At 42.0% G+C, this 288,358-nt stretch overlaps 4 protein-coding genes across 18 annotated transcripts; 1 reads left to right on the forward strand and 3 right to left on the reverse strand.

Moving 5' to 3' along the window:
- Window positions 1–634: 634 nt before the first annotated feature.
- On the forward strand, window positions 635–17,228 carry LOC308662665 (protein Njmu-R1). Its single transcript, XM_081318745.1, has 10 exons — window positions 635–808; window positions 2,389–2,463; window positions 4,181–4,306; window positions 7,611–7,751; window positions 8,262–8,319; window positions 9,940–10,059; window positions 11,735–11,799; window positions 11,922–12,061; window positions 14,154–14,257; window positions 15,661–17,228. The coding sequence occupies exons 1-10, from the start codon at window positions 666–668 to the stop codon at window positions 15,868–15,870; spliced, it is 1,182 nt and encodes a 393-aa protein (XP_081174871.1). The 5' UTR covers window positions 635–665; the 3' UTR covers window positions 15,871–17,228.
- A 7,620-nt stretch (window positions 17,229–24,848) lies between these two features.
- RHBDL3 (rhomboid like 3) lies at window positions 24,849–178,341 on the reverse strand (the record flags this gene model as incomplete). 3 transcript variants are annotated; one of them, XM_081321694.1, is made up of 10 exons in its annotated part: window positions 24,849–25,120; window positions 27,204–27,264; window positions 38,708–38,808; window positions 47,014–47,126; window positions 56,660–56,808; window positions 64,223–64,447; window positions 113,608–113,766; window positions 164,491–164,514; window positions 173,698–173,844; window positions 178,213–178,341. In XM_081321694.1, the coding sequence occupies 10 exons, from the start codon at window positions 178,339–178,341 to the stop codon at window positions 24,849–24,851; spliced, it is 1,380 nt and encodes a 459-aa protein (XP_081177820.1). The 3 variants fall into 3 exon arrangements, with proteins under 3 accessions (XP_081177820.1, XP_081177821.1, XP_081177822.1); XM_081321695.1 differs by lacking the exon at window positions 173,698–173,844; XM_081321696.1 differs by lacking the exons at window positions 113,608–113,766; window positions 164,491–164,514; window positions 173,698–173,844 and having other exon boundaries at window positions 178,213–178,290.
- A 29,795-nt stretch (window positions 178,342–208,136) lies between these two features.
- Window positions 208,137–259,508, reverse strand: RHOT1 (ras homolog family member T1). 13 transcript variants are annotated; one of them, XR_014025638.1, is made up of 22 exons: window positions 259,271–259,508; window positions 250,678–250,736; window positions 249,462–249,543; window positions 247,956–247,999; window positions 245,727–245,780; window positions 243,993–244,045; window positions 241,237–241,345; window positions 240,264–240,365; window positions 236,938–237,036; window positions 235,462–235,570; window positions 234,487–234,607; window positions 233,456–233,540; window positions 232,578–232,723; window positions 231,063–231,163; window positions 230,787–230,917; window positions 227,932–228,015; window positions 226,939–227,058; window positions 225,219–225,421; window positions 222,359–222,481; window positions 211,072–211,215; window positions 210,426–210,568; window positions 209,217–209,304 (listed from the first exon to the last, which is right to left on the reverse strand). XR_014025638.1 is itself a non-coding variant. In XM_081321403.1 (21 exons), the coding sequence occupies exons 1-21, from the start codon at window positions 259,305–259,307 to the stop codon at window positions 209,187–209,189; spliced, it is 2,124 nt and encodes a 707-aa protein (XP_081177529.1). In that variant the 5' UTR covers window positions 259,308–259,508; the 3' UTR covers window positions 208,137–209,186. The 13 variants fall into 13 exon arrangements, 10 of the variants coding, with proteins under 10 accessions (XP_081177529.1, XP_081177531.1, XP_081177534.1 ...); XM_081321403.1 differs by lacking the exon at window positions 210,426–210,568 and having other exon boundaries at window positions 208,137–209,304; XR_014025639.1 differs by lacking the exons at window positions 209,217–209,304; window positions 210,426–210,568 and adding an exon at window positions 215,205–215,402 and having other exon boundaries at window positions 211,165–211,215.
- A 6,190-nt stretch (window positions 259,509–265,698) lies between these two features.
- LOC308663229 (E3 ubiquitin-protein ligase RNF135-like) lies at window positions 265,699–278,109 on the reverse strand. Its single transcript, XM_081319490.1, has 6 exons — window positions 277,301–278,109; window positions 273,334–273,540; window positions 272,692–272,824; window positions 271,291–271,368; window positions 270,328–270,429; window positions 265,699–266,830 (listed from the first exon to the last, which is right to left on the reverse strand). The coding sequence occupies exons 1-6, from the start codon at window positions 277,661–277,663 to the stop codon at window positions 266,301–266,303; spliced, it is 1,413 nt and encodes a 470-aa protein (XP_081175616.1). The 5' UTR covers window positions 277,664–278,109; the 3' UTR covers window positions 265,699–266,300.
- Between the last annotated feature and the right edge of the window lie 10,249 nt (window positions 278,110–288,358).

Below are 288,358 nucleotides of genomic sequence, written 5' to 3' on the forward strand. Positions count from 1 at the left end.
GCGAGGATGCCGCTGCATCTTCGAAGGCTTATGTAGCTCGACCTTGTACGTGCGTGCTAGGAAATAAATCCCCTTAAGATTCAATGGAAAGCTAGCGGTATTATAATTGGAACATTGAGAAAATCTGTGGCGTTCTGAAAGAGCGTTAAGTTAGACAAGGACTAATTAACAATTTGACCGACCCGTCACATAAATGTCTTATTTGAGTTCTACTGAGATCAGTAATTCCGAGTGTAAATGAAATCAATTACAGCCCAAAGGTCAGAAGTAAATATAAACAAGTTTACAATTAGACTCTTATTTAGACAAATCTCAATCCCACTGATTTCAGTGACAATAAGCTAATGCCGATCCAGTGCAGCGTGCTGAGCCGATTTTTTAAAAACTCCGTAAAATTAGGAGAATGAATGTTAACTGAACCAACGCGAGTCTTGAAGAGACACGTGTGTGTGTGTGTGTGTGTGCGCGCGCGCCCGCGCCTGCAACATCCTTACTACTTCAGGAGTCTACGGCTGCCTCTGTCTTCTGTCGGCCGTGACAACGTGTTTGTGACCGGAACCTTTGTGACGCTATGTGGACAGAGTGCGGAGCCGAGAAGAATAGAGCGTTGCGCTGTACGGCAACCGGGGGAACGGATCTTCTTTGCTTCGAGTTCGCGAGCAAACATGTTGCCTTCCCTTCAGGAGTCCGTAGACGGAGATGAGAGAGAGCTGGAGAGCAGCGAGGAGGGAGGCGGCTTGCCCGAGGAACCGAAACCGGAGCGTAGCAGCAACAGTTACCACTGCTTGTACGGCTACCGAGGCTCCGGGTAAGAGAGCGGCGGCTGCCCCACCGGGCCCCTACAGGGCTTTCTTCTGCTCTGTGTTTCCAGCCTGAACCACAAAAGGCTGCTGGTCTCTCTTACCAATCCTTCATCGAGCTTTATGATAATCCAGCCTTTCCGAATCTGGGGGTCTTGGATGAATTCATTCCCGCAGTCCCACCCCGTTGGCTGAGAGCGATGGGGCTTGTTTCCCTCTGGGGTTCACTAGATTAAATGGTTGGTAACAGTAAAAATGGTTGATCGAATAAATCCAACAATTGCTTTAGTCCAGTTTCTAGTTTCCATCTGTGATCATGTAGAAGGTTATGTCTGCTCATGAAATCTAGCCTCGATTTTCCTCCCCAGGGGCATTGGTTTTCCTTCAAAGGACTATTATGCATAAAGGTAAAGGTTCCCCCGCACACGCATGCTAGTCATTTCCGACTCTAGGGGCCGGTGCTTATCTCCGTTTCAAAGCCGAAGAGTGTCCGAGGACGTCTCCGTGGTCATGTGGCCGGCATGACTAGACGCCAAAGGCGTACGGACCGCTGTTACCTTCCCACCGGAGTGGTCCCTATTTTTCTACTTGCATTTTTACGTGCTTTCGAACTGCTAGGTTGGCAGAAGCTGGGACGAGTAACAGGCGCTCACTCTGCTACGCGGCACTCGGGATTCGACCCGCCAAACTGCCGACCTTCTGATCGACAAGCTCAGCGTCCTAGGGCCTGCAATACTTGCTTACGTTGTGGATCCATCTTGTTGTAGGTCTCTTTCGTGGATGCTTTTTATCAAGTGGGACCCATTCTATGACTGCCTTGGTCCACCTGCCTTCATTTCTTCTTGCTGTCTGACCAGCCCATTTCCATTTCAATTCTTTTACTCTCTTGATGATATCGTATACTTTTGTTTGTTCTCTAATGATCCATGTGCAGGTTTTTGTATCTTGTAATGTTGGAAACATGCGGAAGAGGCCTTCATCCTGCAGTGGATTGACAGTGACTAAAATGATGGTGATGATGCAAATGAGAGCCAGTTTGCTGTAATATAGTGGTTAAGGCTTCAGGCTAGAAACTGGGAGATCGTTAATTCTAGTCCCATTTTAGATACAAAGCCAGATAGGTGACCTTGGACCAGTCCCTATCGCTAAGCTCTAGGAAGCAAGCAATGGCAAACCACTTCTGAAAAACCTTGCCAACAAAACTGCAGGGACTTGTCCAGGCGGTCTTCAAAAATCAGGCACAATTAACAGGGGAAAAAACTGCTACTAAAGGAGGTCTGTCAACCGATGAATTTATCTAATGAATTTTACAATGTTGGTCGTACATTGGAGCTATTGTGTCTTGGGCTGTCAAACTCTTCTGGGTTGTTCAGCGGGCTGTTCAAAATAAGGTGCCATTCGCCCATTGTGAATCCAAAGTACTCCTAGAGTTGCCGATTCAATTCCCAGAAATCCCAGTCTGCTCTTCCCAGTCCAGGTTTTCATTCCCTCTCCCTTAGAACAATGATAGTAATCATGATAGGTGTTCGAGTTTTCTATAACCACATGCATTTTGTCTTGACATTCCTAATTACTTTGACTTTTTCAGATTTCACCAAGGAACAGGCAGTGATGTTGGGAGTCCAAACAAATCATCAGCTGAAACACCTTCAGATGACTTCAGGTAAATGAACTTGGCAGAATGATTTTGCGTGCTGTACCTTGGATTGTTATAATAGAGGGGCATGTGCATATTACTTGTTCCCATTTTTAATTGTTACCAAACATGTAACTGGATGCATTATGAATGCACAAGTGAATTCTTTTTGGATCTGATTTAAGGCTGTGCTTTTGTTCTAATTTCTAAATAGGTTGAGGGCCAATTATCTGAGGAGTTCCCTAGCTCAGTGTAAACTGTTTGTTTAAGGTTAGCTGGGGTATCTTGACAAAGATTTCTTACTTTCCTAGGCCAATTTGTCAAGCATGTGGAATTGCACTCATATCCCATTCGTTCTATAATGAGATGGTAGAAGCAATAATGATGTGACAAACATCTCAGAAGGGACAACCCCCCCCCCCAGTTTTTAGGGAGGAGGAAGAGATGTACTTTCAGATTAACAAGATTCTGATGATATCACCTTACAATAAAATTGTAGCTACTACAGGTAGTTCTTGACTTTCAGCTGTTCATTTAGTGACCGTTCAAAGTTACAACGGCACTGAAAAAAAGTGACTTGTGACCATTTTTATGACCTTTGCATCATCCCCATGGTCACATGATCAAAATTCAGACACTTGACAGCTGACTCATATTTATGACGATTGCAGTGTCCCAGAGTCACATGATAGCCTTTTGAGACTTTCTGATAAAACAAAGTCAATGGAGAAGCCAGATTCACTTAACTACCTTATTACTAACGGTAATACGGTTACTAGCGATTCATTTAACTGTGGCAAGAAAGATCGTAACTGGGACAAAACTCACTTAACAAATGTCTCACTTAGTAACATAAATTTGGGGTCCAATTGTGGTTGTAAGTCGAGGACTACCTGTACTTCTGGGTGTGCTTCTTACCTGGAATTCCTCAGAAGGCTGACTAGAGAGGGAGCCGTCTGAGATGTTTGCCATGCCCATGTTGCTTCTTTGGGCTAAGCTGCCTCTTATCTGACTGTTGTCACTTCTGCATCTCTTCCTCTTTCCGTCTTCTAACGGTTTATTTATGAATCTAAGTCCAGCCCACCTTAAATTCTGTTGACTCTTATCTATCACCAATTTGTTGTGACCATTAGTAATTCAGATTCTTGTGGAGAAGAACATTAGCATACAATTAACCTATATTCATTTGAACTGCCTGGACGTCTTATTTCCTGCGCTTGACAAATAAATATAAAAAGTATGAGAGCTCATTAATATATATTTTTATGTATTTCCCAGCCTGGAGGAAATTTGTCGACATTCTAAGAACAGATACTTCAAAAGAAGCCAACTAATTTTATTGCTATTACAAATGGAACTCCTGTTCCTAGTATGAGCAGTGAATAAGGGTATTATAGAAAGGGTGGGGGGAGGAGACCAAATCTAGGAAAATTTAGCTGAGAAGTTTATGCTTTCGTTCCTGTCTGTTATTCATGCACATCGAAACACATGGAGTTATACTGAAATATAACTGAAGCGTGCAACTTTGTGGCTCTTGGTTTTATTACAAGGAGTGTTTTGATTGTTTATTTAAATGGGACATACCTGGAATTTCATACTAAACTGGAAGTGGTATCTTTTTCTTTGAAAGTTTGACAATTATTCTCAAGTATTAAGGACTGGTCTTTGTAGCTCTCTAAACTAAATAGATACAATGAAAGCTCTATCTTACCTAGTCATGTTTTTTTTAATTTCCTTTATGAAGCCTTTCATTGGTGAACACTAATTTACCAGCTGAAGCTGAGATGGAATTGCGCTGTTTGATTGCCAAGCATCTTAACAAAGGAGCTTTGTTTGAGGGGATGGGCAATGTTGTAACCGTCGAGTTGAGGTAAGGCTGTAGATGTGGACTGAGACTTCCAGTGATATCAAGCAATTTTAATTAATTGTAGATTTCTTAATAAATTAGCGATACTTTTTTTTTTTACTAAATTGTGTGTAAACGAAACGGGAAGGTCGTTTTAAGTTTTGTTTTACGAGTCAAAGATTGAACAGTGCTATTTCTGAATTGCCTCATCCTTGTCAGGCATTTGAAGTGTTGGTTGCAGAACAAAATAAAACAAGCTCTTCTCCCTCCCAGCTCAGAAAGCTCTTCTGCCTTTTAGAGTGGCTTTCTGAGCCTGATCCTGCGGTGTTTTTAATATCGGTCCAACTAAACTTAAGTTGTGGAAATTACAGGTAGTCCCAGACGTACGACCACAACTGAGCGCCAAATTTCTGTTGCTAACCGAGATCGTTGTTAAGTGAGCTTTCCCGATTTTATGGCCCTTCTTGCCACAGTTGTTAAGTGAATCACTGCAGTTGTTAAGTTAGTAACACAATTGATAAGTGAATCTGTCTCCCCCCATTGACTTTGGTCAGAAAGTCTCAAAGGGTGATCACATGACCCCAGGATACTGCAACCATCATAAATATGACTCAGTTGCCAAGCATGTGAATTTGATCATGTGACCACGGGGGTGCTATAGTGGTCGTAAGCATGATAAAACAGTCATTAGACACTTTTTTCAGTGCCGTAACTTTGTGCACTAAATGCACTGCTGTAAGTTAACTGTTTTTATTCATATACATACTCATTATCTAAGCTCTTAATAACTGTAAAATTAAGGGTTTCAAGAGCTTAAGCTTACAAAAGACAATATGCATATACTCTGAATTCTGAACGATAAACTTCATCTCACTATTATTCAATGAATGTTCTCTTCATCAATGAAACTAGGTAGAATAAGCTTATACTGAACTCTGATAGTGAGCTAGGTGCCTGGCAATATATTTAATGTTTACATTTAATGGGAGTGTGAATACATATACCACTGAAAGGGCTATAGCCCTTTGGAGGGAGGGGGTTGACTTTTGTGTATCATTACATAAATGTAGGATCTAGTGCAAGGGTCTTCAAACTTGGCCCTTTTATGACTTGTGGACTTCAACTCCCAGAATTCCTCAGCCAGCATGCCTAGCTGAGGAATTCTGGGAGTTAAAGTCCACAAGTCATAAAAGGGCCAAGTTTGAAGACGCCCCTGATCTAGTGACTCTAAGGGCTTGTAATCACCACACATGTAGCACTACAAGTAGTTAAGGCAACTTCTGGTCCTCTAGAGGGTGCTGCACTAAAACTCTGAGCATTTTGCTCACTGGCTGTGCTGGCTGGTATTGAGGGGAATCGGGGATTAATATTTTAGCAACACCCAATGGAAGATGGCAGGTTTCCCAACTAGGAAGTACAAGAGTGTCCGTTAATTGTTGCATCACACTGCCAGGCAGGCAGAGGACTGTTGCATCAGAATTGTGTAGATGTTTCCTCATGTTGTAATACTTCAGGATGGGGATGGGGGGCTGCAGTGCTCAAGGCTACAACTCAGTCTCCCAGTCAACCATAGGCGGTCAGTGCTCAAACGGGCAAAATGAAAATATTTTCTGCAGTTTTTACAGAAATTAGGGTGGGCTAAAAATGGAAACAAGAGTAGGTGGTTTCTGGCAGGCACACCCACTCTTATCGGGGAAAAAAGTCGAAATTGCAGTTTCAAACGAAGAGCCCTCCCTTTCTTTCCTTAAAAAAAAGAAGTGCTGAGTTGTTTTGCCACCAAAATGGGTGCTGCGGTGTTAGAAATGGGATGCTGAAATTTACAGGTTGCCCACCCTTGCTGTACAGCTCTGTTTAAAAGGAACTCCCAATTTAATGGGGCTATTGCCAGGTTAATGAGCTACTATATATGTGATTAAAGCCTAAATCAATTTTGAAGTATTGCCTGTTGCGTGCTCTTTGCGGGTTTTTTTTGGAAGAGCTGAACTTATTAAGAATAGCACAGCTAATACTGGTGCCTGATCATCCTTGAAAAGCTAAGGAGGGTCAGAAAGAGATAGGACTTGGATCCTGAACAACCAGGCACTGCTAAGCTAGAGATGAGTCAGGGAATTGGAAGGCAAGAGCAAATTACATTCATAGTACTGTCGAGAAAACAAGAACTCATCCGGCAGAAATAGTCTTCAAGAGTATTTTTCCTTTTGCTTTCCTAAGAATATTTAACAGTATTTAATTCATCTGATCAGTTTAATGACCATTTCATCCCTTTAAAAGGCACATATTGAGTTTGGTTGGAAAACTTGTAAATGGAATGAAGGGTCCCAGCGGAAATTATCAGCAGACTCTGCTACCCACCCTACATTTCTTCCTTGGTACTAGAATACTAGACAAGGGAGCCATGAATTCCTCATCTCGTCTATGTCTGTTTTAATTACTCTTCCATTCATACCATTCTTTGATCCGCTGAATTCTTAAAAAGCAGGCTAAAGGGCAGGAATAATCTCTTCCAGGGACTAGATCTAGCCAGAGAAATGCTAAATGACAACTCCACCAAACTCATTGAGAGTTAGCAATTTTTGGTTTCTAAAACACTCATTTTGGCTATGTTTTATCTTTATTTAATCCATTTCATGTTTATAGACTACAGGTAGTCCTTGACCTGTGACCACAGTCGAGCCCAAAATTTACGTTGCTTACTAAGGGAGGTAGTTTTATCAAATGGGTTTTGTTCCATTTTGCAACTTTTTTTGCCACAGTTCTTAAGCAAATCACTAAAGTTGTTAAGTGAATCACACGGTCATTAAGCGAATCCGGCTTCCCCCATTGACTTGGCTAGTCTGAAGCCAGCTGAGAAGGTTACCAAGGGTGATCACATGACCCCCGGGGATGCTGCGACTGTTATAAACACTTGCCGGTTGCCAAGCAACCAAATGTTGATCACATGACCGTGGAGATGCTGTGATGATCCTGAGTGTGAAAAACGGTGATAAGTTACTTTTCCAGTGCCGTTATAACTTCGAACAGTCACTAAACGAATGCTTGTAAGTTGAGGGCCACCTGTACACAGGAATAGCAGGCGAGTGATTTGGCTTCCCATTCACCGGCACTGGTCTGAGGGAAAGTAGGTAGAATCAAGAGGTTGACGGAAATATGAAGCAAAGTGTATTGACTGGAGTTAACAACCTGTGTAGATTCTTGCCTCTGGAGGTTGATTCCGATTGAATTAAAATAAGGGCTTCATTTGTAATGAGGTCGATGAACAGGTAAACCGCAGTGCGAAATAAATACAGCGTTAAACTGATGTGGTGCAACCACCCTGTGATTAATTCAGTATTCCAGAAACTCGAGTTGGTTGTTATTACTGCCTGTTCCAGCCAGAAAAATGTGCAGAAGGAGCTGATCCTGAATCGAGGGAGAGTCCCTTGGAGTATGTTATCTGTTTTTTGGGAGGCTCAGAGAAGGGGCTTGAACTATATCCTTTTACTCTGTTTCTGTCTGGGTTAAAATGGGGATGAAGTAGGAAAGTCCTCTTTTTTTTAAAAAAAAATCCCATTGTTCTGATTTTTCTCTTCAGTTAGGCCAGAGTTCATACGCATTCCCCAATAATTTTTTTTAGATTTCTGAGAATATCAGTTATACCCTCCTTATCGTTTCGTAAGGGCCTAAAGACATGGCTGTGCCAGTCGCTTTGGGGCCCCAGTGGGGGAACAGCGCAATGGAGGTGGTTGATTGAGTAATAATGGATCCCACCCACCTCACCCCCCCCTCCCCATTGGATTTTAACATTTTATGTCTTAACTAAGATGTATCTGTAAGCCGCCCACAGTTACCCGATGGTTAGATGGGCAGCCAATAAAATTTACAAATAAATAAATAATATCTGGGTGTTTAAAATATCTTTAACAGACGTGCAGCACGTCAATTATAAAACCAGTTAAAGATTAGGCAGAACTGAAGCATTATTTCCTTAAAAGTGATATACATTCAGACTGGAGCTTGATGGATACATTCAAGACGTGAAGGCTTGCTTAGATTCAAAGGTAAGTCTTGATGAATACATTTGAACTCCATACATTTGAATGATTTCTTCAGTTTTTCTCTTCCCCCCTCCCCCCTCTTTAACAAGATGGAAAACGGTTTGTCAGACTGAGATGCCTGAAGTTATTTTGAGTTCCCTGTGAAGATCTCTAATCAAGAGTTGCTTATCTAGGATAGTGAAGGCTAGCTGAGGAAGACGAGTTCACTTTCATGATCCTCAATCACTTAAGGATTGATTAAAGAAGCCTTATCTCACTTCCCAGGCATTGGGGTGCTCTAGGCCTGTTTTCTGTGCATCTCGGTAGTAGAGTAGGAAAGGGACCTGGCATTTCCAAGTTACTTTGAAAGAAACTAGATTCTGTTTCAAGTTCAAGACAGAAAATTGTTTGCTACCTTGTAGTTGGAAGAGAAGCAGGCTAATCTGACCGTTGATTCTCCTGCATCTCTTTGTGGTTTCCAGTATTATCTGCATGGTGTCCCTCTAGAGTGTTCATGTTGCTGGAGAATTGAAAAATTGGCCTTGCAAGAATTTTGCTTAGCGTTTATAGTTGTTCTGTGGGAATCAAGCTCTTTATGAGTGTGATCACGTGTAGAACCTCAAGACTGTCATACTTCTTACTATCTCTGTGAAAATACTGGGCATCATTCAAGCTATGGAGTGCTGTGTCACCCACATGCCACCAACAGCCGTGGTGATGCAGTGGTTAGATTGCAGTATTGCAGGCTGACTCTGCCGACTGTCAGCAGTTTGATCCTGACCGGCTCAAGGTTGATTCAGCCTTTCATCCTTCTGAGGTTGGTAAAAGGAGGACCCAGATTGTTGGGGGGCAATATGTCGACTGTAAATCGCTTAGAAAGCGCTATAAAGCACTGTGAAGTAGTATATAAATCTAAGTGCTATTGCTATTGACGCTTTGACACCCAACATACCGAGATATCTCTTAGTTTTGAATGTGTCACTTCTGAATGCTGCTAATAGAGTTCTGCTCTCTAAAGAGACATCTTGAAAGAAGTATCTATACTACTTTGCAGATTACTTAGGGGCATGTAGGGAAATTCAAATGTTGTCTTTACAATAGCTTGGCATCCCTTATTTGCCTTTGCCTAGTAGAGTTGCCTTGTCTTTGTACTGTGGGCTGGTGCTGGCACAAGGAATTGCTGGGGAATAATTCAGGCTTGAAAGCCTCAATAAAGACTCCTAACACTCACGGGGTGTGTGTGAATGTGTTTGTGTGTTTGTCCTGAGCTTGCGTTAATGGAGTTTAGCTTACTGTGATTCACCACAAACGCTTTTAGCTTCTCTGGAAGTTTCAAGAATAATTTGTAAAATAGTACAGGAGGACTATAGCTGTTAAAAGACAGACTACGGAGGAGGGACTCTACTGCTTGTATGAGCTTAATGCAGCTGTTTGGATAAGCTATTATGCTGCTACTTCTCACTCACTTTCTTGATTCAAGGTAGCAAATTAGCCCCATGGGAAATTTTGTAGGCTCTGGAATGGGGAATGGCTGAAAAGTAATCAACACTTTCAAAAGAAACTGTCCCGAGCTGTTTCACTGTGAAGTCCCCTTTACAGTCACATATCCTGTAGATGATCAACTGTTATTTTAATTGGATGCAGCAAAGCAACCTGGAGACCTGCATTAAGCCGCTCCTGAGTACTTGGTTTGAGGATTTGGTGTGCCCTATTCAGAGGGTGGTGAAGCTTTTCCGGGAGAAACTTGCCTTTGTGTTACATGCTGTGAGTACCATACAAAGTTCACTCTTCTTGGATCTTTCTTGGGCTTTTGTTTGGGTTTCTTGCTCAATGAGTTGCCTTGTTTATTAGTGGCTTTAGCTGCAACTTTTGTGAGAGTCAAAGTGTATACAATAAGACTTCACTACTTCAGACAATCTTTAATTGTGCATCATGTCACCTAGTGTGTGCCTCTTTCTTGGAAATTTTTACCAGGCACGGTGAGAGTGGGGAGATACACACTAGATGACATGATGTGCTAGTTGCTGTCCTTACATTGTTCTTTCTTTACCTTCAGGACAGCAGCAACAGCATAGCAGTAGAACTATACTGCAAGGGGCTGTTGGTGGGAAGTGTTCATGGCTTAAACAATTTGGTCAGAAGGAAGGTTTTGACAGCTTGAATAACATTACTGCAGCTGGAATTGAGTTACATGTTTTTAAATATATACATTTCAATTATGCTTGGAGGGGGCTCTTGGCTCAAAGAGTTTGAAAAACAGTTTCTCTGCAGATGAGAGAGAGAGAGAGAGAGAGGAGAGAGAGAGAGAGAGAGAGAGAGAGAGAGAGAGTGAGTAAAATAGGTAGGATGCCAGAAATGTCTTCTTTCAACAGAGTTTGACTGTTCTTGATGTGTTGGCCTTTGAGTCAGTGCTGACGCTTGGTGATAGTCTGGATAAATTCCTGCAGTTTTCTTGACAAGATTTTGGAAGTGGTTTGCCATTGTCTTCTCCCTAGAGCTGAGAGAGTGACTGGCCCAAGGCTACCTTCATGCCTAAGGTGGGACTAGAACTCCCAACTTTAACTACTACACCAAACTGGCTCTAGTTCAGGGGTAGGCAACCTCGGCTCTTTTATGACTCATGGACTTCAACTCCCAGAATTCCTGAGTCAGCATGGCTGGTTCAGGAATTCTGGGTATTGAAGTCCACAAGTCATAAAAGAGCCAAGGTTGCCTACCCCTGCTCTAGTTTATCAAGATTTGATGTCAAGTTCCTGCTTGATCAGGAAGCCCTCTGGCCTTTGCTCAAAGCTGTTTGAAAATAAAATGGAGGCCGGGGAGAAGTTTACATACGCGGATAGTCCTTGACTTAACAATCATTCATTTAGTTCCAAGTTACAACCACACTGAAAAAAGTGACTTGTGACCAGTTTTCACACTACAATCGTAGCAGCGTCTCCACAGTCACGCGATCAAAATTCGAATGCTTGGCAACTGGCATGCATTCGTGACCGTTGCAGTGTCCCAGGGTCACTTTTTGCCACCACCTGACAAGCCACGTCAACGGGGAAGCCAGATTCACTTAACAACCCTGTTAATACTTAACGACTGCAGCGATTTTTTAACAACCGTGGCAAAAAAAGGTCGTAAAATGGGGCTAAATTCACTTCACAATTGCTTTGCTTAGCAACACGAAATTTTGGGCTAAATTGTGGTTGTAAGTCGAGGACTAACCTGTACATTCTGAGGGGTCGGGAAAATGAATGGACAAAAAAAACGAACTGACAAGATGTTCCACTGACACCTGTTGAAAATGAAATTGCTGGTTGATAACAGCATAACCCTTTACATCTGCTTGGCAATAAAGCCAAGTGTTTCCTGAGACAGATGAAGAGTATAGAATTGCAGTCTAAGGCTATGTCATTGTACCAAGTGGTGACACTGGCTCTGCTCTTTCAAGGCTCTGAGTTGCAGTCCTGTTGAAGTGAATGGATCTGAAGAAAAGACAGAGAAGGATATTAACAGGTAAGCAAAGGTCCCTCAGGATGATATTTCTCAGGGGCTCCCTTGCTCCTTTTGAGATGACTGCTTAATGGAACTTGACTCTTGACTCTACATCCTGGAAATCTGTTTACGTTCTTTTCCAGGTTCCTTCGAGCAGCAAGTCTTCAAGATCTGGTCAGGGAAACTATGATGACATCCTCATGCACAGCTGCAGCAACAGAGGAGCAATGCAAATCAGTGGTGATTGACTTGAATGGGCCACAGCTTTGCTTCCACAGTGCAGGTAAACTTACAAAGGAGATACAAAGTAGTAGTAGTAGTAGTAATATAATAATAATAATAATAATAATAATAATAATAATAATAATAATAATGATGATGATGATGATGATGATGATGATGAAGAAGAAGAAGAAGAAGAAGAAGAAGAAGAAGAAGAAGAAGAAGAAGAAGAAGAAGAAGAAGAAGAAGAAGAAGAAGAAGACGTTGGAGGGGACCTTGGAGAGACCTCCTACTCAGGCAGGAAACCCTATACCATTTCAGACAAATGGCTGTCCAGTCTCTTCTTAAAAACTTCCAGTGTTGGAGCATCCACCGCTTCTGGAGCCAGATTGTTCCACTAGTTAATTGTTCTAACTGTCTCTCCTTAGTTTCTCCTTAGTTCTAGGTTGCTTCTCTCCTTGGTCAGTTTCCATCCGTTGCTTCTTGTCCTGCCTTCAGGCGCTTTAGAGAATAGCTTGCCTCCCTCTTTGTGGCAGCCCCTGAGATATTGGAACACTGCTATCGTGTCCCCCCTCGCCCTTCTCTTCATTAATTCCAGCAACCGTTGCTTATATGTTTTAGCCTCCAGTCCACTCCACTTCTAGCATCTGAGTGGTGCTCAGTAACAAGAGCACAAGGAATGTTGAGAGGCTGGTGTTATTTTAAACCTTTCTACAAAGACAGTTGTTTAAGGCAGACAATCCTATTTGAGTCTAGCCTTACCGTAGTGTAGCCTTCCTCTTGCATTCATCTAATATACTCAAATATAGCAAGTTGATTCCCAGATTTGGAAGACTTATCACCATGGACCAATACAGAGATTTTGATTGGGTCATGCATGTAATTTGCTTTGCTTTTTTGCTTCATTTAAAGAAGCCCCGAGCAAATCCAAAAGGTGATCCTTTGGGAAAACGGTACTTTTCTTTCTTTCCTTCTCTCTCTTGAAAGAAAGAAAGAAAGAAAGAATTCTGAAAGGTCACTTTCAGTTTTTTTCTTGGTCTTTATGACATGCTTCAGATTCATGGTAACATTATGCAGCGACAGCTGAAAGCTGCAATTTGGGGTCCCTCCAGAGGCTTAAAACTTTCAAATCCAAAAATTGCCAGATAGCAATTCCTAGAGAGGAATGGAAATCTGACACGTGTTTTAAGTCATCAGTTTGAAGAAGGCTGGCCTAGAAAATCGTATCTTCAGCATCTCTTCAAACGCACTGCTGTTCTGCTAAAGCCTTGATGGCATTTTATCTTAACTAAGCAATTAAGAACAACTCTCTTGATCCAAGCTAGAAGCTCATTGTTACTGAGGGTTTTTTTTTCACCCAAAGGCTTCTATAAAACTCAGAAACAGCCTCTTTATGCTGTTGGGCCTTAAAAAATATATATATAAGGATAAGGGCTTTTTTAAAAAAAATTATGTGTCATCAAATTTTTTTCAGCTCCTAATGACCACATAGACTTTCCCCATCCCAACCTGGTATTGGCCCCCAATGGTACACTCATGGCTGCTGTAACTGAGTCCATCCACCTTAATTATTAGAGTTTTATCCCACCTTCATTCTTTTTTATAAATAACTCAAGGCACCAAACATACCTAATGATCCATCCTCCTCCTATCTTCCCCCTCAACAACCACCCTGGGAGTTGGGTTGGACTGAGAGAGAGGAACTGGTCCAAAGTCACCCAGCTGGTTTTCAGTGCTAAGATGGAACTAGAACTCACAGTCTCCTAGTTTCTAGCCTGGTGCTTGAATCACGAGACCACGTTGGCTTTCAAACCTTGCTGCTGGTCCTCCCCTTCTTTTTACTTCCACCTTTCCCAACACCAGAACCTTTTCTAGAGAGTAGGGTCTTTCCATAATTACTTTAGATAAGAGTGATCATTTAAATGTTGACGCTTATTTATCTGCAATTGTGCGATTGATGGCCAAAGAGTAGCGTCCTGAGCGGGTGCTACTCTTGAAGCCTCAGGAAACCATAACACTCTCTTCCTTTGTAAGTAGATAAGGAATATCTGTGTCTTGTAGAAAACCCTTTTCAGGTAACTTGGAAGACATTTGTTAATTTACTGCATTGACTGAAATAATAAGATTTTTCTTTCTTCCAACAAATGTCTCAGGAACGAATAGGTTCTGTGAAGATTGGACACAAGCATTTCTGAACGTTTCTGAAGGGGGCAATCCCTTCCTTTTTCGACAAATACTGGAAAACTTTAAATTGAAGGTAACTGTCTGTGCTGGGCACGAACAATGAGAATTGTAGTCCGAATGCATCAGCCGGGGCACTGGATGAGATGGCTGCTATTTGTGATCTTTAGAAATAGTGGTAGATGAAACCTTTCATGTACTATTGCTTGTTTTAAGTCTCATGGATTTCCCAACCCACAAATTATAATCTATTTTAGACAAAGAACTGGGTTTAAATTAATCTCCAGTAGAAACCAGTGGCAAAGTTTGTGTTGTTCTAATACTCCCCGATTGCTTCTTTACCAGACGCTCATGCCGAGACACAACAATTGTGGCTCAAGTATATTTGTTCTAAAGCAGTCCTGTGTTATAAAGGGTGGCTTTTGCCTGCCTGATTTGATGCAGCCCCAACAACAGCCATGCAGTGTAGGAGCACGTAATATTATTTATTTATTTATTTAGCATAAGGCATACAGGTAGTCCTCGACTTACAACAGTTCATTCAGTGACTGTTTGAAGTTACAGTGGCACTTAAGAACATGACTTACGACCATTTTTTGCAGCATCCCCATGTTGATGTGATCCAAATTCAGATGCTTGGCAGCTGGCTTCTATGGCGGTCGCGGTGTCTTTGGGGGTCATCCCCTTTTGCGACCTCCTGCCGTACAAAATCAATGGGGAAGCCCAGATTCACTTAACAGCCGTGTTCCTAACTTAACAAGTGCAGCGACTCGCTTAACAACATTGGGAAAACAGGTTGGGAAAAAACGGGGCAAAATTCACTTAAACTGCCTCGCTTAACGATGGAAATTTTGGGCTCGATTGCCGTTGTAAGTCGAGGATCAACCATAGAGCCCACGGGCAGCAGTAATAAAATTGTACAGAAGGAGCACATAATACTGTGGCACACGTACGACGGGAATAGGTAGTCAGTTTTGTAAGGCTTGAGGGATTCAAAAACATTTCAGTTATAGATTACATTTTAAATGACATTGATTCATAAGAGTCGAATAAGTGTTCTATTTGTTATCTAGGCCATTTACCCAGTTAAACGTTTGTTAGTTGGAGCATGTCTGCTTTTCCTCCTGTGTAAGCTGGTTTAGTTTAAAGATGGGACGTTCTTCCTGCTAAACTTATCGTTTCCTGCTCCTAATTCCTGTATATTAACGTGTTGTGCATGCAGGAGGTGCAGGAGTTTATATTGGGTGTCCAAAGAACCACCGTACGTGTACAGCACATCTATTGGCAGTGGACAGCAGCAGCCTGTCCTGACTGCCATGCAGGGGGAATTCACCCACCCTTCTTGCCCGGCAGACTGTGTGCAACTGCCTTTATCCGAGCGAGACTGTCAAGGAAGAGAGTGTGTGGACCAGGGTTTCTATGTAGGTTTTCTCCGCTGCATCAGGACACCGGTGTACATGTTGGCTGCTCTCTTTCCAGGCCATACAGGACATCAACAACCTGAAGCGGTTCATCCGGCAGGCAGAAATGAGCCATTACGCTTTGTTCAAATGCTACCTGTTTCTGAAGAACTGTGGCAGCGGAGATGTGCTCTTGAAGATTGTCAAAGTAGAATATGCAGAAATGCAGGAAGCCAGGAATGTCATCAGTGTGCTGGAAGAATTCACGAGAGACCAGCTTGGAGCTTAAACCCTCCTCGTGAACCGAGGGTTGGCTTGTACAGTACCAAATCGGCGTGCCTCCATGTAGGATCACAGACCTTGAGCATGCAGGCCATTTTTTTGTGTTAAATCATGTGTACTTATACCGTGGAGAGTTGCACTCAGTCCCAGCTCCTCACAAGGACACAAACATGTGGTCCAAAAGGAAAACCCCTCCCATAGCATCTTCTGTGAGGTGGAGTGAAATTGGTATTTGTTGGCATGGGAACAAGCTGAATATTCAAGTGTTCACTCTCCTCCCTGCTTTCTCTGGTCTGTCTGGCTTGTAAAACCACCGTCACTTGAGGTCCAGAGTGGTTTTAGGCTTTCCTTATAAATCGCAGTCAAAAGCAGGATCAATCCATAGTTTGCAATCCTTACATGTTAGGTTGCAACTTTCAATAAGAGCCAGCTGCTCTAGACGAAGAACAATGGGGTTGAGCTAGACTTCAGCACAGTGTGGATCCAGGCTATACTTCTGGGAGACAAAAGAAGGTTAAGTGGTTTTGTCAGCACTAGTCACTTGGGTGGAAGGGGGTGTCAGTGTAGCTGTCCAAATGGCTTTTGAGTGGATACATGTACAGTTCTTGGCTAGCTAAAAGCAGCATAGTTGCACGTCTGGATCAAGCATATGGATTTGCTCCCATTCTCTCTTGCTGTTATACGCACGCACGCACACAAACATACAAATCTCATCCCAGCAACAAGCTATTTACCTTAAAGCAGGGCAGCTGAACCTGGAGCGCCAAATAAATTTACACACTGGTCAAATTAATTATTAATTATTTATATTTGTACTTGTAAAACCTGACCCCATTTTTACAAGTTGTAGATAATGGGGTTTTGGTGAGGTATGCTTATATCAACCACTCACTGGGGGGGGGGAGGACAGAAGAAAGCTGAACGGTACATCCGAAATAAAATCTCTGCACAAAATTGTTCATGGAAAACTATAAGTACACAATAGAAAAATATAATGTGACATTTCTTACATCATGCTGCTTTGCACGTACACTCTTTGCTTGAATAGCCCTTGATGGGAAAAGCACGTTCTATTCAGCATATTTTTAAGGCAGAGTCACTTCATTTGGTGCTTTAACAATAAGCCATGGAGGAGGATATTAACTGTGTAGGAAAATAAAGGTTCGTACTTCTTGCATTTGCTAATTCAGGGGACATTGTGGGGCAGTGGAATTTGGTGAACATTGATGCATTTTTGCTGCATAGATTCAGTCTGTAAAATTCTGTGAGCTCTGATTTGCATTCTGCTTGGAGAGGCTCAGAAAGCTTTCTTTAATGCGGAACTGTTGAGTAATTAGGGTATTAAATGCATTCACCTTCAAGCAAGGTTGGCTTTGTTCCTGTTTCTGTTCATTGCTGCACTGAAAGATTGAAGGTATCTCTTGTACCGCTTGTTCTGAACACAGGAAAGGTGGTTCCTAATAAGCAGGGGTAGTGTTGGACTTGAATTTTGGGCTCAAAGTGCACTCAGTGGGGTGGGGGGTGGGGATGTTGGATGACCAGCCCAATTCTGATTCAGGGCCCAGTTCAGTAGCATGAGGAAGAGAGTTCCCAAAGTCTTAAAGGATTTTGAATACAGTTTGAGATAAAGTCTTATTTAATAAGGCCATAGTTTGAGATTATTAAACTGAATCTTTAGCCCTAAATGCTTACCATTTAATTATTTGTAGAAAGCGGTATCTTTTTTTAAAAAAAAATGCAGATATGAATCACCCAGGAAATAGATCATCTAGCATGGTAATAAATCCCTACGTGCTGTGAAAAATGTGAAGTCTAAGGAGACATACAGAGGTGAAGACCACAATTGAATGGAACAGTTACAGAGCCAGCAAAATTCACATGAATTGGCAGAGAAGAAAGGAGCCAGCCGGCAACTGGAAAAAAGTAGATTGGGTGTTCTCAGACTAGGTGGTTACCACTACTGATTCTTCCTTAAAAGATTTTTTTTTTGAATGGAAGGAAAATTGATACAGGCAGTCCTCGACTTAACGACCACAACTGGAGCCAGAATTTCCATCGTTAAGTGAGCCACACCCAATGTGATTACCTTTTTTGCCACGGTTCCTAAGTGAGTCACTGCTGCTGTTAGTGAATCGTGGTTTTTTTAAGCAAATCTGGCTTCTCCAATTGACTGCTTGCCAAAAACCAAACGATCCAATACAAGCACCTGAATTTTCACCGCGTGACCATGAGGAGGCTGCAATTGTCCTAAGGGCAAGGGCCAGTCGTAAGTCACTTTCTTCAGGGCCATTGTAACTTTAAACTTGCTACATGAATGGTTGTAAGTTGCTTGTACTTCTGATGGAAGAACAGAGCTACAAGAGAATATTACTGGGATGTTGGGTAAACCTGATGGCGTTTACACAATTAATGCTTTATATGGGACCGTTCAAAAGAATGAGGAAATCACTGCAATGTTCCTCTCTCATATCTTCAATATCTTTTGAATTTAGAACATCATAAATGTCTTCCTACAGCTCCAGGATTACGTTAGCCATCTAGACAAAATCAAGAAATGACACCCAGAACGGTTCCCCCCCTGCCCCCTCCCTATGTGCAACATCTGTAAATTCTCAGCCAGCATGACCGAGAACTAATGTTCCTAGGAGACATTCACGCTGAAAGGCTGATGTGGGTATGTAGTTGGGGTACATGGCTGCCAGCAAATCCCCCTTGTCAAATTAGGGGAAAAAACTGCCCCAGTGTCTTTTTCCCCACCAACTTCCATTCTTTGTCCCTTCCTGTCCAGAGTCCTGGCATTTAAATAGCAGAAAACCAGTCTGAAGAGCTTTTAGGGTCATTTCCTGAGATAAGCTGCTCTGCCATTACTTCCGTGTACATGATATATTTTAAATGCATTTGACACTGATAGCTATTATTTAAGAATAAGCTGTGAACATTGAAACTGTTGATTAACATTAACACCTTAAAACAGTTCACTGCTTCAGACCTAAAGAGAAGAAATATTGATCTCCTGTGTTTGTGATATTTTCCTTGTTAAACCAGTTACCCAAGATGTTCGAATCAGACTAAAGTAGTGGCAGGAGACCAGATATTTGGGCCTACAGCTCCTGCTCACTATGCTTTTCGGGGGAGCCAATGAGGCTGGGAAACCAACATGTGAAGAGTAACTGGTTTCTCCTTCACCTAATTTAAACAGTGGTTCATAGCACAGATCAGAACCAAGACGTATTTGTTTTGTTTCTTGCCTTTGACCATCTGGTTTGTTAAAAAAAACTTGCTGATTGGAATGTTTTGCTATTATTTGAAGATACAGAATTTGTTCATATGGCACAAAACCATTGATTTCTGACCAGAATCAGATCTAGTCTGTTTCCAATACTAAATACACACTAAATTCTCTGGTCATCACATCTGTACCGCAAAAGGGCACCAAATTATAATTTATAGAGAAGGCAGCTGTGTAATCTTTTCCTGCCTTCCTTTAAGAAACAAAAACAACACCCGCTTTCATTTTCTTTGACTAGTTAAAAAGCAGGCTGAACCAAAACACTGGAAGATGTACAGTATATAGAAAAAGGATTAAGCTCTCTCATCCATACCTTTCTTCTGACAAATTGTACTCTTGATTGTTCCTGTTCAGTTGCTTTTAAAACTGCATTACGATTCTTCATTACGAAAGAAACGAGCTTATCTGATTTTACACTTTCTGCTTCTCAGCCAATCATGCAAAACTTAGTTGAAGATGAAACTACACCCCCATTGATATTTTTAATCTCTCTTTTTGATAGCAATGCAATGGTTTAAAATGTGTATGTCAGGGAAGTTATCAGAGATTCTGAGCAGAGCAGAAACTGCTGTGAAAATGCTAGGAAGGAGTACAGGATGCAAAAACTATCTGTGCCAGCCCAATTCTGTAAACTAGCCAGAATATTTGGACCTAAGGGGAAAATATTTCACTCACTGAAACAACAATACTCTCGAATGCAAGTTTAACTCCAAAGTTCTTCCACCTTGGGATACTGGAAGAGTGAAATAGTAAAGTTGTCTCAGAATAGATAGGTGAGTGGAAGGAAGGCTGGAAAGCCGGATTTGTATATTATATTGAGAACCTTTACACTATATATCACGTTGTGGAAGAAAGCAGTGTTGTCCCTGGATCATGATGGAGTGCCTATTGTAAGGTAAGAAATGTGTTAATAGTCAGAAAACAGATTTCTTCTCTAATCATTGCTTCTATCAATGCAGACCTGGATTATATTGGAAATTCCATTTGCTGTCAAATTAAGGACTGATTTCTTAAAAGACGAGGTCATTTGACAGGATGCTGTTTTCCTACAGGCAGACCGTGTGCATCACCTTTACTTCACTTTTGTAGGTCAAAGTAAGGAAAGATAAAGCCAGATTTGAATTGAGTTGGTGACTTTATGGATCTTTCCATACTGATCCTGAGCAGTCATACAGAAGTGGTTTGCTATTGTCCTCTTCAAAAGACGGGCCGTCATTGTTTTTAAGTGCACAGAATGACCTACAACCTTGGTATCTCCTGCCAATATCTTGTTCCTGTTTTGCCCAGATCAGCCACATGCTACCACATAGCTGGGCAACATGTCATAAATATGCTGCAATCTGGTATATGTGGAGAGAAGCTATACATGAATGCAAGCACAGCTGACTTTCAAGTGAATACGTGGGGATCAGAGAGAAGGGGAGAAGTCTGACAATGCTTCCAAACACAATTTCTTCCCAGTTTCAAATTCTCTATCCATTCACCTGAATGTCTGAACAAGATATTGTGACAAGTCAGTTTTCAGTTCTTTATCAAATGACCCATCAGACTGACATTATTAAGCGATCCTTTAGGGTTTCTGCAGGATTTCATTCTCCTTCTGATTCATGAACTTTATTTCTAGGGTTCCTGACGTATGGTATGGTTGAGCAAAGATGTGGAGTTGATATGGAACTGTGCTGTCATCTCTCGTTAAAAGGCCTTGCTACCTGCTTTCATAAAAACTTATATGCTCCCCAAGGGAAGAGAGTAGCATCAAGGTTGGCATTATTTATTCCAAAATATTTTGGATTCGGTGGCTTTTTCTACAAAAGAGCAGCTTGCGAGAGATGTAAAAACTCTGCACGTGAAGTGTCAACATCCTCCCAAAGCCAACGATTCGGATTGTGCATTTGCAAAAGCTCTTTGAGGTTAAAACTGTACTGCTTTAATATTAAAAGTCATCCTGTCAAGCTTTTGTTTTGTTCAGTGACCTTTTCCCTTTAAATTATTTTTGCAAACGTTTTTGATACTTTGATCCCTCTCTCAAATGCCTTCCTGCTTGGCAGTGGCGTAGCGTGGGGGGTGCAGGGGGGGCCGGCCGCACCGGGCGCAACATCTGGGGGGGCGCGCTTGCACTGAGCTGCTCAGGGAGCCCCAAGGGCTGCACAGAGTTGGCTTGGCTCCGCTCTCGAGCTGCTCTTTCTTGCAAAGCGAAATGAGTCCGGCAGGTGAGATGGGCGGCCACATAAACTGAATAAAATAAATAGAAGCGGCCAACTCTCCGCCCAGGCTCAGGCCAACCGCAAGCGCCCCGCAGGCGCCTTGGCAGGTTTGGCCGAGCGAAGACGGACCCGCTGGCCGGCCGGCCTAGCTTCGTGCGCATGCGTGGCTTTATTTAGCGGGGCTCACGTGCGAGCTTGAATGCAGCGGCTCTTGCAGGTCGGAGCCCCGCCCAGCCGCCCTCGAGAGGGACCCGGAAGCATCCCGCATGCGCGCGACTCTTCTTGGAAAGTCTACGCCGCTGCGGGGCGCGTCTTTTCAGCAGTGCCGTGACGTCACCGCCCGCCCGCCCCTCTATTTCCGCTTCCGGTTGCCTTGCCCCGCCCCGGGTGCTGACAACCCACGCTACGCCACTGCTGCTTGGAGAAGCAGATGCTTGACGTTTCAAGCATTTCTCCGCCACGGTGGTCCTGAAGAATAAAATTTGCAACATTTGAGATGTGTAAACGGTCCAAGCAGAATGTACAAGCCAACAATAGAAGCCAGCAGCGGAACGTTCAGAAAAACATATCCCCTTTTTCCTGGGATGATAAAGAATGGTAATTTTGCAGCTGATTCCAAGCTAAATTATGAGGCAGGTCATAGCGGGTAAAGAAATCAATAGGAAGAAGTGACAAAATAATTTAAGAACAAGAAAAATATGTTTTGTCCCTTAATGAAATACTGGCAGTTTAGAAGCATTCTTTCTCCACCCAGGAGTGTACATAGTTGTGTTGATGTGTTAAATCTTTCCAGCATGTTTTCTGTGCAATAAAGCAAGCCTTTGCAAATTTCTGGAATCTGCTTACTGGAATAGTGACCAATAATATTTTTTTAAGCCTTACCTCATTGTTCTTCTGTACAGGTGGTCCTCTACTTACGACCACAATTGAGCTCAAAATTTGTTGCTAAGTGAGGCAGTTGTTAAGTGAATCACTGCAATTGTTAAGTTGTTAAAGGAATCCGGCTTCCCCACTGACTCTGCTTGTCAGAAGGTTGCAAAAGGGGATCGCATGACCCCAGGACACTGCAAGCATCATAAATATGAGTCAGTTGCCAAGTGTCCAAATTTTGATCAAGTGACCACGGGGATGCTGTAAGAGTCATAAGTGTGAAAAATGCTCATAAGTCACTTTTTTCCAGTATTGTTATAACTTTGAATAATCACTAAATGAACTGTTGTAAGTCAACATTATCAAGTGCTTTCAGTTTCCAAAAATGTACAAATAGAAACATCAAATTAGGATTTGCCATGTAAACTCATTTGCAAACCCCTGCGCCAAACCCCAACCCCAAATTAACAAAATGTGACTTCTGTGCTATCTCAACGGGCTATGCCTGAAGACCCGAATAAGACTGAGCGTGATCCCCAGAGTCTCACACAACATGCTAGTGATTTCATTACATACTGAACTTCAAAGTACCTCATCTTATTTAATCTAGGCCAGTGTGTGGCGCAATCCCAGCTGATTTTTCTCTAGGCTAGACAAACAAACAAATGTCCTTCCAGTTCTACTATTATTTGCTTCCTGGCAGCTACGTAGATGTAATTATTTTAAATCCACAGAGAGATTTTTTTTCCACACGAAACCTCCCCCTGTCACAAGGGGTGCATCCCACGAGATTGCATAAATAATTCACTCAGGCTTCCACACCTGTTGAGGTACTACTGTTAAACACATCCCTGATCTGTTGAAGCAATTCTCCCCAGTCTCATGTCCTCAACTATGATGAGACCACAATTCTCAGAATTCCAGGTGAGCAGAGGACTCCTAAACAATAGCAAGTAGTTAAAAGTTCTCTGGATCTCATTGCTGCCATCTTGTTACCTGGATTTCTCAGCTTAAGTTTGGTAGCCCTGAATAAACCAGATACCTTCAACTTTTTCCAGAGATTTTGACAAGGCAAGGGTAAAATGTCAAAATGGTACAGTAGGTGTGACAACTCCACAGAAACTCTGCCTGTTTTTAATGTTCATTGCTGCATGTAAAAAGGAGGCAGGGCTTCGGTCAGGCAGCTGGGCCCTCCATATTGATTTTTTTAAACCATCTGTACAGTGCCAGTATTTTCAGGTGTGTGGATTAAATATACCACACCTAGACTTCAGTTCCTAGAATTCCTTTGGTCCTGCTGAGTCCCAACATATTTAGAGACTGTCAGATGGAGAATGGCTTCAATGAAATACATGTGAAAAATTAACAAAGCATCATTACAATTTTGCTGACTGCATTCACAAGAGGCAAAAAAAAAACAAATCTGTACCTTCCAAACCAAAATTGCTAGAATATTTTGTTCAGGGAGCACATCTACTTCTTCCAAAATTGGTAGATCAAGATCTTGAAAAATACAGAAGACTGCAGCAGAGCTAAACATCAAGAGCATCTAGGTTGTTTAATGGGTTGCGAAATTCTGGAGGAACTCTTATAAAAAGAAGAACATCTAACTATCCTTCTCCAAGGAGCAGATCCTGCTTTAAAATGAACAGAAGGTCCAGAGCCCAAAAGGAAATAATATCATTATTGTAAGATTCGACAGCTTCAAGTAGTATATGATGACTAAAAACCCAGCCACAAAGAATAAAAAAAAATTAAATATGCAGCTGAATTTTATAAGCAGACGAAAGCACCTTCAAATATTTCAGTGTGATTTGGTTGATTCTTTAGCTGAAAACCAGCCTCTGCAAGTAGCCGTGAGTGACGTCTAAAATCAGAATCCTCCATTTATTAATTAATTCCCCAGAAAACTCAACGAATGAGGGAAAGGCTAAAATATTTGGACTTAGAGACTTTGGGCTGCTATAGGGCTACAAAGTGGGTACCAGGCTGGCATGTCATAGATGGCCTCCAAGCCTTTCTTTTGCTCCGCACAACTTACAACCCATTCACTAAAGAAAGGAATACATTTTCCAAATGGACGGAAGATTGTCTGGTGTAATCATATGTAATAGATTACAGCTCCCATCATCTTGAACCAAAGTAATGGCTTTATAGCACAACACATCTGGAGGACACCAGCTAAGGAAAGCTCTTCTGAAAGCTTCTAACTGTGAATGCTGGAAAAGATAAAACCATCAAAATGAGCCTTCACTGCGTGCATGAACATTTCACTCATATGTATTGGGCTAAGCATCCAGGGGGGCTGAATCTTCCTTTGGAGTACAGCACCAAACTGATTATATGAGCAAAGGGCACAAGGTGTGGCTCATAAAGATCATGGTACCTGTAAATCTTCATGCCCAAATACCTTCCAAGCAAGGATCCGTGGATTCATCCTTAATATTCATTTCCCATCAAGCACACATAGTTCTCCCTCAGTGGGTGTCATTCCTGAACTTGGATACATTCCTCTCCTGTCACATTCATTAAAAAAATAAATCCTATGGTTTCAAAAAATTTTGTGTCCATGAAGCTGGAAGATGGGAAGTCATTTCTTTGTCTGTTGTTTAGCCCGAGCATTTAAGGAAGTGGAGGTAGTTTGAGATCCAACAGGCTATAGGCAAAAATGTTCCAGAAGATGGCAAAGAGAACAAACACCACATACATGGAAACGAAGATCCACCACACTGATTGATCTTGGAGTCTCTGCTCGTAGTTCCTTAGAATAACCACGCCAAGGGTGATTCCAACACCCACCCCACCTAGGTGGGCAACAAAACTGGGATGAGGACATGGAGGATAAACAGATGGGTAGAATCTCAGCCATACAGCTCTTCCAAATTCAAAGCTCACTGAAAGAGAGATGAAGCAGTAAGTCACACATGCCCACAATTCATCAGAAATTGCACTACATTGCCCATTCACTGTCCCATATAATTCCATGCTATTATGCTGTGGTGCAGCATCTGTCCTTACCATTTTTAGCAGCATTTTCAATGAACACAACAGCTTATTTGGCAAGAATTTCTGGCCATGTAGAAAGACAGCTCCTCTACCATTCTGGGTCACTTTTAAGCCAGACTGTCCAGATTTCACAAATGTGCAAAATGCACCTGGTATGCAGTTTTAAATATATATATTTTAAAATGAACAGCAGGAAAAGAAATAAAAACCCAATGACTCGAAAAGAAGTCCACGATAGCGTTATCTTTTTATATAACATATTCTTTTCGGAACACATCTTTTCCCCATTGCTAACAGACAAAAAAATGCCTTCTCTGTGAACTTTCCTTTCATTCCTCCATTCCTTTTTTTTCCCTTGAAAAAGTCAACTGCCTCTTTCTCTTTTTTGCAACTAGCCCTATTATCGTAACGGGATGGAAATTCATATTAGGGTTCAGCTATAATCTCTGCTGCCAAAGATTAGGGGAGCACAGGTGGTGATTCAGATTAAGCAGATAGATTAGGAAAGTCTAGCCAGCTTCTCCAGAACATTACAAAGGTTCTCTTCTTTTCCACTTGAGCCAACTACTGTTTAGACCACGGGTGTCAAACTCGCTGCATCATATGACGTGTTACAACGTTTCCCAACTTTTTTTTCCACTGCCGGAGCTGGGGTGGGCGTGGCCTCTGCATGATACAACCAGCCCGGGGGCTGGCAGTTTGACACCCCTGGTTTAGACCATCAGGAAAATGCAAGCAAGTCTTAACGTGTGTTCTGTACCAGCCTACTACCGGCCCTGCAGAAAAGGCAGGGACAAACCCTTTACAAGAAGGCAAGAGGCTGGAACTAAGCCTGCCAAATTTATGGACACAAAAGCAAACAGAGCAAAACAAAACATGAACCATGAAACAGGAGCTATTCAAACGGTTGCCTTCAGCAAACCAGCCCTCCCACACATTCCCCTTTTAAACAGTTCAAGGTGTGGCTTCTCTCTGCCTCCTTCCGAGGTGCCCCATTGCCTTCCTCTGTTTACTCCTGCTTACTGCCTACTGCTTACTGTTGGGCGTCCTTGAACAGGGCCAGCTGTGGGTCATCTTCATCCACGCTGTCAGGCTCACACAGCTGGGTCTGCGTCGTGACCAGGTGGGAGGGGCCTGGCTGAGGGCTCTCATCAGCAAGCTCTCCAACACCCTCAGCAACCTCTCCAACACCCCCCTCTTCCTCCTCTGAATCATCCGACCCAACTGCCGAACCCACAGGCTGACCCTGAATCACAACAACGTGGGAAAAACCAAGGAACAGGACTGTACCCCTCATTTTGTCTTCAGGGAGCACAAATTACGATTGCACTTTAACATGACAAGATGTATTGTTATAAAATCACTAACAGGCACACATAAAACCCTGCTGAAGATGTTACCTAGTTTGGTAATGAAACGTCTGGGAGCCAAGCGCGGAGGACAAACATCTGCCTAAAGGGCAGACATAAGTCTGACTCAGAGCCTGCTGGAAGAACCGGGCCTTAAGTTCCTTCCTGAAGGCCAGCAAAGTCAGAGAAGAAGACCTCTGCTTTCTGAACCCTTCACAAATGGCCGCCACTAGCTTAGCTAATCAGGAATTCCAGCTTACTCTTCAATTTCCAAGAAGCCGTAGTTTATTCCAGTTTCTTTCTCTGTTTTTTTTCCCAAAGTGGCAAAAAAAATTGCCCAATAACACTAATCAAAGAGAGATAGATCTACTCATTGTTCATTAGCACTGTCCAAATTAATTGTTGTGCATTTCAGGTTGGTCCCATAAGTATGTGTGATTCACACATCCTCTGCAGGTTTAGAAGGCGAAGTGAGCAGTTCTGCATAGGACAGTCCCAAGATTGGTTTTTCTAATTCGCCACTATGATCTCTGGGCTACTAATCTGAAAAAAAAAATGAGTTCAAGAATATCTTTAGACATAGCAGGTGCACTAATGAGAGTTGTTTCATGAGGATACTTACTGCAGATCAAGGCAACGGCCATGCGCAGCAGCTTGAATTGACACTTCATTCCAGACCAGTTCTGAGAAAGAAATAAAAGAATCTCCAAGTGAGTTTTTCCATCTGCTGAGTATCTGGAGACAGACTTGATTCTCTGGGGTTTAATTTGGGTCCCTTCTCCTTTGCACACTCACTGTGGATTTGGTAATGAGCCCCGGAGAAATAAATTAAAAAAGACTTGCCTTCTGAAACCTGCCAATTCTTTCTTTCCTAAATCAGCCAGAATTATTGACCGGAAGAGGAAAGTGGTGGTTAAAAAAACAACAACTAACAAACAAACATCAAGTTGTGAATTCTGGCTTTATATCCTTTCATTGCTCAAAACTATCTAATTCCATGATTTTTTTTTAAAAAAAAGTTGCTCTCCATGCAGTGGAAACTTGTGCTGTTTTCCTTAATGAGTTCTTACAGAACATGAGCAGGTTTGGTGGGGAGGATTTCCGGTAATTAACTGATCTATGCAATGATAAATTACAATGTAACCTTCAATATTTTACAGAATAACAGAAGGGACCTTGGAGGTCTTCTACTCCAACCCCTTGCTGAAGCAGGAGACCCTATACCAGGGGTCAGCAACCTGAAACAGTGAAAGAGCCACTCGGAACCGGTTCCCTCACAAAAGGAAAAACTGGGAGCCGCAAAAAATGTGTGTACATGCGTGTACATGCGCGCATGTGCAGAACAGGGTTTGACTGAAGAGTGGAGCCAAGGCGAGATATGCACCTACCCTGCATATTTGAATTGATTGGTTGAACTTTTTTTAGTCCCACTTTTTTTTTTTTTGGACTGCACATGTCAGGGGACTGGGAGCCGCAGGTTGCAGACTTGTGCCCTATACCATTTCAGACCAACCTCTTCTTAAAAACCTCCAGTGTTGGAGCATTCACAGCTTCTGCAGGCAGGTTGTTCCACTGATTAATTGTTCTGTCAGGAAGTTTCTCCTTAGTTCTAGGTTGCTTCTCTCCTTGACTAGTTTCCATCCGTTGCTTCTTGTCCTGCCTTCAGGTGCTTTGGAGAATAGCTTGACTCCCTCTTCTTTGTGGCAGCCCCGGAGATATTGGAACACTGCTATCATATCACCCCCCCCCCCTTGTCCTTCTCTTCATTAAACTAGACGTACCCAATTCCTGCAACCGTTCTTTATATGTTTTAGCTTCCAGTCCCTAATTATCTTTGTTGCTCTTCTCTACATTTGGGAATAAAGGTATACTATATTACAAAACAGGGTTTTATAAAACACTACAACTCCATGAAATTTTCCTACAAACTATCTTTACTAGGAGCAACTACAAGCACCCAAACTCCAGGATGTTGCCACATTTTTTATTTTATTTTATTTATTAAGCAAGAAGGTACATAAGTACGTTTCCGGGAAAAAGAGAAAGGGTTGAAAATAATCTGACATAATGAAGAAATCGTAAAGGAATCTAAATCAGTCTATGAAGATTGTATATACATTGCATTAAAATTGCCTGAATGTCTCTACAGCGTACGTGCCTGTAAATCCCTGTGGAATGAGAAGAAAAGTGGAGATTTTAGAAATTGGAGGAAGGAGGCAGTTCAGAGTCAACACTTGGCAACCTTAGCACATCATGTCAGCTTCTACATCTTCAGCTATCAAAGAAGACGCAATGTAGGTAAAATGATTTAAAGGGCCAGGAAAGTTGGGGTTGCTACTGAAGTCTGCCCATACAGTGATAACAGTTCTACTCTCTTCTAAACATTGGACAGGCTGGCCAGAGAGATAGGAGTTATTGCTCAATAAATTTTGGGTTCACAGGCCTGCTCCTCATATCTCTTTTTAAAGAATCCTCTCTAGGCCAATGGCATCATATATCAGACAAGCAAGAGAGATGCCGGTCCTACTTTTCAGATCTTATCCAACCAACACCAAAGCTCAAGAGGATATTTGGAGCGCTGCCGTTACATTGGTTAAAAGAGGAGATTCATTCTTCCCAAGCTCTTCCAAATTCTGAAACGTAGTCAGCAAAGCAGCATTGCTATGAAGGATATTTTTAACATGCTGTGATCATTCTAAGAAATTCGTGGGCTCGAAGAGCAATAACAACAGCCTTTAGACTTTTGTACTGTCCCCATAGCGTGTTACAGCACTCTCTGGGTGGTTTGCAATGAAGTATTATTTGCATATTGCCCCCAATAATCTGGGTCCTATTTTTATAAAACGTCAGATAGATGGAAGGCTGAGTCAACCTTGAGCCCCATCAGGATCGAACTCTAGGCTGTGGGCAGAGTTTGACTGCAATAGTGCACTTTAACCACTGTGCCACCAGGGTTCCTGGTGAAGTTAGTCACCATCCTTCCTCAGCCTTCCATCCTTCCGAGGTAGGTAAAATGATTAAGCTGACTTTGTAATAATGCCACTTGGGGTGTGTGTGAAAGCCCTAATAAGCAGGCATATACATAGAATGAAGGCTACTGCTAAGCTTGTAAGCCGCCCTGAGTCTTCGGAGAAGGGTGGGATATAAATGGAATTTTAAAAAAAAAACTTATGCATATGTTGAAAAGTGTTACATGTGGTGTTCTTGCCACAAGCAGTCTTGTTGGAAAGAAAATAAGGAACTTGCAGCAGTGTTTCTCAACCTTGGCAACTTCAACTCCCTGAATTCCTCAGCCAGGTTGGGGGATTACAACTTGGGTTTCTTACTCAACCACTAGACCAAACCAGCTTTCAAATAGGGACTAACATTCCTTTTTTACAGAAATTCTGCAGTCTACAATATTTAGAGGCCAAATACAGTTCTAATTGGGAGTAAGTGGAGAAAATGTAAAGATAAAAATAATTTGGAATAGTTAATGGGACCCTGTTCATTATATCTCAGGGCTGGGTCATAGCATAGCTCTCTTGATCCAACAGAACGAGATCACACGGACAACGATACAGAGCTAAATAACAATGGATAAGGCTGGTGGAATATCAAGCATGTATATATTTGTCTAGTTTGGATAGCGGTAGCATTTTTATTAAAATTTTGATCAGTTGAAGTTTTCCCTTGGCCCTTCAAACTTTACATAACACATTACATAGTGTTTGACTCTCTCTATGCAGTTTATCTTGCATGAGCTTTCTGAATGGCAGCAGTATGTGATTCCAGTTTGGGTGATATAAGGGCAGAAGGGTTTATGTGTTGTTGCACATACTTGTTTGCAGATCAGCAAGTTCAGTGCTGGTTACACACAAGTGTTGTGATTCAGGGTCAGCCTGTGGGTTCGACAGTTGGGTCGGACGACTCAGAGGAGGAGGGGGGTGTTGAAGAGCTTGCTGAGGGGGTTGAAGAGCTTGCTGATGAGAGCCCTCAGCCAGGCCCCTCCCACCTGGTCATGACGGAGACCCAGCTGTGTGAGCCTGACAGAGTGGATGAAGATGACCCACAGCTGGCCCTGTTCAAGGACGCCCGATGCAGGAGGCAGTCAATCAGGAGTAAACAGAGGAAGGCAATGGGGCACCTCGGAAGGAGGCAGAGAGAAGCCACGCCCTGAACTGTATAAAAGGGGAATGCGTGGGAGGGCTGGTTTGCTGAAGGCAACTGCTTGAATAGTTCCTGTTTCATAGCTCCTGGTTCATGGTTGGTGTCTTGTTTTGCTCTGTTTTATGTTAATAAATTTGGCAGGCTTAATTCCAGCCTCTTGCCGTTTGTAAAGGGGTTGTCCCTGCTTTTTTTGCAGGGCCGGTAGCAGGCTGGTACAGAACAACATGCTTGACTGATGGTCCCACGAGGATTCTGGGCTAGCCTGAAAGTAGACTCTCTACTGCAGGGGTCTTCAAACTCAACCCTTTTATGACTTGTGGACAAGTCATAAAAGGGCCAGGTTTGAAGACTACCTGCTCTACTGATACAATGGGTTGACAGCTGAAGGGACCTACTTCTGGCTTGGCCACAATGTATGTAGTTAAAATGGTTGTGAAGCAAACAGTAGCCTTTTTTTGGTTTTGCCTATATTTCCTCAGTAATATAGTATCCTTTTCCGGCTCCCAAAGCTCAGGACATTTAAGACATTTAATATAGTGACTTTGCGGTTCCCACTTAGCAAACCAAATAAAAGGATGAAATGAATAATAATTCCTTTTCTCCTTGGCAAGGGAGGAGCCACTTGCAAAGTGCAACTCAATTTGGTTTCTAAACATTTTTCCCCATCCCTTTACATGGAGTGAGGACATTTTTGTTCCTGCAAGATGAGTGGCAAGGCACTGTCTTTTAAAGTGCCTCTGACTGTTTGGAAGTGAAAACGGTGGCATTAAGAGCCCAGTGTTGAATGCTCCAACACCGGACGTTTTTAAGAAAAGACTGGACAACCATTTGTCTGAAATGGTACAGGGTTTCCTGCCTGAGCAGGGGGTTGGACTAGAAGACCTCCAAGGTCCCTTCCAATTTTGTCATTCTGTTATTCTGTGATGCATAAGTTGCTCCACACTACACTGATGAGAATAATAATGATGTTTCTCATTCCCCCAATCTCTCTCCACTTTCAAAGTTAATGAGGATTGCAGCTAACCACAGCAGTGACCTTTTGAGCAGCAGCAAACTGAGATTAGGACTGCAAGATCATTGCTGCTCTTATTTTAAGAAATAATAAATCCTATACTGTATGCAGACTATTTGAGAGTGAAGACATTTCTCATTTCATTAACATGCAGCACAAAAAACACTTCAAAAGAATACATGATACATTAAGAAGATAAATTCTGAAGAAAAAAGTAATTAACGATTGAACAAAAGCACAGATTTATTATTTTTTATATAAATGCCCAAACTCAAAAAGAATTTTAAATTTTCTGCCCCAAATTGTCAAAATCTGAATTTCCTTGGTTTGGCTCAGTTTCAATTTTTCTTTTTTAACATCCGGCACTATCTGTGAGATGACAGGTGGAGATGTACACAACTACTTGCATGTTGGCACAAGTTGTTTTGACAAAAATGATGGATTCTGCAGAGACTTCTATTGACATCTAGGCCAAAGGATCTGTCACAAATTCATCTTTCCCTTCTAATAGTCGAAATTCTCATATTTTCTAAACATATTATCCTGGTGATTATTTCTTTTCTCTTTACTTTTTTTGGACAGCCATGAATTAGGCCTTTTTTAGATGGGGAATTTGGAAGTAAATGAGTTAATCACTGCAATAAGTGGCTTTGATAAAGTGTCACATTTGTTCTAAACCAGCTGAGGCTCAGATCAACCATGCAAACACTCTTCTACACTACCAGTGAACAATACAATCCTTAGTACCTCCATTTAGAAGTAAGCCTTATTAAGTTCAATTGAGTAAGCTCTAAAGAATTGCAAGATTTGAAAGCATGTCTATATTTGTCTCACCATCTCGTAATGCGTAGAGATGGCTCTACAAGAAACATCAGCAGGCCAATAAACTGGTTTGACTTAAACTAACTGACTGAGATAGAACATTGTCTAAGCCATAATTTGGTGAATGCACCACTATTTGTTAAATTCCCTGGACTCATCCCAAACTAAAAACCATGGCTTAGAAACTGGAGTTATTGAATTCATACAACAAACTAACCAAACCTATCCAAACAAACTACATTATGATTTAGCACACCATGTGGACTTAATCAACATACTGTATGAACTCAACCATTATCGCTTGTAACTATGGTTTGTGGTAAGCATTGAATGAACCCAATAATGTGTAACCCTAACAATTGTGGCTTATACCACTATATGATTTTAGCCATATTAAAATGTTGAAGGTATATCTGTAGAAATCATCATGATGCAAGTTAGTAACCTGAATAAATTCAAAGATTGTGAACTTAGACTTGAAACAGCCATTTTTTTTTTGTTAATTAAAACCAATATTTTTACTTGTTTGGCCTTGATTATTTATTATTATTTGTTACCGTTGTTTGCTGCCCAACTTGCCACAATATTAGACAGTGCCAAGGTAGCCTGATCCAAAGACAAGTCTATGGCTTGCCAATCATGTCAATGGATCTGGAGAGGTTACCAAAAAAATTTTTAAAGCAACATGTAAGTATCTACATACATAGGTAGGTATCAAATATGAAAACTGCCATAACAAGTCCTGACAGTGAGAATAGAACAGAACAATAACATGAAACCATAAAAATAAGGCGACAGCCAAATCCTCCAGTGAAGAGTATTGCTTCCCTTATTCAATCTAGCTTTTAGAAAACTTCGTCCCAGTAGGAACCCAAGTGGGGTTTGTGCCACGTTGCATATGTGGGTCTAATCAGCTAATCTCAATGTACACATGTTGTACTTTGACAATAAAAGTTTATTGTTATTATAATGTCTGTGAGGTCTATGGACATCATGTGGATATGAAAACCTAGTTGTACTTATCTGTGTGGAAAATGAAGTCCCGCAGGGCAAGGAATCCACTGTCATACCAGGCTAGCTCAGGAAAAAGAGACAACTCTTTAGTGAGATGGACAGGACACCAAGAATCCCTATCAGACTAAGTTTCTGGTTGGTGAGAAGAAATTCTTATAAAATGATTTTTGTTTCAGGAACTTGACTTCATTCCAAAAAAAAAATGGATGACAAAGGCTACAGGTTTCGCATACCTTGAGGCTGTCTTTAGAACAGCATGGGAATAAGGGGAAAATATTACTTTAATATCTGTACAACTAACAATGTTGTTTTAGAAATATGCTGGGAGCTAGATGAAACAATGTTTGGGGGATAAGGGGGAAAAGGGCTGTTGTTGATTCCACTGTCGTTAGACATTACTGGGGACATAGCCTAAGAGGGTCTCAGAGCTCGGATCTCTCCCATTGGGATGAGGAACACAAACCACAACTGTTTTACTGCAGTTACAAGAGAAGTTTAAATCCTCGTAAGAGGCCAACGAGATCTTCTTCCAGGCAAAGTGAAATAAACTGATAATTTTAATTTCCTCTCTTTCACACGGCTGTCATTAAAGACAAAAAGCCTGACAGCCGCAGGTTTAAAAATAAAGGCTGTGATTATCTTCAGCAGTCTGCTTCTATAGGCACAAAATTACTTGGAAGTAAGAGATGGGGCCATGTATTTGCCTCTCTGCAAATCCTTCTCCCTCTGTTTGAGATCAAAGCAAAAGACTGGGGAAAAGCTTTTGCAACCTGAAAACCACACCCACACCCCAGAACAAATGATAACACTCTAGTTTGGAGATTATATAACACAGTTGGGAAAAAGCATAGTAGTTCCAGGAGAGTAAGCCAGAGAATGTATTGTGTGCCATGAAAGTGAGCCAGGTATCACAATACCAGAAGAATACATTAGTGGAGATGGCCCCGTTGTTTAATGGATAAATGAACTCATTTTGGATTGCTAGAACACATTAGTCTAAGCCAGGGGTAGGCAACCTTGGCTCTTTTATGGCTCGTGGACTTCAACTCCCAGAATTCCTGAGCCAGCCATGCCTGGTCTAAGCAAAGCTGAACCATTATATATTACCATGAAAAGTGTTAAAGAATTCATGAAACGCCAGATGACTGGAAGAGGGGAAACACTGCCCACATCTTAAAAATGGTAGAAGTGGAAGCTCCAGTCAAATGTAGGTCAATATTTTGGACAATGATACTTGGGAAGATTCTGAAGCAGAACATAAAGAGATTGAACTCTTTAAGTATCTTAAAAACACTTTTCAAGAAGAAATCTTATATCACTTTTTAAAAAAATAATTTCCTTAATAGATTGTAGGAGTGCTATAGACATATATCTTGACTTTAGCAAAGCATTTGACAAAAATATGGACAAAATGACACTACAGTAGCTGAAAAGCTACCTCAAAATTCATCAGCAGATCCTCATCAAAGGCATATGAGTCAGTCCTGAGGTTACATTTATTAAAAATTGGAATTAAGTGTTGTGGATAAGTTGGATCCAGCTCATTAAAGCTCAAACTAACATCAAGAGGGATAAAAATTGAAGACATGATGAAAGTAATGAGATAGATAGCATAAAGAGGCTATCTGATAAACTGAGAAATAAAAAAGGACAAGTTTTAGACATGGAAGGAGGAGCACACAATAAAAGATGGATATTCCAGAATATGCTTGTTTGTGCGGACCAGTATCTGACATGCTGCGGCCTGGTGCCGGTCCATGGACCAGGGGTTGGGGACCCCAGCTCTATGGCATAGATCCAGGCTATCCAAGGGTCTGTCTTCTCCTGACCCTATTGTCCTGCCCCACTCATGCTGATAGAAGATGCCTCCTGCAAATGCCATCAGCCAAGGAATTTTAACTGGTGGGGTCTAAGAGAAGAGATTTGTTTTGCCTCGGTACCCACCCTTTGAAACATCTTGCCACTGGAGGTGTGACCTGCCCCATCTCTTCTGACTTTCAGGAAAAGCCTTAAAACCTGCCTATGCTAGATGGCACGGGGCCCTGAAGGAGAAATTCCAGACTGGAGATGGTTGGTATAATAACAGTGAAGGCATCACCACTACTCCTCTCCAAGGCTGTGGTTTTTTTAGACTGCTTTTAATCTTCTGTCATTTTAATCTGCTTTTAATGTTTATAATTGTTTTCATATCAATATGTTTTATTACACTGTAAGTTGCCCAGAATTGCCTCAAACTGCAATAATGGGCGACATCTTAGAAATAATCTTATACAGGTAGTCCTCAACTTACGACCACAAGTTAGCCCAAAATTTCTGTGAAACCTTTGTTAAGTGCGTTTTGCCCCATTTTACGACCTTTCTTGCCACGTTAATTGAATCACTGAAGTTAAGTTAGTAAGCGAATCTGGCTTCCCCACTGACGTGGCTTGTCAGAAGGTCGCAGAAGCCGATCACATGATCCCAGGACACTGCGACCGTCATAAATGTGAGTCAGTCGCCAAGCGTCTGAATTTTGATCATCTGACCATGGGGATGCCGCAACAGTCATTAAGTGTGAAAAACGGTCATGAGTCACTTTTTCCAGTGCCGCTGTAACTTCGAACGGTCACTAAATGAACGCTGTAAGTCGAGGACTACCTGTAATAAGAAACTATGTTTTACCATGTTACAACAAATTGCGAACATTTCGACCAATGTCTACATATCGTAAAATAAAATAACAATATATAATAATCATAACAATAACACGCGGGGCATCCAGAGTTCAGCAGCAGCAGCAACAGGTCCCTTTTCTGCTTGGTGCTTATGGTACCAAAAACAAAGCCCAAGAGTTGCACCTTTAAGATGGAAACAGGTTTTGAGCTGGCATCATGCATAACATTGTACAGAATGGAGAAAACTACAGGTCGTCCTCAACTTACTGTACAACAGTTCACTTAGTGATCGTTTGAAGTTACAACGGCCCTAAAAAAATGTCTTATGACTGTTCATACTTTGTTGTTGTTAGCTGCGAAGTCATGTCTGACCCATCGCGACCCCATGGACAATGTTCCTCCAGGCCTTCCTGTCCTCTACCATCTTCTGGAGTCCATTTAAGCTCCCGCCTACTGCTTCAGTGACTCCATCCAGCCACCTCATTCTCTGTCGTCCCCTTCTTCTCTTGCCCTCAACCTTTCCCAGCATGAGGCTCTTCTCCAGTGAGTCCTTCCTCCTCATTAGGTGGCCAAAGTATTTGAGTTTCAGCATCAGGATCTGGCCTTCCAAAGAGCAGTCAGGGTTGATCTCCCCTAGGGCTGACCCGTTTGATCGCCTTGCAGTCCAAGGGACTTGCAGGAGTCTTCTCCAGAACCATAGTTCAAAGGCCTCAATTCTTTGGCGCTCAGCCTTTTTTATGGTCCAACTTTCACAGCCATACATTGCAAATGGGTTTTCCACACTTACAACAACACTAAAAAAATGACTTATGATAGCTTTTCACACTTATGACCCTTGCAGCATCCCCGTGGTCACGTGATCAAAATTCGGATGCTGGACAATTGACTCATATTTACAACGGTTGCAGTGTCCCGGGGTCACGTGATCACCCTTTGCGACCTTCTGACAAGCCAAGTCAGTGGGGGAAGCCAGATTCACTTAACAACTGTGTCCCTAACTTAACAACTACAGTAATTGATTTAGCAAGAAAGGTTGTGTAACGGGGCAAAATTCACTTCACAAATGTCTTGTTTAGCAAAAGAAATTTTGGGCTCAGTTGTGGCCATAAGTCAAGGACTACCCTACACCATCAGCAACTGTGGTTACCCATGCAATACGGTTGTGCCCTGGAAATGAATCTGACAATTCACAAAGGCAACCAGAGAGGTACAAACAGGCCTTCAAGCTAGTATTTCAATACGGGAACCAAACCATTTGCAAGCATTTCTGAGTTGTATATAATTGCCCTCTGTCTATGATCTATGACCCTCACTTAGCCTTGTGCCTTTTTATGGTAGATAGAAATCCGGGGAGATGCAGTACAAACATTTTAGATAAACACTAGTAAAGATGCTACAAATCAATCCAGTTTTGGGGATAAAGGTCATATTTAGAAGCTTTCTTTGGTTCATTTCTCCACAGAGATAATAATGCACTTGGAAAGCGGTGAAAGCTACTGCTAAATCCTGCATTTTTAGTTGGTTTGTTTGTCTATTATTTCCCATAGGGTGAATTGCTTTATTTTTCTTCTCACTTTATTTGTTTCCAGGAATATTTCATTCTAAAGGCATAGACATTTTTATTATTTGCAGTTATCCAAGGAGTTCCAGGGAAAGTAAAAAGGTTTGATGGACTCAGCCTCTCAGGAGGAAAAGCAAAGCAAAATGTAACAAATACTGTTATGAATGTGCTTACAGTGCCAAATGCATCTTTTTCATCATCCAAGAATCCCCCTCACTAACATTAAGCTAGAATTATTTATATTTTTAATTGGCAGAGCTGGATACAATGACAATTTTGTTTGCAATGAAATACAAAGCACATTTTTGGTGCCTGAAAATCTAATAGTAGTCTTCCTTTGGCTATATTGTACCATAGACTAGCCTTTCCCAACCTGCCCCCCTCTGAAGGTTTTAAACAAAAAATCCATAATTTATAGCTTTTCACCCATACCAATAGACCCAAATTGGTTGCCTTCTCTTGGTTTACTGTGAACGGGCTGTATGCTGTGCATTTGCAAGTCTTATATATAAAAACAATATTCAATACCCGGTTCCTTCTTTCTCAGAGAGGAAATGGTTTCCATCTGTCCTTTGCTCTGGCAATGGTCAGAGTTATTACTGTCTTATTTTTTTAATTGACTGTATGAGAACTAACCCCCCCACCCCACCCACACCCTGGTGCTCACATAATACATAAAATCAGATCTGCTTGTTATTTTAAATGGAAATATGTGAGATACTTGTTTACTTGGTGATAACCAACATAAGCCAAAAAAAACAACAACCAATAATCACAACAGGCAAATGTTGCAATTATTTGTTCAGGCTGGACTGAAAACAACAGTTCAGCTGTCACATAAATGAATCCATACACAATAAACAGCACACTCTGGTCTCAAAGGCAATCTGTGTTCTACTTAATGCAGGGCTTACCATCACTATATTGGCCAAATGAGCAGAAATAAGAGCATACACCCCTCCAGATGAACCCACAACAGGTGCAGTCATATCAGCGATGGACACTGCCAAGGAACCTTGGACAAATAATAATAAAAAAGGTAAGTACAAATGACAAGGGACGCGGTGGCTCAGTGGGTTAGGACGCTGAGCTTGTCGAACAGAAGGTTGGCAGTTTGGCGGGTCAAATCCCAAGTGCCGTGTAACAGAGTGAGCGCCTGTTACTCGTCCCAGCTTCTGCCAACCTAGCAGTTCGAAAGCACGTAAAAGTGCAAGTAGAAAAATAGGGACCACTCCGGTGGGAAGGTAACAGCGTTCCGTGCGCCTTTGGCGTCCAGTCATGCTGGCCACATGACCACAGAGACGTCCTCGGACAAGCGCTGGCTCTTCGGCTTTGAAACGGAGATGAGCACCAGCCCCTAGAGTTGGAAACGACTAGCACGCATGTGCGGGGGAAACTTTACCTTTAGCTTTACCTTTACAAATGACTGCCAAATAAAATACCTCCTACTTTTTCTACAAATACAGGTAGTTTTCAACTTACGATCACAGTTGAGCCAAATTGAACAAAGTTTCTGTTGCTAAGCGAGACAGTTGTTAAGTTAATTTTGCTCCATTTTACGAACTTACTTGCCACAGCTGTTAAGTGAATCACTACAGTTAAGTTAGTAACATGGTTGTTAAGTGAATCTGGCTTCCCCATTGACTTGGCTTGTCAGAAGCTCGTGAAAGGGGAATCACATGACCCCGGGACACTGCAGCCGTCCTAAATATGAGACAGTTGCCAAAAGCGTTTGAATTTTGAACACGTGACCATGGGGATGTTGCAGTGGTCGTAAGTGTGAAAAACTATCATGAGTTATTTTGTTAGTGTTGTAACTTTGAAGAGTCATTAAATGAACTGTTGTAAGTTGAGTACTATCTGTACTTTCTAGAAAAAGGCATTTAAGGATTCCGAGAGTCCAACCCCCAATCATTATGGACATTTAACAGTGAAACAGAAACAGCTTGCTATTATCTTCTACCAAGTTTTTTCCCCCAATAACCCAAATCAGGTCAAAATCCTTAGGACTTCTTGGTCTTATATCCCAGGGGTCCCCAAACCCCGGTCCATGGACCGGCACTGGGCCACGGCATGCCAGAAACCGGTCCGTGCAAACAAGCAAAGCCCCATTCGTGGAATGCAGACAGTACATGAAACCACGCCTCCTCCAGTCCACAGAAAAGCTTCTATCCATGGAACCGGTCCCTGGTGCCCAAAAGGTTGGGGACCTCTGTTATATCCGACCAGGTCCAATTTTCTTTTACCTTTTTTGAGATCAGCCAAGATTGGGTAACTACTGCCATCTGCTGTGACGAAAGGGCTAATACCATTTTACTGTCCAATAAGTTGTCCATTATTCAGGTGTTTTTTTTTACAGAGAAAGACAAATGACTCCTCAATAAGTAGGGAGGATCATACATATTTTTCACCATAGAAGCAAGAATTGTTTTAGTGATGGCTTTTGAAAAAGATTAGATCAGCTTCCTTTTCAGCTAACAGAATCCATTATACGATTTTGTGGGATATATCCTAGGCGTCTGCAAAAAGTACTTTTTAAAGTAAAACATTAACAATGTATAAAGCAGTTAATGGGTTCAAAATTAGTGTGTTCCAGTCTTACATCCTGAGGGGAGTTGTTGTTGAGTTTAAATGAAAGTCTGCTTGCCAGATGTATTAAATATAATTACAGATTCTTTCATGGCGCTTCAAGAATTTAGGTTACCATCCTGTTTTGGAAGAGTGCATTCCACTAGCAAGCAAAGGCATTTTCTTTTCCCAATAGGCATTTGACTTGGCCATGGCTTAATTCTTATTCCTTAATTGCCCTTCTGGTCTATACAGTAAGGTAGTCCTCACCTTATGACCATAATTGAGCCCAAAAATTTATGTTGCTAAGCGAGACAGTTGTAAAGGGAATTTTGCCCTATTTTACGAATTTATTGCCACAGTTGTTAAGTGAATCGCTGCAGTGGTTAGATTAGTAACACGGTTGCTAAGTGAAGCTGGCTTTCCCATTGACTTTGCTTGTCAGGAAGTCGCTAAAGATGGTCACATGACTCCGGGACATTGCAACCGTCATAAATATGAGTCAGTTACCCAAACGTCTGAATTTTGATCACGTGACCATGGGGATGCTGCAACGGTCCTAAGTGTGAAAAACGGTCACTAGTCACTTTTTTCAGTCCCGTTTTAACTTCGAACAGTTGCTAAATGAACGGTTGTAAGTTGAGGACTGCTTGTATTGTTCCTTTGAGCCTGACCTTGTACAATTGCTTTGAATACTGTTTACTTTTTTATGGTTTTTATATCTTGTAAACCACTTGCATTGGCTCCTTTTGCAAAAAAGAGGAATGGTGTCAAGCAGCTGAAATAAAACATTTGAGTTCACCGTTGGATAATTCTTCAAACCTAACGATAAGCAGTAAGAGACCACAAACAGGTCAGGAGTTGGTGCTTGGCCCTCACCAGTCATAAACATTTCATAGCTAAACTTAAAATATTTCAGGAGAACGAGGGTCACAGCGGGATGGGTGAGAACGCAAGCTAGGTGGAGCTGTGATAAGACATAATAGGATGGAAGCTAAATTAGAAGGGTCAAGTTCTAGGTTCTGTTCTTTTCTTAAATGTTCATTAGTGTATTGATGTGTCTTGCCTCAGAATGGTGGGAAACTGCACCATTGATTTTTACTAAGAGACGACTCTTATTAGGCATACAACAGTAATTTGGGCCCTGCATACAGCACATCCCTTTTGCAACATCCTAGACAGGAACCCAGCTATTGGGGTTTATAAAACATAATTGGCTTAGCATTATGGGTGCATCAGGCCATTGTAGCCTATTCAATAAAGCAACATTAAAACAAATCATGAGCTAATGTGACTCTTGGTGTGTTTACTATTTTTTTTTAAACTTGCACAAAAAGCATTTCAATCATGTGTAGTATTTTGAGGGGAAACTAGTGGAGCCCAGCTCAGAAGCCAAAGAAAACGCCACGATAATAAACCACAAGACTCCAGTTTTCTTTTTCTGCTTGGTTGTTCTGATTAAGTGAATAAAAATTTCCAGGTTGTAACCAGCCAACAGTTTATGGGTAACCAACTGGTAAATTACACTGCAAAAATCACTTCAGGGGAGAATTATTGCTCACTGAAGTTAATTGCAACAAGACTGTCTTTGCCGTAGTTATTGCCAGGATAGCCATGTGCTTGTTAACATCTTTAGAAATCAAATGAAAAGCACACTGATCGTGATGTAACATGCGGTAACAGGGCCCCTTGATGGAACATGGTTTACCAAGCTGTCTGTCTGATAAATGTTTGGAAATAAAATAATGGAGAGATGGCATGGAAAGTCAAAGCTGGCATAACAACAAATTCATACCCAGAAAAAAAAAGCTTCATGCAAGATAAAGAAAAGGATAGTGGAAGGTACAGGAAAATTTATTTCTTCTGACTCTCCACTTCCATCTTTCTATGTTTCTGGTCCAAAGAACAGTCTCTGGAGACAATAGTACAGGTAGTCCTCAACCTACGACCATAATTGAGCCCAAATTTCTGTTGCGAGGTGAAACATTTGTTAAATGAGTTTTGCCCCATTCTATGACTTTTCTTGCCCTAGTTGTTAAGTGTATCACTGTAGTTGTTAAGCTAGTAACTCAGCTCTTAAGTGAATGTGGTTTCCCCATTGACTTTGCTCGTGAGAAGGTCACATGACCCTGGGCCACTGCAACCGTCATAATCATGAGTCAGTTGCCAGGTGTCTGAATTTTTATCGTATGACCACAAGCATGCTGCAATGGCTGTAAGTGTGAAAAATGGTCATAAGTCGCTTTTTTCAGGGCCACTGTAACTTTGAAAGGTCACTAAATGAACTGTTGTAAATTGAGGACTACCTGTAGTGGCTCCTTTATAGTTAAGCTGGATATTGCTTAGTTAAAGAGAATCGGCCACTAGAGAAGTTTTTTTTAAAAAAATCACATGGGAGTTAAAAATCAGCTCTTCAAGTTATAGTCAAAAACCTACTGGAAATCAATATAGCTTTTTTCCCATGCTGCTGCTGTCACCAACCACCGCAGGAGTTCTGCTACCTTTTCTGCCAATTGCAACGTCTGAGTGTCCTTCAAAGGCAGCTCAGTGTAAAGCTCCTTGAAGTAATCAGGGTTAGTAGTAGTGGCCTGAGTCCCCATTGCCAGGGCTTCCTGGGCTAAGTAGGGCCACAAATGGTGTCTCGAATGAACCTGGTAAACGCCCTCCAGCCATGACTTTTACCTGTGAACCCAGCAAGAGCCAGGGGTCCAGGAAACTCCCTTCTCCATAATTTGGCAATCCCCATCTGACAGTTTCCACATCTCTTCCCAGCCTATTGGTCCAGCAACTCTACAATCGTGAATCACCCAACATCAGTCACTGGCTCCAGTCATGTCAATGGTCTTTTTTTAGCTACCCAACCCTCTTCTCCACCATCCTTCTCCAGCACTGTCCATCTTTCCTATCTTCTTAAGGATCAGCCATCCAAATGGAGTCACTGCTCGTAGCACCCATTCAGCCTGATAAATCCCTCGCCTGAACTCCCACAAGCTCCGTGACCCCATCTCACCTCCACGATTTCCCTCAATTGACTCAGTTCCACACAGACAACTAAAACTACCCCAACCAGGGCCAATGGCTGTCCTAGCAAGGCACCATGTTACTTCAAAAACTTTTGTATCTCCCACAAAGACTACTCTTCTGCCTAAAAAAACCCCATCTTTTGGCTTCTTCGCCAGTTTCCCCTCTCTAAACTCCAGCCCCTTTTCAAGCAGGTTAACTCAGATGTGAGAGGCTGGCTGACTTGTTCGTTTGTTTGTTTCCTTATTTTCAGCCATCTTATACCTCTCAGAGATTACAGGGCCACGGTTAAAAAAAAAACAAACACCAGCCACAGAACTGAAATAACATACAGTCCAAATCTCGAATGTGAAATAAAACTAGGAGAGAATAATAAAAACAACAGCAAAGAGCAGGGGTTGTTACTGACAGACTCTTAGGAAATAACAACAACAACAATAACAATTATTATTATTGTTATTGATCATCGCAGAGTCAGCCAGATGTTCACACTGGATTTGGCATTTTTGTCTACCTATCGAGTCCTTACCAAGGACCTGGTATAGGCAGATGTGGATGTTTGATGGTATTATAGATATCGTCGCAGGATGGAAGCAGTTCCTAATAAAGCCGCCTTTTGTAATTGACTAATGGCGAATTTTGTCAATGCCAGTGGTGTTCAAGTGGTGCTCCAGTTGTTTTGGGATTGCACCCAAGGCGCCTATTACTATTGGTACTACTCTTGCTTGTCTTTGCCACAGTCTTTCTACTTCTATTTGTAGGTCTTTGTACTTTGTTATCTTCTCCAGTTCTTTCTCGTCTATTCTGCTGTCTCCAGGCACTGCCACATCCACTATCCAGACTTTTTTGTCTTTCTTATCGACAATTGTTAAGTCCGGGGTGTTATGTTGCAGGTGCTTGTCTGTTTGAATTTTTTTATAATAATAATAATAATAATAATAATAATAATAATAATAATAATAATAATAATTATTATTATTATTATTATTATTATTATTATTATTATTATTATTATTATTATTCTATGTGGAACTAATAATTTACTAAATGTATATGCTGCCTGACTCCCGGTGACGCTGGGCGGTATACAAAAAGTTAAAAACATTTAAAATAAGAAACCAATACAAAGCAAAAAAGAGCAAAACTGGCAGAGACAACAAACCCAAATGGGAACAAAGAAGAGGTACTAAAGGGGGCTTCAGTCCTGCTTGCTGAAGGCCCTTTAAAACACCAGAAAGTCAGGGGAGTGACTCCCTGAAAGCAAGCAGGGAGGGGATTTATTTATTTGCATCCTCCTGCCATTATTATTTTTATAAATAAGGTGGTGAACATACATAATACTCCTTGCTCCTCCTCTTTTTCCCACAACAACAACAACCCTGTGAGGTGGTTTGAGCTGAGAGTGAATAAGAGATTCCCGAGTTATCGGCCAGTTGCCTTTTTGTTCTACCTGAAAAGCTATTAAACCCCCCCGCCCCCCAAGATAGTCCTCAGTTACAAAGGATCCAAAACAAAAGTACTTACAGCCAGGATTAGAAGTTCCAAAGGTTGGCCCCCCGCACCTCCCCCCGTGACCACATTTTGGGTACCCAGCAACTGGTCCGCGTTTATGGCTGTTTGCAGAATCCTGATGTCAAGACTGCTAACATCGAATGTTATTGTTTGACAAGAGATGAAGAAGTAGCCATTTCATATGTTAAACCTGTGTACTGCTTTCAGAGATTGAGTTTAAGGTTGGGAGGGGGGACAAGTAGGATTGTACCTTCAAGGCCATCTGAAATGAAGAAGATAAGACCTTGGCGGGTTTTCTAACGGAAGGGAAACTGATTCTTTAAATTAATTGGAGAATATGATTCAAGACAAAATTAGAAAGGTGGAGAATTGCGTTTTAATACATTGTGCAAGGGGCGGAGATTTCAGCTTCCTTCGAGCAAGCATTTGCCGGTGTATTAGGCTGAATAAAGGACTTTTAAGGTAAACAATGACTCAGAGTCACTTGAAAAGCCCATACGTCGGAAACTTGACACCTATGCTCATTGGATTTATAATGTCTTGCCTGAAGCCATTTACTTCTGGTTTCTACAAAAAAATGTCCCATAGCGAAAAAAGGGTTCACTAAACCACACAAAAAAAGGATGTAAAGCTGGGAGAGGTTACATGATGAACTGCTTAATGACTGCCACAACTTAATGACTGCCACAACTTATGGCTGTAATTGTGGGCTCGATTATGGTCGTAGGTCAAGGCCTACCCCTTGTGAAATGAGTGTTGTGTTGGTAGCCCTAGCAGTGCGAGGTAAAGAACAACAGATTCTTCTGCAGAAGGTAGACAATTCCTCTCAAATAAACAAGGGAGCCATAATACCATGTTTGGAACATAACAAAAAGCTTGGAGAAGGACAAGGGAGCACAGGTCGTCCTCGACTTACAACCGTTCACTGAGTGACTGTTCAAAGTTACAACGGCACTGAAAAAAGTGACTTAGGACTGTTTTTCACACTTACGACCATTTCAGCATGCCCGTGGTCAGATGATCAGAATTTGGACTCTTGGCAAGTGGCTTGTATTTATGACGGTTGCGGCATCCCTGGGGGTCATGTGACCACCTGTCCCGACCTTCTGACAAGTAAAGTCAACAGGGAAGCCAGATTCATTTAACAACCGTGTAACAACTGCAGGGATTCACTTAACGGCTGTGGCAAGGAAGGTCGTAAAATGGGGCAAAACTCACTTCACAAATGCCTCGCTCAGCAAGAGAAACGTTGGGCCCCACTGTGCTTTTCTTGAGCTTCCCACTGAAAAGAACGCAGCTTTGACCAATTTGCTTTCCTAGACCTCCTACGGATAATTCCCCAATCCCGGATGCATTTGGAAATGAACGCTGAGGGAGGGTAAGGAACATCTATCTAGCTGGGGTGAGATTTTCTTTCAGGGAGACCTCGCGGATCCCACTGGGCTGGATGAGAGTCGAGCGATCTGGGCTACCGTAGATCTGTCTGGGAAAGGAACCTCAAAAAGCATCCCTCTGGGGCAGATTTCCCCCTGGGCTTCATCCGGCCACCTAGAAGGCCCCACCAATTAGATATTTCCTGTTTCTGATTTAAAGGATAGTGAAAAGCACTTATCTGGTCAAGTAACATTAAGACTGGAAAGGACATTCTGGTTCTAGCAGGTAAGCTCCTATAGGGGCTGAAACACCATAGTCCAAGCCAGTGGTGGGATTCAAATAGGTGAACCACCGCTTCTGTGCATAGATGCCGCTTCCGGAAGTCCATTCTGGGCCTGGGCAACACAAAAAAATTAGCTACCGGTTCTGCCGAAGTGGTGCAAACCAGCTGAATCCCACCACAGCTTTCATTGAACCAGGAGGAAAAGACTGGATAATTTGTAGACCTGGTCAACAAACAAAAATTTATTTTTTAAATAACACTCTCAGCTTCATTGATAAGGACAATCTCACAATGGCAAACCTTCAAGAATTCCAGAAGTACAGCCTTGCTTGAGAGATGCTGGTGTTGACTAGGAGGGAGGGCAAATGCCTTTCCAAAAGATATTCTGAGAAACAATGGGCAGCTTTTAAACTTCCTCGTGGGCTCCAGAGTAAGGGCAGCAATATCGGTTACAGCACTTACCTGCTACCACTCCAGCAAAATAGACAAATCCGATCCTGGTCGCACCATGAACCATTTCAAGGGGAACTCCAACGAGAAGCTGAAGGACAACGTTGAGTCCAAGGTGTTCTATCCTGAGGAAACAGCACTGTTTGTTTTTATTAAATAATAATAATAATTATTATTATTATTATTATTATTATTATTATTATTATTATTATTATTATTATTATTATTATTATTCCCAGAGTGATGTTTTGTAAAAAAAACATTATGAAATCCTGTATATAACCCTCTTGATAAAATATTATTTAGTTTAAAAGACAATTTAAATGCACTAGACCACCTAAGTCTTCCAAAGAGCATTCAAACAGACATGCTTCTTCATTGAAAAATAATGTAATAATTATGATTCAAGAATTCTGTTTTTTTGAACACTACTGATTAGGACTAAACGTTTAACCACCAAACTCAATTAACCGTAATTGTTATATGTTAATCACAATTAATTAACTAATTAGTGGGTCAGCATGGTAATTAAAGCCATGGACTGGTACAAATCTGAACTGGAATGAAGTGGATAATTTCTGGCAATGCAAGGTACGGCTCCCATCTACCTCACAGAAGGCAGAAATCTTTTACACCAAAGATGTGTAAAAGAGCCTTGGTGGAGCAGTGGGCTAATGCCTCCTTAAGTAACACCAGCTGCCTGCAATTAGTGCAGGTTCGCATCCCACCAGGCTCAAGGTTGACTCAGCCTTCCATCCTTCCGAGGTAGGTAAAATGAGGACCCAGATTGTTGGGGGCAATAAGCTGACTTTGTAATAATGCCGCTTGGGTGTGTGTGTGAAAGCCCTAATAAGCAGGCATATACATTGAATGAAGGCTACTGCTAAGCTTGTAAGCCGCCCTGAGTCTTCGGAGAAGGGCGGGATATAAATGGAATTAAAATAAATAAAAATAAAAAATAAATGTGAAAATAACAAACAAGCAAACAAACAAACGAATGAATGAATGAATGATCTGGCCTGTAGTGCTCCAGTGGGTATCTCCAATGGCATTGACACTATTTCTGTATGGACAATCCTGTTTGAGAAGGTTGGGCAGTTTAAGAAGGTTTAATGCCTTCAGATGGGAAAGAAATCCTTTGGGAAGCACTGGATGTTTTTCAAAGATGAAACGGGAACCATTTTGCCTCTTAATTCCTTTTCTGAAAAACTGGCAAAACATTTTGAACCCAGCCACTCCAGGGGAAATTTAGAAGCTGAAAATCAGAGACTGTGGAGCACCACATAGTGATTGTCAGATGTTCATCCCTGTTCTAAAGAAGGATGCAGAAAAAAGCAACAAATCTCTGCCCTGAAGAACAAAAATTAAAAGTCATGGCTATAAATATGACTGGGGGAAAAAGAGAGCAATAAAGTTACAAAAGCATTCAGAAAAGATCTTTGTCCCGTACTGAGGTGGGTTGAATGCTAAAATCACTTAATCATCATGTATCATTTTTTCATAAAAAATGATCTCCCTGTGTGAAAAGTCAGATATACTATGGTACTAAAAATTGTATACAAAAAAGTAGTTACATTTTAAATAAAGCTCACATTAGGGACTGTGTTTTAAAACTCTGTATCAGAGAAATGTATATGTCAAAGAATGAAAAGAGAATGATTTGCTTTTGTTTTTTTAAGCAACTTGAACAATGCCAACACTTAAATGCATAGAAAGACTGTCTGTTAAGAGATTTTGCACATGCACAGCTGTAATTTTTTTCTAAACTCCAAAAGTAAAAAATCCACAAGATTTGAACACTGTGTAGTGTATAATGTGATCAGTAAAGTGCACAGGATTTTAAGCAACTAGCGCAAAATCAAACAGCTACTTCATTATTTAACAAGAACACTAAAAGAAGAGATAGATACTGCACAAAGATTTAATTCTTTACGTCCAGACTTTATCCATTCCCCCCCCCCCCCAAGTTGGATGCATCAACCATTCTGCTTGAATAACACAAATAAAGGCGATAAATGAACTAATTAAAAAATTGCCAATCTCCAGAGCCAGATGGTATCTATCCAAGAATACTGAACAGTTCAGTTGTTCAAGATTTACCATTTGATGTTAGGCCCAGATTTTCTTGTAGAGTGGGTTTTTGTTTTGTTTTTTTAAAGAAATCCTGCTGATTATCATAATTGTTTAAGTCGAAGCAGGGTGGATTGCAAACTCTCTGTGTGCGCATCCTTATACAATAATCGCCAATCATAACATTTAACCAAAATGTGTTGTTTTGAGTGAAAATGAGGGCGAAAGTTTGAAACAAGATTTTAAAATCTACCTTTTCCTTACACTGAAATATTCACAGCTCAGTGCAGGCTAATAGCAAAAAAAAAGTCACGGGAAGGTTTGTGGTTTTATCGTAACAATGAATTTAGCTGTCTTTTAAATAGCGTCTCTTGAGGTGCCATGATTTATTTCTGCTGATGTTTCTGCTGGCCCACTGTTTGGCTGGTCCTTTTAAAATGAGGCTTCCATTCAGCTAAACTGCTCCTGCATCAGCCAAGCACATCAGAGTCCCATAGTCAGTAAGGGCCCATAAAACGTAATTAGCTTTCACATGCTCTGAATGTGTCATTCTTTGGATGACAATATAATTGATTTATCCAGGCTTCACCTTCTCTGGGACCGAGCAAGCGGGGCCCTTGAATCAATGCAATTCATTAGTTATGGCAGGAATACAAATGGGCGGGGCCTCACAGATCATTAACAGACACTCTGCCTTAAAGTGGAAAGCTAAAATTTACAATTGTAGGGTCTTAGAAAGCTTTTCCCCATCAGGGCTGGAACCTTGAGCAGCACATACATTTGGGGAAACTCTGAGTAAGCACAATCAGTCCCCCCTCCCTCAATGACTCCCTTCTCACAGGGTATCTTCTAGCCGTCATGGTACCCCCCCTCTAAAAAAGCATGATAAATTAAGAGATCCGCATTAACATTTTAAAGTCACAGCAAGAAGTAGGGTAATAATAGATTTCACCACCTTTGTATCAGTTTGCCCTTTAGTGGAAGGGGGGAGCAGAATAATGGCCTCACCATTAAAGAGCGCAAACACCATATGACTTTCTTTGAGATTTATTCTGTTCTCCAGCCGGAGAAATAATCTAATGCAGGCAACTTGGCTGGAAGTGATTGCTGAGTATTTTAAATATTACAGAGTTTTCTTAAAAACAACTATCCCTAACACCCATTGCTTCTCAAGTGGAGTGTGTGTGTGTGTGAGTGTGTGTGTGTGTGTGTGTGTGTGTGTGTGTGTGTTTGGGAAGTTTGCACTTCCAAATGGTTTACAATCTGCCACAAAAATGTAACCATCCAATTCCAGTTAAGTCTCTAATATGTACAGACAGCAGACTTTGGATACTTGATCTTCCTAGAGATTCCCCTGGAAACCAGCCAAGGGTGTGGGGGGAAAAAAACCTCAGGATAATTAAAAGATTCAGCACATTTTTCAAGCCACACAGCAGCCTAGTGGCAACAAGATACTTGTCAAGGCAAAGGTTAGCTTTTTTGGGAGTAAGAAAAATGTTCTGCAATGTGACTAAAATGCTTTGAAATCTTTCAAGGTTCCAGGGTGGTTGGCCATATTTAAAGTAAGTCAATGCCTTTCATTCAAAGAAATCCCAGAGAATTTAGGGTGCCTGATTTTCTTCAGATAATCTATGTTGAGGGTAAGCTCCTGTAGTGCCCAGCTAGAAATTGGAGGGCAGGGGGCTCAGAAAAAATGATAGGGTAAAACAAGATATTCTAATAAGTGCATGGAAACTTTTAGGTGTGTAGTTCTCAACTTACAAAAGTTCATTTAATGACTGACGTTACAACGGCACTGCAAAAAGGGATTTATGGTCATTTTTCACACTTGCAACCACTGTAGCACCCCTATGATTGTGTGAGCAAAATTCGGACACTTGGCAACTAGTTCGCATTTATGACGATTGCAGTGTCCTGGAGTCATGTGATCCCGTTTTGCGACCTTCTGACAAACAAAGTCAATGGGGAAGACAGGTTCATTTAACAGGTCTGTGACTAACTCAACCACTCCAGTGATTCACTTAACAACTCTGGCAAGTAAGATCACAAAATGGGGCAAAATTCACTTAACAAGTGTCTTGCTTAGCAACAGAAATTTTGGGTTCAATTGACATAAGTCGAGGACTACCCTGTAATTTTTCCTATTGCCACCAGGAGGAGGACTGGGAAATACCTTCTCAGATTAAACGACAACAAAAATGCTCTCATTAGAAAGCGTGTACAAGTTAAATGTTTTCTGCAAATCTGATTGTTGTTGTTGTTAGTTGCGAAGTCGTGTCCGACCCATCGCGACCCTATGGACAACGTTCCTCCAGGCCTTCCTGTCATCCACCATCCTCCGGAGTCCATTCAAGCTCATACCCACTGCTTCAGTGACTCCATCCAGCCACCTCATTCTCTGTCGTCCCCTTCTTCTATTGCCCTCAATCTTTCCCAGCATTAGGCTCTTCTCCAGTGAGTCCTTCCTTCTCATTAGATGGCCAAAGTATTTGAGTTTTAGCTTCAGGATCTGGCCTTCTAAAGAGCAGTCAGGGTTGATCTCCTCTAGGACTGACCGGTTTGATCGCCTTGCAGTCCAAGGGACTCGCAGGAGTCTTCTCCAGCACCAGAGTTCAAAGGCTTCAATTCTTTGGCGTTCAGCCTTTCTTATGGTCCAGCTTTCACTGCCATACATTGCAACTGGGAAGACCATAGCCTTGACTATACGCACTTTTGTTGACAGGGTGATGTCTCTGCTTTTTAGTGTGCTGTCTAGATTTGCCATGGCTTTCCTCCCCAGGAGCAAGCGTCTTTTAATTTCTTGGCTACAGTCCCCATCTGCAGTGATCTTGGAGCCCAGGAAAATAAAATCTGTCACTACCTCCATTTCTTCCCCATCTATTTGCCAGGAATTGAGAGGGCCAGATGCCATGATCTTGGTTTTCTTAATGTTTAGTTTCAACCCAAGTTTTGCACTCTCCTTCTTCACTCGCAACAAGAGGCTCTTTAGTTCCTCTTCACTTTCTGCCATTAGAGTGGTGTCATCTGCATATCTTAGGTTGTTGATGTTTCTTCCGGCAATCTTAATTCCAACTTTTGATTCATCTAGCCCTGCCTTTCTCATGATGTGCTCTGCATATAAATTAAATAGGCAAGGCGACAGTATACAGCCTTGCCGGACTCCTTTCCCAATTTAGAACCAATCAGTGGTTCCGTGTCCAGTTCTCACTGTTGCTTCTTGGCCCGCATATTGGTTTCTCAAAAGACAAATAAGATGGTCTGGTATGCCCATCTCTTTAAGGACTTGCCACAGTTTGTTATGATCCACACAATCAAAGGCTTTAGCATAGTCAATGAAGCAGAAGTAGATGTTTTTCTGGAACTCTCTAGCTTTCTCCATGATCCAGCGTATGTTAGCAATTTGATCTCTAGTTCCTCTGCCTCTTCGAAATCCTGCCTGTACTTCTGGTAGTTCTCGATCCACATACTGCTGGAGTCTAGCTTGTAGAATTTTAAGCATAACTTTACTAGCATGAGAAATGAGTGCAATGGTGCGATAGTTTGAACATTCTTTGGCACTGCCTTTCTTTGGAATTGGAATGTAAACTGATCTTTTCCAATCCTGTGGCCACTGTTGAGTTTTCCAAATTTGCTGGCAAATTGAGTGTAGCACTTTTACTGCATCGTCTTTTAAGATTTTGAATAGCTCAGCTGGAATACTGTCACCTCCACTAGTTTTGTTGTTGCTCAGCTTTTCTAAGGCCCACTTCACTTCACATTCTAAGATGTCTGGCTCGAGGTCAGTGACCACCTCATTGTGATTGTCAGGGATGTTAAGCTCATTCCTGTATAGTTCTTCTGTGTAATTTTGCCACCTCTTCTTAATCTCTTCTGCCTCTGTTAGGTCCCTGCCATTTTGGTCCTTTATCATGCCCATTTTTGCATGAAACGTTCCTTTCATCTCTCCAATTTTCTTGAAAAGATCTCTGGTCCTCCCTATTCTATTGTTTTCTTCTATTTCTTTGCATTGTTCATTTAAGAAGGCATTCTTATCTCTTCTAGCTATTCTTTGGAATTCTGCATTTAATTGGGCATATCTTTCTTTTTCTCCCTTGCCTTTCGCTTCCCTCCTTTCCTCAGCTATTTGCAATGCTTCCTCAGACAGCCATTTTGCTTTCTTGCATTTCTTTTTCTTTGGGATGGTTTTGGTTGCTACCTGTTGTACAATGTTGCGAACCTCTGTCCATAGTTCTTCAGGCACTCTGTCTATCAGATCTAATTCCTTAAATCTATTTGTCACCTCTACTGTATATTGAACAGGGATATGATTTAATTCATACCTGACTGGCCTAGCACTTTTCCCTACTTTCTTTAATTTAAGCCTAAACTTTGCAACAAGAAGCTCATGGTCTGAGCCACAGTCAGCTCCTGGTCTTGTTTTTACTGACTGTATAGAGCTTCTCCATCTTTGGCTGCAGAGCATATAGTCAATCTGATTTCTGTGTTGACCGTCTGGTGATGTCCATGTGTAAAGCCGTCTCTTGGGTTGTTGGAAAAGAGTGTTTGCTATGACCATCGTATTCTCTTGACAAAATTCTATCAGCCTGTGCCCTGCTTCATTTTGTACTCCAAGGCCAAACTTGCCTGTTATTCCAGTTATCTTTTGGCTTCCTACTTTAGCATTCCAATCCCCCATGACGATAAGGACATCATTTTTGGGTGTTAGTTCTATAAGGTGCTGTAGGGTTTCATAGAACCGGTCAATTTCATCCTCTTCAGCACCGGTGGTTGGGGCATAGACTTGGACTACTGTGATATTGAATGGTTTGCCTTGGATTCGAACTGAGATCATTCTGTCATTTTGAGGATTGTATCCCAGTATTGCTTTTCCTATTTTTTTATTGAGTATGAAGGCTACTCCATTTCTTCTGAGGGATTCTTGCCCGCAGTAGTATACCTGATGGTCATCTGAATTAAATTCACCCATTCCTGTCCATTTTAGTTCGCTGATACCTAAGATGTCGATGTTTAGTCTTGCCATCTCTTGTTTGACCACGTCCAGCTTTCCTTGATTCATGGATCTTACATTCCAGGTTCCTATGGAGAAAAAATCTTTACAGCATCGGACTTTCCTTTCACCACCAGACATATCCACAGCTGAGCGTCCTTTCGGCTTTGGCCCAGTCGCTTCATTCTTTCTGGCGCTACTAGTACTAGCCCTCTGCTCTTCTGATAGGACAGGTTATTTATTGGCAGAAGGACCAAAATGTTCCAGTTAGATTTGGTGGTCCCAGTTAGAGGAGCTCCCGACTTGATTCTGAAGTGGCTATCAAGTAAAATCTGCCAGTATTTTCAGTGTTGCATTATAGTCAGGGATCTTAGGTTATTGGAAAAGCTGACACAGTGTGAATGTTTTGTTTTCTTGCCAGACATATCTCAGTGAATCCATGAGCTGCTCCCTAGGAATCACCGTTGATGATAAGTTGAAATGGGAGAGAGACAGCTAAGCACCGTCCCCTGAAGCCGCACTTTCCAAAGCTGGGTAAATTATCCAAAACTGAGTAGAAGTAGTTTTTCTTAAGACAATGAGATGCTAATACATTACCCAAACATAAACAAAGATATTTAAATTGACTTAATTGAGTTCTTGATCCTGAAGTTGAAACTCAAATGCTTTGGCCACCTAATGAGAAGGAAGGACTCACTGGAGAAGAGCCTAATGCTGGGAAAGATTGAGGGCAATAGAAGAAGGGGACGACAGAGAATGAGGTGGCTGGATGGAGTCACTGAAGCAGTAGGCGTGAGCTTAAATGGACTCCGGAAGATGGTAGAGGACAGGAAGGCCTGGAGGAACGTTGTCCATAGGGTCGCAATGGGTCGGACACGACTTTGCAACTAACAACAACAATTGAGTTCTTTATCTGCATTAGGTAAAAAGGACTTTCTGATTAGTCATTTTGGATAATGAAGAACAAGGTTTGGGAAGCGTGGCCTTAGGAGATGAAAGCAAACTGCAGGCAGCCTTCGACTCACAACCACAATTGAGCCCAAAATTTCTGTTGCTGAGCGAGACAGTTGTTAAGTGAATATTGCCCCGTTTTATGACCTTTCTTGCCACAGTTGGTAAGTGAATCACTGCAGTTAAGTTAGTCACACGGTTTTTAAGAGAATCTGGCTTCCCCATTGACTTTGCTTGTCAGAGGGCCACAAAAGGGGATCACGTGATCCCAGGATACAGAAACCGTCCTAAATATGAATAAGTTGCCAGGTGTCTGAATTTTGATTATATGACTATGGAGACGCTGCAACGGTCGTAAGTAGGAAAAATTATCATAACTGCCTTTTCTCAGTGCTATTGTAACTTCAAATGGTCAACAAATGAGTTGTGAGTTGAGAACTATCTGTACCTAGAAGAAGACACTCCAAGATCAAATTGGAAAAGGCAAGAGCAAACTACTTTTGTATTATTGCCTAGAAAATTGTGTGGACATGATTCTAACAATTTGGATGAACGTGAGTGATAGACAATGAGATCCACCAGCTGAGAAGCCTTCCACAAGTAGATCTGGAGGCGACAATATAACTTTATTCAGAAACGGACCCCATTAAAAAAAACTGAGTCAGACAGACAATACACCACTGTGAAACAGGAAAGCACCAAACACGCCCACTGAACTGCAGAGAAGAGGTGTTTAAAGGACTAATAGCTTTGTTTACACAAATATGGAACAGATGGTGTGAAAGAAATGCAAGAGAATGTAGAAATTATCAAACCATTGCACTAATTTCTCCGGAAAGCTAATTTGTTCCTAAGATCTTACCAAGAAATATAGAGTTATACACAAAGAGGGGAAAAAGCCCCATGAACAGGGGGATTTCAGAAAAGGCAGCGGGACGCAACTTAAATAGATGATGTCAGATGAAGAACAGAAAGAGCAAAGGAATACAGGTCCAAAATTTCTATTGCTAAGCAAGAATTCTGCCCCCATTTTATGACCTTTCTTGTTACACATGTTAAGTGAATTACTGCAGATGTTAAGATAAATGACCTGGTTGTTAACTGAATCTGGCTTCCGCACTGACTTTGCTTGTCAGAAGGTTGTAAAAGGTGATGACATGATCCCGGGACACGGCAACCGTCATAAATATGAGCCAGTTTGCCAAGCATCCAAATGCTGCAATGGTCATAAGTGTGAAAAACGATCATAACTCTTTTTTTTCAGTTGTATCTTTGAACAGCCACTAAAGAAATGGTTGTAAGTCAAGGACTATCAGTACATGGAACTACAACTAGCCAATTGCTTTTTATCCTACCATGTTACAGGAACCCGGCTTAACTGGTTAATTTATGGTTCAGTTATGAAAATCCAGAAATTTGTGTGGAATAAACTCAGAGTTTGCAATCCTAGGAATTATAACAGGAAATTAAAATTGCAGGTACTGTAGCTGCCCAGTTGGAAAACTAATTTTAAAGATTTGGGGAACATTGGGCTATGCCGTGATACTGGACCCTGAGGGCTGCCCACGAATGCCAACTGCAAGGTCTCCCTTGCCCTCTTCTCTTAATACCACGTAACAACGGAGACATCGACATTTCCGCAGTACTCACCCTGCGTGCATGAAGATGTAAGTGAGGTACCGCCAGGCCTGAGCACGGAGTTGAGGATGATATAATAATGAATTCTTCAGATAGAAGGGATGGGTGACTTGCAGCACAAACCTATCCAGGACCACTCCATTGTAAAGAAAGAAGGCAACCTAGGAGAGCAGGGAAAGCCCACAATTAACCAAATTCCATTTGCATATCTGGGGGGGGGGAAATAAACCTTTTGCTTGGAGGGAGGAAAGGTGCTTCTGAGTGTGAGGGGGTGCTCACACGACACCTTTGGACAAGTCCCTAAAGAGCTGCACTTTTCCCTGGAATTGTGTGATTACATTGTGATCACTGTGGCATTGTGGAGCTGCACTGTGATCCTGGGAAAAGGCACATGTAATTTAAGGAGTTGCAGATTGTTTCACAAATATTCTGAGGTGTCTTTGAACTCTTGAATCCAAATGCCTGAACAGCACTAAGGGGGGAAAAAATCGGTGTGTTTTAGGAAATATAAACACCTCAGTTCAATAAAAGTACATCTAACTAGAGGTTGGTTTGGACTTTCTTGGTCACTTGTTTGCTTTAAATGTGGAGGAGGTATTAGATTTCTAATATTAATCCCTCCTCTTGAGGCAAACCTATCTTTCAACTCCTCCTCAAGAACCACATATTTAAGTTTTGTCTGCACAAGTTCGATCAAAATACCTGAATAATGAATACACAAATAGTACCATGTTAAATACCGCACTCATAATGAAACATTTTGATTTATCTTGTTGTTGAATATGAAATAGCAACCTCTGGGAACTTCCAGAAATTATATGTGACTTCCATAAACCTTGATTATATTGCAATGGCTGCTTCTCACATCAGGCCAAGCCAATGCCAAGTAGATTACATAATAGTTTAGGACAATGTGTGAATCCAGGCAATGTAAAAGGAGGATTACACAGGCATACATAAATCCTTGCAGTGGCAAAATACGTAATTGGCCAGAATTTCTCTTCTCTGAAGTAACCCCACACAAATACAATCTGTCTGGATTTAAGCTCTTCTCATACTGTTGCTGAAAGCAAGAAAGGCCAGCAGATCCAAAGAAAGCCATGAAACATATTTTCTTCAGCTAAATCCATTCCAGGAGGATTCAATGACATTTCATTTCCACTGGAACAACACATATTTTCTATGTTATCTGGCTGTGAAACAAAACGTATTATCAACTAAATCAGTGTGTGATGCAAATGTAAAAACTACACAAGTATATATGCATATACAGGTAGTCCTCTATTTATGACCACAACTGAGCCCAGGATTTTTTAAGTCCTTACATGGCATGGGTCCGGAATACCTCAGGGACCACCTGCTGCTGGCGTCTACTCCCCTCCGCCCTGTGCGTTCCCACAGAGAGGGCCTCCTCAGGGTGCCTCCAGTCAGAGAATGCCAGCTGGTGGCCCCCAGGGGGAGGGCCTTCTCTGTGGGCGCCCCGGCTTTATGGAATCAACTGCCGGTTGAGCTTCAGATGGCACCGGATCTTCGCTCCTTCCGGTGCGGGTTAAAGACCCATTTATTCGAACAAGCTGGCCTGGCCTGATGGGGGAAATGTTAGGGTTTTAATGTTTTTTTTTATATTTTGATTGTTTTAATTTGGGCAACAATTTAATCCTTTTTTTTATTTAAAAAGTTTTACAGTACATTTTAACTTTATCAATCCCCCCCTCCCCCACCCCTATCTAACCCTCCCTATCCCTCTCCCCCATTCCCCCCTCCCCCCCCGACTTCCCAGAGCTGAATACAGGGTATAGAAACAAAAAACAAACATAAGCATCCATATGCTATCTACAATAAACTATTAATTCTATCACCCTCTAGCTCATGTAAAATGATTACAAACAATATTAATATTACAGATAAAAAAAAGAAGAAAAACAGAAAAGGAGCTTTACTCAAATGCTAAATGAAATTTCTTAGTCCCAATCCTTATTCATATTAATTTAAAAAAAAAAACAACTTTCATCTACTATTTACCTCTAATTTCTAAACAAATTCTCAATTACGCGCCAAAAGCGCCTATCTCTATTAACCTTATTAATCTCAACCAAACTGAACTATGATCAAAAATAGTTCTTGCGTATATCACGCCAAATGTCTCACAATTCCAGATCAACCTTGAGTTCAAATAAAAAAGAAATTTAGGCAATCTAGCATGATTCATGACACGCTTAAAAAAAAACAAAAAACCCCCCACTTTATCCATCTATACGTCTAGGACACCATTCCAATCTCCAATGAAAAAAAAATAAAAAAATTAAAAATTTTTATAATCCAATTAAGTACCCTTTATATGTAGTAAGTTAAGTAAAGTCAACTTGTTGTTAATTAGGAGCTTGCGTACCAAATCTTAAATTCAATAAATACTTTTGGTCCATAACCCTAATATGCGTTTCTTGCAACCAAATAACATCAGTCTTAAATTGTTTTGAATATTGAAAGACTTTCTTTCTCCTCTATGATAAATTTAATCCACTGACATTCTAAATTAGAAATTTAGTCACCAATCTTGACGCCCCAAAGCTTTTGGAGCACGTCTGAAATGGCCCCTGTAACTTCTTTGGACCGCGCCCCTCCCACAGCTTCACTGTAAGTACGCTTTGGAGGTTCCATAACTTTCTGCTGGTCTCGCTCCTGCTCTCGTCCCACTCGTCTTAGGGCGGCACGCAACATCCTCTGCTCTCCAGCAGTTTCCGATGAGACTGTAACTTGATCCCCTCCAACATCATTCTCCTCTGTCTGTCTATCTGCAACATCTTGAGGCTTTCCCTCACCATACCCCTTTGCAGCTTCCAGAAGTGATAGGGGGGTTGCTTTTAACACGTTGCTGTAAAAATCACGTGCCTGGGCCACAGTAACCAGACAATGTCTTTTACCTTCGTGCATCACCACCAGTCCGACTGGAATCTCCCATCTAAACTTGATATCACATTTCTTAAGTTCCTGTGTAAGAAATGCAAAATCTTTCCTTCTCCTTAAAATCTTTGGAGGAATCTCTTTTAAAACCAGGACTTCTTGCTCAGCAACTACCAATTTAGTATCATAAGCAGCTTGAATGACTTCATCTCTAATTACTCTCTTTGTAAAATAGACCACCACATCTCTAGGTAACTTCCTCTGTCTTGCAATCCATGAATTTACACGAAAGATTTTATCCATACTTCCCTCAATTTCAGATGCTGGCTGGCCCAATACCGCTTCCAAAGCCTCAGAGATCAGCTGCTTTAAGTCTTCTTTAGGATTCTCTTTTAAGCCCCTGATTCTAATAGCATACTGCATCTGATGGTACTGAACAAGGCTCAATTCTCCGTCCATTTTGTCCCTTATATTTTCATTCTCTAATACCTTTACTTCTAATATAGAGTTCTTTTGACTGAGATCCTCCACTTTTTCCCCCAGCTGTTGCACACATTCAGCTACACTTTCAATTATAGACAACATGTCTACCCTCATTGCTCTAAACTTCTCTTCCATCTTCTTCTCCAATTTCTCCTCCAGCTTTTTCAACTTTTCATCCATCATATCAGACATTAATTGTGAATGCTTTTCAAAGGCATCTTGTAAATCCTTAAGCGTCAATGCCGGAGGAGGTGCAGGAACAATTTAATCCTTTTTAACTTTTGTACTTCTATTTATATGCCCTGTTCACTGCCCTGAGTCCTTCGGGAGAAGGGCGGTATAAAAATGTAATTAAATAAATAAATAAATAAATAAATTTATATTGCTAAGTGAGAAATTTGTTAAGTGAGTTTTGCCCCACTTTGCGACCTTTCTTGCTACAATTATTAAATGAATCACTGCAGTTGTTAAATTAGTAACATAGCTCTTAAGTGAACCTGGCTTCCCCATTGATTTTGCTTGTCAGAAGGTTGCAAAAGGTGGTCACATGACCATGGGACACTGCAGCCATCATAAATAAGAACCAGTTGCCAGGCATCCAAATGCAAATCACGTGACCGTGGGGATGCTGCAACGGTCATAAGTGTGAAAAATGGTCATGAGTCACTTTTTTCAGTGCTATTATAACTTTGAACAGCCACTAAATGAACTGTTGTAAGCTGAGGACTACCTCTATGTTAAACTGACCCATTGCACAAATACATGAAAGACTCAAAAGTGTGCTACACAAACCTCCTACGAGCATAGTGCTAGAACATCTGCCCCCTTTGCCCCCTTTTAAAACGTGTTGTCATCCTTTCTACTGCAATCCCATTGCTTTTGTTTAATTGCTCAACATAAAGTAATTGGAACCATTGAGAAATGCCTGGAGAGGTATTTCAGCATTATGCTGAACTTTAAATAAAGCTTTATTGGAAACGTCAAAGGACCGAACAAGAAATTAAAAGGCCAAAGGCTTACTCCTGCTCTATGTAATTTCCACTTCCCTAGTAGCAAGGAATTGATCGCATCTTGAACTTGACCTTCCTTCATTCATTGAACTGATTCTCCAAAATGGCATGGTCCTTCAGAGGCAGTAATTTATCCAACAGCAGGTGAATCCCACTGTCCAGGTTTCCCCACTTAAAACTCCTTGGACTGGACATCCTTGGTTTAAACATCATATAGTCATGTAATCTAGCCATTCAGGAAATCTACTGCCATTTTGGGATTACTACCGTAGAAGAACAGAGAGGTGGGGCTGCCTATCCCTCAAAATCTGCTAACATGACTTCTCCCACTGTTGTGTAAACAGCGTGGTGGAATTTTTTTTTAAAAAAAACAACAAACCTTGCAGAACACCCTAATTCCAAATGAACAGTTGCAGAACAGAAGATCTCAGAACCACCTGAAATTTGATCTGCCAGGTAGCATTAGAGATAACTTAATACTGATCCCTACATTTTCATTTGTGTTTGTTTCCATCCTACCTCATATTAACATCATAGTTAAATCTTAGTTACTTAAGTTTACTCTGAATTGAAGACAACCTCCCAAAGAGAGTAGACAGGGAAACACACAAACACACACACACCAAATCCTATGCAATTCCTAACTTCCCCTCTTCTCAAACTAAGATTTCCGCTATCTTCTCAACCAATGGTTCTCAACCTGTGGTCTGCAGACCCCTGGGGGGCCACAATGTCTCACAGGCAAAGCGAAAACTTGAAGAAGTGTTCTGATTTAAATCTTGAGTTAAATCTTGGGGGTCCATGGCTGCGGTCTGTGGCCACAAAAGGTATTTAAAGGAGGTCCGTGGTAACGAAAAGGTTGAGAACCACTGTTCTAAACCAGCCTTGGGGAATTCCTCCCTCCGTAACCTGCATATGATGTACTCATGCATATGCGAACCACACACATACATATCTCCTTCTGAAGCAATACCAAAAAAAAGCTAGGCCAAACCAGGACAAGATAAAATCAAAATAATCACCACTGATCTCCTGTAAATTAGGTATCTCATTTATATAACTAATTAATTGCAATGTATCATAAAAAGGTAAAGGTTCCCCCGCACATGCGTGCTAGTCGTTTCCGACTCTAGGGGCCGGTGCTCATCTCCGTTTCAAAGCCGAAGAGCCAGCACTTGTCTGAGGACGTCTCCGTGGTCATGTGGCCGGCATGACTAGACACCAAAGGCGCACAGAACGCTGTTACCTTCCCACCGTAGTGGTATGTACCATCTATTCTTTCTCACACATGCAAACCGCTTTCACAAGAGAAACACAAGCGTGCACACAGACATGCCCTTCCCCTCCCTTCCCTATTTTCAGCAGAAATAACAGAGGAAGAAGTGGAGGAGGAGGAAAGAAGATGGATGCAGGGCAAGAGGAAAGGGTATCTACCTCGGGAAGAGAAGACAAGGCAAAGGGGAGAACAAAGCTGCTTGGAGAAGAGGCAATGGTAACTAGGAGAGGACAGCAAAAAGAGAAAACCTCGTTCATGCAGTACGAAAACAGTTAAATTCTGTCAGCCAACACCCCTCCCTCAAGCAACAGCTGATTTTCAAAGGCACCAACACTGTAGGATAGAGGTCTCCGACCTTTGCTCCATCGCCCGGAGCTGGGCCGCAGCCCCTTGGGAACCGGACTGTGCCAAAAATGGGCGAGTGCACAAGTGCACGAAGCTGCATTTGCATAGGCGTCATGCATGCATGCATGCCAAACCATCCCCTCTCCCACCCCACCGCTAACACCACCTCCAGTCCTCAGAGCCGGGAAGGTTGGTGACCGCTGCTGTAGGAGATGACCAGGCTGAGCCTGAGGGTGGGTTCAAGCACATCATCAACTTTGGAATTGCTATGCTGCCACGAGAGACCTAAGTCCAGCCCTCCATGCATTCTGTTGACTTTTAACTAGCGCCGATTTGCCTGGAACATCAGTAGATCAGATTCTTTTGTGTAGGTAACATGTAATAAACTCAAACTCAACTCCTGTTCCTGGTTACTTGATTTGACAAACACAGTGCAACAGCAGGGCCTATGGCCATTTGCCCTTCACTGTTCCAGCAGCATTTTCTATTCTTCTTGGTGAATGTCAGACAACTCCCCCAGTTCCCAAGTTGCGGGACAAACCTGTGGGGGGAAACACTTCCTTTCACAAACATTTTATTTATTTATTTATTTATTTATTTTTATTACATTTATATCCCGCCCTTCTCCGAAGACTCAGGGCGGCTTACAAGCTTAGCAGTAGCCTTCATTCTATGTATATGCCTGCTTGTTAGGGCTTTCACACCCACCCCAAGCGGCATTATTACAAAGTCAGCTTATTACCCCCAACAATCTGGGTCCTCATGGTAGTTATCAAAACTGAAGGTGTGCTAGACATGTTGATGCCAGAGACACAATGGTACTAACTCACATCCTTTCTAATGCCTACTTCTTTCCAAGTGAACATTGGCTGCTTCAAAACTGCCACAAACTCAGTGGGCTTTCTTGAAGAGGTAATTCTACAAAAGTGGTTCTGCCAGGCAGGAGACCTTCCTTATGGGTGCTGTTCATAGGTAAAATTGGGGAATTTGCAGCTGCTGTATATAAATCCCATTATCTTCAACTATTGGCCAGGACAACAGGCCATTATTTACAGAAGTTGGAGTCTGGCAACTTTTAGAAAGCCACAGGTTCCCAATACCTTTATTAAAACCTTTTAAGGAATAAAAACAATAAACTACTTGGGAAAACACTGTTGCCATGGCAAATACCGAAGAATCCATTTAATGTGTGATCTGCTTCAAGTCTGTACCGTTAGCTGATTGTCTTTCCAAACAATATTTCAGAGAAAATTTTAGACTATCTCCTTATATGTGCATATATTAGAGTTTAAATTATGTATGCAAATATTGGGATCTAAATCAGGGGTGTCCAAGCTTGGCAACTTTAACACCTGTGGACTTCAACTCTCAGAATTCCCCACCCAGACATGGGAGTTGAAGTTCACAAGTCTTAAAGTTGCCAAGCTTGGACAACCCAGATCTAAATTATATTGGGGTTAGCTGACACCAAACTTGCAAGCTGAACCATTTTCAGGCCAAGGAGAATACAATAGACTAGGCAAACCCCGCCCACATCATTCCATGCTTGAAGATACTTGCCTCTACAATTGTGATGGCAATCATGAACCAAGGTGGAGGACAGCAGGTGTAGCTGTCGTAGTACCATTTCCGGTCTATCTCACGGGGTAACGTCTCATACGCCACGTGCCGAATCAACCGCTGAGAAAGGCTGAGTCCCGTCTCCTCCAGGAGGGCCTTGCTGCACAGCCTCCTGTTCCCTTGCAAAATGGCTTGGCGGAAGCTGTTGGACCTCTTGTTACTCATCTGAAGATACAGTTAAGAAGAAGGAGGAAAGGAAAAAAATAAAATGCTCTAATCAAACTATAAGCTGCTCAAGCTGAGAGGGTTCAGATATGTTATCAGGGGTAAGTTCAATACTTGGCCATAATGCAGATGTTTACAAGATACAAACAGTACAAATTCTGAAGAAACTAACTTCCTACATAATCTCTAGCCTAGCCTATTGCTTTAAACTACTATACAGGTAGTCCTCGACTTATGACCATAATTGAGCCCAACATTTCCATTGCTAAGCAAGACGGTTGTAAAATGAGTTTTGCCCCATTTTACAGCCTTTCTTGTCACAGTTGTTAAGTGAGTCACTGCAGTTGTTAAGTTAGTGAAATGGTTGTTAAGAGAATCTGGCTTCCCCATTGACTTTGCTTGTCAGAAGGTCGCAAAAGGGGATCCCGGATGATTCCGGGACATTGCAACTGTCATAAATAAATAGGCAGGTAGGCAGGTAATAGCTAGATAGGTAGAAAGAGAAGAAAAAATAGTGACCGGATAAGATCAAACAGATCACTGAGCTATGGATAATCACTACAGACAAATGTGATGGCCAGAAGTGAACCCAATTTGATGGTACTTAATTAACTGAGTGGGGACGCGGTGGCTCAGTGGGTTAGGACGCTGAGCTTGTTGATCAGAAGGTCAGCAGTTTGGCGGGTCGAATCCCGAGTGCCGCGTAGCAGAGTGAGCGCCTGTTACTCGTCCCAGCTTCTGCCAACCTAGCAGTTCGAAAGCACGTAAAAATGCAAGTAGAAAAATAGGGACCACTACGGTGGGAAGGTAACAGCGTTCCGTGCGCCTTTGGTGTCTAGTCATGCCGGCCACATGACCACGGAGACGTCCTCGGACAAACGCTGGCTCTTCGGCTTTGAAACGGAGATGAGCACCGGCCCCTAGAGTTGGAAACGACTAGCACGCATGTGCGGGGGAAACTTTACCTTTACCTTTAATTAACTGAGATCCCAGGAGTTATCTATTTCTGCCTAATAGAGTACAAGAATATAAGATGTTCCAAATGCACACATATGCCTTCCCATAGAATAAACACACTCTTATGCAATTGCCAAAAACTTTTCTGAGAGTCTTTTATTCCTATGGACTACAGCTCTGTTAACATCTGCTTGTAGAAAGCTGCCAAGACTTAATTCAGCACACAAGAGAAAGTACAGTACCACAGCATTAGCATTCCGGGTTGGTGGTGTTGCTACTGGTGTTTGATCATTTTCTTTTTGGCTCATCTGTACAAGATTTCAAAGGCCAGACCTCCTTCTTTCATACATACAATGTGCACGGGTAATTGCTTCAAGCTGAGCCAAACTGCTTCAAAACAAACTAATCACCCTGCTATAAGCTTCATTTTGAATGAGGGGAGCCGAGGTGCAAGTGGTCTTGACAATAAGTGTTATTTATCATTTGTTATGTACAACAATTTTTAAGCTGCCTTTAATTTCTTCAGGGAGAATGGGAGCGTACAGGAATCATCCCAGAGTGATGAGAAAAAAACAACACAAAACAAGAAAAGTGCATGTTAAGAAAATAACAAGCCAAGCAGCAAATATGCAGCAATTGCACCAGGTTAAACCAAGCCAATTAAAATGCTAGAAGAACAAGACACTGAAAACCCCTGTAACACTGACAGATCCATGTCTGCTTCCTTGACTTTTCAGTCATAATTCATCATCAACCACCTGTCTGCTGATGACACCTGCCTGCTTGTGTCAGTTCAATAATTATATATTCTATTTGTCAAAATATTATCTTCCTGCTCAGAAGCACTGTAACTTCTGATTGTTAGATACTGCATTATTAGATTCAGCTAATCCCTGAATTATTTTCATAATAGTGGCAACCTCTCAAGGAAAAAAGGGGGGGGGGAACTGTTAAGAAATTTAAATTTAGTAGCTGGATCCCTAGGGTTGTACAATGAGCCAGAACACACAGTTGTAGTTGATTGGTTGGAGAGTGCTGGCTCCTGTGTGAGGCCACAAACGTTGTGATTGGTCGCTGTGGGTGTGGAGGGGGAGTTTTCCCTTGCCCCCCCCACCTTTTTCTTCTGTGTGCCCTGTGTGCTCTGTGATTTACCTCATGATGCCCCTGTTTACCTCCTGTTTGTTTGCTGTAAATGTAGATGTGAAATATATTTATTTATATAAAACTACAAGCTTGTGTCAGTATCTCTGACCGCATCTGGACACCTGCTGTGCAATTTCCCTGACAAAACTCAAGAAAGCCCAGTTGCCTTTTGAAAACCTCCCTTGAAACAACCATGACCTGGATGACTGAGAATTTCCATGGACATCCTCTCAAAGAGTTCATTAAAATAACTAGTGCTCTGGCCCTGCACCCCCTTATTTCCAAACTGCTTGAGCAGAAAACACTCCCATGATTGAGACACTTACATGTCACTTGGTTTGACACTCTAATTATGGCTCCACATATAGTTGGGTGGCTTCTGCAAAACCAGCATATTCATCTCATTAAATAAGATCCCCTTTTCTCAAACGTAAACATTATTTTCCCTAAGTCATGCTATAGTACTGAAATCTCAAATCTATATTATTAGAATTTTATTTTAGTCCCCCGAATTAATAATTCACTCCAAATCCTGATACGTCTTCTGAACTTGCCTTAATTTTTTTCTGAAAGAAATTGTTATTTTTCAGTGTTTTGATTGTGATCTTTTGGGGTATCTCATTTTTCTTAAGTACTCATGATTTAAACATGTGTATCAAATATGATGTGCATGCATATAATCCAATAAATATATATTGTAATACAAGCCCACTCCTGTTACAAAATACTTGTTTAATATTTATATCTTGAGACCAGCTATAACCCATCAGAAAACTGAGATATGAGAAGGCTGACAAAACCAATAATTTTATGGTGGGATGGGAAATAACCTAAGTTTATAAATGGGGGACAATCAAAATCAGTTCTATACACTATGCTGCACCCCACTGCTCAGTCATCTACCAGTAAAATACAGGTAATCCTCAACTTACAACAATTCATTTAATGACCATTTGAAGTTACAGCAGCACTGAAAAAAGTGCCTTACAAGCGTTTTTCACACTTACAACTGTTGCAGCATCCTATGGTCATGTGATCAAAACTCAGATGCTTGATAACTGACTCATATTTATGGCATTGTAGTGTCCTGGGGTTAGATGATCACCTTTTGTGTCCTTCTGACAAGCAGTCAATGGGGAAGCCAGATTCACTTAACAACTATGTTGCTAACTTAAGAACTACAGTGATTTACTTAACAACCGTGGCAAGAAAAGTAGTAAAATGGAGCAAAACTCACTTAACAAATGTCTCACTTAGCGACATAAATGTTAGGCTCAATTATGGCCATAAGTGGAGGACTACCTGAAATAATCTATTTTGTTTAAATATGTCGATGTCATAGAAACCAAAGATTTTCCAGTAAAAATGTAAAACAAATGATACTTGCTGAGTGGAGCAAACAGCATTTAAAAACCCTCTTCATTTTCTCTCTAATCTATCTTCATTTTTTATTCATTTATTACAGGCTATATACTGGTTACTTTTACCACGTCTATGTGCTTACAGTACCGAGAACCATTTAATCCGGACATATAAAAGCACTAAATAGTATCATGTGATGAGAGAAAAAAAGACTGGGAAACCAACTGACATCTCTCTAGTCTAGATAATTATTCTTGTAATTGCCTACCTCAGAAACAAACAACTCATGTTACAGCAAGAAAAGAATGGGAAACAATATTTTCTGTGCTTTAATAGAACACTTAACCTTCCTACATGAAATCCTAAAACTTCAAAAGTTCTGTTTAAAAGTTTTTGTAATGAGATTCTCCAGGGTCATTATGAGTTAGGTGGCTTATAAATATGATTTATAAAAAAACCCCACTTTTCTCCATTAGCACTAGACATAAATGTATCAGTTGGGGCAGTTTCAAATATTTTACATTTCTTAAGGGCTCTTCAACAGAATACTACTAAAATGCTATTACCCAAGGCAGAAGTGGACATAAATGTATGCAAGCTGAAATAATTCCTCACCACCTTTCAGGTCCCTATTCTGAATTGAAGTAGAGATTTTGAGAGAAAAGCAGAGAGAACACTTCCTTTGATGCTGGTCCAGTTACTAGCAGTAGAAGATTCTCAGCATCATGCTGTGGGATCCCAGATTCTACTGCTAGTAACTGGCACAAAAGGAAGTGTTCTCTTTTATGCTTTTCTCTCAAAATCCCTACTTTAATGCAGAATAGGGACCTGAAATGTGGAGAGGGATAAATTCAGCTTGCATACACTTATGTCTGCTTCTACCCTGGATAACAGCATTTTAGTGCTATTCTGTTGAAGAGCCCTTAGAAATGTAAAATGTTTGAATCTTCCCTGACTGATATATTTCTGTCCAGTGCTAATGGAGAAGAGTGGGGTTTTTTTAATAAATCATATTTATAAGCCACCTAACTCATGATGACCATGGAGAGTCAATCCTAACCAAACTCTTACCCTAACTGTAACCCGAATCATATCCTTTTGGGGGCCTCTCTGAGAAAGAACATAGTCTATATAGTTCCTCTCTTTTTCTCCAAAGTTATGAGTAAATTTAGATCTTGCCATCATTTCACAATATTATCTAGCACCTCAACAGGTGTGAGACAAGAGACCTATGAGTAATTGAAATGAGTAATCTTTCAGCTATCACTTTCCAAACTACATATATTTTTATTGATTTATGCAACCTCTTTTATGATGACAGACTATAAACATAATAAAGGAAATATGAATTAACTGTGTGGTTTGCCTTACTCAGCACTTGGACTTGCAAGATTCTGTAAAGACAAAGGGAAAAAGCTGGAAAGTTTCAGTCAGAATCCATTTCTGAGATTAAGGATTAAGGATGTCTATTTATATTACTGTCTGGCTTATTGTTCAATGTACATTTTATTTTCATAACAATACAGGCAGTTCTCCTGACCACAAACGAGCCCAAAATTTCTGCTAAGTGAGAAATTTGTTAAGTGAGTTTTGCCCCATTTTACAACCTTTCTTGTCACCATTGTTAAGAGAATCACTGCAGTTGTTAAATTAGTAACATGGTTGTTAACTGAAAACGGCTTCCCCATTGACTTTGCTTGTCAGAAAGTCATAAAAGGCAATCACTTGACCTCAGAACACAGCAACCATCATAAATATGAGTCAGTTGCCAAACATCTGAGTTTTGATCACATAACTACAGGGATGCTGCATTGGTCATAAGTGTGAAATATGGTCATAAGAGCCTTGGTGGAGCAGTGGGCTAATGCCTCCTTAAGTAACACCAACTGCCTGCAATTAGTGCAGGTTCGCATCCCACCAGGCTCAAGGTTGACTCAGCCTTCCATCCTTCCGAGGTAGGTAAAATGAGGACCCAGATTGTTGGGGGCAATTAAGCTGACTTTGTAATAATGCCGCTTGGGTGTGTGTGTGTGAAAGCCCTAATAAGCAGGCATATACATAGAATGAAGGCTACTGCTAAGCTTGTAAACCGCCCTGAGTCTTCGGAGAAGGGTGGGATATAAATGGATTTTTTTTAAAAAAAAGTCACTTTCTTCAGTGCTATTGTAACTTCGAATGGTCCCTAAAAAAACTGTTGTAAGGAGTATCTGTACTGTTGTTGAAATTGTGTTTTGTTAATTATTATGTGTTTAAATGAGCTGTGTTCTCTTCTGCTGGCATGGAACTCCATTTATGGGAATTTCTGTGATTTCCAATATTTTCCACTGGCAACTACCCCTTTTGCAAAGCTTCCATCCACTGATGCTGAGAACCTTTTCTGTCCAAAGGGAAATTGGAGAAAGTTGTCTTCCTCTATTTATTCCATTAAGAGATTTCAGCTCTAATTTCTAACCCATTCAAAGAATGGAAAGAAATTCATGAGCCAAATTGAAATACATCATACAAATTAAATACATGCATTATATACACGGGTTTCCTTCTCAACAAAAAACTATTTTATTTTGGCCTAAAGATAGCATCAAATATTGTTTAAAAATAAAACCTGTGTGATTATGCATTTATTTTTCATGTGTAGCTTGTTTGGATTACAGATCTGATTGATCTGTAAGCAGGAACATTTGCTTTTTTCCCCTTACTTAGAAAACGTTTTTTTATATTTTCCTAATATTATTAATTTTTAGGCCATTGGAACATTTAGAAACTGACATATTGAGGAAGGGTGAACAACGTACATTAGAAAATCAGTAGACAGGCTATTCCCCCTCCCCATTTTTATATTGTAAATAATTTTGTGTGTGTGTGTGTGTGTGTGTGTGTGTGTGTGTGTACACATACACATACACATACCAAAACCAATCATGGTTATAAATGGAACAGACATGACACAATCTAGTGAAGATTTTGGTAGTGCAAGTCACATAATGAATTAATAGAAACAATGAGACAAAACAGACATGCTTCATAAAAGTGAGTACAACATGCAATCTGGGCATATTATCCTCAACAGCTTCTAAAGCAGATATGTCCAGTATGAGGCGTGCATATTGTATGTGGCCCTGGAAGCTAGTAATGCATCTCCACAAGTTCATAAACTTCGAACACTATTACGTGATTTATATAAACTAACTATATTATTTATTTTATAAGGGACCCAAAATAATTCCTCTTTACTCAAGGCAGGCTAGGCAAGCCAAAAGGTTGGATACCCATGTTCTAAAAGGTGTCAAGAATCTTTGGACTACAGCAGGGTAAAAATGTGAAAATGAATAAATACAAAATATTAGCAGCAGCAACAACTAGACTTTTCTCAGTCTTGTTAGATACTTCAATAAATTAACTGTTCTGCAAAAGCTGGCTAGACGGGGGTGAACATTTGCTAACATGTGGCAACCTGACCTTAAGATACCAAGGGTAAAATAAAGGGCAGTTTAATAGCATGAATCATGGATTCAGCTTTAGTATGTGAACAAATGCAAAGGTGATCTGGTAAGGGATATCACTGTAATTTATTACCATCAAGGGCAAGGTATTGATTTAGGCAATTGAAAATGCCTTATATGCAATAGATGAAGAATTTTATAAAAATATCTAAATATTCCTCATAGCTGACGAACAATGGTAGATGTGTTAGTATATATCATACCTAACAAATTTGCAAACTTTTGAGGTTTCTTTCAATAATTTTAATGCAAAAATTCCATTAACCAAGACTGTACTACAGTACAGCTTATTCCCATTTATTCCTTTTTACTTCTACTTGTGTGTCTGTGTGTGTGTGAAGGAGACAGAGAAGCAGAGAGAGAGAGAAACTGAAACACACTCCACATCATATAATGTCATTTCAAAAAAAAAGTCCGCAGAGAGAATACCTTTCAAGAAGAAGAAAGGACCTTGGAAGTCTTCTAGTCCAGCCCCCTGACCAAGCAGGAGGACCTATACCATCTTTTTTTTATTAAAGAGTTTTACAAAAACAAAATTTTACAATATATCCCCAAATCCCTCCCACCCCAAACCCACCCACTTCCCCCCCCCCACTTCTCAGAGCTAAATACAGGATTATAGTTACAATAATCATATTCTAAATAAAAATTATGCATAATATACAATTAACCAAATTCATAATGCGCTTTAACTCTCTTTTAACATAACTACGAACAACGTACCAATAACAATATCCCACTAAAATCTACTCATAAGCTAAATGATACTTTTTAGTCCCATATTTGTTTTGAATATAATTTATCCATCTCCTCCAAACTGAAATATATCTTTCCTGTGAATGATCCTTTAGATAAGCAGAAATCTTAGACATTTCTGCAAGATTCTAAACTTTAAACACCCATTCTTCTACAGTGGGCAAACTATCCTTCTTCCAATATTGTCCCACCAGTAACCGTGCTGCCGTTATCATGTTCAACATCAAGTTAGTTTCTTTAACATCACAATCTACAACAATGCCCAATAAAAACAATTGCGGGGAAAACTTTATCTTTCTCTTAAAAATCTTTTGAATGTTCCACCAAATTTTAATCCAAAAAGCTTTTATATTTCTACAAGTCCACCACATGTGAAAATAAGTAGCTTCTAAACTACCACACCTCCAACATTTAGACTGTAGATTAGGATACATGTTGGACAGCTTCTTGGGATCCAGATGCCATCTATAAAACATTTTATAAAAATTTTCTCTTAAATTTTGAGCCTGGGTAAATTTAACATTTCTGACCCAAATTATCTCCCAGGTGTCCAATGAAATTGGTTCCTGAATATTTTGTGCCCACTTTATCATGCAGTCTTTAACCAGTTCCGTTTCCGAATCCAATTCAATTAAAGCATTATATATCCTCTTTATATGTGCACAATTTGAATCTCTAATTTGCTTTACTAAATTTTGATCTGTAGTTGTGATGCCAACTTAGCAGAAAGAACAGAGAATTTATGGTGGCCTGGCACATTTTCAGGTCCAAAAAACCCACGAAAAGCCACCCTGCTTTTTCCCCCATGCAGTTCATCTGCAGCTTCTTTAAGAAACTGGTTATTAAAAGTGGAGGCAGACGGATAAACTACAAAACGGAAAAGGGATTAAGAAAAAAAAGCGTACTCTGATTATTAAATATTCACTTTCCTTAAAATTGTTTATTGGATTATACACATGCAAAGAAGGAAGTGGTTGAGATTGCTTCCTAACAATACATGCTGCGCCTTCTCAAATACATTCACGCCTGAGGGAGAAATGTGTAATGGAACACTATAACAATATGCTTATTTACCACAGCTAGATGTGCTTCTGAAATGCTTCTGAAGCCTATTTCCAAACAAGATAGATGAGGAAGGAATCCTTTACACTCAATTTTGCAACAAGGGAGGGAAAGCATGTGGCTCCTGAAATTCTTTCCAATCCCTTTACCACATATTTTTCTCAAACCAACTAATGTACAGCATGGCTGTAGTTATAACTGAATGTCTTTGGTGCAAAACCAACAAACCAGGGGAAAAAGACACATAGTACACCACCAACATGGCAGATCAGGCTGGAAAATAAGATCAGCTTACTAAGAACAGATGAAAGGAAAAAAAAGGTGAAGAACAAGAAAACCAAAGAATGCCTGATCAAGAAACAACAGACTAACAGAATCAGAAGGGACCTTGGAGGTCTTCTAAACCCACCCCCTGCTCAAGCGGGAGACCCTCCACCACTTCAGACAAATGGGTGTCCAATCTCTTCTTAAAAACCTCCAGAGTTGGAGCAATGGCAAGCCGTTCCACTGATTATTTGTTCTCATTGTCAGGAAATTTCTCCTTAGTTCTAGGTTGGTTCTCTCCTAGACTGGTTTCCATTGCTTCTTGTTCTGCCTTCAGGGCTTTGGAGAATAGGTTGACCCCCTCTTCTTTGTGGCAGCCTCTGAGATATTGGAACACTACTATCATATCACTTCTAGTCCTTCTTTTCACTGGACTACACAAACCCAAATCCTGTAACCGTTCTTCATATGTTTTTGCCTCCTAGCTCTATCTCTGCATTCTTTCTAGAGCCTCAACATCTTTATTGTGGTGACCAAAACTGGATGCAATATTCCAGGTGTGGTCTTATCAAGGCATTGTAAAATGGTACTATTACTTTCATTTAGAAACAATATATCACCAAGAAACAAGGAAGATTAAAGAAGTACTGGACATTTTTTTTTATTGAAGAGTTTTAAAATACAGTTTTCCTTTAAGAATCCCCCCTTCCCCCTCCCTCCTCCCCCCTCCCTACCTCCCCCCCTCCCCCCCTCCCCCCCCCGACTTCCCAGAGCTAAATACAAGGTATATATATAAAAAGCAATCATAAACAATCATATACTAACAATTATAAACTCTAAAATCCATCACTCTCTAGCTTATATAAGATAAAACAAATAATAATAATATTGAATATGTATAAAAAGAAACTAAGATAATAAAAGAAAAAAAAAACGAAAGAAGACTTATTCAAATGCTACATAAAACTTCTTAACCCTATACTTGTTCTGGATAAAATCAATCCATTTTCTCCATTCCATAATATAGCGTTCTTGCGAATGATCTTTCAAATAGGCCGAAATCTTCGCCATCTCTGCCAGGTCGGAAACCTTTAAAGTCCACTCCTCTATGGTCGGCAGTTCCTCTTTCTTCCAGTATTGGCCTATCAAAAGTCTTGCCGCCGTTATTAAATTCAACATCAACTTGGTGTCCACAACTGTGGCATCTGTAATTATTCCCAACAAAAAAAATTGCGGACAAAACTTTAACCTCTGTTTAAAAATCTTCTGCATGTTCCACCAGACTTTTATCCAAAAAGCCTTAACCTTTTTACAAGTCCACCATATGTGAAAATATGTTGCATCTTCATCACCGCACCTCCAACATTTAGGCTGATAATTCGGATACATACTTGCAAGCTTTTTAGGATCTAAATGCCATCTATAAAACATTTTGTAAAAATTCTCTCTTAAATTTTGAGCTTGTGTAAATTTTACGTTCCTCACCCAAATCTTTTCCCACGTGTCCATTGTGATGACTTCCTGGATATTTTGGGCCCATTTTATCATACAATCCTTAACAAGCTCTGTTTCTGAGTCAATCTCTATCAATGCAAGATATATCCGTTTGATATGTGCTGGTCCCTGATTCCTAATTTGCTTTATCAAATTTTCATCAGTCATTGTAAATCCCTTTTTCTGGTCTTCTTTCCACCTGGCCCGTAACTGAGTATATTGAAACCAATTTTGAACAACCTTCTCTTCTCGCAAGAGGCTATATGATTTCAAACACCAAACATTTCTTTCCAAACTGAGAATCTCCTTGTACGTAGTCAAATCATGTTTGAAGCCAGCATGTATATTTTCTATTGCGTGTTTTGGAATTGCCCACAATGGTATCTTGCAACTTAACTTATGTCTGTACTTCTTCCAAACTCTCAGCAATGCCTGTCTTAAAATATGCACCCTAAACACGTTGTCTACCTTCTTATCATACAACAAATATGCATGCCAGCCAAACAACAAATCGTGGCCCTCAAGATTTAATAACCTCCCTTGCGTCAAATTAATCCAGTCACTTATTCCTACTAATGCAGCAGCTTCATAATATAATTTAAAATTAGGCAATTTAAGGCCACCTCTCTCACGAGTATCCTGCATAATCTTAAGTTTAACTCGTGGTTTTTTCCCTGCCCACACAAATTTATTGATACCTCGCTGCCATTCCTCCAGATTAGAATCTTTCTTAAGAATCGGTATCATTTGAAATAAAAATAAAAATTTAGGCAGGACATTCATTTTTACTGCTGCAATCCGTCCCAACAAAGACAATTGCAATTTTTTCCAACTCTCCAATTCTTTTTGAATTTTCCCCCATAATTTTTCATAATTATTTTTATATAGCTTTGTATTAGAGGGCGACAAAATCACCCCCAAATATTTAACCCTTTTAACAATCTCAAATCCAGTTAATCCTTCTAAAAGGGCCTTTTGCGATGTTGTCATATTTTTGGCCAAAATTTTTGTTTTTTGTACATTAACCTTAAATCCAGAAACCTTCCCATATTGTGTTATTATCTCCATCAGGTCCACAACAGAGTTCTCTGGCTGGGTCACTGTAACAACCAGATCGTCTGCGAATGCTCTCAATCTGTAGTCCTGATCTCCAATTTGAATCCCCTTAATTTTTTCCGAATTCCGAATTTTAACCAATAATATCTCTAATGTTAACACAAATAACAAGGGCGATAACGGACACCCTTGCCTTGTGCCCTTCTCAATATTACATGCTTCTGTCAAGCTATTATTAACTATAATTCGGGCAGTTTGTTTTTGATATAATGCCCTAATCGGTTGTAAAAATTTTTCCCCAAAATCCATTTTATCTAAAACTTTCAACAAAAATTTCCAATTCAATTGATCAAAAGCTTTTTCAGCATCTAAAAAAATTAGCACCGCAGCAATCTGGTTGTTCCTTTCCAAAAACTCTAACACATCAACTATATGCCTCACATTATTTTTCATTTGCCTACCACTAATAAACCCTGTTTGATCCCCATGAATCACCTGTTGCAGAACCCTCATCAGTCTATTAGCCAAAACCTTAGCAAATATCTTGTAATCTGTGTTTAAAAGCGATATCGGTCTATAATTTTTAACTTGAGTAGCATCTTGGTCTTCCTTCGGAATCAAAGAGATAAAAGCTGTTCTCCAAGACGGTGGCACCTTTCCCCCCCTCTGGATTGTCTGGAACAGTTCCTTTAACGGTTTTATCATTTCTAATTGTAAATTTTTATAATAGGCCGCAGTCAAGCCATCCGTACCTGGTGCTTTATCCACCTTCAATTCCTTAATTGCTGTAAAAATTTCTTCTTCTGTGATCAGTTGATTAATCCCTTCTTTTTGTACTTGCGTAAGAACCGGGATGCTAGCATTTTCCAAATATATATCAATGTCCTTTTCATTAATTTTCTCCTTAGCATATAATTTAGAATAAAAATCCACAAAAGCGTCCTTGATAAGGTCCTGTTGAAACACAACCCTTCCTTTATGCTCAATCTTGTCTATATTAGAAGCCCTTTGTTTTTTCCTCAATCTATAAGCTAACCATCTGCCTGGTTTGTTAGCGTTACAAAAAGTGTTATGCCTGGCAAACCGCAGATTTGTTGCCACTTGGTCAGCCATTAATTTATCAAATTGTCCTCTTAACAATTTAATAGCCTCCTTCGTCTTCACATCCTCTGAATTCAAAATCAAAGCCTTTTCTTTTTCCTTTATTTCATTCTCCAGTTCTTTCCTCCTAGCTTCCACAGCACGTCTATGTTTGTTGTTCATATATATCAACACCCCTCTCATGTATGCCTTGCTAGCATCCCACACCATGTCCATAGAAGTACCTTTGTTCATATTAGTTTCAAAAAAATCCTTCATCCGCTGTTTGCATTCTTCCACATTTCTCTGATTTCTAAACAAATTCTCATTTACGCGCCACAAGCGCCTGTCTCTTTTCTCCTTATCAATCTCTAACCACACTGGACTATGATCAGAAATAGTTCTTGCACAAATCTTCACCTTTTTAGTCCTAAAAAAAAAATCATTAGTCACCAAAATAAAATCAATCCTCGAAAAAGATTTATGTCTATCAGAATAAAAAGTATAATCCTTTTCCTGCAGGTGTCTCTCGCGCCAGATATCTCGCAATTCCAAGTCATCCTTCATTTCAAAAAAAGATTTAGGCAGTCTAGCATGACTTGGAATGCGCTTAAAAGCTCCAGCCTTATCCATCTGTACATCCATAACACCATTCCAGTCCCCCATAAAAATAAAAGATTTATAATCCAACTGGGTAAGCTTTGTATAAAGTAAACTAAAAAGTCAGCCTGTTGTTGTTGTTGATTAGGGGCATACAGTCCAACTAGAAGCGTCTTTTTGCCTTCTAGCAACAAGTCTATCAGTACGTATCTTCCATGCTTATCTGCTTCAATTAAATCCGCTGTTATGGCACTTTTAATATAAACAACCACTCCATTTTTCTTATTCATTGCAGAGGCAACAAAATGCGTACCCAGTCTTGAGTTCAATAAAAACTTTTGGTCCATAGCCCTAATATGCGTTTCTTGCAAACATATAACATCTATCTTAAATTGTTTTAAATATTGAAAAACCTTCTTTCTCTTCTGTGGTGAATTTAGTCCATTAACGTTCCAAGTCAAAAATTTAGTTGCCATGCATATCCTCCCAAAGCTCTTGAAGCACTGCTTTGATAGGACTATCTTCTTTAGGCCGTGCTCCTCCCACTGCTTGGCTATGAGTACGTTGTGAAGATTCTAAAGACTTTTGCTGATCTTGTTCTTTTATTTTCTTTGCTCTTTTTAAAGCAGCACGCGTTACCCTTTGCTCTCTAGGATCATCCAAAGAGGTTGTAGCTTGATATCCTCCAGCACCATTTTCCTCAGTTTCATCCTCTTGATGTTCTCCTTCTCCTTCTCCAGATCGAGAAGTACTGGACATTATAAAGCAGAGCAGTAAATAACAGCTACAGCGAAGTAGGTCAGCAAATACAAAGATTAAATTGCACACTATTGGCAGAATCTCCAGAATCAACCAAATCTGAATAATTTCTACCAATCCATTAATAAAGAGACAGCAGTGAATCAGTCAACACCTGACAAAGAAGAAACAGTGCAGTTCTGGGCACAGCCATGAGATAACCCAAAGAAATATAATAAGAATGCAGCTTAGCTAAAGAAGGTGGTTAAGAATTAAAATGAAGCTAAAATGAAAGGACCTGTAATAATAGCAGAAATGGTGGAGAAAATGGCAAGGAAGATCAAGTATTGGCCATGGTTTTTTAGTTGAAGCATCTGATTGATCCACACCCATTCATTGCCAAACAGTATAACAGCATAATGCAAGGAGATAAAATTGAAGATCAGTTAATATTAACAAACCTACCTAACAAAGATCCAACAAAAGGGCAACAGGGAACTGAAAATCAATTGCCTGCTTACCAATGACATTCACATTGCTAACTGGTGTGGTAGCCGATATGGTCCAAAAGCGTCTAGTTGAAAACAAACTGTTTCCACCTGAGCAGAAGGGACACTGCCCAAATTGCGGAGGAACAAAAGATCAGTTCCTAAGTGGCAAGATGATAAGAAAATTGCAAGAGAAGGAAGACCAACTTGAATGTAGTTTGGATTGAAGGCGTTTGACTCCCCACCATATGATTGGATAATCAAGTGCCTAAAAACAACAGGAGTTGGTAGAAACATCAGAAGCTTTGTGCGAAGATCAATGGCACAATGGAAGACACAATTGCTGGTCAATTGTGATAGATTGAGAAAGGTTAATGTTAAGGGAGGAATCTTTCAAGGAGATTCACTCTCACCACCACTGTTTGTCATTGCACTGTCATTGCACTGAAATAGTCTCACTGCTCAACACTGTTCATATACACAGCCAAGATACTGCAATGGAATTTGGACTGGATAAACATGGCATCCTCACCCTCATGAGGAGAAAAGCAGTGAAAACCAAAGGAATCAAGACACCTTATGGAAATAACATCAGGAGTCTGCATGAAGATGATCATTATAAATACGTGGGTATCCTTCAAACTGTCAACATCAAACACACTAAAGTCAAGAAGAAGGTAGAAGTGAATATGTCAAGAGAGTGAAGAAGATCTTAAAGTCCAAATACAATCAAGGCGATTTAACACTTGGCCGGTTCCAGTCATTAGATACACAGCTGGAATATGCACTGAATTCAAGCTGAATTAGACGCCCTGGATAGGGAGATCAGAAAAATAACAACAATGAATCATGCCCTTGTGAAGTATGCAGACGACACGGCAGTGGTGGGTCTTATCCAGGATGACAATGAAGATGCTTATAGGGAAGAGGTGAAGGCTCTGGTGGACTGATGCAATAAAAGTAACCTGGTTCTAAATGTTGATAAAACAAAGGAGATCATTGTAGATTTTAGAAAGAGCCGACATAGTCATACTCCACTCAGTATCAAGGATGCAACTGTAGAGGTGATCAACAGTATTAAGTATTTGGGGGTGCAAATAACTAACATTCTGAATTGGTCTCTCCACACGTCCAAACCAGCAGCTGGATTTCTTGCATCGGATGAGGAGAACACATCTTTCTCCTTCTGTCCTGGCCACTTTTTACAGAGGTACGATTGAGAGCATTTTAACAAACTGCACCACTGTCTGGCTTGGTGGCAGCAGTGCCTCAGATAGAAAGTCCATACAGAGAGTGGTGAGGACAGCTGAGAAGATCATAGGAAGCTCGCTCCCTGGTATTCAGGATGCTGCTTCTAAGCGCTATGTGCTTAGAGCTCAAAGCATTGTTAGAGACCCCACACACCCACTTTACGGTCTATTTCTGTTGCTCCTCTCTGGGAGGAGCTTTTGAAATATTTCTAGCAGGACTAATTGATTCTGTAATAGCTTTGTTCCCTATGTCATCCGTCTGGTAAAATCGCAAGTTTCGTTTTTCTCGCCATGCACATGTACACAGAACCTGAACTAAATTGTTTTTTCTCTGTGTCATATAATATATGTGGGTATATGCATAATTCTGTATTTATTTATTTATTTTTGTCATATTTAAGTAGGGTATATCAGAGATGGTAACCCTTTGAGAGCTGAATGCTACAAAATTTCATTTTAATGTATGCCGATTAGTGTACATTTAAAGTGACAATAAAGTTATTGTTCTCTTCTCTTCTCTTCTCTTCTCTTCTCTTCTCTTCTCTTCTCTTCTCTTCTCTTCCATTCCATTCCTTTCCTTTCCTTTCCTTCATCCATGTGGCAATGTTGACAGACTCTACTTACAAAGGAAAACAGGTGGGCATGGAATGTACTGACAGTCGAAAAAGTAAAAAGGACATTGTAATGTAGTGGGTTCGACGGAAGGAAGAGACGCCAGCCGGAGTACGTGTTCAGCTCTTTATTGGGGGGGTAGCGTACTGAAGAACAAGGGCTACCTGGCCTCCTTATATACCTGGCCAGGTAGGCGGCTAGCCAATGGGGTTGGCCCTAGGTTTCCCGCCGAAACTGGGTTTCCCGCCAAAACTGTCCAGGCCAAACGCCCCCTGGTGGCTGCTGCTATGCAGAGGCTTGTACCTGAATACATAACACCCCTCCCCCCCTTAGAGAAGAACCACCTGGTAACTATAACACATGCATAACTATTTACAACACAACATGATGTATACTTGTGCGTGGATGTCACTTGCACACATAGTCTGCTAGGTATGCAGGTGTCCTGTGGGGCCTGGTGGACCGTCTGGGTGTGGCTACTCCCTGGCCCATCCTGTCTGGCTCACGATGTTCTTGCACTGGGTTAGGTCCGTCTGCCAGGTTCCTGCCGCCAATGATGCCCTGCTGCTGCAGGGCTGGTTGTAGGAAGCCATTTTCCTCCGGTTCAGGGTCCGTGTGGTTTCCAGTTGGTCTGGCCTATTCTGGGGTGTGATTGTCAGGTTGGGCGTGTGAGGTGCACTCAGGGACCCTTCCTCTGAGCTGGTCTATATGACGCCTGATGAGTCTATCCCCCTCCACCCCTATGATGTAAGATAGAGGCCCCATTTTGTCAACCACTGTCCCTGGAATCCATGTGTGTCCTGCCCCGTAGTTCCTTGCCCAAACCAGGTCCCCCACGTTGAGTACCCTATGTGATGTGGGCCTGTCCATGTCTGCTGCCACACGGTCAGGGTGCAAACGGTCAAGCTTGGTGATGAGGCGCCATCCCTATCGTAGTTCTGCTGGGCTCTTCCCGGTGGCAACGCACGGTGTGGTGTGTTGGGCGAGCAGAAATTTTGCCAGTCTGTGATGCCAGTCCCCGCTGATGATGCGCCGGAGTGCGTCCTTGGTCATCCTTACCATCCGTTCAACTTGCCCATTAGTCGATGGGTGGAAGGGCACGGAGGTGGCGTGTCTAATCCAATTCGCCTTCAAGAACGCCTGGAAATCATTGGCGGTAAACTGAGGCCCGTTATCGGATACAATGACGTCGGGGAGGCCGTGCGTGACAAAGAGAGCTCTGAGCACCTGGATTGTCCTAGCCGAGGTCATGTTGGGAACAGGGACTACCTCCAGCCACTTAGAGTGGCTGTCCACTACCACTAAGAACAGTTGGCCCTGGAACGGCCCCACATAGTCAATGTAGATGCAGGACCAGGGTGTGTGTGTGGCCTCCCACCTGTGTACTGGTGCGTGGGGCATTTCTGGCCTGGATCTCTGGCACGTGTAACAGGCCTTGACCTGTTCCTCAATGTCCTAGTCCAGCCCTGGCCACCAGAGGTAGCTTCTGGCCAGTGCCTTCATCCTAACCACCCCCGGATGTCCCTCATGTGAGGATTCCAATACCCTGCCCCGGACTGCAGTGGGGATGATGACCCTGCTTCCCCAGAGGAGGCAACCCCTGTGCATGGAGAGCTCGTGTCGCCTGGTGAAATAGGCCTGGAACTCAGGCCCCGGAGACTTGTCCTGCCACCCTGTGCAAACCCATGAGTGTACCCTGCTCATGATGTTGTCAGTGGCTGTGTTGCTGGCAATGTCCTTGGCATGAACTGGGCATTCTGGTAATTCCTGCAGAGCTAGGATCTGCGTTGCTGGTGCCGGGTCTGGTTCAATGGTGTCAAGGGGTAGCCTACTTAAGCCATCTGCATGGCCCATCTCCTTCCCTGGCTTGTGCACCAGCTTGCAATTGTAAGCTGCAAGGAAGATGGACCACCGAAGCATTCTGGGAGACAGAATTTGGGGTGTCTGCTTGTCCGTTGTGAACAGGCCCAGGAGTGGTTTGTGGTCCGTGTAGACAGTGAACTCCCTACCATACAGATAATCATGGAACTTCTTAATTCCTGCCACGATTGCCAGGGCTTCCCTATCAATTTGGGCGTAGTTCCTCTCTGCTCCAGACAGCGTCCTGGAATAGTAGGCTATGGGAATTTGAGCCCCATTAGGCTCAAGGTGACTTAGAACTGCACCCACGCCATAAGGGGATGCATCGCACACAATGCATATGGGCTTTGTTTCGATGAAGTGTGTTACTGTGGACTTGTCAGACAGAAGCACCTTTAATGCTCTGAAGCTTTGATCATGGACGTAAGTCCAGACCCATGCTGCCTTTCTGTCCAGTAACCTGTGAAGTGGCTCTGCAATGGCTGCCTTGTGTGGGAGGAATGTGTGATAGAAATTGAGCAGGCCCAGGAATGCCTGTAGCTCTGCCTTGTTGTGTGGATGCCAGTTTGATTGCCCTAACCTTGGACTCTGTGGGGTGGATTCCCTTGGCATCTACCCTGAATCCCAAAACTTCTGTGGATGGAACACCTTGTTGTGATTCAGGGTCAGCCTGTGGGTTCGGCAGTTGGGTCAGACGACTCAGAGGAGGAGGGGGGTGTTGAAGACCTTGCTGAGGGGGTTGAAGATCTTGCTAATGATAGCCCTCGGCCAGGTCCCTCCCACTTGGTCACCACGGAGACCCAGCTGTGTGAGCCTGACAGTGTGGATGAAGATGACCCACAGCTGGCCCTGTTCAAGGACGCCCGACGCAGGAGGCAGTCAATTAGGAGTAAACAGAGGAAGGCAATGGGGCTTCTCGGAAGGAGGCAGAGAGAAGCCACGCCCTGAACTATATAAGGGGAATGTAGGGCTGGTTTGCTGAAGGCAACCGCTCGGATGGTTCATGTTTCTTAAAGCTCCTGTTTCTTGGTTCGTGTCTTGTTTGTTTTTGTAGCTATAAATTTGGCAGGCGTAATTCCAGCCTCTTGCCGGTTGTAAAGGGGTTGTCCCTGCCTTTTCTGCAGAGCCAGTAGCAGGCTGGTACAGAACACACCTATGCTGCACTTCTCCCTCTTTAGTTTGAGGCCAGCAATGCGCAGCCTGGATAGTACCTCCCTCAGCCTACCTGCCAGCATTTCTGCTGATGCTCCTGCAATCAGGACGTCATCAAAATAAGGGCAGACTCCTGGGATGCCCCTGAGTGTTTTCTCCATAATTTCCTGGAAAATGCCAGGAGCTACGCTGATCCCAAACTGCAGCCTGTTCACCCTGAACGCTCCCCTGTGAGTCACTATAGTCTGGGTGTCAGCTGTTGCCCTGGTAACCGTGAGTTGCTGGTACGCCTGCGCAAGATCGAGCCTTGCAAAAATGGCGCCGCCTTGGAGGGAAGCGAGAACGTGGCTGACCGTGGGGACCGGGTAAGCGTGCGGGTTTAGGGCGCGGTTCACCAAGCACTTGTAGTCGGTGCAGATCCTTATCTCCCCGTTGGATTTGAGTGGGGTGACGATCGGGGTTTCCCACTCCCCCCCATCTACGGGCTCTAAGATTCCCTGGGCCACCAGCTTATCCAGTTCGCACTCGATTTTGTGCTTGAGCACGAAGGGGACTCGCCGTGGCCTGACCCTAATGGGGGGAACGTTCGGGTTTAGCTTGAACGAGATGGGGGGCCCTGTGTACCTGCCCAGCGTCCCATCAAAGACGTCTGCGAACTCTTTGCAGATGGCCTCGATGGAGTCTCCCTGGATCCGGTGGATCCCGAAGACTGTGATTCCCAGGGCCTCGAACCAGTCTAGACTGACTAGGCTGGCTCTCTGGCCCTCTACCACTACCACCTCCAGGTGCTCTTCGCGACCCTTAAACCCCACCGAAACTGTAGCCTCCCCCTTTACCTTGACCGGCGAATTCTGGAAGTCGGTCAGAGTTAAATTGGGTGGGCCGTAATTTAATCCGCTGCTTGCTCCGGCTGTTGATATAGTTAAGGGTCTCGTCCGAAATGATGGAGACCGCTGATCCGGAGTCAAGCTCCATGCTGCAAGGAATGCCCTGCAAGCGGATTGTTAGTCTAATTTTCGATTTGAGCAGCCAGTGGCTACCCGTGTGGTAGATGGCCAGCCGGCTCTCAACGTAGCCAATTCGTAATTTGGTTGGGGCCCCAGTACCTTCGAACGGCGATTCCTCCAGGCACAGCTCGTGGATTTCTTCTCGGGGGCGGCAGCTACGACAGACCGCAGCTATGTGGCCTGTTTTCTTGCAGGCCCGACACGTGGCCAACCGGAACTTGCAGAGGCTGCGCACGTGGTTCCCACCGCAGCCTGCGCACTTCTGTGAATTGGGGTTGTTGCTCGCCGGCTTGGGCTTGTCTGGGCGTCCGCCTCGGTGGTCGGGGGTCGACTTCCGTCGGAGGAGGTTGATGCTCTGCTCGCCCTCCTCGTCCTCGGCTGTGGCGACCTGCTGGTGGATGCTGGCCGCCTGGCTGCTGATTCTGGTCTCCTGGACTGCTTGGACAGCCCCGCAGGCCGCTTCGTGGGCCAGGATGGCATCTTGGGCCTCTTGGAGTGAAACCTCCTCTTTTTCGAACAGGCGCTCTTGCAGCTGCCTGTCTCATAGGCCGCAAACCAGCCTGTCTTGTAGCCGCTCCTCCAGGTTCGAAAACTTGCAGGCGACAGCGGCTTTTCGTAGGGCGGCAATGAATTCGGCTCCAGACTCGTCGGGACGCTGGTCCCTCTTTTCAAACTGCGACCTCGAAGCCAACTTGGACAGCCGGGGCCGGAAGTTGGCATTGAGCTTGGCAACGAGGTCCCGGTAAGAGACGGTGTCGATGGCTTCTGGGGTGAACAGGTTTGCGGCGATCTCTAGGAGTGCGGGTCCCCCGATGCAGAGCAGGGCTGCCGCCTTCGCGCCGTCCTCCGAGATCTGGTTGAACCACATGTACAGCTCGGCGTGCGGCAGGTACCGGGCCCATTTCTCGGGGTGGCGGGTGTCAAATTCGCGGGGTTGTCCAGCCCGTGCCATCGCTTGGTCAGTTGTGGGTCTTGAGCCGCGGTTGCGGTGACCGGCGTTGGTCTAGGTGGCTGGCGGTCGCGGCGGGGGAAAGGAAGGAAAGATGCCTCTTCCCTTCAGCTCGTGGTGCGTTCCTCCTAGTGACTTCAGCTCTTCTGTCGGCAGTATCCCATCCTCGTCGCCACTGTAATGTAGTGGGTCCGACGGAAGGAAGAGACGCCAGCCGGAGTACGTGTTCAGCTCTTTATTGGGGGGGTAGCGTACTGAAATATCAACAACCTAAGATACGCAGATGATACCACTCTAATGGCAGAAAGTGAAGAAGAACTAAAGAGCCTCTTGTTGCAGGTGAAGAAGGAGAGTGCAAAACTTGGGTTGAAACTTAACATTAAGAAAACCAAGATCATGGCATCTGGCCCTCTCAATTCCTGGCAAATAGATGGGGAAGAAATGGAGGTAGTGACAGATTTTATTTTCCTGGGCTCCAAGATCACTGCAGATGGGGACTGTAGCCAAGAAATTAAAAGACGCTTGCTCCTTGGGAGGAAAGCCATGGCAAATCTAGACAGCACACTAAAAAGCAGAGACATCACCCTGTCAACAAAAGTGCGTATAGTCAAGGCTATGGTCTTCCCAGTTGCAATGTATGGCTGTGAAAGCTGGACCATAAGAAAGGCTGAGCGCCAAAGAATTGAGGCCTTTGAACTATGGTGCTGGAGAAGACTCCTGCGAGTCCCTTGGACTGCAAGGCGATCAAACCGGTCAGTCCTAGAGGAGATCAATCCTGACTGCTCTTTAGAAGGCCAGATCCTGAAGCTAAAACTCAAATACTTTGGCCACCTAATGAGAAGGAAGGACTCACTGGAGAAGAGCCTAATGCTGGGAAAGATCGAGGGCAATAGAAGAAGGGGACGACAGAGAATGTGGTGGCTGGATGGAGTCACTGAAGCAGTAGGCGTGAGCTTAAATGGACTCCAGAAGATGGTAGAGGACAGGAAGGCCTGGAGGAATGTTGTCCATAGGGTCGCGATGGGTCGGACACGACTTCGCAGCTAACAACAACAACAAGCGTACTGAAGAACAAGGGCTACCTGGCCTCCTTATATACCTGGCCAGGTAGGCGGCTAGCCAATGGGGTTGGCCCTAGGTTTCCCGCCGAAACTGGGTTTCCTGCCAAAACCGTCCAGGCCAAACGCCCCCTGGTGGCTGCTGCTATGCAGAGGCTTGTACCTGGATACATAACAGACATTGGAAGAATATTCGAAGGATACTGAAGAAAATGCCCTGAAGCTAGTACACCATGAAGGTTTACTGAGTACTGGAGAGATCAAACTGGCCTACAAGTAAGACCCAGTAAAGAAAAGAAAAGGTTTGGTAAGGCAAAGTACTACAGAGCCAGCTCATTAAAAAATAGCAGGCAAAGCCAATAACAACAAGACCTGGCAATGGCTAAGAGCAGGACAGTTGAAGATAAAGACAGGTAGCCAATTATGGCTGCACTAGACAAATCCTTAAGCACAAATGCATACAAAGCCAGAATGGATAAGACAGCAATAGAGAGCAAATGCCCCCCTCCCCTTCAAAGAAGCTGAAGAAACAGTAGACCACCTGCTTAGCTGCTGCAAGAAGATCGCATGGACTGGTTCCAAACAACAATATGACAAAGTAGCAACAATGGTGCATTGGACTATCTGCAAGAAATACGATTTTCCTGCAAGCAGCAACTGCTGGGACCACAAAACAGACAGAGTAATAGAGAATGAAGAAGCTAAAGTGCTCTGGGACTTTAGAACTCCAACACAGAAGCACCTGTTGATTGTTGTTGACAGGAAAGCAAAGATAATACCAACAGTAATAGGCACCTTGGGTGTAATTGCAAAATATCTGGAGCATTACGTAAACACCATCAGCATTGACAAAATCATCATCTGTCAAATGCAAAAGGCAGCTTTACTTGGAACAGTTTACATCCTGTGATGCTACCTTTAACTCTAGCAAGTAGCAATAGCAATAGCACTTAGACTTATATACCGCTACACAGTGCTATTCAGTCCTCTCTAAGCAGTTTACAGAATCTGCATATTGCCCCCAACAATCTGGGTCTTCATTTTACTGAGCTCAGAAGGATGGAAGGCGGAGTCAACCTTGAGCAGGTGAGACTTCGAACTGCAGTACTGCATTCTAACCACTGCACCACCTCGCATTCTGTCTATCCTGGATCCTTGGGAAGGACTCGGTGGGGGGGGATAGAAATGTCAACATCTAGCTGATTATGTGACCAACCTTAACAATAATGTTATATCTCTATTTATATTTGTATATGTTTATAAAGTTCTGCCTTCTTCTCATCTGAATTGGGGAGCACAGGATAGGCAACGAAACGTTTCTCCCTGAACCGTATCACTAGAAGGCAGATGTAATGAGATGTAGGAATGATCTTGGGAGACAGGGGGAAGAGCCACAGCCTAGACAATGGTCTGATAAACAAAAATTGAGTCTGAAAGAGGGGTAGAGAAAATGTCCTGGAAGGGAACCTCCCTAGTTTTGGGAACAGTAAAAGGGAAAAATGAGAGGGGTATTTTCAGACTTGCAACATTCTGATAATTTTAATCTTAGGGCTTAGACAGAGCCAGTACTCCTAAAAGCATTTCTTGTCTGGACTACCTCACAAGGCTGACAGCAGAAAGGAGAAGACTTGGAATGGAACAGCTGGCAAAAGTCTGGGTCCCTATTAACTTTTTTGAAGGGGGGTAATTAATTCTTCTCTCTTTTTTCTTTTTCTCTCCCTTTCTCTTTCTCTAACTCTGGTTTGTACCTTAAGGAAAAAGCTTTAATTTTTAAAAAAGATTTATATATGGACAGTGGTGTCTGCAGGACAGCAGAAGTCAATACAGGCAAGATGGCAGCCGTGGCATTGCAAGGCCCAGCCCCTTTCTTCATGTGTGTCATACTGAAGTCTGCTTTATGTACTGTAACTTCTTATTGCTCTTGTGGTGTCTGCACTATACACTTAATAAATAAATAGCCCAAAGCTATTTAACCAATCCATAATTCTTCCCTACAATTCAACACAACTCTGAACCCAAAGCACGAGGAAGCACTCTGTGATATTCATTCAGCCATTAACTTAGAGAGTCTGACATCTATAACTCTACTCCAGGCAACAATAATTAGTACATAGTGTAGCTACCAGTGAAGGAAACTACTGGAGCATTTACATGCTGAAAATTAAGTACTCACTTGGATGTTTGCCAAAGCGTTATCCTTGGGCCATTTAAAGAGCCAGCCGCTAAGAGAAACAGGCTCACTCTGAAAACACGAGGTTGCCATTTCTGCAGGACTTGATTTCAGAAGAGAATGATGGATGAAGAACTTTACTGTTGCTAGTCCATGAGTCAGGTGGGGTAAAGCATCTCAAAACCATCCAAAACCTGTCGTGAGTTCTGAAGCAAATCTTCCTTGAATCTCTAAGTGGGGAACCATAAAGGAAGGTAGAGATGACCCTGGAGAAGGAATGGGCCATTAAGGAAGGAGAAACACAAATTCAGTCCTGTGTAAGTCCTTGCCTTGATTTTGTGTGGTATAAAACGGGGCCAGGAGGAACTTCTCAAGATTGAGGCCAACCTTTTATGGTAGGTCAGGTCAAGAAACAAACACTACAAGGATTCCAGAAATAATATTTTCTCACTGCGGGGCATAACAGAATCTTGAGACCCTATCAAAGTCTCTCTGCCCCATCACAAAATCAAGGTGTGGTTATTGTGAGTTTCTCACACTTTCTACTTTCTCAGGACTGTTGCCTATTGTCCACCCACTGCAGCTCATTGCATTCTTTTCCCACGCTCACCCCAATATTCTTTTATAGATGGAAGATAGATCATCACCAGTCCTTAATTGAGTCAATGCTCAAACCCCATGCTCCTTGTGACATGCAACTTCAGGGTTTGAGGTCAGATTGGATAAAATCATCTGCACTGCAGGAACCAGAAAGCCTGTGGCTTTCATCTGCGAATCTCCTGTTTCAAAGAAATTGACCAATGGAACCAGGCCCTTCTGTTGGAAAAGAGTGAGGGACCATGTCTTTACTACTTCAGACTAGAAAAGGACTACACTACTGGGATCCAGAGTCAAACAGTGAATTCAGATGTAACATAGTGGTTTATGACTCATCACTAGCCTTCACCAAATCCATGATCAGTGAATCAGAAACTCATGATTCAACAAATCATAGTTCAATGTATGAACCTGGTCTCATGAAGACTGCAGTCTTTAACTTCCTGTACCTTAGCTATGGAAAATGGAAACTAAAGTGTGGAAACTCAAGGGCAATGTTCTACTATTGGGTAAAAAAACAGTCAAGCTCCCAATATTTCTTCCATGCCTGGCCAATCCAGAGGCTTCAAAATAGCTGCCAATCTCAAGAGCAAATGTGCTTCCGGGTTCATACAGAACTCTCAAGCCCAAGCATGTTGTAGTAACTCAGTGTGCAAATGTCCAGCCCTCAGATTATACATTTCCTAAGAAAAACCTCCAAGTCATTCAGCAATTGCTTTCTGTCTTCCTTCCAATAAATTGGTGACACGATTTAATCGATCGTTTTTTGCAGATAGCCATTGGGGTTTAGAAAGAGCACCATCAACCCCGGGATCTTGCATTGCAAAGTAGAGGGCATATGTTTTATGTAACTGGAATATCTTTGCTGCAGAGGTATTTCTAAAGACTCTAAAATAATTATAATAAAAAACAAAAAATAAATGTCTATCCTCCACTTCAGCATAAACATATGGCATGTTTCGTCATAACAACTCTTCCCGCAAAACAAATATACTATAAAAGTGTTATCTAATCCATCTGAAATGTAACGTTCTCTCCTTTTTATCATGAGGCTCAATGTGTGGATGTTTTTAACCACTTCAATGTCTTTCCCCTCTCTCCTCTCAAGCACACTGGAGTTATCTGTAACCATAAAAAACATTACATAGAATGTGCACTCCGTCAGTGGAAAGTCAAAATGTTGGTCCTTTCCCTGGGTTTTATTGATGGAGACAGATTTTTCTAAAAGTTTGGGAAGCTGCATTTTATAGGGAATGAATTATATGCATTGTGGTAATTTTGTTAATACTGATAAACAGTAACCATAATTTTTTGAGGAGTGGAAAGAGAGAAGGAGAGAGGGGAAAACGGAGAGGTCAAAAAGAAAACAATACACCTAGTAGGATTTTAGAGTAATTCTACTGTTGTCGTTTTTTGTTGTTGTTGTTTTAGAAATTTTTTATTGAATGTACATTTAAAAACAAAAGTGGACATGTTACAACTTCCCTGGCTACAACACTGCTATTAGTATTGCCTTATGTAACAAAGCGAAAAACAGAAAAGAAAAATGCATTCTGTGACGGGACAGAATGTGACAAAATGTACATATAACATCTGTACGTTTTCTGGTAAACAATCTTTCAATCGTATTGGCATCCTCCTTCCTCTTTACTTTCACACTGGGAGGGGGAACTGGAGGGTTAAGCAAAGAAAGTGTGTTAAAACTACTAAAAAGTCGATACACATCAGGCCCATGCCCAGAGATGAAACAGCAAGAGTTCAAGCCTTCATTTGCTTTCACTGAATGGACAGAATCTTGCCAAACTAAACCTATAACCTGGCGGTGCAGCGGTTAGAATGCAGTATTGGACCTCGATCTTGATGGGGCTCAAGGTTGACTCAGCCTTCCATCCTTCCGAGGTCAGTAAAATGAGGATCTAGATTGTTGGGGGCAATGTGCAAATAATGCTTCTACATCGTAAACTGCCCAGCGAGTGCTGTAAAGCACTTATGGGGCGGTATATAAGCTTAAATGCTAATGCTAAAATGCTACAGCCTTCTAACCTACTTGATACACCCTGACAGATTCCAGGATGTGGCTGCCCTGAAGCTCTTTCCCCTTCTCGCCTACAGCTTGGGACTGCACAGTCTCTTAAGCTGGTCCTCCCTCTGGGAAAGTTCTCTGTTGCCCAAATTCTGCCCCACTGCTCCTGTAGGTGCACAGTTTATCACATCACACCTATTTTATGGGGAGGGGTGGAGGTGTTCCAAAACCAAAAGGACAAAAATGGCATTTCTGAAAACTGGTAATTTTAATGAATGTCAATTGTGTGAGTTCAAAATGGGGCAGGGGACAATATGCGATTGCCTACTTTATAACAAGGCCATCTCTTTGGCTTTGGCGTGCAATTTCCATACTTCACAACTTTTTGTACTGGTGAACTACTGCAATATGTACTCCAACATGGAAAACTAGGTCCATAATGATATAAAAAAATAGTATTAGACCATGTTTGGGTGAGAGGGAACAGAAAAGCACTTACTGAAACGTTATAGGCTGCACACAAGACAAATAAACTCTTTTCTCTATGTACTGAACAATAGCAATAGCACTTAGACTTATATACTGCTTCACAGTGCTTTAAAGCCCTCTCCAAGCCGTTTACAGAATCTGCATATTGTCCCCAACAATCTGGGTCCTCATTTTACCAACCTCGGAAGAATGGAAGGCTGAGTCAACCTTGAGCCGGTGAGAATCGAACTGCTGAACTGTTGGCTCCTAGCAGTCAGCAGAAATAGCCTGCAGTACTACATTCTAACCACTGCACCACCACAGCTGCCAAGATTGCCAGTCAGCAGATTGTGAATTAGAGAGCCAAACAGATCTTGAGGACACCAGGAGATAACACTGGTCTAGACATGCCACCATCTTGTTTGCAAGCATTTGAGTCTTTTCCCATTGCATCCTTGCCCAGATATATAAGTAGTATTGTCTGGATAGCTTTCATCTGAAAGTAAGAACAAGCTACTGCACCAGGAATCCATGATCATCTAATTTCTCATCAGATGAAAACAATCATCATCCCTTACATCGCCATCCTTTCCTTAGAACCGCGGTCCCCAACCTTTTGGGCACTAAAGGTAAAGGTAAAGGTTCCCCGCACATGCGTGCTAGTCGTTTCCGACTCTAGGGGCCAGTGCTCATCTCCGTTTCAAAGCCAAAGAGCCAGCGCTTGTCCGAGGACGTCTCCATGGTCATGTGGCCGGCATGACTAGATGCCAAAGGCGCACGGAACGCTGTTACCTTCCCACCGTAGTGGTCCCTATTTTTCTACTTGCATTTTTACGTGCTTTTGAACTGCTAGGTTGGCAGAAGCTGGGACGAGTAACAGGCGCTCACTCTGTTACGCAGCACTCAGGATTCAACCCGCCAAACTGCCGACTTTCTGATCGACAAGCTCAGTGTCCTAACCCACTGAGTCACCGCGTCCCTATATATTGGGCACTAGGGACCAGTAATGTGGAGAGAGGTTTTTCCATGGACTGGAGGGGGCGTGGTTTTGTGTGCTGCCTGCATCCTGTAGATGGGGCTTTACTTGTTTGTGTGGCCTGGTTGCTAGCATGCCACGGCCCGGTACTGGTCCACGGACTGGGGGTTGGGGACCCCTGCCTTAGAAGGTATAACTTTCTTAGTGGTTGAGAATTTCAAAAGAGGCCTGGGACAAGGCACTTTTTTCTTCTTCTCCCCAGTCTAAAGTTGTGGTCAAACTATACAGGATCTGAAGTTTTAGAGCAGGGGTGTCAAATGCAATTTCATTGAGGGCTGCATCAGCATTGCGGTTACCCTTGAGGGGCCGGGTGGGTGTGGCCCTCTCCTCACAGCGCTGAGAGGCTGAGCCAGACGGCACAAATCTGAAGAGAAGCACAACGCTGCCCAGCCCCTAGCCTGCCCGAAGTAGGCAGGGCCATGTGCTGGCCACTTCCAGGCGATGGTGCATTTCTTCATTCCTCACAAAGGGTGATAACTCCCCAGCATGCGCCCAGGGAGCGGGGCCGATGCAGCAGGGGCCGGTCCCTCACTGTTTCCAGGATGGCTTCGCGGGCCACATGAAACCACTTCGCGGGCCGGATCTGGCCCCTGGGCCTTGTGTTTGACATGTCTGTTTTAGAGGGCAAGTCAAGCCAGAAAGGCAGGCCTAGGCAAGACAGTGGGAAGGAGAACTCACTAGCGAAGGAAAATGCCCACATTGGGGGTTACAGGTAGTCCTCACCGCATAACAATTCATTTAGTGACCATTCAAAGTTACCACGGCACTGAATAAAATGATTTATGACCACTTTTCACAGTTGCAACCATTGCAGCATTCCCATGGCCATATGATCAAAATTCAGATGCTTGGCAACGGACTCACATTTATGAAACAATTGCAGTGTCCTGGGGTCATGTGACCACCTTTTGCGACCGTCTGACAAACAAAGTCAATGGGGAAACCAGATTCATTTAACAACCATATTACTAATTTAGCAACTGCAGTGATTCACTTAACTGTGGCAAGAAAGGTCATAAAACAGGGCAAATTTCACTTAACAACTGTCTTGCTTAACAAGAGAAATTCTGGGCCCGATTGTGGTTGTACATCAAGGACTACCTGTATTACCATGCAGCTGCATAAAGTTCATTTATTTATGTTGATTGAATAAAGTTCTTTTTCCCTACTGTGACAAGGCACCAGTTTGGAGCCAGTAGGCACAGAAAAGTAACTCATCTGTTTTAAATTAGGCAACCGAGTGGATTATAAAAAATACAGCATCAGTTTAAGAGTTACAGCCAAACATTTCTTTTGGAACAAAAACCAGCTTGGCAGGTAAATTACAAAAGGATGGGTTTCTAGAAGTCACCCTATTTCCAAAGTGTCAAAATACCTATTCCCTCCCAGGGAGATTTTTTTCGCAATCTATATCAAAGCATCTTGTCCTATAAAGTTCTTTTGATCTGTATTTATCCTAGAAACAAAGATTAGCTTCTATGTTTTCTCTCTCATTCTATCACCCCCAGATCAGAAAATCAGAACAAAATAACAGCGTTGAAAGGGACCTTGGCAGTCTCCTAGTCCAACCTCCTACTCAGGCAGGAAACCCTATACCATTTCAGACAAATGGCTGTCCAGTCTCTTCTTAAAAATTTCCAGTGTTGGAGCATTCACCACTTCTGGAGGCAGGTTGTTCCACTGATTAATTGTTCTAACTGTCAGGAAGTTTCTCCTTAGTTCTAGGTTGCTTCTCTCCTTGACTAGTTTCCATCCGTTGCTTCTTGTCCTGCTTTCAGGTGCTTTGGAGATTAGCTTGACTCCCTCTTCTTTGTGGCATCCCCTGAGATATTGGAATACTGCTAACATGTCCCACCTCGTCCTTCTCTTCATTAGACTAATTTGTTCTGAGGAAATCCACATAATCCAGTCACAATACACTATATTCAAATGCCTTATATGTATAATGACCAGATGTCATGGTACGTGGGAATGGTGTTGGGAGACAAGAATTGCCACAAACCACACAATGGTTAGATAAGAGTCCACAGAAGCAATGGGGGTGATGTCCAGAAGCTGACACCACCGGCATCTGTCAGGATTCACAGCTTCCTCTTCCATCTATCTTGCTGATGAAAAAAGAGAGAAGCACAAGGGGAATACCTGCATTCAGAAAATTGGAATCAAAAGGCTTTCCAGATAGCTCTTGCAAGTGGGCTGGATGGATGCAGCTGCAACTGTACACTGTGATAAAACTGCATTGGATGTTTGTATCTGGGGGTGCAAAGTCTGTGCTCCAGAAGCACCAATTAATGACAGCTGAAAGGAGAAAACAGGGTGGGTGTGGGGGGAAAGTTTCTTAGGAATCTATACAGACGTCAGATTCTCAACTCGAATAAGCCAAAATCTTCCAGCAGGCCATGAAATCTTTCCATCTCCAATCCAATTAAAGCTAGGCTACCGATCTTCCATTTAGAGGGGAGGAAGGGAGGAGCAACTCTTCTGATCTTTCTACTCAGGGATGTCAATCAGCATCTTGGATTAAAGCAACACAAGAGCAGCCTGCTCCGCGGCATTGTCCCTCCTTGTCCTAGCTTTGCTTCACATCTGCTTCTCACCTAGGCCACGAGAGGAGCAGGCAAGCAGGTGGCTCTCAGCTCAGCAGCAGCTGTCTCACCCTTTCCACCACCGCCCCCCCCCCCCGGGACCATCGAAGAAGAGCCCGGTTTGGCTTCAGCCGTTGGGAGTTGTTGTCCCAAGTAACAAGGCTGCCTTTTGTTTCGCAAAGGGAGAGAAGGGAGGAACAATGCTTGACCTGGAAACAGAGGCTCCATCGTGGCAGACGGCTCTGCCTCCCTACTGTGCAGGCTTTGTTGGATTTGCAAGATGGTGCGTGAGAAAAGTGACCCAAGGGGGCCACTGTTGCCAACGGCAAGTTACACGCCCACCCACCCACCCTCCAGGGGCATAGTAAATAATGTCTCTCCTTGTAATTGGGCTCAATGGCTCATCTTGGTAGCAAAGTTCCTTAAACAGCTTGGTGCTATATCTCTGCCATGGCCTTCTGTTCTGTTCTTTTCTTTTTTCTTTTTTTTACAATTTTCAGAGAGATTCAAAGTCTTTAAAAAGCCAGGTAAATTCAAAGTAGGGTTATTAAAATTATTTTTTTTAGCATGAAGAAAGTGACTCCTCAAGCAGATGTTGATTTCAATATAATTCCCAATCCTGTCATCTGGCAATTGTGGCAGTTGAAATCCAAAACATCTGGAGGGCTTCAGGTTGGGGAAAGCTACTCAGTGTTAGCCTCCCAATCCTAAACCATTTATTTCTGCAGAATGCCAAATGTTCAGTAAAAAGGCCCGTATCAAGCAGACATAACTACCGTAGCTCTCCATGACAAAATCCCTACGGCCAAAAGGCTCCATAGAAATGAAATATCTGCATGAGGGTGTCAGCATAACACAAAGCGGCCACCACTAGTGGCATCTGATTTAGTATCATCCCTCCATAGTTCCAAAAGAGAGCACTATATTAAAGGCAATGCCGAGTTTTTATTGAATGAAGGAGAAAACAATATTTTAAAAGCAGCAAGGCCTCTGGGGGGAAATGTTGCTCATCGATGCTTACTAGTACGACACAGGGATGTTAGCAGGAGTTACATGGCCTTTTTCATTACAAAGAGATGTTCAGAATAACAGAGTTGGAAGGGATCTTTGAGGTCTTCTAGTCCGGGTCTCGGCATTGTTATGACTAATATGAACTTTATAGTATTTCCAAATAACTGTGCTAAGGAAGGAAGTTGGGCTTATTTTAAGAGGGGAGAAGTTATAACTGTCATTGCTAGGGTGAATTCCTGTGATTTAAAAAAATGAATCTATTAGCTAAAATTATTATTTTTTTATTTCAAATACCAGTTTGATAAATGACGTACGTTTTATGCAAAGACCAAAAAAACCCCAAAACACCTGGGTTTATATAGATTGGGGGGAAAACAGAGTTAAGTGTAAAATTTTACAGGATGCAAAGAAAAGAAAAGGATTAGGATTGTCAGACCTTAAATTGTATTTTGCAGCCTGATGTTCAGTTTGGATGAACAAGTGGGGGGTGTTGAGAAACAAAAAACAATTTAGAAGAATACAACCTTAGGTTTGGATGGCATGGGGTTTTATCATATAACAAAATTAGAGTTAATGCAGACTTTCAAAATCATTATGTTAGGAGTCCTATATTAAGAATATGGAATTGATATAAGTCCAAGCCGTGCCTGAAAATGCCTTCACTGGATTAACACAAGAAGCATTTTATAGAAAAGAAATAGGCAGGCAAATGTTTACATAGCAAGACATTGGTACAGCAGCAAATGAATGTCAAGTGAAATCAGGAGAACAATTATCTGCAGAAAGATTTAGTTGTCAATGGTTTTCATACGCACAGTTAAGGGAGACATTTAATATAGATAAAGGACTGGAATTGAAAAACATAAAATGGAATTTGAAATTTTATTGTGTACAAATCATGAATATGTGATTGCTAAAATGTATAAACGTTTCCTGACATTTAAGACAGAAGAACAACATAAAGATGATAAAATGGGTTAGGAATGTTGGTTATAATATACAGATGGATCAATGGGAGAGAATATGGTTAAAAGGACTGAAGTTCACATGTTACAATTTGAGAGAGAACTTTTATAAAATGATGTACTGCTGGTATATAATGCCAGAGAAATTGTCTAAGAAGTATAAAGTACCTCTAATCAATGTGGGAAACATAAAGGGTCATATTATCATGCACTTGTGAAAGAAAAATTGGATACAAAATACCCATTGATACAAAGATTTTTAAAGATTACAGTTCAGATGAAACCAGTAATTTTTTTTTTACTGGGACTTATGAATCGCCAAATAGAAGAGATTTACGGAAGACTGATTTTTACATTATATGATAACTACAGTGAGATTATACAAGACAAGATGAAAAAAATCTGTTTTATATATATATGGGGGTTTCCCGATACTCCCATGTAACACCTCTACTCCGCGAGTTGCATTGGCTTCCGGTTGCCCTTTGGGTGAGATTCAAGGTGCTGGTGATGACCTATAAAGCCCTAAATGGCTTGGGTCCGGGTTATCTGAGGGGACACCTGCTGCCGGCATCAAGCTCCCTTCGTCCTGTGCGCTCCCACAGGGAGGGCCTTCTCAGGGTACCACTGGTTAAGGAATGCCGGCGGGTTACTCCCAGGGGAAGGGCGTTCTCTGTGGGCGCGCCGGCCCTTTGGAACCAACTCCCCATGGAACTTAGGACTGCCCCCGACCTTCGCTCATTTCGCCGGGACCTGAAAACTTGGCTCTTCGAGCTGTCTGGCCCAGGCTGAGGGGTTTTAATTTTATTGGGTTTAGTTTAAATATTGGGGACTTGATTTAATTAATTTTAATCTGATTTTAATTTTTGTATCTCTGTTTTTAACTCTCCCTGTAAACTGCCCTGAGTCCTACGGGAATAGGGTGGTATATAAATTTAATAAAATAAATAAATAAATAAATATTATATTAAGAATATTTATTATAACAGTAAAAACTTATATAAACTAAACTTAAAAAAAAGTGAACAGAGAGTAAAAAGTTCAAGGAAAAAGAAAGAAGAAAAATAAAATAAGAATACAGTATTTGAACATAATAAAGAGAGAAGTAATACATAAGGAAATGACTTTTAACCTTCATCACAAACATAAAACATTTAGTAACTATTCACCGTCTCTAAAGTTACAAACATGTATCTCTTCATTCCGAATCCCATCAATTATCTATAGACAAATCCATAAAGCCTCATTTTTTGTATCAGCAAAAAGTCCATGAACTGTTGCCAGAAATCCATAAACTATTGCCATAACTTATTTTAACCTTGATCAAATAAACCAACTTTATCTTCCTTCCTTTTATTTCTAACAGTCTTGATTTTTACATCACACAGAATTCAACATCTCTTTTGTAAATCAAATTTAAAAAAATTATCCAGGGCACTCTCTTGGTTTGTCATTTGTGTTTCCCTTTTAAATTTTAAAGGAATTTTTAAATTCTTTTGTAGATCCAGTGAAACATCCTTTCTAAACATTGTTCTTAGCCTGTCAGTTGTAAATCCACTTTCAATACCATCTCCATAATGTTAGGGAAAAAATGGTTCTTCATTGGGCATTTCTTCAACAACATCTTTTAAACATAGTCTACCAATAGAAGCAGCCATCATAACTGATATTATGATGGCTACTATTTTCTGATTCTATACTTCAAAAGCCCCCTTTATTATTTTTATTGTTATAGCATTTTTCCACCATCTTGCAGGCCTATAAGTCTTTCATCTACCTGTTAATGTCCGGTTTTTGAAATCATGAAATTTTTTATATTATGTCTTGTAAAAACCAAAACAGGACCTCTCTCCCATGAGAAGCAGTTTGTTCTTTAGAATTATTTCTAAAATATTAATGTAAAAGTTAAATATTGCAATTTTATCTGTACCCTTAGTTATTTTATAAGTTTCTAGGATCAAAATCTTTTTAGCTTTTTGCGGTTTATTTTAGAGTTTTAAAAATTACTGTATTTTGCTACAAATAAAGTGTTCTTTCATTTGGAATTAAAGGCACATTCACCCACTTTTTTCAAACTTGTCATTCCGAAGGTCTCTAGTAGCTTAGAAACAGTTAATGAGCAATTTCCAAAAGTGAAGAGAAAACGAGGTTTGCAAACTGAGTATCCTTTAAAAGTATCCACCACAACTGTAAGAAAGATGGCTAATCCCGTCATCTACCGATTCTCAAACCATTGTTCTGCAGTGTGCTTGTGGGAAACAGCAGTCCTGAACATATGTGAGTGTCCTCCCTTTATCCACTGAGGTTCCAAGGATCCAGTCTACTCACTAGTTCCTTGGTCTTTGCCAAAGTCATCTATTTTCACCGAGCCATCTTCATTTTGCCATGCCTCTCCCTGAAGTCAACGATAGAAAAATCTGAAATACCCACAAGGGAGGGGTGGATTGTAAAGATTATGAAATTGGCAAAAATGGCAAAATGGATCTGTTTGATCAGGGATAAGACAACAATTATTTTTGGCAGAGACTGGGAAGCTCTTATGGAATTTTTGCTGAAAAATGGGGGGGGGAATTGTTTTGCAATTTCTGGATTTGCTGATTGAAAAGGGTTGAATAATGGAAGAGGGGAGGTCTGGTGTTAACCTTATAGAGCAGGGGTCCTCAACCTTGGCAACCTTTAAGACTTGTGGACTTCAGCTCCCAGAATTCCTCAGCCAAGGTTGAGGACACCTGTTATAGAGGGACGAATGAGGATAAGGTTGCAACTGTGACAAAGAGGATTGGAAGTCACTTCTTTTTATATCTTTTCTTTTTTTCAATTTGCATTTTCTTCTATACTCCTTTTTTCTTACACATACAGGTGGTTCTTGACTTACAACAGTTCATTTAGTGGCTGTTCAAAGTTACAATGGCACAGAAAAAAGTGACTTATGTCCGTTTTTCAAACTTACATCCATTGCAGCATCTGGCAGCATTGGCAACTGACTCATATTTATGACACTTGCAGTATCCCGGGGTCATGTGATCACCTTTTGTGACCTTCTTACAAGCAAAGTCAGTGGGGAAGTCAGATTCACTTAACAACCATGATGCTAACAACTGCAGTGATTCATTTAACAGCTGTGGCGAGGAAGGTCGTAAAATGGGGCAAAATTCACTTAAATGTTTCACTTAAGCAACAGAAATGTTGGGCTCAATTGTGGTGGTAAGTCGAGGACTACCTGTATATCTTTTATATCTCTAGAAAGTTTTCAATAAAAATTAAACATTAAAAAGTCAAACATGCCATTCATAATTGACTATAATAGTAACCAATCACCCTGAAAAATGTATTTTTTTAAAAATGTGAACAATTAAAAACGAAATGTGTAAGTTTTGTTGCATGTCCCCCAGAGTCGCTTGTTCATGCAATGTGTGGGTTTATAAATTAGATAAATAAATAATCGCTCAAACATACCTGTAAGAGGGATGTCTTGCCATATTAATCAATTCCAATCCGTTTACTGAGTTTGGCTCAGAAGAAAACAGCCCTGTCAGCCAATTCTGAATGACATTCCTATTTTATTTTAATTTACAACCTGGCTAATTTAAATCCTGGCTTAATTTACAGCCAGAGAACGTAATTGCAAAAGCCAATTAATTAGATGATGGATTAATTTCAGGCAAGGCAATTGAAAAGGGCAAGCTAAACCTGGCCACGTTTCTCTGGACTTGGAAGCTAACTAGGGTTGGCCTCTTTAGAATAGAATAGAGCTGGAAGGGACCTTGGAGGTCTTCTAGTCCAGCCCCCTGCTCAAGCAGGAGAACCTATACCATCTCAGACAAGTGACTGTCTAGCGCCTCTTCTTAAAAACCTCCAGGGATGGAGCGCCCACAATTTCCTGAATCTCTCCAAGATAGAAATCAGACTGAGAAACTGAAACAAAACCTGGACCAGGGTACTGTGTAGTGGCAAACTATTCCTGCATTGTTGGCAAGAAAACTAGCCTGAGTGACTATACTTCCAAAAGTGTTTGACAGATCCAAAAACAGAAGACTTCTTGGAATTACCCTTTCCAGCTCCCTCCACTGCCTACTTTGAAATGGCATACATACTGAATCTGTCCAGGGACCCCCTAAAATGAGATTGGGAGATGAAATAGTGGAGAAATAAGTGTTAGACCTACAGGAAGATCTCAAGTTACGAACACAATTGAGCTCAAAATTTATGTTGCTAAGTGAGACAGTTGTTAAGTAAGTTTTCTCCCATTTTACAACCTTTCTTTCCAGAGTTGTTAAGTGAGTCACTGCAGTCATTAAGTTAGTAATACAGCTGTTAAGTGAATCTGGCTTCCCCATTGACTTTGCTTGTCAGAAGTTTGCAACAGGTGATCACATGACCCCAGGACCTTGCAACCATCCTAAAGAGGAGTCATTTGCCAAGCATCCAAATTTTGATTATGTGACCATGGGGATACTGCAATTGTCATAAATGTGAAAAATGGTCATAAAACACTTATTTCAGTGCCATTGTAACTTCAAACAATCACCAAATGAACTGTTGTAAATCGAGGACTACTGTAGCATTACTACTGTAATGCTGCTAGGTCTGTAAGACAAAATGGAATTTTGTTCTAAAAATATGCTTCTAACAATTGCATCACTGGCCCACCATAAGTCTCCTGCATGCCGAAGATAAATTTGTTTTAATGTAGTTGCTATGCAAGCTCTCCACATTTGTTTTTCCTTTTCCTTCCCTGGGAAATCAGGAATAGAGACATACAGCGTGGTGCCAAACATGCAGCTAGGCCACATGTATCTAACTGCATTTTAATTCAGCACCTACAGTACAACATTCTTTCTCATTTCCAAACTGAACAAAGTGTGCTATGATTGATTGCTACTAATAACTGGTTCATAGGGGAAGTTTCCAGAGCTGGATACTTAATCTCCTTGTTAGGACCAACCAAAATATCTCAGAAGACTCTGATATTTTAGAACGCTTGAGAATTTTTCACCAAGCAACTAGCTGCAAAATCAGTCTTGAGATCATAGATTGAGGCATTAATTCCAGCTTCTTCTACCTAGGTGACACGTAGACATGGATTCTAACTCCCAGAATTTTCCAAACAGCTAGGCCCCTGCTCAGAATTCTGGGAGCACTGTGTAATCTGTGTCAGATTACACCGAGAATATAGGAATAAAAAAACACCGTTCTTCAGCTAGATGGGAAAGCATTTTTAATAAAAAAGCAATGTGAAACAGCATTTAGCTTAATTTGTTTCAGAATTCTTTTAAACTAAAGAGAGATCACAGCAGAAAAGGTTTCCTTGAGATATTTGGAACCCAGAAGCTTTGAAACCCTGCTTCAATGTGGTTTTCAAAGAACTTGATTTCTAAGTAAATAAGGAATTTCTCTCCCGATCAAATTCACAACTGATCTTCAAGGAAGATGCCTCAAGAGGTATCAGCAACTACATTCCTATCTATCAGTAGTAGGTGGTTGACAAATCAAGTCTGATGGCATTCCGAGCTACTCTTTCTGCAGATAGCTCCATTTTATTCTTTACCACTCTGAAGCTATGACTTGGAGGAGAAGACATAAAAAGCAGGCATTGCTCCTGTTGATACCACACTTTTTCTCTGTTGGTGGCTCTAACCTTATCAGTCAAACAAACCTAGAAGTTCCTCTGGTTGTGCAACAAACTATCAATAGTATCAAAGTCATGTGCACATTTTTTAAAAAATGCTTTGAATTCCGTTATCGATATTTACTAACAATTCAGTGTCCTATTTTTTTTCATAACTATTGATGAGAACACAGTCATACTCGTACACTGCTCAGACAAAACAGATGTGTGACTGATGATGCTTTTCTTCCCCCCACCCCACTCTCCAGTTTTGCCCCTACAATATTAAAAACCAAATGGATTAGTCAAACTTATTCAGCAAGTTATTGCATTCTATGAATTTAGGGCTAATTGGGGGGGGGAGGGACAATCTTTAAATATGAGAAACAGGGCAGAATAGGGCATGTGCCTTAAGCAGACAGTCTTCAATATCATGAAACTTCATCACAGTTAATTATGTGCCAATTATTTTTGCAATTTGCGTAGGGAAAATCCCTTGTGAGATTTTTCTGGCATAGGGGCAAAAATACAATTTTAATGAAGCATTTCCGTGTTTTTATGGGTCTGAAAAAAACAAACAAAAAACCAGAAAGAAAATTGAATGCAACACAGACACCCAAGTACAAAGATGTGTTTTGATCAATCTCTCAATAAAGAGCTGATCCGAAAGCTTATTTTTTTTTTAGTCTTTGACACTGTGTATGGAAAGACTTTATTGATATTTTCTGCCAGTATGGCTTCCTTTTCCAAATGTAGGCCACCTGGTATTTCCTGGTAATCGCCACGAGTAACCAGATGCAATTCAGCTGAGTTCCAAACCCACAGAAAATCACAAAAAGGAGCTGCCAGCCCAGATTCACAAGTTAATCCAGCCCATACTCTATGGTTAGCTGGAGAGATTTGATGCACAGTCCATCTCTAGAAATAAAATACAGTTGACAGTTTTATTAAAATTAAATTTTTAAAATTAACAGTTATGCGAGATTTCCTTGCCTAAAACCTAAGACTGAATTTAACAAAAACCTTTTGAAAAGGCAAAGGGGCCAAGGGAAGCTTAGCAATCATGTCATCTTGCAGAGATAGTTTGGGGGGGGATGTTTAGGGAAGGTTATCTTTTAAAATCATTACAGTCAATTATATAATTATATAAAGTTTATTCAGAGGATAAACAAGTAAAATAGAAGAACCAGGGAAGGCCCAAATTGCACTTAAAGAATCTGAAAGAAGATCAATAAAGGCAATTAATTTGGCTGCTATCTATTTAACCCTAAGCATGGACAGAAGGCATTGATAAGAGTAACATCTCTGGTAGAACCAAGAGATACAGAACGGAATTTCAATTTTATAGGAATCTAAAATCAGTGAAAGGTTTTCCCTTAGCAAATTGTTCCATTTTTAAGTTAATTATTTAGCCAGCAGGTCAGAAAATTACTCAGGGGTGGAGGGAGTGGGATGTCACCTTCTTAAAGTTTGAATTTGCACTTCAAATCACCTGTACAGACATGGAGAGACATATAATTATGAAAAGCAAGCAATTTCTGGATATGAGTTGAGAGATGAAGAACCTATGCTTATCCACATTTCAAATCAAAGATTCTGAGGGTTAAGGGGGATACCAGAATTTATGGAGATTTCAAAACTTCTCAAAGGCAGCATTTTAAGACTGTACTTGGTTTTAGCAGTGCTCCGGATTCATTTCAGTAAACAGTAAAGCAGAGGTCTTCAAACTTGGCCCTTTTATGACTTGTGGACTTCAACTCCCAGAATTCCTCAGCCAGCGTGCCTGGCTGAGGAATTGTGGGAACTGAAGTCCACAAGTCATAAAAGGGCCAAGTTTGAAGACCCCTGCACTAAAGCCACGTTTTATTGCAGATGCTGTTCATTATATGTGGAAAACTACTTAGAAGGCATATGAGATTACACATGGATGTGCGCAATACACTTGGGCTTACAGTGCAAGGGGGGGTTGCTAACAGCAACAGCCTGCAGACTGATTGACTCACTGGAAGCTTTAGAGCAGAGAAGATTCAAAGAAACTTCATAATAGAAAGAAATATTTACTGAGCAGCGATAGGAGGAAGTCACGTTGGCTTCCAGTAAGCTGCTAAGGTTGCCTGAGCAGTACTAAAGAGTGAACGAAAGAAAAAGCCTTTTGTAACAGAGAAAATAAAACATGAAAAACAACCAAAGAAAGAAGGGAAACAATAGAGCCAGTTTAGTCTGGGGCAGGGGTGTCAACCTCAGTTTCATCGAGGGCCGCATCAGTGTTATGGTTGACCTCCAAGGGCCAGATGGGCATGGCTGGGTAGGCGTGGCTGGGTGGTCACAGCCGGGTCGCTGTGACTAGGTGGGTGTGGCTGGGTGGGCGTGGCCGGCTCGACTGACAGTGGAGAACCTTCTTCTTAGGCAAAAGGGGCCGAAGGAGTTTTCAAGTCCAGAACTACAAAAGAAAATTTGGAAGTAGCTCAGGCAGCTGCCTCCCTGATTCATAGGATAAAAAGGAGGTTCAGCACAAATCAGATTTGAAAAATTTGATTACTGCAGCCAATTTCAATAAAAGTAGATTTTGGCCTTCTGGATGACACCTACAAGCACTGCTCAGGGTCCAGAACCTCCCAGGGGGATTTGGCCTCTTGATCCTGAACCCCCTCGCTTAAACGGCTCCTTTGGAGTGGCTGATGGGATTCGGGAGATGCCAGGATGACTTGTGTTTGGTTCTGATAGACGAGGACTCAGAGTGGTTTAACAAGGAATGAGTTTATTGAATACACAAAGTCAACTGGCAACTGTCAAGTGTTGCAACCTTTTATAGTGGAACTATTTGAACTGTAACCAATCAGAGGTGTTTATTCTCCCGCTTCTTGCTAACTGCAGCCAATGATTGCACAGGAATCTCCCGCTCAAACCTAGCTATGGTGCAGTCTGCAAAATCCCTTGCTTGCAACTATTTACATACACAACACCCCTTACCCCCCAGTTGTTGTTATTTCTGAACAAAATCCTTTAGATATTTTGGTGGCTTATGGATTCTAGAAGGGTATCTATTGCTCTGGCTGCAAGGGACCCCTTTTTCAGAATTTATGCTTGGCTGATTGTCTCTGTTGGACCTGGGCTCTTGGCTACCCGACTCTGATGTTTCCCTGTTGCTGATTTGTGTATTTGTTTGTGCTTGAAGATTAGTGGTCACTGGCCTACCTCGCAGGGGCGCTACCCAGTCAAATTGACTAAATGGTTGTTGTTGAGTACCAGGGGGTGAATTATTTTGCCTTTCCTCTCCCTCACTCTCTGGCATGATGTTATTACTGAACCTGGATGTACTATTTCCCCCCAATATATTTTGGTCCCCATCTTCTGGCAAGCATCCACTAGATCTCTTCCTCAGCTGATCTAGATGTCTTTTAATGATCCTATTCCCTTCCCCCTCAATAATGTACGACAAGGGACCCAAGATTTCAGTAACCACCCCTGGAATCCATTTGTCCCCTTGGGTATAGTTCCTGGCCCAGATTAATTCCCCCACTTTAAATGTTCTATTTGGCATGTCCAATTCAGCGCTTGGTATAAGTCTGTCAGGGTGTAATCTGTCCAATTTGGTGGTCAACCTCCTTCCCCACCTCATTTCAGCTGGACTTTTGCCTGTAGCAGCGCATGGGGTCGAATGTTGGGCCAGCAAAAATTCGGCCAGTCTTTGATGCCAGTCACCCCGAATGATTCTTTTTAAGGCGTCTTTCGTGGTCCTCACATTCCGTTCAGCCAAGCCGTTGGTGGATGGGTGGAAGGGTGCTGATGTCTTGTGCTTAATCGAGTTGGCCTTGAGGAAATCCTGGAATTCAATAGATGTGAATTGTGGCCCATTATCAGACACGATGACATCCGGTAACCCATGAGTGGCAAAGAGGCCCCTTAATACCTGTATTGTTCTTCCTGAAGTTACTGAACTAACTGGTACTACCTCTAGCCACCTAGAGAAACTATCAACCACCACCAGAAATGTTAACCCTTGGAAAGGTCCAGCAAAGTCAATATGAATCCTGGACCAAGGATTTCTAGCTATCTCCCACTTATGCATACGGGTGTGTTGTTGTTCTGGCCTAGAACGTTGGCACAAATGGCAATTTGCAACACATTCCTCAATGTCGTTGTCCAGACCTGGCCACCACAAGTGACTCCTAGCCAACGCTTTCATCCGTACTATTCCTGGGTGTCCTTCATGTAATTCTAATAGAATAGCTGATCTGTGGATCCCAGGAATAACCACGCGATTTCCCCACAGTAAGCAACCCAGATGAACTGATAGTTCATCTTTCCTTCTAAAATAGGGAATGTATTTTTCATCCGGGTTGGCATTTGGCCACCCGCTCAGGACCCAGGCCATTACTCTCTTTAAAGTGTGGTCATTATTTGTTGCCGCAGCTATGTCTTTAGCAGTTAGAGGCAAGTCAGGGATGTCCTGTAGGGACATTATTTGTCCCACTGGGGCAGGGTCACCCTCGGTGATGTTTAAGGGCAGTCTGCTAAGGGCATCTGCGTGCCCCATGTCCTTGCCCGGTCTGTATTGAAGAGAGAATGAGTATGCTGAGAGGAAAATGGACCATCTCAGCATCCGGGGTGACATGATTTGGGGAGTCTGTTTATCTGTGGTAAACAGTCCCAACAGGGGTTTGTGGTCTGTCAGTATGGTAAAGTTCCTTCCATACAGGTAGTCATGGAACTTTTTAACTCCAGCCACGATTGCTAATGCTTCCCTGTCTATCTGAGCGTAGTTCCGCTCTGCCTTGGTTAGTGTCCTGGAATAATATGCTATTGGTCTTTGCATTCCTTGGTTGTCTAAGTGGCTGATCACGGCCCCTACACCATAAGGTGAAGCATCACACGCTAGGTAAATTGGTTTATTTTCTATGAAGTGGGTTACAGTTGATTGGCTGGAAAGAATGTCTTTTAACGTTTGGAAACTAATTCTATGTTTCTTCTGCCACTGCCAAGGAGTCTTTTTATCTAAGAGCCTATGGAGAGGTTCTGCAATGGCAGCCTTGTGGGGTACAAATGTATGGTAGAAGTTTACTAAGCCAAGGAAGGCTTGTAGTTCAGCCTTGTTCCTAGGCTCAGGAGCTAATTTAATTGCTTTTATTTTTTCAGGGGTTGGATGGACCCCATTTTTGTCTATCCTGAACCCCAAGAAATCAGTGGACTTAACCCCAATGCAACATTTTTCCCTTTTTAGTTTTAAACCAGCCCTTCTAAATCTTCCCAATACCTGTTCCAGCCGCTCCACTAGCATTTCTTCATTTTTTCCAGCTATCAAGACATCATCAAAGTAAGGGCATACACCTGGTATGCCCTTTAAGGTCCTCTCCATCACTTCTTGAAAGATGCCTGGAGCTGCTGCAATGCCAAATTGCAGTCTGTGGACTCGGAACGCCCCCTTGTGGGTAACTATCGTCTGTGCTTCTGCAGCCTCTTCGGAAACAGTCAACTGTAAGTACGCATGCGCCAAGTCTAGCTTGGCAAACATGGCGCCGTCCTGGATCGTGGCGAGGACCTGCTTCACCGTCGGGACCGGGTAAGCATGTTTTTTCATTCCAATGTTCAGGGTGGCTTTGTAGTCAGCGCAGATTCTCACATCCCCATTGGGTTTGAGGGGTGTGACAATCGGCGTTTCCCACAAACCACCCTCAACAGGTTCTAACACGCCTTGGCCTACAAGCCTCTCGAGCTCGGCCTCGATTTTTTCCTTCAGGGCGAAAGGCACCCTGCGGGCCTTAAGCCTGATAGGTTTTACTGAGGGGTCTAGATTGAATTTAATTGGGGGTCCTTTGTATTTACCGAGGGATCCGTCGAATACGTCTGCAAATTCATTGCAGACTGATTCGAGGGTCTTATTTTTAATTATTGAATTTATTCCCCCGATCCAAATGCCCAGGGCAGGGAACCAGTTAATGCCAATTAGGCTAGTCCTATGACCCTCAGTTACTATTAAATCTAAATTCCCCTTAAATCCCTTAAATTCTACGCGAAGACTAATTTTCCCTTTTATTTTAATTGGGCTTTTTTGGAAATCGGTTAATTGAATTTTTGTTGAACTAAGTGGAATTTTTCTTCCACTTATTTGTTCAATCCTATCAAGGGTTTCACTGGAAATTATTGATACTGAAGCCCCTGAGTCGATTTCCATTCTGCAAGGAACCCCTTGCAGATGGACTATGATTTTTAATTTTCCTTCTGGAAAATTGCCATTTTTCCCAATTCTCCTGCGGTTGACTCGAGCCACCTCCCCTAATTTTGGAATTTTTACCCAGGGTTTAAGGGACTCCTTGCCACTAACGTTAGGGGTTACCTTACCTTCGGGCCACACATCGACTTCGTGGAGGCGGTTGTCTCGAGCACGGCTCCTGCAGATGGCCTGGATGTGGCCGGTCTTCCCACACGCCCTGCACTTTGCGGTGCGGAATCGGCAAGATGCGCGGGGATGGTTGCCGCCGCAGCTGCCGCACCGGTTCTGTGGTTCATTTTCGCGCGGTCTGGTTGCGGTGTCCCTCCATGGGCGTTGTGGCCCTGTCGCTTGTCTTTGCGGAGTTGCGGGTTGTTGACGTCGGTTAGGTTCGGGCCCTTCGCTTCTGGGTGGTCTTGGCACCAATTTTCCGAATCGCCTGGAGACTTCGGCGATATCTTCTTCCCACTGCTGGTCCGCCTCCCCGCAGTCCACATAGCCCTCTTGGTTGATCTCGGACGATGCTGCCATGCTACTGCGGGGGGGGTCGCGATACCCGGTTGATTCGTACGTTAGAAGTTCGTCGATCACCTCCTGCAGATCGCCAGTGGGTTTGGATATAATTCTGTTTTGTAGCTGCTCGTCCCTCAAGCCCAGTACTACACGGTCACGAATTCTTATTTCAAGATTATCGTATTTACATCGTACTGCGGCTTCCCTGACGGCAGCGACAAATTTTTGTATGGACTCTCCCGGCCTCTGGTTTCTTTTCTCGAAGATGCGCCGCCAGAATAGTTCGGATCTCCTAGGTGTAAAGTGGACCTTTAGTTTGGCAAGGAGATCGGCATACGGCACGCTTGAGACCGGTTGCGGTTGACACAGACCGACAGCGACTCGATAGACCGGTGTGCCGCAAATCGTCAGTAATGCTGCCGCTTTTTTCCGGTCGTCAGTGATTCCGTTCACTAGCAGGAACCCTTCGACCTGTCCGACGTATTCTTCCCAATCTTCGGGGAAGTTTGGGTCGAATTCCTTCAATGACCCAATCTGCGCCATTCGGAGAATTTTTTTATTCTGCCGCGGCAGCTCGGTTGACTTTGACACGTATTCGAATTTGCCGCCTTTGCGCGACAATTCCGCCAATTCTCTGGTCTTCTGTCTATCCCACCTTCGTCGCCAATTGTTTGGTTCTGATAGACGAGGACTCAGAGTGGTTTAACAAGGAATGAGTTTATTGAATACACAAAGTCAACTGGCAACTGTCAAGTGTTGCAACCTTTTATAGTGGAACTATTTGAACTGTAACCAATCAGAGGTGTTTATTCTCCCGCTTCTTGCTAACTGCAGCCAATGATTGCACCGGAATCTCCCGCTCAAACCTAGCTATGGTGCAGTCTGCAAAATCCCTTGCTTGCAACTATTTACATACACAACAACTTGAAGCACTGGGAAGCTTGAAACATGTACAGTTACTCCGTGGACAGAACCTTGATAGACCGAAGGACGGAAGGAGGGATCAGAGGGCGAGCCTCAAACGGCATCCTGACCCCCGCAAAGGGCTGGGCTCGGGCAGGGCAGAACAGGGAAAGGAGTCCCGGCTGCCTCTTGGGGATGGGAACTCCCCACCCTTCCCATTTGCCGGGGCTGTCGGAGGTATAGCGAGTAGGAGGCTTGTCCACGTATGCGGCCTCTGGGTGGGCTGGCAACGAGGAAGCAGGGGCCGACCCCTTGCTGTCTCCATGGTGAACCCGCAGGCCAGATCTAAACACAACATGGGCTGGATCTGGCCTGCCAGCTTTGAGTTTGACATGTCTGGTCTAGAGGTTAAGACACCAGGTTAGAAACCGGGAGACTGTAACCATGAAAGCCAGCTAGTTGACCTTGGGCCAGCCACTCTCTCAGCCCAACCCACCTCACAGGGTTGTTGCTGTGGGGAAAATAGGAGGAGGAAGGAGCATTAGGTATGTTCGCCACCTTGACTTACTTACTGATAGAGTAATCAAGGCGGGATAAAAATCTAACAAACAAACAAATGGCGGCATATCACCTTTTCATCAGAAAATATGGTCGTCTTTTTCACTACATTCAAGATTTATACAGCTGTGTTGAGGACAGAACATGATGGTAATAGAGATGGATACCGAGGGAGGCTATCAATCTATCCAGATATTCATGGAAGGTAATGGAAGATTCATGATCCATGATCTTCATGGAAGATCCATCCATCCATCCATCCATCCATCCATCCATCCATCCATCCATCCATCCATCCATGAGACTGATGTGTTTGTGATACTGCAATTTGCTTGTGTGTAGACAGAGTTTGGGAAAGATGGGAAACAGATTGTCAAAGCAACATGTCTTCACCATAGCAGGGTCTTCATAAATTCACTAAATACGTTCTTGTTCAGACGCTATTGAGATAGCCAGAGGTAGTAAATAGGAAGAATACCAAGGAACTCCATCTAGAGCTTTCTCAACAAAACTCAGCTCCTTTTGGAGAAGATAGTGTGTATGTTTAAGCGTTGTTTTAAAAGCATTTTGGAACTCAAAGCTACACCTTTTTTTTTAACGTAGAACACAAATAGTCATTTGCCAAAACATTTACTTGGGAGTTAGGCCAAATTCCACATCACATCAAAGGTATGGGTTTATAATTGATCTCCAAGCATGCATAGCAAGATAGTTTGCTTCTGCTCTGCCTTTTGGCCATCTTGAATGCATTTTTTAATCTTCCCTGCTTCTTCCCTTGCCATCCAAAGACCCCCACTGGATTGATCTGCACTTTCTAAAGCAACTCAGCTGTCTTAACCTCCATCAATCTCCAACTTTCCCACACTGTGAATTCATCTTTCATTTCACTCTAAAGCAGGGCACCACAACCAGTTTTTTTGTTCTGTTTTGTTTTTTTGGTTTAATTTTTCTCTGATTCCTCTCAAGTTTTTCTCCTTTTCCTTCCCTTGGTTTTTCTCCAGCTCAGAACAGGAAAAGAAAGAGATTGCGGTTTGTTCGACTGGGTCTTTTTCCAAAACTGAACTGTGTTTTTGAATAATTCAGTTTTGGAAAAGGGACAAAAAAGGGGAAGACCACAGATGAGTCTAAAATCATTCAGTTTTCAAAATGGCTGGAAATCCCAAAACTCTAGCAAAGGTCATTTGTGTTTCTGGAAAGTAGAAATGCAAACATCCTGGTGAGAAAGGAACATATTATTTTTCTAACCCCACACACTAGGAAATGTATCTCTACTTGGTACACAGAACAAGTACACTGAATAAATAAATGTGCAAATAAACAAATTCTACATGAATTCCTGGGCAGGGATACAGGTATAATATTGCATGAGAAGGGTTTCTAAACTCCGGGGCAATTCTATACACTAGAGCAACTTAAGCTGCTTCTTTCTTGGGCTGCTGCTGGCTATTCTAAAATCAATTTTAAGAATTCCAGCCCAAACTGGGCTGGCACTTAGTCAAGCCTACAATAACCACAGCATCTGGCTGGTCATCCCCTTCCAATCTCTGCAGGGAAGGCTAGACTTGCTGATTGAATCCTACGTTGATTAACCTACCAGTGCTTCCTTTTCTATTTTAGAGAATACAGGTAGTCCTCAACTTACGACCACCCATGTAGCAAGTGTTCAAAGATAGTGCTGAAAAAAGTGCCTTACAACTAATCTTCATGCTTACAACCACAGTAGGATTCCTACGGTGACATGATCGTGATTTGGATGCTTGGCAGCCATCCTTGTTTGTTGGTCACGTGATCACCATTTGAACCTTTCCAGGTGGCCCCATCAATGGGGAAGCCAGCAGACATGGTCACGTTGCAGTTGCGCGATGTCTTGCTTAACAACCTTGGTGATTCACTTAACGATCATGGCAAAAAAAAAGGTAAAATCAGGTGCTATCATCGATGCCTCGCTTAACAACCGTGCCACTTAATGATTTTTCTAGTCCCTATTGTGGTCGTAAGTCGAGGACTAGCAGTATTCCCTTCTCATTAGGCTTTTGTGTCTTTCTTTTACATTCCCAGGTATTTGCAGACATGGATGCTCTGACACCCACACTCATTTCCTCCTCTGCCAGCTAGAAAATCACTTACCAAGTTGACAAAGTCTTGATAACAAATCTTTCCATCCGAATTGTTGTCTGCTAACGCCAAAAGTACTTCCAGTTTATGTGGATCCAGTTCAGAGCTGTGTCTTTGCAGGAGGCTCCGAAATTTCTCTGTGCTGATGTAACCCGTGTTCTCGGGATCAAGCTGGATACAGAAACACAGAAGAAAGAGAATGATGCACTAATGCGACAGTCATGTCAAAGGGAATTGCAGGAACAGGCGATTTTAAGTGCCTCCTTTTCTTTTACTTCAGGGTCATATGTGTGTTGTTTGTCTTTGTCAGAAAACAAATATCTTCCAATACTTAATAAATCTATTAATGCTAAAACTGCCCAAAATTCCAATCACCTTTCTTCCTGGATGTTCACTCTGGCTTGCTAAATAAGTTATGGCTCAGAAACCATGGTTCAATACAGAATAATAACCAAAACAACAACAACAACAACAACATATTGGAGGTCATCTACTCCAATCTGCTGCTCAGGCAGGAGACCCTATACCAACAATGGCAAACCTTTTAGAGACCAAGTGCCCAAACTGCGACCCAAAACCCACTTATGTATTGTCGGGTGCCAGGTGGGTGTGGCCATTGGGTGGGTGTGGCCAATTGGGTGGGCGTGACCAATTGGGTGGGTGTGGCTGCAGTGGTAACGGCAGACTGGGTGGAACTAAAAAGTTCAATCAATTAATATCAACTTTGCGAGATCTTTTTTTTCCCCGTGAAGAAGTTGAAATTGATTGATTGATTGAAACTTTTTTTTTTGGCACACAGCGGCGGACACCTAAAGCGAAAAGGTTTATAAAAGCCAGCTAAAGGCCTAGGACTAGGGAGATGGCACATGTGCCCACAGAGAGGGCTCTGCATGGCACCTGTGGCACCCGTGCCATAGGTTCACCACCATGGACTTAGGGTTAGGGTTAGGTCACCGTGAACTCATAGAGCAAAATGGACATCGGCAATAAACTCGGAGTGCTTCGGTATGGTTAGGAGGGCACTTACTTTTCTTTGCTGCCCTATCTAGGTTTCTTGGTAAAATACATGGGAAAATCCCATTGGAGGAAAATTCCACTTAGGGTTAGGGTTAGGTCACCATGAACTCATAGAGCAAAATGGACATTGCCAACAAACTTGGAGTGCTTCGGTATGGTTAGGAGGGCACTTACTTTTCTTGACTGCCCTATCTAGGTTTCCTGGTAAAATATATGGGAAAATCCCATTGGAAGAAAATTCCACTTAGGGTTAGGGCTAGGTCACCATTAACTCATAGAGCAAAATGGACATTGCCAACAAACTTGGAGTGCTTCGGTATGGTTAGGAGGGCACTTACTTTTCTAGGCTGCCCTATCTATGTTTCCTGGCAAAATACTGTGGAAAATCCTATTGGAGGAAAATTCCACTTAGGGTTGGGATTACCTGACCAGGAACTCATAGAGCAAAATGGACATCGCCATTTTTTTTTTGCACACCGTGTCGGAGGTTTAAAGCAAAAAGGTTTTATAAAACCCAGCTGAAGGCCTAGGACTGGGGCGACGGCGCGTGTGCCAACAGAAAGGGCTCTGTGTGCCACTTATGGTACATGTGTCATATGTTAACCACCACGGCCTTATACCATTTCAGACAAATGGCTGTGCAGTCTCTTATTAAAAACTTCCAGTGTTGGAGCACCTATAGCTTCTGCAGGCAGGTTGTTCCACTGATTAATTGTTCTAACAGTCAGGAAATTTCTCCTTAGTTCTAGGTTGCTTCTCTCTTTAGTTTCCACCCATTGCTTCTTGTCCTGCCTGCAGGTGCTTTGGAGAATAGCTTGACTCCCTCTTCTTTGTGGCAGCCCCTTAGATATTGGAACATTGCTATCATGTCCCCCCTCGTCCTTCTCTCCATTAAATTAGACATACCCAGTTCCAGCAACCGTTCCTTATATGTTTTAGCCTCCAGTCCCCTGATCATCTTTGTTGCTCTTCTCTGTACTCTTTCTAGAGTCTGAACATCTTTTCTTACCATGAATTATTTATTCATAGTTAAACCAAACCTCAATTAGTTGAGATTGTGAGCATGTTAGGTCACAAAATGTATCTCAGAAATCACAAACGGCTGCATTCGTATAACATATTAAGTCAAGTCAACCAGCCTCATTGTATTTAAATGTACAGTTTGGATGCAGACTCAGAATGTAGCAATAAAGGAGAACATTGGTAGCTCAGGGTTGAAGTGAGGTGTCCTTGGTGTTTTCTGAGCTTGGTCGTTTTCTTGCAGAGGTTTCATTACTCCAACTAGCTAACCTCACCGGTGCTAGTCGCTAATCATTGATGATGTTAACTAGTTTGGGTAATGAAATGTGTGCAAGAAAACAACCAAGCTCGGAAAGCATCAAGGACCCCTCAGAATGCAGCTTCAGGAAGGTTGGAAAAATAGTGAAAGTGGTACAGTAACTGATGACGTGGGTGCGTTTCTTTCTGGGAGCCAATGTTGCAGCTTAAATTAACAGAAGGATGGGAATGGAATGGGAAATGGTTATTACTTAAATTTTTAATATTCAAATAGATTAAAAATGCAACTTTTCAATAGCAAAAAACAAGCACACGCCCCCATAAAGGATGGGTATGATGAACCCCGAAAAGGAACTTACAACTCGGTTCTAAAATTTTCAACTGCAAACCATCCCCCCGCAGTCACTTAATCCTATTTTCACCACTCAGCGACCAGCCTGCCTTTAAAGCCATTGCTAGCGTCCCATGGTCACAAGGTCACTATTTATGACACTTCTGCCCAAACCCAGCATTTACTTCATTTTTTTAGGCAAAAGCACCCCATAGAAAACAGAGGGTTCTCTGAATGACTGCCACATTCACTTAACAACACCCACAAAAAATGTAAAATCGGGACAACCATCTGGTGTCCCACTTTATGAGCGTTGTGACTTACGACTGCAATGGGGTGAGGGTGGGGCTCCAATATGGTTGTAAATCATGGTTGTTTATTATCTGTACGACATTTTCAACAATGAGTAACCACAGAGTGCATTTTTCCTTGACTCCAGCCATTCCTCTGGACTGATACCTGAAAAGGCATAGGACATGGTCCAGTTCTCAAGGCTGGTTTGTCACATGACTTCATTCTTCTGACCACAAGGCTGCATTTGCAGCCATTTGGAAGAGGTATCAAAGGATCTCAGTCCTGAGGCATGATTACATTTGCAGCCACCTCATAAGCCTACTTTGAAAAAGAAAGAACTTCAAATCATTTTTCAAGGCTAATGGATCTTCTTTTGAAATACAGGCAGAAGCAACAGATTCTTTCTCAAAAATTTAATTCATCCGGCAGTCATTTGCCACCTTTTGGAAATGGAACCGAAATTTTGTCCTTGTAAGATTATATATATATATATATATATATATATATATATATATATATATATATATATATATATATATATATATATATATATATATATATATATATATATATATATATATATATATATATATATATATATATATATATATATATATATATATATATATATATATATATATATATATATATATATATATATATATATATATGTGTGTGTGTGTGTGTGTGTGTGTGTGTGTGTGTATATGTATATGTATATGTATATGTATATGTATATAAACCTTGATAAACTCAAGCCTTCTACACAATGAAATTACAAAATTTAACATATTATGTATTATAATTTCAGTGATTTTAAGTGCTAGTAACCCTGAGAAAGGAAGAGGTAGGTGAAAATTGTGACCTCATATGAAAATAATGTTTAATGGTTTTCTCTTTTGTAAAAAATCCTTCAAACAGAACAAGTTTCTATCTTACAAAGATTGCTTTAAGATTCGCTGGGTGCCAAAGGTGGATAATACAGTATTACCCTTGTAAGTACTGCAGTTTTATTTCTGCACACAGAAGAGTGATTAATGGAGAGATAAAATATGCTGTTTTACAATCAAAGGTTTTGTGATCACAAAAGGAGAAAGCTAAGACTGGCATCAGACGAAAGGTATTTGCTTTATAAACTGAAATCCTCACAGAAGCTCAGAGCAATTTACAGTAAATCCAATGCAACTTCATCTTGGCTGGGCCTCGGCTGTCTCCAGGCCGGTCTTTGATCTTCTCAACTTGGTCTGCTGGCTTCTGCTTGCCAATAATAATGATATCAAGCTTGTCACTTGAGTTGAAAGGCGGAAGAAAAGAGGTGGAGATTCATGAGAAAAGTTCAGCCCGGGAGGGCATTTTTCCATGGAAACATTTTGTCTGTGGAAAAAGGCAGCTTGGTAAAAGCGACAAAACCCTTTTTGAAGAAGCTGGCTCTTGCTAGCTGCAAACAAAGTTCTCACCTTTGGCTGGGATTGATTGTCTTGGCAAACAGGCAGGGAAGAAAGGGGTGGGAGGCAAAATGAGCAGCTTGCCAGCAGCTAAATTGGACAGGGATTTTTCCCCCCTCTTTTCAGCCTTGAAGTAGAAAAGAAACCTACAGTAACACATTTACCCAAGTTGACTGAGGCAGATGGCTCAGTCAGGGGAGCGTATGGATTTCACTTCTGCTGCTTCAAACAGGGTATCTCAAATCGGCCAGGAATGGAATTTGTGGCCTGACATAATAGATATCTTAAGAGGAAGAGGGCAGATGGGGGTGGGCCACTTCCCAGAAAGAATAAGACCTAAATGCAAGGGTATCCCATTTCCAAAGGGATCCCCATCAGAGGATTCCGAACATCCCAGCAACAAGACCCTAACCCTCTTGAAATACTTGTTGCCAAAGCCAATTCACCACAGTCAACCCACCGCGGCCAACTCACTGTAGGACAAGAATTACACTAATATCAAAGAAATAGTGGAACAGAATCATTAAAGAAAAGATGCCAAAGAAGGGACAAAATGAAATGTGAATGGAAAAAAAATTAAATATTTTTAAAATTATTTTAAATAATTAACTAAAATGGTTAAATTGTCCCATGGCAAGTTGGCTGCGGTGAGTTGTTCCATTCCATGTGCAGGTGGTTTCCAGAGTTTAGCATTTCTTAGGCCACTCTTACTATCTCTCTCACTTAAGTGAGGGGTCCTTGATGCTGCCTGAGCTTGTTTGTGTTCTTGCAGACATTTCATTTCCCAAACTAGGTAACACAGAATAGAATAGAGCTGGAAGGGACCTTGGAGGTCTTCTAGTCCAGCCCCCTGCTCAAGCAGGAGAACCTATACCAGTGATGGTGAACCTTTAGAGACTGAGTGCCCAAACTGCAACCCAAAACCCACTTATGTATCATCGGGTGCTGGGTGAGTGTGGCCCATTGGATGGGTGTGGCCCGTTGGGACGGCGTGGCCCGTTGGGTGGGCGTGGCTGCGGTGGTAAAGACAGACTGGGTGGGACTAAAAAGTTCAATCAATCAATTCCAACTTTGTGAGATCTTTTTTCCCCCCGCAAGAAGTTGAAATTGATTGATTGAACCTTTTTTTTTTTTGCACACGGCGAAAAGGTTTTATAAAACCCAGCTGAAGGCCTAGGACTGGGGCGACGGCGCACGTGCCCAGAGAGAGGGCTCTGCGTGCCACCTGTGGCACGCGTGCCATAGGTTCGCCACCACAGACCTATACCATCTCAGACATCCTCAGTACTAGTCTAGTTCCAGTGCTGACTAGCACTGATGATGTTACCTCGTTTGAGTAAGGAAATGTCTGTAAGAAAATAACCAAGTTCAGACAGCACCAAGGACCCCACAGTTCAACCTTGAGCTACAACTATTCTCCTTTATTGGTATCACCCAAGAGAGCTGAGAGTTCCATCCCCACATGAATTAGCTTGCTGCTTTTTAAAACCATTAGGCCTCACCATAACTGGAGGTGGGGGACAAGTCAAGATGGTGAAGAGGAAGCAGAGGTTGTAAAGCTTTTCTCTGAAAGGTTACCTTTTAGCTTTCTTATTTTTATAATCTCTGGTTTTCAATTCCAGCCCATTTGTTTTTATATACACTCCTCTGCTCATGTTTTCAGTGTAATGGCCTTGTGCTGCCTAATCGGAACCCTCGAGATATAGAAAGGGGGAAAATCCTTAACTGGAGGCAGTGGATAAATCAGTTCCGCAATGGCAGGTGAAAGAAGATCTACTGCAAAATAAATCTCACTGGTGAAGCCTGCAAAATGTAAAGAGGTCCTGGAGGCAAGCTCCGGCCAAAGTGATTTCACAAACACATCCGTGTAGGTTTCTTGGCCCCAGGATGGATATACCGGCTGCCTTACGCTCTCTTCTAGGCAGCCTTTTGAACTTCTCAACCTAAAAGCCCACCATTTCCTGATAGCCTCTTAATCAATGTCCAACTAGGAAGATTTCCTCACTTGCATCCAATCGTGAAACAAACACACCATATCATGGCAACCTTTTTTTCCCCTCCCATCTCGATACGTCCGCCGCTTTGAGTTCCTGGTGGTCCTTGACTCAGAACCGTTTGTTTAGTGATCATCTGAAGTCACAACACAACTGAAAAAGTGACTTATGACCATTTTTTTCAACACTTACGAACATTGCAACATCCCCACGGTCACGCGATCAAAATTCAGACCCTTGGCAACTGTCATATACTGATGATGGCTGCAGTGTCCCGGAGTCATGCGAGCCCCTTCCGACAATGAAATTCAATGGGGAAGCCAGATTCACTTAACAACCGTGCTAACTTAAACAACTGCAGGGATTCACTTAACAACTGGAGAAAGAAAATGGCAAAGTGGGGCAAAGCTCACTTAAACAACTGTCTTGCTTAGCAATGGAAATGGTGGAGTCAGTTGTAGTCATAAGGTGAGGACTACCTATAGTTATAAAAAAAATCCAAATAAATAAATAAATCTGCTTTCACGTTCTTCTTCGCAGCCTACGAGAAAGACAGGCTCAATTTGTCTTTCATTGTAGCAATGTTAAAGCCTCGTTTCCCCCTTTAACCCAAAGCATCAATCAGCAGTTGCAAGTTACGCTAACTCTGGCCTCTTGGCATCCCTGGTGAGGTCAAGTGACCTGGAGGGATGGCACTAAATCTTTCCTCCTGGGCCACTGCCTGAGAGAAGAGCAAAGCCTGGACTCCACCTAGTAACAGATAACTAATACCTAATAACAAGTAACTAACTAGGTAACATCATCACTAGCACTGATAATGTTACCCAGTTAGGGTAATGAAACGTCTGCAAGAAAACAAGCAAGCTCAGAGAGCACCCAGGACCAAGCAACTAAATTTCATTTTTAATGTATGCCGTTATGCCCACAGGGAAAAAATGACAATAAAGATTATCTCATCTCATCTCATCTCATCTCATCCCATCCCATTCCATCCCATCCCATCCCGCCTTGCCTTGCCTTGCCTTATCTTATCTCATTTCAACTCTGAGTTACAAATATTCTCCTTCATTAATAACAAATAGGAGGCAAAAAACAACAACAACCAGACAACTGGAGCTCTTTGGCCTTCTCCTCACGCCTCCTTTGCCAAGAGCAACGACACAGATCCTAAGATAGCATGCTGTGGTTGGCAACTGATGTGCAGCACCATAGTGTATGTCCCCTCTTGCCCTCAACACAACCATACACGGGATGCCCAGTTCAGCATCCAGGTTAGATGACTACATGTTGTGGAACCTGAAGGACAGGCTGCTCAAAAGGTAGCGCACCAGCAGTGGCAGCGCCTTTTTCCTCACCTGAGCAACTACTCAACGGCTGCCTTGGACAGCATCAAAAGCTTGCTATGTGGGTGGGGAGAGACTCATGTCTATTCAACTCCTGCAGGATTTCTGCCTCCAAAGTGGTTTGAAAGAGGTGTCAATCTGTCTCCTGCTCAAGAGGCCAGCTCTGGATTCACTTCTTCACAACTACAGTCTAAGAACCAACTTTGGGGGCAGGTTGTGAGAAAATGGTGGGAAGACAACTATGGTAGAAACAGCCCTGAAGGATATGGGTGATATGGATCCATGGCAGTCCGGATTCTGACTTGGCCATGTGGCAGCAACCATACTGATGCCTCTCATAAATGACCTGTGATAGGATCTGAATGATGGGAACCCAATTTTCCTCCTATTCAGTGGAACGTGACCATAGTCCTCTCAGTGGTCCTTGACGATGTCGAGTGCAATAACCCATCAGGGCTGCCTTTGACGATCAGAAGTTGACCTGTCAACCCATTCCATAGAACCTTCTTTACAGGTAGTCCTCGACTTACAACAGTTCATTTAGTGACCATTCAAAGTTACAGTGGCAGTGAAAAAAGGGACTTATGACCGCTTTTCACACTTATGACCGTTGCAGCATCCCCATAGTCATGTGACCAAAATCCAGACTTAGCTTAGCAACTGACTGATATTTATGATGGTTGCAGTATCCCGGAGGTCACGTGATCCACTTTTGCGACATTCTGACAAGCAAAGTCAATGGGGAAGCCAAATTCGCTTAACAACTGTGCTATTAACTTAAAAACCGCAGGGTTTCACTTAACAACTATAGCAAGAAAAGTCGTAAAATGGGGCAAAACTCACTTAGCAACAGAAATGTTGGGGCTCGATTGGGGTCATAAGTTGAGGACTACCTGTTCAGAGTCTATGGAGATTCTCAATCATCTAGGTCCTGGTTGTCCCAAAGGTGCTTTTTTTTTTCCAAAAGGCAACTTGACTTTTTTGGATTTTTCTCTTTGAAACATTTTGCTTCCCATCCGAAGAGCTTCTTCAGAACTTCTCCAGTTGCCTTTTGGAAAAAGCACCTTTGGATCTCTTCACAGTGGTTCTACTGCTGTTCCAGTGAACCGATCCAATCCATGGTGGCAGCAGGAAGGAGCCAGATATTTAGATATTCTGTTATGGGGTGTCCCAAGGCTCACTCCCCTCCACAATCTTTTTTAACATTTATATGAAGTTGCTGGGAAAGGTCATCTGCCTGCTTGAAATGAGGTATCTTCAATATAAGAAGGAAACCCAGCTATATTCAGTAAGGAATGTGGGAGAAGTCTTAACCCAGGAATGAAGGCTGTCAGGGCCTGGATGGGGAGAAACAGGCTCGGATTCAACTAGAATTAACTAAGTTAAGTGCTAATTCAGAACGCTACCGACTCCGGGGTAATTTTAACTTTGACTCCCAACGGGGCTAAAGAAACTCCCTCTGCAGCTTGGGAATCCTCCTGAAGCAGATGGTAAGGGGTTTGGAGGCCAAACCCTATGAAGACCGATTAAAGCACGGGTGTCAAACTTGCCACGTCACGTGACGTGTGGCGACGCATCAAGACTCTTTTTGCATTGCTGGCAATGGGGCGGGCGCAGCTTCGGTATGATGAAACCAACCCGCGGGCTGGCAGTTTGACACCCTTGAATTAAAAGAACTTGATATATATTCAGACTAAAGAAGAGAAGGCTATGGGGAGACGTGATAGCTGCCTCCCAATACGTGAGGGATGTCACGGGGAAGAGGATGTGGAATTATTCTCCATATGCCTGAAGGTAAGATGAGAACCAAGGGATGCGGTGGCTCAGTGGGTTGATCAGAAGGTGGGCAGTTTGGCGGGTTGAATCCCGAGTGCCACGTAACAGAGTGAGCCCCTGTTACTCGTCCCAGCTTCTGCCAACCTAGCAGTTCGAAAGCACGTAAAAAAAATGCAAGTAGAAAAATAGGGACCACTACAGTGGGAAGGTAACAGCGTTCTGTGCGCCTTTGGCGTCTAGTCATGCCGGCCACATGACCATGGAGACGTCCTCGGACAAGCGCTGGCTCTTCGGCTTTGAAACGGAGATGAGCACTGGCCCCTAGAGTTGGAAATGACTAGCACGCATGTGCGGGGGAACCTTTACCTTTTTAAGATGAGAACCAGTGGGTGGAAGCTTTACAACGAGAGATTTAAACTTGAAAGAAGGTGCATTAGGCAGCAGATCAGCCTGCTGCCTGAAAGCTATCAGTAATCAATAGCTACAACATAAGCTACAACAGCCTATGCGAGCTAATGAGACACCACAACTTTCATACGTATCTTCCCTCACCACTTCAGAGGCAACGTTTTCAAGAAAACAGAAATCTCAAATATGCATGCACTTATGTGAGCCAGCCTTAGAAGGCCTCTGCATGCACAGCAAGTGTCCATACCCTTACCAATGTCAGGATATAGGTGACCTTCCAGTGGGCTTTGCAGCGGCTTATTATTACTGTCAACAGAACAGAGAACAATCAGGATTTTGAGTAGCTTCTTAATGCTGCCTTCAGTTCAGCTGAACTATTTAAAGTGATTTAATTGCTTATATTATTTCACTTTTGTGTTATTAAGGCTTTTCTTTAAATGTCTGGTGTAGTGTATGCTCTTAAAGCATACACGGAATGTCAGCACAGCAGGGGGCTGGACAGCTCCAGGCTATAACCGCTTTTGGCGGGAAAGCCTGAATAGAGCTAGTCATTGACAGCCCCAGGGCATGGTCAGCTCTGGCGGGAAGCCAGGGTTTAAATCCATTGGCCACATGCACTGGCGGGAAGCCCAGGTTTGAATCTATTGGTTGCGATTCACCTGGGCAGGTATAAAGAGACGCCAGGTAACCCCTTTGCTTCAGCTTCATTCCTGATCCAATAAAGAAGTACTACCCAGCTCAAGTGTCCGTCTCTCTGTGTGACCACGCGACTTTGCATCTGGGGATAACCCTCTCAGGAAAATAAGTTAAGTTGCACACTTTTCTTAAGTTTTTAAGAAATGGTTCTTCCCATTTTTCCATCTATTAAGTTTGGTTTTTTTCTCTTCTTCTTCTCTTTTTTTTTAAAAAAAGCTGCCTGCTTTTTCTAATGCAAGCCATTGTATGTTTTTGCCTATTTCTAATAACAGTGCTTTTTAATGTTGTTTCCACTAATATATGCTTTTTCATAATGTACACTTTTATGGGATGGTGGAACCGCAAAGTTCAAATTTAGTTCCATTTTGAAACATTAGTTTCGTCTTAGAAAGAGGATTCTTACAAGAAGAAGACACCTACACATCCATACACACAAAATGCGCATAAGATGTCTGCTGCACTCCTGGACTGCTTCAAATGTTATTTTGAGAATACATACAAAAAAGACATCTCAGAACACTGAACTGTTCTTTAAAAAGGTTTTCTTCTATCTTTTAGAAATTCATGGACAGGCACACTTCACAGAAACATGCATTCTTTGCTACAAAGAAAAAAAAGGGGGGGAACTGAGCTAACATCTACCCTTTATTGAGATATGAATAGGGGAGTCATCACTGTCTTCAGTTTCATTTGTAGGTCAAGTCAGGCTTAATTCTTCCCTGAGTTCTATTTAGAGTCCCACCAGAGACAAACATTATCATGAAACCAACATAACGGCTGTCTATTTTAAGTTCAGTTGCATTACTCCTGCCTCTAACTTCATACTTCAGTGAACAAAATGGAATCAAACTGCTCAGAAGTATGGAAGGCTAGGAATCTCTCTGCATTTTAATGACAATTACCCCTTAATTCCCTCAATCCCTCAATCCCCCTACCAGACTTTTACACAAAAATGTAAATATGTTCATAGACTTAATCACAAACCAACCTGAGTTTAGATTACCTCACTTCTTAGACTTTCTGTTAAGTTTTTTTTTTAGCCTACTGAAATTAATAGATGCTCCTGTGAAGAAGTTGGAGAAAGATTATTCAGGAATCTTTCCTTTGTAGAGGAAAAGACTTTTTCTTTTAGTTTTTAATCCAGAATCTCAAAAATATTTTTCTGCTATAATTAAAGGCACATTAGTCACATCTGGGCTCACAAATAGGGTGGGTAACACATGGCTGTTCAACAAAGGCCTGATATCTGGGGAAATAACACCGCTTAGCCACATCTCCTTTCCCACTTCAAGTAGCTCGGAGACCTACCAGAGGCAAAGAAACAGAAGTTTCCACTTAAAAAGAAGCAGGGAGAGCAGAGTCCTAGTCCGTAGAACCGTTGCCAGGTAAACAATTCTGCCTTGAGATGGAACCTTTTATCAATATTTTTTAAAATGTTCCATTTCAGTGTAATTGCAATATCACCACACTGAGCAAAGAGACAGGATCTACCCTATCCCCAACAGATAAGCAATAACAACTTTAGCTGCAGAACTCTAGATAGCCACTAGATAGCAGCAAAGAGATGAAGCTTTTCTTGTCTCTTTGCTCCTAATTTCCTTCCTTCCTTCCTTCCTTCCTTCCTTCCTTCCTTCCTTCCTTCTATCCATCCATCCATCCATCACCTGGACAAGAGAAAGAATGAATGAGGAGAAAGGGAAGCACCTAGGAAGGCCACTTTAGCAGGCCATAATTCAGCTCTGTTCCTTCACAAAAATTAATTGATGCACCTGAACCTCTTTCCATTTTTCTCACACAACATTCAGAATGTTCTGAATGCTAAAATTCTTTTCCTGAGAAACGATCCGCAGCCAGCCCCAAATGATTAAATGCCATTCCACTGGGTGTTTTACAAGCTCTAGATTGCTTTGACCCAACGCAAATCTGAGCGATAGAAGTGCCCTCCCATTCACAAGCAGCCAGATATCATTTAAGTGACCCTACTAAATCTCCACACCAAATAGCTGGACAGCTCCCGAGCTGCAGAACTGCACCTCACAAAGCAGCTCTTACTCGTCTAACTGATGTGAATAGCTGAGCTGATTTGGAACTGAAAAGCATAATCCGAAAGTGACTGTTCCAGTCATGTAATTGAAAGCCAGATCTTAGATTTCCTAGAATATGTTAGTTTGGGGGGGGGGAAAGGAATTTGTATAGCAGGGATGGGGAACTATGGCCCTTTTATGACTTGTGGACTTCATCTCCCAGAATTCCTGAGCCAACAAGTCCACAAGCCATAAAAGGGCCATAGTTCCCCATCTCTGTTGCATAGGCATACAACAAGTCTAGGACAAAGGACAGAGTCACTGTAGCATCACCAAGTTCAAGGGGTTATTTTTTTGTCCATTTAACTCTAGCAAAGCTGTATTGATTGCAAATGTTCCTGGTTCAATCTGTGGCATTCCTTGGAGTTACTGCATCTTCAGGAAAGACAGAAAAATTAAGGTGGAATTTCCTGAGCTAATATACTGACATTTCTGTATAAATTGGCTTTTCGACTTCTCTTTAGAACATCTTTCCCACTAATATGTAGTGAAATACTATAGTTTTGGTGAAATGGATGGTCTATATTTTCTGAATTTACAAAACCTTAGGCAATCCATCATAATCAAGTCCAGGTTTTAATTCATTTTTAAGTGACAGAGACACACACACACAGAGAAGGTGATGTAACTAGAGGGAAAACATTTGCCATCCGTGGATCTGCAGTAGATCCAGATTATCTGCCAAAGAAACCAGAGACTGTATTCCCACGTCCAGAAGAGAAGAAAAACTGTGGAAGTCATGTCAAAAATCAGCATAATCCAAAGTTACATGTTCTTTCAGTACATTCCGGTATAAAGTTAGAACAGCCTTCTTTGCTGTTCAAGGAATTGTTCATTTCTCGAAAAGAAATACATGCATTATATTGGATATATGGTGCAAACCTCACCTTTCTAGGAAAGTGCAGGTGGGTTGACTCATCATTCTGCACTGTCATTTTTGAACACAGTGTGGAATTATTTTTAGGAGAGTCAGTTTAAAATATCCCAGGGATAAGGGATGATGGTGACTCGTATGCCTCAGAATAATGGATGTAAAATAACATGCTTTGTCAAACGTCAAAAGTTTAAGGGGATTGCCAAGGACAAAAGGACCAGCCGGCGAAGAAGGGAAGTTCTTTGCTTGGCCAGACAGATTGTGAGATATGAATGGAGTAAAGGAAAGCAGGGATGTGAATGAGTAGAGGAGGGGATGAATGGAGCTGAAGGCACCAACGCTCAGAAGGAGCAGTCAGCAAAGGGAAAGCTGAATGGGGGGGGAGTCAAAGATGCTCTTTGAATGGAAGGCTAAAAAAAAAGAAAAGAAAAGAACGAGAGGCTAAATGAAGCAGTCAAAAAGAAGAATGGTGCGAAGTAGAATTGCAGGGAACGGAATGGCATCTCCCATCACTCAACGATAGTTTTCAAAGGAGCAGCAAACACTAAATGTGAACTTTAAGCTAAGGCAAGCAGCCTGCAATAGATTGTTCCCATCTTAGAGCCCCTTCGTTAATCCCTGGGAGCCAGGCACCTTCCTTCTCTGCTATTAGTAACCCAGTTCTCCTCGCAAAGCCCCTGAGCAAACCCTGTCCCAAGGTTATTTGTGGACAAACCCTGATTCACAAGGAGTACAGCAAACATATCCCAAAGCAACCAATGGGGCAATAGAAAACCTGAGGTGCCAGAGACGGCGGTCCCGGCCAGGGCTAAAAGTTTGTCTCTGCAACAGAACAAACAGGTCTCAATAAATGTGTAATGAGGTTTGGCCCTGTAGAACTACAGGGCAGAATACAGGATGCAGAATAACAGAGTTGGAAGGGACCTTGGAGGTCTTCTAGTCCAACCTACTGCTCAAGCAAGAGACCCTATAATATTCCAGACAAATGGTTGTCTCTTCTTAAAAACGTCTGGTGTTGGAGCACCCACAAATTCTAGAGGCAAGCTGTTCCATTGGTTAATTGTTCTCACTGACAGGAAGTTTCTCCTTAATTCTAGGTTGGTTCTCTCTTTGTGAAACTTCCAACCATTACCTTTTGTCCTGTCTTCAGGTTCTTTGGCGAATAGGTTGGCCTCCCTCTTCTCTGTGACAGCCCCTCAAATACTCGAAGAATGCTACGTTACCCCCTAATCCTTCTCTTTGTTAGACTAGACATTAACCTCATCCAATTGTGACAATCTCTAAAGAAGCAAAACGAATGCAACCAACAAAATCTGTAGTGCAGAGCAACGCAATGTTGAGTTCAATGTTATCTTGAAGCTGTAACTGTAGTAGTATCTCTTTTGGACTCTTAGATTTGAATATATATATTTTTGTCGATAAAAGACTTTGGAGGGTCTGTTGGTAGTATCTAACTGTTAGAAATTCATTTTTAAGTCCCATGCATGGCTTCTTTCCTGCACAAATGCTGACTTTTAGTTTAAGGTAAGTTTATTTACTCCTTCTCCTGAGGATTTACCACTGATTTGAATATGCATTGTTGCAGTTTGCATGTTTTATAATTCTGCCATTTTTACTGTTAGTAAAATTGTTGAAAGGGGGCTCGATTATTTCAGTTTATTTTATTATGACTGAAAATATATTCTAGAGATAGTGTGAATATGAAAGAAGTGGTCAACACATACAAAGTGCTTCTAACCCTTAATGGAATGTTTCAGATGATAGACTGAAGTCCACCCTTAGCTACAGAAGTGGTTTAGGCAGCTTTGGGCAAATCAATTCCATTGGAAAATTGTAGGAAGGATGCTCTTTGTGCTATCTTGGTCTTCTAGAAGAAAGGTGGATGTATATCTTACAAAAGCGTAAGAAATCCCAAGCTTGCGATGTGGAGCTAACTTACCCAAATCAATTTTGTCTACTATAAGTAAGTAAATATTGAAAGCACACCATGGAGGTCAAGCTTGCCTTCAGCCAAATGTATGTATCAATCATGGCAACACAGAGTTTACAGGTAGTCCTTGACTTACAACCATTCGTTTAGTGATTGTTCAAAGGTACAATGCACTAAAAGCAGTGGCTTATGGCTGTTTTTCACACTTACGACAGTGGCAGCATCCTCACGGTCATGTGATCAAAATTTGGATGCTTGGCAACTGGCATATATTTATGACAGTTACAGTGTCCCGGGGTCACACGGTCACCTTTTGTGACCTTCTAACAAGCAAAATCAATGGGGATTCACTTAACAACCATGTTACTAACTTAACAACTGCAGTGATTCACTTAACAATTGTGGCAAGAAAGATTGTAAAATGGAGCAAAACTCTCTTAACAATTGTCTTGCTTAACAACATAAATTTTGACCTCAATTGTGGTCGTAAGTCAAGGATTACAGAAACCATTCTTCCCCAACCATTGCTTAGTATCTGAAGGTGACAAATGATCTTAGCTATGCCAGACATTAGGTTACTTCTTGAAGAGCCACTGATATGAGAAGAAACTATATAAAGCACCACATCTGTGATGGGAACAGTCAGCATTACCAGAACAAACCTCATGGCAGCCATGCTGTAGTCCTTGCCCTGCTGCGAGGACCACGACCTTGACCTTAAAAAGAAAAAAAATCCAAGGGTAGGATCCCATCTAAAGCTAGGTCTACTTGGACATCTAATCTGAAGAGTTAGGAAAATACATGCTTGACCTTAAGAGAACTTAAAAGGGAAGATTCTCATCCAGAGCTAGTCCATTTGCAGTTCAGCAGGGCAGAATCACAGTCCTTGAGAAAGAAAATTTAGAAATTATCCAATATGCTTGATGTTTTCTGCTTACATCGTGCTTTGGACTTCTTCAAGTTATTTATTTATTTTTATATGTTTTATTTATAAATGTCCAGAGGGCTGTTTTAAATAAGTATGAGCTTTAGACAAGTGTTTCCACTATGCTGCCATTTTCAAAATACTAATTGGAGTTTCCTGTCCAGGAAAAAGAAATTCTGTTGAAAATAGGGTAGCAGCAAAACCATAAAAAATTAGTGATGGTCAACCAGAGTTGCAATCTGGAACCCAGAAAATGAGCCTTAAGCAGCAAAGAGCACCTCCAGGCTGCTGGGAGATTCTGGAGAAAATTATAAGAAGCAAGAAAACTTCTGCTAAGCAATAGAGTGCTAAACTGGAAAGCAAAATGCAGTTCCAAAAGACAGTGCAAAATCAGATGCGTCTCAGGGTAAACCAAAACACCCAGGAATCATATTTATTCTTGCTTTCCATCTGCTAGTCTGCACAAAAAGGTATCGGCTTACACAGGAAGCCCAGCTCCCCGTTAGACAGAAAACACAGTGGATACTGTATTGTTGCCAGCTCTCTAACCTCTAAAACCCTCTGCCGTTGCCTATCTGCCCCTCCACCTCCTCCACATGACGAAGCTTTGTGAGGCTAACGGGTCAAGAGTAGCCTCTTGAAAAGCTATCGAAATGAGGTTAGGCTGTCATGTTTGATAACACCTGCTCGTTAGCAGCTGGTCTTTGGAAACAGATGGGTCAAATTACAAAGGGTTTGGATGACATGATGCGATCAGGAGGACATTACATGAAAATGTCTAAGAGTTGGACAGAGATGAGTAAGTGGGCCTCTGAGCTTTACTACAAGGGACAATAGTGTTGGAGAGCAACCATCCCAAGTGGGAATCTGAACTCATTAGTAAACACAAGAGGGCAAGTTCTGACCCCCTCCTCCTCCCCACCATGCCTTTGAGCCTGGCCTAGTGTTTCCCAGGCGAAATCTGCCAGTCTGGGGAGATTCCTGTAAAATAGGCATATAACAATAAAGTAGCTGCTTTATTGTCTGGTTGTTTGTGCCTGACACAATATTAGATGAGAGATATAGTGAGGCAGGTACAACAGACAAAATTTCCATATCTTTTCTTGATTCTTCCTCTGCACTCATTTCTAGTAGTCCATTGCCTCAGGCAAAAATCTGTGAAGGAGCAGAGAGAAGAATGAGGGAAAAGAGGCGATATCTATCATCACAACATGTACCGTATCACCTCAAGCTATCTCAGCAGAGCAGACTCGCCATTAAGGAGACTATTTATTCCAGAGGATTCCAGTAGACTCCAGAAAGCCCTGGTAGAGCTTTCCCAAAAGTTGGTCAAAAGGTTGTAAATCTTAATGTGACAGAATAGGGGAATTATTAGATACAAAGATGTACTCCTATGGACTGCATTGATGTAATATAATTTAATTTAAATCAAATCTGGTTTTCAATTTTTCTTGCCTATTATGTGTCTGATCTTATTACGGCTGGTTAGGAAGCCCTGGGCTAAAGAAACAGTGTGAAACCCAGCATTAATACCCAGATGATTAGAGGAAGTTCACAGCTCCTGAACCTGTTCTGAGAACACGATTAGGAAGAAAACTATACCTGCTCCACATCTGTCTCTGATTTAATTTTTCAAGAGAGAAGAAAGTCTGAGTACTACTGTATTAAATAATGCAAACTAAAAGTCCACTGTGTGCTTTCTGGAGGCTTTTTCTGCGACTAGTTTGGTTTAGTAGTTAAAGCACCAGGTCAGAAACCAGGAGATGATGATTTCTAGGCCTTCCTGAGGCCTAAAAGCTGGCTGGGTGACCTTGGGCCAATCACTCTCTCTCAGCCCAGCTCACCTCACAGGGTGGTTGTTGTTGAGGGGAAAATAGGAGAGGAATATATTCTCACGCCACACGCTAGTGACAAGGAAGCACTGGTTATTTATTTATTTACATTTCACCTTTATTATTTTGATAAACATCTCAAGGCAGCGAACATACCCAGTACTCCTTCCTCTCCTATTTTCCCCACAACAACAACAACCATCATTCAGGAGTATGCTAGATTTGGGAAGACTGCCATAGGCATGATGGTTTCCTATCAGCTGCTTGGCTGGGAATTCTGGGAGATGCAAAATTTCCAGTTACAGGTAGTTCTTGACTTACTACAGTTCATTCAGTGACCGTTTGAAATTACAATGGCATTGAATACAGTGACTTATGACCATTTTTCACAATTATAACCACTGCAGCATCCTCATGGTCACATGATCAAAATTCAAATGCTTGGCAACTCACTCATATTTCTGACAGTTGCAGTGTCGGGGGGGGGGGTGTGTCATGTGATCCCCTTTAGTGACCTTCTAACAAGCAAAATCAGTGGGGAAGCCAGAGTCACTAACAACTATGTTACTAACTGAACAACTGCAGTGATTCACTTAACAAATGTGGCCAGAAAGGTCATAAAGTAGGAAAAACTCACTTAACTACTGTCTTGCTTAGCAAAAGAAATATTAGACACAATTGTGGTCGTGAGTTGAGGACTACCTACACATCTTTGGGCCAACAGGTAAGTTTCTTCTAAAGAAAGAACAGAATCCTAAGCCTCTTCCTTTTAGACCTGGTTTTCTCGAGAATTCAAGAAAGCAAAGGTTATTTCTACTTCAAAAAACAGGTGACTCATAGGAAAATTTGTACTCAAGATGATTGCTGCAAATCCTCACTAATCTCCTCAAGCACAATGAAGCAGGAGATAATTGAGAAGCTTCTCCGAGGTTTTCACCACATTAGCTTTTTGCAAGCGTGAGAAACAATTCAGGTACTTAAAGAAATCATTAGAGTGTGAATTCTCCTGAACCATGAATCCCAAAGGTACTTAATATACTGGAAGGGAAGTAATATAGCAAAAGATCACGAAGATGGAGGAGGACCTGTATTTGGAGTGAAGGTTGGTGAAAATACTTAGTAAAAGTCTCAGCAAGAGCAAAGAAGGTTGAGGTGGAAAAACACCATTGCAAAAGTAATGGAAGTTTAATGAGAACGATTTAGTAGACAAAGAACAAGCAGCAGACTTGATAGGCCTGGGTTCAAATTCCACTAAATTACATTTTTTTAAAAAATGGTTTGCTGAAGGAGCCACATCAAACATATACAAGAGTATGCTCTTTTACCTGTCAATCAATCTATTACACAAGCTTATTAAAATATTCAAAATAAGCCCATCATTGACAGCTTAACTAAGGCCTGGATGTACAAAACATGATGAAAAAGTTAACTTTATGTAGTACGTGAGTCTCTATAATTAGATACAGAACAGCCGTGCAGAAAAAAACAAAATGATCTGCTTAATGATACCATTAAGACTGATGCTTAGTTTTATGCTTGTGCTGCCGTACAATTCCATCCTTTCAATCTTAGAGGAGGGAATCCATTTTGATTTTTAATTAAAAAAAGGGGGGAGGAGATACAAAATTATTCCGGCAAGAATTTGTCACAAGAACACAATATTTCACAGTTTTCTAATCCAGTATCTTGTTATTTACATGAACATTTGAATGCTTTTAATTCATCGTCATGTTATCTAAAGCCTCGGCAGTTCCTGTTTGCAAAACAGATTACAGCAGTAACAGGAGACAGAAGCTTCAGGTTCTTAAGTATAAAACTACTTGTGAAATGATGTTTTGTATAAACAGAGGCTTATGGACTTACTAACTGAAGGAAGCACATCAGTCTAAGGGGGAAAAAATGCCATGCTCTTTCATAAGAGGAGACTCAATTCTTCACACAATCTATAAAGATTGTTTGGATCATTCTATTATCTAATTTGCAAAAAGGATCTTCAAAGTATAGGTTCTCTGGGTCAGGTTTTACATGCCCTCAACCCTCTTATGTGTTTCTGCTTCAGCAGAATTTCAGCATCATTTGCTAAGCTCCACACTGGTGAAGAAAATCTGCAGTAGGCGAAGGAACGGCCGCTATAAATCGCAAGGGCCCATTGGAATAGATGGGTATGAAAGTCACAACTCACATTTTCGTTTTGGTCCAAAGCTGATTTTTAGCAGGCCTCAAATAGCAGTGAGGTATGCAGCAAATTGCGCATGGGAAAACTACCTAAGAGAGGTTATTATTAAGTAGCATTTTGGAGGGGGGGGCTGCTCTGAAGTAAACCACCACTTTTTATTTCTCCTCTAGGTTTTGCTAAGCACTGATCATCATTAGATGGACCTGGGGAAAAGAGCAGAACCCTAAAACCAGTGGTGGGACTCAAAAATGTGAACAACCGTGTGGATGCCGCTTCCGGAAGTCCATTCTGGGCCTGGACAACAAAAAATTAGCTACCAGTTTTGCCAAATTGGTGTGAACCGGCTGAATCCCACCACTGCCTAAAACTCTTCCTCTGCAAAAATGGTAGGACACCGGTTGCTGCTGCTGCTTGAGAGGACACATCTACTGGAGAAACTCTCCTTCCGTCTTTGATGCTCTCCACCCTTTCAGCTGCCAGTCCTATGAAATTTCATGTGTGGGCTTTATACCGTTGTCCTCATCAGGTCAGCACAGTAGCCCCAGAAGAAAACAAAGTAACTTCCTCTTAAATCCTGCCACGAAAAACAAGAGCCTTTCCCCACTCATCCCTGCAGCTTCTGAATAGGGGCAGGGGCAGGGGCGGCGGGGGGGGGGAAAGACCTTTTACCCTTCACTGCCCGGTGGTCTGTTTTGTTCCAGGCCTTTGCTATACCAACACAACTGCACAGCAATTCAGAGAACATAAACAGCTTGTGGGAGGGCTGGTTGTGAGGTGGGTGCTGAAATACCTCTCTTGAGGCTCGGCAGGCCTGCACATGCTTTAGGACCAAGATGAGGGCGGACAGAAGGTAGGCATGGATACAGCGGAAGGAATTGGGGGCAATCAGTGATGAATTGGCCCAGGATGTTGCCTCCTTCTGTACAAAATTAATTGCTTAGACAGGGGTAGGCAACCTCGGCTCTTTTATGACTCTTGGACTTCAACTCCCAGAATTCCCGAGTCAGCTATGCTGACTCAGGAATTCTGGGAGTTGAAGTCCATCATAAAAGAGCCAAGGTTGCCTACCCCTGTCTAGGTTATTTATTTAGCATATGGCTGGTCACACACAGAATTAAAAGCACTTCATATTTACAAGTTAGAATGTTTTTATGATGGACTTCAACTCCCAGAATTCCTTCTGTCCAAAATTAATTGCTTAGACAGGGGTAGGCAACCTCGGCTCTTTTATGACTCTTGGACTTCAACTCCCAGAATTCCTGAGTCAGCATAGCTGACTCAGGAATTCTGGGAGTTGAAGTCCAAGAGTTATAAAAGAGCCGAGGTTGCCTATAATCAAGGATTTTAGGTGGTGAAATGGTCAGTTTAACTCTGTGGCTCTTAGCCAGCTCCTGGACTCAGAAACCACATGTACATTCCTGAGCATCATCCAGATTGATTGTTCTGAAGGTCCAGCCAGGGAGACCAAGCAGAGCAGGGGTCCTGGAATTCTTCCAGACCTCTTAAAGTATCTGTATCATGTGACTCGGGAGGAAGAGGGAGGGGCCTTGAAACAGAGGGCTCACCAACCTTTCAAACCGCTGGTCCAGTTGTCTCTTCCAGAGGAATCCAGAAGAGGCTTCTCTTTTTCTGGATTTCTCTGGATTTCTCTTTCCCTGCAGCCCGTTGGATCTGGCCCATTTTAAAGCCAATCTTTCCTTTGTTGGCTTCTCCTGCTACATCCACTTTGGTGCCATTCTGTTTTATCTTCAGAGATTTATCCCACTGACAGACCAACAGAGAAGTCCTGCTCATCATTTCTTTTCAACATTCCATTGAGTTGGAAGGATCCCACAGCATTGCAAAGAACCATCTATTTGTATTTAGGCTCGGTAAGTCTATTTATCTAGAACAGGGGTAGGCAACCTTGGCTCTTTTATGACTCGTGGACTTCAACTCCCAGAATTCCTGAGTCAGCATAGCTGAGGGAAAAGGGAGAGGTTTCCAACCTGAGCCATGCTGGCTCAGGAATTCTGGGAGTTGAAGTCCACGAGTAATAAAAGAGCCAAGGTTGCCTGCCCGTGATCTAGAATGATATTAGGAGCAAATTAAATGCATTGGCTATTGGGCCCTAAGTTCATTCGTTAACTATCTTTTATTTAATTGACTATATTACATAAAGCAACAGCATTCATAGGGTGTCCAAAAAGGCAAGATGGTTGCTACTGCTGCTACATTATCTTTTTTTAACCCCTCCCTCCCTTACAAATGCCAAAAGCTCTTTTCCATTCCCCATGGGTCTACTCAATGCATCTCAACAACACAGGATGGTCACAGCTGGTTGCTAAGACTAGGATTGGAACAAGAAGTTCACTCAGTCAAGTCTTGGACTAGAACAGCTGCAATGTTTGCAGTGATTTTCACTGGTTATATTTTAAGTTGTTGGCTGCTGTGTATGCAAACCAGGGGGATACACTGAAATAATATCTAAAATTAAGGTAAATCAATGGACTAAAATCGCTTCCAACCTGTAGCTGCCTGCTTGTTCCCTAAGGCAGCTCTTTTGAGCCAATTCAGAGGAATCTCAGTTCTCTGCAAGTTAGAGAAATTTGCAAGATATTTTTGGATGGCAACAAGAATATATTTAGCTACTAACTATATTTTTTCTTCCTTCAAAAGGTAACCCTTTGCAATCTTTCTGTTATAAAAAGGCAAAAACTTGCATCACAGTTTCATATCTCTTTCTACTAAGAGTTGAAGGGCTGCAGGATAGACATGGCCCCAGTTCCTTCTTTTGCAGCTGGTGGAATCCCCATATATTTGCTGCCAAATAAAAACAGCATTTCACTTGTAGGCTCAGACCTGTTGCTACAAGAACATACAGTATTCCACATTTGATACTTCTTAAGAATTCTTGCAATGGGGGTAGCAGGAATATACCTACATTTTCAAATGATATTCTGTCTGTTGTTTGTTTATCCATCCATCCATCCATCCATCTGAATGCAGTAGAACTGATTTGATCATATGATACTTACATTTTGTTTTTCCCTTCCATTCAATCAAACCCAGTTCTTGGAGACTGCCTGGATAAGTCCTTGCAGTTTTCTGGATAATGTTTTTCAGAAGTGGTTTGCCATTGCCTCCTTCCTAGGACTGGAGAAAGTGACTGGCCCAAGATCACCCAGCTGACTTTGAGTCTATGGTGGGTCTAGAACTCACCATCTCCCACCTGATGCCTTAACCATTACAGCAAACTGGCTCTTCAATTAAAATCTGTTATATTACTTCCCTGCAAGCTAAAAGTTTGATTGAGACAATACTTTTCTCTATCACCTTCTGTAGACTGATACCATAAATTCAAACAATGGTTAAGTTATTATGATTTTTAGAAAAAAATACTTTCCAAAAACGTCTCCAATCACAGTTAGCCATCGTTCATTTAGCTGTTGACATAGCCATAATTTGTTGGGATCCTGTTCCACAACACAATCCATGAGCGCATGGGTTGAAACCAGGGCTTTTTTTCTCATTGAACGCTCAGAACGGAGTTCCGGCACCTTTTTTGGATGGAACCTTGTAGGGTAGGCAAGGCGGGTTGTATAACATGTGTGAGTTCCGGCACTTTTTTCTTTTACAAAAAAAGCACTGGTTGAAACTAACTGTGTTTCTACGTAAACAAAAGTGAGACACAATCACAGCTCCTGAAAACTAAAATAGATATTGGGTTTTTATTTGATATTAAAAAAAACATTTTAGTCCTTGGTAAGTGTGATCATACCACTAACCAAGCAATGAAGACATTTTAATACATATCAGATGAAAATATGTGATAGGAAAAGGATTGAGGTGTACTGTTGTAGAGTTTTCTTAAGTGACCGCCCATCAGACCTTGTAAAAATAGATTCTCCCTTGGCTGGTTTTACAATCTTTCACAAGGTGCTTTGACTAATTTTAGTATTTGGGGGCAGGGTTGCCTTTCAGTCAGTCTTGATTCCTGCTGATTGCCTGGAGAAGTTCCTGCAGTTTTTTTGGCAAGATTTTGGAAGTGGTCTGCCCTTGCCTTCTTCCTAGGGCTGAAAGACAGTGACTGGCTCAAGGTCATCCAGCTGGCTTTCTCCCTAGGTCAGGACTAACCTCACAGTCTCTCTGTTTCTAGCCTAGTGACTTAACAACTACACCAAAATGGCTTTCCATTTCAGTGTTTTTCTGGTAAAAAGGGTGTAGCTAGTGGCTGAAACTGAAAGAGTTGATCTCAATTAACATAATCTTCAGTCAGAAAGCAGTTTGCCATGATGGGTGTCTATAATGACGATGGCAAGCCAATTATCTGTATTATCTGGTGACTTGAACTACAGCTGCACCTGTTAAAGCAGATGGTTCAAACCTACAGGCACAGCAGAAAATCGCCCTTTGTTCATTCTTTTCCTCTTTCTCTTCCTTGTCTGTATGCACCCACTATAAGACAGACCAACGGTATATTACGGATGATAAGATGCGGTCCTGAAAACTGAAGTGCCAATATCATAATGCCCTTATGTAAATCCATGGTACAGCTGCATCTGGAATATTGTGTGCGGTTCTGGTTGCTACACCTCAGATACTGTAGGGCAGGGGTGTCAAACGCAATTTCATTGAGGGCCGCATCAGCATTGTGGTTACCCTTGAGGGGCCGGGTGGGTGTGGCCCTCTCCTCACAGCGCTGAGAGGCTGAGCCAGACGGCACAAATCTGAAGAGAAGCACAACGCTGCCCAGCCCCTAGCCTGCCTGAAGTAGGCAGGGCCATGTGCTGGCCACTTCCAGGCGATGGTGCATTTCTTCATTCCTCACAAAGGGTGATAACTCCCCAGCATGCGCCCAGGGAGCGGGGCCGATGCAGCATGGGCCGGTCCCTCACTGTTTCCAGGATGGCTTCGCGGGCCACATGAAACCACTTCGCGGGCCGGATCTGGCTCCTGGGCCTTGTGTTTGACATGTCTGCTGTAGGGTATAATGGAACTAGTGAAGTTCAGAGGACAAGGGGCTGTAGAAGTTTGCCTATGGGAAATGTGAGACATTTGGATCTTTTTAATCTAGAAAGAAGGCACATCAGAGGGGACATGATTGAAGCATACAAAATTGTGCACGGTGTGGATAAAGTGAACGCGGAGAAACTATTTTCCCCTTCCCAACATACAAGAACCAGGGGTCACTCGATGAAATTGATCCCTGGAAGAATCAGAAAAGACAAAAAGAATTTTTTTTGTACGTAACACCCAATTAAACTTTGGAATCCACTACCACCAGCTTGGCTGGCTTCAAAAAGGCTTGGACCAACTCGTGGAAATCATGTGGATCAATGGCTGTTAGTTTGGATAGCAGTAGGATTGTCCCCGAAGACCATCTGCTGGGAGAGAGTTGGATGGCCACTGTAATAAATAACTCTAGAAGTCCTCAATTTACAATGAGTGATATATGTTTTTAAAATAAGAACACTGTCCATCTTCACCCCATCAGCTCCCTTCCTCTCTCTAACAATACCTCTATCACAACATCTTTATGATGGTATAATAGAGGTATTGATAGGTATTGATAGAGGTATTGATAGAGACAGCAATACTTCTATCATAGCATCTTTCATTGGCTTGGCCATGTAGTCTGTGGCCTTATTTTTTAATTAGTTAAACTCAAAGCACACAGCCACGTTTTTTTACATCAGTGTAAAAGCATTACTGTACAGGTAGTCCTTGAGTTACGACCACAATTAAGTCCAAAATTTATGGTGCTGAGACATTTATTAAGTGAATTTTGCCCCCTTTTACGACCTTTCTTGACAAAGTTGTTCAGTGAATCACTGCAGTTTTAAAGCTAGTAACACGGTTGTTAAGTGAATCTGGCTTTCCCATTGACTTTGCTTGTCAGAAGGTTGCAAAAGTGGACACTGCAAATGTCACTGCAACTATCATAAATACGACTCGATTGCCAAGGATCTGAATTTTGATCATGTGACCATGGGGACGCTGCAACATCCATAAGTGTGAAAAAGGTCATGAGTCACTTTTTTCAGTGCCGTTGTAAATTTGAACGGTCACTAAATGAACGGTTGTAAGTCGAGGACTACCTATACATGTTGTTGCACCTCTCTCGAATCAGCACCCATATTTCTGATCGGAATTTAATTTCTGTACAGCTAGAGCACCGCCTTTTGAGGAACACCGTTCCACTCCGCTCCCAGGCGCTGATCTGGCACATCACCAGCCTGCTTTCAACTTGAGCTGATCTGAAACACAGCCAGCAACATGATGTGCCAGACGAGGCCAGACAGAAGCCAGCTGCTCACCTTGGCTCCAGGGTTGCCATCAGGAGAGAATGTGAAACATGGACTCCAATCAGAGGAGTCCACCAACTCCTTACAAATTCCAAAAAAGGAAAAAAAGGTCATTGACGCCCTGCCATTACAGCAACATCAGTTACCTCTTTATGGAGATCAGGTCCCATTTCTGAATGGATCAGTCATTCTCTGTAACTAGCAATTTACATACCCAGCCTGCAAGCTGCTGCAAGGGTCAGTGGGCAAGGACTGTACGAATACATGAATCCCTAAAACAGAAATTAACACCCAGCGTATCTCGATTTAATCTGCAGGCTTGGGGAATGGGGTGGAAAGGTGACCCAGGAACACAAAGTAGAACAGGGCCCCAAGCCTGGACTGGGAATTCAAGCAAGGTCTCTGCAGGCTGGATATCATTTATTTATAGCATCTGGATACTCACTTTCTGCAAAAGTCACCCAGGCAGTACATAATGCATTAAGAATAACAATACAGATAAACAACGGAAGACCTAAGATGTTACTTTCAATGGAAGTATTTAAAATCATAATCGTAATAATATAGTGAAACAACAGAAGCAGAATTAAAATCAACAGCTGGTGAACTTAAAAGGTGAAGCTAAAAAATATATTTTCTTCCTTCGGGAGAAGGGCGGTATAGAAATTCAATCAATAATAATAATAAATAAAATAATAATATTTATTAGCTAGACTACGTAGTCTGTTTCTCGCAAATTTGGGTGAGAGCTGACAGTCTCTGATTGATATCCGACTGCACTTTGTATAAGGAAATGAATTAGACTCCCCTTCTTTCTTCAAAAGGTTTTGTCCCTTTATGGTTGCCAAATGATCAGTTAGACAACTGCCCTGCTTCTGTGCCTTTAAAGACAGTTTGATCTGCAAACAATGGAGATAAGCCTTGGTCCACAGCATGCATTATTCAGGGAGCTTTATCTGATTGGGAGGCTGCCTCCAATGTCACATAACTCTTTACACACACATACACACACACACACAGAGAGAGAGAGAGAGAGAGAGAGGGAGAGAGAGGGAGGGAGAGAGGGGGAGAGAGAGACCCTTGAGCAGAGGTGGGATTCAGCCAGTTCACACCAGTTCAGTAGCTAATTTTTTGTTGCCCAGGCCCAGAATGGACTTCCGGAAGTGGCATCCACAGAGACAACTGATTGTTCACATATTTGAATCCCATCACTGCTCTTGAGCATGATCTGTGAACTGAGTAGGGGCATTCGTCTAGGTTACTGGAGTTATATGGAGCCCATAAGACTAAACTGCAACCTTATCAGCAAAGTTGAGCTTCTCTTCATGAGATGTCAATCAGCAGAAGTCAGAGAACAAGGCCCTACATCAAGTTGAAGACAGAGCCAAGAAAATATGCCCACTTTCCCTTAAACAGATATTATCTTCATCACATGTATCGAATTGGAGAATAACAGAGTTGGAAGGGACCTTGGAGGTCTTCTAGTCCAACCCCTTGCCCATGCAGGAGACCCTATGCCATTCCAGACATGTGGCTGTCCAAAGAGCTGCCATTAGAAGCAGAAGAGCAACTAACCAGGCTTACAACTCTGTATGGACCCTGACCCTGAGAAGAGATTGTACCAGTCACTAATGGCATAAGTGCCAACGGAAATTGCCACTATATAGTGATTTGTAGAATGGTCTTCTCCATCCAGTCATATCTGTGACTAATGCCACAAGATGCCATGGTTATGTTCTGTACCAGCCTGCTACCGGCCCTGCAGAAAAGGCAGGGACAACCCCTTTTACAAGAAGGCAAGAGGCTGGAACTAAGCCTGCCAAATTTATGGATACAAAAGCAAACAGAACAAGACACGAACCATGAAACAGGAGCTATTCAAGCGGTTGCCTTTAGCAAACCAGCCCTCCCACACATTCCCCTTTTATACAGTTCAGGGCGTGGCTTCTCTCTGCCTCCTTCCGAGGTGCCCCATTGCCTTCCTCTGTTTACTCCTGATTGACTGCCTCCTGCGTTGGGCGTCCTTGAACAGGGCCAGCTGTGGGTCATCTTCATCCACGCTGTCAGGCTCACAGAGCTGGGTCTGCATCATGACCAGGTGGGAGGGGGCTGGCTGAGGGCTCTCATCAGCAACCTCTCCAACACCCCCCTCCTCCTCCTCCTCTGAATCATCCGACCCAACTGCCGAACCCACAGGCTGACCCTGAATCACAACAGGTTAGGGTTAAAATATGGTATGCATATACAGTCATGTATAATGTACAATGCTGTTAGAGCCTGGAGTTAGACTTTTTACGGGGTGTTCATTGCAACCTCTCCCTAGTGGCATGCCTTCTTTCATTTTCCACTAACAGAATGTTAGTAAAGAGAAGACAGACAAATGGAACCATGCAACAGATCCTCCGTAGGCATACATACATACTTTGCACCATTGTAATATAAATGAAGGGACGCAGTGGCTCAGTGGGTTAGGACTCTGAGCCTGTCGATCAGAAGGTCAGCAGTTTGGCAGGTCGAATCCAGAGTGCCGCGTAACAGAGTGAGCACCTGTTACTCGTCCCAGCTTCTGCCAACCTAGCAGTTCGAAAGCACATAAAAATGCAAGTAGAAAAATAGGGACCACTACGGTGGGAAGGTAACAGCGTTCCGTGAGCCTTTGGCATCTAGTCATGCCGGCCACATGACCACGGAGACGTCCTCGGACAAGCGCTGGCTCTTCGGCTTTGAAACGGAGATGAGCACCGGCCCCTAGAGTCAGAAACGACTAGCACGCATGTGCGGGGGAACCTTTACCTTTTTTAATATAAATGATCCCACCCCTACACCATCTCTACTTCAAAACCAAGAAGATTCTAACCTGAAGTACAAATTGTCTGTGATGCATTGGACCATCCCTTTCGGGATTCACAACCAGCAGAGCCAAAGGTTGCCTAGGAATTTTGGAAATCATAATCCCAAATTTATCTGATAGCTATAACAGGTCATGGTAGATGGGGTTCTCAACTCCACTGATAAATTTCTGTGACTTCCTCCCCATCCCCCGTCCCAGCCAAACAAGAGCAAATGTCAACAGCCTCTTGTTCTGCCTGTAGAAGCCCAATCATCTCGACAAAAAGTGTGTCAGCGACCTCCCCAAAAAAGTGGTTTGCAACTCCCCAATGGAGTTGCAAGCCACACTTTGAGAAACCTGGTTCTACCGCATTCCGAAAGACAGCATGGGTGCTCCTATCTAAACCAAATGCTGAACATTTTCAAAAGGAGCAAAGAAACTTCAAAGAAGGAGCACACGCTCCACCGTTCCCTTGGATTTCTACCTATCCTGGAAACACTGTGCAGACAAGACATAGTATGTGTCACAGAAATACTATTTATAACAATCTCTACTATTTAATCCAGGAGATACAACCTGTTCTTTCCAGGCACTCTGATCCACTCCAGTGAGATTTTGAGATTTTCATTTTGACACCTAATTATTCACGTTAGAAAGCCTGAGCTCTTAAAACATTTTTTTAATTAAAAAAAAGAGTCATAAAGCTAGTAGGGCTGTAAAAGAAAAACAGAAGTTCTCTTCATAATATCCTTCTGTCACAGGTGCAACCAGTGCTTTTTTTGTAAAAGAAAAAGGTGCCGGAACTCACACATGTCATACAACCCACCTTGCCTACCTTACAAGGTTCCATCCCCAAAAGGTGCCGGAACTCCGTCCTGAGCGTTCTATGAGAAAAAAAGCCCTGGGTGCAACAACTATAATAATAATAATAATAATAATAATAATAATAATAATAATAATAATAATAATAATAATAATAATAATAATAATAATAATAATAATAATAATAATAATAATAATAATAATTTTATTTATATACCGCCCTTCTCCCGAAGGACTCAGGGCGGTGAACAGGGCAAGTATATAAAAATACAAAAATACAAAAGTTAAAAAAGAATTAAATACAATGCCCAAACTAAAACAGTAAATACATATATTAAAAAACAACAATAAAATCCCAAACCCATCCCCCCATCAGGCCAGGCCGGCTTGTTCGAATAAGTGCGTCTTCAGATCGCGTCGGAAGGAGCGAAGGTCGGGCCTATGGACCTTCCCTCGCACGCTTCCCTCACGATAAGCTTCTTCTAACAAAAATTTAGTTCATCCACCCAAGACACAAGAAAAGGTCCTAACAGTTGGAGCTAAGCCACTGGGGTTTGTTGTTGTTGTTGTTGTTGTTGTTGTTGTTGTTGTTGTTGTTGTTGTTTTTTACCCTACTGGCTTTTACTGAGTAACAGGCGTGGCAAGCAGCATAACAGAGCCAGATTCACAGCAGACAATAGCTCCCGCGCATTTCATTTACTGTTCTAGCAAGCTGCACACACAGGTTGTTTTTTTGGCAGCGCGGAAAACTTCCGGAAGCCTGGGAGCATGGTGTGTGGTCTCTCATTTGGAGCTCTTCAAAGCTGGGAACCTGCCAGACGTGCTACAAGCCTGGGACGCAGGGCCTGGCTTTGCACCCACAATAGGGCTGCTCTTCTGCAACTTTTTGCCAGGACTTCGAGCAGCAGCTTCCCAGAGGACAAAGACCAAGAAAGGGATCCGTCTGTGGACAATGTAATGCCTTCAAGAGCAAGTGCAAGGGCTTTTCATAACTGGAGGCAATTTATAAGATAATCCAGATTTGACTCTTTGTCTGATATTGCCTACTTGGACTTGCAGACCCCCTCAAACTCTTCAGCAATGGGTTTTTTGTTTTTTTTTACACCCAGTACCCTTTGTTCTGAGATATCAGGGACCCAAAAGGGATGCCAGATCCCAACCCTTGTTATTATTTTTTATTTTTATTTATTTCTAAACCCCCCCCCTTTATTATTTTTACAAATAACTCAAGGCGGCAAACCTATCCCAACACACCTTCCTCCTCCTTTTTTCCCCCACAACAACAATCCTGTGAGGTGCATTGGGCTGGGAGAGAATGACTGGCCCAAAGTTACCCAGCTAGCTTTCATGGCTAAGGCAGTACTAGAACTCCCAATTTCTAGCCTAGTGCCTTAACCACTGGACCCAGATCCAATCCAAGCAACCTAAAATAAAGGAGGTGGGAAATGCTGAATTGCAAAGTTAATATCTGACAAAGCATGGAAGCGGCTCTCGGCTGCTTGTTTCATCCTACTATGGGCTCTGTTTAGAGTCAGAGAAAGGTTGCAGGTTGCTTTTGTATTCCTGCTACTATACTTTGCTACCTAGCCTTTTAAAAAGCTCTGCACAAATCACAAAGAAAGTCTATGTGGCATATATTTGTCAAATAAATGGCTTGAATGATTTGGCTATTATACAGAGTAGACGCGCGGCTTTGGTCAGAAAATAATAAGGTGGCTTTAGAGGGCAGTATAACATTTGATTTTAATAGGTGTTCAATGAACATGCAGTCATTGTCACTATTTTCTTATTTTAAATACAATGAAGGTTTCTACAGACAAAAGCACGGCTGTGCTGTGAGCTCACCCGTATCCCCCACTGTGGCCAATCTCTACATGGAAGAGGTAGAAACCAAAGCCCTAAACTAGATATGTGGATGATATTTGAGTCAAGTTCAAAACACAGGAACTGGAAGCGAACATATCAGTTCTGTGGACAGATACATCAAGTTCACGTGGGAAGAAGTTATGGAAAATAGTCTAGCCTTCCTGGACTGTGAAGTACACATTAAAGAAGTCAGAAAACACTGAAGTTTACAGAAAACCCCCACACAAAGATCAATATTTACATTTTGATTCTCACCACCCCTGGAGCGCAAAATGGGAGTTATCAGAACCCTACACCACCAAGCTGAAGGCCTGCCTACCAGCAAAGATGGGAAAGAAAAAGAACTACAACACATCAAGCAAGCCCTCAGAACATGTGTCTATCCCAAGTGGGCCTTCATCAAATCCCCCAAAAGACCCAGCAGGAGCTCCTCCATAACAGACAAAGAAGAGAACAATAAACAAAACAACGTAATCATTCCATACGTTGCAGGAATGTCTGAAAAGCTCAGGTGGATCTTCAGCCAGCACAACATTACGTGCACACTTTAAACCCAAGAAAATACACTAAGGCAGACGCTTGTCCATCCCAAAGATAAAACTCCCAGACACAAACTGAGCAACATGGTATGTGCAGTACAATGCAGTGAGACACGTGCAGATCTGTACATTGGGGGAAAAAAATAACCACTTCATAAATGCATGGCACAACATAGGAGAACAAACCCATCAGGACAAGATTCAAAGGCCCCTCTTTTGAAGATGGCCAAGTCCACATTTTGGACGGAGAGGACCGCTGGTTTGAAAGAGAGGGCAAGAGGCCATCTGTGTCAAAACTGAACAATCTTCTCTCAACAGAGGGGGAGGGATATAACATCATCTCTCTCCAGTCTACAACACAGTCCTTTCAGCAGTTCCAAGAAGGCTCCACACCCATTTGCCTGACTCGGATGACCCTGAGGACAGTGGCCTCTCTCTAAAAGAAAATGCAAATGACCAGCTGTCTGCATTCCCCACCATCCAGTCAGAGTTGAAGAAGCTTCTTGGATGAGAAGTGAAACGTCTTCAACGAAAAACAAGAAAGTCCAGTTGCCTCATGGAAAAGCACCTTTGGAGTTACTACTGTTTTCTGAGAGTTAGCTGAGAGTTCTGACAAAACGTGATCCACTGGAGAAGGAAATGGCAACCCACTCCAGTATCTTTGCCATGAAAACCCTATGGACAGTACCAAAAGGCAAAACGATATGACGCTGGAAGATGAGCCCCTCAGGTCGGAAGGCGTCCAATATGCTACTGGGGAAGAGCAGAGGGCTAGTACTAGTAGCGCCAGAAAGAATGAAGCGACTGGGCCAAAGCCGAAAGGACGCTCAGCTGTGGATGTATCTGGTGGTGAAAGGAAAGTCCGATGCTGTAAAGATTTTTTCTCCATAGGAACCTGGAATGTAAGATCCATGAATCAAGGAAAGCTGGACGTGGTCAAACAAGAGATGACAAGACTGAACATCGACATCTTAGGTATCAGTGAACTAAAATGGACAGGAATGGGTGAATTTAATTCAGATGACCATCAGGTATACTACTGCGGGCAAGAATCCCTCAGAAGAAATGGAGTAGCCTTCATAGTCACTAAAAGAGTAGGAAAATCAATACTGGGATACAATCCTCAAAATGACAGAATGATCTCAGTTCGAATCCAAGGGAAACCATTCAATATCACAGTAGTCCAAGTCTATGCCCCAACCACCAGTGCTGAAGAGGATGAAATTGACCGGTTCTATTAAGCCCTACAGCACCTTATAGAAGTAACACCAAAGAATGATGTCCTTATCATCATGGGGGATTGGAATGCTAAAGTAGGAAGCCAAAAGATAACTGGAATAACAGGCAAGTTTGGCCTTGGAGTACAAAATGAAGCAGGGCACAGGCTGATAGAATTTTGTCAAGAGAATACGATGGTCATAGCAAACACTCTTTTCCAACAACCCAAGAGACGGCTCTACACATGGACATCACCAGACGGTCAACACAGAAATCAGATTGACTATATGCTCTGCAGCCAAAGATGGAGAAGCTCTATACAGTCGGTAAAAACAAGACCAGGAGCTGACTGTGGCTCAGACCATGAGCTTCTCCTTGCAAAGTTTAGGCTTAAACTGAAGAAAGTAGGGAAAAGCACTAGGCCACTCAGGTATGAATTAAATCATATCCCTATTGAATATACAGTAGAGGTGACAAATAGATTTAAGGAATTAGATCTGATAGACAGAGTGCCTGAAGAACTATGGACAGAGGTTCGCGACATTGTACAACAGGTAGCAACCAAAACCATCCCAAAGAAAAAGAAATGCAAGAAAGCAAAATGGCTGTCTGAGGAAGCTTTGCAAATAGCTGAGGAAAGGAGGAAAGCGAAAGGCAAGGGAGAAAAACATAGATATGCCCAATTGAATGCAGAATTCCAGAGAATAGCTAGAAGAGATAAGAATGCCTTCTTAAATGAACAGTGCAAAGAAATAGAAGAAAACAATAGAATAGGGAGGACCAGAGATCTTTTCAAGAAAATTGGAGAGATGAAGGGAACATTCCATGCAAAAATGGGCATGATAAAGGACCAAAATGGCAGGGACCTAACAGAGGCAGAAGAGATTAAGAAGAGGTGGCAAAATTACACAGAAGAACTATACAAGAATGAGCTTAACGTCCCAGATAATCACAATGAGGTGGTCTCTGACCTCGAGCCAGACATCCTAGAATGTGAAGTGAAGTGGGCCTTAGAAAAGCTGAGCAACAACAAAGCTAGTGGAGGTGACAGTATTCCAGCTGAGCTATTCAAAATCTTAAAAGACAGTGCAGTAAAAGTGCTACACTCAATTTGCCAGCAAATTTGGAAAACTCAACAGTGGCCACAGGATTGGAAAAGATCAGTTTACATTCCAATTCCAAAGAAAGGCAGTGCCAAAGAATGTTCAAACTATCGCACCATTGCACTCATTTCTCATGCTAGTAAAGTCATGCTTAAAATCCTACAAGCTAGACTTCAGCAGTATGTGGATCGAGAACTACCAGAAGTACAGGCAGGATTTCGAAGAGGCAGAGGAACTAGAGATCAAATTGCCAACATACGCTGGATCATGGAGAAAGCTAGGGAGTTCCAGAAAAACATCTACTTCTGCTTCATTGACTATGCTAAAGCCTTTGATTGTGTGGATCATAACAAACTGTGGCAAGTTCTTAAAGAAATGGGAGTACCAGACCATCTTATTTGTCTCTTGAGAAACCTATATGCGGGTCAAGAAGCAACAGTGAGAACTGGACACGGAACCACTGATTGGTTCAAAATTGGGAAAGGAGTCCGGCAAGGCTGTATACTGTCGCCCTGCCTATTTAACTTATATTCAGAGCACATCATGAGAAAGGCAGGGCTAGATGAATCAAAAGTTGGAATTAAGATTGCTGGAAGAAATATCAACAACCTAAGATACGCAGATGATACCACTCTAATGGCAGAAAGTGAAGAAGAACTAAAGAGCCTCTTGTTGCGGGTGAAGAAGGAGAGTGCAAAACTTGGGTTGAAACTTAACATTAAGAAAACCAAGATCATGGCATCTGGCCCTCTCAATTCCTGGCAAATAGATGGGGAAGAAATGGAGGTAGTGACAGATTTTGTTTTCCTGGGCTCCAAGATCACTGCAGATGGGGACTGTAGCCAAGAAATTAAAAGACTCTTGCTCCTGGGAAGGAAAGCCATGGCAAATCTAGACAGCACACTAAAAAGCAGAGACATCACCCTGTCAACAAAAGTGCGTATAGTCAAGGCTATGGTCTTCCCAGTTGCAATGTATGGCAGTGAAAGTTGGACCATAAGAAAGGCTGAGCGCCAAAGAATTGAGGCCTTTGAACTCTGGTGCTGGAGAAGACTCTTGCGAGTCCCTTGGACTGCAAGGCGATCAAACCGGTCAGTCCTAGAGGAGATCAATCCTGACTGCTCTTTACAAGGCCAGATCCTGAAGCTAAAACTCAAATACTTTGGCCACCTAATGAGAAGGAAGGACTCACTGGAGAAGAACCTAATGCTGGGAAAGATCGAGGGCAATAGAAGAAGGGGACGACAGAGAATGAGGTGGCTGGATGGAGTCACTGAAGCAGTAGGCGTGAGCTTAAATGGACTCCAGAAGATGGTAGAAGACAGGAAGGCCTGGAGGAATGTTGTCCATAGGGTCGCGATGAGTCGGACACGACTTCGCAGCTAACAACAACAACAACAACAACAACTGTTTTCTTCTTAACTTCAGTTTCCGTCAAAATAACAGAATAACAGAGTTGAAAGGGACCTTGGAGGACTTCTAGTCCAAACCTCTGCTCGAACAGAAAACCCTACACCATTTCGGACAAATGGCTGTCCAGTCTCTTCTTAAAAGCTTCCCGTGTTGGAGCATTCACCACTTCTGGAGGCAGGCTGTTCCACTGGTTAATTGTTCTACAGTAACTGTCAGGAAATTTCTCCTTAGTTCTAGGTTGCTTCTCTCCTTGACTAGTTTCCATCCGTTGCTTCTTGTCCTGCTTTCAGGTGCTTTGGAGAATAGCTTGACTCCCTCTTCTTTGTGGCAGCCCCTGAGATATTGGAACACTGCTATCATGTCACCCCTTCATCCTTCTTTTCGTTAAACTAGATATATCCAATTCTTCATAGGCTTTAGCCTCCAGCCCCCTAATCATCTTTGTTGCTCTTTTCTGCCCATCTCCACAAGCACAGCTCTTCCAACAAGAAGAGAACTGTATGCACCCCTTTTTCCTGACTTAGTTTTGCAAAAGGCCTATATATTAATTTGCCTCATCAGCTCTATTACTTCTTCTGCTTATAAAGGAGAAGGTAGCAGCAGAAATGGCAGCCATCACAAACTAGGTTGGAGGCAAATGAATTCTCGGTGAACCTTTCAGGACTCCTTCCTGGACTCATAAATCAGCTGTCAGCAAAGCATCTTTCAACTGCAACTTTCTTTGGCCACAAGTCATCCTAAGTAATGCTATAAATCAATGCAACTGGACCTTGGTTCAGCAGCCGGAACCATAGAGAGGTACGCATGCTAGCTTGGTGAAAGCATCATCTTACACTGTTGCCGCTAAAATAACCATAATATCTGCCCAAGAGGCGGCAAACGGAGTTAACAAATCCCAGGGAAAAACAAAACTATCTCCATTAAGTCCGAATGCAAAGGTGAAAATCTACAGATTGGAACTACAGCCAAGATCATACATTACGTGAACAAGGACTCAGTCATGATTTATTATCATAAAAACATAACTGACTGAGTACAGTATTTGGGTATTCAGACACAATATGGTTAATTCAATAGAGCTGTGGTGGTGAACCTATGGCACGCATGCCACAGGTGGCATGCAGAGCCCTCTCTCTGGGCACGCGTGCCGTCGCCCCATTCCTAGGCCTTCAGCTGGGTTTTATAAAACCTTTTCGCCGTGTGCAAAAAAAAAAGGTTCAATCAATCAATCAATTTCAACTTCTCGCGGGGGGAAAAAAGATCTCACAAAGTTGGAATTGATTGATTGAACTTTTTAGTCACACCCAGTCTGCCGTTACCACTGCAGCCATGCCCACCCAATGGCCACACCCACCCAATGGGCCACACCCACCCGGCACCCGATGATACGTAAGTGGGTTTTGGGTTGCAGTTTGGGCACTCATTCTCTAAAGGTTCGCCATCACTGCAATAGACTATAGGTAGTCCTTGACTTACGACCACAATTGAGCCCAATGTTTCTGTTACTGAGACATTTGTTAAATGAGTTTTGCCCCCTTTTACAACCTTTCTTGTCAGAGTTGTTAAGTGAATCACTGCAGTCGTTAAATTAGTAACAAGGCCACAAAGTGAATCTAGCTTCTCCGCTGCCTTGGCAGAAGGTTGCAAAAGGGGATCGCATGACCCCAAGACACTGCAACCCTCATAAATATGAATAAAGTTCCCAAGTGTCTGAATTTTGATCACGTGACCATGGGGACGTTGCAATGGTTGTAAGTGTGAAAAAATGGTCATAAGTCACTTTTTTCAGTGCTGTTGTGACTTCAGTCACTAAATGAACTATTGTATGTCGATGATTATACATTGAAGTTCAATAATGGTCTGTCCTCCTTGAGGCACAGCATCCTCCCTAATTCTGGACTCCTCCCTTAAGCCCAACCCCCATAAATCTGTTAAAGTTTAGCATAATACATGAGGGTAGCCTGTAAGTGATCCATTGGGCTACCCTGGGAAGGGCCTCGTTTTAAATTATTCCCTTCTCTCTCATCCCATGTTCTTTTTATATCATGATAGCGCACTCATCAGAATAGCTACTAATATAGAACTGGAATAGAGAAATATGCAGTATCATGACACTACAATAAAGAAGCATCCTTGTGTGTTACAGTAGAGATCTCAATTGTGGCATGCTGTTTTAGTTGTAGTCCCCACATCGACACAAGTTGAGATTAATACCTGTGGCACCACTGAATACCTTCAGAAATATCTTGTAAAGCCTGTTCTTCATACTCAATTTGGCTTGAGGAAACAATTACCTCTGTAGGAAGAGAAACTAAATTTTCAAAGAAGCTGTTTGAAGATTCAGAGAACACAATACCTTTTCATGATTATCTCGGGTACAAATATCAAAGCACAGCCAACATGTGGAAGGCAAAATGCTAAGTTCCAATTTGGCAGGTGACCCAGCTGGGGTGACTTTGGACCAGGGCTGAGGAATTCTGGGTGTTGAAGCCCACAAGTCATCAAAGGGCCAAGTTTGAAGATCCCTGCTTTGGACCAATCCCTCTCTCTCAGCCCAACTCACCTCACAGGGTTGTTGTCATAGAAAAAACAGGAGGAGGAAGGAGTATTAGTATATTAATAAAAAAAATTGTGTGTGTGTGTGTGTGTGTGTATTGGATGCGGTGGCTCAGTGGGTTAGGACGCTGAGCTTGTCGATCAGAAGGTCGGCAGTTTGGCGGGTTGAATCCCGAGTGCCGCGTAACAGAGTGAGCGCCTGTTACTCATCCCAGCTTCTGCCAACCTAGCAGTTCGAAAGCACGTAAAAAAAATGCAAGTAGAAAAACAGGGACCACTACGGTGAGAAGGTAACAGCGCTCCGTGTGCCTTTGGCATCTAGTCATGCCAGCCACATGACCACGGAGATGTCCTCAGACAAGCACTGGCTCTTCGGCTTTGAAACGGAGATGAGCACCGGCCCCTAGAGTTGGAAACGACTAGCACGCATGTGCGGGGGAACCTTTACCTTTACATACATACATACATACATACATACATACATATATATATATATATGTGTGTGTGTGTGTGCGTACGTAAATGTGTGTGTATGTGTATATGTGTATGTGTATGTATATGTATATATATATATACATGCACATGTACATGTACATATGTATACATATACTGTACATATGCAAAGCTGGATCCAGACTGTGCTGGAGTTATAGTCATTCCCAGCAGTAAGACTTGTTAATTTCAATAAAGTACAAGCCTATTTGAAGTAGACATGATGAAGGACTCAGCTGTTAATTAGCTTACCCTATATGCCTTTGAGATCAGTGGGGCAAATTAGTTGTGTCAAGCTCTATTGATTTTAACCAGAACAAATACAGTTAACTTAGTTGGGCTCCAGGCTATGGTGTTGAGCCAGCATCACTAACTAGGACTTTAAAGATTCACGCTTTCCAATTATGCTTCAATTAGGGATTGAAGCTTCTGTTCTCTTTTGATTTAGTTTCTATTAGCTGTTTCATCCCTTCCTCCAAAAATTACTATTTTACAGCATTTAATCACTGAGTAATGAATCAGTGCCAACGTACAGATGTTCAGCTATATTTATTTAAAATGTTCAAAGGTCTGGTAGGAGAAAACAGTAAGAGAAAGCCTAAATTAATGAACTAAACTATTATTAATATCACACAGATCAAGCACTCAGGGGGCTAAACAGGAGATGGACTGAAATAAAAGTAACACAGGACTCTCCTACCATTTTGAAAACCATCTTCCCTAATGCTTTACTCTGTGAATGTGTTAGACTATAAATTCCAGTGAATCAAGAAGAAACTAGACTACAGAGGCACATTTCTTTTGCCAGATCACCAGAAAAATAAGTGTGAGAAAGGGGTACGAGCCCAAATCCTCCCCAGATGCTGTTTATTACAAATTTTAAAAAGGTATGGGCCCACAAATCATGACCCGTTTTAGATTTAATTCAATCCCAGGGAGAGGGGAAAAAAAAGCTCTGTCTTTTGCTTCTTGAAAGTATAGAATGAGTAGCAACAGCACTTAGCCCTTAGACTTATAGACCGCTTCACAGTGCTTTACGGCCCTTTCTAAGCGGTTTACAGAGCCAGCATATTGCTCCCAACAATCTGGGTGCTCATTTGACCAACCCCAGAAGGACAGAAGGCTGAGTCAACCTTGAGCTGGTCAGGATTGAACTCTTGACAGTCAGCAGAATTAGCCCGCCATACTGCGTTCTAACCACTGCGCCACCACAGAGTTACTTTTTCCTCCACTGAAAGTATAGAATGAATAACTGACATTCCTCTACTGACATTGCAGGATGCATTGGATTAAGATGACCTCTGGCAGAGGGGGGAAAAATGATTGGAAAGAGTGTTTCTTTCTTTAGCTTCCATTTTCCCTTCCGTGCTGCAGACCTCGGGTTAAAGGCAGGTGACATTGAACTAATCTCATCTACAGAGAAAGAGCTGAAATTGCAGCTAGGTGAATTAGCTGCAGGCTGCCCTCTCTAATTAGCCACAGTAATACAGCAAATATAGGCATAGGCATAGATCTTAATAGATTGCGCATAGCAGAAAGAGGCAGGACTATAAATACAACACAGGCTTTCTAGGGTCATTTCCAACCACGGGGAAATCTTGCTAGCCCAGCAGGGGATTGTTAGGGTGAAATCAGAAGATTTTTTTTACAAATCCCAGGGCAGTCTATTTCCCCCAGAGGCAGCAGCCTTCAAAGAAAAGAAAGACCTTGTTTAAACCAGCCAGCCAGCTGGCAACTGTTCCTATAGAGACCGAATTCTCCCCTGGACAATAGGGCAGCCAGGAGGAATGAGACGTAAACACATGGCTGACTTGCATAACAATACTTGGGCAAAAGAGGCTGAGCCTTTTTTTTCCTCCCATCCTCCAAGCTATGCTTAAGTTTTAAAATATAATCTCACTTTAATGGAGGTGGAGGTGGCGATCTGAGCAATGCATTAGGAACAGCCTACGCACTAACCAAGGGGGGGGGAGAAACATCTTGGCATATTTGGCTGGATTGTCAGTACACTGTCAGTACATTACGTGCTTCTGAGAGACGCAGAAACCTCTATCTTTGCACGTAAGGAAACGCTGGGGAATAAAGACAGCACAGAAGTAATACTTGGAGTGCGGTTTAAGTTCAGTGCCACCTCTCCCGCAATTGTTTCTGCTCTTGCCTTGCCTTCCTTCATGTGAGATTTATTACCCGGCATTTCAGAGGTGGGAAGAGGATGCATATATTTTTAATGAGAAGAGAAAAACCCCTGAAACTTTTACCAACCCAGAGGAGTAGCAAACGGATGAATTACACACAAAGCTGCTTACTTAAGCTACCTTCCTCCAGTCAATATGGCAGAAACAGGCAAAAACCAGAATGGGAAAAACCCGCCAACTCACTGCAGGACAACCTGCCACAGGACAATTCAACAAATACAAAAGTTACATTAATTTCAACGGAACTGTGGCTAATAATAATAATAATAATAATAATAATAATAATAATAATAATAATAATAATAATAATAATAATAATAATAATATAAGAAAGTCAATCTGGTAATACAAGAGTTACAATAATTTCAAAAAGAACGTGGTCACCAATAATAAAAGTAAACGAATGAAACAATTAATACAGTGTTGAGTTGTCCCATGGCAATTTGGCCATGGCGAGTTGCCCCTCAGCGAGTTGGCTGCCATGAGTTGGCCACGTTTGAGTTGGATGTGGCCAGTTATATTGGGGTGTTGTACAAGCTCCTGTTAGGAATGCAGGACAAAACCTTCGTCTTCCAAGCCAAGATTAACTAAGCTGATCAAGATCACTGTGGGATCGCTGCAATGGACTGGATTTCTTCCAATCTGTTCCATGCACAAGTCAGAAGGCAAATAGTTCAAATTAAGCATCTGTACCAGATTCTGATGTTCATCCACTTACTAGTGATGGGCCGGGCAACTCAGATAGTAGGAACTGCATAAGCATTGTGAATGTACACATAATTTCATTGTGTACATTATGTGAATGTACATACAAACATTATGTGAATGTGAATGTACACACAATATACACAATCCAGAAGAGAAGGTCAAAAGAGGTGACTAAAAAGAGATTTCAGAGCATGAGAATGATAACATTTTGGATCAACCCCATACAGGCCTGGGTAAATCTACCTCAGTGTTTTTGGTCAGAAAAGTAACTCTAAGCATCCTTCTAATCCAAGATGGTGCCCTGTGACAATGTTGACTTCTGCCCAAGAGACCTAATGTAGAGAGAGTCTCTTTTCCATAAGCTGCTTAACAGGTTTATGTCCACCAGACTACCTGGGTAAGGTAAAAATGAAACCTGAACTCACTAGGAGTTCAGAAGAAGGCTTAATAGGATGTCCCCTACTTCTTTGCTCCTTACCTTCCAGATGTTCTGAAGTAAAATTCCCATCATCTCCATTCAGCGTGACCAAAAGCTGTTTGAATAAACTGTGGGTTGTGGCCGATCGTATCTGCAGAATATGGCAGTCCCAAGCTCATTCTGGAAATACTCTTACTATGTTTAAAGTTTATGAGGTGTGAAACAATTGGAACTGCAACCCTTTTTCATTCAAACATCAGCTCAGCCATTCAGATAAGCAAAACATGTTCCTGCTCATAGGGACCCCCTCCTAACATCCTTCTTCCCACCCCTATCCTACAAACGCTTTCTATTCTTGTGTTGCACCAATGTTCCACTATCCCTGTTTCTTCTCTCGTAAGTTCCCAAATACTCCCCGCTTCAGAGAGCATGGCAGAAATAAGATGCAGTAAGCATAACGATGCCACCACTGCATTTTCCTGGCCTACAGTTGGACTATAGAGCTGTCAGAGAAAGCCCACCTATATTACTTCCAGAAAGGGGGGGAAATAACATTACTAGGGAGAAATAGCAAATTCAAGCCAGCTTTCTGAATCATTAAAGAGCAGGCATCGTTCTGCAGATTGTGAGGAAAGAACTTCAATAGAGCAACTAGACATCCAGTTCAATGCAAGCATCTTTTACATGTGAATGTCTCCTGGGAAGGATGGATTTGGAAGGGTTTAAAATATATTGAACCCGGTCTTGCAATTCCTATTCTATTTGCTTCTGAGCAAATGATTTATCTTGGTAATATACTTCCAGCCCTGAAAAGTGAAAATTCAAAAATGGGAAAGAACCTACTGTACTTTTGTGCAAGAACCACACTAGACATTTTTAGATCAAGGTGGGAATGGGGGGGGGTTCTCAAAAAAAATCATTTCAAGGCAGGGAGAGGGGCAAAGGAAAGCAACAGACAATGAATTGGCCCAAGAACTGAATGTAAGGCAAATGTTGCACCTCTGTTTCAAAACATGGATTCACTCCTTTGAACTAATAAGTTTTGCCTTGTGCAAAACAATGCCCCTCTTCCCCTCTTCCCCATTCCTATCCCAAATATGTAGGTTTGTTCCCTTCATTCTTTCTTTTCGCATTTATGCACACCTACCAACACATATGTTCCCTTTCTGTGGGAGGAGTGGTAGAACTTGGCAGTGTCTGCGTGAAAAAAGGGATCATTTGAGAGTCCCTACGCATCCACAAGCAATCTAGTCCAACCCTCCTTGAATGCCATTGACCTCTTATCTAATTCTAAGCAGGTGCCAATTATTAATTGAAAAGATACATGTGCATAGGCTATAGCAGTAAATCAGTTTAACTGAGCCTTCACACGTGGACCTGGTCTTTCATGCCTCATACTTTCAAGCACATCAAAATATCAAAATATACATATAGGGACCCCCTCCTAACATCCTTCCTCCCACCCCTATCCTTTCTATTGTTGTGTTGCACCTATGTTCCACTATCCCTGTTTCTTCTCTCATAGGTTCACAAATACTCCCCACTTCAGCACCTCTTCCAGTCTTCACAAGGTTATTGTTAAGCCTCTGGACCCCAGAGTGACAGACTGGCACGAGGAGGAGGAAAGCTTGGTTGCCTGCCCGGTGCTATCCAAGGTCCTGCAATGCAAATCTGACCGTACGGCAACTGTAACTTCACCCTCCTTCATGCATTTGTTGTATTTCATAGAATTGTAGTTGGTCTGCAATAGAAGTTCTGTGTGGCGTCAGGAAGGGCATCCAGCCAGTAACTGCTCAGCTACATCCAGTCGCCCCCAACCCCGAATTAAAGGATTACAGGGTCATAAAAAAAGGGAGGTCGTTGGTGTACAATTGAGGAGAGAAGTCCACAGGTCAGTGATTCAGCGTGTGCTATCCTATGAACGGAGCCAGATTTGACACTCCACACCTCAAGTGAAAAAGTATGTCATGGAAAAGGGATGGGGGAAAGCCTAGCTGGAGTTGCCAGAAGGTACCACTTAGTGGAAAAGACTATCTTGATTCACTTGGTTACATTAACTACCCTGGCTCACTGAGTATGTTTCCCTTGTTGGAAAGGAATAGAACATCCTTAGGCAGGGGAACAACCGATCCATCTGCACCTTGCTGTGGTCCCTTCCCTGTCAGGAGCAAACCCTTTTGCCTGTCTTCAAAGTTCTTTTAAAGTATCTGAAAAGCTAAACAGCAAACCTACATTTTTAGACTTACTCAAACAAAGAACCCAAAAGGACAAATGCATTTTGCAATGTCATTACCCTTAGTACCATCCATTAAGCAGATGAAACTGAGAGGGGAGGGGGGAAAGGGAAGAATAAAATCTGGGCCATTAAACACTACTTCCTACTGGATTAGTGGATAGTGTGTTGGTTTTCTTGATTTATTATTAAGTTTGAGGGTTGGTTCAGATATTGTGACCAAGTAGCTTGCACTATTACTATATAGCTTTCAAGTGAGAAATGCACATGAAGTTTCAATTAAACTATTGCTAATCATGCCTATGGACAGGAATCTTCTCAACTAACAGTTAGCATCTGCTTGGAGTTAAATAAGGGTCAAGAGAATTCAAGGGGGAGTTGGACTTAGTCCACTTGTGGCTATGTAGGGATTCTACGCTGATCCCTCTTTTAACGCCAACCCACAGGTCCTGCCACTCCTTCTCCTACAAAGAAATGGAGATTTTCACCATGCTGTTGCAAACATTTATTTTGTGAGTGTATGGTGGGACATAATGGAAGTAAGAAGCAGCACCCTTCAACTCTGAAATATCTGCACAATGACATGAGACAAGATGAGATCAGCTACTAGCTCTGGATGGAGTAACTCAGTGATGGTGAACCTTTTAGAGACCGAGTGCCCCAAAACTGGCCCTGCCCCCATCCCGCTCCTCCGCATGTACCTGCTCCAACCCCATCCCGCCCGCTCCACCCCCAGCCTGCCCCTGCCCCCCGCTCACTCACAGGGCCACTCACTGCCTCTGCCACAGATTGCCCAGGTGGCCCAGCAGCGCCATGGTGGCCATGCTCTCTGCCTGTGCCCCACAGCATCAACTGCGTGCAAGGCGGCATGAGGGCAAAGTCTTGTCCCCGCTGCCCAGCTGCCATGTCCTTGGCTGCGCTGCTCCACTCAGGCCACACTCAGGGGTGATTCTCCTCCAGGGGGGCTGCTGGTAAGGAGGGGGCCATGAGGGAAGGTGGGGCTGGGGCCACTGTGCATGTGCTCAGAGAGAGGGCTCTGATTGCCATCTCTGGCATGCATGCCATAGGTTCACCACCACTGGAGTAACCTCTTCAGCAATGCTTCTCCAATTGCCAACAGACCCTTCTTAATGAAAAGGACTTCCTCGCCAGGCAGTTCCTTTGCTGAACAATTGTTCTGACTGTGATTTCTTTAAATGTTTGAGTCCCATGGCTTTTTTCCAGTTATATCTCCTTGCCTCCCTCTACATGACCCTAGGAACAATGGATAGAATTGCCCAGTTAATATTGCCTAGTTTGTGGGCTGCCACAAAGAAGAGGGAGTCAAGCTATTCTCCAAAGCACCTGAAAGCAGGACAAGAAGCAACGGATGGAAACTAGTCAAGGAGAGAAGCAACCTAGAACTAACGAGAAACTTCGTGACAGTTAGAACAATTAACCAGTGGAACAACCTGCCTCCAGAAGTGGTGAATGCTCCAACACTGGAAGTTTTTAAGAAGAGACTGGCCAGCCATTTGTCTGAAATGGTATAGGGTTACCTGCCTGAGCAGGGGGTTGGACTAGATGACCTCCAAGGTCCCTTCCAACTTATTATTATTAACACTAGGCTCAAATTTCTTTTTAGCCATGCAACTTACTAGGCAACATTTTAACTAACCAATCTCACGAGGCTGTGTAAGGATAATAATTGAAATAACATGTAGCCACACCTGGTTGGCATGAAACTATAGTAGTGCCATACCAATGGAATAAATAAAGGCAGATTAAAATCTGCTTGCAAAGACTCCAGATGGAAGAATAGATCTTTAATTAAAACAAAGAAGCATTTTGCTATGCCAATGAATTCTAATAGGTTTTCAGATTTGGCTTCTAGAATCTGGAAGTATATCTGCCCGTAGGCAATACAATTTTGTACAAATTCAATTTCCATAAGATGTGCTATCTTAATTATGCCCCAGAGACAGATTAAATTTTAGCATGGACCTTGCCTCAAGGGAGCTAATTGTTTTGAGACTTCAATTAACTTCTTGCCCATTCTAACCAAGTCTTTATAGTTCCTAAGATGAGGTTAGTGGCTCATTTGTATTAGTCTCTCATTTGGCAACATAATATTATTTCTTCTATTTTTTGCTCATCCTCCTGCCCACTTTGGGTGAATAAGCACCTCAGTATTTTTCCAAATGTTCCCAGTACCAAAGTTGCAAAAGGCAGACAGCTGGAATGGCGGGCCTGGATTATACCCTAACATCAAGATCGACTTCAGAAAGAGATTTTAATGCAGGCAGTGTCCAGATTGTTCAGCAGCAAAACAAGATCAGTCTCCCATTCCAATGTTTTAGCCAGTGACACACAAGACAGCCACATTAGGGGTTAGCATGCTAGCTAGATAGCCCAGATTAATACTTCACTCTCTTTCTAACTGAAATGGCTTTGACCATAAATGAAACATCACTTCTCTTTATAATGGCGAAATACCAATGGTGGGAAAAGAAAACATGCAGGCGTTACTTTTGGAGAGAGGAAGGGGTTTCACTGGGTTGTTGGACGTCACGTTGGCCCAACAAGACTATTTGTCCACTTAAAATTGAATTTTAAAGTCTCCCTCGAGTGGCTCTCAACTCCTACTGTCACATCTACGTAGTTTTTCTTTCTTCTTTCAATTTAGTCTACTCTAAGATTTCCTCTAAGATTTAGCAGATCCAATCCTGCTTATTTTTTTTACCACCCCCCCCCCCAAAAAAACTCATATTCTACAAGGTGCTGCCATGAGCAGAAATTTTGTCCATGTGGCCAACCTGATTTATTACATCAGGCAATGGTTCTTTGGGATTTTAGACAGAGGCCATCCCCTGCCTGTCTCAGGAGTCCAGTGGCCAAATTTGGGAACTTCTGCACACAAAGCAGGTATTCTTTGATAGAGCTCTTTAAACGAAAGTCAAGAGAAGAAGCCACAACCACCCCTATCCGGAGAAGAGCAAAGAGAAGCAAAGAATCTCCTTCCCTTATGAACTAAGTGTTTACAACAGAGGTGGGCAACGATGGCCCTTTTACGACTTGTGGACTCCAACTCCCATGGCTGGCTCAGGAAGTCTGAGAGTTGAGGTCCACAAGTCATAAAGGGGCCATCATTCCTCACCTCTGGTTTATAAGCAGAGAAAAGGTATTTTCCAAGGTCAGAGATAGGCAACCTTGGCTCTTTTATGATTCATGGACTTCAACTCCCAGAATTCCTGAGCGAGCCATGCTGAGGGAAAAGGGAGAGGTTTCCAAGCTGAGCCATGCTGGCTCAGGAATTCTGGGAGTTGAAGTCCATGAGTCATAAAAGAGCCAAGGTTGCCTACCCGTCTAGGTTATTTATTTAGTGTATGGCTGGTCACACACAGAATTAAAAGCAATTCATATTTACAAGTTAGAACAGTTAAAACAATTTTTTTTAAAAAAAGAAGCAATTATAAAACCTAAGAGGAAAACAGAAATAACATTTCAGAGTTTAATGTCGAGTTTGGAGATCCAGTCAGTAGCTGCCATTGTTACGCAGAGGAAGTCCTTAAAATCTCCTGGGTATCTTCTATTAGTGCATTCCCTCACTATATGTTGGATAGTCTGTCAGGGAGCCCCACAATCACATTGTGCTGAAAGTGTCTTTCCCCATTTATACAGAGAATCAGCACACACCCTATGAGTCGTTCTAATTCTATTGTATGTCACCCATATGTGTCGGGGTAGATTAAATCCTGGAGGTATACTACTAGGATTAATATGCTCAGAAATATCTTGGGAGGTATAGCTACTCCATGCTTCCATCCACTTTTGTATAGTGCTCTGATGTTCGGCCAGCAGCTTAAGCGCTGTGAGGAGTGGTGGATTTCTTGACTTTAATCGACATCTTAAGAGATCAGAGGTATAGGCATGAATGGGTAGAGAGGAGTTTAGCAGGATCTTACTATACTCCCGAATGAGAGCTTCTTGTCGTCGTAAGTGCGGGGGAAGTATGTGGCTAGGTGTACCTATAAGAATGCCTGCATATGATAAAAATAGGAATAATTCATCCCACCATGACAGGTCAGAGGCCATTCCGTAATGTGACAGCCTGATCCTCCCATTGTCCTCACCAGATACACAGGGCACACCAGGAAGAATATTGCTCAGACCTGATTTATGGGCTAAATATAGAACTGAGCTTACCAGGTTATAAACAGACACTCATCGCCACTGGCAGCAAGATTACTTAAGGAAGGATAATAAGCCATCTCTAGGCCTGGTCAGCCTGCTTCAGTTGGAGCTGCTGGGTTCAGCCACTTGCAGGAACCACATTAGTAAATTGCCTCAAAATCTATAGATGGATACTGCCTTTCAGCAAGTTGCGATAAGGTAACAATAGCTGACTGGCAGAAAGAAATACTAATTCCTTTAGCTACAAGTGAATCTCTGGTTAAACTTAGCATACGAATCCATATGCTTCATAGATTTCTTCTAAATGTTTATTGAGATGCTTCTATGGGTCTTGCGAGAAATTGTACCTTGAATACTACTTTTTTCCCACATGGGTATCTTTACATGTCGGTGTTAAAAGAGTCATAAGCACCATATGCATCATGTTACTAGTTAGAAGGGCATCTCAACTCCATGGTAAAAACATAGCATTCTGTAAGCACCACCCAATCTCTAAATGCAAACAAGGAATATACAAACCACTGGATGGTTGCTTAAACACAGCAGAAGACCTTGTCTCATCCATTCTAAAGGCCAACTTGTAGCTTACCTGTGCACAGGGGAGATCTTGTTGCATCAGATATTCCTGAGAAATAATAGACTAGTGTGCTACCTTTTCAAACCCAGGTTTCAAGATCCTCTGCCACAGTTAATCAGCAAAAATACATTTAAGGGCTTTTAATATGTTAATAAGCACCCTTACCAAGTTTATTATACACCATGTTGTAGAGATGCTGGTTATTATTGGAGCTAAAAGGCCCCCAAACTACCTCAACCCGTCTCAAAATGGTATCCTACAGGCTGCCAAATCCCCAGACTCTGACTGGCTTCTTCATTCTAGAACTCTGCTTTCTGAACAGGTCACAAACTCTACTTGCTTACGAAACAATCATGGCTTGTCATCATGGGGTTCTTGTCTTGTGTGGAACCATAATATCCCTGTGATGGTGTTTCCATTTCTCCATGTGCAGATTGACCTTAACTGTGCCTCGGTCAGCCGCACACTATGGGATAATAAGATTTAAAGTATTTACATACTGCTACGAAATATTTAGGCGTGAGGTACCCGAACACTTAAGCCTGATGGCCTGCTTCGTTAAATCAGAGTACCTAATATTGATCTGCTCCATGTATTGCTGGAACTTCAAACATGGAAATTTTATCAGCCCATATTCTTGGCTTTCTTTTGTAACATTCTTAAATAATGTCAAGTTTAATTCAGTATCAGTATGCCCTATGAAAGAAACTGACCCCTGGAGAATGAATTTAGCTTTCCTTCTATGAGTTCTACAAAATATGAATTCTACACAAAGACAAAACAAACCTTAATGCATTTAGCTCCTTGCTTTTTAAGGTCATCGTTTTTGGAGGAAAATCTCAGTCAACAAAGGGAAACATTAAAGGCACACACAACACAACAAAGTAGAGATAAAGGAAGAACCCAGGACATACCATAAACCCATTTGGTTGGTGTTGTGGGCCAACTACACAAAAGGTCATACATCACAGGACACTCAGGAATCCCTCCCTGATGGAGAGATGCATTTGATCTCCCTTGTTCCCAGGTGTTAAAACAAACATTTCCAAGTTGTTCACCTACCTGATCAAACAGAGCTTTCCAGTGCTGAGAAGTTAGAGGCATGAAGGAAAGAAAAAAAAGAGAGAGAAAGGGGAGGAAAATGTAAGAACACCGGAATGAAATTCATGTCAGAATTCTGCTTGAAAGAAACAAAATGCTCCATAGGGAATACAGGAAAGGGAAGATCTGCTTATTTTAGTCTAGCCTGGACAGCGGGGGTGGGGGGGTGTACAGTTGATGTCCCTAGTTCTCAGACAATTATTTCCACCCCTACCACCCCCAAACCTCTTCACAGCCACAATCAGAAGCTTTTTTTTGGGGGGGGGGAGGTAAAGCATGGCTTTCATTTGCAGATTATTCTGCAGAGACTTAATTTCAGAAAAGCTTTATTGATTTTTTTAAAAATGGTTTATTTATATATTGCAGAGAGTTTTGTATCTTTCAGTAGGGACACTGTGGTAAAAATGATTCTGTGTTTGCTTGCTTGCTTATTTATTTCTGTCTAAACACACACACACACCCCGGCAATCCAATAACTCTGATCAGCTTACATGATGTACAATACAGCAACAAATTAAAACATTTGCAGAATTAAAAACAGTAATAAAATGACAGTCCTAAAATCCCAACCGAAAGACTCAATACAACCAAAATAAAATTTCAGAAAAAGAAGAGAATAAAAAGGAATAAAGGATTCCAGAGAGAGCCTCCTCTGTAAAATGGCAACCCACCAGGGTCTGTGCGCAGAGATTTTGCACAGGTGCATTCACAACTGATGGGCAGGGTGTCCTTTAGGACTTTGCAGTAGGGCTGTAGAGATATCATATGCCTTGTTTCTTTGTCCTGTGGCATTCCACATTAAAAATTGGGATTGTAGCATATACTTTCAAGACATAGGAAGTTTCTGATATCATCCTGAAAGTCAACCAAGAGGAATCTAGCCTGATCTTCAGCGGAAGACTTATTCCAAAGCAGTGGGACTTCTGTTTTCAGCTCCCTTCCCCTCCCAGAAGAGCGGGATAAAGAATAGATGTTCCATAAGTCATATACAGCCAGAGGAGGTAGCAGCACTCCACTGTATATTTCAGAAGCCTTTCAACCTAGAGGTGCAAAGACCCAGAAGTATAGGTAATCCCCACTTAATGACAGTAATTAAGTCTGGTAACTCCATATAGGTATAGGTAGTAAGCCTATAGGTATAGGTAGTCCTCACTTAATGACAGTAATTAAGTCTGGTAACTCCATATAGGTATAGGTAGTAAGCCTATAGGTATAGGTAGTCCCCACTTAATGATGGTAATTAAGTCTGGTAACTCCATATAGGTATAGGTAGTAAGCCTATAGGTATAGGTAGTCCCCACTTAATGACGGTAATTAAGTCTGGTAACTCCATATAGGTATAGGTAGTAAGCCTATAGGTATAGGTAGTCCCCACTTAATGACGGTAATTAAGTCTGGTAACTCCATATAGGTATAGGTAGTAAGCCTATAGGTATAGGTAGTCCCCACTTAATGACAGTAATTAAGTCTGGTAACTCCATATAGGTATAGGTAGTAAGCCTATAGGTATAGGTAGTCCCCACTTAATGACGGTAATTAAGTCTGGTAACTCCATATAGGTATAGGTAGTAAGCCTATAGGTATAGGTAGTCCTCACTTAATGACAGTAATTAAGTCTGGTAACTCCATATAGGTATAGGTAGTAAGCCTATAGGTATAGGTAGTCCCCACTTAATGACGGTAATTAAGTCTGGTAACTCCATATAGGTATAGGTAGTAAGCCTATAGGTATAGGTAGTCCTCACTTAATGATGGTAATTAAGACTGACAACTCCATCACTAAATGATATGCTCACATAGCACGATGTGATATGACTGTGCTGATTTATGACAGCAGCTGAGGTACATCTGGTTGCCGTCATTTAGCGAATCCCACACGGTCATTAAGCACGATGTCACGTGATCGTTATTTGAGACCTCCTGCCAGCTTCCCCATTGCTTGTTGGAAGTTGGCAGTGAAGGCCACATCTGGCTTTCATGGTACATGATGTCACATCATTGTGAGCCAGTTGCCAAGTACCCAAGTCACAATCACAATTGCAACTATGAAGACAGGCCATAAGTCTCTTGTTCTGTGCTGTTGTAACTTTGAATAGCTGCTGAACAAGTAGTCATTAAGCAAGCACTACCTGTATTGGGGGAAAAACCAAATTCCTTTCTTTGCCTTTCTCTTATGTTTTTCTGTTAGTTCTGCAATATTACCAGGGCTTTGGAGGGAACCTCACACTTCCTCTTTCAATACTTTATTATCTTTTTTTTTCTAGCACTAACATACAACTCGTCAATTTTTACATAGCTGCGTGGACTCAGGAGGTGATAATTAAAGTATTACTTTTATGTTGGTTGCAAGAGGAATAGGAATAAGAACTTGCATCACCAATGAGAAAGGCCAGCAGATTCCACACTAAGAAGATCGTACAACATCTGCCAGTCAAATCTGCTACACGTGGTTGGCCTGCTTCAAAAAGCTGTTGGAGAATCCAGTTCACACATTCACAATGATCAAGTTCTTTCCTAAGTCAACATTCAATTATATAAAATTTCCACTTGTCGCTGTAAATCTTCTTGATGATTTACCGCTCACTCTCAATTCTCTTTAATGTGCCTCCAGAAGCTGCCAGATCAAGATAGCAATATTACAGCTCAGCCTGTCTTGAAAAATTTTCCTGTCTGCCAGAAGTGGTAGGGCATGTGCTGCCAGCACTACTGTCACCATCACTTTTAGTACATCTCCATAAGGCCATATTGTCTTTGGTAAAAATCCCCAAGTATAGGGCTGGTAGAAAAATGCGCCTTACCTAAAGAGCCTTGGTGGAGCAGTGGGCTAATGCCTCCTTAAGTAACACCAGCTGCCTGCAATTAGTGCAGGTTCGAGTCCCACCAGGCTCAAGGTTGACTCAGCCTTCCATCCTTCCGAGGTAGGTAAAATGAGGACCCAGATTGTTGGGGGCAATTAAGCTGACTTTGTAATAATGCCGCTTGGGGGTGTGTGTGAAAGCCCTAATAAGCAGGCATATACATAGAATGAAGGCTACTGCTAAGCTTGTAAGCCGCCCTGAGTCTTCGGAGAAGGGCGGGATATAAATGGAATTAAAATAAAATAAAATAAATAAAATAAAACCTTCAGTGATACAGGCAGTCTTTGCTTAGCAATTGTTCAAAATTATGATGGATCTCCCCAGAACTACTTATAACCTGTTTTCAAAGCTGCAATTCCCCTCCCCACAATCACGTGATCACATTTTGGATGCTTGGCAACTGGCTTGCATTTATGGCTGTTTGCAGCACCCCACAGTCACATCACCATAATTTTGGCTAGTTTCCGGCGTTTGCTTCCACTTTCTGGCACATGCACTGAAGAAAAGGGGTTCATTTAATGACTGCCACAGAAAAGGTTATAAAATTGGGCACAGTCATGTGGTGACCCACTTAATGACTGCCATGACCCATGACTCTATATCCAGGCTCAATTACATTCACAAGGCAAGGACTACTTGTATTTCATAAGCATTAATACAATTGGATACCACTTTGATAAACTGCATCAGTGCTTCAACATTATCTATCTATCTATCTATCTATCTATCTATCTATCTATCTATCTATCTCAATCTCTCTCAATCTCTCACTGTAGCATCTTTCAGTTACTGTTGAGACCCAGCTTCTAAAATCCTCTAATTTGGCCCGCATTCCCTTGAAATTCTTAGGAAATCCAGTCCTCACAACTTTGGAGGGTACTTGATGTAATGCTTTCAACATACATCATTGTCTTTCCTATCCTAGAGTCATCTTCAATACCAACCCTGTTTACTATAATTCCACTCACATGTCCATCGTTCCCTTCTACAATGAACAGATGGAGGGAAAGCTTCCTGCAGCAGTCACAACTTTGCAGAAGAAATATTTTGATGGGGACAGCTTGCTCCTCTGATATTACCCAGTTTCCATTTGTTTTTGCTATTAAAATCTGGCTCATTGATACAAACTTACAAAGAGCCAAATGCAAATTACTTATTTTTTTATTCTGCCTTTATTACTTTTATAAATAACTCAAGGCAGCAGTCGCACCTAATGCTGCTTCCTCCTCCTATTTTTCCCACAAAAACAGCCTTGTGGGGTGGGGCGGGCTGGGACGGAGCGACGTGGTCCAGAGTCACCCAGCTTACTTTCATGACTCAAGTAGTACTAGAACTCATAGTCTCCTGGTTTTTAGCCTGGTGCTTTAACCGCTAGACCAGACTGGCTCTCTCAGTTTATAAACTAAACTTATAACCTCCCAACTTGTAAAGTAAACACCATTTGAGGGAAGACATGACACTGTCAACATTTAACAGGCATGGAAGCAGGACCCAATTGTAAGTGCAAGAAATTTGTTACTTTTCAATTAAAATATATGGATGCTAATCCTGGCTGCCATGCAGAATCTACCAACCAGGTATTAAATCGTTTAGCAAAGGCTTGGCCCCTTTTCTTCCAATACATGTATTTCCAATACATGCAGAGAGCATCAGCCTGCCAAAGGCTTCGCCAGTGTGTCTTGTCAAGTAAGCAGAGAGATGGGCGAGTCACACCCACACCCTGACCCAAATTGGAAGCTGAAATAGGGTCATAATCGAATCCTTGTGGGACTTAATTCCTGTTGAGCTCCATGGCTCACGCAAACTGGTTGTCCGAAGATTAACAGAAGGTCAGATGTTTATCAATAATGGATAAACAATAATCGACCTAATGTCCTCTGGCATGATCAGAATTGCTGACTATAATAGAATAAATGAATTCATCATTCTTAGGCTCTGGGAAAGTCGGAACCTGTATTCACATGAGCCGTGGTTGCAAATACAGTACGAAAGGTGAGAAAAGTGAGAAAGGGCCCGCTGCTTGATGGCAGAGCACATCTTTTTCCCTTGAAAAAGCTATGGTTTCCCAACCCCCCCCCCAATTTAACTACCATCCAGTGCTCCAGTGCAAAAGAAGAGCCTTGGTGGAGCAGTGGGCTAATGCCTCCTTAAGTAACACCAGCTGCCTACAATTAGTGCAGGTTCGCATCCCACCAGGCTCAAGGTTGACTCAGCCTTCCATCCTTCCGAGGTAGGTAAAATGAGGACCCAGATTGTTGGGGGCAATAAGCTGACTTTGTAATAATACCGCTTGGGGGCCCCTGAAAGCCCTAATAAGCAGGCATATACATAGAATGAAAGCTATTGCTAAGCACATTGATTTGTGCTTTAGATTGTAAGCCACCCTGAGTCTTCGGAGAAGGGCGGGATATAAATGGGATTTTAAAAAAAAAAGACCAATGGAACTCATGAAGGGCAATCTCACTTTTACAGATGTGACAGACCACGAGTTTGCAAGCACGAGTTCCAAGTGAGAAAAAGGATCTGTCACTATCTAGCAAAAAGTGCTGCACGCTTGCTCTATTCTAGTGTTTTTTTTCTTTACTATTTCACACATCCCAAGGTTGTCCTGCTTGCTCTATTCTAGTGTTTTTTTCTTTACTGTTTCACACATCCCAAGGTTGTCCTGCAGCCCACTGAATCTCCACCCTGGAACTCACATCTGGACACTCACAGGAAAGAGGGCAAGGTTCATTTGCATCCAAAATGTATTTCCCATAGATTGATTCTAATCCTGAAAAGTTTTTTTTGATTCAGCAGTGAAATCCTTCTGATCGGAAAAGGGTCTCTGTTCTTTATCGGAAGCCGTTAGGAAAGAGGCAGGGAGGAAAGCATGTGGGAAACCATGTTGCAATCTCTTCTTCTTGCCAGGAAAAAAAACAGATTGAAGCAGAATGCTAATCAAAAGATGCTGCTACTGACAGAACATCCTCCGGATCTACCCCACAGAATCCGGCTGCCCTCAGGTCAGGCAGCCTCTATGGCTGGGCCTTTGACAGACTTCAATGGAAGGCCATCTTTATTTGTTACAAAACCTTCACTGGGTGATTTTGGCCAGCAAGAACCTGTCAAAAATTCCAAGAGCTCTTTTTTCTTTTTCTTTCCTCCTTAGTCATGTATCAGCTCTAGCGATGAAGTTGTTGCAGATTTCATCCTACAATCTAACAGGCTTTTAACTGCTTTGCAATGGGGGAAAAAACATGCCCACCGAGGCTAGCCAAGTGATTGCAAGATGGAATTTAAAAAAAAAAACAAGATTGGAGACACTTTGAATGCTAGATATTCAGGGAGCTATAATTAGGGAGGGTTAAAAGCTGGGTTGCTTTTGAAAGGCTTGTTCCGGTCCCTTGTGTAATATTAAATGCAGCTTCTTCTCTCTAATTACATGTATTGTTAAACACAGCTTTCCCAGGTAATAATACCAGGCTTATGATTACTCCCTGGGAAAGAAATCCAGCAAGTCAAATGTCTTTAAATATTAAGGATGGGTACAAGAGTTAAGGAATCTGATACTTCCACTGGGACGGTGTAGAAAATCCTCCCATAATCACTATATTCCCGGGAAAAGTGAATTCTGGGCCAGCATGGATCTTATTCTTGCAGAGAGCCAGGCAGGGGGAAAAAAAATTAAACCATCACCCAAACCTCCCTTCTTTTAGCTAATATAAGCCTACGCAGGGCTTTTTTTTGTCATAAAATGCTCAGAACGGAGTTCCGGCACCTTTTTTGGATGGAACCTTGTAGGGTAGGCAAGGTGGGTTGTATGACATGTGTGAGTTCCGGCACCTTTTTCTTTTACAAAAAAAGCACTGAGCCTATGAGAGGAGACTATGGGCTTCTTGCTCTCAGGGCTCAGCAGAAGCACCACAATCAGCACTACTTTGGGGCTGTCAGGGCTCAGCGGAAGCGCCAGGATCAGCGCCGGGCTCCAGCTGGAGCTCAACGCTGATCCTGGCGCTTCTGCTGAGCCCAGAAGAAGCGCCAATCAGCTGGAATGTTGCAGCATCTCCAGGGTCTTGTGATTTACATTCAGATGCTTGGCAACTGATTCATATTTATGACGGTCACAGTGTCCCAGGGTCATGTGAAGTGACCAAAACCTGCTGCAACCACCCAGCAGATGGGGGGAATAAAAACCAAGCACCCCCCACCCACCCCTGCTGCCAATCCTCAACAGAAATTTTCACAACAATGAAAACCTCAGACAGGAGGAAGAGTGCTGTTGGGTGGGCAGGCAGGTGTCTTGCTCGGCTGTGGCTTGGGGGGCACTTTTTTCAGTGCCATTGTAACTTTGAACAGTCACTAAGCGAACTGTTATAAGTCAAGGACTACCTGTACTTCATCACTTTTTTCCTTTTTTGCCATCACGTTTTTGACACCTTGCTAGGCGACTGGTGGTACTCGGATGTTGCCATATCCTAAAAGTGGTGCATTGGGTGAAAAGGTTGAAAAGCCCTGTCCTAGATTTCAATAAGATCCCAGGGAAGCTATTGAAAGCAGATTCAAAAGGGGCATAGCAGTAGCCCCCTGTAGCAGCTCCGTCAAAAAAAGTGAGCTCAAGAGAAATTCAAAAGTTGTTCTCAAGCTCCCTGAGGATGGGAGGGGGAAAAAAAATCCAGAAGCTGTTTTCACAGGGGAAGAAAAAATGAAATAAATTGCAAGGCAACAAGATGACAGACATCTCATCCATGTTTTGTGGCCCTTTTTCCTGTCAGTGAAGTTCATTCCAGTAATCTCTGAAGTGATCTTTCTGAAATGTTAACCTGCGATGTGATTATGGTAATAATCCTTCTATCCTATGGGCAACTTGTGGATTCTTTTGCCTGCACAGACTCAGCCACTTTGAGTGATGTACCCACAATAGAAGTGCAGGAAGAAATTTTTCTATAAATAAAAATACCAATCAATAAAAGTGCCAGCAAGAGCAGCAGAAATCTAGGAGATTTACTCCTAGAAACGTGTACTTAGGAGTAAATCCTATCAACTTCAGTACAGCTATCTTAATCCATCTTTGAACCTACCTTCCATGTACTCACCCCTAACTCTCCGCTTACTTAGCTGTTTATGTTTCAATATCTAGCCACAGGAGAGGCTAGATATTCAGCATCCCGCGTATGGGATGACAGGGTTCTTATTTAAGATTGGGTTCACACAACGCAGTTAGCCACAAACTTTAGCCCAGAACTCGTGCACACCCAACTAATAGTTAATATCTGGTTCAGTGTGCTGTGCAAACCCTGAAAACGGGGTTAGCTGAATGAATGGCAATTCATGTATTGATAGGAAAGACTGTGCTGCATGCCTCCAAATTATCTCTTCTACGTAACTACTGAAGGTCTTTTCCACCTAGCCCCCATTTATTTTTCCTTTGCTTCTGACAGCATCCTCTGCAGCAAAATCATCTTATCCCTATCTTTCCCAGTCAGCAAATATATAAGGGTGAAAGCTACAATCCCTTCAGTCCTGTGGGGTCCTTGGTGCTTCCTGAGCTCGGTTGCAAAACCCCACAATTTGTTTTATTTAATTTTTAAAATCACCCATCCCCCTCACAGACATTTAGCTGTGGGATACGAGTCATGCCAATACGATCATTGCATAGCAATAGCAGGTAGACTTACGTATCAGTTCTATAGTGCTTTACAGCCCTCTCTGGGAGGTTTACGATGTCAGCCTGTAGCCCCCAACAAACCGGGTCCTCGTTTTACCAACCTCGGAAGGATGGAAGGCTGAGTCAACCTTAAGCTAGTCAGGATCGAACTCCAGGCTGTGGGCAGAGGGGTTTTTTGCCTGCAGTACTGCATTCTAACCACTGCGCCATCACGGCTCAGTATAAGATCTTGGGGGCTGAGATTGCATGAGAAACAAATAGAGGGGGTTTCAATGAGATTGTGCGATGCCCTGTCCCTGAAAAATGCTGAACATGAGTGTAATCCAATCACCCTGGGACCACAGATGAACATATCTCTACAGGAAGTGTTCAGTAATTGCTATGCATCATTGTCACACTCACTTGGGGCTGGTATACTTACATTCCTTTTCCCTATATGAACCTGCCTTACATTGCAGTGTAAACAGAGCCAGGCCCAGAGTATTGTACAGTAGTTTAACTCAGCTTGTTACAGCCCTTTTGCCCAACCTTCCCCATGATTCCCAATGCCCATTTAATTGTGTTTTCCATTTGCCATTTTTGACTCCAGTGCGTAAAAAAAAACCCCAAAACCCACACCCAACTTTTTTCACACTAAGCTCCATCTATTGCATCTGCACCTACCTTTCTGCCATGCTTCTGCCCTTTGCTTGGGTCACCTTGTGTTCTGGTCAGGAAAGGCTGATCTGCAGGGGGCTGATGACTTGGCAACTGCGGCTGTGGACCACTGGTTGGAGTGGATGAACCTTGGTTCCTTCCCCCTCTAGGGTTCTATAATGCAGGAAGTAATGAGAGGCATGGATAGGAAGAAGGTAAGAAAGAGCATATGGATTTTCTGTCTGCCACTTGGGCAGAGGATAACTTAAAATACTAGCAAAATACAGCGACTACTTTCTTCAATGGATAGATGCTGAAGGTCTACACAGTTGTCATCACTCGAGGTGTCTGTTGTAGGATCAAGCTATTCTCCCTCCAGTCTATTGGATTAGAGAACGCAAAGTGGAAATCTCCCAGGAGAGAGGGGCAGAGTTGAGATTTGGCTGGGAGGGGGTTTGTCTCATGTGACTGCTAAAAATATCAATCCTGAATGAACAAACTGGCAGTTCAGAGAATCGTCATGCAGGTGACTCCCATGTGAACCAAAATCTGTAATGGATTCCTAAGTTTTATGTTTTTTCAGATAGGCTGGGAAGTGAGACTCGGGTCTGGAATTCCAAAGTTCCACCAGCCAGGATTTCAAAGATGAAGGACCCTTTTGTTCTTCAAGATAACAAACCAAGCCCAACAGATTCCATCTGAACATAGTTTATACCTGGTGGGAGTGCTATTTCACCCTACATCAGCAGCATCCATAAATATTCATTTCTCTGTTGGTTTTTTTTACCTGGCATCCTGTGAGAATTCCCTTCCACATGTCCACTGCCCACCTCAGCCCATTTCTAATCTGCCATGACCTCAATCCGTGGAATCCTAGCAACTTGTGAAGTTGCTGCGGTTTATTCACAAGAAACCCCAGCATCCCTTTGAGGACACCATAATCTGAAATTGCTTCCATGAAACAGTCAAACCAGTTATACAAGCCTAAAAGTAAACTGCTTCCAGTAGGTTGGGCTTAAGATTACACCACAGCCTGGTCTTCTCCAATAAAAGTGTTAATGGGCTAGAATGCAATTCCCGTAACTTCCCAAGCAGCACGCACAGCACGCAGGGCCCAAACTCAGAAAAGGCTGTTGGAAACTGCATTTTTATGGTATAGATATCTTTTAGCATCTACAGGACATACTACATTTCTTGAACTGCAAAAACATCTCTCAAGCAAAACACCTTCTAAACTTTTGGATAATGTTTGGTTTAACGTGCCAAGTTGGTTTCATACACAAACAAGGGATGAGGTTTAGTGCACAGAGACATATTCACTTAGGACAGCGACCTGGACTTGAACCATGGTTTACAAGCCTTCTATCCAAAAACAATATTTCATATTATTTTCTCAGCTGACCTCTCCCCTTCCCCCACACTCCCTGCTTCAGATAATGACAGGGAGATTTTTAGTTTGCAAAGAGGGCCTCTTGGAGCTTCAGGATGACTCCAGTCCCTAAAATTGTTTTTCCTAACGAGATGCCCTCCAAATATCTGGATTACAATGTCTGTTAGACCAAACACCCACCTTACCTGCTTAGTGCACCTGAGGAGCATTCATGAACCCAGCCACTGAGACAGGGGGGCTAATGCAAAATGGGCAGCTACATGATTTGCACAGGTCTGAAATTTTCCACAAGTTTTTCTTTCAGTTTGGAGGGGATAATCTTTGGTTAGTCTGTTATTTTTTTTAATTATGCCAAGCCATTCTAGCCTTAGATGATTGCTTCCAAGCTACTAGATTGCTGACTCTTGGCAATCCTGTTAATTTTTCTATAAGACTCTGGAATCTACAGAAAACAGGTTTGGGAATTGCTGTGAGGCTTTAGAGTTAACAGACTTCGCAGCCCTGCCCAATAGCCCATGTCAAACCTGCTGCACATTACCAGGAAAAAAAAAGCCATTCCAAAGAACTCTGGTGGTGCACCATTCAGACAGTATAAACTTCCTTGAATCTTCTGATGCAGCCCATTTTCTAAAATTTATAAGAATGTATTGAGGAGTCAGGAGAGTTTTTCACATCCCACACAGAGAGGAACATGAGGAAGATTCACACGGATTCCCCTGTGGAGAAGCAGAAGGGAATCACCAAAGGTATAAATATTTGGCTTGTTTTTTCTACTGGTCAGTTTTCAAAAATACATAGTACAGAAAAGAAAGGTCTTCTTTTAGAATCCTGCCAGAATGAGCATCCACAGAATTGTTCCTGGGAATGAGGCAATTCATTGTACAGATGCTTAAATATATCTGCGCGGTCTATCCCTGGGACCTCTTAGCAATTCATCTTGCTACAACAATGGGTTAAGAACATGGCGGGACATCTTTAAATTTTCCAGAACACAGTTGTCCAGACGAAGGGGGATGCATCCACAAAGAAGGATGCTGTACTTGGTTAAATAATAAAGTTCTCCGTTTAAGAATCTTTAGAGATTAAAGCTTAAAACTAAGTTAGGCTGCTTAGTAAGATTGGAAGTTCACATTTAATGCACTATGTCACAGTTAATGAAAATGAACATGCATACGGACACATTCTAAACAAATAAATGTAGCTTTGTCAAGAAGTTGTCAGAAATTATACAAGCCATTTCCTTTAAGTAATGTTAACATTAACTAAGTAGTAAATAAATTGGCAGAGATGAGATGAGAGTCATAATCTCTAGCTTAGGCATTCGGATTGAGGGAGATAGTGTGATAAAGCACACATCATGACACAAAAAACCCCTTCATTTCTATATTGATATCGGAACACAAGTATGAAAGACTGAGGTTTGTGTCATGATATCACTGCACATGGCATAGTGGCTTGCACTTATGACTTTGCAATGAAAGCAATAAAATTATATCGAGAATTCTCTAAAGCAGTGGTTCTCAACCTCTGGTCCGCAGACACTTGGGGAGGATGCAATGTTATCACAGGGGATCCGTGAAGGCTTGAAAAAATGTTATGATTTAAATCTTAAGTCTTGGGGTTCCATGGCCATGGTCTGTGGCCACAAAAGGTATTTAAAGGGAGCTCACAGTGAAGAAAAGGTTGAGAATCAGTGCTCTAAAGAATTCAGGACTTACTCCAGACGACTTTCCAAATTATACTGTATCATGTTACATATTAATGTTTTCATGTCATCAACCAAAGCAAGTTAAGGGAAGGACATTAATGCAATGTGCAACAGGAAGCAGTCATTCAGCCAGAGAGGCAGAGTGTGGCAATGAGTGATAAACTTGAAGCACTGAAGTAGGAAGTAACAATAGTCTAGAAGATTTAAACACTGATTTAGCAGGCTTTACACATGACATTAAAGTATGTTTGTTTTAACCCTGCTTTATTGAATAAGCCATTATGGTTGGGTTCACATATCAGGTCACTCCAGAAGCAAACCAAATTATGGATTTTCATGAGGAATGAACCCAATCATTGTTCTGTTTTTCTTTCAGATCTCTCTAATCAAGCAATTTAAGGAAGTTGTTTGGTCCTCAAAGCAACACTGCAAGATACGTATAGGTGAGCCTGAGAGCCTAACCAAAGGCTGGGCAAAGATCATCCAGCATGTTGGGCAGCTCAGCAGGAGCCATGTGCGGGACCAAAATGGTCCAGTATATCAGATCTGTTGACATTCTTTTTCTTTTTTATTGCAACTGCTCGTTCAACTTTAACTCAGCTGCTGAGACGCAGGGCAATAACGGCCCACTCCTGGACATGTATGTGCACCTATGGTCCAAACCGGTATTTCCCAATGAATGAATTTTCAGCAGTGGCCATGTTGACAGGGGAACTCTGGAAGACCACACATCTGGAAGTTGCCTGGTTTGAGAAACACTGGCTATCTTAGGCTTCTCAAGCATTTGAGAAGTCTGTGGCCATGTTGACAGGGGAACTCTGGAAGACCACACATCTGGAAGTTGCCTGGTTTGAGAAACACTGACTATCTTAGGCTTCTCAAGCATTTGAGAAGTCTGTGGCCATGTTGACAGGGGAACTCTGGAAGACCACACATCTTCAGCCTTTAGAAATGCATCTGGTGTTTTTTTTACTAGCCTTTCCTAACCTGGTGCCTCCGGTTGTAAAGGACTTGAAATTCCATAATCCCCAGGACGGCTGTTCTGCTGTTCCAACCTATTCAGAAGCACCAGTTGGGAAAGCTGAAATCGGTTTAATAAAGGACAGGGAAAAACACCACTGGCCATTATATTTATTATTCAGCGTCCCAGAGATTAAAAGGGAGAGGGGAAAGAAATCCCCCTTCCCCACCCCGGCTAAAAAACAAAAAACAAAACTCGGGTCCTGTGCACGCTTTCCCACCGGTGAATTCCGCGAGGCTACTTCCCGGCAACCTGCCGCAGGAAACCCACAAAGATTCCGGGAAGGATCTCCCGACTTTCTCTTGCTAGGGAAAAAAAAATCAAATCAAATCAAAATACTTCCCTCTCCGGGATGCTAACGTTTTTTACTTTCAAAGAGCTTGATGTCGAACGGAGGGGCGAGCGACCCCCACCGAAACTTACGTCCTCTGCAGCGCCGGGCAAGCCCTCCTCCGCGCTCTCCAAGACCTCGATCGCTTCTGCCTCGGAGCAGGCGGCCACGGCGGGGGAAGGCTTGGCAGCGCGGGCCGGCTCCGGCAATCCGTCTCCCATCTTCGGCAGCGGCAGACGAGGCCTCCTCAGCCGCCGATCCCCTCCCCTGCCTTCCCGCTAGAGGCGACTCCTTCTCGGGGGGGGGGGGAGCGGGCGGCCGAGAAGGGACGGCGCGCCCAACTTTCAAAGCCGCCTCCGCAGCGCTCGGCCGCTGCCCCGCCGCCTTTCCATGCCGCTCGCAGCCCGGGCCAAGAGGCGAGGGGGCTTCAAGAGTAGCAGTCACTCTGCGAGGCGAGAGGCGCGGCGTGACGGGGCTCCCCCACGGGCATGGTCGGTCGGGCTGGTCTGGAGTCCCGAATCCACGAGTCCAAGGGCGGATCCGGGGAAGGGATCGGGGAACTTCTTACGGGCGGCTCACTTTAAAAAAATAAATAAAAAGAGCCGGGAGTCTCGGCCCAACTTTTTGGTCCCTCGGGCAGCGTCTCGTCCACTCCCGTTCCCGCGGGACGACCAGCAGGCGACCGTTCAAAACACCTTCGGGCACGGGGTCCGCACCGCCGCCTTAGTCTCACGGGGAGCCGCGACGCGCCACGCGGGAAAAGGACGCCCGCTCCTCCGTGGGGGTCCCAGAGCCATCGCCGCCTCCACCCCTCCCCTTTTCTGTCTAGGAAGCGGGGGGCCGCGCTCCTTCCCGAGATTGGCAGGACGCCTCTCCCCCACTCCCCACTCGGGCTGGCCAAGCCCTCGAGGTTGCAGCCGGGGGGGGGGCGGCGGCACGCAAGGGATTTCCTAGCCTGGGGTGCCGGGAGAAGCTCGCCCGCCCAGAGTTGCCGTCCTTCGTGGCCCAGAGAAAGCGGCTGCGGCGTTACACAGGCGCTGCAGAGGCGCACAACTTTCCCTCGGTTCTGCCTCGATTGCGGCGGATCGGGAGCCCTCCGGCGTTAGGACGGCGAGGTCGGATTCCCTCGCCGGCTGCAAAGCACTGCGACCGGCCCCGGAGTCCGGCGAGGGCAGGCGTGCGAAAAGCGCCAGCCCTCTCTCCTTCTCTTCTCCGGTGACCTTGCCAAAAAAAAGGTCTACCTCCCAGAGGCTCCCCGACTGCCGGCGTTAGTCAGATTCGCCATCTCGACCTCTGATGAGCCGGTAACTCTGCGACCGTCTCGGGACGACCGCGCCAAGCACGTCGCGCTTGGCTGTTGCCATTAAGTCCCGCTTTGCGGAAGGCGAGGCAGCCGATCGCTGCGAGAACTCAACGGCGATCGCCTCCAGCTCCCGGCAGGGAAAAACGATCGGCTCGGAGCCGGGCCAAAGCGGCCGAAAACGCAGAGAGACGAAGAAGCGACGCTCCGAGCCGGCTGTGGCTCTCAACAGCACGTGGGTCGCCCGGGCTGGCATGGCAAGCCCGAGGGGGGGGCGCTTAGAGCGGGCGAGCGAAGCGCGTCCTCGCCGCCGGCCCCGGCCGCAGGAGCGCCGTTTGCTGCATTGCTTCGCCGCCGGGATTTTGCTTCGTTAGATCCGAGCGCGGCTTGGCAAACCGGAGGATTTGTGGCTCCCCGCAGGATCTGAGGGACGGGATGAGACGGAACGCGACGCGACGCGCCCTTCCTGGCAGCCAGCCCGGCAGCCTCCGTCTCTTTTCTCTGGGAGTGCGCGCTAAAAGCGAGGAGAGGAGAGCGAGAGGGAGAGCCGAGAGTGATTTATTGGGAGGAAGTTTATTAATCACCCGCCAGATCCCCCGGAGGAGTCCCCGAGCTGGGGACTCCCGATTACTTTCGAGAAAGAGCGGGATCTTGATTAGCATAGCGCCGCCCCCTTGTTTACATAGGGAGAGTGACGCGTTGCAGAGCGCACGTGGTCAATGCGCCAGCGGTGGAGAGGGAGAGTCCGGAGCGAGCGAGCCGGAGGAGGGGGGGGGGTCCGCGGGGGGGAGGGGGCTTTCCTTCGGAAATCCTCGGGCAGCAGGTGGCGTGGGGAGGCTCGATCAGGAGTAATCTCGGGGGCTCGGCTTTTCTCCAGTAATCTCCTCCAATCATTTGTAAATGCAAATGAGGCTTTCCATCAGAATAAGGCACCTGAAGGACGGCCTAGCTTCCTTCTCTGCTGTCGCTGCCCGGGAAGGCCAAGGGGCTGGATCCACCCCGTCTTCGAGCCAGCTGATACCCAGGCGGATCACATCCCAAAGTCCATTCCTCTATAGTCGGCAGTTCTTCCTTCTTCCAATATTGCCCTACTAAAAGTCTCGCTGCCGTAACCCAGCCAGACATTTCTTAAAGTGAGTTTTGCTGCATCTTACGACCTTTCTTGCCACAGTTGTTAAGTGAGTCACTGCAGTTGTTAATAACACCGTTGTTAAGTGAATCTGGCTTCCCCTATTGATTTTGCTTGTCAGAAGGTGGCAAAAGGTGATCCACGTGACCCCGGGACAATGCGACCATCATAAATATGAACCAGTTGCCAAGCACCCGAATTTTGATCACTTGCCTATGGGGAGGCTGCAACGGTTGTAAGTGTGAAAAACAGTCAAAAGTCAATCAGTGCCATTATAAGTTCGAACAGTCACTAAATGAACTGGTAAGTCGGCAATTACCTGTATTCTTTTCCATACAGGTAGTCCTAGAGTGCTTAAAACCACAATTGAGACCCCAGTTTTCTATTGTTAAGCAAGGCGGTTGGTAAGTGAGTTGCACCCAATTTTACCACCATTTTGGCCACAGTTGTTAAATGGCTCTCAAACATGACTCTGGACCCATCACTGCAATTTAAAATGTCCGTGTTTCTATTGGCTCTATCCCCAGGATTTGGGATCAATTACAAAAATCAAGAATTGTGGGTTTTTCAGGGATGCATGAAAGTCAGCTGGATGACCTGCAGCCAGTCCCACACTCTCAGTGCAACCCACCCGTAGAGAAATAGGAGGAGAAAGGAGTATAAGATACGTTCACACCCTTGAGTTCTTTATAAAAATAATAAAGGTGAGATAAAAATAAAGAGGCAAAAACAATGATCAACTTTTTTGGAGTTCTCACAGACAGACATACCTATTACACTGTTTCTTTTGAGCAAACCAGTGCAAAATAATAAGTGTGGATGCATATTTTTTTCCCACGGTCTGAAGGGGCACATAATTCCATCCTTTCCATGCAAATTACAGGTAGTCCTCAGCTTACAACAGTTCATTTAGTGATTGTTCAAAGTTACAAGAGCACTAAAAACAATGACTTATGAACATTTTTCACACTTAGGACCGTTGCAGCATCCCCATGGTCACGTGATCCAAATTCAGGCATTGGCAATTGGCTCATATTTATGAGCGTTGCAGTGTCCCTGGGTCATGTGTCAAGCAATGGGGAAGAAAGAGTCACTTAACCATTGTGTTACTAAATAACTGCAGTGATTCACTTAACAACTGTGACAAAATGGGGCAAAATTTACTTAACGATTGTCTCACATAGCAACCTAAATTTTGGGCTCAATTGTGAGCGTAAGTCGAGAGGACTACCTGTAATGCAATTTCTTTCTACCATGTTAACGCAAAACTTACATATACAGATAGTCTCCTTCGAGAAGTTGGAGATAGAAAAGTTTTAGGCAGAAAACAGATGGCAAGCTGCTATTAAAGTGTGTGTATGTTTAATGTTTCCACCTTCGGGCTTATCACTTCATATTATAATTCCAAGTTTGCATTAAACATCTGCCTTTTTAGTAATTTGTTTCATTTTTTTAGTATCAATTATTACCTTTCTAACTAATTTTGTTATCAACCATTAAAGTCCATTTGACACCTGGATGATAACGTTTCAGGACTGAATTAATTCGGCTCAATGACTCAGCATCTGCCATTTCCCAAGTGAGGAAGGGAAAACTCACCACTGCATGTGAACCAAAAGGATGGGTTCGTTTTCCCGCTAGAAAATGTTTCCATAAGAACACTCCAAAGGATGGTGACCAAACCAGGTGTATATTCCCCTTCCTAAGAATATTTGAATAGCCTTCCCAAATCAGAACAGATTCCCTCTGAACAAATATTGTCTTTCCACTTTTGAAATTTGCAGGCGGCATAAAGACAGGGACTTCAGTATCCCCATTCAGAAAGGAACTGCTTAGACTCTCTTGGCTGATAGTTCTTGATAATCTTTCAAAAACAACATCCCTTGTTTTATACGTGGCTTTATTTAGTTTACCTCTCCCCTCAAAAGTCAACTGCTCACTTTGTTCAGACTCCAGTGTGCTGCAGAAAGACTTCTGGCCAGAACAGCCCTTTCAAAGTTGTCATAGTGTTATGTTGTGCACCTGAGGAAATGAGGAATTGTGCTTTCAAGATGTGGTTGATTATGTGCCATCAAGTTGCTTTGGACACCTAGTGGCCACTTAGATCAGGGGTCTTGAAACTTGGCCCTTTTAAGAGTTGTGGACTTCAACTCCCAGAATTCCTCAGCCAGGGTGCTTGGCTGAGGAATTCTGGGAGTTGAAGTCCACAAGTCTGGTCTAGGTAGATGCTTCTCTTTGCTTTCTTGGGTGGGCAGGTTGGATAGCAGTCTCTGATCTAAGATACAGTCGTTGCTTCCTAGGAGGGAGTAAAGCCTCTGGAGGAAATGATAGCTCTGCTGAAGGAAGTTACCCCTGATCTGACCATTTCAGATAACTTTCAACTGATTTCCAATATTTTGGGGGGGAGGGGCGGAGGAGGTATTTAAAAAAGGGGCAGGCAATCAGTTGCAGCAGATAAGCTACAAGGGAAGAGATTCCGGTTTTCTAGACTTCCTCTGTTAGGATTCAGACCCAATCATAGGATGGAAACAACATTGATCACTCTGATGGATGGATGACCATACAAGGGCCAAGTTGAAAACCCCTGGCTTAAATACATTTTTCTTCACCTAATCTGGTTTTTCAAGTCTTCCAGCTTCATCATTGTAACAGAGTCCATCCACTTTGCTGCTGGTCATCCTCTTCTCTTTCCTTCCGTCTTTCACAACTTTAAAATGTTCTAGGTCTTCATATATTGTGCCTGAAGTAAGATGATTTCAGCCTGGTCATTTGTGCCTCATTTCTTGACACTGGGTTGACTTGTTTGATCATGCATTTGTTTGTTTTCTTGTTTATGTATGACATTCTCAGGAGTCTTGTCCAACACCAAAGTTCAAAACTACAGTACTGTACTCTTCTTATTCTGCTTCAATTTGTATTCACATCTCAAGGAAACATGCTGACTTCTGGAGGGATCTTCTGACTATGAATCAGGCTTCTTGTGGCAGCATTGACACACGTTCCTCCTGTTCTTGAGTCTATGAAAACGAATATTAGGAGAAGCAGCCCTGTCCCTTAGCAACGAGGGTGGGCATCTTGTTCTTCTACAGGCTTAATAAGATACAGTTCCAGGAAATGTTTGGTGGATTTTCCACCTTCTGTCTAGAAAGTGTCATTTATCTGCAGGAAAAAACAACCACCCCATTCTCTCTTCAAAGAAGTACAACTGGTGCCCCCACTAGCATCATTTCAACACTAGTTGAGACCTTTCTGTTTGCCCAGACTTTTTCATTCTTCTTTGTGAATTACATTTTAATTCCTTATTTTTTTTGACTGACTACCTTGTTTCTACCTAGTTTGCACTTGTTTTTGCATGCAGTGGATTTCATTCTATATATTTTAATTCAATTTTTATCTTTCAGTGTCTTCTGTTGTAAACGTGCCAGAGAGCTTTCACTATTGGGCAGTTTAGATGATTTAATAAATTAATGAACTAAATATAACAGCCCTCAGTAACTGGCAAAATATTAAAAGGGTAGCTTTGTCCTCAAGAACAGGGCTTTTCAACCTTTTCACCGATTTAGGATATGGCAATATTCGAGTACCACCTAGCAAGGTGTCAAAAACTTGATGACCAAAACAAAAAATCCTATTCAAAGTTGCAATTGCACAGAAATGACTTATGACCATTTTTCACACTTATGACCATTGCAGCATGCCCAGGGTCATGTGATTTATATTTGGATGCTTGGCAACTGATTCATATTTATGATGGTCACAGTGTCTCATGGTCATGTGATACCCTTTTGCAACTTTTTGACAAGCAAAGACAATGGCAGGGCTGCTGGTGGCCAAGTGCTAAGGCAGGACTTCCCTCCCCCCTCTCTCTTTCTCATGCCCATCTCCTTCTGAAGGAAGAATTTGGGGGGAAAAACAAAAAACCCATATTTTCTCTCTTCCATATATTCATCAAACAAGGATAAGCCTCCAGAGACAGAAAAGACAAGCTGCTGAGTGAACTAGCTTAAAAAGGCGCATTCCCCTTTAAGAATTAGCTACTGGCTAGAAAGGAAAGTTAAGGAGCGTAGCAGCTGGCACTTAAGGAAGAAAAAAAAATGTAGTAAGGATTGGCTGCTGGCTAAGGCAGCCTCCCCAAATGACTCCATTCATAAGTAAAGGAATGCTACAGGCAACATCCATTCAGGAGAAAAATACTTCAAAATCCGTTGCAGCAAAACTTACAACTAACAATAGCAGAGCAATAGAAGCTAACACAAGACATCAGCCATCAGCCAAATAGAAATTGCCAAACACTCCTTAAGAACACAAAGGCCACATTGCACAAATCCCAGAACTTCAAAGTCACAAAAGCACATAAGAATCCTTCAACTCTTCATCTCCCTCCCTCCCTCCCTCCCTCCGTGTCTCACCTCCAGCTGATGCTGCCTTTCTTCATTGCTACCTTTCTTCATGCCTCGTGGAGGGCAACCCCTCCCCGCTGCATTTCTTGCCCGTTTGTTGCTGCCAGCACAGGTGGCTGCCACAGAAGTTGTAGATCGGCTCATGGCTGGCCTGCTTGGCCTGCTTGATCTCCTCTCCCCCCCACCCTCGTCCTTCTTTCCCTTCAGTGTAGCTAGAGCTGACTCCACCTCCTCCCAAGGCGGCTTCTTTTTCTCTCTCTCCCTCTCCCGCCCAAACTGCCTCCTTTTATAGCTTCTCCTGTCTCCTTTCTCATGGTGGAGGGTAAGCCAGAAGTGAGCCTGGGGCCTTTGCCTCACCCCAGCCACTCTGCAGCTCTGGAGGACTCTCTCACAGTAAGTCCTTGTCTGTGCTGGCTCTTTCCCTCCCCCACTACACTTGGCTGGGCAGGGCTGCCTACCACCTGCCATGTGTTAATGTACCACAAGTGGTACGTGTACCACCGGTTGAAAAGCCCTGCTCAAGAAGGTAGACTTGCTTTGAGCTGAACCATTCATAATTCAGGGGACAGCTTAAAGTGCACCAGTTAGGAAACCCTGTGAAGATTTTAAATATATATTTTAAATATTCCAATGGGGCAATATTCAGTACAGGCGTCATCAGTCATGAGTCCCTTTGGCTCCACAAGAAATCTAAATTCAGCCCAGCTTGAATTCTGTTGACTCTTATCTACTGTCAATTTGCTTGGACCGTTAGTAGTTCAGATTCTTGTAGAGAGCTTAAATTTGCAAAAAAATCTTTATATCCATTTGAACTGCCTGGCTCTCCTGATTTCCCTGGCGCATGACAGTTTCTTAGCACAGGAGTCCCCAACCCCAATCTGGGGACCGGCTCTGGGCCACAGTTTGCCAGAAACCGGGCCACGCAAACAAGCAAAGCCCCATCCGCGGGATGCAGGCAGCATGCAAAACCACACCCACACCCCCTCCGGTCCGTGGAAAAGCCTCTCTCCATGGAACTGGTCCCTGGTGCCCAAAAGGTTGGGGGCCACTGTCTTAGCATACAAGAAGTCCTCAACCTACAACCATTTGTTTAGTTAGTCTAAATTTACAAAGGCACTTTAAAAAGCAACTTATGACCGTTTTTCACACTTAACAACTGTTGCAACATCCCCACAGTCACATGATCAAAACTCAGGTCCTTGACAACGAGCACGTACTTATGACTATTGCAGTGTTCCAGGGTCATGTGATCTCCGTTTGTAACCTTCCCAGCTGTCTTCTGACCGGCAAAGTCAATGGGGGAAGCCAGATTTGCTTAATGACCACATGATTCACTTAATACTGCAGTGATTCACTTAACAACTGTGACCAAAAGATCATAAGATGGGGGCAAAACTCACTTAACAACTGCCTTGCTTAGGCAACAGAAATTTTGGGCTCAGTTGTGGCCATAAGTTCAGGACTACCTGTAGTCTATATAAACAAGAAATGGATTAAACAAAGATTTACTGCTCAGCATCTGTTTTTCCTATTTTCGTGCTTTGTCATCTCTGCAGTGTCTTTGGGAAAGTGATAAATATACACTTAAAAGAAATGTACAGCATATATGCATTAGAAACAAAGGATCAGCATGAGAAAATACAACCTTATATTAAAATAAATGGGGAAAAGCTTCAAATGACAAGGATAAATGGAGAAAAGTTTCAGGACTAAGCAGGAGATTCATCTGAAAAATGTTGGGCCATTTAAGGCTTTGATGGTTTAAAACAGCATTTATGCTGCAGAAAACTAGGAAACAGCTCTTCGTTAATGTAAGAGTATATATGGTTTTTCTAGCAATTTCTTTTTTGCTGCCTTTTTTTTTCTCCTGAGGCATTTTAATCTAAGAATAGAAATATTTTATTAATCAAAATTCTTAGTATTGGTAGCAGTAAAAGTACTTTTTATTTATTTCAAATTTGTACCCAATGTTTTTTTTAAATTTGGTTTACCATAATTCTTCAATTGTGCAACTATCAGCTAATATAAATACTTCAAGCAAACTAATTTACATTCAAGGCAGGTTAGCAATCTACAGTTTCTAAGTACTTGTAGGAGAGATTCCTACAAGCAGCTTAACCTTGGCTGTCAGTAGAACATACATAAAAATAATTGAATTATTAGTCTCCAAGCAGGGAATAGCTGGCCTGTTTTGTTTTTTTAATATACGTATAATAAGAGTTGCTATGAGTTATGCCTATCTGTACATGCATCAAGAATCCTTCATCTAAAACCATACTTAAGGCCACAATCCTACACAATCCTTACTATGCTTTGTAGTAAGTTCAGCTGAATTTAGTGGGACTTGTTGCTGGACAAGATTGCACAGCCTAAATTGCATTCTTCCCACAACAGCCTCATTTCCAGCAACTATGCAATAATTTCACTGTGTTCTATCTTTATGGGTAGTGTACCTGTTAATACTAATTCAAAGGAATCGTCTGTAAAATTGTGGGCTGATAATGTAACACCTTTGATTAACACTCTTCCTTTCTCGTACACAGTCACACCCTAGTGAGCTATTTCAGGAGGTGAAAATATCTCTGTAAAAACAGCTGTCAGATATCTCTAGTTCTTCAGTTATCATTCATCATGATCAAAAGTGTATAATCCACAGCTCCAATTCTAACTAAGAAATCTGAATGATATATTTGCTTCTTCAGAAAAATTACATTTTTAAAAACATTAAGGAATTATGCTGCCTATTCACATGACCTCTTGAGATCCACTTGATTTAGACAGATTTATTTTCTCCTTACTGAGTTCAAGATGACTGGAGTTTGCAAAATAATCATCAGAAGAGAGATGTGTGAGAACTATAGAAATTCATAGGTCTTGCATTTCCATAAAGATATTGAAGCCCTAATTATGGTTTTGAGAGGGTAATAGGTTTAATCTAATGTAATAATGCAGAAAGGTCAATTCATGAATATGCAATAATAAGTGACAGTATTAACAGCCTAAGGAAGCTTAGAGGACTGAACCCAAACAGAAATATTAATTTCCTTATTGACAGAGGTTCAAATGAGCTTTGTGTTTATCTTAAGACACAGTCCTCATTTTTTCCTGGATATCTAATTTTATTTTCATATAGAAAAAAATGCAATCTCCACAGGTGGCATTTCTTCACTGACTTTCTCTGACTTGTGCCAGCTCTACAAGGTACAGTAAGTCAGACTAAGACAGCAGTGCTACATAGATCAGAACTACTTTTATTGTGTCAGAATCTCGCAAGTCTGAATGTACTTTCCCCTCCCTCAGTGTATCTTCGTGTGAATTTAGGAAGGGCTTGTCAGAGACATTTCCTTAAGTTCTTTTTTGTGTCTGCTCAAGCCCCTTATCTGACCTTGCCTTGCCAGAAGCTCTTCCTCCTGATTTCAAGGCCATTCCCCTTTCCCTCTACACCTTGTTAGTACTTAGACAGGACTCGTCTAGGACTAGAGCTTAGAGAGATTGAAAGAAAAAAGGTGTCTTAGAAGAAGACAATGACCAATCACTTCTAGATTGTGCCCTGGAAATTATGGGGATTTGGCCATGAAGTCACAAGGATCATTCAAGGCAGAGGTTTACCTCTTATTTAAGCAAAAGCTAAGTGGAAGGAACCAGACAAAATATGTAGCACCCTCATTGTAGGAAAAAAAACCACTTATGGATAAAAATGCTTTACTTCTTACTCAGCTTGCATGTTGTGTGTGTGTGTGTGTGTGTATGTGTTTGTGTACATTTCTTTGCAAAATGTCTTTTCTTCTTTCTCGCACATAACATTCATGAGGAAGAACTCAATTCTGTTTGTTTAGAAAGAGGACAAGTTAGGAAAAACACAATGAAGACATATAAAATTCTGTATTGTATGCGGAAATTGTGAACAGAAAAAAAGGTTTTTCTTTTTTTTCAGAGTGTTAGAACTTAGGGGAGGGGGATCGGTTCATTTCTATTAGGTGCAGAAAGATTCAAGATTGACAAAAGGAATTACTTCCATATACAACACCCGGTTATTCTACTTGGAATGAGGTGGGGTGATGGCTACCAATTTAGATATTTTTAAAATGGAATCAGATAGATTCATAGAGGATCCAGTTACACGTTGACCTTACTTGTAGAGCACCCTAATCAGTGAAAACTTTGGATAATGAAATACAAAGCAAAAATAATACAGGAAAAACAACAGTGTCACATTTTGCACAAATATATAGCACCTAGAATAGACACCCAAAATCAATTGTAGCAAAGGGTCAGTGGAAATGTACTGGCAAAATAGCTTGCAATATGCAAAAAGAGATGCTATCAGTGTAAGATGTCTCAGAGCTTGGGCATCTCCATGAAAATGACCAGCTATTTAGCTCACACATGAAAAAATCACTTTGGCCAAAGTGGTGTCAGATGTATACTGTTGCTGCACAGCAGAAAGCTTTATAGGCAATGCTTTGAATTAAGCCTGGAAGCTACAGATCACCAGGGCAGCAACTTTAAAACGGATGAAGACAATCTGCAGTAGTGTGATTGTCTTACCTGCAGCATGAGGCCCACATTGTGTACCAGTTTCCCAAGGCAGTCCCCTGTGCAGCCTCTACAACAGGGGTGTCAAACTCAATTTCATTGAGGGCCGCATCAGCATTGCGGTTGCCCTCAGGGGGCCGGGTGGATGTGGCCTGGGTGGGTGTGGCCTACTGGGTGGGTGTGGCTAAAGTGGGTGTGGCCTACTGGGTGGGCATGGCCAGCTCTACATCGTTCGCATCAAGGGTGCCTATGGGGGCCTGGGCAGGAGTGGGACAGATCTGAGGGTCTGTGGCAGGAGAAGGGTCTCTGGGCCAGGGCCAAGGCAGAGGGGGCTGTTCCCTCACTGTTTCCAGGATGGCTTTGCGGGCCGCATGAAACCACTTCACGGGCCGGATCTATCCCCCGGGCCTTGTGTTTGACACGTCTGCTCTACAATATATGACTATAGTCCAGTTGCCTGGTGAAACAAATGCAAGTTCCTATTTCCAAGCATCATGACCTGGATAAGCTCGGAGCTGGTGCATCAGCTGAACGTGAGGAAAGGTCCTCTGACTGCTTCTACTGCTTCTACCTGCGGTTTGAGCAGAAGCCATGAGCACAGGTGGAATTAAAAACCCTATCCTATCCAAAGCAACTATAGGGACTGATTACTGGATGTTTCATTGACTGAATTTTCCAGATCTAATCCCTAAAAGCCTCAAGACTTTTAGGGTTAATCTACTTGGAATGAGGTGGGGTTTCTGTAACATCTCCAGCTCAGCCTACATAATGTCTATTTCAATATCAATTCACTCCCAGCCAATAGGTGACCTCTACCAACAGCTTAATATAGAGATAAAATAATAGGAGAGAGCACCGAGTCCTGTATTATACCAAAATAGAGCAATTAAGGATTCAACTCCCCCTGCCCCCAGCTACTGACTGAATCCACGCACTCAGTTTGAAGTGAACCCTCTCTATAATATCATGTGCTGTTGCCGGAAGTGGATGGGTAGGGGTGGGAGGGTGGGGGCTATTGTTTTTATTTTTATTTTTTGTATTTTTGTGTTTTTACTGTTTGTAAGCCTCCTAGAGTCACTGTGAGCAAGTAGGCGGCTATATAAATTGTATGTATGAATGTATGTATGTATGTATGTATGTATGTATGTATGTATGTATAAATAAATAAATAAATGAGAAAGGGAAGGAAGGAAGGAAGGAAGGAAGGAAGGAAGGAAGGAAGGAAGGAAGGAAGGAAGGAAGGAAGGAAGAAAAGCAGCAGACTCACCTCCCTTGTAAGTTGTCTAGAAGGATATAGTTGTGGGTGATAACAATCACCACTGCAAAGTCTAGTAGAACTAAGAGGGGCACATTCCTCCCATTTAAGTTGTGACAAAGGTCATCCATCCATCAGAGTGATCAATGTTGTTTCCATCCTATGATTGGGTCTGAATCCTAACAGAGGAAGTCTAGAAAACCGGAATCTCTTCCCTTGTAGCTAATCTGCTGCAACTGATTCCCTGCCCCTTTTTAAAATACCTCCTCTGCCCCCCACCAAAAAAGATTGGAAATCAGTTGAAAGTTATCTGAAATGGTCAGATCAGGGGTAACTTCCTTCAGCAGAGCTATCATTTCCTCCAGAGGCTTTACTCCCTTCTAGGAAGCAATGACTGTATCTTAGATCAGAGACTGCTATCCAACCTGGCCACCCAAGAAAGCAAAGAGAAGCATCTACCTAGACCAGGGGTCTTCAAACTTGGCCCTTTTATGACTTGTGGACTCAACTCCCAGAATTCCTCAGCCAAGCACCCTGGCTGAGGAATTCTGGGAGTCGGAGTCCACAAGTCATAAAAGGGCCAAGTTTGAAGATCCCTGACCTAGACTTAAGGTCTCAAACTTGCTACAACAGAGAAGGTTAGTCGCACTGGTAAACCAGACCAGGAAATCAACTCCACAAAAAGTCTAATATTATATTTGTTAAGACTGAGTATAGTAACATAATCTTGCATGTCTCACTGTGTTGCACCTCCTTCTCCTTTTGATACTACGATATAGTGAATCAAGGCAGCGTCTGTATGAGTCATCTCCAGACACTTTGTTTCTTAAGACTTAAAAAATGTTTAAGCCCCCTTTGCTCATTCTCAAGGGATAAAGTCACTATGTAAAGGAGGACAAATAAAAAGGCTTCTCTTGGATTTGCAGCACCAACTATAGCTCCAAAAGGGATTTATATACACCAATATATTTTATATACAACCACAAAAACCCTAGCTTTATTGGAATTAATTCAGGTAAAGATGCTGTTCTTACAATATTGTACGATCTCTTAAAATCTCCCTACTGTGCTTTTGCCAAGGGGTATCACACTAACATATTTCAACTACCCACCCACTTTTGCCAAGGATTTTCTGTTATCCCAGATTATATCACCAAGGGAAGGCAGTATCATTAGCCCTTCCCAGTTGGTCAGACAGCAATAGATGTAGCCTGGCCATTGCAGTCAACCTCTGTTTGGGGGAGGCTATATGTTCTTTGTATCCAGATTTTATTTTGCTACTTAAGTGCTATAAATGGAAAGGCTTGCTTTTTTAGCTGTTCTGTAGCTGTTCCCTTCAGGGGACCAGATACCCTACATGGGGCTTTTGATGAGGTTTTGATGTCCTCCCCCTAGACTAGCTATACTGAATCATCTTTAAAATAAAACCAGCTTGTTGAGAGCTCATTGATTGGGTCAGCTGCCTGAGCCCTTCCTGATGTACTAACCACCCCCACCACACCTCACTGACCCAATTAAACATGTTATAAGAGCAGAGCCAAGCACTGCTCTTACATAAGCCCAATTCATATGGCAACGTTATACGCCAGAAGATTTTGCCCTGCAGAGAAGCAAGGATTAAGAGAGAGAATAGTGTTATATAGCCAAGGTAGAGAGCAAAGGAAAAATCTGTTCTACATGGATGGTTGGGAGATGGTCATTCAAAGGGCCTAGACCAGGGGTAGGCAACCTTGGCTCTTTTATGGCTCGTGGACTTCAACTCCCAGAATTTGTGAGCCAGCCATGCTGGCTCAGGAATTCTGGGAGCTGAAGTCCACGAGTTATAAAAGAGCCAGGGTTGCCTACCCCTGGCCTAGATAATGCTTAGGAGCTATGGATTAGGGGTTCAAAAGTTGCAGAATTCTGTTTCCACCTCTACTCCCTGATCTGAGCCTTTGGACAAACAGACAATCCCGATTCTATATTCTCATTTTCTAGTGTCTCCTTCTCCTCTCTAACAGAGGACATAACTGGGTGGACATGTCATTGACGCAGCTGCTTCTCTCTGCCTAACAGCAGGACCAAGTCTCAGCTTGATTAGTTCTGATTTTCAAGAGAGTCCAGGGACCCCACACTTTGGGATCCATGCAAGAGGGAGACAGATGCCAGGCACCCATCTTTGAGGTTGGGGAGAATGGGTAAGACCTCGTACCAACTCCCTGCCCTCTTGAGATGGACTTCACCACATCAGCAGATCTTCCTTTACCAAGAAGAGGACATTTAGCTGGATACAGTGTGTTTCATTATGATAGTTTTCAATCCTGGATATGATATACTTTAGAAGAGAATATTTGTAGCTCAAGGTTGAACTCTGGAGTCTTTGGTGCTCCCTGAGCTCGGCTGTTTCCTTGCAGATGTTTCATTACTCAGCTTGGTAACATAATAAGGGATGATGCTATCTAGCAGGTTAATGATTATGTTACCTAGCTGAGTAATGAAACATCTGCAAGAAAACAACCACGTTCAGACAGCACCAAGGAGCCTCTTTAAAATGCTTCGGGAGGCAGCTCCTTAACAGTATTCTGCATTATGTCATGGATTTCCCCAGACAGGAAGCTAACTCTGATACAGTTGAATCCTGCTGAGAAGAGGCTTGACTTCTAATTGGTGCATGAAAGACCCGGATTATTCTCCTTGAAGTATTTTTTTTTTCTCCATCACGACCCAGGACCACATCTTTTTGTTCAGCCTGGCAGATGAAATGTACAAGGTAGCATTCTCAGGAGTACTGGCTGCCTACGCCCACATGGACGTATGCCTAGGCTTTCTTACTACGTGCCTGAAGCAAACTACAGTACTGTGCCTTAGCTTGTTACTGGTAAATATTTGATGTTTTTCTGAGAAACATGCACCACAGTTATGAAAAACGGAGACAGGGCACCACAGCAAGCTTTCAGGAAGGAGACAGTATGGGACGACAGCGGTCTAATAAGTAATGAGGCACAAAGGTATTCCTTTTCCTGTTTGAATTCTAGGATGCATTACCTAGATCGGGGGTCGGCAACCTTGGCTCTTTTATGACTCGCGGACTTCAATTCCCAGAATTCCTGAGCCAGCATAGCTGGCTCAGGAATTCTGGGAGTTGAAGTCCGCGAGTCATAAAAGAGCCAAGGTTGCCGACCCCTGACCTAGATGGACCTGTTTTACTTCCTCAGCAAAACGTGTGTCATTTATTTGTAATAAAGCCTTGTTTTGCTTACAGAATAGGTGAAAATGTTGCTGGAGAAACATCAGAGCTCCGTTTGTGTTAATTTTGCTCCTTTCAGAGGGAATTCTAAATGTTCTTATATTTTGAGCTATGCCATCTGACTTCATACACGTCATCTTATCAGACAGAAATGAAAGAAATATATTTTGGTAACTCCAATAACTCAGGGAAGATTCTGGGAGGAAAGATGGCAGAATGAGACGACTAAATAAACAGCAGGGCAGGCCGCATCTACCTTTAAATATTATGTCCTGGGGTGCATAGGCTCAAAGAGTATTATTTTAGTAGCAAGCATTGCGGTTGTCTTCTCTCCTCAGAACGCAGTGCAATTAATGTCATTCTTGCTTGTTTCTTCCAGACTTCCTGGGAAATTCCCAGCAACTTCAGCAGAATCATCTCTGCTCTTTACATTTGAGATTCTTTTTAAAGAGATACAACTTTCAAATTGTTGAAAATTAGATCAGAAAAGACAACAGTCTATGCATTCAATCTCCTCTTGGTAAGAATATTTTCCAATCCTTTTGTGTTCTGATTGAGGAAAAGGGCTAGAAGGCAATCATTAGTAATGTTGAATCTGGTTTACTAAGAGAACACCAGTCCTCAAATCCTCCTCCCTTCCTCTTTTTCTTTCTTTCCTTTCTTTCTCTTTCTCTTTTTTTTCTTTCTTTTTTTGTCCTTTCTTCTCCCCCCCTCTCCCTTCCCTCCCTCCCTGACTCCTTGATGACCCTGGATGGCTTACAAATAAAAAAGAACAGCTTAATGAGATATGAGCAACAAGCCACCCTGGCTGCCTGGAACAATAGGCCCACCCATCCAGCACACATAACAAAAGGCAGCCCCTCGACTACCCTATCAGAAGGCCTGGGACAACAATCATGTTTTTAATAGTTTCCTAAATATCACGTAAGTGGAAGCTGCATGAACCTTTGGGGAAATGTGATTTCAGAAGGCAGATGGCAGAACAGAGAAAGCTCATAAAATGGCACTACCGTATATACTTGAGTATAAGCCGACTCGAGTATAAGCCGAGACCCCCAATTTCACCCCCCAAAACTGGAAAAAGTTATTGACTCGAGTATAAGCCGATCCGCCGTTCTGCAAGCCTGAATACACAGGAATACCCTGTGTGGCCGCGGCTCGTCGGCAGGTCTCCGTTCCTCCTGCCGACCTTTGGGGAGGTTTGGGCGCCTCCCCAAACCTCCCCAAACGTCGGCAGGTCTCCGTTCCTCCTGCCGACCTTTGGGGAGGTTTGGGCGCCTCCCCAAACCTCCCCAAACCTCGGCAGGTCTCCGTTCCTCCTGCCGACCTTTGGGGAGGTTTGGGCGCCTCCCCAAACCTCCCCAAACCTCGGCAAGTCTCCGTTCCTCCTGCCGACCTTTGGGGAGGTTTGGGCGCCTCCCCAAACCTCGGCAGGTCTCCGTTCCTCCGCGCAGACCTGCCGACCTTTGGGGAGGTTTGGGCGCCTCCCCAAACGTCCCCAAACCTCGGCAGGTCTCCGTTCCTGTTTGGGGAGGTTTGGGCGCCTCCCCAAACCTCCCCAAACCTCGGCAGGTCTCCGTTCCTCCGCGCAGACCTGCCGACGTTTGGGGAGGTTTGGGCGCCTCCCCAAACCTCCCCAAACCTCGGCAGGTCTCCGTTCCTGTTTGGGGAGGTTTGGGCGCCTCCCCAAACCTCCCCAAACCTCGGCAGGTCTCCGTTCCTCCGCGCAGACCTGCCGACCTTTGGGGAGGTTTGGGCGCCTCCCCAAACGTCCCCAAACCTCGGCAGGTCTCCGTTCCTGTTTGGGGAGGTTTGGGCGCCTCCCCAAACCTCCCCAAACCTCGGCAGGTCTCCGTTCCTCCGCGCAGACCTGCCGACCTTTGGGGAGGTTTGGGCGCCTCCCCAAACGTCCCCAAACCTCGGCAGGTCTCCGTTCCTGTTTGGGGAGGTTTGGGCGCCTCCCCAAACGTCCCCAAACCTCGGCAGGTCTCCGTTCCTCCGCGCAGACCTGCCGACCTTTGGGGAGGTTTGGGCGCCTCCCCAAACGTCCCCAAACCTCGGCAGGTCTCCGTTCCTGTTTGGGGAGGTTTGGGCGCCTCCCCAAACCTCCCCAAACCTCGGCAGGTCTCCGTTCCTCCGCGCAGACCTGCCGACCTTTGGGGAGGTTTGGGCGCCTCCCCAAACGTCCCCAAACCTCGGCAGGTCTCCGTTCCTGTTTGGGGAGGTTTGGGCGCCTCCCCAAACCTCCCCAAACCTCGGCAGGTCTCCGTTCCTCCGCGCAGACCTGCCGACCTTTGGGGAGGTTTGGGCGCCTCCCCAAACCTCCCCAAACCTCGGCAGGTCTCCGTTCCTGTTTGGGGAGGTTTGGGCGCCTCCCCAAACCTCCCCAAACCTCGGCAGGTCTCCGTTCCTCCGCGCAGACCTGCCGACGTTTGGGGAGGTTTGGGGAGGCGCCCAAACCTCCCCAAAGGTCGGCAGGAAGAACGGAGACCTGCCGAGGTTTGGGGAGGTTTGGGGAGGCGCCCAAACCTCCCCAAAGGTCGGCAGGTCTGCGCGGAGGAACGGAGACCTGCCGAGGTTTGGGGACGTTTGGGGAGGCGCCCAAACCTCCCCAAACAGGAACGGAGACCTGCCGAGGTTTGGGGACGTTTGGGGAGGCGCCCAAACCTCCCCAAAGGTCGGCAGGTCTGCGCGGAGGAACGGAGACCTGCCGAGGTTTGGGGAGGTTTGGGGAGGCGCCCAAACCTCCCCAAACAGGAACGGAGACCTGCCGAGGTTTGGGGACGTTTGGGGAGGCGCCCAAACCTCCCCAAAGGTCGGCAGGTCTGCGCGGAGGAACGGAGACCTGCCGAGGTTTGGGGAGGTTTGGGGAGGCGCCCAAACCTCCCCAAACAGGAACGGAGACCTGCCGAGGTTTGGGGAGGTTTGGGGAGGCGCCCAAACCTCCCCAAAGGTCGGCAGGTCTGCGCGGAGGAACGGAGACCTGCCGAGGTTTGGGGACGTTTGGGGAGGCGCCCAAACCTCCCCAAACAGGAACGGAGACCTGCCGAGGTTTGGGGACGTTTGGGGAGGCGCCCAAACCTCCCCAAAGGTCGGCAGGTCTGCGCGGAGGAACGGAGACCTGCCGAGGTTTGGGGAGGTTTGGGGAGGCGCCCAAACCTCCCCAAACAGGAACGGAGACCTGCCGAGGTTTGGGGACGTTTGGGGAGGCGCCCAAACCTCCCCAAAGGTCGGCAGGTCTGCGCGGAGGAACGGAGACCTGCCGAGGTTTGGGGAGGCGCCCAAACCTCCCCAAACAGGAACGGAGACCTGCCGAGGTTTGGGGAGGCGCCCAAACCTCCCCAAAGGTCGGCAGGTCTGCGCGGAGGAACGGAGACCTGCCGAGGTTTGGGGAGGTTTGGGGAGGCGCCCAAACCTCCCCAAACAGGAACGGAGACCTGCCGAGGTTTGGGGACGTTTGGGGAGGCGCCCAAACCTCCCCAAAGGTCGGCAGGTCTGCGCGGAGGAACGGAGACCTGCCGAGGTTTGGGGAGGCGCCCAAACCTCCCCAAACAGGAACGGAGACCTGCCGAGGTTTGGGGAGGCGCCCAAACCTCCCCAAAGGTCGGCAGGTCTGCGCGGAGGAACGGAGACCTGCCGAGGTTTGGGGAGGTTTGGGGAGGCGCCCAAACCTCCCCAAACAGGAACGGAGACCTGCCGAGGTTTGGGGACGTTTGGGGAGGCGCCCAAACCTCCCCAAAGGTCGGCAGGTCTGCGCGGAGGAACGGAGACCTGCCGAGGTTTGGGGAGGTTTGGGGAGGCGCCCAAACCTCCCCAAACAGGAACGGAGACCTGCCGAGGTTTGGGGAGGCGCCCAAACCTCCCCAAAGGTCGGCAGGAGGAACGGAGACCTGCCGAGGTTTGGGGAGGCGCCCAAACCTCCCCAAAGGTCGGCAGGAGGAACGGAGACCTGGGGAGGTTTGGGGAGGCGCCCAAACCTCCCCAAAGGTCGGCAGGAGGAACGGAGACCTGCCGAGGTTTGGGGAGGCGCCCAAACCTCCCCAAAGGTCGGCAGGAGGAACGGAGACCTGCCGAGGTTTGGGGAGGCGCCCAAACCTCCCCAAAGGTCGGCAGGAGGAACGGAGACCTGCCGAGGTTTGGGGAGGCGCCCAAACCTCCCCAAAGGTCGGCAGGAGGAACGGAGACCTGCCGAGGTTTGGGGAGGCGCCCAAACCTCCCCAAAGGTCGGCAGGAGGAACGGAGACCTGCCGAGGTTTGGGGAGGTTTGGGGAGGCGCCCAAACCTCCCCAAAGGTCGGCAGGTCTGCGCGGAGGAACGGAGACCTGCCGAGGTTTGGGGAGGCGCCCAAACCTCCCCAAACGTCGGCAAGTCTCCGTTCCTCCGCGCCCTGCCTGCCTGCTTCTTTCCGCTGCGGAAAGAAGCAGGCAGGCAAGGCGCGGAGTTTGGGGAGGTGCGCGCGCACCTCCCCAAACCTCCCCAAACTTCGGCAGGTCTCGGACGGCGGTGGCTTGGGAGAGGTGCGGGCGATCCCGGAAGCACCAAAGCCTCGGCCGCGCACAAGTCCTCGGTAAGTTTTTTTTGTTGACTGGAGTATAAGCCGAAGTGGAATTTTTCAGCCCAAAAAGTGGGCTGAAAAATTCGGCTTATACTCAAGTATATACGGTATTTAATCAATAGGACCCAGAGCATAACCACTCCGCTCACCAGATAGACAAAAATAACTGGAGGGAGTCCTTCAGATAGCCGGGCCTTATGCCATGAAGGCCTTTAAAGGTGATAAAGGTAAAGTAAAGGTAAAGGTTCCCCCGCACATGCGTGCTAGTCGTTTCCGACTCTAGGGGCTGGTGCTCATCTCTGTTTCAAAGCCAAAGAGCCAGCGCTTGTCCGAGGACGTCTCCGTGGTCATGTGGCCAGCATGACTAGACGCCAAAGGCGCACGGAACACTGTTACCTTCCCACCGTAGTGGTGCCTATTTTTCTACTTGCATTTTTACGTGCTTTCGAACTGCTAGGTTGGCAGAAGCTGGGACGAGTAACAGGCGCTCACTCTGTTACGCGGCACTCGGGATTCGACCCGCCAAACTGCCGACCTTCTGATCGACAAGCTCAGCGTCCTAACCCACTGAGCCACTGCATCCCTTTAAAGGTAATAACTAGCCCTTAAAATTGCACCAGAAGCTAACTGATAATATTTCCAGTTTTCAGAGTAGTGGGGTCCCATAAGCATATGACGCTTCCAACCCTGTATGCACCGCTGGATTCTGGAACGTTAGCTTCCAGATGGCCTTCAAGGTCAGCATCATGTAACGAGCTTTAGAGTAATCCAATTGAGCAGGGCATGAGTGACCATCTGAACCACAGTCTGAAGCCCTTTCTGAGCTCATTCATGATGCAAACATTTTATGCATCCCTTGCAATGGATGACTCGGTCCTGTGCCAGTTCAGAGGGATGCCCTTACTGAGGGAACCAAATCAGGGCAACTCCCATTAACAGAGAGCAATTCCCATTGAAATAGTGTGGGTTGGGAGGCCATGCTGGTTCCTCTCTCCCTATTGGCCTTTTTAGCCATTGTTTACCTGTCTGAGGCCAGGATTTATCTCCTTAATCTTAGCATCTCTGGCTGCGTCATGGACATAAGAGCTTTGTCAACATGGACAGTTATCAGTTTTCATGAGGATAGTTCAGGAAGCTCTTGTAAAAACCTGCTGCTACATCATCAGCTATGGGGCAGACAGGGAAGGCTTCACACATTGGAATACTTTTCCAATCAGATGTCCTCCAGGTGTGTTAGGATTGCAACATGGCTGGGGGTTCTGAGAATTGTCAGGCCCACCAATGTATCTGTTAGGGTAAACTTACATAACTTTTTTGAAGAGCAACCCCCCTTTCCAATATGTGTACATAAGGCAACAACAAAAATCTACTCTGGTCACATTCAAATCAACAAGCGAGGTCTAAGCTAATTACTGCATGAGAGTACCTTCTGCAAAGGAATGTTCCAAGGGAATTTGTTGGGATTTACAGTCATTATGGGTCTGTGGTTTTCTTTCTGTGTGAAGGTGCAACAGTGACAGATGCTTATTACATATGAGAAAATTTGGATATCATAGGGGTTGTCTTTATTAGTGTCCTTCAGGGCAATACTGACTCCTGGTGACTACAGGGAGAAGTCCAAATAGTTTTCTCAAGGACACATTCCAGAAGTGGCTTGCCAGGTCCTTCCTAAGGCTGGGAGTGATCAAAGTTACCCAGCTGACATTCATGCCTAAGGCATAAATCTGCTCCTCCTGGTTTCTAGCATGGTGCTTTTAACTTTTACACTACACACGCTGTCTATTTAAGGCTTGAGTTAGCTTGAATTCTGAAAGGGAACTCGGAGGAACACCACCTACCCCAAAATCAAGGATCCTCCAGTAGAAAACACAAATGCCACCAAAGCTTCTTCTCCCCCACCTTTCCATTTGGGAAGTTTGCAGCACTAAATAAACATTAACAGCCTCATGTAATGGAGAAAATAGCCATTGTGTCTTGCTGTTTGTCAGGTAGCTGGAAGACACACAGAGACAGGAGCCTACAAGGCGAATCCTGTAACCAAAGGAAAAACTGATATGGACTGCTTTGCCTGCACAAAGGAATCACAAGCAGAACAGTGAGCTAGCTAGCCAGTGTCGAGTATTTCAGAAGGACGTGGAGACAAAAATGATTAACCGGATGGCCGCAGAGGTCAGCAGAAGCAATGTTCATGATGGAAAGTGGGCAGCCAAACCAGGAGAATAAGAACCGTATTTATTTCTTTTTGTTTTTTCTCTGGCAAGCAATGGGAAATTAAATTAGAGTGATGTGAGGATGGCTCTGACTTGGGAAGGTTTCTTCAATTGGGAGTACTTGAATACATAGCCCCATCTCTGCTGAATCCTAATTTTTGACTTTTTCAATAAAAGGGAACATCCAGCGTCAGCAAATGCTAACCAAGAAGTGGGCTGAAGATGGGGATTCCCCCAATTTTATTTCTTCTGGAATGCCACAAATTAAGACAAAAAACCAACCAACCAACCTAAAAGCAAAACTAATCTATTGTACTTGCATAAAACAGAACAAGAGCTCAGAGTGAAGGATGTTTCTTTAAAAAAAATAGTCTGGGCAAGTTTTTGTCATGATGGTTTTATAGCACAGGAGAGCATCTCGAAAGCTGAAAGACCACACTAGACTCACCAAGCTGCAGAGCAACAAGAACAGCAAAGAAAAAGAACCATTTCTTTGTCTCGGCTTTAGCTTCCACCTGAGTTGTTGCCAATAGTTTTCCTAAGCTTTTTCATTTTCTCGTGTGTTTTTTTCTCCCTTCCCTTCATCCTTGAAATAGATTGAAAGCCTGGCTTCAATATTAATTATTGTTTGTTTCACTCAGATACATAGGTCCAAATCCAATTTTATTCACTAAGCAGTCCCCCAGCTTGTATGGTTCAGGGAGGTCAGACTGCTCTGTGCAAACCTAACTAGGATAGTAGCACCATCTGGTCTCTCTTTCCCAAGTGGTGAGCAAGCTAGCATCCTCTGCTCCACCCCAAGATTGTTGTTGTCAAGAACGTTCATCCTAGAGAAAAGTTCATGTTGCAAACAGTGGCTGGGAAAAATAAATTCCTTCATATCCAAGTTTTACTTGCTAATCTTTGCAAATCCAACTGTTCAAAAGTGAGGGGCAAACCTATTCTATGAAGTCCTGAAAGCAGATTCTCCAGGAAAAAAAAATATTGGTGCCAATACCGAAAACATTTTTGAGCACTTGTTCTTATGTAGACAATTCTCATCTTCTGAGTTGATTTGACACATCAGAATTGCTTCTGTTCCAAAATGTGATCAGACTCCATCTGATCTTGGCTTTGAGTTGAGATCTGCCTGCAGGTTGGACATTAGGAAAAGACAAAAAATATGACAAAAAGGCTAGTCTGTAGTAGACCTATGATGGCCTACAATTGATGTGCTGCTGACTGTGCTTGGTTGGAGGCAGCCTAGTGCAAAAAAAAGTAAAAAACAACAACCATACTCTGGGGTGAAAGAACAATAGGTATGGTCTCTTAGTAAAACAATAAAATCATGTATTATTGGAATCTCTAGAAACTAGGATGAACTGAGCCCATATGAGGCAAATAATGGAAAGCAGAAACATCAGTCTCAGATGATGCTATTGTTGTTGTTAGTTGCAAAGTCGTGTCCGACCCATCGCGACCCCATGGACAACGTTCCTCCAGGCCTTCCTGTCCTCTACCATCTTCTGGAGTCCATTTAGGCTCACGCCTACTGCTTCAGTGACTCCATCCAACCGCCTCATTCTCTGTCGTCCCCTTCTTCTCTTGCCCTCAACCTTTCCCAGCATTAGGCTCTTCTCCAGTGAGTCCTTCCTTCTCATTAGGTGGCCAAAGTATTTGAGTTTCAACTTCAGGATCTGGCCTTCTAAAGAGCAGTCAGGGTTGATCTCCTCTAGGACTGACTGGTTGCCTTGTGGTCCAAGGGACTCGCAGGAGTCTTCTTCAGCACCATAGTTCAAAGGCTTCAATTCTTTGGCGCTCAACCTTTCTTATGGTCCAACTTTCACAGATACATTGCAACTGGGAAGACCATAGAGATGATGCTAGCTAGTTATTTATGTATGCATTGATGAAACCTGAAGCAGGTTTGGACTATTTGTATACTGAATCTGTAGCAAGTTTGGATTGTTGAGAAAACGTGCAATAACCATTCGTTTAGCAACCATCTGAAGTTACAACAGCAGTTAAAAAAAAGTGTTTCAAATCTTTACAAATTTCTTTTTAGTTTCTGGATGAAGTGAGTTGTCTTTTAAAAAAAAACCATCCCAAGCCAAATTGCATATTTCCCATCACAAAAAGCAATAAAATGGCGATTCCACAAGACTGGAGGGCTCACTGCACGAGCCTAAACAAACCTGCTATACACGTAGTCCTCAACATATGACCACGATTGGGACCAGAATTTCTGTTTCTAAATAAGGCAGTCATCCCCAATTTTATGACCTTTTTTGTCATGGTTGCTAAGTGAATCAATGCAGGTAAGTGAATCGGGTGGGTGTTAAGCAAATCCGGCTTGCCCCATGGATTCCTGAAAGTTAATCTGGAATTCAGCACTCCTAAGACTAAAGGGCCTTGAATCTGACCATTTTCCTTTAAATCTCACTTATTCATTCTGAGAAATTGACAAGTGCAGCGGTTTTGGGACAGAGAAACTCTCAATGCTCCAAGTATGTCCCCAAAATTTTGGGGATCCCTGCTCTAATTTAAATAGCTGGCAAAATCCTTGATCTTGTTTTGTCTTCAAAATGATCCATACTGAAAAACCTGGTTATTTCCACTTTTCATTCCTTTTATCATTTGCGTCATATCATGAAGGTTACTGGTGAAAGCAAAACCCAACTTGATATTAGGATATTTTAGCAGACCCTGCCAAATATTGCATGGGATGAAGATCTTGATTGACTCTCTTTCCTTTTGTTCCTAATCACCCCCTGGAATGATTAGTTTGTCAGCTGCCTTTTCTCCTTGTGAAGGGCAACTTGTTATTAAGAACCGTCTTCCTTTGCTCACTCACTGTTTCTATTAAATTTCAAAACCTATTTCCCATTATCAACCCCCCCTCCTCCATAACCTCATTAATTGTAAAAGCAGCTGCAAAAATGGGGGGGGGGACTGATCCAGCACAACTAAAAGAAAAAAGGAACAACAACCAATGATCTAATGCAGCATGAGATTAATACTTTAATACTGTTCTGCCCACTGATTGGTAGGATGTAAATGAGGATGTCACAATGGATTGCTTTAGTCAAAGACCTTCCCTCTCTTCTGCAGCAATTTAAATGTAGCAGAATAAGATGTAGATCTGAACATTAGGACTCTGGTGCCTGTTGCAGATTTTTCTATTCCATTAGAACTGAACATTTGTAAAGAGCTGAGAAAATTCTAGCAAGAATCAGGAAAAAAAATAAGCACTATTGGTAAGAGTCCCAATTCAGGATACACTGTAACGGAGATTTCAGCCTTTATAGGATTGGATATATTCAAATATAATCTGACATATGTAAATACTGTAGTCAACCAAGCACTTGCACTGAATTGTGCATACAGGTAACTTGATACTCTTGCAAAAATCATCTCAAACCATTTGCTGCATTAGCAGTGCATCCTCCCTCTCTGCTTTGAATAGACCTAACAGAAGCAAGATGGAAGGTAGGGATGGCTCATGAGTGACATTTAAGTTCGGGCTGTGATGCAATGGGGAACAAATAGAGGTTCAGTTCTGCTTTATGCAGTTAAAGACCGTTCAGAAACAAGCAAGTCACCATCTTCTTATAAAAGTCCACCTTTATGCCCTTGACACAAGAGTGGCTCTTGAATTAGCATCATGAAAGGAGAAACTAGTAGGCAAAAAATGAAAGCCCTCATGAGGCTTTTGAAACCAGGCTGCCATCAGCTGGCGGTTGGTTGCCACTACAATTATTTTGTTTTCTTTTTTTAAAAAAAAAACAACAGCTGGCAACCTTCGCTCACACTGTCTTGGGTGCCTGTCAGTGGCGATCAAAGAAGTGTCGTTCTTATAATCAGCTATGGGCTTGAATATTTTCAACTTTGACGAGAGGCCAGGAGATGTGTATCCTCTCCTCTTGACTGCCAAAGAAGAATTGGTTATATGTGACAGAACACATAAAAACATTTTCTCCATCTGTTTCTCTCACAGTAACCATAAATATTTAGCTAATCACAGAGTTTGGGTAAGAGAACTGGTGCCTGCTGGTTGTCTGGGATTATTCCCAGCTAGCACAGAATATTCCAAGCTAGCACAGCCAGAAGAGTGGTGAATATCTGTAGCTTGGGTGAAGGATGAGAGTGAAGGTTCGTTCTCCGAGCTCGTGGGTTGGTTTCCAAACATTTTATTACCAGGCTAGGTAACATCTTCAGCGGCGTTCAGCTAACAAAACATTTGGAAACCAACCCATAAGCTTGTAGAATGAACCTTCAACCTCACAGCTAGAAGAGTCCCAGTCCAGAGACACTCAATTGCTTACCCCTATCTTTATGTTATTTTTTAAACAGAATAACTCTGGGTGGCTCATAACAATATTTTTTTAAATTCCATTTATATCCCGCCCTTCTCCGAAGACTCAGGGCGGCTTACAAGCTTAGCAGTAGCCTTCATTCTATGTATATGCCTGCTTATTAGGGCTTTCACATACACCCCCAAGCGGCATTATTACAAAATCAGCTTAATTGCCCCCAACAATCTGGGTCCTCATTTTACCTACCTCGGAAGGATGGAAGGCTGAGTCAACCTTGAGCCTGGTGGGATGCGAACCTGCACTAATTGCAGGAAGCTGGTGTCACTTAAGGAGGCATTAGCCCACTGCTTCACCAAGGCTCTTTTTTGAAACTAGAAAACCATAAAAAGCCATAAAACAAAAACAAAACCACCAGTGTTTCAGTTGTCCTTCTAGCATGTCTCAACAAGTATCCACAGGCTCCTATCGCTCTATTCAATGTCTGGGAAAAGAGCCAGAATCTTGACATTCTGAGGGAGAAATGATAGATATGTCAATTATGCAGTAACCCCACAGAATATGGTTATTTATGGTTATTTATATAGACATAGCTGTTTCCTAATCTTGGCTATGTAACATTGACCCCAAGCAGAATGTCTCATAGTTCCTCTCCACAAATGTAAGATACAGTTGGTCCCTCAAAGAAAGAGAGCATGGCAGCTCTCTGAATTTGGCAGACAAAACAAGAGAAAGGGAAAAATCTTGATGATGATTAAAGGCCGTACAGAAAGAGAGTCGATGCTCCAGGACACTTGAGGTCCACCTAATAAATCAAAAACACATCTTTTGGGCCCTGTAAGGCGTGTAACCGATGCAAGTTAGGTCACATTCTTTCCCCACCACCACAGCTGAAGTTACTCAACTGCTATTAAGAGAAACTTCATGAAGGCAACAGCACAACGATCTAATCCAATTTGGCAAACTGAAGCAGAAATAAGGGCTCAAAACACTAACTGGAGTCCAGCATACAACAATACAGTAGTCAATAAATTTTGGGCACCCCTGCCTGGGGAAGATTTATCATGCCTACCATTGGGGCACTTTCCCCAAGTTTATCTAGATAACTGAGTTTTTGTGTGAAATGTGTGAAGAACATACTTGAATTCAGAGCTACAGGTATCTTACCCAATACTATATAGCAGTCTAGATAAGACATAGGACAAGATATTAAAACTTTAAGTCCCTTAAATTTACTGTACTGTAAATGACACATATAATAACAGAGTATCTGTAAACAATAAATTTGGCTCTTTAGGAAAGTGTGTTTGTCCCTCATGGTGGGACTCAAAACTCTTTTGAGAGAAATTGGTGGGACTGGAGATACAAAAAGTTGATGGGACAAGACATGAAATATTATTTAAGATCTGTCCTTTTATGTGGTTCAAATTCTGGTCCACCCATTCTCCATTTTGCTCCTTTAATTCTGCAGATTTTGTATGTCAAATCAAACAGGGAAGATTCTGCAGAGCTCCAGCAAATCAGACCTTTGAACATCAATGTTATCCCATAGGAGAAAACAAAAATATCTTTATTACATTTCAGCCAATGTCTTCATACTTCCCTTCTTATGTACTGATCAGCTACTACATACCCTTCTGCCAGTGCCAGATTTAGCAATCAGTCACTTGGAAAAAGCTATTTTCATATATTACCATGGCAATATCTACATTCTTTCTTATTTCTTGCTGAAAGTGAAATCAGGTAGCATATGGGGTAGTAGAAATGTGTTAAGCAGAGGTGCAAGATGATAGCTGATTTTTAAAAAGGAGAAAATGTGATTGGAAAAGGATTCACATCTCTAAAGACAGCTGTCCTCCCAGATTTCCCCCCAAAAAAGAAATATTTAGCAAGATTTCCTAAACCAAGCCTCAACTTTTGTATTGTCACATTATTTGGGACAATATTCTTCTCTTATCCCTTTCATGGACAAACATACATACTACAGAATATTTCCATGGAAACAGTGATGCAATACAGAATGCAGATTGCCTCTAAGTAAAGGAAGAAAGGGGACCAAGAGAGATGGTTCTAATGCTGGTTTTCCATTAACAAAACAGCTTCTGATTTCCTGAACCTTATAAACGTTCAAAGGTGGAAGATGCTATGGAGCCAAGTGAAATGGAGGAAGGAAAAGAGAAAAGACAACATTATATCATGAGAGCAGAAGCCTGGTTGCACAATGCTGGATTTTGCCCTTTGTAACATAGCAACTGAGGTGAATATAGAAGCATTTTGTGAAAAAGAAATCAGTAAAATCCTCAAGTAATGTTATACATGTAGCAGGTTTACTAGGGAATTGAATGACCCTCACCCCAAATTTTATTTGAGCCTGAGATGTTCAGTTGATCAATACATGCCACCTAATACTAAGCACCACCTTCAGTATGTCAAATTAAAAAACACAGGTGGCAAAATCTGGATCAGACTCTACTATTACAAAGATAACCTGCTATCATCCGTGGACAATAGTTGGCTAGATGTTGAGACACACAGAGTAAGAACAGAACTTTATAGTTTTAACTTGTTTTATGCCTTTTCCCCACCTGCATCAGGGTCTTTTTATTCTTGCCTATGGGAGACGAAACAGTAGAGTCTTCCTCAATCTTCTTCATTTGGGCAGGTCTTTCTTTGTATCCATGTCCTGGAAGGCTACCTTAGGGCACAGAATGCCGATGACCCAATGGCCTGTTTCAATGGGGTTCTTGCTATGTTCCAAATGTCATACAGTGCTAATCACTCACTCTGCTCTTCTAACTGAATTTTACAGCTGACACACGGTAACCAAAACTTCACCTTTAGTTTGTGTAGTTTCTTCAGTAGAAATTCTGCGAGGAAACTTCATTGTTGCCTATCCTACCTGGTCAAAGTATCTCTTCCTCTCTTTCAGGAACTTTTTTCAAAACTTCCCCCCCTTTTAAGCGGACATCCATTGGAAGTATGGGAAGTGGCTAGCTAAGGTTCTCCTACTGACATGGATAACTGAGCAGAAATCTAAATCAACAGCAAAAACAGTTCTAGGCTGGGAATCAAGGACAAATAGATCAATAGTACAAGAACAAGCATTCAAAATATAGCACGGTACAGTTATTTATTGAAATACCAGAAAAGGCCAGTGATGGGAAAAATAGGTTGGACAGGAGGAACTTCCATTTAGTAAACCTTCTCGGTAGATTTAAAAATGCCACCTACAGGTCATTCCAGCCACATACAAGATGCAGTACAAACCATGCAATTAATTTACAACCAAGAAGGGTAAAGCACGGGGTGTTTCTACTTCAGTTCTACCCCTGAACAGAACTTGTCAGGGAATGACTTTCCAAACTAAGGGAATGAAACACAGACTTCTGGTGAATTATAAACAAGTATAATACATTGCCCATGGGACTGGAAAAGGCTATAAAATGTCAAGTGGGAAGATGAGTGATGCACAGAATGGCACATGGTGTCAGATAATGATGTGTTTCATTGATGATACTTCCTTTTCATTTAACCAAGGGAATACCATCCTTCTCTCTCTTTCCTTGAACTGAGGTACATTTAGCTGCATGAGGAATAATCAGCTCAAGCCCAATCAAATCTGCCACAGAAGAGTCACTGCTGTAACATATGAGCTGGGGCTACAGGAGAAGTTGAGTTATTAAAGTCCTCAAACCTGGTATATCCAGCAAGAACTTCCAATACCAGTGAAATAAATAAACACATGAATGCAGATTCTGAACTTATACTGCCGAAAACAAAGTCTACTTGCAACTCTTTCGCTCTTTTTGAAACATTTACGAATGGAATTTCTAATAACCTCTGGGGACACTAGGCCTCCCCTGCCTGAATATATATATGTATGTATATGTATATATATACAAATTATTTTACAATAATTCCCTTTTGGCTTTTACAAGTGTAGCCAAGAGTAGCCACTGTAATGCAAATCCTCTTTTCCACACCCTATGCAATACTGCAAGTTTAGAACTATTATTTAAAATAATCTTATCCGTGAATTACAAATAATAAAGTACTTTGCATATATAAATATTTCTAGCAGATTTTAGAATGTACATAAAAGATTCCCCCCCCTCAGTTCGAATAAGCCCCTCTCCCCCCAAAAAACCATGCTTTCCTCCAGATCACCGCTGTTTTAATAATGCTCTGTACATGGCGAAGCCCAAAACAGCAAAGACTGTAGCACCAAAACTTGCTCGAAGCCAAAAGGTAGAGCTCTTGAGGTCTGCCTGCGTCACATGCCTGAAATACAAAGAATATTTTTTTAAAAAATTAACAAATATTGAGATGATATACAAGCATCAAAATGTGGAAGCTCACTTTCAGAGATCTACTATGTATGCTTTTAAGGCATTTGTGAACTAAATGTTTTTGATGTAATGTAGGTTTGTTCTGTCTATTCAGAAAAGAAGGGTTATATTTTAACTCAGCTAACAGGTCAATCTGACTGATCTATAATTCCATTAACTTTTCACAGCAACATAAAGTAAACAAATCATATTTAGGCTTATCTCACAATATTAAGCCAATTGCTTTTATACTGTGGTGAAGACTTGAACATAGGGCAGTGCATAGCTTGTTAACTTGTAGTTGTAAAAAGACTAACAATCTAAGGAATGACTGTTCCAGACTCAACTAAATATAGATGACTTAAATGTAAATTAATGATCCAAGAGCTGTTTTTGTACATATCTATTGATATAGTTCTATACACCACCCAGAGTCTATTGGAGTTGGGTGGCCAATAAATTTCAATCAATAAATCAATGGCCCAACTGGAGAAGGAAAACTTAATATATGCTGTGCTGCTTACTAGTCAGCATTTTCAGTAAAGTTGTCCCTTCAGATTAACTACTCAAATGATTTTATGTATTAGCTTATTTGCTGTGGTGTTTCTATCCAAAGCCAGAAGGCCTAACTGCAGAAAATAATCTTGAACACTACCACACAATAAAACCATTAGCCACACCAAATAGTTAATGAAACACAGATATTAACAGGTGAAACCAAAATGCAACAGAACAGTATGGAGGATGAAAGAATTTTTTTTAATAAATTTAAGATCAAAATAGCAAAAATTAAACAAAAAACAATGATCCAAGCTTGCCAGCATGCCAGTTTGTGAGCATGCTCAGTTAGCATTCATGAAAAACACAGCCGACCATAATGCAACAGATAAAAAGCTATCAGCAAGGAGTTTTTACAATGACCTTAGTTCAAGGCACAGTGATTCTCAATTGAGTATTACAGAATTGATATAGGACTGCATTACAGAATAGAACACAAGAAAGAATTCCCTACCCTAGGCACTTTTAAAACTAAATCAGAAATAATGGGAAACCTACAAAAGTATACACCATTACCTTCAGAAGAGCACATTCCAAAGTATAATTTAAAGAACTACTGTAAAATATTATCAGAGATCCTCAAAATTTCTACCATCCACTTAAGAGGTCTGAAAATTACTGAATCAGCCATTCACAAAATGGCAGCACATATAGAAGACCTGAAAGAAACATAACCTGATTATTATAAGAGAAACTTTTACTTTAACAGGAAAAAAAGCTGTCAACTAATATCTTTAAAAAATAACACTCTTTCAGGCTATTTGCCTCTAGCTCTTCTCCTATCATCTGAACTGGGTATTCAGGGGAGAGTATGAAGACTTTTGAGTCCCAGCTGCAACAAGACTGGGACAAAGCCATAATTGGAGAAAATCTGGAACAAATGGCATAGTCCAGTTTATCAGACCAAAATGGGTGTTCCTTTTCAGACATCCAGGCAACAATACATGTAGCATTTTGCAAATTCAACAGCCTTGCTTGATTACTGCTAGCAATCAGTGAAGCCGGCAAGTACAAAACTATCTGCAGTTAATTTCAAAGTTTGGTTCTTAAGGGATATGATCTGAAACAGATCCATCAGGCAATAGATACTGATAGGTTAGTTCTTTCCAATCTCTCACAGCAAGTCATTTACTAGAGTTCTCCTCTATAAAGAGTGGGTTACCTGTCTTCCAATAGCTGTGGACCAAGGGATGACTCCATGAAGATGGAATCCTCTACCGAGCTGATGGCATGTACTTGGTGAACAATACTGCTCTCCTCATCTGACAACAGCAAGGCACCCAACTCATCTATGTGGGCTCTCAACCTTTTTACACACATGCACACAGATGGCAGTTCACAGCATGGCTCAGAACAGGAAGTTACACATCAATATGGCTTACAATCAGTTTCAATATCCATTTTTAATCAGAAAGTTTTGGCTGTAAGATGCAGGTTAATAAAGTAGCATGGAAATTAGTGACAAGTCCCAAGGAGATGTAAATCTTCCATCAGAGTTTCTCCTTTTTCTATCCCACGTGAGAGAAACCCTCTTTTTCCCCAGAATTCTTCTTCTTCTAGTTTGCTTTGTTTTTGAATTACATTTTTGTAGACATGCAATTTTGAAGACCAGGTCTAACAGTATGCTGGACAGTGGCTAGTAGAATGTTATGCTAGCAAATTCCTGCACAGCAGCTGTTTCATACAAAAGCCTTTGGGAAAGGGGCATTTTGATTGGACTGTTTGACCATTCCTGGATCCAACACTAGGCAATTCCTCACAAAAAACAATCTGGGATCTGGCTAGGGAGAGATAGCTAGGGGTTAACAAAGTTCTCGCCTCCCATTACTAAAGAAGCACAGGTATTTCTCTCCAATATTACATCCCATCCTGGAAGAGTAGGAGGAGGATCCTAACTACTTTTTAAAGTCAGGCACACAGACTAAAGTAAAAATGCCTATGCATGCCCTATCAATTAATTATGCTCAGGGTTGCTATTAGCTGGGAAGTAATTGTTTCAAGCTCAAAAAGATATTCACATACTTGTGATTTAGAGAGACACACTAAAAAGCTACCCCGTTTCCAGATGCTGTTGTTCTCATTTTTTTTCTCTTCCTCTTACTCCCTTTTACAGGAAGTAAAAATGTTGAAAGGTTGCCCTCCACTCATAATTTAACTGTAATTTACCAAACTGTCAGAACTCCAAAACTAATATATATAAATTAAAATTATCTATGGGCCAATAAATACTCATTTCAGAACCATTTTTCAAAATTAATGTGTGACGAGACTGCTGGGAATGCAATTTATCTAAAGAGATAATGATGGGGCGAGGGGGGCTAAAGCATAAAACACACACACATAATCGAGTAGAAAACCTTGTTTGAGTTGGCTCCATGAGCAAAAAGTGTATTTGCTGCCTCTCTTTTCATCAGAATAATTTTTAGCCATCTATTATTTCAACATTAGTCATTGGGCTCAAAAGCAGAAGTTGACAAGATATAACCCAATTCCATATTGGTTCAAAAAATTAACAGAGAGGAACTATTAAGTTTGCACAGTTACTAGAGAGAGAAAAAAAAGATCACATAGAAGCAAGACAACTATTTGGTATATTGTTGAATTCTTATCCCATTGTCACAAATTTGCAACAGAACTCCTGAATTCCTGCACTGGAGAATTCTAAATATTAAGAGATCTGCCATCAAATGTCAAAATCAGTGTCACCCTCTTCCCAGTATAAGAAGTTGCATTGGAATGAATCTATGTTAGATTTTATCTTTCATTTGCTTAAAATGAAAATATGTTGGCATCTTGTCTGATAGTACCAACCATAAAGTAATGCATTTTAATTACTGGCTAATCAGTGCTGAAATTATCTTTAGACAATGCTTTTTTTTTAAAAAAAGCCTCTGCATTTGCAGCCTTTATCTATTGAATTAACAGGAACTTACACATAGATCCCTATGAAGACTGGGTACACGCTGGATTACATATGCTATTTGCAAATACAGACAGAATAGCCTTATTGCCTCCCACTCATTTGCCTCTGGCTTTCCTTGCAAACAGGAAAATATACCTAATGTGGAGTAAGAATCACATAAAGGCTAATCCCATGATTAAGGGGACATCAAAGAAATATCAGGCACATGGTGGGAAAGATAGGCTTACACACAACGACAAGGCCCTTGTGGATTCAGAAGCCAAAGGACTGGAATGCCCCTGATGCAGGAGGAATTCTCTACAAAACTACATAGGACAAATTGTATGGGAAAAAACCAGTATGGCTAAAACTCTTTTTCCAGCATAGTGTTTGTGTGTGTCTATGTGCAGGTATATGTGTGTAATCCCAATATTATGTAGTTAGCTGTTTCTTTCAATTATTTATAATAAGATTCTTTCAATTATTCATCAGATTCATTTCCATGGACTCAAATTAAATCCTTAAATTAAATCATCTCACCAAACTTGTATTTTGTTTACCAAAAATGTATTTTGAATAAGACAATATCAGATGCTCAGAATACTCCCCAATGGAGATTTCCCTTTTCGAACTGACCCTGTAACATAACACACTAATGTTCCCAACTTTGTAGGATGATGTTTATCCAGAGACCTCTCAGGCTCTCTTCCCATGACTGCAACTTAGCTATTTTTTTAAAAAAAATTTTTAAATTAAACGGAAGCAAGCATTATCCAACAAACATCCGACGTCAGCTGCCATTTTTATTTCTAAGAGAGAAAAGCTGAGTTTCATACAGGCACCAAAGACATTCATAGAAATTAAAAATTGTGGCTGGCTGACCCACTATTTATTTACTTTCTTTGAAAGTGGGTCAGCCTGCCTAGAAAAGATAAATGGGTGCTGTGATCCTCAGTATGTCCTCTAGGGCAGCTAGGAGACTTAATGTTGGTGCAGTGGTATTGGGCTGTCACCAGCAAGATCCAGCTTTAAATCTACCGTCACTCATGAAAACTCACCTTGCCACTTTGCTCTATTTCAATGTGGAAAAATAGGAAAAGGATTATATGTGCCCTCTTGACCCCCCTACCCCAAAAAGGCAAGATAACAAATAATTACTTTGTGAGCATGCCCATGACATGTTCTCAAACTCTTGACTCCAGCTGGCTCAAACATTTGGGGATTTCAACATTAAATGTCTATGGAGATTCTCAATCATCCAGGTCATGGTTGTCCCAAAGGTGCTTTTTCAAAAGCAACTGGACTTTCTTGGTTTTTCCTGGATCCGAAGAAGGTTCTTGGATGAGAAGCTTAAACGTCTTGAAGGAAAAACAAAGGAAGTCCAGTTATCTTTTAAAAAAGCATCTTTGGATATTTTCATTAAATTTTTAAAAACTCCATGAGAAGTACGAGCTTTCTTTCTTTCTTTCTTTTTTAAGATGATGAGGCAGAGGCAGAAATAGTAAATCAGTCTTTACCATTCATGGCACATGCAAATAGCCAAAAAAGCAAAAGCCAAGCCAATGGTTTGAAAGCACACAATGAATTAGAAAATATACTTAGAAATGTAATATTTTTAAAAAGATGCACAGGAATGCAGCAAGAGGAGTGTAAGTGCCAGCCAGAGAAATGAAAACGAAGACCTAGAGGAAAAAACAAATTAAATCAAAATAATCCAGTATGGTCAAATATTTTCTTTTCCTAAATTATGTGCAGTATATATTGCTTTAAAGTACAATCCCACTCCTTTTGAAGCCTTTATAGGAAGAGATCCTGGGCAGTTTAAGTCAATAATCTCTCTCTCTCAATGGAGTTACTTTCACAATAAATGAAATCCTAACTTTATAATGATAGATCTCTCTGCCTCAAGTGAAAGACCTGCGGAGGTAAAGACCTTGTTAAAAGTTCTAGTTTTTACCTTTAATTTTCTCATAATGACAGGAAATTTAATATTACTCTCTTATCATTTCCTGTTTCTAGTGAGTATAATATCTGATTAAATTTCTAGACCAAAGGTCAATAAATCCCTTTTTAAAATAAGGGTACAACTAGTGGAATGGATTTTCTTCATTTGAATACATTTTTAAAATATAAATGATTCTTATTCATTTAAGCTTCAGTTGTAGGGCATTCAAAATAAAATTGACCTCTCTTAATCTTCTTGGGACTTCTGAGAAGAGATGTATATTAACTACAATGTGTTAGTGAAACTAACACAACCCTCCACCACAGCTGTGCAAAAAATGCCTAATAACAATCGTGCTACCCACTGAAATGTGGGCAATCTGGAGGGAAATGTATAAAAAGAAATTCAGGTTATAATAAGTTCAGTTCCAAAGAAACTGATAACATACTGTATTTTTGACTGTGTGATCTCCATCCATGCATCCATAATCTGTTGTGTGCAAAATTAGGACATCGCATATGAAAAAAATAGGGGTGGCATCTTCCAAGCAGGGTAAACAGCTCTAATAGCTCAAGACTGAATATGCTCTACTGAGACTGCCGCTGATTTTGTTTGTCTGGAGAGAAGGCTAGTGCTGGTTGTTAGCCTGAAAACAAAGCATCCCTCTAGGTTAGGTAGATGTCTCAGGGAGGACAAGGAAGAACTTTTTTTTTGGTCATCATACAAGAGAACTTACAAAGCTCTCTGCTAACAACCATCTTCAAACTAAATTAGACGCAGCATTGAGCAACATTTCTGCTGAAATACTATTTTTAAATTAAAATAATCTTAAAATTATTAAAAAATACTCAGAGCTCAAGGTTCAGGGGAGAGAGAGAGGGGGGAGGGGAATCAATCACCACCCCAGGATAATGCAATGGATGGGAAGAGAAACAGAACAGATCCTATCCTTCCTTAGAGATCATATGCCCAAGTGCCTAAACACCTTCCTTCTAAATCAGAAATTCACAAGTGAGCATGAAATTTCATTTGCTTTCAAAAGGGCCAGATAGCAAATACTTTAGAGATATCAGAGGAAGGGAATGCTTCTGTGACCCAACAAGACAGGTTGATGGCTGACCATAATATTATTTCACCTACAGCTGCAGACTTCTGAAAGACACTTTGAATAAAGATAATTTCTACCATTACAAGGGAACCCTAAGGTAAGAATCAAGTGGCTTTTTCCAGTCAGCCTTCAAGTCTAAGCCTTAGGTCTTTCGTGAATTCATCTTAAAAAACCTCAAACAATATGGACAGTTCTATAATTTCTTCAGCGTGTTCTACAACTTTCTGGATTTCATATTTTTGGATGGCAATCTTTGAAAAAGGCATCTGAAAGGCTGGTTAAGGGTAAGGTGTCTCAGTGATTTTTTACTTGGTTGGTTGAATGCTTTACACTATTAAATCAGACCTTTGTATCTATTCCACGGGTGTCAAACTTGCCGCATCATGTGATGTGTCACGACGCATCGCAACTTTTTTTTGCATTGCCGGAGTTGGAGTGGGCACGGCCTCTGCATGATGCAACCAGCCTGCGGGCTGGCAGTTTGACACCCCTGATCTATTCTATTTGGCTTAGAGACGATGAAATTGGAATGGATATTTGGATATTTCACTTAAACTGATTTGACACTGAGGAGAGTAAACTAATCTGTTTTCCCCTAAATATGGTTGGCTCAAAGTTCATTTGAAACATGAGAAGCTTAGAGCTAAACTGTCTGATTTATCTTAGAAAACTATGTGGAAGTTTAACATAAAACACTTATCACCTAACCAGTTCGGACAGGTACTACTGCACCTTGTCACAACTTATCATATTCTAAGATGGCGGTGCCTGGATCGGCTGCGGCTGCATTGGCTCTCGAAGGTGAAAAGTGCTTGGAGGGATACAAGGGATATAGGCCACATGATCGGGAAGGTTTTAATGTGTTTGAGCAACGTGGTGGGACTAAGTTAACATACGACTGACAATCTTTGCTGGTATGGCGATTTTTAGCTGTTTTGGAACTGTTGGTGAGACTGTTAAAAGTCATTTGCGCTATTTGAAATTGTTCTGCCGGCAGCAAGATCTGACTGCTGGCACAGTGTCAGTGCAAATCAGGGCTGTTCCCGAAGGAGGCAGAGGAGGAGAAGTCCCGGGGCTTATGGAGGAAAGGAACTGGATGAGGCTGTCAGCAGGCCCAGAGGAAGGGAGGGAGGCTTTTGGAGGAGTTGGAGGTGGCGGCAGTGTGCTCCAGGGGTGAAAAGGAGCGAGGCCCCTATAAGGAATAGGTGGAAGAGACAAGATCAGAAAAAGGAGGCAAGGTTGTTGCACAGGAACACAAGCTAATTTGAGGGCTAATCCACATGGAGCTACGTTTCCATCTCTCCTGTTTCCCTTCATTCGCTCCCTAGAGACTAAAATTGACGTTCTTAAACTTGAGCTGGCCACGAACAAGGAGTCTATATCGAAGGTGGTGACCCTTTGAGAGTTGTATGCAACGAAATTTCATTTTGATGTATGCCGATTGGTGTACATTCAAAGTGACAATAAAATTGTTTATTATTATTATCACCATCGTCATCAAAATTGGATCAGAAAAAGGGACTTCTGGTGAAAAGATGGTCCACTAATGTCATGCCCAGGGAAGGATTCCTGAGTGTTTTTTTCCCTGAAATGTAGCTTCTTCAACTGATCAACAGAAGGAACCTGCATTCCTTTAGTTTATATGACTCTCCTGGGTTAGGGAAAGTCCTACAATCATCCCCCAAGATCCTCCAATACAGCAACAGATCTGCAAGTAGCTTTAGGAGCTGTGCTTTGAAGCACCTTGCATGCTGACAGCTGGGGGAGGGGGGATGTAATCAGTTCATTGTTGAAAAAGAAGTCACTTTGGAATTTATTTTTCAAATGGACAGTAAGTTGTACCTTTCATTTCTTAAATAATTTTTAAGGATTATTCATCTTTATTAAGCTAAAAGAGGTTTTCTTTAATCGTAGCCAGTTATTTCTTTTTGAAGATCTGAACCATTTAGTGGAGATTTCTTCTTGTTAAACAACAAAGAAGAAAGCTGCTAAGGCAAGCTAAAATAAGGAGGTGTGGATTATCGTTTTTAAAAAAATAAATGAAGAACTATAAGGGCAGGAAATTGTGTTTCTAGTTTATTATTTATAGTAATTTGTAGCTTGGTCTGCTTTGCTGTGGGTGGCCAAATTTTCCTGCCTTTTATGTTTCCTGATTGGTCAGCAATTCTTAAGTGACTTACAAAAAAGCTATTCTTTGACTAAAGAGGGAGTTAAGAAGATGTTCTTAACTCCCTCTTTAGTCAAAGAGTAGCTTTTTTGTAAGGCACTTAATAATTGCTGACCAATCAGGAAACATAAAAGTCAGGAAATTTTGGCCACCCAAAGCAAAGCAGACCAAGCAGCAAATTATTAGAGATGTATTTGAAAAATCTTTAAATATGACCCATCAGTTTATAGATCAGCTGTGCTCCAAGGATGTTAAAAAAAAACTACTCTCACTACTTCAGAGATGCAAATATGTGTAGAAAGTTACCAAACCATCGAGGTAATTTCACAAGTAGCTGACAATGCAGAGAAGTCAACTGTAATTTTGGAATATAAACCCAATACCAATTTTTATTATGATGATTTAAATATAAGCTTCCCAACACAATTGAAAGAAGAGTTCCAAGAAAATTTGCAACTTTTAAAAGGACAAGTTTAGGACTTTTTCCTCATGGACATTAAGGTTGAAAAATCCTTGAGAAAAAGAGAAGTTTATGACTACTTGATAAACATTTCAGAAAAGAAAGGGATTTTATTCCATGAAGACAAGCTGGAAGGAGTGACTTAAACTTAATGAGCCAATTGGAACTAGGAGGGATTTTCATGGGTCTGATATTTATAACTGAAATAAAGTCCTAATCTAAACTTTCAAAATGTATTTTTTCCTTTATATATAATGCTTAAGTAATTCCTAAAGTTTGTAAAATATTATTGAAAGTGTATTTGAAAATATTTATGTTAAGAGAAAGTTAAAGAAAAAGATGTATTAGTTTAAAGAAAAATTTAGAATTTTAAAAAGAAGTTATTCAAGAAAAAAAATTCTATGAGGATAACTTGGAGGGAGTGATCTAAATTTAATGAGTTAATTGGAGTCAGTTGGAATTTCATTGATCTGAAAGTGAACTTTAAAGTATATTAAGAGGAAGTTTAAAAAAGATGTATTAGAATGTTTTGATTTTAGAAATGTTTTTAAAAGAAAAGCTTAGTGTTTTAAAATGGATAAAGTATTTTCCCTTTAAGGTTAAAGCAGAAGTCCCAAATTCTTTGGGACCCAGGGACCAGTTATGTGGAGAGCAGTTTTTCCATGGACCGGAAGGGGTGTGGTTTTGTTAGCTGCCTGCATCCCGTGGATGGGGCTTTGCTTGTTTGTGTGGACCAGTTGCTGGCATGCCACGGACCGGTACTGGTCCACGGACCGGGGGTTGGGGACCCCTGGGTTAAAGAATCAAAGAATACAGTGAATTTTGTTAATGCAAATGGTGATAGTTTATAAAGTTTATTAAGTGTATATTTTCTTTCCCCCTTTCTTATTTTAATGAAGCTGCTGACCTAATGTTTCAGCTGTGAAAAATGCCAAGAAGGATTCATTAAGAAAGGAAATGAAAATAAAACCACCAACACTGAGCCCTAAGATAAATCTGTGGTATGCCAGCATCTGGCAAACTCTGTATGGTGCTGCTTACCATATTTGAAAGAAGGTATGAGCAAATGCAAAATGAAAGAGAGGGAAGCCAAAATGATCAGTCAACTAGAACACTTTCCTTGTGAGAAGGAAGTAGAATGTTTGCAGTTCTTTAGCTTATACAAGTTATAACCAAGACTGAGAAGTATGTGATCAAGGTGTATAAAATCATACATGACATAAAGACAGTAGACAGTCATTTTTCTCCCTGTTAGGACACTAAGATCAGAGATCATCTTCAAAACTGACTGGAAGAAGATTTAGGAGAGACCCAAAAAAGTACAGTCCACAGTGGTGAATGGTCACTCACTAGAATGGCTTTAAAGGGGAATGAATACATTAATGGAGGATGGAGCTTTTGCCTGACCCAGCTGCTCCAAGATGGATATTAAATTACTATTTTATGTCATATTCGAAATAATGAGTGGGAATCATCTTCAAGGGCAGATTGTTTTTAAAACATAAACACTCTTTTTTTTACCATAATTCTACTCCAATGAAGAGGCATAGAAAGGGATTTTTAGCAGTATGGTATAATTCCTTTCAGCCATTTTATCTATGATTATATATTTTCTTGCATTTTTCTTTTTTCAGGGGTATATTAGCATCATACAGATTCTCTAAAGAAGAGATTCAGAATAGTGGGAAAGCACTAAACAGCCTCTTCACTCCTAAATGAAGCTTTCTCTAGGGCAGGGGTATTCAAATTTGGCTCTTTTATGACTCGTGGACTTCAACTCCCAGAATTCCTGAGCCGGCATGGCTCAGCTTGGAAACCTCTCCCTTTTCCCTCAGCGTGGCTGGCTCAGGAATTCTGGGAGTTGAAGTCCACGAGTCATAAAAGAGCCAAGGTTGCCTACCCCTGCTCTAGGGTCACACAGCTGCGCTGGATGCTCTTCCTAGCTGTGTGCATGCAGCTCCTTTTGCTGAGGGAAAAATGGAAGAAAAATATTTTTCTAACAGCTGCCTCCCTCTCAGGATGAAGACAGGACGTTATGCAGGGATTGATGGGAAGCCGCTTTTCTTCAAAGTTCACTTTCTAGTTATCTGACTCTGACGGATCCATTTTTCCTGACTTTCTGTTTTTGTGGATTTTCTGAGTGCTTACCATAAAAAATGGAAGGATTGCCAAGATCTGAGGACTACTACTACAATATAATGCTATGTCTGCCCTTCTGTCAAGCCCAGTACAGGGATCAATGTGATCTCCTTATCAGTCTGCCTAATTTATAGGGGAGACTAAATAGATAGCCCCTGCCCTTAAACAGACAAAAAAAATATAATCCCTTAATATAATTCCCAGCCACTGGTGGAATGAACAAATCACACAGTGGAATTTATTTAATTTTATTTATTTAATTTAATTTGTATACCGCCCTTCTCCCGAAGGACTCAGAATCTTACTTGAATGCTTTTATATTCCTCCACCCACAGTGGAGCACACATTAATGTATTCCAACTTTATAGTTCAAAATGCATAATCACAGGACATAAAATAATAATGCTAGCATAGAAGGAATTGCAGTATCACTGAAAAAAAAATTGCTTTCAACTCTCATTCATTTCTTGGGTGAATTTGCCACAAATGGGGCCATGCATTTAATAAAGAGCCCATTAAACCCATTTTTGTTTGTATGAAAACATTTAAATAATTTGCACTGTGGTATTAGTGCGATGCAGTACTGTTTGCGACAAGGAACATTTGTTAACTAAATATTTCTTTATCTTGAATTTTCTTTCCAATACATTGGAATATCCTGAGCAGAGAATCATTTGTGCATTCTTAAAATTAAAAAAAAGTAGCATTTTGTTAAAGAGGGTTGATTTAGTTGTTAAAATGCCACAGATCATATCACACCACATCCATTTATAAGCACCAAATATATGTATTCTGAATGCTGGAAGTAAATGTAACTAATATCCAGAATGTTTGTCAGAGAGAGAGAGAGAGAGAGAGAGAGAGAGGCGCGGGGGGGGGGGGGGGAGAGAGAGAGAGAGAGAGAGAGAGAGTGTCTCCCCCCCCAAAAAAAAATCAACTAATTTTTTTGATTGTCAAGTTAGAGGCAAGCCATGGTTTCAGAGATAAGCGCTGACTCAGTGACAAGTTGATTTTATGGATGGAGAAATGAGGTTTGACTCCTTTCTCCGAGTCAGTAAGAAAACTATAAGTTGATGAAGACTTCCCTGGCAATTACTTCTGAACGACTAGAAAGAGTGTTGCTTTCACAAGCCAACTCAGCTCCTCTAACTGATGCCAAGTAGTCAAACTGATGTGCTTCAAGATTTGTTACGTTGAAGAGAACAGGAAAACTATTATTTACAAAGGGAGTGTGTTCTCCCAGCCATCTCTGTCCATCCAGTAACTTCTAGTAGGGAAGGCCCCCTTGAAGTCACATCCTTGAGAGCCAAGGACCACAAGGACCTGCCCATTTGCTTTGGAAGATGCTCCAACCAAAGCCATGGCCACACCAACATTGTTGGTGGTCGGAAAAGTGGACCTGGTTATTTTGGAAAGCCTTTAGGGCTTGATGATATAGCAGTTCTTCCTTGCAGTAGGCAATTATTAGTGTTAGGACCATTTCCCTTGGTGTGCTAATGGCTACTATTACTGGGGTTTGGTTATTTTTTTCTTTTAATTTTTCTATTTTTCTTTTGTGCTATCTATAAGCCACCCAGCAATTTGTAGCAAATAACTCAATAACTGGCAGGACATTTGGCTGCTTAATGGATATGGTGTGACAGGTCTGTCGGTTTACAAAGTTCAGCAATCGGTTTCATTCATGTAATTTCCAAGCACAGCTGGTACCTAGTAAATAAAATCAAAGACCTGTTAAGAACTGCAGTGAAGAGTTTGTTCTTTACAGATTGCAGCAAGTCTGAGTTGAGGAGGTTCTGACAGATGCAAAATGTACACCTGTTGCAGGTGCACATACAGCGTAACCGGGCATGGCTGCAAAAACACACAGAAGGACAAGAGTTGAGACCTTGGGCAGAAACCATGAGAAATCTGAGCCAAAACCAAGAGAAATAGGAACTGGGAACATCTGGGGGATCAGGAAGTGAGGCAAGGGTAGAGTGAAGCTGTGCAGATTTCCAGGAGGAACGTACGTTAAGGAACTGTGCTGATATGCCAGCATCCCCATAAGCAAAGAAAACAATCCATTTTCCACTCACTTGGGGCTTAGAAGTGGAAGCCTAAGAGAATATGCATAGCAGAAAGCAGCTCCTCCTTAACCCACGGCAAAATTGGAATTCAGTTTCCTTCTTTAACTGAAAGTCATTAAGCAACAGCTACCCTTACCTCTGGCATCCCAATCAAACATACACATGCTTAAGAGAATCAAGGGAAGAAAGTCAAATACACTACTGCTTAGATTTCTCCAAATATTTAAATATTCCAGGTTGCCAAATATAAATTAAGAAGAGCAGAATTTCCTGAATTTAGATGTTTCCCCCCCCCCCGTCAAAACTGGACTCTCCAAGGATAGAAGCCACTTTACCTTCACTAAGCAACTGAAAGCTTCCACCCAGCAGCACTGATCTTTGCACCTTCAAAATGCTTCCCTGTGCTCTAATTGAGTACAGAAAGATGGTGGTGGTTTGTGTTTTTTTTAAAGAAGAATTTAGGTCAATAGTTATTTATGAGAGAGCTACAAATAGAAAGTCAACATTTAAAGGCAGCGTATTTCCAATTCCTGGCTATAAGAGCAAACTTGCCATGTAGATTTGGGGGGGTGGGGGTGGGGGGGAAAGGCCTGGAATAGAGGTTGCCATGCATAGAGATTTCCTTTTGCAGAAACAACTAGGAAGCCTATATTCTAGCAGAGCCATAGTTAACTGGGGATAGGTACAATGTGGAGCCTTAGGATGCACTTAATATCGGCTATGGCACCATTCTGAATCTGCCATCTGAAGGACATCTAAACTGAATTCCTGCAGGAAAGATTTGTCCCATCAAATGCAGAGACTGCAGAGTGGGCTTGCTTGGCAACAGAGTGAGATGCTTAGTGAGTAATAGCAACCTTTAAGATCATACGTCTCAAGCTTGACAATTCGCTACAATGCACGAAACACCGACTGTTCAATTTTACCAGCAGCATGTATTTTTGAGAGACACAAATAAGCAAGAGACTATCGTCTAGCGGCTCTTCTCTGGGTGACTAGAAAGAAAGGAGAGGAACATTTCAAAGGAAAATTAAAGCTTTCCATTTTAGCAATGATACATGTCAATTTGCTTTAGTATAACGATGCCTTGAAAAGAAAGGATCTTCCCTCCCCCACTTTTTTTAGTATATTATGAGATACTGTTAAACACATAAGACTGTGATAGCATTATTTTATACAGCTTTTTGTAACTACGTGCACTGAAAGGTATCTATAAAGTTGACTGCTAAAAAGCTCTAATCAGGTAACACATAGTGTACCTATTCTACCTTGTTATGAAGCTCATCACAGCAAGTCTTTTAATTAGAATATTTGTACCTTTCAACAATTTTAAGAGAATGCTAAATTTAAATATACTTCAGAGGGATTGTTTTTCCTTGTACTCAGTTAGGGGCTGAAGTTCAGAAAAACAAGCAGAATCATTCAAAGCAGAAAGCAATCCTTGCTATAACTCCCTGAGATGAAAGATATTGCTAATTAATTGTCTCCAGAGGAAATTAATCCATTTACAATTCAAATAAGAATTGTCCCCTAGAATCATGCTGCTATCGTTCATCATCACTATTACAAAATGTAACCAGCCAATGGAGAGCTGAGCAGCTTCTTTTTATCCATTTTTTCTCATTTTTTTTGTTTTATATAGCAGACTCTAATGCCACATTTCCAAAACAGCAGCAAACAATTTTATATATAGAAGCACTTTGCCACTAGGATCTGCAAAATGTTCCATTATGCAACGTTCCAACCTTAAAACGAGTTTTTCCAACATGGGCCTATTCCAATGTTAAAACACTCGTGAGATGAAACACTTCACATATTCCTCTACTAGGACATCTGGAGAGAGCTACTCCTCAAACCAAAGACCTAGTGGGCATACAGAACTAATTTCACGATCCTTTTGGATCCTGGATCTTATGTAAAAAGACTTACTAAGGAAATAAATGGGCACAGACCGAATAATAAAGCATGCTGAGGAATAAGCTGATGAGGACAAAATGATCCAAATTTATACATATACCCAAAAATCAATTTCTTACCTAATTAGGAAGATAAAATATTTAGTGCTGATGAATTTTTTTTAAAAAAAATATTATTAATACTTTATACAAAACTGTATTTCTATTTTGTTTCAGCATATAAAGGTCCAATCTTTTGGGGACAGACTCACAATTTTGCATTAATGGATGAGTAATGGTAACGAGCAATGCAATACATGCGTGTATGGAGAGAATCGAACCCCATGTCTTTTGAACTAAATCTAATTCATCCCAGTCTTCAAAGATTCTTGTCAAAAGATTATGTGTCAAATCTTGTGCCTACGAATTTTTAAAAATTGAAATATGTACTTATACTTTTCTGCCGATTTTAGGTCATTTCCCTTCATTGATATCCATCACTAACATCTCCCTCTGTTGCTAAACACAATTTCATTGGGGCACAGAGTTCCATCCTTATGGCAACCACAGCATGCAACACTGTCATGATCCATGCAGTATGAATAGAAGGGTGCTCTGGATACATACGGATACATGGCCATTGTTGTCAGTTTAACAAAGATATCTTTACTTGGTGCATCAACGGTGTTACAAGTAAAGGCTTGGGGTGGAGGCATTTTGTGTTTTTTGCAGAAGTCAGCTGGAGAACTGCTATATTCCTGCCGAACTTCGTGTAGATCTGACTTGGCAGCTATCACCAAGCAAGGTATCCTGCTGTCCATGAAGTGTTGCTAGGGATTTAAAATAAAAATGAAATAAATGTTATCTACCAACTTCAATAAAATACATAGGTTTAAAATCTACAGAGCTGTGATTAGTAAATTCAACAGTCTGCCATACCTTCAGAAGACAGGGTGCAATCTATATTTTTTTAAATGTACAATGCCATCCTTCTTTCATTCAGTTCATGTATACCACACATAGTTATCGTGGTCTTTTTTCCTACTATAGATTCACAGCCATTTTGTGAAGTAAGTAGCCCAGAGTGTGAAAAAGATTGGCATGGTGTTAGTCAGCCCAATGTGGAATTTAACACTCCCGTTGTCTAATGATGAATGTTTTAAGTACCAGGATCCAATCTGGGTCAGTCACCAGCCCCAGAGGCTTTGTCTTCCAAGTTTTTGGATTTTTGCTGGAAGCCATCCTCAGAGAACTCCTCTTTAGCAGAGCATGCTAGAAATGGAAGCCTCATAGAATATATAGCAGGAAGTAGCTCCTCCTTACTCCACAGCAAAACTGGAATTAAGTTTCCCTCTTTAACTGAAAGTCATTAAGCAACAGTTAATACAGCTAATAGATAATGCAGCTAAGAATAGAGACACACATTCTGCTACAGAGAAGTTCCCTGAGGATGGGGGCTCCTGCACAAGTCGGAAAGCTCGGAAGACGAAAGCTCTGGTCCCGATGACTGACCCAGATTGGATCCTGCAACATTATCCTGGGACGTATATTCGCCCTTCAATAGTTTTAAGTACTATCCCACATGGACTAAATATACAGACATACATATTGTTGTATGTCACCCAGAGTAACCTCTTGTGAGATGGGCAACCACATATATTTGATTAATAAATAAAAATAAAATAAATTTTAAAATTCTGAGCAAACTTCACTACCTTGAACCAAAATGGAATAAGCAAACTACTAGTTTTCTCTGCAGATATGTCCAACTTTTTTTCAGATGTTTAAAAGATCTACACAACTTTCACCATCAGAATTAATTTCTCAGAAAGGTAGTTGCTTTACAAAGATCTTCAGATCTTGTCATGGATGCTTTAATGCAGGGGTGTCAAAGTCAATTTCATTGAGGGCCGCATCAGCATTGCGGTTGCCCTCAGGGGACCGGGTGGGTGTGGCCTGGGTGGGCGTGGCCTACTGGGTGGGCGTGGCTAAAGTGCATATGGCCTACTGGGTGGGCATGGCCAGCTCTACATCGTTCGCATCAAGGGTGCCTATGGGGGCCTGGGCAGGAGTGGGAAAGATCTGAGGGTCTCTAGAAGAAGGAGGGTCCCTGGGCCAGGGCCAAGGCAGTGGGGGCCGTTCCCTCACTGTTTCCAGGATGGCTTCACGGGCCGCATGAAACCACTTTGCAGGCTGGATCTGGCCCCCGGGCTTTGTGTTTGACATGTCTGCTTTAATGTGATTTAATGTAGATTCTCATACTGACCGGGCTGAATTCCATAGCCAATACAGCCCTTCACAAAATCAATGATTCTATGACACAATTATTTTCTATGGGGATACAAACCTTGAATATTCTGGCACAATATTCAAATGATTTGGGATTGCTGACATCATAAACTAGGCAGACTACATCACACATGATTTCAGCATCACATAAGAAATCAGATTCATAAACACTGTGTAACTAGAAAGAAAAAGAAAATCAATATCAAACACTATAAAGTTACAAACACTGTAACAAATTTACTTTTTTGTACTCATTCCAGCCCGCAACTTTTTTCAATTTATTCTGTCGGACACAAACAGGTGCTGTATTAAAAAAACCTAAAAACCCAAAGTGGTACTGCATTTTTTTTTACTGGATTATATCTGTGTCCACCATCACACACAATATTGCGCAGATACAGGGTTCTCAACATTTTATTGCCAGTACATACACTGTTCAGGCAATGTACAGTTCATTTAATAGTCTCCAAAGTCATACTACTAACCCAAAATTAGGACAAGCAGAGCAAGGATGTGCCAGCTTCAACCTCAACCTAGGATACAACAGGCAGAAATGATCTGGCAAGCACAACAATGAGTTCGGATGATGTGTGCATAATATGCCCCCAATCTAATATTTCAAATTATGTATCTTCTTTGTTACAATACAGATCCATTTTATGAATATTTGCTACCCTGCACTCTATATTTTTAAATATTTATATATTGTACTTTAGTTATTCTAAAACATGTTTAAAGCTTAAACTGTTATGAATAACCCTAGGAAAATCTTGTCATGAACAGGGTATGTATTTTTAAAGTAAATAATACTATAAATCTGCTAAGCTCTTCATAAAACAAAGAAGATGCCTTACTATGAGAAACAGCCATTTGTAAAAATCTCAAATTGTAACTAAAAGGTTCACAATAAACATTGTGCACCCCAAGCATGCTTTTGAAAAGTAATAATGGAAAACTGAGGGGGGGGCATGTATACCATTAAATTACAATGTCAATAGTCCTCATAAGAGGGAGAAAGTCAAATTTAAATGTTATTATATGAGTAACTTACCAATAAGTATTTCTCTTGCCCATACACATAAACGGTATTAATTGCATAGTAGGATTTGTGCTCTGGACGTATATGTTTCTGCTTCTGAAAGCATAAAGGAAGAAAACTGTAAGAAAACATACAGGTTTTCTAATACAGTGTTTTTCGTACATACATTTAGGCCTTCCCCAGACTATAACACTGGATTAGGCAATGCTGTGCCTCTCAAATGTTTTGAAGCGAAACAATCTGTTCCTCACTGACCATGTTGGTAGTTCAAAGTGTAGCGTAGGGGGTTGGCAAACTATGGCCCATAGACCGAATTCAACCTGCGACCTTTTTTTTACAGTATACAGCCCACAAGTTAGAATGAGTGGGTAGTAGATTTCCAGGCCTGAATTTCTGCTGAGCTGGGGCATCAGAGGTCTTTCAGCAAGCTCCTTACTTGCAGATTCGTGCTGCCCAAGGGCTGCTATACTGCTTGGCCTGAAGACTTGCCAACTGTCCTCACGGAGGTGCACTATACTACATTAAAAAAGAACAGATATACTGGTATTTTGGTGTATACCAATACAAATATATTGGCAGGTAGGGCTCTCAGGGGTGCCAAGAGTGAGTGCTGAAGCACTATGATAACTACCCCTGGGGTGCTAATTGGAGGTCCATAGCACCAGAGTGAATGGAGGGATCCCTAGTTAGAAGAGCCAGTAGATTGCAGTTGGAGGGGGAATGATTCTGAGGAGCTGAATTCAGGTAGTGATGGGCATTTTGATGGGAGTCAGAGAGTGGGCTGCTCTCCAAAAAGACGTCCCCAGTTTTTGGTACCACTGTCACAATCTGACTCCTGTGTACTGAAACCCAGGCCCGGATCAACAAACAGACAGAGAGCCGGGCTTTCGGCTGTTGTTATTTAATGCCAGGTTAATTAATAACAAAAGATCCTCTAATGTGTGATCTCATCAGTGAGGAGCAGCTGACCTGGCATGTATTACCAAGACCTGGCTAGGCCCAGAGGGGCAGAGTTTCCTGACCGGGTTTAGGATATGGCACCAGCGAAGACCCCAGGGCAGGAGAAGGATAGGAACAGTTGTCTTCTGGAAATCCTGTTGGTCTTCAGAAGTGCTGCTACACAAGTTGCTGGTTGTAAGGCTGTTTCTGAAGACAGGCTGGCAGGATCAGCTGGTATAGACTGTGGTGGCACAAGCATAATAGGGCATCTCTAGAGGGGGTGCAAGTAAACCCTGTGCTATGTAAGCTGCATTGGGTATTGGTCTGCTTCCAGATCCATTCACGGTGCTGGTTATCACCTTTAAAACCTGTTATGGCATGGGACCAAGCTACCTGAGAAACCATCCTATCCCTATTTCATTAATCTGTCCTACTCAACCAATCAGGGAGGGTTTGTTGCGGATCCCGTCAACTAGGGGTCTAGGAAAAGGGCCTTTTCTGCTGTTAAGGGTCTTTTCTGCTGTTCCATGTTGCTACCCCATAGAACATCTTTCCCCCAGAGGTGAAGTAGGCCTCCACTATTCCAGCTTTCTGGAAAACCATCAATATCTGGTTTTGCCAACTGGTATGAGGGGGTGTCTAAGAGTAGCATACAACCTTTGGGGTGGTTGGTGGCTTGAGGGCAGTCCTTCTGCCTTTTAAAAATTTTTTAACCTCTGTTAACTTTTAACTTTGTTTTTACCAGTGTTTTTAACTATGTCACTTTTCACGGTTTTCATCTGTAAACTGTCCAGAGTCACTTAGGTGAGATGAGCAATGTAGAAATAGGATAAGTAAATACTGCACTTTGGATCTGTATAGCAAAGCATAATTGCAGGACCGTCTGTTCCTAGGAACGACTTCCCATCGCCCTGTGCGCTCACACAGGGAGGGCCTCCTCAGGGTGCTGTCGGCCAGACAATGTCAGCTGGCGACCCCCAGGGGGAGGGCCTTCTCTGTGGGGGCACCTGTCCTGTGGAATAAGCTTCCCCTGGAGCTCCGGATGACCCCAGACCTCCGGTCCTTTCGTCGTGACCTTAAGACATTTCTTTTCCAACAGGCCAACCTGGACTGATAATAATGGGGTTTTTTAATCTGGTTTTAAGGTTTTATTAATTGGGGCTATTGATATAGTTTAATTTTAATTTTAATATTTGTATTTTATTGTTGTTAGCCGCCCTGAGTCCTTTGGGAGATAGGGCGGCATATAAGTCCCATTAAATAAATAAATAAATAAATAAATAAATAAATAAATAAATAAATAAATAAATAAATAAATAAATAAATAAATAAATAAATAAATAAATAAATAAATTGCCTGAACATTAAATGCTGGTACATGACTAACTGAACAGTACATTTCCTTTGGGCCCCACAGGACCCATAGCTAATTGGTCCTGCCTCAAAGTTGCTGGATCACAAATAAAAATAAACAGTGAATGAGAAGAACCAAGTGGGGTGGGGAAACGTGCTAAAAATAATTTTAAGAATATACTATAGGTCTATACATATGTTGTATATGGTATGTTTTAAATGTGTGTTATGTATGTGTAGCCCTAATAAGCAGGCATATACATAGAATGAAGGCTATTGCTAAGCACACTGATTTGTGCTTTAAATTGTAAGCCGCCCTGAGTCTTCGGAGAAGGGCGGGATATAAATGGGATTAAAATAAATAAAAATAAAAATAAATACTTTGAGAGGAAGCAACTAAATTTCATTTTTAATGTGTGCCATTGTGCCCACAGGAAAAAATGACAATAAAGGTTATCTTAAAAAAAACTGTAAAAGCAGTGACCAAATGCTATCAACAGGTAATTCTGTCCCAATTCCAACCCTTGTTTAAGTGTCAGAGATCATCGTTTTAGAGAAAAACAGAAGAGTCTTACCAGGAGATTTCTTCCAAGCAATGCATGGAGAACTCCATTTTTCCCACAGCCTTTCAACCCAATGAGATTACATCTGAACACATTCCTTTGAGTCTGTCTTTTTTGAAGGTCAATCTTTTTGTCTCTGGTTACTTTAAAACAAGAACAAAAACAGACAAATAGAGAGATATGTTCCCTAAAATCCCAATGCTTTACGGTAGGTATTCTTCAATTGCTTTACCCTGCAAGCATCCAAATTCTTCCCAAAATAAGTTGGGGAAGAATGCAAGCCAATACCTGTAATTGCTGATGCCTGGGATTCCTGTTCAGTCAATATTGAATATCCTAAATATCCCAGATACTCGAGGCAGCGCTGTACATCCAAGTATGTAGTTAGTCTATAAGAGAAAATAAGTATGTTTCCCAAGTTCTCACCATTTGTTGTAGCCTTAAAGCGTCCCCAACCTTTCTGGCTTGGCAGACAGGGAAGTGGGGAGAGGGGAAAGAGAGGATGTTTCTGTGTACGTGGCAGGTGCGCACGTGAATGTGTGCATTCCCGCTAATCACGCAAAAGGAGCTTTGTGCCGAGTACGAGTACCTGCACAAATGGAGCTTCATGCACAAGTTCCTGCAAGCGGAGCACATGCATTGCTTTCCTATCGCTTGCGCAGCCCAGTTCCAAACAGGCCGCAGCTTGGGAACTATAGCCTGGGGGTTGGGGACTTCTGCCTTAAGGCACTTTGCAGTACAAATCTATCGGTAAAATCCAGGACTGTTTTATATACGTACTCATGCATTGGAATTTGCACCTTCCCTATTTGGGAGCCCCCCCTGAACAGATTTTTAAGCTACTGAAAGCAGTAGGAAGCAAAATTAGTAATATTTGTATCAGCACTTACATACCAGTTCTGACATACCACATAAATAGGTAGTATGCAGTTAAACAATATTGGATGACAGCTCAAGATTTTATAATGTTAAGGTATGTTATACATTTTATCAGTTTGCATGCCATGTATCAATCAAAAAGGCAAGATAGCCCAATGGGTAGTAGAAAGAAACATCCCTGCAGTCTATTTCTAGCCATAGTACTAATTCTCTTGGGCAACCTGCTTGTTGTGTGAAACAAGCATGGCAAACTTTATTAAGCAGGTCTCCGAGAGAGCAACACAGAATTAATTTGTGACACTTGCCTGGGTTACAATCATAGGATTGCTGCAGTTCCTTCCTGATTAAATCATAGTACATGAGAAAGAGTATTTTGGCTTCCTTTCTTTTTTAAACGTGCTTGTTCTTAAGAGTGCTGGGAGTTTTCAATAACAGAATAATGTATTTGCAATTTGAAATAGTCATATCCAAACGAACAACCAAATAGTACCCAATCACTTAAACCAGGGGTGTCAAACTCAATTTCATTGAGGGCCGCATCAGCATTGCGGTTGCCCTCAGGGGGCCCAGTGGGTATAGCCAGGGTGGGCGTGGCCTACTGGGTGGGCGTGGCCAGCTCTACATCATTTGCATCAAGGGTGCCTATGGGGGCCTGGGCAGGAGTGGAACAGATCTGAGGGTCTCTGGCAGGAGGAGGGTCTCTGGGCCAGGGCCAAGGCAGTGGGGGCCGTTCCCTCACTGTTTACAGGATGGCTTCGCGGGCCGCATGAAACTTCGCGGGCTGCATCCGGCCCCCGGGCCTTGTGTTTGACATGTCTGACTTAAACTGTCTTTGAAAGCAGCTCATTTTCACTTTGTACCATTAAAAGAATAGCTGTTTCTAAACACGTGGTGGGCAATCTCTAATTTATACGCTACACTTACGTCCACTGAGAAAGAAATCCCTGATATGTTATCCAACCCCTTTCATTTGTACAAACAGTGCTGTTGACATCTGGTCCCCATGGCATGTAAGGGAAGATTTTGAACAAATCCTTGAGTTCTTCAGGAGACAAAGCACAGTCTCGGTCCTGAAAAGAGATTTATATTTATTTATAGCCAATTAGCTTTGTTTAGTAACTCAACTGACATAGCTTGTTTTTCTACACTTCATTTAGTTGTGCCTCAGAAGGCGCTGATTAAGGATGTCTGGGAAAGAGAACAATATATAAACAGAGAGCAAACCCCACTCTCTTCTAGCACGGAAGATGTTACCTAGCTGGGTAGTGAAATGTCTGCAACAAAACAACCAGGTTCAGAGAGAACCAAGGACCCCGCCCCATCCCACCCCACCCCCAAACCATATATTTTTATGTGACAGAATCACTTAATTGGCAAATCCTAAAAATACGCTATACAATAAAACAAGTTCAATGTTGGATATATTTTAATCATTTCAAGTGCCTTCAATAGCAAAGTTAATGTTTGAAAAATGTATTCAGGAAGTAACTGGGCTGGGAGCTAGATGGCAGGCCTCTCTAATGCAGCCTCCAGGTTTTGAAATTCATTATTCTCAAGACACTGATGAAGCCCCCTTTTTCCAGGTGTTTCACAAAGCAGTTAGAACAACTACATTCCACTGGCACTTTCAATTCTATTTAACTGTTTGTGGGCATTTATTTTGAGGGGGTGTGGAACAGTTGTAATGTTTAATTTTTTTTAATACTCTCCTTTTTTTTGCATATTGCCAGGAATGTTCAGTTCAATCAATCAATCAATCATGTGTTCATCTTAACAGTCCCAAAATCAGATGAAAAACTTACCAAATCATGCTTATCAAACATGCTTTGAAGAAACAAGTATGCATGATGGTTTAACTCTGTCGTGCAGTCAGAAGGTATTTTTAACCTGATTGAAAAAGAAAGCAGTATCTTTGGAAAAGAAGCCTATTTACCAAACATAAAATGAACAGGCAAGTCTTGTAATTGGGGGTGCCTCATTCTGCAAGTTGTTAATGGAATAAGGTACGGCCCCACCTGCCCTTGTGCATCTTGCTCTCTTTCTCCCCATCTTTGTCAGTTTTGAGCTAATTTAATGTTACTATTTATTGCGTTAATGTTTTAAGATTTTGGGTTTTTTAAATGATTGTGGGCCACCTGGGCTCACCTGCAGGTGAGATGGGTTGGATATGTTGAATAAATGCATACATGCATACAGACAGACCAGAGGCTTATCAAGCCCAATATTCCCTATCTCTAGGGCTAATCAGATGATCCTATGAAGCCCATAAGCAAGACATGAGCAGCTACTCTTTCTGCAGCTGCTCTCCAAGAGTTAATACTGAGAAGTGCAATATTCAAAATCTGAATGTAATATATAGTCCTGAAGTTACGACCACAAACCGGAGCAGAATTACTGCTACTAAGCAAGGCAGTGGTTAAGAGAGTTGCCTCTGATTTTACAATCTTTTTCGCCGATCTTTTGCTAAGTGAATCACACAGTCATTAAGTAAATCACAGTTGCAACATGACTCCAGCTTCCCCCACTGACTTTGCTTGTTGAAAGTCAGCTGGGAAGGCCACAATTGGCAATCACATGGCCCCAGGACACTGCAACTGTTGCAAATGCATGCTCATTGTCAACACCCAAACTTTGATCATGTGACTGGGAGAATGTTACGACAGACAGTCGTTAAGTGCGAGAATCTGTTAGATGTAACTTTTTTTCAGTCAACAGACCTTCAAGTTCTAGACAGTATGTAATTTTCTGCAGGGAAACCTAGATTTTAAATTGTATAGGTCAATAATACCAACTAAATTTAAACCAAGTTTTAGAAATCAAATTTGATGCGTACAGGGGAAATAAATACTCTGGTGTGAGCTCTAGGTCATCGTCATATCCAAAACGCCGCAATACTGTCCAAGTTGTTTCATGCCTCCCTCGCTGGATGAAGAGTGTATGAAGAAAAAGAAAGCCTGAAAAGACAGTTGTTTAATGGGCAGTCTAGAACACAGGCCATGGAGAAAGTTTAGAATTGAAAAAACAACAAATGCTCTTGTAAAACTGGGCTGATCATGGTCAGGAGGGCTGAGCAACCCACTAGGGCAGGGGTAGGCAACCTTGGCTCTTTTATGACTCCTGGACTTCAACTCCCAGAATTCCTGAGCCAGCATGGCTGGCTCAGGAATTCTAGGAGTTGAAGTCCAGGAGTCATAAAAGAGCCAAGGTTGCCTACCCCTGCACTAAGGGAAAAGGTGAATCAAAACATGTGGGCCCAGCTATCATTTCTGTAACAGCATCTTAAGAATCTGCATGAGAACTCAAGAAAATATGTTTTTAAGAGATACCAACAAGTATTACTAGCGGACATAAGCACACTCTACATCACCTTTTCCCTTCTGGATCTGGAAAACTGCACATTCCAGGTTATACTTTCAGTGCAAAAATATGGCGCTAGCAAGCCCTCTCTCACACAGAAGAGGAATTGCCACTACCCCTCCAGCCCACCTGCAGATGCAGACAAAGCAACAGACCCAAATGTTTTGAGCTTAACAAAAATGCATTTGGACTCTGGCAAAGAAATATACACATAACATGAATTAATAAGCTGCCTTTTTGACTAATCAATTCCATACACAAATGACTGGTCTATGCAGAAAGGCCAAAGTATAAACCTCACCTCGGCACAGCACATTTAAACCCATTCAATTCTGCTGGCTTCCACATTCATAAATAGAGACCGAGTCATGATTTTTACTATAGTTTCCAAATGATCAGCAGATCCCCTTCCCATATTTCATATAGTAATAAGAAAGAATGTAGTCCTCACCCTTCAATGTTAATCCATTGTCTACAACTCCATCACTCAGATTTTTCCTTACTACATTCTTTACGTCTTCCAACGCTTGAGATGCCAGTGGTGTGTTAAAGCAAATTCTCTAAAGAGAGCAGAAATATTTGAAATCAATATTCGTTGATAAAGATTCAGTGGGCTGTAAACAGCTTGGTCTCATGTCAGACTCATACAAGTAGCAGAGTAAGCTACTAGCCCCGTGGTTAAATGTGCAGAAGAAGCATGTTGCAGCTCCTTAGCCACCCATGTGGTCAAGCCAGTTGTATCTGACCAACTCAGGGGAATACCACTTTTGTGCAAGAGTTCTGAATACAGAATTCACAACACTGCTGGCAATATAGAGTGACTAGTAAAGGTAAAGGTAAAGGTTCCCCCGCACATGTGTGCTAGTCGTTTCCGACTCTAGGGGCCGGTGCTCATCTCCGTTTCATAGCCGAAGAGCCAGCGCTTCTCCGAGGACATCTCCGTGGTCATGTGGCCGGCATGACTAGACGCCAAAGGCGCACGGAACGCTGTTACCTTCCCACCGTAGTGGTCCCTATTTTTCTACTTGCATTTTTACATGCTTTCGAACTGCTAGGTGGGCAGAAGCTGGGACGAGTAACAGGCGCTCACTCTGCTACGCGGCACTCGGGATTCGACCCGCCAAACTGCCGACCTTCCGATCGACAAGCTCAGCGTCCTAACCCACTGAGCCACCGCGTCCCTAGAGTGACTATATTCTGGCATCTTATTCTTCTATCTCTCTGGGCAAAAAATTGGAGAGGGTGAAGTGAATCTTTAGAGCAGTGCTATTTCCCCCTGCTTGTCTTTAGGAAGAACTGAAAAAGTAGTCCAGCCATAAATGCTCCCACTCTTTGGAATATTCTCCCACTGGAGGTGAGCCCTGATTCTCCTAGCTTTCTGGAAGAGCCTTAAAAATTGGTTCTGCTGGCTGGCCAAGGGCCCAATAGGTGTACTCTATGCAGGGAGTGGCTGGTGGGTTAGAGAAAAGATCCGTAACTCCCACGTCGTCTGTCCTCTTGGTTTTTAACTCTTATTTAACCTTAATTTTAATCCTTCTGTATTACTTTTTTAAACCTTTTTATCATTCTATATGCTGCCCAGAGTCACTGCAACAGTGAGATGGATGGCATATACATGTAATAAACAACAAACAAATAAAGAATTGCTGTCTCTCTGCAGACGCAGAAGCTCACTGCGCCCATCTCTCTGAAAGGAGAAAATGAGAGCAGAAGTCCTGCAACATTTTCATCCTTCCTTTCTGCAGCAATTCCACCCCCTCCCCCACCCCCGGTACCACCATCACAAGTAAAGTCCTCTACAGTGAGTACAGTACTCTGGGTCTGAATGTCCCAAACATTAAAATATCAGCAATGAGTTCAACTGAGGATTTCACTTGAGATTTAATGAACAGTTCAGGATGAAACACGGCAGAAAATGGAGTAATACCTGAAAGAAGTTGAGTTCTGCATCGTTCAGGGTGCCATCATTATCTTGATCAGAAATTCGGAAGATCCGAGTTAAGGCTTTTATACAGGCAGGTTTCATCTACAGATTAAGGTGAACCAAGGAGTGACAATGACTGCATTTTATTTCCCTGCCACATTTTGCTTCAACCTAAAAACTCTAGTTTCCACAAGACACAATCAACCAAAAGAATCTGAATATTCTTGCACATGCTACCTTCCTATGTCTTTCAAAACCCACACAGACATTTTTCTTTAAACATAAATCAGCCCTCCTAAACCTGATTATTTTTCGGAAGTGTTGACGAATGATTCCCACAACTGCAGACAGATCTGCTGAGCTTCATGTGGTAAAAACAACAGTATATAATCTACCAACAAGTTTTAAGAAGAAAAAAGTAAAAAGCGAATCTGGTCTGAATTCTTAATCTTTACTCCTAAAATATAAAAGGGGTGAAGCTTGTATGCTGGCATGGTCATGCCTGGGACAATGAAACCTATGATTGAATTAAAAAGTTAAGGTATCTAAGGGGCCAATTTGGCACTAGATTTGATAAGAGATATACAAGCAAACACAGAGGATAAAGGCCAATCTGGAGCCAGGCATGGTAATATTTTTTATTTATGTATTATTAAATTAATTTGCCATCTATCTTGCTGTGGGCTACTCTGCACAGCTTACAACAGTTGAACATAAAATTATATTTTAAAAATTCCCTGGATGGATCACTTATGGGTTCAAGCTGCTATTCTTCTGGATTGACTAACAAGGTTACAGTACAGACCAACACAGAAGAGGACTGCTTAATAAGGTTCCAAACTATTGGGTGGCTGACGAAGTCGCAGTTCAGATTCACAAACTTATGTGAGTTGAAAGGGAAATAAACAAAAATAAGTTTCAATAGAAAAATGGCTAGCTTACAAAACTCCATGTTTGTAATATTTATGGCTATGCAAGGCTTAGTATTTCATCTCTGAAATGGGTCCTCCCTCTGAAGCATTGTAAACTTTTACCTATCCTGAAATAAAATTTAAAAGTGACATTTTCTAGGTTACATTTGGTTTAAGATAGATGGCTTTGATTGTTTTTTTGTTTCGGGGTTTTGGTTTTTTTCGCCAGACTGGCCTCATAATGTCACTCATAAATTAGCAAGCAGGAATAAGGTACCTGAATTCAGCCTCTTTTGCAAATCACATTTCTTAGCTAAAAGCTAACTATGCAAATTACACTTCATCTGTTAAGTCTTTAAAGCATAAGAATCAATATTAATTCATCCCCCAGTTTGCAAGCTCAAAGTATCACAACACAAGATGTAACCATTATATGAGAGAACTCTATTAAGCACAGTTCTAAATTAGTCCATTGATTTTATTTAAGATTATTCTGAATTCACAGTTGACATAAATAGAAATAAATTCATTAAGCTGCCCAAATTATAAAGGAACACTCCTTGGCCCAGTGTCAAATTAATAAATATTTACATACGTTTGACAAATGCACATTTTGTTTTGACATTAGTATATACAACTTTTACTTAAAATGATAAAAAAATGGTTTCTCCTAAATTGCAAAAAACCCTCAAACAAACCAGAAAACAGGAGGGGGAAAAAACCCTGCCAAAAGAGAAAAATAACATAGGGAGAAAATAAAAGCACAATGGATTGAAAAAATGCCTGAGCCCTAAATGCTTTGTTAAATCAGATAATTCTTCCTCTCTAAGTGGGAAGTGGACTTTTAGAGCCTAGTTGCAATTGTTAGAATGACCCACACTTTTTATTCTTAGAGGGACCCAGTGCAAATGACTGACTTGTGAAGGAAAGAAATTCACATAAAAATCCAGTGAAGGTTTAAAAAATATTCTGAAATGGGCCAAGGAGCAAATGTGGATGTAATTTAACTGGGCCTCACTCTTCTAAATAGTCTCCCAATGTACTTAGGAGGCACAAGCTGAAAAGTATCTACACTGACAGGAAAAAAGTGGGGTTGTAGCAACATCCATTACAATACTGTATCTGTAATCAATGTGGAATCCAAGTCACAACAGATTCTTCAAGTTTTTATCCACAATTTTTATAAAGTAAACATGTTGGGATATTGGATGTTTAACACTTCCTCCTCCACAAGGAGCCTGCATGTCTTTGCCACTCAGAAAGGCAACACATATTCCTACTATGTGATCACAATGCTACTGTAGCAAATCTCTTTGCTAAGTACACTCTAAAACAACTTCTAACTCATGCTCAAGCTTGTCATAATTTTTTTCTCCATTACAGTAAAAGCCATCCATCCTGTCAATTCATTATTCCCATTTTGTAGATCATCAGGAAAGTAAGGTAAGCTTTAACAAATAGGAGACACAGAAATCCTTGTTGACATGCTAAATCAGGGGTCTTCAAACTTGGCCCTTTTATGACTTGTGGGGGAGTTGAAGTCCACAAGTCATAAAAGGGCCATGTTTGAGGACCCCCGTGCTAAATCATGGTTCAATAAACCACAATTAGCTAAGTATATACATTATGCTAAACCAGCACCAAATATATAATGGCTCAGTATGATGCACCAACTCAGCCACTGTGTCAATCGTTTGGATCTTTTCCTTATTTTAGGGAACAACCAGTATTCTGACAGTATTGTTAGATAAGAGAACTAGTCTCTAGATAAAAGAACCAAAGAGAGCTAGTCAAGAGCTATCAGGAAATCATCTATTTTATGTGATCTTTCAAAGCGACAGGGATGCCTGCTTAATGTTAAACTCTATCAAGTGAATTGATTCTTGTGCTTATACTTGATTTTCAGAACAAAACGTAACTCATCAAGAGAATGACCTGTTATGCAATCCTTAGGAATGGTAAAGAAGAGAGGCTCGACGTCCTAATGAAGGCTTGTAAAAAAAAACAGTTTGTAATTTCCAATAACATCTTGGTCTGCATGGGAAAGGAGACTACCCATGCAGAGTAAAAGAAATTATTAAAAATAGGAAGATACTGTAGGTGACACATCAATTCTGAACCATCTGACTTGGAGAAAGACCAGAAGAATGGAAGGGTGAAGATATTTCTACCTTCTTAAAATGGTATATATCTGTTTCCAACCACTATACCTCTCTACCTTAAATAGAACTCAGGTGTCCACCTTGGATTTTTTTTCTTCTTCAAACACACTGCAGATAATAAAGCAGAAAATGGCAAAACACTGAGAACCAGATGCTGAAAGATCACTTCAGAACATTTTGAATGTCACTCTTTGCTGTTTAAGACTGGGGAACTAGTGACAGAGATGGATTTTATAGCAGAAAAGTATCAATATACCTCTTTTTCCTCTGGACAATAGAGGGGCCCTGTAGGGTGTAAAACTGCTTTCTGTGCATAATAAAACAATTCAGATATATTCTTCAAATTCTTTGCTGAGCACTAGAAAAAAAAATGAGAACAGTTTTGAAACCTTTACCTCAATATGGAAGAAAAAGGCTTAATATATAGCTATTGGATTGAAAGTCTATTCATCCAAGCATATTCTGCTTAAGAAATAGTATCATGATGGAAGAGTTTTGTACAAATATCAAATTGTGATTTTTTAAAAAAATCTCATTTAGTGTTTAAAATTTTAGTTCTGAAGCTTACTGTTGTCTTGGCCTCATCATACCGTATGTAGCAGTTTTATTTTTATTTTTAGCTGCTTCAATTTTATTTTTAGATGCAAATCCTTGAAATTAATTAAAATGGACAATGATTTCAGAACACCTGGGCAGTAAAAACAGTTACATTACTATTTGTTTAATTATATTTTAATCTAATTTCCAAATAAATATTCTTCCCCAAAGCAGCTTACATTTAAAAAAGAACTTTCAGATTTATAAGTTAGAAAGACATTTTTTTTTAAAAAAGGAATGGCTGATAAAAATGGCATTTGTATTCAATTGGGAACAGGTTTCTTTTCTTGCTGTTGCTAATGATAAAAAGCTAATGGTGACCCAATTCTTCATTTGTGCAGCAAATGACACACAAAAAAGTATGTCCTTCTCCACAATTCAATAGTCCAGGAAAAAACTACCAGCCAAAGCAGTACTCATTCTGGGGAAAAAGGAGCTCCCTGTATCTGCCCCTTTTCCTGATCAATAGCTGAAGCCAAGCTGTTCTCTTGGTATTTTCTAGGACAGAAGAGACACCATCTCCCAACCATCTCTCTTCCTCCAGCTGGTATAGCAGGTGCCTCCCTCTACTGCTGCAATCCTAGATTTCTATTAAGTAACTATGAACAACCACAAACATGGTTTTTCAATACCTCTACACAAGTTTCAATCTCTGTGTACTGGTTCATGATGGGAAGGATGGTTTCCATGCTGCTGTACTCAACCAGGTCTGACTTGTTTCCAACCAATATAAGCGGAAGCCTGGAAAAAAAGTAAAATGTTCTCACACTGAAAAATAAAAACGTATTAGATAGCTCATAAACCCACAATAAGAAAAACTAGTGTTTGCTATTCAAATTGCTATTCAAATTCTAGCCCCAATATTATATATAGTAAGGGAAGATAATTTATAAAGTTATAGGAACATCTCTCAAATCAACCATGTGTAGTTTTATCCTTTTAGTCTGTAAGCTGCCCAGTTACCCTGTGATAAAATGGATGACCAATAAATAAATAAATGTGTGAAACTGAAAATTCTGATTTTCTTTGGCCACAAACACAATAGTTTTAACTAGCAAATCAGTTACATGGTTGATTTGAAGGCCATTTATGAGTTTTCACTACCACAGCAGGGGATATATTCCGATAAACATGGCTAGGACAACAATTATGTTAATTTAACTATGTACAATAAATATGTTAATTAAAATATGCGTGGTTTTCCCTTACATGAAAATCACAGTTCAATACAGTAATAAATTCTGGATTCTCTGGAGGGCTAGGGAGTGTCCATGAATGTAAATACCTTACATAAAAGAATGCCACACAGCATTTCAGTTATGTTTCAAATGTAAGTTAAGCAATAGCAGTTATATGAATAATAATAATAATAATAATAATAATAATAATAATAATAATAATGATAATAATGATGATGATGATGATTATTTTGATGATGATGATAGCGCCTTGGGTGCAATCCCAAAACAACTTGGAGTACCACTTGGACACTATTGGCATTGACAAATTCACCATCAGTCAACTGCAAAAGGTGACCTTACTAGGAACAGCTTCCATCCTGCGACGATATCTGTAATACCATCAATTCAAACATCCACATCTGCCTATCCCAGATCCTTGGTAAGGACTCGATAGGTAGACAAAAAAGTCAAATCCAGTCTGAACATCTGGCTGACTGTGCAGTGATTATTATTATTATTATTATTATTATTATTATTATTATTAATAATAATAATAATAATAATAATAATAATAATAATAATAATAATAATGATGATGTTGGAAGGGGCCTTGGAGGTCATCTAGTCTAACCCCTGCTCAGCCACGAATCCCCATACCATTTCAGACAAATGGCTGTCCAGTCTCTTCTTAAAAACTTCCAGTGTTGGAGCACTCACAATTTCTGGAGGCAGGTTGTTCCAGAAGTGCTTTACAGGCTTCTCTTAAGCAGTTTACAGAGTCAGCATATTGCTCCCAACAATCTGGGCCCTTATTTTACTGACTTGACCTCAGAAGGATCGAAGGCTGAATCAACCTTAAGCCAATCAGAATCAAACTGCTGAACTGCTGGCAGCTGGCAGTTAGCAGAACTAGCCTGCAATACTGCATTTTAACCACTTTGCCACTATGGTGCTAATATTTTAAGATTCCCAGTTAGATTAGAAACGTTTGTTATATTCACTGATGGTTGTGAGGAAAATTACAGAAGAATGCTAGGTATACTATTTTTGAACACCTGGATGAAAAGTTAGATATAAATCTAACACACAAATAAATACAATTATTTTTTTAAACTTCAATTCCAGAAATCTAAGCTGTTCCCAACAGTGCAACAGCAAGCAAGCTAATTAAAAGCTCAGGAAATATACTGTATTTTTCGGACCATAAGACGCACCTGACCATAAGACACACCCAGTTTTTAGAGCAGGAAAACAAGAAAAAAATATTCTGAACCAAATAGTACCGGTATACTAGGAAGGAAGGAGGGGAGAGAGAGAGAGAAGGAAGGAGGGAGGGAGGGAGGGATGGAGGAACAAAGAGAGATAAAGAGAAAGAAAGAAAGAAAGAAAGAAAGAAAGAAAGAAAGAAAGAAAGAAAGAAAGAAAGAAAGAGAGAGAAAGGAGAGAAAGAAGGAAGGAAGAAAGAAGGAAGAAAGAAAGGAGGGAGGAGGGAGGGAGGGAGCAAGGAAGAGAGAAAGAAGGAAGGAAGGAAGGAAGGAAGGAAGGAAGGAAGGAAGGAAGGAAGGAAGAAAGAAAGAAAGAAAGAAAGAAAGAAAGAAAGAAAGAAAGAAAGAAAGAAAGAAAGAAAGGTAGGTAGGTAGGTAGGTACCGGTAGTTTCTTTTCCCTGAATAGGTTTTCTAAGATGCCGAAGCAATTTCAAACAATTAGCAGTATTATCTTGCAAATGGGAAATCACTTCCAATAAACTTCGCAGAGAAACCTGCAGGGACAACTCCTCACGGCTTTGCCTATGAGGTTTAGTTTAGCAAAAACTTTCTTTAGCAGCGAGGTAAAAGAAAGAAAATGTGCGCGCGCAGGGAGGGGGAGGCAGTCAGAAGGCATGACAGGCACGTCCGTATTTCCTCCCCTGCCAACCAATCACAGGGGCGGGGCGGAGAATTCTGTCTTCGTTCAATCACGTCTCTCCAATGGAGCTGATGGACTGCGTTGACTGAACGGGAGACAAGTGTTTTCGCTTACCTTCGGACCATAAGACACACCTCGTTTTTCCACCCACTTTTGGGAGGGAAAAGTGCGTCTTATGGTCCGAAAAATACGGTACCTTGAGTTTATAAATAATCTTCTTCTAAAATATAATTATAATTGGAGTCTCAATAATATTCTTTAATATTTCACTATTTGAGCTTAAACAGATCTTAATGTGCACCTGCTGTCTTTGTCTGTTCTTTCATTGATGAGAGGGATCCACCGGCTTGTTACCTAAAGCAATAAATCAATATTCATTTTTAAAAGTTAGGCTACACTATTCATTCCACTATATATTTCTATTTTGCTATTGGTTTTATGAATGTTTAAAATATATTTGAAGAAGTGTGAGAGGGCAAAGAGTATGAACAAATAGGCAGTGCAAGGTAATCCTAATGGTAGTTACAAAAATTAAGTTTGCTTTCGTTCACTAATAATTGTGAAGTGATAAATCCCAGTGTCAAATGAAGGGGTAAAAATAGAACAAAAACTCTAATCAGCATAACTGTATGCACAGAAAATACATAACCTGCTTCTGTATGTAGGAACTGGACATTTTCCTCATTGGTATCCACTAAAACCACAACCAATTTTCCCTCACCCCAAAATGATGCAACTTTCTAAATCAGGGGTCCCCAACCCCCGGTTCGTGGCCCAGTACCGGGCCGCGGCATGCCAGCAAACGGTCCACACAAATAAGCAATGTCCCATCCGTGAGATGCAGGCAGCACACAAAACCATGGAAAGTCCATGGAAAAACCTTTCTCCACTGGAACCGGTCCCTGGTGCCCACAAGGTTGGGGACCTCTGTTCTAAATAACTGGATCTTTTTCAGATTCTAATATAATTACCTCATGCAAATCCATTGAATTCAAACTACGTTTTCATTCCATGCCTAAATATTAATGTATCAACCCTAACATAGATAGGTTATTCTAAAAGAAACGCCACAGGATTGCATCAGAGAAACTAAAAACACTGTGGAGTTCTGGGTGCTCTCTAAGATTGGCTGTTTGCTGCAGATGTTTCATTACCCAACTAGGTAACATCATCAGTGCTAATGAGTGTGGGATTTGCTCCCTGTTTATATGCATTCGCTTGCTCTGCCAGAATTGGTGGGTTTTCTCCTCAGTAGTTCCTTGACTGTTTTTTTGCTTGTTTCTCTGGTTTGCTTGGTGTTCAGCCAAATAAAAAAAAAATGCGAGGGAATTCAGACAATTGGCCATTAATAGACACATAGAAATTAACCATATTTGCACATCATTTAAAAACAACAAAAAGCTAAGGAAACCAAAAAATCCCAGGACATATTACTCTCCAGCAGTCAATACCCAGATAAGCAAAGATTAATCAAGACACTCAAGCAGAAAACAATGCCTACTCAAGGAACTATTCCACTATCAACACTGGCAGGGCAAGTTACTGTGTGTAAACAGGGAGCAAACTTCACACTGGCATTGATGTTAGAATTGATGATGTTACCTAACTGATAATGAAACGTCTGGAAACAAGTAATCAAACTCAGAGAGAATCAAGGATTCCACAATTCAGTCATAAGCTGCATTTATTCTTTTCTATTCGAACTAAAAACAATACATTCCATGGCATTTAAACTTTGTTTAAATTCTTTTAAAGATCCCCAGTTTTCTCATCTGGAAAATTCAATATGTTAAAATAAAAAAAATACAGTAAAATATGCCCTTACAAGTGAAAGGGCCACACTCCGTCTATCAAGAAAACAATGCAATTTTTTAGGACTAAATAAGAAAAGACCCATTTGGATTGATAAAAAATTAAGAAAAGACAAATTTATTATGTCTTTCAAAAAGACAGTCTGAACACCTGGAAACAAATGCATGGTCAACAAGTATGCTATATTAATATTTGGACAAAATAAAAAACGCTTTCCTCATACCTTATCAATTGAATTCTTGTTGTTAACTGCATATACTATGCAAATTACATTTGCCTGGGACAAAAAAGAAGCAAATGGTTTATAACTGTAAGGTTTTCCTAGCAAAGATGTTAAAAGACATTATTTAAGGCCACTTGATAGTTTCTTCTGATATTCAATTAAACATAAGATATTAAAACTGCGAACCAGCAATTTACTTGTAGATTTTGTACTGTGGGCATAAAGAATAAAAATACAAATACATACATACATACATCTATTTTAAAAAATTGTAAAGTTGAACGTAGTTTGATGAATCATAAACTAAGAAAATCATAAATAGATTTGCAAGTATGTGGAATCATATTCTTCAAAGAGAACTGTACTCACAAACAAATTCATTGACTTTCCCACCAAAATTTATCAGTAAAAGTTTCAGCATCTGAAAAAAGCAGCCTATAATTATAACAGAAACTCTTGCTTCTGCAAAGGGCATTTCTTCCCCAACTTTTCCCTATCATATTCTCTCATTGTTTCATGGGATAAGTGTTCGGAGGTTAGGTTGGAAGATTTCAGTCCATAAGATGAACTCTGCTCATTATTTATCATTATTCATCCATTGGTTTATTTTTAAATCATCTTGTACACCCATTCTAGTCCAGGAAAGGCTGCCAGTGATCACTCATGCCTTAGTCATTTCCTAATTGGATTACTGCAATATATTCTACAGTAATATCCCTGAAAAATGCTCAGAAGCTTCAACAGGCAGCATATCCAATTCTAAGTGCATTGGATGCAGTTTGGACTATACCTGGGCTACCCTGCTATTGAGGGTGTTACACTAGGCCCCAGTACGATTCTGGATATAATTCAATGTGGTTATTGCATTCAGAGCCTTGCATGGCACAGAATTAAATGACTTGTGGAAGTGCCCCTCCCCTAAGGCTTCAGTTTTCCCACCCGATCCGATAAAGTGGGTATGCTTCAGGTCTCACCTATTAAACGTCATCTGATGGGACCTAGGAGATTCACAGTGCCGGTCACATGCAATAAGTTCCTCAAAATCAGGAATGTCCCAACATTCCAAGAGTTCTGGAAGGTCATGAGGACCTGGTTCTTCCCTCAGTTGCTGGGATGTTAGCTGAGCCCATCGTAGACATATGGCTGCACTGTGAGTTTGTTCAAGTGCCTGCCTATGGCATTGTGGTTATTTTTAACTTAGTTTGTATCTGTATTTTGAGGTTTTATTGTATATTTTTGTAAATTGTTGTTAGAAACGCAAGGTTAGCTATTTAAAATCGATGGCCACGTAAAATTTCTAAATAAATTCATAGAAAATGTTTGGCTTATTTTTTTTCTCCCCCATCATTCTGGCATGCAGGGCTTTGCAAACCTGGACCTGTTCTTGAGAACCACTCAGCTGCAAGGATATACTTTACTAAACATCCATTCCAGTTAAGACATTTCAACTGACAGTCTAATGGGAAGAACAGAGAGTGAGGATGCTTTATAGCCTGAGGATAAATTCATCATTCTACAGTTTTCCTCATTCCTACATCGGTAATCAGATAAATTATGTCTTTAAAATGATGATTCGCCAGGTGCCAAAAACCTGGCTCACTTAAGGCAACTAAATCACTTTGAAGATACAACATAAATGTACTAAGCATGCAAAAAAAACCTGTGTACACTGGGCTCCCAGCAAAGCATTGGCAGCTTACAGAGTAGCCTTGGGCAAAAACAGAATCAGAGCTTATATATCTTCGACCTACTACATTTCAAAGACAAAACAAAGGAAAAAAGCAGACCCAGTGTAAATTACAGCATGATACTGGAATGCTTTTGAAAATCCCATCTGGATGGCTTTCTCATTATTTATCCTTTTCTTACTACAGTAGGTAGCATGCCAGCTATACTAAAGTTGATATAAGGTAAATAGAAACCATTTGGTTTAATGGGCCTCTCGTTCCAGTTTGATTTTTACCTGTCACCACTCAGGGTCAATCCAGCTTGCTACAAATATTTCACTATAAGGTTAAGTAGTTCACATATAAGGATGGGCATCAGGTAGGTTTGGTATTGAACCCAGCTCACGTGTATAAGAAGGGGGGGTATTTTTACCGCCACAATAATTTCATAATAATCAGAATGATTCTGGCTTTTCTTGTGAAAAGAAATTCACTTGCGCACCAAGTTACACAAGATAGGTAAAACACAAATATTTCAGAACAGAAGACACATTCCACTCACTTGAGATATTTCATGATGGAGCTGCTCATCGCTTTGCTCAGCTTCTGCATGGAACAGAATGTAACAATTATTATTGATCAAAATGATCAAAGAAAGGCCAGTAAGCATGAAGTATGACTTGGTTACTAAATGGGGTTGGACTGTTTGATAAATTGGGGTGAGGTCTGGATTAAACTGTTGTGTGCTAAATGTAAAATCTGTTAAATCATGCTCTGTAAGACCAAGGTTTTATAACAAAGTGTCACAACAAAGACTTATGAGAATGAGGATAACAAAAGAACTTCCATCAAGTTATTTTCTTGACTCTAATCTTAAAAATAATTTGACAAATAGGAACTTTCCATGTTTACTACACATTATAATTGAATTCAATAGAAAAAAAAATACAAGGTCACTTCTAAGAAAGTGGTTCTTGATAAAGTAGTGCTTCTTCCATTGACTTTGCTTGTTGAAAGCCAGCTGGGAAGGTTACATATGGTGATCACATGACCCCAGGACGATGCAACCATCATAAATACATGCTAGTTGCCAAGTACCCGAATTTTGATCACATGACCGTGGGAATGCTGCAAAAGCTGTAAGTATCAAAACCAGTTATAAGTCACTTTTTTCAAAGCTATTGTAACTTCAAACAATCACTAAACGAATGGTTAAGTCAAGGACTATCTGTACACTTTCCAATTTTCTGTGCAGTATCTCAGTTTCCAAGAAAAATCCTGAACTGTGCTGGCATATTGTATGACAATGCACATATGTAAGGTTAAGGAAGCAAGCTAGGATTTGTCTTCATGCTGAGTGATACCCTAAATGGCTATATGGCTATTAATTTGGATGTTCCTCTATACTAAAAAGCAGAGAATGCTTTTAACAAAATGTAGTTATTCTTCCCCACGATGAAGCACCACTTTCAATAATAAAGATGCAAATTATTATAATAGGCAATTCCAGGTATGTTTTACATTGGGTAGAACCTAAATTACTTACACCAGAACCCTAAATATCTAGTGCTTTATAGTTACAAACAAATGGCACCTGGCCTTTTTATACAAACAGACTGGCATCTGGCCATTTTACAGTTATTTCTTAATTCAGCTGCCATGCATCTTCTCCATTATCTTCCTATCTAAAAAAAAACAACCCATTTCATCTGCTTCATGACTTCTAGCAAGCTGGCTCTGTTGGGAAAATGTCAGAGGAAATGGCTCCATTTAACAGAAGTAGACCTTATAACCCAATTCATTATTTTATAAAGGACTAAGTATTACTGTTGCATTTGTGAGACTAAGAAAGGAGCAAAGAGACTGATTTCCTAAAATCTTGGTTATTAGATGCATAAACTGTAAAGACAGAGAAGCACTATTAGTTGGGTGGAAGACAGGATTTTCGATACATTAACCTTTGAGCTCTATTATTCTTCCTTTCTACGGCTGATGAATTGTTCTTTGATACCTCCATTCCCAGAGCAGCCAAATCCTCTTTTTTAATTTATAAAAATAGAGGCATTACCTGAATAATCCACTATGTGGGTTGGCACTCTTTCTGGGGTAACATCAGCCGGGATAGTGATTTCTTCAGCTCGTGGAGGAACCTCAGTGTATGAAAAGCAGAAATGTTAGTTAAATATTCAATTATTACATACATTGCAAAGTTTGTAACCTGTAATAGCAGAAACTGAGCAATTACCTATGATACCCCCTTAAGCAGGAAACTAGAAACCAAGTAAAACAAATTTTTACCATTTGCCACCTTATTTGATTTCACCAGTCTCCGTTAAAGAAATTCAACATTGCGCATCTCTTACCATAAAAGATCCAGTTTGTTCCAAAGTCATTTCATGCTTGTTACATAAATTGCTATTTCTAACAATCCCAAGTACATCTCCTACACAACTTTCTAATCAACGAAGCCCATGACTAATAAGGTTTATATGAAATGACAGCAAACAACAAGAACACTATATTCATTATCATTTTTTTTCACAGAACATAATGGTTAACAATGGAACTCTTAAGAGTTCTCCATTCCATTCTCAGACATTCAATGATTTTTACCAAGTCATTCATCACAGAAGTCAGTCTCATATACTGGCATATTTTAGCCTAATGGAAATTATGGCAGTAAAATTTTGTATGCTGATGACTGACAATATATTGTTATACTGTGGAAAAACTTTGTCATTCATAATATCAACTATGAACAGAAATGGCAGCAATATATTCTAGTGATTAAAGTGTTGAGTAACTTGTACATGTTAAACTTGCAAATTTCTTTACGTAATTTCACAAATTTTTAAAAGCTTATAAAGAAATCACTCTTTTGTGTATCTAGAAAAAAGAACATAAAATATAAACTTTTAGAAGCAATTACTTGTATAAGACTCTAAGCTTATGGTTTTGTAGTTTTTGTATTTCTATTAAGGGCTTTAAAAATACAGTGAAACATGAATAGATTAACTGGGGGAGGAGAAACTGTTTCTAATGAACATCTGGTAATTGACAAGCATGTGCTTATTGTGATTTTATATAATTTTCCCAATGTACGTAAAGATATCCTTTACAGAGGATGGCAATGATGTATTGTAATTTGCATCAAACATCATTAGCAAATGTAACTCAGAGCAGAACACGGTCCACCGTATGTGTAATCTGTTACGTCAAAGTCCAGCAAACTGAAATTTAATTGCACAAAGATTTGTTTTAAATCAAGTGTCATGAAACCTTACCTCTTCAGGAAATTCTTCACTGACAAGAGACATGATAAGTGATGTCTTCCCAACTCTGGCTGTGAAATTGAGAAGATGAACATTCCTGAAGGATTTCCATAGGTAATTCTTGGCTGGGGTGGGGGGGGGTGAGGGGGGGTGTCAGAAATAGTATCAGCAATATTACTGCTAACCAGCAATAAAACTGTAGATAAACCCTTATCAAAAAAAAGAGGCATGGTTCTTTGATATGACAACTACAAAAGTAAGGCAAGTACAAATAGGTGGTTTCTACAAAATTTTCTCTTTTTTAAAAAAAATCTTAATATAGGTCACGTAATAGGAAAAATATATCCTTGCACGAATATACAGCAGTGGTTCCCCAAACCTTTTGGCACCAGGAACCCATTCTGTGGGAAACAATTTTTCCACAGACCAGAGGGGGAAATGGCTTCGTGTGCTACCTAGATCCCACACATGTGTAGATGAAGCTTCACTTGCTTGTGCAGCCTGGTTTCTAATGGGCCATGGACTGGTACCAGTCCGTGGACCGGAGGTTGGGGAACCCAGATATACAGCAACTCTTTCCAAACAAGATTAGAACTACAACATCCTCATAATAAAGAATTCGGGGACTCAATTTAACAAACAAGACTTCAGTGAATCACTGCAATGCTTTTGAAGACTACTGTATACAAGGATAGCAGTTGATTGTGACTTTCTTTCTACAACACACTTAACTAAGTCAGTTGTGGATTGGCTGAATATCTGGGGAACATCACAACCAGATCAACTGATCTAGTCAACTAAATTCCAGGTGATCAAACATAGCCCAAATCATACCTTGTGTTGCACTCAAATTAATTATACCTAATCAGTTGTGATATAAGTACACATAAATGAGTAATATTAGTATTAGGTTCTTGTAGCAGCCTAACAATGCTTGCTGCTGGCAGCACAATCAGGAAAGGCTACTCATCAATGGAAGCCTCATTGGTCCTCTTCTGTTTCAAAGGCTAATGGAATTGATGGAAAAGGGGTCCATGTCTTATGTAATTCCAAAAACCTTTGGCACAGTTTTTGTGACTGTGCGCCACTTTCATTTTTAAGGAAATCTGATTAGGTTGGTGGCTGGATAGGTTATGTGTGTTGTGGAAACAGGGCTCAGATTTACACCAGTATTATTTTTGAATAAAAAGCAAATTGTATTTACTATAAATTAGTTTGAGAATAGATTAAGAACAGCCAGAAGGAATACCCCCAAATAATGGTCCAGAATTGTTACTACATGTAGTCCCTGATTTACAACCATTCAAACAATCATTTGAAGTTACAAGGACACTGAAAAAAGTGACTGATGATCATTTTTCACACTTAGGACCATTGTAGCATCCCCATGGTCACGTGATCAAAATTCAAATGCTTGGCAACTGGTTCATATTTATGACGGGCTGCAGTGTCTCAGGTCATATGATCATCTTTTGCGATCATCAGACAAGTAAAATCAATGGGGACGCTAGATTCACTTAACAATCATATTACTAACTTAATAGCTGCAGTGATTTACTTAACAACTGTGTCAAGGGAAGTTGCAAAATGGGGCAAAACTCACTTAACAAATATCTCACTTAGCAACAGATATTTTGGGCTCAACTGTGGTTGTAAATCAAGGGCTACCTATATTTAACTATGAAACATGGTCATTTGAAGTAAAAACTGTCATTTCAATGGAACAGAATGACATATATATTCTATGCCAATTAAGTAAGAAAGAATAGGAGAAAGCTAAGTTACTTCCCTTTGAGCCAAGAAACCTTTTGATGATGATGCCTTGGAAGATTTTTTAAAAAATCCTTTTTAAGTCTTTGTCTGACAAGGAGAACTGAATGAGCATAATGACTTCATGCAAAATGACTGCTGGCTAAATAGAATATTCAAATGACTCTGGGCATTTTCTAAAGTTAGGCCTTGTTGAATCTTGCTATCAGAAATAAAAGTGCTATTAATACTCATAAAACTGGTACAGCACTGAATCTTCTTGTAGATCTCCCTAGGAGATACGGACATCTTGTTTCATGTTTGATTTGTATATAACTGGCATAAAAATTTAATAAATAACAATAATATCTTGACTGAGCTTGACAATGCAAACTTACTTTTTATTATCTGACTGAAATCATAACAAAAAAGGAGCATTTTTTGCCTGTGAAGACTGGATGAGAATAATTTTCCTTTCTTTTTTAAAATTTCCTTTATTTTCTTCTCATATATAAGTCTGGACAAAATCAAATAATTAAAAACCCAGCGAGTACTCATCTCTATTTTAATTTTTAGTTTAGTATTTACTTGGTATGGCTTAAGACAAAAACATTCCGGGAACTGCTTTGTGAAAAAGCAGAATTTTAGTTCCTTTTTACTCCACATAAAGGCACATTTTTATGTGCTGTACAGTATAGATAAGCCCAAATGTGAAAACGTTCCCAAATTTGAGGCAACTGCAGGAAGAGAGTATTAAATCTGCCATTAGTATTTGTTCCACTATCACCAGACACATCACTCTTTAAATTTACCTGTAACCAACAAACATAAGTGGGTACAACTTTGGTATATTGTAAAAATTTTAGATTTATAAACTTCTGTTAAGCATTTTCACCGAATGAAAATTATAAAAGTGCTTTAGAAATGTAAATTTAGATTCACATTCACGTATATATCGGTAGACATGAGTGCAACTACCACCACATACTGTATCAATCCAAAGGACTTTGATATCACCAAACAGCATTTTTCTATAGTATCAATGCACTTGTTCAGATTCAAGTCAAGTACTGTGATACAGAAAGATAAAATTATTCAGAGTGTGATTTAGTTTTCCAAATTTCAAATTTAATAAAAGTTATTAAAAATTGTCCAAACACTGTTATGCAAAAGTTTACATTGAGACACTTTAGCTTTCTAAAATGTTAAAGTGGCTGTAATGTTGCTGAAATTGAAGCACAGCATTTCCAGAAAGTAGCCCGTTTCCTAATTCTGTTTTGAAAAAACATGAGTTGCCCACACAAGTAAACTTCAAATACACCAAATGCGTCATAGCACAACTAAAAAATAGTTTAACAATTGGTATATTTCTAGTATCCTTTCATGCCAGAATCTTAAATCACTGACAATTACAGGTAGTCCTCAACTTACGACCGTAATTATGCCCCAAATTTCTGTTAAGTGAGACATTTGTTAATTAAGTTTTGCCCCATTTTATGACCTTTCTGGCCACACTTGTTAAGTGAGTCACCGCAATTGATAAGTTAGTAACAACAGTTGTTAAGTGAATCTGGCTTCCGCATTGATTTTGTTTATCAAAAGGTTGCAAAAGGTGATCAGATGACCCTGGGACACTGCAAACATCATAAGTATGAGTCAGTTGCCAAGCATCTGGATTTTGATTACATGACCATGAGGATGCTGCAACAGTCGTGTGAAAAATGGTCATCAGTCACTTTTTTCAATGTTGTTGTAACTTTGAATGGTCACTAGATGAACTGTTGTAAGTCGAGGATTACCTGTACATTAGCAGACTACCCCCTGTATCTCTCTGTGTGTGATCCTTCACTGCTATGTTTCAATTTTATACTGAACCTATGGAATATGGCAAAGTACTTCAAATAAAAAAGATCCTCTATACATTCCAATACAGTTCTGATCATTCTGGAAATGTTCCAAAACAATTTCAACTCCAAATACTTCCAGAATTGTCAATCTCCTAAATAAAAAACAACAACCTGTAGATGTCATCTTCATATGGTAGGACTTGGGAAGAGAGGAAATATATACTATATATTATGGGAAATATTTTTTAAAAACCCATCAAAATGTATACTTGTCCATTGCAGTGACGCAAACTCATTTTTCTAGAATCAAACTATGCTATGAAAAGGTATGAAACCAATTTGGCTCTTAAGAGAACACATCTCTATATCAATGTCAGCATCCAAGGTTTTTTGAAATATTATTTTCAGATTATACTGTAAAAAATAAATAATATATTCAAAAGATAAGTAGGTATGACACTACTCCGGTCAAAGAATGTTTTGGAGCTGGTTTTTTTTTCCTGGCAAACAACATTTCCCTAAATAAGAATTCAATTTTCTAAATTTAGGCTCCCAATTTCAACAGTCACTAGAGAAATCAAAGCACAGCTAAAGGACAGCTTGAACATTTTGGTCTCAGACCAATCTTCTGAGCAACAACAGTCTTGTCACATGTATGAACAAACATGAACCATTTCTGACAGTATTGTTCACAGCAGCTAAAACTCCTAGAGTCAGTTTGGTGTTGTGATTAAGGCAATGGGACAAAACCCAGGAGAACATGAATTCTAGTCCCAACTTAGATACAAAATCAGCTGGGTGGTCTTGGGCCATTCATTCAGCCCTAGGAAGAAGGCAATAGCAAATCACTTCTGTAATCTTGCCAAGAAAACTGGAGTAATCTGTCCAGGAGTCAACACTGACTCTAAGGTAAAATACATGCAAGTACAAACACATCGACAGAGTCCTTGAGAAATTGACTTACAGACCTACATTTCAATGGTTTTAAATTCAACTTCCTCATGCTTAGTCAGATAACACTGTAGTCTATTCTCTTTATACTAATCAACATAGTTGTAAGAGAAGATATGCATTTTGCTTCGATTTGTGGACAAAACACTTTGACTCAAATTGTACTTTATAGTCAGCCTGCTTCCCAGCTTTTCTGATTTTAAAAGTTGTTTGCAATCTGCATAAAATGAATACGTAGTGAAACAGTTCAAAATGCCACCCTGTCTATGCAAATCTCAATGTTTGCTTTTAGGAAACATTTTTCAAGATCACACAACCAACAAAGCAGGTCAGGAGACAGGATAATAATCTCTTTAAACAAATCATTCTTTATTTAAATCTTCCAAGAAGATAAAATCCACTCTTCATGGCTGAATTTTTTACACCACTGACCTGGAAATTCAAACTAAACAGAAATGAACTAATAGCTAAATTTGTGTACATTTCAGTGCAAGACTATGTCATCCTGCATACCCAAATAAATGACCTAATGCCCTCTGGATATTTTGGACTTTACCTCCCATCAGTCTCCCTATAGTGGCTAGCAGCAAGAAATATGATTGTACGAGATCAAAACCTCTGGAATGCATCAGGTTGCTATTTTGAGAAGAAAACATTGGTTGGAAAATAGGAACTCCTTCTGATTTATAAATATTTACCAGTATCTGGAAGGTACATATGCAACAGTCTTCTAAGTAATTTAAAAGAAAAAATGATGGGGTCAAAGAAGAAAACAAAATTATTATTCTCAAATCCCACCCAAAAATCTCATCAAGGCACTATTAGAGCTTTAAGGAAAACTCCAAATTCTCAATTCTTGAACTATTCTAAATATAGCAAATCATTCAAAAGTCCCTCAATCAAATTTCAACAATAATTCATAATTGTTAGACTCATAGACATCAGACTCATTAACATTTAGAGCAATCTTGATAACTTTGCACAATATTAGCAGCCAGGCCTCTATTTTCTGACACTATTCACTGTTCACACATCATTCTCCATTAACATACAACCCAAAAAAGCACATTCAATGATACACTAATCAGAAAATAAATCTTCCTCAACTTCTGCTATGCAAATTAGGTTGCTGCTCATTCTGTAATGAATATGCATTGACAAAGATTTCAACCTATAAGTAGCATGCCACATATTTAAATTACAGACCTATTAGTCTGTATTCCATATACAGTATAGAACAGTTTCCCAACTTTTCAGGGTTGGTGGCCTGGAGTGGGGGAGGGGGGAAGGGATGGTTTTGTGTGTGGGGGGGGTGAATGCAAGTGCGTGCATGTGCACAAGTGGGGCCACAAACTCCCACAACGCTTGCATGAATGGGGCTGTGTGCATGCGCGCGCACACACACATACACCAGCCACTCATGCAGCCCAGTGGCCAATAGGCAATGGCCCACAGGTTGGGGACCCCTGGTAAAATGCATGCCAGAACATAGATTATCAAAGACTTGGAATAGTTAAGTTAATAGCTAGATCTGGGTTAATTGTAGCCATGTAAGTGCCAGATATTTTGGTCTATAACTTGCATAAGCCCCTAACAGAATAACCAATAGTTAGAGATTGAAGAATTTACAATAACAATAACAGAGTTGGAAGGGACCTTGGAGGTCTTCTTGTACTTGATTTTTATTGTGTATTGCCCTGTTCACCGCCCTGAGTCCTTCGGGAGAAGGGCGGTATAGAAATCAAATTATTAAATTATTAAATTAAATTAGTCCAACCCCCTGCTCAGGCAGGAAACCCTATACCATTTCAGACAAATGGTTGTCCAGTCTCTTCTTTTAATTTATAAGTCAAAAGCGCTGGAATCGAATATATTTCTGAGAGGTCTTGTCAGTCTGTATTACTTATGTGGGAGCATTCTTTCTGCAAATATATTTTTATCTCAATGGAAAACAGAACTCTGTGTATAATCATTTTGCTGTAAAATACATTATTAGGATATCTGCTGAGGGAGTTTACAGTAGGTAATTTTCTCCAAAACTCTATTTTGAAATCCATATTTAGAGCCAAGATGAGTCAAAAAGCCTTAGGCCCAGATCCCCGGTAAGGTTATTTTTAAATAATCAACAAAAGACTAGAAAGAGCATATATCCTACAGTGAGCAGCTGATTTTTTTTGGGGGGAAGGGGGGGCAGAGGAAACTTGGTGACTTATTTTGAGGGAGGACAGCTTGTGTCAGCAACTTGCTACTGTATAAAAACAACAACTTTGATCCACTGACCAAAAAAAATGGGAAGAAAAGCACCTTTTTCCAGGTGAAAAGATTAAATTAACCTGCACATTTCCAACCCCACCTGTCCTCCCAGGAAATGCCAAGATCCCAAAATTAAAATAAATCTAATCCCATAAGAAATAGTCTCCTAGTGCCCATCAAAATAAGGTTTGGGTGACATTATCTAATGTAGGCTGCCTCAGCAGGTGTCCTAACAGTGTATTTTAGAGCAAACTTCCTGACTATCCACGAAGAGTTCCATTTGCCATTGAGATAAAAAAAATAATATTTTGCAGAACGTACCTTTTATCCCTTCAACTTTTGCTCTGCCTCTTCGTCTGCCCTTTTTACATCCACTTGCTGAATGAATGTCTGCATCTCCTTAAACCAGTTCCCCTCTTCTTTAGCCTGTCTCCCACCCCCTCCCCAAGATCCTATAAAATCCCATTACTGCACCCTTAATCCTGTTTTAAGTTTAAGTTTATTGAATTTATATACCACCCTTTTCCCGTAGGACTCAGGGGGGTTTACAAAGTATTTACTAGCTGCCCAAGCTAGTAAAACTCTTGAATCAAATTAAATCTTCTTTATTATGTTCATAAACCAGCATAAAAAGGGTGAAATTGACTCTGGGCAGCTTGCAAAATACAAAAAAATAAGAACAGTTAAATATATATCGAAAGGAAACATGGATAAATTGTTATTTTAGTCAAAAGATTTCTAAAAGTAAAATGAAAGCTGTTTTGTTGAAACAGTTCTCAATCTTACCTCCCTACCCCAAGTCCTGAAGATCCATTGCCAAGGCAACTTATGCAAGTGCATAAAAATCTATCATTCATTTTAGCTACCGAAGTGGCCAATGCCCATTCAGAACTACAGTATACAGAATAACAGAGTAATAATGTTGGGACTTTGAAGGTATTCTAGTCCAACCCCCTGGTCAAGCAGGAAACCCTATACCCATTTCAGACAAATGGCTATCCTGTTTCTTCTTAAAAACTTCCAGTGTTGGAGCATTCGCCGCTTCTGGAGGCAGGTTGTTCCACTGGTTAATTGTTCTAACTGTCAGGAAGTTTCTCTTCTTGCTTTCCAATACCCTGCCTGCCCACTGTCCTTTCCCTCTCCTACCTTCGCTTAAATCCCCACACACCTGGTTCTTCCCCCCCCACACACACCCTCGTATTTTCTCCTTCTCCCTAGCCACCTTTCTGCCAGCCAACCCGACCCCTTTCATTCCAGTAAAGCAGGGGTCAGCAACCTGAAACAGTGAAAAAGCCACTCGGAACCGGTTCCCTCACAAAAGGAAAAACTGGGAGCCGCAAAAAAATGTGTGCGCATGCGCGTACATGCGCAGAACAGGGTTTGACTGAAGAGTAGAGCCAAGGCGAGATATGCACGTATCCTGCATATTTGAATTGATTGGTTGAACTTTTTTAGTCCCACTTTTTTTTTTTTTTGGACTGCTCATGGCAGAGGACCGGGAGCCGCAGGAGATGTCTGAAAGAGCCGCATGCGGCCCCGGAGCCGCAGGTTGCAGACCTGTGCAGTAAAGGAAGACCAAACAAGAACACACGTGTAACCCTTTACCCTTCGGCTACATCACTCTTCCTGTCCTCCCTGAAGCTCAGCCAGCCAAACCTCTGCCCTCACCTGGTTCATTGGCCGGGGCGAGCCGGCTTCCCTTCCTCTCCGGCCCAGTCCCCGCTTCTCTGCCTTCCCACTCTTCCATGCTGACCTTCCCAGCCGCTCCCTCCCTCCTTCCTTCCTTCCTCCCCTCCCTCACTCACGTTCTCCCACCAGCAGGATCCTCACGTCCTTCTTCATCGTGCTGTTCCTCCGCCTTTTGGGCCCGGCGATCCGGCCCCGGCTCACATCAGGGCTTCGCTAAGATGGTGGGGGGGCTGGGGGGGCCACGGCCTACTACGCTTCGACCCGCTCGTGCCGTCCCGCCTCCAACAGCCGGCGCGAGCACGCTCTCTCTCTCTCTCTCTCTCTCTCTCTCTCGCGGCCACCCCGCCCTCCCCAAAGCGCAACCTTTTCCCTCCACCAACCATAGACCGGAGGCTAGAAGGACTGACGGCTTTGAACTTCCGGAGCTAAGTTCGCAGGCTTTCAATGGCAGAGGAGACTCTCTCTTGCAGGTTGCTCTCTGTCGGATGCTCTTCTAGGGAGCGCTGTAACGGGGGCCCGTTGGCATTTCCTGGTCCCACGGATCGGAGAGGCGGTCCGATGGGGAGCAAACCGGAAGTGTAACTGATGCGTATTAGTTTATTTTTTTTTTTTTAAAAAAAGGACGCGTTCAGGAGCACAGAAGCGCCTTAGTTTTTTTCCCCTCCCCCTGTAATTGTAATTTAATTTAATTTGGAAAATAATACGAAAGTAACGTGCAAGTATTTTAGGCTACAATATACATCTGCATTCAATTGATTGGGAGAAACGGGTTTGCTCTGGAGAGTTGGCGGTAGATTGATCGTTGGTATCGCTAGAGGTATTTGTCGCCTGGTGTAAGATGTGTGTTTGAAATTCATTTTAATTTCATCTGTTTTTGAAATGTCTACACTGTCCTACAGAAACACATTTTTCAAACGGCAATTATTGTACAACTTAAACCCCGAGGAAGAGCATCTGGTTCTTGTTCCTTTGCTGCCCCCCCCCCACTAGTGTAAAATCTTATATCTAAAAAGTTTTTACCTTGCACAGATATAATTGATTGGTGTGATATTCTTGTGATTATGGCATGGATACCATGCCAGATAACCTTCATTCATTGACTTATAATCCTAACTCCTTTGATGGGGAAAAACTACCACACGGCCACCTAAACCATCAGATATAAATCAATTGGTGCATGAAGCTCACTGACAGGCAAAAAAAACCAAGAAGAACTTGGGTGCTATTTATTTTAACTTCCAAGCTATCCATTACAGCTTTCAAGTAAGATCATCTAAATCAGGGGTGTCAAACTGCTCATCCACGGTCCGGTTTCCTCATACCGAAACCAGGCCCACCCCATTGCCGGCAATGCAAAAAGAGTCGCGATACGTCGCGACACTTCATGTGGTGGCAAGCTTGACACCTGTGATCTAAATCACTTTTTTTATGGACTTCTCAAAATATCTAGCCTTGTTCTTCCAATTATGTATCTCAAAACAAGAAGGTGTTGAAAGGTGGAAATATGTATTTGCCTAGTATATTATCCCAAAACTAATTTGGGCAGAATCTCAATTTATAAAAATGTCTCTGCAAAGTTATGTGTTCAAACAGAAGACAGTACATATTAATGTTCTTTCTTCTTTTGATCTGCCTTTGATGGCATCAATCATGTTGCAATCCTGATGGCAGATCTGTAGGCCTTGAAGGAGTTCTTGGTAAAAGTCAGATCATTTAATGGAAGAATGTCCTTTATAAATAACATCATTTAAGATTATCAACCTGGACTTACCTTTTTACAGTATTTTGAAATTTGGTTATATGGAGAGGGTAAACTCCAGTTTTTAAGAAGAGCTCATGGGAAGATCCTGGAAATTATATGCCTGTAAGCTTAACATTTGTTATGATAGTGAAGTGTTATTAAAGATAAAATGTGAAAGGCCTTGCTAAAGGATGCTCAGCATAGCTTTGGTAAGTGAAGGTATTTTTAAAATGTTTAAAAAAATGAGGATAGAACTGAGCCAGTAGACATCATCCACTTAGATTTTCAAGTCCCTCATCAAAGACTTCTCAGCAAGTTCGACAGTCATAGAATAAAATGGCAGAACTTCTTGTGGAAAAACAATTGACTAAAAAATAAAAAAAACAGTAAATATGAATAGACATTTCTCACAATGGAGGGATGTAACTACTATGATCCTGTGGTTCTATTCTCACTTTCTTAAGTACCGTATTTATAGGTTATCTGGAATTGTTTTGATTAGTGGAATAATACCCAAGTTTATCTCAGAAGTTTACTTCCTGTTTTCAGCAAAACTGGGTTCATTTAACAACTGTGGCATTCGTTTAAAAATCACTGCAAAAAAGGTTGCAAAATTGGGTTGGTCAGATGGTGACCCACTCTATGACCGTTATGACTTACAACTGCAATGGGCAGGCTCCAGTATGACCATAAATTGAGGACTACCTGTAATTCAGTTTTGGGATTCAGTACCACAAGCTACCAGCTTAGCTGATTTCAAAAAGGTGCTGGGCCAATTCATGGAAATCATGGGAATCAATTGCTATTCGCTTGGATGGCAGTCAAACTCTGCCTCTTATCCAAGTTATACGCTGAAGAAGCTGCTTGGATAAGCAGCAAAATGTTTCAAACCAACAGGGAAAGGAAAAAAGTCCAGGTGCCATTACTCAATTTGCAGACAACTCTATTTGGATGAATGAGAATCTTCATTGACAAGATTGGTACTGGTTGATGGGATTAGGGAGAGGTTTCCCTGTGTGTTCAGGCCCATCTCTTTAGTCTGGTTTAGATAACATTTTTTCTTTGTTTCCTTAATGACCTCCTTATCTATCTCCTGAAGGGATTTTTTTCCCTGGCTTTTGTCCACCCTGCTGAAGTGCCTGCTTTATTTTTAGGTATGGCAGCTTCATCCTAGTCTCACTTATCAGGATGCCAAAACATGGCCAGGTCTCAGTATTAAACTCAACACAGATTAGACCAGCATACTATGGACTTAGTATTCAGTTTCAAGCAATAGGATACTACTTCTGCTTAGCAAAAAAAATCAATAACTGTTGTTATGGACAGATTATTGTCTATTTCAAATGGAATTTAAAGTAGGAAGCAATATATTGCCAATGGGATTCATCCTCTGGCTTGCCAGGAACCCCATGCGAGTTGACTTTAATTTAAAAAAAGTTTTAGTTCTTTTTTTAAAAAAAAAATAAATTAGACCGATGGATGCCCAAAAAAGGGGGAATCAGCTGCCAGCACAGAATAGCATTAAAATCAGGTTACTTAAGAAGTCCTTTCACTGTTAGGTGTCTTGCTCTCAGAATAGCTGTGTAAAAAAAAGTAAAAAGAGCAGATTTTTTTTTCAATCCTTTAGTTATAGATCTGAACATCTCCCTCTGTAACTGGATCCTGGACTTTTTGACTAGAAGATCTCAGTCCGGTTCGCGAATAACATTTCTAACACCATCATACTGAACAGTGGGGCCCCTCAGGGCTGTGTGCTCAGTCCCCTGTTGTTCACCTTGCTGACACACGACTGTGTAGCAATGCACAGTTCGAACCACATCATTAAGTTCGCTGATGACACGACCATGGTACAGGAGCATTCGGGCTCGGACATCCAGATTGTGTAACAGTTTCTTCCTACAAGCCATTAGAATTCTCAGTACGAAGAAACTGGAACTATAAATACTTGTATTTGTAGTTTTTTTTAAGTTTTTAGTTTAGAGTTATGTGTAGTTGTGTTCTGGGTTTTTTTTTATTCATGTCTGATGTAGCACCTTGATCCTGGGGAAACGTCGTTTCGTTTCACTGTGTACTGTACTGTATATTGTTGAAATGTAAATAAAGTCTACTTGCTACTACTACTACTGCTACCCTAATGGTTTTTTTAAAAAATTTTTGCTTATGCTTGTTCAGTAACTGTTTTAAAGAAGGAACATCCCTGAGTGAGTTCATATTTTGTTGCAGGCACCAAAATAGTTTTTTAAAACCCTTTTAAACTGCTAAATCAGTTTAAACCATTAAAACAATTAAGATTAAATGCAAATACCAGAGATCTTGCAAGATTTGGCTTTGGGTTGTTAGCCGAAGCCTCGGTTTTCTCATTACTAATGACCAGTAAGTCCCACTGAAGCAACAAAGGCAACTTTCAGCTGTTAATCTCTGCAGAAATAAGAGAACCTCATACTTGGGACAGGGGTCCAAATCAAGCATCCCCAGTAAAATCTAGCTCAGACCTTTATACAAAATGTTTCTCTGTTTTACAACGTATCGTTTATATGTAATTTTTTTCACAAGGTTAGTGTTTATATTTGGTTGATTACCTTTGTTCTGTTGGCTACAAGATCACATTTGCTGTAGTGTAGTAGAAGATAGTGAAATTTTCCTAATCCTATTGCCAGGAGTTTCCTGCTGCATGTCTGTAGTTTCTCAGTTTCGCAAGGAAGTTGGCAAAGAGAAGGGGAATAGAATAGAATAGAATAGAATAGAATAGAATAGAATAGAATAGAATAGAATAGAATAGAACAGAACAGAACATAGAATAAAATAATAACTATTGTCACTTTTAATGTACACTAATCGACCTATATTAAAATAAAATTTCGTTGCATTCAGCTCTCAAAGGGTCACCATCTCCGATATACACTATATAAATATGACAAAATAAATAAATACAGAATTATGCATATACCTGTATATATTATATGACACAGAGAAACAACAGTCTAGTTTGGGTTCTGTATACATGTGCATGGTGAGAAAAACGAATCTTGCGATTTTACCAGACAGATGGCATAGGGAACAAAGCTATTACAGAATCAGGTAGTCCTGCTAGAAATACTTCGAAGCAACAGAAATAGACTGTAAAGTGGGTGTGTGGGGTCTCTAACAATGCTTTGAGCTCTAAGTACATAGCGCTTAGAAGCAGCATTCTGAATACCAGGGAGCGAGCTTCCTATGATCTTCCTGGCTGTCCTCACCACTCTCTGTATGGATTTTCTATCTGAGGCACTGCTGCCACCAAACCAGACAGAGATGCAGTTTGTTAAAATGCTCTCAATTGTGCCTCTGTAAAAAGTGGCCAGGACAGAAGGAGAAAGATGTGCCCTTTTAAGACAGTCTGGTGGGTAATTTAATCAGTTCTAATGTTTCTACATAATTTTATCAATTCCTGTATGACTTGGTGTTAAAAACATTATTTGAGGCCTTATGAGTGGGATTCCTTTCCTATAGAAGTTATCACTTCTATCGAGGATTTAAAGGAGACTTTGTCTATTTGAAGGATTCCATTATTTTATGTTCTTTATCATTTTATATTCTTAAGCTGCCATCAAGCTATTAAGGGCACCTTTTAAAATTCTTGACATTGTTTTGTATTTTAGACTTAACTTCCATTTAGGGGCATAGTGGACACCATCCAACCAATGTCCACATTACATCTTCAGTGCAGGTCTTTAAAAATGGTTGTTCCTGGACGAGGGAGGGAGGGTGCGTGGCAGAGGCGCTGTACAGGTTGGAGAGGGTGTGTGGGGATATGCCAGTTTGGAAAAGGTGCACGGGGACATGGGGTGCTGCAGGAGTATGGTGAGGGTCAGGTGAGCAGGGATGTATGAGGTGCTTATGGGGAAGTTTCATGGAGGTGTGATGTTGGTTAGGAAGAATGTGAGGGTGAGGGTCAGGTAGGGTGCATGAGTCAAGAAGGATGTACAGAGTGTGCCAAAGGTGCAGGGTAGGTGAGGGAGGATGTGTATGGGGTGCAATACAGGATGGGGTAGGTACGCAAGATGTGCCAGGTGGACTGGGGAGTGTGCCTGGTGGTGAGGGTCAGAAAGGATATGGCATGCCGTGTCAGGAAGAGTGCAGGTTCTGAAGCAGGTCGGGGAGGGTGCACAGTGGTGCAACAAGGGTTGGGAAGGATGTATGGGAGTGCAACACATCTCGGGATGGGTGTGCAAAAGGTGCCACGTGGTCGAGGAGAGTGCATGAAGGGGCATCGTAGGTCAGGGAGGGTTCGTGGAGATGTGCAAGTGGCGCAAGCCCAGAAGGGTGGGGAGGAAGCATGGATGGGGAGACTTACCCCAATGACTTGCAACATTCCCTGCTGGTTTCCCCATTGACTTTGTGGTGAAATTGGCAGGGAATATGGCAATCACATGATCAGGGGATGCTTGGCAAGTGGTCATTAGCTCAAACGGATTTCCAAGTGTCCAGATTATGATCACATGACCATAGGGGTGCTGCTATGGTAACTTCAGGCACCAGTCATAAATCCTCTGCTCAGCACTGTCATAACTTTGAATCGTCGTTGAATGAACAATTGTACGTCAAGGGCAATCTGTAACTGGCTATGCAGGGATTATGATGGGTGACAATATTTATGCATCCCAACTCTTGAAACTGCTCACCTTGTGTAAGACTCATTCCCATTCAGAAAGCAGAAAATAGATAATTTTTAGAAAATAAAGTAACACTAGAATTGAATAGGTAAGATGTGTAATAAGACTAACAGACGTTTGGTTTAATATGGTGGAAAATAGATAACTTTTAGAAAATAGGATAAGATTATGCACAAATAAATGTGTATTTAAAATATTAGATTTTGTTATGAAAAGGGAAAAATGTAGAATTTGACATAAGGGAAACTTTGGTCACCTAAAGCTTGGAAATTATAAGTACCAAATGTTAATTTGAATATTCATGGGAAATTAAAGCCTGGGAAAAAAGCAATAATAGGACATTGATTGTGTATAAGGATTGAATGCAAACACAATTAAGATATGTATAAGCTAAAGATTATTGATAAATGTAACAAAGATGGTTTTACTTAGCTGATAATAATAAGAACTATATTAGCCTAATATGAGATATCAGATATTAAGGGAAAAAGAGAGGAAATATCTGATGTTGTAACTTGAGATTTGTGCTAAAGATTTATCTATGTTATTGAATTATTGATTACCCAGTCACCACACTGCTTTTTAAATGTTTAATTGTAAAATTAGAAAGCTAATAAAATATTATTTTTTAAAAAAGAAAGAAAGCAGGAACAGATGAGACACTTCATATTTCAAACAGCAAAACATCAGAATCTTAAAAGATTCTTTAGAGGGCAAATGCTTATTAAGGCAATATACAATTGTGGCGTGAAATTAATTCCTACTAATATCATTTATAGTTAAACACTTGCCAGCAGTTAAACTATAAATCCAAAAAGCAGGGTAAACTGGATTTGCTGCATTGATTTCAAACGTGTGTAAGCATGTTTCTTCATCAGTGAGAGAATAAAAAGACAAACTTTTGGTCAGAAAGTCCAGGTAAACTCCGACCCGCAAAGGTTTGTCTTCGTCAATTTTGGTTTCTTGACTGTTGTGCCATGCGGAGATACTTTGAGCATTGCATTCTATGCACCAGGATAATTCATTTCTCCCCAGTCGGTCGTTTCTGCCAATATCTCCACTGGCAACACCGATAGCCCATGTAGAAGATTCCTCGGTGTTTATTTCCCAGTAATGGCGGCCTTCAGAGAAACTTGGAGAGCCCAGCACCTGACAGCTGCGGAATCTCTTAGAGGAAGGTTCATATTCTTTGCGATTACGAGACACTCTCACTTTCTTTTTATTGCCCATGAGCTCAAGATTGCAACTAAGTCTTTCGTCGTCGAATGTAATGACGGACGCCCCTAAATGAAACAAAATTAAAAAGATGCAGATCTAGGAGCCTTAAATCGGGGAGATATGTCCACAGTGCAAAACCCACCTACCTGCAACCTTTTGCCTTAGCTGCCAATGAGTTTGGATAATGCAGCTCGCTTTGACAAGTGAGGTGAAATGTACTGTATTTATTTGCTTATTAAACTTACTGACCAAATTGGGCCGAGTACATAAATAAAATAATAACACAACATGCAACAAGCATGTTTATAGGAGATTTAAGACTGCCTGATTGTATGGTGAAGCAAGATTGTTATATCCAACACAGTTTTGCGAATAGCCTGGTATGTATTCAATTATCCCTGTCGGCGCATTTGGATTTTTTTTTTCCTGAGAAAATAGCAATAGCGCTTAGACTTATATGCCACTTCACAGTGCTTTGCGGCCCCTCTCTAAGCGATTTACAGAGTCAGCCTATTGCTCCCAACAATCTGGGTCCTCATTTTACCGACCTTGGAAGGCTGAGTCAACCTTAAACTGGTCAGGATTGAACTCCTGGCAGTGAGCAATCAGTGAGCCTGCAATATTCCATTCTAACCACTGCGCCACCATGGCTTTTATGGGCATTAGAAGAAATGGACTTAACAAACATTCTAGGCTTTCTTAACCCGGGGTCTTTCAAATGCGTGGACTACAGCTTCCCAAATTCCCCAGGTTCCATGGCCACTGTGTAGGGTGCCTTGGGGATGACCCTGAAGGAACTATCCGGACGTCATTAAAACTCCAGAAGCATGTTGCAAGTCTGCTTGTGTTTTCCCATTCCTCCCTCATATCCCCAAGGAGTCAGGAGGAACCAGTCTGAGTCTCTTTCCCATACTCCCCACTTCCCTAGGATTGATATCAGCTGTACAGGGAAGACCAGATCAGGAAACCAACTCCATAGGAAGACTACAGGTAGTCCTCGGCTTACAAGAGTTCGTTTATTGACCAAGTTACAATGGCACTGAGAGAAATGATTTATGACCATTTTTCACACCTACAATCATTGCAGCATCCCCAGGGTCACGTGGTCAAAATTCAGACACTTGGCAACTGACTCATATTTATGACGCTTTCAGTGTCCCAGGGTCATGAGATCACCTTTTGTGACCTTCTGACAAGCAGAGTCAATGGGGGAAGCCAGATTCACTTAGCAGCCATGTTACTAACTTAACAGCGGGGAATTCACTTAGCAACTGCAGCAAGAAAGGTCGTAAAATGGAGCAAAATTCACTTGACTGTCTCACCTAGCAACAGAAATTTTGGACTCCGTTGTGGTCATAAACCGAGGACTACCTGCATTCCTTCCTGACTCCTTGGGCTCAAAGCTTGCTTCTGCCCCTGCTGTCTTAGTGACTTCTGAATAGTTTTTCTACGGTCCTCTCTATGGCTCCTCACACCACTGAGGTGAGGACTTCTTTGGATAATACATGAAGGTTTAAGTCTTCCCTTTTCTTCTGACGATGTGGAGGAGAGATATGCTTTTCGATCACAATTAGGATCATTAAACTGGTGCGCCAGTTGCGACCCTACCTGGACCGAGATGCCCTACGCAGTCACTCATGCGCTCGTGACCTCCCATTTAGACTACTGCAACGCTCTCTACATGGGGCTGCCCTTGAGGACCACTCGGAGGCTTCAGCTGGTGCAGAATGCGGCCGCGCGAGTTGTGATGGGGGTTCCCCGATACTCCCATGTAACACCTCTACTCCGTGAGCTGCATTGGCTTCCGGTTGCCCTCCGGGTGAGATTCAAGGTGCTGGTGATGACCTATAAAGCCCTAAATGGCTTGGGTCCGGGTTATCTGAGGGAACACCTGCTGCCGGCATCAAGCTCCCTTCGTCCCGTGCGCTCCCACAGGGAGGGCCTTCTCAGGGTTCCGCCGGTAAAAGATTGTCGGCGGATAACACCCAGGGGGGGGGCCTTCTCTGTGGGTGCACCTGCCCTCTGGAACCAGCTGCCCGTGGAGCTTAGGACTGCCCCCGACTTTCGTTCATTTCGCCGGGACCTGAAGACCTGGCTCTTCGAGCTCTCCGGCCCAGGCTGAGAGTTTTAACTGGGGTTTTTATTTCTTCAGGGATTTAATTTAATCTTTTTAATTGTTTTTAATTTTTGTATTTTTGTTTTAAGTACCTTGTATACCGCCCTGAGTCCTACGGGAAAGGGCGGTATATAAATTCAATAAAATTCAAATTCAAAAAAATTAAAGGGTTTAGCAGTACAAAACATCCATTTGTGTCAGTGTATTAAGAGAGACAGAGCATTAGTCAGAATCCGGTAGTTTTGTTTTCAGCAAAACGAACAAATCACATATGCACAAGGAGAATCAATAAGGAATAAAACACCAGATACATACCTGGGATGATGGAATTGTTAGCTGTCCGTGCCATTTTCATTTGTTTTTATAATTTACAAGAATATGTTAAAAGTCATATATCAAAAGCAAAGTGTCCGCTCTATGGGCCAGTGTTTCTCAACCTTAGCAACTTTAAGATATGTGAACTTCCAACTCAGGCCAATTGCGGAATTCTGGGAGTTGAAGTCCACATATCTTAAAGGATAAGAAATGCTACCATGGACTACGGAAGAACAGAACAGTGGATGCCATTGATGTGCATTAGTTTCAGCTTACTTCAGAAAAAAATTGGAATTTTGTGGGAGGAGGGGAAGAAAACCAATACACTTGTCCATATCTATATGTTGAGAGTTCTGGGAATGATTCTAGATTAGAAAAGGTGTGCATTCTCAAAATATCCATCTGATATTTCTCCAGCAGAGAGGGAAAAAAATGTTGTAATTGTCCAAACAATTTTGGAAAACCTACCACTGCCATGTGCTACATAACCAAATAAATTATCACTCAAGACCTTTGAAAGCTAACCTCATTTTGTTTCATTAATACTAGTAATAAAGGTAAAGGTAAAGGTTCCCCCGCACATGCGTGCTAGTCGTTTCCAACTCTAGGGACTGGTGCTCATCTCTGTTTCAAAGCCGAAGAGCCAGCGCTTGCCCGAGGATGTCTCCGTGGTCATGTGGCCGGCATGACTGGACGCCAAAGGCACATGGAACACTGTTACCTTCCCACCACAGTGGTCCCTATTTTTCTACTTGCATTTTTACGTGCTTTCGAACTGCTAGGTTGGCAGAAGCTGGGACAAGTAACAGGCGCTCACTCTGTTACTCGGGATTCGACCCGCCAAACTGCCGACCTTCCGATAGACAAGCTCAGCCTCCTAACCCACTGAGCCACCGCGTCCCTTTAATACTAGTAGATTTATTTAATAAATACTATATGCTTCTAAAGACACCAAAATAAAATGCTGCGCTCTTAAATGGAATATAAATCATTTGTTTCAGAAAAAAATCATTATAAACACCAACAACAGCTCTTTTTTTCAAATTATTTTTGAAAGGAAAAGTTTGAATGTTTGAATCTCTATATAGCTTAATATCACTATTTTGTCTAGGCAGCAATGTACATACTTACACTGAGAAAATCTCCTTGAAATCATTGGCAATTCTCTGTCCCTAGTAGATGGCACTGCTGATGAAGAGCTGCTTGCTTCCTGAACTGAATCTTGGGACAGGGCTGATCAAGGAAAAATAAATAAATAAATATACAGAGTTTTCTTGTTAAATTTTAACTAAATTGGTTTCAAGAAAGAGATGCTTAACTGATAACAGGGACATTCTGCCAGCTAATTAGTTATTCCAGAAATTTATATGTTTTAGCCTCCAGTCCCCTGATCATCTTTGTTCTCTGCACTTTTGCTAGAGTCTCAACATCTTTTTTACATCGTGGTATGATGACCAAAACTGGATGCAGTATTCCAAGGGTGGCCTTACCAAGGCATTGTAAAGTGGTATTAACACTTCACACGATCTTGATTCTATCCCTCTTGTTAATTCAGCCTAGCACTGTGTTGGCTTTTTTGGCAGCTGCAGCACATTGCTGGCTCATATTTAAGTGATTGTCCACTAGGACTCCGAGATCCCTCTCACAGTTACTACTATTGAGCAAGGTACCACCTACACTGGTACCTTGAATCGGTATAAGCATGGTACTCCCGGGTCAGCCACGAATGCTCACAATATTTCTCCTTCTCATATAAAATGTAACAATGTAACAATCAGAAGATGACCAGATAAGTAAGAATACTCTATTATTTTTACTCTAAATGATACTTAACGCTAAGTATATTGATTCCTGTATATTAATCCGTTATTCCTGTAATTGTGATTTGAGCTAATTAATGTGCAAAACTACACAAATTTGTACTTAAATTTGTAACAATTTGTACTCTTAAAAAAAGAACTAGCAAGTGTTTTTGTTTTGCTCAGATCAGGAATCTCAGAAAGTCAGAACGTCAGTGGAATGTGGGAAATGATCCCCAAGTGGAATAATGAGTATGTTCTCCCCAAAATCAGTTAAAATTAATAAACTACCTACAGGAATTACAAGAAAAGAATGTTTCTTCTGCTCCATCATCTGCAGCTTCATTACTGTTGCTGGTTCCTGGAGAAGGCTCTATGGCAAAACAAAACAAAAATCCAAGCTGAGAGACTAGAGACTAGAGACTAGAAATTGGTCTGGCAGAACACAAATAGCTGCTTATGTTTCAGCCTCAATCTCAGCTTAAGGAGATCTCCCTGATCCATTTTAGGAGGTTCCCATATCAGTTTGATAAGCATTTCAGAGAAAGCTCATTTTCACAGGAAATAGGACCACCCATATGTTTCAATTCAAATTGAATGGAGGAGCTTATCGCTGCCCAGAGGTTGCATAAGGAATGAGGGGACTTGGGATTCAATAGCATCCAGAGCCAATTATTTTAGCTAAAAAAGAGTTTTGGAAATATAGCTACTATTGCTTAAGGAGACACGTCTCGAATTGGCCACTGCTAATTCCTATTGCAAGGATAAGATATTGAAAAGCATTCAGCAAAAAAGAATGCATCATGCATTGGAATTCCCCAAACTGAGTACAGTATATAGGCCAGCACCTCCGTATGCTGAGAATAAAGTCTACAGCTGGCAATCGGATCGAATCGGTGCTGACTTGTCACTGACCAATTGAAATTTAAATACATTTTTCCCTACAGGGAATGGACATGGTCATATTTCTTTGAAATATTACAAGAAGAATTTTTTAAAAATACTTGTATATCATAATAGAAGGTACCATTCATTGCTAAGCAGCAAAATCCCTTTATTTATAAAACTTCTAATACCTACACTAATAATCATAAAACAAAGTAATTCCATGCCCATATTGCCAAAGAGTTCAAAACATGCCTGCCAAACAACAGAAAAAGAACACACTTTAGGGATCCTTATGAGTGAGGTCTGTAGATATAAAGCCATGGATATAAAGGATCAGAGGAAGGAACAAAATAAGATTCAGTAACCAAAAAGCAAAAACTGGTATGTTGAAAGACTTACACAGAATGAAGGTACAAGGACTCCTGCCTTGGGCAGAGAGCTGAATTAGACCTCCAAAGGTCCCTTCCAGCCCTATGATTTTATTTCCATCATGCTTTACTTACTACCCAGAAGAATTTGGTAGCTACAGAATACCAGTCATGGTAAGATCTGATCCAACCACGCCATCTTTCCCATCAGATTAGAACAGGGGTAGGCGACCTTGGCTCCTTTTTGACTTGTGGACTTCAACTCAGGAATTCTGGGAGTTGAGGTCCACAAGTCATAAAAGCCAAGGTTGCCTACCCCTGGATTAGAATAACAATGCCAGATCATATTGGTTTTTATTTCCCTAGTGATATTCAAAGCTTTGTAATAGGTCAGCACATGTTTACCCTTATTGTAAGAGGGCAATGAAAATTCTACCAACTCTGATATGGCTGCCCTGGGAAATTCGAAACTGATGCTTCTAGCTGTCTTCTTAGCTCTTCAACAGCACTGGCAATATCGCTGATCTTCTGAATGGGATCGCCAATATAAGCTTCTTGTCCCGAGGAGGTTTTCTAACAATTAAAAGTAAATCCAGAATTAAGCAAGGCATCGGCAACATTTCAGTGTATTTCTATCAATTACATAATTAGAATCCGAGTAATTGAACATACTGTGTTTCTCCGCAAGTGCGGAATCTGCTGGTTTGGTTTTTGGTTTTTTGGACTGAGTGTTAATCCATTGGTTGTGACAGGAACTGACAAACTGGCTAGTCACCAAAATCCAACATTGTGGGCTGAGAGAGAGTGACTGGCCCACAGCCAACTTTTATGCCTAAGGTAGGGCTAGAATTCACAGTCTCCTGGTCTCTAGCCTAATGCTTTAACCACCAGACTACCAAAGGACATTAGCACCCAGGTCCTACAAGATGAGCACCGGCCCCTAGAGTCGGAAACGACTAGCACGCATGTGCGGGGGAACCTTTACCTTTACCTTTTTACAGTTTTGTAAGTGAGCAGCCATATAAATAGGATACATTAATAAGTAAAATGCATATTTATGATGCCGTTAATGCAATATTTACCTTCATTGTTTCTTCAGATTTATTCTGCAAATCCAATATGCCGTGAATTTTTCCATTGATCTGCTTATCGGTGGAGTCTCTTATTTGTTGAGCCATTTTCCATTCTTCCTCAATAATCCTTAGTACCATTTCCTCTTGATCACAAATGCACTTCTTCATAAAACTGAAGGCTTTTGAAACGGAGCTTCTGGTTTTAAACATATAATCCTAAAATCAGGAAAGAGACTGTTGCTGATGAAAGACCTCTATACAGAGGTCTGAATCTTTTCAACATTTAAATTTTTACCTTTACAATTGGCACCAGAAAGTTTCAACAGTTTGAGAGCTAAACCAACTCCTCCCACAATCCAGCATCCTCTTTACTACTTAAAAGTAAATACAGTACTTTTTGGATCAAAGTCAAGTCTGACTCACACTCGACTCCTGCTGACTTCACAATCACATCTATGTAGTTTCTGAGCACAGCCTTCTTCCAGAAAATGGTTTCAATTCCCAGTCTAGGCCACAAGCCTGGAATGTTGTGACAGTTTCCTACCCATGTACTAACCAGGCCCGGCCCCTGCTGAGTTTTCTGGGATCAGCTAAGAGCAAGTACCGGTAGGTGGCTTCAGATGGCAACTCTCTCTCTTTGTATGTTGCTTCCGAAAAGTAAAATCAGTCAGCTCACAACGGTCTCCTTTTCCTTTAATGACTGCTCTTCCAGGAAGTGCAGAAAAGCAGGAAATGCCAAAGGGAACAATTTAGTAATCGAAAGAGAAACGGAAATAAATACTGGGCAATGCCCAGCCAGAGTCTCTGCACTCTAATAAAGGAGAATATTTGTAGCTCGGTTGAAAGGAAGGGGTTCTACCCAGCCGGAGCTTCTCTTGACCCATTTCTCGAGCATCTCCTGAATGGGGGTGGTGGTGAAATGCCTTGTCTAGTGCCACGTTGATCTCACTGGTCTGCAGGACAGACTCCCACTTGTAATGAAGCACAGGATCTGGGTGCCACCAGGACTGTATTTCTGGAGAGCAACCTTTAGTGTCAGCTGGAACTTGACTCCTCGGAGAGCCTGAATTTCTTTTGTGAATTTCTAGAATTTCTAGAAGATCTGCACACCCTCCCAAGAAAACTTTTCTTAGGTCTACATTGCGGGGGTGGCCTTGATGCACGTCCATCTGCCAACCCTACAGTTAAAAGGTAAAGGTTCCCCCGCACATGCGTGCTAGTCGTTTCCGACTCTAGGGGCTGGCGCTCATCTCCGTTTCAAAGCTGAAGAGCCAGCGCTTGTCCGAGGACGTCTCCGTGGTCATGTGGCCGGCATGACTAGACACCAGAGGCACACGGAACGCTGTTACCTTCCCACCGTAGTGGTCCCTATTTTTCTACTTGCATTTTTATGTGCTTTCGAACTACTAGGTTGGCAGAAACTGGGACGAGTAATAGGAGCTCACTCTGTTACGTGGCACTCGGGATTCAACCCGCCAAACTGCCGACCTTCTGATCGACAAGCTCAGCGTCCTAACCCACTGAGCCACCGTGTCCCCACAGTTAGTTCCCTATTATTACCCAAGGCATCTGCCTGAAGGCAAGCTTTTTGTTTTCCTTCCGGATCAAACAGATCCAGGATCTCCTTCTGATAGTCCTGGGTAGTTCAATATTTTGGAGATGGGGATGTGGGTCAAACACCTCCTGAATGGCCTTCCTTCTCCTATCCTTCTTCATATGTGGGGGAGCAGAAGGCCCGTATTTCCTTGGAAGCAATGCCTTAAGCCGGTGCTGCTTCACTACTCTCCGGATGGGGGCTCATCCAAGATGTTGTGAACAACACTGGAGTGGCCCTGGTATTTCCATTTCAGCCAATAGCTGGTTGATGTAGTTATCCGTATTCAACATGTTGCAGATATACATAATACTAAAGTGTCTCTAATTGCAGAGTTCAGAGTGAATCAGTTGCAACCAGACTGCGGAACTCAGCTTGAAAGATCCCTTGCTTTTTCTGCCAGGCCTCAACCATCTCATTTACATACCTACAGCCCTGACCCAGTTAGAAACAGTTTATCACACCTACTCCATACCCGATGCAGGGCTTTGTGCCACCTGTCCCTCCTCCAGAGCTGAGAAAGGTGTAGTTTACAATACTCTCCCAGACAACTTCAATCACAGAGCTCCATACTGCTCAATGTAAGCCTCCGATATGTTTGTTTACCCTTCATGGTATCTCTCTCTATATAGTACAATATATCCTTTGATTCGGGTATGTTTAAATGTTAATGAAATTGCTGCTGCTTGCGTTCTTTGCACAAGCCCAGCCTTGTATTTCTTGTTCGTGTATACCACTGTTGCTTGTCATGCCCGACTGCATTCGCAATTGCCAACAGCAGGGACCAGAGAATTTCCTGGTGTGGTTGCATCAGCGTGCTGACACTCTCACCGTGGCAAATTTCTCTGAGTGTGACAGGATTAGCTCAGTGTGAGAGGATTTTTGCTCAATGCCTGGGTTGGGGCTGGGGACCAACCTGGGGGTGGGCAGGTCCTATCTAGTAAACTGCCAGGGTGTGAAGTGGCATAAGAGGAAGTGGTCCAGAATCCCCAAGGCGGGAGTTAAAAACATGATCAGTTTGGACTCACTCCACTCCCCCAAGAGAAAATGTTCTACTGATTCCAGATTCTTAAAGTTCCTTCAGTTCCTTATCAAAAGTTTTTGTGTCAGCAACAGTAAAAGTCTCACATTTCTTGATCAGATTGTTTTCCGATGAATGTTAACAAGAAAAATGCAACTTACATGCAATCCCCACCCCACCCCACCCCCACATTTTAGGATTCTACTTGGGAAAAAGCAAAAACTGGACTTTTTTTACAAAAAATATCACTGACACATAACAGCTATTGTAGATTCACACAGAATATTAAATTAAGCAAAAATTGACAAACCTTCACACACAATGATGGTAAATCATGGCTTGTAGACTACAGTTAGCCAAGCTAAAACTGCACTATGGCTCAGTACCACGCATATATCCAGCTAAAGTATTTGAATCCCTCAAAGCTAAAAACTTTTTGCATCATAAATAAGCCTCTTTATAAGGGCCTGAATCGAATAGTTTTGACAGTTGATACTTCAGAGCAGGGCTCTTCAGCCTTGGCAACTTTAAGACTTGTGGACTTCAACTCCCAGAATTCCTCAGCCAGTTTTGCTGGCTGGGGAATTCTGGGAGTTGAAGTCCACAAGTCTTAAAGTTGCCAAGGTTGAGGACCTCTACTTTAAAGCCATGAAAAAAAGACATAAACAATTAACAGAAGCTGGAAACAAATAGCCTGACTGGTGAACAGAAGACAGATGGGAATAACTAATCATTTCCTTTTTGGTTATTTGTTTACCAAGAAAGAAGGCTTTCAAGCACACTTCATGGGCCATCCAAGGTTCAAATTTAAGCCCTCCAGAGCAGTCCATGGGGACTTGTATGTTTGCCTCTAGGTCACACCCAAGGAGCCACAATCTGACTCTTTCCAGAAGTAGGATAGCTAGAGAGGATGGAAGCAGATTTCCATCCTGAAAGATAAAAGCTAGGGAAGGCTACTTGGGCTTGGGCTTCAACTTTAGACAATACTAAGGCTCCAAGGCTCACACTGGTTAATGCAACAAAACCTATTGCAGTATAGGAGTAGTAACCCTTTATCCAAAATGCCCATCATGTCAACGGCATGCTCTTTCCTTAGTGTATGTGTGTGTGTTCTTATACACATACACACACGTACTACATACACAGAGATTTAAAATGTGTCATGGATAAAATATATAATAGCCCTTTCTTAACCAATCTAAATCTGCATTTCATACTACAGATAGAAGTGAGAGATTGGCTTGTCTAGAAGCTCAGAATAACAATGACAGGAAAGCCACCCAGCTGGTCAACCCCCCCTCCCCCAAAGAATCACGGCTAGACCCCAATATTAGAGCCGCCGGAGACCTTTTCCTTCTCACCTGAAAACCGCGCCTGGCAGGGGAGAAGTCCCGCTTGCCCCTCGCCCCGTCTGGGAAGCCCAGGCGCGAGGTTCCCGTGGGAAGCGGGTCGCTGGAGGCTGGGCAGTTATACTTTTCCAGGACCAGGTTCAGCAAGACGGTGCGTTTGGGCAACTTGTCGCTCAGACGGCGCTTGCAGATGGGACATTGGCAGTTTCCGTGCTTGTCTTCCAGCCACTTCCGGATGCAGCTCAGGCAGAAGCTGTGGCCGCATTGCACCGTGGCCGGGTTGCTGAGCAGATTCAGGCAGATGGAGCACTCCAGGTCCTTCACCGTCAGCAACACGAGCATCGGCTCCTCTACAGCAGAAGCCATGGCTACCATCCCCCGAAGGCGCCCGGGGCCAGGGAGCTTATTCACCCCGCGCTGGCCACGCCCGCTGGGCCGCTTTTCTCGGCGGGCGGAGCGATGCGAGAAACAAAACAAAAACCGGCGGCTTAGGCAAGAAGTTGCTGTGGCGGGCTCCAAAACAGAGTAGAAACGTCACGGATGACGTTATTCTTCTCCCTCCTGCTATGCTGTTTTGCGTGTTCGTTTAATACTGCTTCAAACTACGGGTAGTCCTCGACTTACAACAGTTCGCTTAGCGACGGTTAGGGTTAGGGAATCCCCACGGTCACATGATTTACATTTACACGCTTGGCAACTGACTCACATTTATGACAGTTGCAATCTCCCGGGGATCCCTTTTTGCGATCTTCTGAGAAGCAGTGTCAATGGGGAAACCAGATTCACTTAACAACTGTGTTACTCATTGAACAACTGAGTTGATTCACTTAACAAATGTGGCAAGAAACGAAAAATGGGGCAAGACTCACCTAACAAATTTCTCACTTAGCAACATAAATTTTGGGCTCAATTGTGGTTGTAGGTTGAGGACTACCTGTATCGTTATCGCAGAGATTTTTTTAAAAGGGACCTTCTGGTCAGTTTTTGACTCCTGACTACTACGTACCTGGTCTGGTCCCGGCAGTTTCCCTGACAAGGTTTTTTGGAAGTGATCAGAAACGGAGAGAAACCCTAACCCAGCTGGCTTTGTGCCTAAGGCAGAATTAGAACTCCCATTTTCTTTAGTACAATAAATATTCATAGAAGAGGTTATTTGTAGCTCAGACTTGAATCTTTACAGTAAGAAAAGCATTTGTCAACTGTGCCGATTCTGTTTCTAACAGACATTTCAGGGCAACCAAATTAATGAAAAATATTAGCATAATTCAACATGGGAAGGCAGCTGCATTTCTACAGTAGCTATTATAAATCATCCAGTAATTGTAACAGCAATTTATTACAAAATTGATACTATATCAACTCAGGGTAGGCATGAAAAATCAAGATTGTACAGTACACAGGCCACACAAACCAGTTCATTCTAATTTCTCTTTGAGAACTAACATTGCAACTAAAACAGGAATTTCCTTACATACTGTTGATGGCTAGAAGTTGCCAAAGCTGGATCAACCAATGGAATCTTTCCCCCCCCAGTCTGTTTCATAGTCTTGAGCACTTGATCTCTTCCTGGTTGTTAATAATAATGATGATGATGGTGATGATGATAATGATGATGAAGAAGAAAAGGACCTTGGAGGTCATCTAGTCCAACGCCCTCCTCAGGCAAGTAACCCTATACCATTTCAGACAAATAGCTGTCCAGTCTCTTCTTAAAAACTTCCAGTGTTGGAGCATTCACAGCTTCTGGAGGCAGGTTGTTCCACTGATTAATTGTTCTAACTATCAGGAAATTTCTCCTTAGTTTTAGGTTGCTTCTCTCTTTGGTTAGTTTCCATCTGTTGCTTCTTGTCCTGCCTTCAGATGCTTTGGAGAATAGCTTCACTTCCTCTTCTTGGTGGTAGCCCCTGAGATATTGGAAGACTGCTATCATGTCCCCCCTCGTCCTTCTCTTCATTAAACTAGACGTACCCAATTCCAGCAACCGTTCCTTATATGTTTTAGTCTCCAGTCCCCTAATCATCTTTGTTGCTCTTCTCTGTACTCTTTCTAGAGTCTCAACATCTTTTTTACATCATGGTGTGGTGACTAAAACTGGATGCAGCATTCCAAGTGTGGCCTTACCAAGGCATTGTAAAGTGGTATTAGTACTTCACATGATCTTGATTCTTTGTTAGCTGCGAAGTCGTGTCCGACCCATCGCAACCCTATGGACAACATTCCTCCAGGCCTTCCTGTCCTCTACCATCTTCTGGAGTCCATTTAAGCTCACGCCTACTGCTTCAGTGACTCCATCCAGCCACCGCATTCTCTGTCGTCCCCTTCTTCTATTGCCCTCAATCTTTCCCAGCATTAGGCTCTTCTCCAGTGAGTCCTTCCTTCTCATTAGGTGGCCAGAGTATTTGAGTTTTAGCTTCAGGATCTGACCTTCTAAAGAGCAGTCAGGGTTGATCTCTTCTAGGACTGACCAGTTTGATCGCCTTGTGGTCCAAGGGACTCGCAGGAGTCTTCTCCAGCAGATCTTGATTCTATCCCTCTGTTAATGCAGCCTAGCACTGTGTTGGCTTTTTTGGCAGCTGCAGCACACTGCTGGCTCATATTTAAGTTTATCCTACTTCAGATACATTATGCCACACATGTCAAACACAAGGCCCGGGGGCCGGATCCGGCCCGCGAAGCGGTTTCATGCGGCCCGCGAAGCCATCCTGGAAACAGTGAGGGAACGGCCCCCTGTCAAGGTAAAAATCACCTTTGTAGAGGGCGACGGACCGTGCTTCAGAGAATGCATGATATGCTTGCAGGAAGGCAAGAAAAACACGACGCATAATCTTACTAAATACCTTTTACTTACAAAAAATATAAAAACTAAATATATATTATACAGAGCTAGCTAGCTTCATCCTAACGTAACAGTCAGTAACAGCAAAGAGAAAAAAACAATACAGATAACAACCCAGAAGTTTCTCTAGACATGCGCACTAAACAGACTGAAACCATAACATAGCTAGTCATATGGGATTCACTATGGTTACCAGATAAGTTATCACAACAGGTGCAGAGAGCAGGGGAAAATGTACAGTTAGAAATGAACTTTCTGACGAACATAAAAAAACGTGCAGTGACATTCCCCTTCTTTCGTCAGCAAAGTGAAGACTCAAGTAAGGCACATCTTCTCACGCAGATACTCATGCTGGGCTGTAGGAAGTGGTTTGTTCAGCATATCAGCAATTTGATCACGTGTAGGCACATACTGTAATGTCACAAAACCTTGTTTCACCAGTTGCCTTATGTTTTGATATCGGATGTCAATGTGTCTGGACCTTGAACCTGTAAAACGTGTTTCAGAAATATAAACCACAGATTCATTATCTTCCATCACTGTGATTGGTCGAATCGGATGTGTCCAGATATCTGTGATTAAAGCATCAAACCAGGTTAAAGAATTGCATGCATCAGACACACAAGCATACTCAGCTTCTGTAGAGGAACAAGAAACAAGATTCTGTTTACGCACATGCCAGTAAACAGGACATCCATTTAAAAACATCATGTAACCTGATGTACTTTTCCGTGACTTCTTATCACTCGCCCAATCTGAATCTGCAAAACAACATAACTCTGCATAGTCAGTATGTGTGGGTTCCAACAACAACTTCATGTCTTTGGTGTGTTTTAGATACCTCAATAACTTCTTAACACATGTCCAATGAAACTGTTTTGCCTTGCCTACGTGTCGTGATAACAGATTAACACTAAGTGCAATGTCGGGTCTAGTCCAACTACTAATATACAGCAGCGACCCAATGACTGAGCGATATAGTGTTTGATCTTCGAACTCAGGACTTGGTTCATGTGCCAAAATGTGAAAATCAGTTTGCATGGGTATACTCACAGGCTTAGCGTCCTCCATGTTACAGTGATGTAACAGTTGTTCAATCTTCTCTTCTTGTGTGAGACTAAACCCCTTCTGAGTTTTGGCAATTTGAACACCTAAATAAGTGTTAATACATCCTAAACACTTCAATGTGAAAAACTTTTGTAAAGCTTTAGCAAAAACCTCACTCATCTGCTTATTTGGACCAATGTAAACAATATCATCGACATAAACAAGAATTATCTCATACCTATTACCGGATCTTTTGGTAAACACGCATTCATCTGTTTCGGACTTAATAAAGCCCATTGAATTTAGTTTGTCAGAAAGACATAAGTACCACATTAAACCAGACTGTTTCAGACCATAAAGACTTTTGTGTAGAAACCAGGTATCCCCTTCTTGCTGTCTGAAACCTGGAGGACCTTTGACATAAATTTCTTCATCAAGATCAGCGTGTAGATAAGCCGTTTCAACGTCGAACTGGAAAACTTCCAGGCCAAGGATAGTTGCAGTGGCTAATGCAATTTTCACACTTTCAGTCCGCACTGTGGGTGAGTATGTATTTGTATAGTCCTCAGGATAACGTTGAGCGAAACCCTGGGCTACGAGTCTGGCCTTGTACAACGACTCACCATTCGGCTTCTTTTTGATCCTGTAGACCCATCGAGTACCAATAACTTTCTTGTTTGCTGGAGGGCTTGCAGGCGTAAACACTTGGAGTTTCTTTAGACTGTCCATTTCAGCCTGCATCGCCTCAAACCATTTATCTTGTTCAGATTCAGGAAGATGTTTGATCTGTGTGAACTTCTCAGGTGGAAGTGTAACATTACAAATCAAAGGTACAGGTGTTTTTGTTACTTGCCACGAATACCGTTTTGGAGGGATTCCCTTTGTGGTCCTCTTGGAACGTCTCGGGCCAACCGTCCATTCTTCTTCTGTGTCGTCCTCGTCTTTATCATCGTCGCCAGCAGCAACATCAGCGGCTTGCGAAGACGGAACAGTAGGTTGAGAAGAACTCGTGGAAGGAACATTCTCCTGTGAATCTTGATCATCAGGTTGTGTGGCATCAGCAACATCATCTCTAGGAAAATAAACTCCAGGATCATTAGAATGAATCCTGGACCAGTCAGCATCTTCCTCAAAAGTAGCAGATTGTGAAACCACAATAACATGATGAGAGTCAATGTATTTGCTCCATTTTGAATTATCATCAATGCCCATAAATCTCATCCTTTTTGCTGCAGGACCCCCTTTCTTTCTTTGGGCTAAAGGAATATTCACCATAGCATAGGAACCAAAAATATGGAGATGTGAGAGATCAGGCTTGTGTCCATATAACATGAAATAAGGGGTCTGATTTATCACACTACTCCAAGTACGGTTGATGATATGGTTAGCATATTTGATAGCTTCACCCCAGTATGGAAGACTGAGGTTAGCATCTTCAAGGAGGCAACGCATCATGGTTTGCAAAACCCCATTTCTGCGTTCTGCCACCCCATTTTCAGCTGGAGTATAAGGAGCAGATGTCTGATGTACTATCCCATTCTCACGCATCCAGTCCTGGAAACGCTGAGACATGAATTCAGCACCGCAATCACTCTGGATTCTGGCAATGTTGACGTCGAATTGGGTATAGACAAGACTAGCAAAGTCTTTAAAGATCTGAAAGGTCTCAGATTTTTCTTTCATAGGATATACATATCCATATCTAGAATAATTATCAACGATTGTCAAGAAATATCTTTTACCACCAAGTGTTGGTGCAAAAGGACCAACTATGTCAGTGTGTACCAAATCAAAAATGCGTGTTGACAGGCGTGCAGCGCGTTTTGGAATTGCTGCTGCCTTGGATTTGGCTTTCTTGCAGACAGCACAGTCCAAGAACACCTTACACCCCTTTAGATCCAAACCTCTTGCAAACTCTGGCATCTTCTTCAGAACACGGAAACTGGCATGACCCAATCTTCTGTGCCACTTATGGATACACCTGGAATGCAAAGGTTTACCTGTTAGTGAATTCTCAACATTAGCATTTTTGTTAGGAACCCCAGGCTTGCTGTGAGCAACCTGTGTCTTTTTTGTCTTTTTATCATTATTAGGAACCTTTGGAGTAGCAACAGGATCTCTCTCTGGGACGTCTCTCTCTGGGCCTGTGCTTTTTGGAACGTGTATACTTGCCTGCTCTTGCTGCTTAGGCTTTGGTCTTAAGTAATAAACACCACCAATCAACATGGTTTCAGCAACAATATCTCCGTCTTTGACTATATAACTTGCTTTTTCAAGATGGTGGACCTGAAAATGAGAAAACCTAGACAAATGACTCTGACTGAGCAAATTACTACTGGCAGACGGAACATAGTAAACATTTGGAATGAGAGCATCAAGCTCTTCAATGTAGACAGTTCCTTTTTCCATGACCTGAACAGGATGATTGGAAAAAGAGTAAAGTTCACGAAGTTCAGGTTCAGGCTCGTGCATCTCAGTGTAAAGCTCTTTTTTGTAGGTAACATGTAATGCTGCTCCACTGTCCAAAGTCCAAAGAAGTCGTCTGTCATACTCTGGTTGAGGCTGTGGATCGTTGGTTACAACCAATGTGACAAGTGGAGCTTGTGGATCACGCCTGGAACCACGACCACGACCTTGTCGTCCGCCTCTACCTCTGTCTCCTCTGGAATCTGTTCCTCTGGGCTGGTATGTGACGGGCGCTGGAACTCGTTGGGGACAATCCCGGGTGGCATGTCCCACACGATTGCAGATGTAGCATCTTGGCATTCTTGGAACGTAAGTCCTTCCACGGAAGGCACGCCTCGCTGAAGCTCTTGATGCAGGTGGTTCCCTTAAATGTGGTGCAGCTTGCATAAGTGCCTCTTCTTCAGCTAAAATTCTGCATACATGATCCACTGTGCGTTGAGCAATAGGCACTTGATTAATCTTGGAAATAGCATCTTTCCACTCATGATTCAAAGAATTGATGATAATGCTGATCATTTGAAAATCATCAATAGGATAGCCTTTTTCACCCAGTTCTTTTCTAATACCTTTCATTGTAGTCAAATGTGCTCCAATATGTTCACCAGATTTTAATCTGGAACCATGGAACTCAGACAAAAGTAAACATGTAGACTCGATTGATGTAGGCCGATAACATGCCTCTAACTGAGTCCAAATTTGTTGGGCAGTTGCATCTTGTGAAAACGTGAGCTGCAATTCAGTGTCCATTGACATCAATAAAGTTGTGCATGCTCTATTATCCAAGTCCCATATGTCAGGGGTCCATGGCTGGGCAGGAGGATTAAACACCATCATGTGAGTACCTTCTCTGCGTAGCAAAAGTCCAACCTCACTGACCCATGCCCTGTAATTCTGTCCTGACTTCTTTAATTTTGAATCACCAGCCAGTGGTACAATGGAAGGTGTTTGATGAGGAATATACAATTGAGGTACTGGCTGTGCAGGTTGTGCAATCCGACCATAACCTGCAGGAGGCACCAGTGGCGTCTGTGCCTGGACATGCGGCAGTTGCATTGAAGCTGCCGGTAGTCTTGGTGCTGGCTGTGACTGTCTTTGAGCTGCTATTCCACCCTGGCCAGCAGGAGGCGCTGGCGCTGGGGCTGGTGCATTAGCATAATCTGCAGATGACACTGGCCTTCGCATATAAGAACCCGGTGGCAATTGCATGTGGGTTAAATATGGCTGTGCTCTGCCAGGTAGAGGGGCTTGCATAGAAGCAATATTAACAGGAATCCTAGCACCATCAGGGACTGGAGCCTCAGATAACGGCAGAAATCTTGTATCTCTGAGCAAAGACTCCTCCATAGACAATTGCGAGAGTGAGAGCTCCAATTTATGTCTTAATGCAGCTTCACCAGTAGATGGTGCTATAACATTTGCTTCAGGCATCACTGTGGCTCTGTATGTCCTTTGGGACAGCCCATAATCATGTGACATAGGAGCCTCCGGTTCCCATTCGTCTTGCATGACACTCAATGATGGGCGTGACTTTGGCTTTGGGGAAGAAGGAGGCAATATGGCTTCTCCTTGTGGGTGTGGCAATATGGCCGGTTCATGCTCATAATTCCTCTCATATTGCTGAACCATTGACACATATTCCTTTGCCTGCTGCAAACGCCTTTCAAAAACCCCAATTTGTTCACAGTAGCCTTGCATAGCCCTATCTCGCATAGTTTGCTTGAGGCTTGAAGGAGCAGAAGGAATTTTCTTCGGCTGAACTTTAGGTTTCGCTCCAAGCCTTTGAAATTCATCTTGAGCCCCTGGAGTGTGAACATTTCCAAAAGCAGCTGCCAGGGAGCTTGGAAAAGTAGAAAAAGGAGTGACTGACCTTGCATCGGCGACAGGAGCAGGTGCGTCTTCTCCAAGGCGTGTGGCCGAAGCTATCGGAGTTCTTAAAGTCGAAGGGAGCTGGCCCACAGAAAGACTCCTTTTTAGCCGTGGCTTCCTTCCTGACATGTTTCAGCAGTTAATCACTGCTGCCTCACTAGCACTAACTAACTGATAACAGCCGCAGAAACATGCATCTCCAAAAACATAAATCAAACCATCCTCTGCTACCAAAATGTCAAGGTAAAAATCACCTTTGTAGAGGGCGACGGACCGTGCTTCAGAGAATGCATGATATGCTTGCAGGAAGGCAAGAAAAACACGACGCATAATCTTACTAAATACCTTTTACTTACAAAAAATATAAAAACTAAATATATATTATACAGAGCTAGCTAGCTTCATCCTAACGTAACAGTCAGTAACAGCAAAGAGAAAAAAACAATACAGATAACAACCCAGAACTTTCTCTAGACATGCGCACTAAACAGACTGAAACCATAACATAGCTAGTCATATGGGATTCACTATGGTTACCAGATAAGTTATCACAACAGGTGCAGAGAGCAGGGGAAAATGTACAGTTAGAAATGAACTTTCTGACGAACATAAAAAAACGTGCAGTGACACCCCCGCTGCCTTGGCCCTGGCCCAGAGACCCTCCTCCTGCCAGAGACCCTCAGATCTGTCCCACTCCTGCCCAGGCCCCCATAGGCACCCTTGATGTAGAGCTGGCCACGCCCACCCAGTAGGCCATGCCCACCCAGGCCACACCCACCCAGCCCCCTGTGGGCAATCGCAATGCTGATGCGGCCCTCAATGAAATTGAGTTTGACACCCCTGCATTATGCAAAGGCGGCTCTAATTTTGGAAAAGTGGAAGGAAAGAAAAGAGTAACAAGGTGAATGGACTCCGTTACAGTGACTATATGAATGCTATTGAAAGAGTTGGAGGACCAGGTTAAGGACATTTTTGTCACGAAAAAAAATCTGTGCGGTTGTTGGGAGTTGAAAAATGACTTGATAGCACAACTTGGGAGTCCTCCTAGATTCACGGCTCACCCTGGAAGACCATATAGGAGCTGTGACTAGGGGGGCCTTCGCCCAGGTTCGCCTGGTGCGCCAGTTGCGGCCCTATCTTAGCCGGGATGATTTGTGCACGGTCACTCATGCGCTCGTGTCCTCTCGTCTAGACTACTGCAACGCTCTCTACATGGGGCTGCCCTTGAGGACCACCCGGAAGCTCCAACTGGTACAGAATGCAGCCGCGAGAGTTGTGTTGGGAGTCTCCCGATACTCCCACGTTACACCGCTGCTCCGTGAGCTGCATTGGTTGCCAGTTGTCTTCCGGGTGAGATTCAAGGTACTGGTAACAGTGTTTAAAGCCCTTCATGGCATGGGGCCGGAGTACCTTAGGGAACATCTGCTGCCGGCATCAAGCTCCCTGCGCCCTGTGCGTTCCCACAGAGAGGGCCTCCTCAGGGTGCCACCGATCAGAGAATGTCGATTGGTGGTCCCCAGGGGGAGATCCTTCTCTGTGGGCGCTCCGGAGCTGTGGAATCAGCTACCGGTAGAGCTCCGGATGGCGCCCGATCTTCGCTCCTTTCGTCGCGATCTCAAGACGTTTCTGTTTGTTCAAGCCGGCCTAGCCTGATGGGGATTGGTGGGGTTTTTAGTCTTGTGTTTTAATTTTAACTTGGTGTTTTAGAACTTGATTCCAACTGTTTTAATATGGGCAATTATTTAATCTTGTTTTAACGTTTGTATTTAGTATTTTATTCTGCCCTGTGAACCGCCCTGAGTCCTCAGGGAGAAGGGCGGTATATAAATATTATTAAATTAAATTAAATTAAATAATAAATAAAAACAGTATTTGGGCAAAATTGTTCAGAAATGAAAAAGAAAATTAAAAGTGATTCTTCCCATTGCCGCTGCAAAAGTGGACAATATCTACATTTCTGGTTCTGCTATACACGATCAGTAGTCCTTAACAACAGTTCATTTAGTGACTGTTTGAAGTTACAACAGCACTGAAAAAGTGAATTTATGACTGTTTTTCACACTTACAACCACTGCATCTTCATGTTCACATGATCAAAATTCAAATGCTTGGCAACTGGCATGTGGTTTTGATAGTTGCAGTGTCCTGGGGTCACGTGATCACCTTTTGCAACCTGCTGACAAAGTCAGCGAGGAAGCCAGATTTACTTAGCACTCGTGTTATTAACTTAAGAACAGCAGTGATTCACTTAGCAATGGTGGAATGTCATAAAATGGAGCAAAATTAATTGAACAATTATAATGTTGTGTTGGAATTTTTGGAAAGGAACAACCAGATCCCTGCGGCGCTAATTTTTTTAGACGCTGAAAAAGCTTTTGATCAATTGAATTGGCAATTTTTGATGAAAGTTTTAGATAAAATGAATTTTGGGGATAAATTTTTGCAACCAATTAGGGCATTATATCAAAAACAAACGGCCCGAATAATAGTTAACAATAGCCTGACAGAAGTATGTAATATTGAGAAGGGCACAAGGCAAGGGTGTCCGTTATCGCCCTTGTTATTTGTGTTAACATTGGAGATATTATTGGTAAAAATACGAAATTCGGAAAGAATTAAGGGTATACAGATTAGAGATCAGGATTATAGATTGAGGGCGTTCGCAGACGATCTGGTTGTTACAGTGACCCAGCCGGAGAGTTCTGTTGTGGACCTGATGGAGATAATAATGCAATATGGGAAGGTTTCTGGATTTAAAGTTAATGTGCAAAAAACTAAAATTTTGGCTAAAAACATGACAGCATCGCAAAAGGCCCTTTTAGAAGGATTAACGGGATTTGAGATTGTCAAAAGGG

Source organism: Vipera berus, assembly GCF_964194415.1.
Source record: "Vipera berus genome assembly, chromosome: 2".
Lineage (NCBI taxonomy): Eukaryota > Metazoa > Chordata > Lepidosauria > Squamata > Viperidae > Vipera > Vipera berus.

What these genes read in the sequence shown, in the direction of transcription:
- LOC308662665 (XM_081318745.1), top strand. Translation starts at nt 666, where the DNA reads ATGTTGCCTTCCCTTCAGGAGTCCGTAGACGGAGATGAGAGAGAGCTG. An exon ending in ACACCTTCAGATGACTTCAG is followed by an intron (nt 2,464 to 4,180) that starts GTAAATGAACTT and finishes TCCTTTATGAAG; the next exon opens with CCTTTCATTGGTGAACACTA. An exon ending in TGGAAAACTTTAAATTGAAG is followed by an intron (nt 14,258 to 15,660) that starts GTAACTGTCTGT and finishes CTCTCTTTCCAG; the next exon opens with GCCATACAGGACATCAACAA.
- RHOT1 (XM_081321403.1), bottom strand. Translation starts at nt 259,307, where the DNA reads ATGAAGAAGGACGTGAGGATCCTGCTGGTGGGAGAAC. An exon ending in CCAGGCATCAGCAATTACAG is followed by an intron (nt 230,918 to 231,062) that starts GTATTGGCTTGC and finishes CTTGTTTTAAAG; the next exon opens with TAACCAGAGACAAAAAGATT. An exon ending in GGCAAGAGAAATACTTATTG is followed by an intron (nt 227,059 to 227,931) that starts GTAAGTTACTCA and finishes TTTTCTTTCTAG; the next exon opens with TTACACAGTGTTTATGAATC.
- LOC308663229 (XM_081319490.1), bottom strand. Translation starts at nt 277,663, where the DNA reads ATGGTAGCCATGGCTTCTGCTGTAGAGGAGCCGATGCTCGTGTTGCTG. An exon ending in AATCTGAAGAAACAATGAAG is followed by an intron (nt 272,825 to 273,333) that starts GTAAATATTGCA and finishes TTTAATTGTTAG; the next exon opens with AAAACCTCCTCGGGACAAGA. An exon ending in ATTCTTTTCTTGTAATTCCT is followed by an intron (nt 270,430 to 271,290) that starts GTAGGTAGTTTA and finishes TTCCTTGATCAG; the next exon opens with CCCTGTCCCAAGATTCAGTT.